At 36.6% G+C, this 243,793-nt stretch overlaps 1 long non-coding RNA gene and 1 pseudogene across 6 annotated transcripts; one reads left to right on the top strand and one right to left on the bottom strand.

Moving 5' to 3' along the window:
- Nucleotides 1–658: 658 nt before the first annotated feature.
- On the top strand, nt 659–187,121 carry LOC143668331 (uncharacterized). 6 transcript variants are annotated; one of them, XR_013168388.1, is made up of 7 exons: nt 659–853; nt 5,787–5,834; nt 43,352–43,429; nt 82,027–82,065; nt 157,432–157,519; nt 179,137–179,167; nt 179,438–179,461. It is a non-coding gene; the product is annotated as an uncharacterized LOC143668331 (long non-coding RNA). The 6 variants fall into 6 exon arrangements; XR_013168389.1 differs by lacking the exons at nt 179,137–179,167; nt 179,438–179,461 and adding an exon at nt 184,607–187,121; XR_013168387.1 differs by lacking the exon at nt 179,438–179,461 and having other exon boundaries at nt 179,137–179,413.
- On the bottom strand, nt 167,807–168,369 carry LOC143668330 (AP-3 complex subunit sigma-2 pseudogene; annotated as a pseudogene).
- Nucleotides 187,122–243,793: the final 56,672 nt, after the last annotated feature.

Genomic DNA, 243,793 nt, shown 5'->3' with positions numbered 1-243,793 from the left:
TTTTCTCTGATTGTTTCCCTTCATTTTAAGAAATTACAGCCAAATATTTACTATTTTCTGTGTACTATGACCTGATGTAAAATCTATGGTGACCCAAGGATTTAATTTCTTAACTATGTATGTTTGATTTTTAATACTCTGTGTAATCAGACATGATTTAGCCTCATTTATAGCTTAAAAATGATTTTCCCATTTGTTTTTTTTTTTTCATTTTGTGAAGGCTTTGTGCTAAATGTAAAAGGTAGCAGAGCCAAAAGTTTATGTCTACTGACAGATGTATATGTGATATTTGTGATTCAGATTTGGTCATTTTGGTATATGGGCCAGTGTTCCAGTTAAAACAGTCCTGTGCTTCTCAGAGTCATTTGAATAAATTAAAACCAAGTGTTAAGTATGCATGCTTGTGTGTGAGTATGTGCAGTACAGGAAGGGAAGACTAATTGGCTCTTCCTTCACACACTGAACTCTTTTTTTTACCAATCTTCCTGATTGCCCCAATTTTCCTCTGCGTACTTTCGCTTGAGAGTGAAAGGTTTGTGGGTGGGTAGTGAAGAACCAGCTAGGGGGAGAAAAAAGAGGAAAAAGCAGAATTAAATGTATAAAAATAATATATATAACTATATTTAATATACATGACATAAACTATAAACGTTAGGTCGGGAGAAAGGGGAAGAGCACTGCAACTGGAGCTGCGGAAGCTGTGTCGCCCCTCCCAGCATGACTTCCGGAACCGCCCGTTCCGGACACCTGACTTCCGGAGAACCGCCCCTTCTGGATGTCACCTGACCCCTTGCTTAAGAACTGCCCACGCCATCACCCAAGCGCTGACTCACCTCTCTCCATCTTGAGTTCGGTGAGCTCTGCACGGGAGTGCAGAAATAAACCCATCCACTTTAAATTTCCCCGTCCACCTTCCTTCCTTCTCACCCTTTAGCCTCCTAAACCTTTCAATAAAGATTATGTAAATAAAGTATATAACAATAATATAATATCATTATATTTTATGTATAACAATGAGAAACGAACAGTGTAAAGACAACTGTAGGTGGTGAGAGTGCTACATTCTAGGGGTCAAAGAGCAAAATTCTATGCACTTTACAGAAATTATTCCATTTGATCTCGTATTTTTCACTCCTATATCATAGGTGAAAAACTGAGGCTCAGTGAAGTTAAGTAAATTGCCTAAGTTCACACAATTAGCAAAAGACTAAGACTCAAAATCCAGGCCTTTTGATATCAAAACCTATGCTTTTAATCACTGCATTTAAAGAATGTTCAGTTGAATCAAATGTACTGTCAAATAAAAACATATTGGGATTTAGCTAAGGAGAAACTTCATTCGAAACAGACTATTGCAATAGGGAGAATATTCTAATCTCAGAAATTTGAAACATCTCAAAATTAAACAGAAAAGTTTTCTTTTTTAGGTGGGGTAAGCCGATTTAGCTGAAGCTTTTAAGGGGAGGTTGGGCAAGAAAGGGACGTGTTAGGAGGAATTTGACAAGAAATGTGCCCCCCTGTGATTTATTCTATTCTTGGGATAAGCTGATAAGGGGCTATGTTCCGCATTTTAGTGCTTGCTCAGGCTTGGGGACAAGCCGTGGCTCAGGTGCCTGCCTGTGGGAGTTGCAAGAAAATTTAGTTCAGCTTTCACAAGAGATGGCTTAGGAAAGGGCTGCAGAACAACTCAAACCATGATAATTTAAACCAGTTTTGCATGCAGGGGAGAAGAGGTCACCTGTGCCGTAAGCCTAGAATTGGCGCCAAAAAGGTAGAAACAAGCTTAAATAAGTAACAGCCAAGGTCATTGAAAAATAAAGCATAATCAAAAGCAGAAACCTTCCACCGGAAATTTGAATTACTTAAACTATCCGATAGGCTGTAACCTCTGGAGTATCCAATCAGCGGAAACGGGAGAGTCTGCGAGCTAGGCACAGGTATAACCGGTTTGGCATTCTATTGTTTAGTGCGCCAGCCGTCATTTTTGGGGTAGGCACTCGTTCCTGCAGATCATGAATAAATTCTTTTCTTCTCCACAATCAGGTGAGCATTTACTCACTTTCAAGCATGGCGTTTTATTTTTTCTCACAGGAGAGAAGCCTTAGTAAAGTTTGGTCATGACAGCACAGAGTCTAAGAAATGGTCAATCGTAAACACTTAGTGAGTACAGAAATGTAGACTTCGCTTTACGTTATTTGGTTCTAGTGGCCACCTTTTAGGGAATACTGGAATTTGTGTGTAAGAATCACTCTAGGAAATACATGTTTTAGTCTTGATCATTGAAAGGAGAAGTTTGTGAAATTTTGCTGAAAGAGTAGAAGGATGTATTATGATTTGAGAATCTTGCAGAGAAACTAGTGTAAACGGTGACTCTCATACTTTCAAACTGTGAAGCTATGCCACTGTGGAAGAGGCAAATAGCACCTTTTTCTTTAGTCTTAGATAATGTGTCTCTGTTGTGTTTTCCTTCTGTTTGAGGAAATGCACCCTGTTGCCAAAGCCTTAGAATAAAGGGTGAGAGAGAAATAGAACTGTTTTGTTAGAGCTTAGTAAGATGTAGCCACCATGATTTTTCAATTATTCATGCTCTATGGACTACTTCTCCGCTTGACTCCTGTTCTGGATTGAGAGATGCCACTTTTACTTTTGATTCATCAGCGCAGAAAGAGGAGTGACATTTCAGCTTTACTAGTTGTTAGCAGGTGTTAGTAGGAGATAAGGGTCACATTCCATGGTCAAAGTGAGATTTAGGAATAACTCATATATTAAAACATTCCATTTTTTAATTTTCCCTCAGCATAAGGAACTATTTATTTCACAAGTTTGAAAATAAGTACTAAATATTTATCAGTCTATTTTTATTAGCACACTCATAAATTCATATACTCAATGACAAAACTCTTTGTCCTTCAGACTTTAGAGAACAAAGCTCATTCAAGTTCCAAGGATAGTATGTTTCTTCCGTAATAAAGTGTACAGTGTTGCTATGATGTGGCAGTGACAGGTTGTAGCTGAGAGCAATGATCCAAACAAACCTGCAGGTGATATGACTTAGTTATGGCTTCTCCTAACATAGGCTTTTGCAGTAAATATGACCTATAAAAAGGGATATTTAAAATGTTGTTTGCATGATAAACCCTATCCCGTGGGCAAACTTTCTATTAAAAGTAACCCCCCAAAGCAATTTACAGTTATATTGTTAAAGGGTATAGTCTCTAAATACATTGGTTTTCTAAACAGCACTTCCATTTTTTTTGGGTTTTCTTTCAGTGGCACATCGTGTAAATATGATAACGATGATGACAATGATATAGATAAAGATTAACAGCATTAATACAAGGTTCATCAGCAGGGTAGTATTACTAATAATTTGTTGTAAGTTTTCAAACGGAGGTTTTGGGAGTTGTAGGATCTAAAAACCCTTATCACAATGAAAAGGTTTAATTTTTAAATTTTTGATATTTTCTACATTCCTCTTTATATTTGGACGTTTTATTTGCATTGTCCCTCCCATTGTGTAATAGCTGTCATTTATTGTGATTTGGTATTTGTCTGCAGTGTTTGTGCGTGAGAATCTAATGAACAAACAGTTGACAAAGTCATCATGATAAAGAGGTTGATAATTAATTGATTGCCCTTATGTAGGTATTGTGTGCATTCTACCAGTTGACATTTTGAACTTCTCCCTTAATGCAGGTTGCCTTCTCCTATCTGGGAAACAGATCAAAGACACACATTCCCAATTAAACCTGGTGAGGTTCCATACCTCCTAATTTTGTAGGAAATTGCTTTCAATACCCAAGTATGCCCAATAAAGCAAATAGGAAAAGATTAGAATCAGTGGCAAAAGTTTTCAGTTTGTTGAATTTTATTTACTACTGATTGATTTATAGTAATATCTTAGAGTCACCTACTTTTTTCCCCCTTTTCCTTTATTAAGAATGTGGTAGTTTTGGCAGTAAATGCAAGACAAGGAATTAAGAGTGATAAGCAAATAAACCAACGACTGCTGTCAATCAAAGGACTCAGAAGAATTTGTAAAAATATTGTAGAAGGGAATTCAAGTTGGTAGTAATTATGCTTTTGTAGGAGGAGGTTGATAACATAAACAAGACACATAAATTTCACCAAATTGTGTAATCAGAGATTGTTGCAAGAAGTGGGTTGGAGACTGAATTTCCATCTACCGCACAATGTGTTTTTTCTCTTACTGTTTTCTATTTTCATCAATATTTTTTCCATGCAGATTTCTTTTTATTATTTATAGTTCTTAATATTAGGACCTGGAATACCAGATTATTATCCACACTGGACATCTTTGGCAAATTAATATTCATTGAATTCTGACTCTAAAGATGGGTTAAATTCTTTCTTTCTTTTGATATGAAATTTGCCCTAGAAACCTCTTTGCAATAAACCTGTGAGAAGGGTCCTTTAGAAGACTCATAGTTATATAGGTAACACCTATATAACTGTTCTGTACAATTTTCTGAATCCAGATCCTTTGGTTCAAATCATTTCCATTCAACCAAGATTAGTTGAGCATCAATTCCTACTCTTTCTGCTCCTTACAGTTAAAAGAAAGTTCATAAAATTCTTTATTGTTTATAAGGAATAAAGTCTATAGAACTCTTTACAGCTTATAAGGAATTTTCAGCCATATTTTCTCACATGATATTGATTGTATGTGTACATAGATGAAGGACACGATTCCTATTCTCAAGATGCTTGCAGTCAACTTGAAAAGGTGAACATAAATGTAAATGACTTCATTATGGAACTTCAAAGTAACCCTCAGTAGAGACTTGAAAAGGATACAATGCAGTATTCTTCAAATTTGATGCTAGCTTAAATAGAAATACGTAGCCTCATTTTTCAACATTGGGAAAATTTTATCTAAAGTGCTTTTCTACTTTAGAATTTCCACATCAGATACCTTGTATTAATAATAGAAATAATAATACCTAACACTTGTAAAACATGTCACACTTTTTAAGGAGTTTTAAATCTTTCATTTCATTCTACTCTCATTAATTTGATAATCTGCTGAAGTTTTTGTCTATCCATGGATTTGATTATAATTACTACACAGCAAAAAGAAAAATGGGATAACACTATATTAGATCTTGAAGGGACTATAAAGATAATCTTATCTAATGCCTTTATTTTAAAAATGAAACTGTGGCCAAGGTTAAATGACTTGTCTTAGGTCCTACTATTACTTAGAGCCAAAGCTGAGACTTTGAACCAAATCTGCTGATGCTGAATCAATCACCATTTTTATTTTTTACTATATCAGACTGCCCGAGTCCAATATAGGCTATTCAATCTTTGTGCTGTGGAAAATCCCATGGGTTTAGGCATGAATTATCCAGCTGACTTACTATACCACCCCAAATGTTCTCCCTCATTCCTCCCTTTCTCTCTTTCTCTCCTTCCTTCCTTCTTTCATTTCTCTTTCTCCCTCCCTCTCTTTCATTCTTTCTCTTGTTTTTCCAGATGTTCTGTAATTCATCTACACTGGAAGACTATTGATGACTACTGAGATTATTTGATCCTGAGACCATAGTGTCAGAATACCTGTCCTGGGCATTTGAATGTTAAAATTAGCCAATTTTAACAGTAGAGAAAATAGATTTAGGAAATAGAGATTGGATTTGTAACTCTTCACTGAGGTCCTCAAGAACTTTTGTTGTTAGAAGGGCTTATTAATTCAGTCCTCAAGGAGCATATGCACTGAATTATTTCTGACTGTGGTTAATCTAATGTGTTTTTCTGTCTGTCAGGGACACCAAAAGAAGTTTCTCATAGAGTCTCATTGTTACCTTCAAAAAGTAAGTGTGGGTTAAGACCTCTAACAGTGGTGGGATGGGGACATTCTGGGCTCAGATCTCACATGCAGGAAAGGTCCCAATTTAGACTTTTCAAGATCAGTTTATATGTAGAGTCACAGAGATATGCCAACAGGATTGAAGTATGTTCCTCATAAAACCTTAACCTTGTGTCTTATTACCAGACCACAACACCTGTACTGTATATATATATTTGAATCCTATAATCATCTCATGATTAACCCACTCATATTATATTACATTGCATGTTTTTGTGCTAAAAGTGTTAATTTGTTCAATTTAAACATTGTATATATATATATATATTTGTGTTTATATACATTACAATTTTTCTCTTAGAAATTTTTTCCTGTTTTTCAAAGTCCTTAGAGCCCCCAAAAGTAGAAGACCTCATTCATTTTGTGTTTAACTCCTCTTATAATCTGTTACTGAGTTATCCATTAATTAATCTGAACTATTTCTTATATTTAGATTCTGAGTTCTCATATTTTCTCCTTAAACAAATGTTCTGTAATACAGGTTATTCTGCTGCTAGTTATATTGTAAAGTATCTTATTGAATTTTAAAAACACCCTCAGTTTGCCTTTGAGATTTGATCCTCAGTCTTCAAAATATGATGACTGAGTCCATGTTCACCTATTTATAATCTTCGAGATTTTATATATTGAGTGGAATGTCCTCTGTGATTCTTAGTTACAGAATGTAGTACATTGATATCCCTGATACTTTGATTGTCCATTCTGAAAATTTTATGATACCATTAGGTTTACTCTGAGTTTTTTACCAACCCAGAACCACAAACACTGTCTCAGAAGCAAATAAACTATGGTTGTGGAGATTATTTTTTTATTAACTGTCCTTTATTATTATGCAAAAGTGAATCAATCTGGTTTTGGAAAGAGCTCTATTCAAAACAATTTCTAGTAGTTTAAATACAACAAAAGTTTTCCCAGCAGCCTAGTGTTTGATTTGGAAGAGTAGCATAATTGCAAAAGTAAGACAAAGATCTTGTAAAAAATAAATAAATAAATAAACTCTGCAGAAATATACAAAGTAAAAAATCAAAGTTTTTCTCCATTCACCAACAACTTGGTACCTTTCAACATTTTTTTTTTCTGTGCCTTTATATAAACAGTTCATGGCAAGTCTTAACATTAAGGTATACTTAACATTTGTTTCCTCAACATGATTTATTTGAAAATGGTCAAATAAATTTTATTTGAGATTATTTATTATCCCTTATTACTCTGATGATTTGTATTCTTCTAAGCATAGAAATGGCCCCAAATTCTGGAACAAAAATCTAGGGTTCGTGGTGCTAACTAGCCTCACTCATGATGTGACTTTGGGTAAATCATTTATTTCCCTTTTGTTCAATTCTGAGATTCCATTCTGTTTTGTAATTGTGTTATACTCTTACCAACAAGGAACATTTCTATGCATTTTTGTCTTTTAGAAATAAAATGCAATACTTTACAAATAACCAATAATTCAGAATTAAGAAAACTTTTACTTAAAGGAATTACATGGCAAAAATTAAATAGTTTCTAATGGGAAGAAGAGTTTAGTTTTGGCTATATTTTGGTCTAAAGTCGATGGCATCATTTTATGATCCAGTGAAGTTACTCTGCAGGTTGGAAGCTATTATGTATACCAGAAAAGCCGTATCCTTTACTCCTCATTCGGTATTGCTGGGTGGGATCTTTTTGATTGCTTCCATGGAGATGTGACCCACCTAACTTTGGGTGGTAACTTTTGATTAGATGGTTTCCATGGAGGTGTGTCTCCACCCATTCAAGATGGGGTTACTTTTGCAGCGAAGAGGGAACCATTTTGGAAAAAGCTCAGAACCAATAGAGCCCACATAGCTAGAAACCTTTGCAGATGAAGGAAAATACCCTGGGGGAAACCTGTTGAAGAAGTTGGGAAGGCTAGCAGACGTGTGCATTCCTAGCTGAGAGAGATTTCCGGAACCCAGAGATCTCAGCAGATGCCAGCTACATGATTTCCCAGCTGACAGAGCTGTTCTGGACAGCATCTGCTTTTCTTGAGTGAAGGAACCTCTTTTTGGTGCCTTAATTTGGACATTTTCATGGCTTTAGAACTGAAAACTTGCAACTTAATTCCTTTTTTAAAAGCCATTCCATTTCTGGTATATTGCATTCCAGCAGCTTTGACAAACAAAACAATTACATACAGTCATCATTTTAAATTTATTATTACTATTATTATTATTATTTGGCATGGGTAGGCACCGGAAATCGAACCAGGGTCTCCGGCAAGGCGAGCGAGAACTCTGCCTGCTGAGCCACCATCACACTGCCCCAGTCGTCACTTTTAATACGCTTTAGATTTCAAGAAGAAAAATAAATAGAAAAATATTGCAAGAGATAAAACATAACCAGAGAAGTTTAATGATGAAAGAATTTGCTTTGCCTCCATTCTTCTTTTCACTGTATCTCTCACTGTAAAGCCATCCCATGAGCTCTGGAGGCCTCCTATAGATTATGAATTCAACTTCTATTTGGATTTCATCTGTATTATGCATATAAAGTATCAGTCTATTTTATATTTCTAGTGCTAGAAAATGAAATAAAGAAGCATGAAATGTCTACACATCTGAGATTGAATGGATGTGTCCAAAGGATTTGGAGTAATGAAAAAGATATTTTAATCTAGCAAGTAGATATCTCTGTATTTATGAAATGTGAAGATGGAAACTATACTGTTTATTCTCAGATTTCTTCAGAGACAGTGTTACAATCTTCTTTAGAGCCAAGTATCAAACTCAATGTCTTGGAAGGTAATAATAGAACATTACCAATGTATCTTGGAGTATATTAAAACTGGGTCTAGCTTTTTTTTTCTTTTTCCTTTTCTTTTTTTTTTTTGCATGGGCAGGCTCACGGGAATTGAACCTGGGTCTCTGGCATGGCAGGTGAGAACTCTGCCACTGAGCCATCGTTGCCTGCCTAACTGGGTCTAGCTTTAATGGAGACAAGAAAGATCTTATGAGACGTCAGAAGGATTCCTTTTTTGGGAGTAGAGAATAGCCTTGGAGAGTCAGGTTTATTCTCCCTTCTAACATGTCCAGTTATATGACTATGATCATCAACACACTGTCATTGGGTTTCCTTAGCTGGGTTAAGGCAATAAATTTAGGTGTTTAGATACTGCTGGAGGCCTTCTCCTTTCCAATGGTGTTCAAAGGTCTCCCTTTAAATCTTAGTAGTTTTTTCAAAACATGTGTGCATCATAAACTAGTCATAAAATAAAAGATATTTTAGTTGTTTTTTTCTCATTCTTTCAAGATATCTAGAAGTACATAATCCCCTCTCTTCCAATCTGCTCTTTTCCTCTTATAACTCTGGTTGGATTATAAAATAAGTTATTCTTCGGATGCTGGTAATTTTCTTTTCTGAAAAAGCTGTGTGAATTATTATGGGTTCTGAAAGGCAAGGTTTAAAAGGATCAAGGCTGAGAACAGCCTCTAATTTTGATAAATATTAAAAATATATCTCCTGTTGCTGGTCCTATGCATCTCTTAATGTTCATGACTTCAAACGCATAACTTTGTGATTGCTGCTGTAATCAGAGCAAATTATCCTTGGTCAGAGCTGATTTGATTTGGCTTTACCTAGTCATGTACTTTCATTTTTTTTAATGAGAGCAGTGTGGACATAATAGATCTGTCATTTTCATCTTAAAGCCCATCAAAGGAACAGACTGATAAAATCAAATGGTTACTGTGGTACAGAGTAAAGTAAAAAAAAAAAAAAAAAAAAAAAAAGAAATTACTGAAATTTGATCTACTGTTGTTTTGATTTCCAAGGCTGCTCCAGCAAATACCATGAAATGGTCCAGCTTAAACAATTGGAATTTATTTTAGTTTTGAGACTGGGAAGATATCTAAATCAAAGCATTATTAAAGCAATGCTTTCTTCCTGAAGACTGGCTGCCAGTAATCCATGGCTCCTCTGCCACATGGCAAGACATATGGCAGCATCTGCTGATTTCTCCCTTCTCTTATGGGTTTCTTTGCTTTCAGCTTCTTGCTCCATGTTGTGCCCAAGTGCAGTCTCTTTTTCTCTCTCTCTTTCTTTTTTGATATTCATTCTTTTTGCAAAGGACTCAAGTAATAGGATTAAGATCCATCCTGAATGAGGTGGGTCATACCTTAATTGAAGTGGCTTCATTGAGAGTCCTACCTACCGTGGGTTCACATGCACAGAAGTAGATAAACTTTACAAACATACTTGTCTGGGGTACATGCAGTTTCAAACCACCACAACTGTTGAGATTAATAAATACTCAAAATTCATTTTTCTATTTTCTAGCTCTCATTATCCATGCTTTCTCTTGGTGGCACTTTCTTTAATAGTTTGTAGAGCTCTTAGATGTCTGAACTATGCTATATGTATAACATGTGTGATAGTAGATGAAAGCATGTCAGCCTTGATGTTACTTACAAGATGTATTAAGTGCACTGGTCTCAAAAAGCCTTTTCAGGTAGAGCACCAAATAGAAGGTACCCATTATCCATGTGAGAGATGATAGTGCTGTATGTTGAAATAATTTATCTGTCATTAATAAGCAGCACCACATCTATTTGTTTAGAGTTATGTTTTACTTTGGGCAAGTAATCCTACTGAATTACAAGGAAAAAATGAGCATAGAGGAAATACATAGTTATCTAAAGATGTGAGAATTGACTGATTCTCAATATTCACTTTCTGCTATGGGTAAAAAATTAATATTTAGGTTGGAAAATGAGCCTAAATATAGCAATTTTGGGGGAAGTACAGAGCTACATTTATTTTGTGCTTGGCGGCTACATTACTCACTGCGGTGAGCATATTTTTTTTGTACGAAAATGAATGTTTCTTTTGTGGGAGGGTGCCATTTTATGTGGTGCAGAAATTACTCCCCTACAAACTGTATTTTATCTCGGGAAGTGATTGGTGTCAAAAGTATTGCCAGTATCAAGATATATGGGCAGAGTGGAGGTTGCTCAGTAATATATAGTGCCCTAATGGTTTATGTTGATGGTGTACTGGCACAATTTACATCAGCCATTCTTTTTTACCTTGAACTGTAAGATGCAATAGCTTCTGGATTTATATTTGCAAGACTTTTAACCATTTAAGGAGTTATTTTTAACAAATGTGCACATATTTATGATACTGCAGTTCTATCTGAATTGAAAATAAGTGTAAACCTCATTGCTCCTGAGAATGTGAACCGATGAGGAGCTCTTCGGCCAGCAGCTCTGTTGATGTAAGTCAGAACAACAAACAACAGCAGCAACAGCAACAACTGTCATTATTTCCCAATTTCCACTTTAAGGGTTGTCCTTTGGTAGATTGGGGTAGTGACTGAGCTCCCAGGCTCTTGAACCAGACCATTTAGGTTTGAATCCCCGATTCCCTACTAAGCATGTGACCTTGGCCAAACTGCTTAACCTCTCTGTGCCTCAGTTTCCTATTTTTAAAATGGGGAATTGAATAGAAGGGTAGTATTGAGGATTAAATGAAACAATATGCAGAAAACACATACAATAGTAAGCTATTATTTTAATGGTGAAGTTTTACAGTATCTCTAGTCCTGATAGCAACCTTTAAAAGTCATTCCTTTCCCCCAAATTATAAACAGAACTGAGTTTCAGAGAAGTTAAATGACTTGCCCATGAGCGCAGATTTGGGACTGAAAGTTAGGCTTATTGGCTCCTATGCTCTAATTAATTTCATTAAGTTTTTATTGCTTCAGGCTTAGAGCTACTGTAATTCTTCCTTTGTTAGAGAAACTTTAAAAAGGGAATATTATAAGAATATCTAAGTCTTAATTCCTCATGGAATATATCTTTGCACCTTAATGGAACCAAGTATCACATACTATACAGAAAGAAACCATTATTTAGCCTACAGATATATTCTTAGGGGAAAGCAGGACTAATATCACTATTGTAAGTATAAAACTTATACAGTATTGCTAAATTGAAGTTTATAATTTAGGGAAATTTGAAGGAATCCTATGACCTTGGATCTTGCATACAAACAATCATACGCTCTCTAGAGTTAGTTTAAGTTATATACACATTGATTTTCCAGCCTGAGTGTTAACCCTGCTATAAATAGCTACTTTGATTAAACAATTTATGGAGAGTATGGAAAAAGTATATCTCAAGCTATTCCTCATACTCTCAAGACCATTAGCAAAAGCCATTGAGGCTGTCCAAAGCAGTCCTTTCATAGTTGTACCCCTCATTGAGTGCCACCTAGTTGAGTGCTTTGTGTGTTGTAGGGGACTAGCAGTCTGCTGAAAGTCTTCGTCAAGATTGTCATTTAAATATTTTTAGAACCACTGCAAATTGAGCTTTCAATGGAACAATAAATTTGGTATCCTCCTACTATCTAGCCTCCATATAGCTGCATTTTGACTGAATGTAATTTCAATGCTAATAGTAGTCTGTTATATCAGAAAGAGGCAAGCCTTAGTAAAAGAGATTTTCCTAATACCTAAAATACCCCTTGTGTGATGGTAGGGGCTAAAATGTGATAGGTGTAAGATAACTCATGATGTTATACTTCGGTACAAAGCAGAATGCTTATGTATATATTTGAGCAAGCCAGGTCAATTTTTTACCTTTTCATGTGTATTACCTATTTTGGCAATGACCTCCACCATTCACCCAAACACCAGAGCCAGCAACCTGAGAATGATCCTTTATGCATACTTCCACACATCCTTTTAGTGGTCGGATTTGATTCTGTCCCTCAAAATCTTAAAATGTTCTCCCATTCATCCCTTTTCCTTCATTCCCATTGCTATTTTGGTTTTTACAAACTTGGAACTACAATGGATTTACATAATATTTCTCCTTTTTTATGAATCAGCATTTCCCCATATTAATAAATTTCCTTCAAAACATGATTTAATCTCTGTATACTACTTTATTATATGGAAATATTTCATTAAAATACACTTATTTATTTTTATTTTAAGATTTTCCTTTTTTTGGCTATTATAAATAATGTTCTATGCAAATTCTTGTTTGGAAACATGTCTGTTCATTTTCTTAGGCTAGATTTCCAGAAATGCAATTTCTGGGCCACAAGATCTCAATATATTTTAAGGGCTCTAGAATCATAATGGTATTTATCTTTTCCAAAAGGTTATTCTTCCATCCACATTATGATTTTATCTGTCTCACTACAGCCTTGATTATCTAAAGCAACTTCATCAGTTCGGTAGATAAGAATGTTATGATGAAATTTTAATCAGTGTTTTTGAATGTTAGGGAGGTTGATTTTTTTTTTCCTGTGTGTGTAAGTGACTTGCATTTCTAATTTTCAATGCTGGTGATATTTTGAGTAACGAGACATTTTACATCTTAATGTACTAAAATCTACTTTCCCATTATGATTTTCTACTGGCTTTCCACTGATGAAATACATTCATTAGTTAAATATTTATCTCTATTTTCTTCTTGTTTATGGCTTTAAAAAATTTTGGCTTTGATTCATCTGAAATTTGGTGTACTTTGCAAAGTTAAGTATCCAATTTTTTTCCAACTTTACAATAATTTCCCCTCTGATTATTTAATATTTTCTGTACTATATATGCTACAAGTCTGTCTCATAACCCTTTGTTCAGTTCCATTGATCTGTGGTTTGTATGTGTGTATTCAGTTTATTTTAAATGCTGCAGTTTTAAATTACATTTCAATATTTGATGGAGCAAGTGCCCCTTCCTTATTTTTATTTTGCAAAACAATGTGTGTGTGTTTATGTTTGTGGTCTATTCATCCAGAGAAATTTTAGAGTAATTTTATCATGTTTCTTCCAAAATATCCCATTGAAAAGCATCAACTCCTTTAAAATATTCTCTGCCTTTTCATTTTGTTGTATTTTTTTTCAATTTTATTAGAGAAGTTTGCATAAATCATGCAATAAATACAGAATTCCCTGAGCTACCATCCCTCCACCAATACCATGCAATGGTATGGAAATGTGTTATGATTGATAATAGCCCTTTTTTTGTAATTACACTAATTTTTTTTTAATCGTAGTTTTACATCTTTCAGTAAAGCCGTCATGTAAGTCTTGTATTTTTTGTCATGGTTGTACTTGGATATTTTATATTTTTGAAGGGGATAATCTAAATGGGATATATTTCCTAGCTAATTATTATTGGAATATATCTTTTAAATAGTTTTTCATTGGTTGTTTTTAATAGTGCCCACTGTTAATTTCAGCACCAGAGGGAGCTGTGGTGCAGTGGAAAGAGCACTAGTGCAGGAGAAGGCCTGTGGGTCTGAGCCCTAGCTCTGTAATTATTCCGTGTAGCCTTGGCCAAATCAGCTATAAAATGGGAGAATTCTACTCACCTCTTACAGGGTGTTGGGAGAATCTAGTCAGAAGAGTTAATGTACGTGAGGGTACCTGGTTGATGTCCTGGATGGATTGAGATTGGGGACTCTCAGTATATTAGCATTGTATAATGTGGGCAGCTGATTGCTTTACCTAGGTGTGAGGCAGATCTTAATGGTAAATATGTCCTTATCTGAAGCTGAAATAAAAAAGGAAAATCGTTAGCACTTTCAGTGTTCAGTGTTAAAGTCAATATCAGCTTCTGATTTTTATGTATTATAAATATCACATGAAATGAGAGGTTAGATTATTAGAATAGCAACATGGCATTATAGAACAAATAGTGATCGGGAAGCCAGGGAATGTGGATTTTAGTCTCCTCTCTGCCACTTTGTTGGGTGACCCTGAGAAATTCAGTTTGCTAGTAGACAAAACAAAGGGTCAAGTGTGAGTTACGACACACAGACTAATTCAAGTTTGTTTCTGCAAACAAAAGTTAGGGACCAAGGAATACCCCATATAGTCTCTATGTGCTTATATATCCAGATATGTGATGCCTGTTTTGGGTGGGTTTCCTGCACTCCCTCAAGTTGCCATTGATAAGTTAAAGACCATGATTGTTCCGGTAAATTTTTTTTTTTTTATTAAATGAAAGCTATTGTGAAAATGCTACAGTTTTTCTTTTTGGTTCAAATATAGCTGAGAATATCCTCAAACTATTCATGATTTTTGGATTATGAAAATGTCGACAGACCCTTAAATAGAACCTTAGGAGGGGCAAAACTATATTTCAATGAATAACATCTATGAATCTAGGATCAGATAAGATATTATCACTCATTACCACTGTGAGAAAAGGATGATTAAACTAATAGTTACTGGGAGACATTTCTGGTGACAGGAGGCAATGATGAAAATAAACTGACTTCAATATACATTTAGAACCAGGGATAATGGGACATGGCAGGAAGCCAATAAATGAACATGGCCCTCCGCTCTGATCAATGAATTACTTTCCTTCTCACTCCCCCTCTGAGAGAAGCACACTAACCTTAATGAAAAATCAATAGCCCTCTGTAATTCAAAACTAGAATCAATCCTTTAACCTGAACTTTTTTTTTCCTTGTCAAGAGAATGTCTTCGCTCAAGACTGAGTTCAGTTGTAAAGTGTAGTTCTTCAAAAAGCCTACAGAAGAAACCTGACATCAGTTCTTAACAATTTATACCTGCTGTGGGCAAGGCTTTTCTTTTTTGGTATCTCAAGGAGTGTTGAGTAGTCTAGGTTTACTTACCTCCATAATTCTTCCCCCTAATACCTGTCCTAAAAATTATATGCAGCTATCATTTCTTTTGTTTTCTTAATGGTTATCATGGACGTTACTGCTATTAGTACTGCAGATACTTTAAAAGACAGATTTATAGCTGAGGATACTATCTTTAGACCCATATGGAATTGAATGGGAACCAGTTTTTCCCATTCAATTGGAGCAGTCCTCTCTGTACACCTCCTTTAGCATCTGTTAACTGTGAAATCTGTGCTCAAAACAAGCCAGAGCCCATGTGCCCTTGACCTAAAAGCAATTAGGGCACGCTGAAAGGAAATTGGGATGTAAGAGTTTAAAAATTGCATTCTCTTCTTTTCATTTAAAATCGATCATTACATAGGACGAAGGTTTTTAGGATCTATACTAGCTCATTTGCAGTGATATGTTGATAAATATTTAACAACTGGCTCTCTGGGTTGGGGAAGTGTCTTTCTTTGCAGGGTTTGCTAATTTCCATGGTGTAAATACTCCTGCCATGGCTGGTTTCAAGCTATGAATGTGATGTCACTGAACACAGGGTTGGGAGGGGATGCACACAGTCAACTCTGCTGGAGAGCGGGTTGCTAGCTGGCCCAGCACAGCACTCTGGCAATATGATACCGTCGTGCAAATTAGAAAATAGCCCCTTCTCTGGGCAGCCACAGAGTGACTCAGTGAGTGATATAATGGCTGGATTTCAGTCCCCCTTGTCAGAGTATGGTAGTGGAGTGCCCCAACCATATGTGAACTCTGGGAGTTCTTTATCTTTGGTCCTACAAGCTCCTAGGCCCCATGGAAGAGCTTCAGAGAATCTGCAACCTCCCATAAAATCAGTTATGTGTTTGTGTTTTGTCTTTTGTCTGGAGGGAGGGTCCATGGCTTATGTTAGCTTTTCAAAAGGGTCCTTGATTCAAATAGGTTAAATCCTTGGAAATTCTAGTTACCTCAATAGTAATCTGGGGACTTTTTATTTTTTTTTCAATTTTAGCTAATTTTATTGACCCCAAGAGAAAGATAACCAATAAACAGACCTTGCTAAATCTCAAATCCAAACCTTCCACTTAACTCTTGTTCCTTTCCCTATTATTTAGCCCTGGTGTTGCTGTGGTACTATTACCGTTTCCCTGTTAAACATAGCCCATAGCATGCAATAGCTAGCCTAGGCCTGTCTGAATATTTAAAAGATGTATACAGTATTTAAATTTTGTGTAATGATACAGTCAGAAGATGACAGAAATTAGTTTACATGCATTCACTACATGCCCATGCCAATGGCTTGCATGAAGAAAATAGGAAAATATTCAACTCTTTTTGTCCCTTTTCACTGACACAGAGCACTTCAAGAATCACCAAGTCCTTTTTGGCTTTTGCCTCAAAACTGGGCTTATACTTACCTTATGGTCATTTTGCTTATGCTCATCCCACACAGTTTCTAGTATTTGCAGAATGTTTCTCATGGCAGCGTCTAATATCTGTTGCTGCCACTTGAGGGTAAAGGGTGATGAGAAGAAGACCCTGACCTCCGTTTTATTGGAGAAGATTGCATGAGCCACAGAGTTACAGTGTAAGAGTTTCACATATAGAGAGATTTTTAAGAAGTGCATTTTCTAGGTGCTTCACATTTTTCATTTCATCTACACAATGGTGAAGTTGATAGGGCTGTGCTCCTTATGGCCATTTCATGGAGAGGCAAGAACTGAAATTCAGAGGGCTCAAGGACATGTCCAAGGACACTGTGAGTTACAGTCTGGCCAAAGAAACCCCCTTGCTTGAATATGGGCTGATTGTCATACTCCTGTCACAGTGTCATCATGCACCTCCTTGTTTTTCACTCAAGACTTGAAGGTTAAATCAGTCCTGTATGTTAGTCTAGTTAAGGGTGTGCCGAGGGAAACCTTCAGCAGGCTGGTGGTTGAAGTGTGGTTGTTTTCATATTCCTGGCTGCATTTCTTAAGAAAACATATTTTACAAGCAAAGGCTTTGGAACCCCTGGAATCTGGGGTGGAATCCTAGCACTGCCTTTTGCTGGTTCTCTAACTTTTCTAAGCCTCAGTTTTCCCTTGGGTAAAATGGGGATAATAGCATTTTCCTCAGAATTCTTGTGAAGATTAGTGTACATAAAACACTCCCACCCCGCACATAGTAAGTGCACCAGTAATTAGTGATTTATTGGTAATGGTAATTAATATTAGTGGTTAATACTACATTCACCATTCTGATCTATTTAACCACAATTTAAAATTTAAAAATAAGCTACCTTATCCAGAAGTCAAGGTCATAATTTATGAGTGTTATTTGACAAGCTTTATTGTCACTGCACAATAAACACCTGCACAAAGATATATATAAAAGTTTCTAAATAGGGCCACATGGCCCCCCAAGGCTTTGTTTCTACTCTCTAAAATAAAAGAACAGACTACCCTAAAAGAGTCTAATGAAAAACTAAAAGAAAGAAAGTTGAATAAACCCTCAGCTCCTTCAAGTCACAAAACTCCCAAGTCATCTGTGCTAAGATTTTTGATGGCCTTGATTTCTAGTCCTGCCTAAGTCCAAAACACAATGACTAGTATTTTTGCTTATTTTTACTTGCTGTCCCTCTTAGATTTCACTGAGTGATGTATCATCACATATTTGTATTCCCCTGGTCTGCATTACCAATGAGACACAAGCATTTTCTCCTATCAAATGTACTCCGTTATTACCTTCAGTGGTAGGTTTTTCTTTTGATTTTCTCATAAATGTGTGCTAGTTTCTCCTCTTGCTGGACAGATCCCTTCTGCTTCTATGCCTGCTGCTTCTGCTGTGTTGTCTGTTTGCTGAATGTCTGGGCTGCTGGCAAGAAGGCAAGCCCCATTCCTTGGCATGAAGCTGAGCACACACACCATTGCCAAGTGACCGTGCATCACCATGCTTGTATTTTAGGTTTCCGAGTGTCTTATCCCTTGACATCTTCTTAAGTCCAAGTGGGGAGGAGCAGTGTTTAAAATGTTCAGGATGCCAGGGCAGATGGATGCATTCCTGGAAGGGAGGCCCTAAGAGCTGGCACAGATGGACTGAATCTGCAGTCATTTCTCCTCCACCAAGGTCATAAGCAGGGTTCAATTTACATCAAATCTCCCTCTATTCTCATCCCTCAAAAAACAAAAAAAAATATGCAAACAAACAAAAAACCTGTTCTGGTTGTGAAAAAGACTTCCTTTTATTCCTCAAGGACATTTTTCAATTTTCTCTTTGCTTTATGGAGTAGAGTCAATACTTATCCCTCTTTTTTTTTTGGTCTCAATGTTTAAACATTTTGTATTCCATCCCATTTTCCTTCTTCCTTTCCTTCCCCCCTCCCTCCCTCCCTTCCTTACTTTCAAGTCATCTTTATTGATAAGATTTTTTTATTGTCTTTTATTCTTTTATTTTTTATTATCTTAAACATCTTTATTGTTTAAGAACATGGATTTTGGAGCCAGACAGCCTCAGTTTGAATCCCACTTCTGCCTTTACCAAAGGTATGCCCTAGGGTAAGTTATTAAATTTCTCTGTGACTCAGTTTACTCACTGTAAAATTTTTATCACAATAGAAGTTAATTTATAAGGCTACTGTGATAGTTAAATGAGTTAATATATGAATGACTATTGCACAGAAAGTGTATTATGTGTTGGCATTTATTTCTTTACTTTTGTGGACCCTTATCACATTGACTAGAGATATTTTAGGAAGCTTTGTGATGGCTTTTAAACAAGAAATATAAATACAATGCAGTTTTTAAAATTTCTGTGCACACTCATCTTCACAAATAGCCATTATTTAGAGAAAAAGTATTTTTCTGAATATGCTTTGGCACTGACATTTTTCGGAACAAGAAAGCACAATTATCCAACTCTGAGTACTAATTTTAGTGGCATGTAGTTTAAAATATTTAGGTAGCTAAATGCAACCGTGGGTTTTCATTTCAATCTACTTGCAGATATGTGTTTTTTATTGGGGGGGGGGGAATTAGTCCCAGCTTTTCCAGGTATATTTTGCTAACTAATATAACTATATAAGAAAAGTGTTTTGCATATTTTAAAAGGCACACTATTTTAATTTTTATATAACAATATAAACATATATATTTTGCTTTTATCCCCCCACTCTGGGTAGAAAGACTCAGTGGTGTTGACCACCACTGGATGGCAGCAAGTGGATTTTCTCTCGAGCTTTCTCAAAAGACAAAGGTCTTGGTGAGTCTTTAGACCGAGTTTTTCAATGAGATTGGTTTTGCATTTTCTTTGCATGTCCCAGCATGTAGATCTTCTTGGAGTTACCACCAAGAGCTCTTTCTGTATTGCAGACACTGGTTCCCTACATATGGGAACTTCATAGCTATTGCTTGATAATATTTTGCAACCATTAACCTTTTTATTCATCTGTGTCTTGTCTGCAAAAATGTGAATAGTATTGTTACACTTCTTGCCTCACCCCAAATTATTAAGGTATAACAAACCATCTCATATATTATTAACAATCTTTAAGGTTTTTTTTTTTTAAGGAAACTTCCAATTGCTCTTTGTTAACATGTGTAGATTTCTAGGTAAAGTCCATCTTTTGTTGACATGCTAAGGAAATGCATATTTAGATTCAAATCAAATTATCAAGTGCAATATAAAGAGCAAAAACCAAAGTGTGCTTTTTATTCTTTGGCATTTTCACGTGAGTTCTTGCCAGTCAGTTTCCTTTTTATGGTTATAAGCTGATTTTCCTCCCCTGTTAAGAACAAATGCCCTTTATTTTAATCAGTTTCCACTTGCTGACAGCTTTCTTTTTATATTAGTTTCAAGGGTGCTATATTGTGTGGAGTTCCTGTTTGGCAAACTGTGCCCACATAATATCATATTGGTCCTGTCAACTGATAGACGTAACTTAGCAAAAAGAAGCTCTGGTTTGGAAAGCTCAAAAGCTGAAAGTTGGCTATCAGTAAGATTTCATTTGCTTCCAAATCTGAATGTTTTTGATTAAAAAATTAAAGATATGATTTCTGTTTAAAAAATTTTTTTTCGTTAGGCACTGAAACACATACTGCTTGTCTCATTAACATTCTACTCTAAAAAGTACATTTTCCAATGTCATTTAGGAAGTGGGGGAGGGGAGAAATCTAGTTGGCTCTGGACATGGATATCGAGTGGAACAATCAAACTACTAGGAGAAGTATAGTCATGGAAATGGGACAGAGGTTCATACTGATTAAAATCTGGGTGAAGTCAGAAGTGATCTCAAACCATTAGCATCCTAACCTTGGACACAACCCTACGGAGAACAAAATAAGTATGAAATGGGCTTGTTCAGCTCCCCAGGGCCATAGTCTTTTCAGATATTTCTCAACACTATACTCTTTAACAATGTCTTTGGAGATAGAAACGTAAGCAAACCAAGTTCCAACCATCCCCTTTAATTCTGAAAGGACTGAGTTGGCAGGGTGGGCCTTGTCTCTTGCTTCTATTGATAGCCACATAAATAGAGGAATCCCAGTGTCTAGGCTTGTCAATCCATCACCTATGTGATAAAACAAGCAGTGATGTACTTAGTAAGGCTGTTGACCTTTTGTGAACTAGAATAACAATGTGCTTACAATTGGAGACTGAGGACTGGGGAAAAGGAGTAATAAAAGTCTCATTAATATACTAGATTTGGGTAACAATTGCAGCTACTGTTATGGAGACAAAGAGAAGGGAACTAGCTTATGTCGGAATCTCAGCAGGCTTGAGCTGTTAAGAGTCTGTGAGATCAAGGCCCATTTTGCATAATGCTAGCATTGGGGATAGTTGTGTATGGTAATCTACACACACACAGCATTCAAGTACTAAATAAAGTAAAATACTGTTCCTGCACAATACGTATATATTTACAAAGGTGTAACTATAACGAGGCTAATTCCACAAGCTGTGAACAAAGGTCTCATCCTTCCACGGTCTTATCTTCTGTTAAGCCTGTGGGAGCTACAATTTAAGTTGAAGCCATCTCTGTCTGAATTGAGCTCTTGGTTTTGCCAGCACTGGTTGGTAGAGTGGGAGATGGTGACAAGTGATTAGTAGAGGTCTTTTCTTTGAGACTCAGCTTCTCCACCCAAAAAGCTGTGTGCATGAGGAAGCTGCTTAACTCCTCTGGGCTTCCCCATGTTTGTAGGCAAATCAGAAGGTTGGATAGATGATCTCTGGTCTTCCTCTTTAAAATCCCGTGCTTCCAGAATAGTAATAGTAACTATGCTGGCGACGTTAGCGGGAATCTCTACCTTTGTTTTTATTGGGTTGGCGAGACTTCAGATAGCCCTTGTCTTCCCCTTCCCAGGAAAACCACTCATATTTTGTTGCTTTGAGGTTTTTGTTGTTGTTGTTGTTTTAAGAGAGAAAGAAGTGAAGAAGTGAATTTAAGAAAACAGCAAGGACCCTGAGAGGGAGAAGCAGAGCGCTGGTGCGTTGCCAGGGTACCAGGCTGGTGCTCTGCTGGCCACCCAGCTGCGCCTCGTGTCACTGCGTGGGAGCACGAGCACCTCCCAAGAACAGCTCAGGGTTATAGCTGCACTTTATTTGTTAAACAAAAGAAGATAATTAAAGGAGCTATAAAAAATCTGCCTCCAGAGCCTACACTTTCTTTGCACACTGGCTTGGTTTATTAATTGATACAAATTTCCGGTTCAGTTCACCCTGCATCGGTGGTTGAACAATGATCTGCGTGGTCAGAGTCTGTGGCTGCGCGGTGTGCGGGGCCCAGGACCGCACCTCGGGTGAGGCACGGCTCCTCCGTCAGAGGCCGAGGACATGGAACCAGACACACAGGGCACGCAAGAGCGGGAGCTGGTACCGTGGATCCTGCCCAGGGCCCTTCCTTCTCTTTCTCTTCTTTTTTTCCTTCTTCTTCATGTCCTGTTTTCCTGCTACATTTTATTCCCCCTTTTTCTTCTCCCCCATTCCCTTAAGTAGAGGTGACACAGATCAATTCCTTTGATGGAAAGTAATAATCAGGCCTATTAAGTGACAAAGGTTTACTCTGTAACAGCTGTGCTGGCGGGAGAGGAGAGCTTGTCTGACTAATGAATCATGAAACAATCAGGCAGTAGCCATTTGTGTTTAGATCTGTAAATATGGTGTGGTTCAAGTGCCAGACCATTGCCGGCGCTCCAGCTGGGGGCACAGATGGTCCACATTCAGAGCAGCACGAGTGTGAAGAAGGTTTTTTTCCCTTTCTCTGTCCCACACTGCACCTCTCCCTGAGCCTCCACTCAGCTATCAGCAAGGGGAACTTCAGAGAAAGAAAGGAGACTCCTGTCAGGGAAGGAAGCACTCCCAATGCAGATTTCAATATAAGTTACCAAATATTCCAGGTCCCTAACTGCTCTACCTGGAAGGAAAAAATGCTAATGGAAAATACCATTGTTTGATATCCTTATTCCCATCAGAAGATTTACATGCATGTGACTCTGAGTGTCTGATTTGGCATTGCCAAATGTATTTCTTTGGACTTGTCTTATATGCTACTATAAAAGGCGCCGTATTGCTTCCTTAGCTATAAATTGAACAAGGTGAAAGAAAAATATATATTCCAAGGTAGAAACTTGCATTTATATATGACACTAAAAATAATTTGTCTAGAAATAGGCCAATAATGTCTATTTGGATTTTATTTTCTTCAGTTCTGGAAGGAAGGATTTGCATCTTCAAGAAACAAGAACATTAAGAGCCAGTCGTCGTGATCTACCATCAAATATGGTTTTGTAGGTTTTCAGTGATGATTGTTCACATTAGCCAAGAAAGTATAATTTGTTAATAGATGGATGCTGAGCTGCCATTTAAAAAACTGACATTTAACGGCATTGTTGGTTGAATCATATATATATTTATCTATTGGTTTGTTTGATGAATCCATTTTAAATTAAATTTATAATTGGTCTACTAAAAGCTTTGTTACATAGCAGGTTCTAGTGAGGTTCTTACAGAATTTGTCTTATGGCACTCTCTCATGCATGGAAAACACATTCTGCTACTTTTTATAAACCTTAGAAGATGCAATTAAAAATGATGAGTGAGGGGAAAAATTATTACAAAGGTTTTAGAATATTTAGGAAGAAAAAGGATTTGAAAATATATTCTGGAATCAACATTTTTCCTTGAACTTGTCCTCTTCTGGGAGGGTCCCATTTTTTCTTGCTTCTCTTTCTTTGGAAAAATTAAAATGCATTAAATTAACAAGAAAGATATTTTTCAGGATGAGCTGCAACCATTGATATAAACCTTATCAGAGTTTGAACTGACTGGCTAAATTGTAAAGTTGCTTTCAAAATTACAGATATTTATGAAATATTTGAGAGCATATTGAGATGTGATAAAATAGGTCCAATGCAGCCTCCGAATAGCAAAGTATAACTGTCTGGGGCTGGCTGACTCTTTGTTTCCAAAGTCTGGTCCAGTGTGAACAGGACTTAGATTTGGGCTAAGATTGCTGGTAATTTCAGCTTCTTATTGTACCTGGGAATTGGCAGTGAAAAGGACACAATGAGATTATGGGTACAAGTGTGTGGAAATGTCTTCCCTATTCCCTCCTGAGGCATGCCCAAGGTTAGTGGTCCAGCCCACCCCAGTGGAGGTAGAAACTAAGAAAGGCACACTTACTGCCATCCGTCAAGGATCAGTTGTCACCTACAGAAAATCTTGCTGTTCCACAGTGACGTGTTCTCATGTTTTAATTGTTCCTTTGTCCATCAGGTCTATAGGAGGTCTGGCCATGGCCTTCCACAAAATAACTGTGGGGAAATGATGGTCACAGGTGTATTCAGCACAACACTTGTCCCCTCCACCCTGGCTGCTTTAAATGCAACATTATTACAGCACTTGGCAAAGTTGGGACATTATATAGACACACAGCTCATTAACCGATCTGGCTCACAGTTAGCAAGTACTTAAAAATTTAAAGTCACATATCTGAAAATCTGATCGGGCACATGGAAATGCCACTCAAAAAAATTCTTGTTTGTGTATTTGCATACATAAACACTTTTAACACACAGATTTAGAGGTTTCAACCCCCCAGGTACCCAGCAACTTGACCAGTCTAGCTCTATCTTGAACTTGGATCCTCAGCTCCATCTTAAAATCCTAAGTTACCATTTTGTCTTCACAAGACCAGATTCCCAATTTCATTCTTATTCCCCATAATTTTCTCTAAGCAACTCTTTGTTTTCCAATTTTAGTTTCTGCTTTTATTCATTATCATCAATGATCATCCCATTCTTTCCTTTCTACTAATCTTGTACTATAATTATTTCTCTGGTTTGTTTTGCCTTTTTTCACCTTTCTATTGTTCTTCTCTGTTTCCATTAATAAAATACTTTTTGTTAAATTTGACATTTGCTAAGGTTTAAAAATAATAATCATAATAATGTTAGTTAATGAGAAACTGCTAGACATCGTAGTAGAAATTTTCCAACCCATATTGCTAAACTCCACAGCAACCCTGCAAAGCATTTTATGCACCATTATATTGAAAAGGGTCCTGAGAATCCTGGAGATTGAGAACATGGTATATTTGATTTTTTTCTTAACCTGATTTTCTACTTTTTTCTTAAATAAATGTTTTTAAATAGGACACTGTATTTCTCCTGGAAACACAAGACAAAAATGACTTGCCAAAAGAAAAAACTGTAAAAAATAAATATGTAAATTTTTTTTAACAGGTGGGCCACCGTGGCTCAGCAGGCAGAGTTCTCACCTGTCACTCTGGAGACCTGGGGTTCCATTCCTGGTCCCTGCCCATGCAAAAATAAAAATAAAAAACAAAAAAATTTGTGTACCACAGAAAGCAACTTCCCATACATGCTGTAATATGTGTCACACTGCTCTTACACCATACCCTTCCCTTAAATTCGTGCTGGTTTGCTTGTCTCTCCTTCCCTTCTATCCTCTCTGCCTTTTCTATTCTCTTTTTTTTTTTTCCTCATGGGCAGGCACTGGGAATCGAACCCGGGTCTCTGGCCGAGCCAACATAGCACCGCCCCTTTTCTATTCCTTTTTAATTATCTTTTTCCCCACTTCTATGTCCCATCAGCTTGTCTCTCTGAGGCCTTTTGAATTTTTCTTCCCCAAATGTAACACCTGATCTAGCCCTTCAACCGGAGACAACAATCTTCTACATGAGATTTGGCTCATTCATTGGCTTGAGAGCCAGAGTATTAAACAAATCCTGTCTCCTTCCCCACATCTTTAAACACTGGCAGGCTGTGTCCTCTTTATTCCTCAATATGCACATTCTCGGTAGGTGATCTCAGGCAGTCTGGGGTCTTTAAATACTTTTTAAAAAGTGCTGCCACTAAAACTCATATTTCTGGCCTCTCCCTCCATCTACTGTTGCATCATTTTTCTCATGCAATGGAATGATTTTTCTAAAGTAGAAATAAGATCACATCATTTGTTGCTTAAAGGCAGCCAGTAATTTCTCTTCTTGCGAGAAGAAATCCTAATTCACTACCATAGTTTACTAGACCCTAAGGATTATTTTGGAGACAGGACTGTTCAGTCCATTTCCATAATATTTTAAAACTGTACTTTGTTTATATATATTAACCTTGACTGCTTAGTTTCAGTGTTTAGTTTGTGTTTAATATGCTCTTTGAATTAGTGATATCCTTCTCTACATTTTTTTCTTCCTCCTCTACTCTATTTCCTAGTAATTGTCAGCCTTCATTAGAAAAAAACACCATTTACCATAGTAAAAAGAACCAGGGTTTAAGTCCAGCCTTGAAGTTTACTAGCCATCTGACCTTAGGTAGAGTTCTTTAACTCGCTTGAGCCTCAATTTCTCATTTGTAGTATATGGGAAGCTTGTGAGATTGTTACTTTCTCTCACGTTGGATGACATTCGAATGTCTATGGATATTTAGGATATGCTAAGGGAAGTTAAGTTGGGCGTACATTTGGCTAAGGGAAGTTAAGTTGGGCGTACCTTGCATAGGTTTAGTATCATTTTGGAGAATTATTGCTGGGTGTCTTGGTATAGAAATGGCTTCTGACGCTGTGCTGATTAAGCCTTCGTTATGACACAAAGGTATGGGAAAGAGACTCAACAAAGATATAAATGTACACTGTGTTGCCCAGCACTAACATATGTGTGTAGAGGAGGAGAAACAGGTTTGAAATGTATGGAGCCAGAAGCTAGCTTGGATTATTCTTCTAGATTCGGTGATGTTTGTGGGTTTGTCAGCTTTCTGAAATTATAATTTGCTCTTATTTATTTTCTGATTCTAAATAAATATTCAGTTTCATGTATTTTATTCATAATTCAGTATTCTTTTTTAAAGAGTGCTCTGCCCAGTTGTATAAACTACGGGCCCAATAATACCTGGCCCCACCTCTGCTTAATGGTAAGAATGCTTAGAGCATTCATAATTTGAGGGGGGGGGGATTAAAACTTGCTAAGTAATAAAACCAGTCCCACATGTAGAAAAAAATAGGGCTATAAGGAATCCCAAGGCGCTAAGATCCATGAATTTGGTTGTCTTGGTAGAAGTGGTTCTCGGGTTTTCTAAGAGTGCTATTATTTTGTAGTTGAAGGGAAAACAAGTGGTGGAGTAGGTTCTTGAAGTGAGGCTTAGAGTAAGAGCAGGAGGATGCAAGGGGTTCCTGCTGTTGATGACAGCTGGGAATCGTGTATGTGTGTTTGACATTTGTTTAATTCTAGTCTCTAGTCTTGATCTCCTTATGGTCCTTCTGGGGTTGAAGTAGGGCTTAAGACAGATTCAGGATAAAGAGATAAGAACTGGAGTTCATAGAGCTATTCATTGCATCCATCCTCACTACCACCTGCAGTCCCAATTTTCCTTCCCTACATTATTTTCCTCTGTAGTACTTAACTCCCATTGGACCTATTAAATGTTTGATTGTTTAGTGTCTGTGTAATTCAGTGATGGCAGGGCTATTTCTCTGTGTTAAACTGCTGTATATCCAGTGCATAGAGCAGTACTGGGCATATAGTAGATGTTCAAAAAAAAACTTAAATAAATGAATGCTAAAATTAGCACATGGGATGGTAAAATGCCATTTCATTTCCCTTTAAGAAAATACCATTTCCTGTCTACACTTGCATAGGTTTAATGAAGTTCTAGATTAAAAGGCATGCATTCCTTATTTCCTGTCTACACTTGCATAGGTTTAATGAAGTTCTAGATTAAAAGGCATGCATTCCTTATTTCCTGTCTACACTTGCATAGGTTTAATGAAGTTCTAGATTAAAAGGCATGCATTCCTTATTTCTCACATTGCAGCATTATCTGTAACTCTTTTCGTATCCCCCTCCCCACCTCACTTCACCACTTCTGCTGTTGATTAATAATGTGAACATATGCTTGGATTGGATCAAAGCGAGCATTAGAGTACCTATCAAGATCTCCCTTCTTCTTTAAAAATTGCTTTCCTTTATTATATTTTTATTATAAAAGCAATATATAATCATAATTGAAAATTAAATATTTAGGATTATGTAACATAGAATGTCGAAGTTTCTACTCTTCCAATCACCCCTCTGTTAAGGTGACCACTATGAGCCCGTTGTCCTATAGTCTTCTTAGACATCATCTCTTTCTCTTTATAAACTGTCCATTAGTTTCCCAAACGTTTACATTGACTGGAGAGAGGCTTGCTTTCGGGGAGTGCAAAAAAGCTTGAGCCTGAGAAATCTAAAATTAAAATATGGAGATAGGGCAAATATATGAAAAAGTCACAATACTTCTGAATAAATATACAGGCAATTACTAATTAATTCATTGATAAAGAGAAACATAAGTACTATAGGACAAAGGGCAATGGAGCAAATGTGACCAAATTTGAAGAATTCCCACTGGTACATGCAATGATAAAATGGAAATAAGTAACTTTTTATCTTTCTATAATGCTTTTGTTCAAAAACAGTTAAGAAACAGTTTACTTAAAGGATACATTTATATTTATATATATACACACACAACATATATATGTTTATAATTAAAAAACATAGATTATCCCTATTCATGTTAAATCCTTGAAGAGGTGGCCACCAGGGCTTTAAGCTGTTAAGTCCCTGGAAAAACTTTGCATTTCTGTGACACTGATGGACACACTGACATGAGCCTGTGCATAAAAGGTAAACACAATTCTGTCCACTCCTAGGTAACCAGGAAAGGAAAAAAGAAATCCCTTTGGGTGGCATGGATAAAGATCTCCTTGCATGTAGGCTATAATTTAGAAATGACTTTTGGATTTGTCAAGCCTTTTGACCTGTATTCAGGAACTCTGAGGGCGCTCATGGCAGCAAGTTACAATACTGTACTTATCTGCAGCCACCTGCAGAGCTTTAGTTTCCAGATGCTAGTTTTTTTTCAATCCATTGGTACTTTTTATCTAAAATCGCTGTAGAACAAATAACATTGACTAAGAAAAGAAAGCAAAAGGGAAGTTTCCCTAAAACCACTATTTTATTGGGACAAAAGAGCCAGATTTTTTTTAATCAATCCGAAGAAGTACAGATATTGAACATGCTAACAATACTAGTGTCTTTCCTAAATAACACATTACACCCCACCTCACTGGGTCTATTGAACAGCAAGTCATGAGAAATGAAAGGAAATAAAGAAGTCCAAACTGCTGCTTCTAACAAGATGCCTTTAATAATGCTCACAAGGCCAGTGTTCTCTGATTTAAGACCTTGTCTCCTTCATGAATCCACTTGAAGCTCTTTGACTGGGGAAGAGACACCCACCCACAAAGAATGTTAGATTCAGAAAGATTTGTTCCCTTTCTGCCTCCCTATTCCTTATCCAGCCCATTTCCTTTGGCTCTTTTTCCTGTAGCATTCTCTTGGTCATTTGCAGTATTGAATTCGTGAAGCACATTTGTACTCCTAAACTTAGACCTTATACATGTGATTTACATATAATAGAAGCTTTGTTCTAAATTTTTGAATAGGAGTTTTTTTTTTTTTTTTTTTTTTTTTTTTGCTTTTTGAAGGCATCTTTTTAGGAAGAGCAATCAGGGGAGAGCACAGCTGGCTTTTGAAAATCAAATTTCTACTGAAAGTTCCCTGCTATTATCTCGACACTCTTATTATTATCAAAGCATTTGAATATTAGGTATGACAATGAACACTCACTGCAGGGAAGAGAGGAGCAAGGCCATAAGTGAGAGGGGGCCAGTAACACTCGTGCCCCCTGTTGCAGCCATAATAATTTAATATTCTCATACTGGGAGGTTCCATTTTGTTGGCCTGTGTTGAGCTACTCCATGTGTTGTTTCCCTTTGGCCAAACCACCAGGGTCGTCCCTTGAACAGCCTGTAAAACTTCAAATAAAGGATCATGCTGATAATGGCCTGAGGGCAGGATTTTTTTTTGTTTTGTTTTGCCTGGGAGTCAGTGATTTAACTATTACACCCAGGGAGGCTTCCAGGTTTTCAACAGAATTTATTTCAAGGTTGTATTAAACTTGTTAGTAGATCAATAGTTTTTCTTCTTATTGACTACATATCTCCTCCCGAAAAATAGGGATGACAAATCCACTAAATGATAAAGACTAGATATATTGGAGTTGCCACATGCTGATACTTCATTCTGTTTGTTTTGTACTTTGTAGCTGGATACATTTCTTTTTGCAGTAGATTTAACTCTTACATCTAAAATTCTGCTCAGTATCAGATAGAATTTAAAGGCATCACGTTAAGCGTGGAGCTGATGAGATAGATTATTCTTTCATATAATATCTACTCTTGGATTTTTCCTGATTTCAATGCAGATGATAACCTCCCTGAAGTCTTTGAAGCATTATCATTTAAAAATAGATTTACAAGCTTGAGTATTTATCTTGGCACAGTATGGTATATAAAATAAGTAGGATCTGTCTTGGTTCTTATCACTGAAATGCATGAGAGAGTTTATATATTTGTGCCCTATAACCCTGTACTATAACAAAAATTTGGAAGATAGTTTCAGTTAGCTCCAGAGTATTTCTGAGGCAGAAAAGGAAAAAAAAAAAGATTAATACATTTTATTCTTTGTAAAACTAATTTAGGCTGGGAAATGGGCACTTATTTCCCAGTCTATGAATATAGCAGAGCAAAGTGTTAAATTAGGGTGACCTGACCACTTTATGGTTTTTGATTATCGTGGTTATCTCCAAGACATACTTTAAAAAAGAACAAGAAATATTCGTAGAATTGTTAAGCATTTGATCCTTTGTTTTTATTCATTTCAATCTAAATAGTGGAAAACGCTCAGGAAATGCCTGGCTTAAAATACCACATCATCATGGGAGGTGGGTATTTCAGTAATGGTAATTTTTTCAACTGCTGAATTTATTTTAGAATTTTGAAGGCTTTACCTGTTGATAAAGAGACACTTTTGACAATCCTTCTGATCAGAGTTTCAACAACATGAGCACATTAAGAAATGCCAGGTTTTTGTGGTTTGAAACCTCCCTTTGACATTCCCATGACCACAGGGGACTTGCCTCTTGTTTTGGAGCCCAGTGACCTCAGTCTTAGATGTCAGAGGTCATCGTGGCTTTTTGTATGCTTCTATTGTCCACATCTGTACTCAGGATGGTGAAAAGAGCTATCATTGCTGGGCCCAACCCTCATCTCCAAGTTGGGCTGATGGAGTATTTGAACATGAGTTATTATTATTGGTATGTTTATGGTGAATCCCCATGGAGAACAAAGGCTCTTTAGGAAATGGATCTTGACCATTATCATGAAAGCAAAGAGAGTGGTTGAGATGAAGGAGCAGACCATCAAGGTTAGCACCCTACTCTTTCTTTGTATGTGTACGTGTGTGTATAAAGTGCTGGACAAGCATAACAGCTGAAGGCAAGCATAAGGGAGATAGATTCTTCCTTTCACTAAGAGACATACATGCTGAGACGAACATGTGTCTAGACGTCTGCATCTTTTTTTGAACACCCCTAAAATCTAATTATCAATTTTTAAAAATGGAATTTGAAATAGATACATAGACTATTCCATGTGGTATTCGCATTTTTAATTTTTGTTTACAACGTTCCAAACATGGATCTAAGGAAAGCAAGAAAGAAGCAAAACAAAACAGATGCAGAAAGACATTAATCACTGAATTAATTCCGGCTCAAGATGATTTAAAAATTCTAACAGAAAATTTTACTGGGGAAAGAAAGTATAAAATAAAATTTCCATAAATTATGTTTGCTAAATCCTTGGTAGTAAGTTTTAAAATTGTAATCTAATGATTGGTGCTGAATAGGTATGGCAGGACCACTGCTCTCCCTTTAAGTATTATTTGGCAAACATCAACTTATTTTACAAGGCAGACCTGGCATAAATATTACAGCTAAAGAAGGCAGAATGGCATAATAGCCAGGAACATGGACTCTGGAGCCTGGTCTCAATCCCAGCTCCAGCACTTGCTATTTGGATGATGACGCAAGTTATACCTCTCTATGCCTCAGTTTCCTTATTTGCAAAGTAAGATTGTTATGAGGATATTAAGTTAATATGCATAGAGTACTGCAGTGCATGGAACGTGGTAATTCTGTTCAAGTCCTAAACCCCAGTCCTGTGGGTGTGAACTCATTTGTAAACATGACCTTCGAAGATCCTTTTTTGGTGAAGCTAAGTTGAATCAGGGTGTTCCTTAATTCAGTATGGCTGTAATCCTCATAAACAAAGGAAAGCGAACACAGAAATAGGAGCCAGGGCAGGAGACAGGAAGAAACAGATCACTGTGTGATGGAGGATTGACACAAAGCCACTACCAGGATGCTACAGACTCCACGAGAAAACGTAGTTGGGCAATACCTTGATTTTGGACTTCTGCTCTGAAAGCTATGAGACAATTAATTCCTGTTGTTTGAGCTAAGCAGTGTATGGTGTTTGTCATAGCAGCCCTGGAAAGCTAAGACAGTTCCCCCAAAAGATATGTTAAATCCCAACACCCTAGTAGTTTAGAACATGATCTTATTTGGAAATAGGGTTGTTACAGATGGAATTAGGCAAGTTAAAGTGAGGTCACACTGCAATAAGGGTGCCCCCTATTTAAATATGTCTGGTGTTCTTATAAGAAGAAGAAATTTGAACACAGATAAACAATGATGTGATGATTGAGATGGAGAGCTCCTTGGATTGCTGGCAAGCCACCATCAGAAACCAGAAGAGATTCTTTCCTACAGACACCAAAGGAGCAAGGCCCTGTGAGCACCGGTGATTTCAGATCACTGATTTCCAGAACTGTGTGACAATACATTTCTGCTATTTCAGACACCCAGTTTATGGTACTTTGTTATGTGGGAAACTAAGATAGTAATAGTTCTCCCCCCATAGAGTTACTGATAGGATTTAATGAATTAATATTGAATATGGAAAGTGCTTAGAACAGCACCTGGCACTGTATAAATGTTAGCAATTATTAATATTCTGTACAATAAAATTGTTTTCAACTCCAATTCAGTTTTCTTTTTTTTAGAAAATATAAACTGCTTACTTTTGAGGGTGATTGTTTCTTCCTTTACATACAATTCTTCAAAAATATCAAATGTGCTAGTTAGAAATTCTGGCACATGATCATACTTATGTCTACAGATTTTATAATCCTATATTGGTAATCACACAAGGATAGACAAAATTAATTTTCACAAAAATAATAATGTCTCTGTAGGGACATTCTTCCAAATTATTTTGTCTAATTACTTTTTTTATTCAGAAAATAATATGTAGATTCACAAAATGCCTATAGTTTTTAAAAGTAAATTTTAAGAGTCTTTCTCCTACTTCCCAGTAAATGGCCTTCTTGAGAAAACTTTGCCCAAACTGAAATACCTAAGTATTAATTTGAGAAGTGGCTGGCACTGATTCCCTTTTAAATTCTGAGTACGTTCTGGTGACACTGGTGACAAACTATGATTTCAAGATTGTGAAGTTGTAGAGTTTTGCTTTTGCATAGAATTGTCCAATTTGAAGTCTTCATTATTTGAGCCTTATAAATAATGTCTAATTATTTTTCTCCATTCATATATCTATCCATTTGTTCATTCAGTCATTCAATACACAATATTTGGAAGTCTCTATGGGGTAGGTGTTGGGTACCTAAGAAAGAACAGGTGTTTTTTTCAGCTGGTCTGCATGGCCCTCCTCAGTATTTTCCATACTGTGGGTTGTGACCCATTAATGGATTGTAAAAGAAATGTAATGGATTGTGGCCAAAATGAGAAGAAATGGAATCGAATTGGAACTAGCATAGTACACTGCATGAAGTAAGTACTGTTTCTTGAAACTTACCTCTTTTTGTATCTGTCTCTAAAATACATATCTATGTCACTATGTATTACACTAGTTGATCTAAAAAGTTTGGCACACCATGCCCTAAGTAAACCCTGCATTTCTCTGCCCTCCACCCTACTTCCCTCGTCTCCCTCTCCCCATATCTGCTCTAAACTGGCTTCCTTGTTTTTCCTTTAACTTTCCAAAGTCCTCTCTCAGATCTTTACATTTGCTCCATTTTGAAAGCAGTTCCTCCAGAGGTCTCTCACCCTCATTTCCTTTAGGCCTCTGCTGAAATGTCGGTTTCTCAGAGATTCCCTGCCCTCCCACTCTATAAAATAACCCACTGTGCTCCTTATCCCCAACCTATTTCCTATACTTACCCTGAATTTATTTCCATAGACTAGAGCTTATCACTGCCTGACATGTGTGGTTACTTGTTTATTTGTCTGCTTGTTTGTTGGTTTCTCCCCATCAGAATGTATGTGCCATGAGTTCGGGGACTTGGTTATGTTCTCCACTCTATCACTGGCACCTAGAACAGTGCCTGCCATGTAGTAGGTACTCAAGAAATATTAGTTGAATGAATAAAAGAAATAATAGATACTGGAATTAAAGTGTCATTGGTTCTTGTGTTATTGTGTATCAATGATGTTGAAAGGACTACTAACTTAAGCTCCTTTTAGAGACACCCAAATTTGGACTCTCTTCAACTTTCCAGTTTCGTCAATTTTCCTTCCCTTTCTTGCTCTCCCTGTTTATTATTGCTACGCAATTTGGCATCCCAATGGCTCTCTAAACTCTCAAAACTCTGTCCATGTTTGTGCCTCTGTTTAAGCTACTCCCTTGTTCAGAATGTCCCCTGCTTCTTGGTCCTTACCCCGCTCATGCCCTGTTTCGTCAACTGGATAACTTGTGCTGGCCCCTGGGGACTCAGTGTGGGCCTCATCGTTCCTTAGATTTCCTCCTGGTCTCCCTGGCTTCAAAGGTGCTTTTCTGTTCTTTATTGTCACTTTGTGGATCTTGAATCTTAATGTCTGTGAATTGTCAATTCTGTGGATTTTAAATATCTGTTTCTTTGGCTCCTTGCTTGTGAGCTACTGGAGATCAGAAATGAGTCATTCGTATCTGTATATTTCTAGACTCCCCATAGTGCTTGGCACTCAATAGGACATCAATAAATATTTGTGGAATTGAAAGGAAACATGTTTGAAATTCCAGACGGTTTATTTCTTAAATTATCCAAATTGTATTTCACTGAAATTGACATGTAACCTTTGTTTGACAAGTTTTATAAGATCTTCAATCAGTTAACAAAGGCAGATAATTTCATGGCTTTTTTGTTGTTTTTCATTTCTCAAAAGCAAATGATTCTCAAAAATAGTTTGGAGCGTGAGGGGAGGGTATGCGGTAGAAAGATGCAAGCTTCCCCCTACCCCATCACATTTTTCTGTTGTACATTATCAGTTTTCTTGGATGTTTATTCAATGTATGGGTTCTTTTTGCTTTTCTTTTTCTTTTGCTATCTACTTCCTGAGAACTGAACCCCGTGGGTAGAAAGGGATTTGAGTAAAATGTGAGGTTTACTTTTTAGATCCTGAGAATACTCTGGTAAAAGATTCAATCAAAATGAGGATTTGGGATTACATGTGGTTTTCATTTAATAGTTAATGGTCTGCATTCTTTTTTTGCTGTGGATAATTGAGAGTTGACTGAACATTTCAACTACGCAACTAAGTACAGCTCCCTGAGGAAAATTTATTCTTTGCACTTCTTTGCCTTTTTATTGTGATGAAAAGGAAAAGAAAAGAAAAAAAAAAAAAAGAGCCAGAGACTCAACGGGCTGTAACTCTAAAAGGTCATTTCAGCCAGTGCTTACCTTCACAAAATCCTCATAATACAGAAAAGACAATACAGTGATCAAAAGCAGTGATGAGATTTTTTAGCAGCATTAACCGTCATGACCTAGCAAAATGAAAGAAAATGGTTTAACAGAACTGTCAGCTTCAATATAGCTAATAAAGGCATGGATAAATGTTTATTACATACCGGAGACAGATCATTTCTGTACAGAAATTGAGGATGACCTTTACTGATAACTCTTATCTGCCTGATATCCTGAGCGAGAAGGAGAGAGAGAGACAGAGAGAAGCATATTTGCTGATATTTATGAAAGGAGAAATTATCATTTGCAAATAAAACTTTTTAGCAATGATTATCTCAAGTCGCCCTCTTGCCCTCACCCCTACTCCCGCAGAGACATATCTAAGGAGGTATAATATAAATCTTCTCCAGGCCAGTGTATCTGACACTGCCTTTGGTAAATCTCAGGGAAATTCCACCTAAACTCACTGTGCCTTAAAAAGCAGAGAATATGAGACGATGAACATGAATAATAATATGAATAATTTGACTCCTAATTTATTCTAAGATACAACAAAGATATTGCAATTATATAACACTTTTAATAAAATGATCTTACCTGTAATTGGAGGTTTTTAGAAAAATTAATAACTGATCCATGCCCATACTGACAGGGTAAATTAACCAATATCTATAACATGTCAAGAATTTTTGAAAAATATTGCTGTTCAAATGCCACTTGTTATTGGTGTTGTTATTTTTGCTCTTACCACAAAACTTTTGGAAGTGTTGATGGTGTATTTATGCCAGAAGTCCTTTTTTCTTTTTTCCTTTTTCATTCCAAGAGATTTCTTGGTATTTTGTCAAGTGACTTATAATTTATTAAGTTGAGTTAACATTAAAACCATAAATACACATTTGATACTATTTAAGGTAATTATTTAGGATAATTCAGGGAAGAAAAGAGCAGATTTACCTGAAATATTTAAATGCTAAGCTTGTTTTTTTGTTCAGAGACACATGCCAATTCTTATTATATTGTTACTGTAATAGTTTTATGTTTCGAATGGCTCTCCAGTACGTTTTAGTTAATGACGATATTTATGACATAAAGGAAATCTTAGACATTGGGTGGTTTTATTACATATTCTTTTTTCTTGAATTTTTTTATTGTATAGAATAAGATATATGCAAAGCAAAGAAATAAAAAAGCAATAGCTTTCAAAGCACTCTTCAACAAGTAGTTATAGGACAGATCTCAGAGTTTGTCATGGGCTACCATAAGTTCCTCTTAGACTTTTTTCCTCCTAGCTGCTCCAGAATGTAGGAGGCTAGAAGGCTTACATATTTTTTATCATCACAATCGACTTTTCTTTCTTCTTTTTTTGTGAAAATTAACATATATACAAAAAAACAATAAATTTGAAAGCACAGCACCACAATTAGTTATGGAACCTATTTCAGAGTTTGACATGGGTTGTAATTCCACAATTTAGGTTTTTACTTCTAGCTGCTCTACAATACTGGAGACTAAAAGAGGTATCAATTTAATGATTCAGCATTCATATTCATTTGTTAAATCTTATTTAACAAATACATATTCTTGTTTTAAGATCTGTTTACATTTAGGGCAAATTTCACCCTAAACTTAAAGTTTTCTCTGGAAGGCATAGCACCAAACACACATAGTAGATTAAAAGTGGAAAGAATAAGGCCATGTAGTGAATGGAACTCACTTGATTTAAAAAAATGATAATTCTTGTTTTTAAGTGAAATTTGTTTTAGTAATAGAGGTGTCACTGGAAACCTCGTATCTTCCCAGTTCTATGGCTTAAAATGGCTTTCCATTTCTTTCTCCCTTCAGTAGCTTGTTTTAAAAATCTATTTATTTCTAAAAAGAAAAGAAAAGAAAATCTATTTATTTCTTTATTAAAACCAGCCCATAGGCAACTGCTTTACACACCTAATATGCAGAAACTCTGACAAAAGCGTTGGTAGTATGTAGGAGCCATCCTTGGCATTTTAGATCTTGGAAAAAAAGAATCTCCTCTCTCTGTCCCTTTTTCTCTCTTTCTCTTTTGCAGCTGCACTGTCATGAGTTCCCTTGGCCCCTTTGAGCTGCTCTGAATCACTGACTCCGCTGCTATTAAGAGAGCATGAGTTTTCCAGAATGTCACTGGGGGCTTGTTTGGCATTTACTATCAAACGTAGACTCCACTGAGGCTGAAAAAGACAAAACAAACAAAATCTTTCAGATGAGATTGAAACAACAGTTTGTGCCTTGTTCATAAACATGTTATCTGTGCCTCTGACCCAGCATTCACGCTAAGTTTTCCTCTAAGCACCATTTTTCTTTACATACAGGAGGTATTTGAGACAGACAGACAGGCACACATGCACACACACAGAGAGAGAGAGAGAGAGAGAAAGGAGAGCAAGTGCACTAGTGACAGAAATCTATAGCCTCTCTTTGATCCAGAAAGCCATGATAATTTAGAAATTATAAATTCACAAATATCAGGATAATTCATAAATACCAGGCAAAATAAAGGAATTAGAAAGAGGTCTAACTACCTTCGTCTAAAATCTTAAACTATCATTGTTGAAACTATAAAGAACAGTAAAGAAGAATTTGTAATTTGATGAAACTGTAATTCAAATAAAGAATAATTATATTTTACTGTAAAAGTTCCTCATGAGAATAATCTTTTCTTTTAGATTCATAGCTTTCTGTACTGTTCAGATTTAGTGTCTAAAGCAAATTTGGTGTTAAGCAAGTTGAAACAAGAGTGAAGTTGACTATTTTAAGTGCTTATGTAAAAACTAAAAGCCTCAAAAATCCACTTGGGGACTGCTTGATCAACATGGTGATGTAAACAGCTACTGAAAACCTCTCCCCAGAGATTCAGCTGAATAAAAGGACTATTCTCATATGTTCAGAACTCTGGAGAAAGGTATAGATTGGAGGAGGACGACTCTACAAATGCTGAATCAAAGAAAGAGAAAAATATCAGATAGGAAACTGCCATCCTGGACTGGACAGGCCTTCCCCCCCTGCCCTTCACTTGGTCCCACACACCTCGGAAAGTGCCCAGAGGCAGCAGCTGGGAACGCTCCCACCTCCCACTGGGGCCACAGACGGTAAAATCTCTCACAGCAGTGAGACAGATCACCCCACCCCACCCCATATCCGCATACAGAAACCAAAGCCCAAAAGGACCCACAGCAGAACTTAAGCCACAGAGGAGGGCAGAATACGAAAGAGTAGGAAGGAGGATCTTTGAAAACTGAGGAATAGGGAGGGTGCGGCAAAATTTTTCTTAAAAACAGCAAGCACCCAGACAGAGGCAATCCAAATCAATTGTTTGGGGGCCCTGGGGACAGGAGAGGACATTTCAAAGCACAGGTCAATGAGCTATGAAGAGTTTGAGAAAACGGAGACAGAGACTGTGTGCCAGCCATGGGTCTTGGTGCCCAACCCCCACTCCTGAAGGAAACAGCAGAGGGAAGTCAGATGCCTGCCTAGGGGATGGCAGCAGTTGGGAGCAGCTAGAGGAATCCTCCACTGCAAGTAAAATAGGAGACATAGCCCCATATTGAGCCAGATTTTGGCTGGCAAAGTAAGTGTACAAGAACCCCGCAGTTTCAGCCCTGCCTGGTCAGAAATTTCCTGGGCTTCAGGAGGTAAGCAGCTTCTGAGGGTGATAAAGTCACCCAACAGCACCTGCTGGGCGGGCTGGAAAGTGCAGGAGAAATTACAGGGCTTTTCAGAGCCTTTCCAGACCTTGCTAGGCCCATTGGAGCTGGTTTACAACACCTGCATAGAAAGCTGGCCCTGTTTTGGCTGAGAAACATGGACAACCCAACTGTCAGAGCAATGCAATAAAACAAACCCAGGTCTTGCAGAAAAGGCATGAGGAAAAATTCAGCATTGCTTCTGATAAAAGCACTCCAAAAGGTGGAAATCAAAGGAAATTTCCTCAATATGATAAAGAGCATATATGAGAAACTCACAGCCAGCATTGTATTCAATGGTGAGAGACTGCAAGCCTTCCTCTAAGATCAGGAATGAGGCAAGGATGCCCATTGTCACTACAGTTTTTCATCATTGTTCTAGAAGTTGTAGCTAAAGCAGGTAGGCAAGAAAAAGAAATAAAAAGCATCCAAATCAGAAAGGAAGAAGTAAAACTCTCATTATTTGTAAATGACATGATCCCAGATTTGGAAAACCCAGGGAAATCTGTGACAGAGCTCCTGGACCTGGAGCTAATAAGTGACTTCAACAAAGTGTTGGAATACAAGATTAACATGCAAAAATCAGTAGTGTTTCTATACACTAGCAATGACCTAAATCAGGAAGCAAGTAAGAAAAAATTCCATTCACAATAGCAACTAAAAGAACCAGGTATCTAGGATTAAACTTAACTTGTACACAGGTCCTTTTATTTCTTTTAAAATAAAAAAAGCTAAATAAGTGGAAAGATATTTTGTATTCATAGATAGGAAGGATAAGTGTCAAGATGTCAATTCTATCCTAATTGACCTACAGATTCAATGCAATACCAATCAAAATTCCAAGAAACTATTTTGTAGACTTGGAAAAGTTAATTATTAAATTTATTTAGAATGTAAAGGGGTCTTGAATAGCCAAAAACTTCCTAAAATATTAGAATGAAGTGGGAGGCCTTATACTTCTTGACTCTAAAGCTTATTATAAAGCCACACTGGTCAATACAGCATGGTATTGACACGAAGATAGACATGTTGACCCATGGAATTGAATTGAGAGTTCAGAAATAATCCTCAGATCTATTGTCAATTGATTTTTGACAAGGCTCCCAAATCCACTGAATTGGGACATAATAGTCTCTTCAATAAGAAGGACTGGAAGAACTGGATAATCTATATCCAAAGGATTAAAAAAGTACCCCTGCCTCACACCCTATACAAAAATTAACTCAAAGTGGATAAATAACCTAAATATAAGAGTGAGTACTATAAAAACTACTAGAAGAAAATGCAGGGAAACATCTTCAAGGTTTAATGATAGCAAGTAGCTTCTTAGACATTAAACTAACAATCTGGCTCCTAACGTTTTGGAATTCTATCCTTCCCAATAATATTGGGGAGCCCACTTCCATTGGAACATGAAACCCAGTCTACAGAGGACAACTACTGCTGAGCTCCTCAAGGGTCAGTGCTCTCCTTCACTAGGATATCCCTGATAGCTTTGGTGAAGAAATCCCCTCCCAGAAAACATTTTACACTGTTAAATTGTCTGAAATGACATGATAAATTCATTCTAACATGTCTACTGTAACCATCAATTACAGTGGTTATACTTGTAAATGTATTTGTTATTTTAGCTCCTTTTCCTTATTATTTTTTGATGTTATCTTATCTTAACTGAGAGATTTAAATATTGCTGTAACCAGATGCTTGTCCCTCTTTTACAACCCATTTGTTTAGTTTATTTCCATTCTTTGTTATTGTAGCTGTCATCTTACATTAACTGAGTGATTTATAACACTGTGTAACCAGATGCTTGCCCCTCATTTAAAGCCTTCATTTACAGCCAGTTTGTGCTTACTCCAGCTAACTTTAATCAGTTTTCATGGGATTCTCATACTCATGTTTGCACAGTCACATTAACTGTAACCAAAACATAACCAATTAATAAATGCCAACTTAATATTATCACTTTCTCCACCTCCCTTTGTTTGAATCTCAAAAAAACCCCTAAGATCTTTCTACCTGGGGAGACAGATTTGAGCTTTTCTCCTGTCTCCTTGCTTGGCTTCCTTGCAATAAAACTCTTTTCTTGAAAAAAAAAAAAAGGTCTATTTAAGATTGATTCATTTAATTTATTTTTTTTATTTATAAAAGCAAATGATACTCTGAGAACCACCAAAAATGGACATTTTAGTTAGCTTAACCACAGCCATGTTTAAATAAAGTATCCATATAATCATTGTAAAGCCTGTGCTTGCACAGTAAGTTTCATAAACTGATTTAAAATTAAGGCAACAAGGAAAAAAATCTACAAATTCAGATAGTAAAGTTCTTAAATTCTAAGTATTAAACACTAACTTAGATACCATTTTATTAGCTGTCAAACTGTGAATGTTCTCAAAATAGCAAGTAGAAAGCTCTTACAAATATCTGCATTAGTCACCTGGTACATACCCTACAAAAGGTGGGGACTGACAGATAAAGATTCTGATCTAATGTTTCCAATAAATAGTAATCAAAAATTGTATCTGTTACATGTCTTGATAAAATAGTCTTCATTTTTAAATTTTGCAGTTGCTCTATGTGGCTTCCAATTATATACCACACACTGTTTTAAGAGCATATTGCTTGTATTAATTTGTTTAATTCTCTTAACACTCCTATTTTGTCTGTGGGAAAACTGAGGCACAGATAACTTACATAACTTATCCTAGGTTATACAGCTAGTAAGTGGTGTAGCTGGGATTTGACCCAGGGAGCTGTCTCAGGAGAGTTTGTTCTTTATCATTGTGCTTGTCAGCTTCTCAAGTATCAAGGGATTGGCATTTGAGGTAATTATAATAGCGAGTCCATGACTTTGAGAAGTGTGGTCTGAGTACAAATTTTGTAAGTAGTAATAAATGATTGGGAGACATTCATTGGCTCATATTTTCATGAACATATGCTGTTCTTCTTTTTAGCTGCATACATTTATATGTGAATATACTATAAACCACTGTAGAATATACAGGTTGTGTCCATTTATTTACTATTATAAATACAATGAATTTCCTTATACAAAAATATTGTGGAAGTCTATAATTAGGTTAGAATTTGAAAGTGTTTGCAGTTTTTAGTTCATATTGCTCATTGCCGTCTTGAAAGAGTAAACCCGTTTATATTCTCACTGGCAGAGTATAAAAATACATTATTTCTGTACACTTTTAGAACCATAGTGTTAGTATTTAAAATTTTTGCCAGTGTAATAGAAGACAAATGTTACCTGATTGAGAAAGACAAATAATATCCATTTGAGGCTTAAATCACCATTTCACTTATTAGTGGTAAGTTTGAACATTTTTCATGTTTTGACTACTTAAATTTCTTTGTTTATGAATGGTACATTCCCCTCTTTCATCCACTCAGTGTGAATGTTTTTATCAATTAATTTTTAAGACCTCTAGTAAGAAGAATATTCACTCTTTGCCTGTAGTGTATGTTGAATTTTTCTGACTGTAATATATTGTTCCTTTATTTGTCATATGTGCTGTAATATTTTTTAAATAACTTGGTATTTTTTTAAATTTTGTTTAGAAGACTTTTGGCTTGCAAAAGTTTTAAATTTTTACTTAGTCAAGGCTATATATTTTCCCAACTAGAGACACATGTCTACCTATTTATTCTTCAAGTTATGTTTACCTTTTTACATTTCTTTCTTAGTGCATCTAAAATTAACTGTTCTAATTTTATTTTATGCAAATAGCAAATAAAACTAAAAATCATTGTTGAATATTTCATCCAGGTGATATCCTACCCTCCTAACAACTTAAAATAACACCTTTTTAATTTATTCAGTGCTTACATATGTTGATCTCTTTCTGGACTTTATTCTCTCCCATTAATTTGTATATTATTACACCAATATCAACTTTAATTATTGTTTCTGCCACTACAAATACTCATTATTATTATCCTTTTTCTAAAGCATTTTGCATCATGTGATCTTCAGAACAAGTTTTTCAAGTTTGGAAAAACAAAGCATATAGAAGAAAATAGAAACAAGGTACCACATGGGGATTTTCTTTAAATTAGATTATATTTACCCCATGGAAAGTTAATATTTTAAAAATCTAGCCTTTCTAGCTATATTATTAATTATTTATGTATTCAGTAAAGTTTTGAATTTTTATGGATTTTATTTAAATAATTTATATATTTCATGAACTTTTATTTACATGTTAGGGCTACCTCTAGGTATTTAATATCTCTAGTAAATATTAGAATCTCTAATATTTTTTATTGTTATTGAAAAATACTGGTATTTTTCAAATGGTATTGTTGGTATGTTAGAAAGCACTTGTAAGTTTACATATGTGTTTTACAAATGGCCAAATTGTTAGTCTTTTATTGCTTTTGTACTTTTTTTCTTTATACTTTCATACTAGGGAATAATGAATCTTTTGGGTTTTTCTTTTTAAAAATTATCCCCCCAAAAAAGATAGTTTTTTTTCTGCTTATTTTTATGATTCCAATGCATTGATTAGAAATTCCATGACAGTGTTCATAACGGATCTGATATCCTCATTTGTTCCTGATTTGAATGAGAATATCTTTACCGTTTTGCCATTATGTGGAATGTCAACTTTAATTTGATATTTACTTCTTCAACATATTAAGAGATAGGACATTTAATCCTTGTTTAACAGCAGCTAATCAGAACTGTATCTCACTATCGAATGCATTTTTGGGCACTGATTAAAAAGAATATTTAGTTTTTCTATTTTTTTGCTTATTTATGTGATGACACAATATTAAGATATTGAAACATCTTTGAATTCATTTCAGATATTTTACCAGGCCAGAGCAGAATTTTATTTTGAAGTTTTAGATGGATTTGATATTGTTCCCAAGTTTTATTCTTATTTTCTCCTAACTTCATCAAATGAATTGTGTTTTTCAAAGCTATATAACAAACATTATCAGGTCCTCAATAGACTGAAAGAATTTGCTCATAAAAGTGTTTGGAATTTAATTCTTTGATAATGTAAAAATGTCATTTTTAACCAATATCTAAAATATTTGGTTCACTATTGTGCTGGTTTGAAGTGATGTAGGTACCCTAGAGAAGCCATGTTTTAATCCTAATCCTGTTTTGTAAAGGCAACTGTTTCTTCTAATCCCTATTCTGTATTGTATGTTTGAAACTGTAATTAGATCATCTCCCTGGAGATGTGATGTGATCAAGAGTGGTTGTTAAACTGGATTAGGTGGAGGCATGTCTCCACTCATTTGAGTAGGTCTTGATTAGTTTCTCGAGTCCTATAAAAGAGGAAACATTTTGGAGAATAAAGGAGATTCAGAGAGAGCAGAGAATGCTGCAGCACCATAAAGCAGAGAGTCCATCAGTCAGTGCTTTGGACATGAAGAAGGAAAATGCTTCCCGGGAAGCTTCATGAAACAGGAAGCCAGGAGAGAAAGCTAGCAGATGACGCTGTGCTCACCATGTGCCCTTCCAGCCAAGGGAGAAACCGTGACTGTTCACCATGTGCCTTCTCACTTGAGAGAGAAACCCTGAACTTCATAAGCCTTCTTGAACCAAGGTATCTTTCTTGTAACTGGGACATTTTCTCAGACTTAGAACTGTACACTAGCAACTTACTAAATTCCCCTTTTTAAAATCCATTCCATTTCTGGTATAATGCATTCCAGTAGCTAGCAAGCTAGAACAGATTTTGGTACCAGGAGTGTTGGGTGCCGCTGTGGTTTGCAAATACCAAACATGTTGAAACCGCTTTTTAAATGGATAAGGGGAAGATTCTGGAAGAGTTGTGAGAAGCCTGGTAGAGAAGGCCTAGAATGCTCTGAAGAGAATGTTGGTAGAAACATGGACTCTAAAGATACCTCTGACCAGGCTCTAGACAGAAATGAGGCATGTACTATTGCAGACTGGGAGGAAGGCGAGACTTGTTTTAAAATGGCAGATAGTCTGGCAAAATTGATGAGTGGCTTTGGCTGGAAGGCTGATTTTAAAAGCCATGAACTTGGATATTTAGCAGAAGAGAACTCCAAATTAAATGTTGAAAGCTCAGCCTGGTTTCTCCTCACAGTTTATAATGAAATATAACAGGAAAGAGATAGGCTGAAAACTGAATTCTTAAGTACAAAGAAACCAGAAATTGATGTCCTGGAAAATTCTGGGCTTCTAGGAAGTGAAACCCCAGAGAATAGTGCTCCATGTAAGGATTTGGCCAGATGTAAAACCAGTCAGCCATATCAGAGAAAGCCAGGACTGGACATGGAGTTATCTAGAAAGGATTTGGGGAAACTCCTTATGTCTGAAGGGCATGATCCAAGGCTACTGCATAAAACCATGCGAAAGTGCTGTGGGACCTGTACAAACAGAGCCGCTGCCAGTCTGGACTGGGGGGTTCAGAGAAGGGACACATTGGAGTCCCTTCAGAGACAAAACCATGGAGGCTGAGGTCTGAAGTCAAGAGGCCAGGAGAGCGGACCCACCCAAGCCCGTGGAGAGGGTGAGTTTGCCGCAAAGGCAGAGGATGGGCCTTCCACCTCATTGCAGTGGAAGAGTCATGCGGCCTCAGGCCTTGGAGAGGGTGAAGCACATTCCTTGGGATTTGGGGACAGCCTGGCTGCCACCACATGGAGGGGTTGAGGTGTGCCCCGGAGATGGCAGAGAGCCTGGGTGCAGCCCCCATCCTTGGAGAGGGTGGAGCCGAGAAAAAGGTGGTCTCCCCAGTGTCCCCAGGGATGCATTTTCCCCTTGGAAAGCAACAGGGGACTGCCGCTGTCAAAAGCCCTGAGGATAAATGACTCTCAGACTTTGAAATCTAATGGACTTTGCCCTGCGGGTTTTCAAAACTGTATGCGTCTGGTGACCCCTGTGTTCCTTCCTCCCTATGGAAATGCTTATATGTATGCTATGGCTGTTCCTCCTTTGTATGTTGGCAGCAAATAACTTGTTAACAAATTTTCAAAGGTCCAGAGACAGAGAAGAATTTGCCTGAGCACAGATCACACTTGTACCTAACTCTGATGAGACTTGCACTGGTTTTAACTTTGTATTGCATTTGATTGTTACTGAAATGCTTCAAAATTTTCTGATATTGTGATGGAATTAATGTATTTTGTATATGTGGAAAACATGTCTTTTTTAAGGTCCAGAGGGTAGAATGTGCTGGTTGGAAATGATGTATGTACTCTAGAAAAGCCATGTTTTAATCCTAATCCCGTTTTGTAAAAGCAACTGTTTCTTCTAATCCCAATTCAGTATTGTATGTTTGAAACTGTAATTTGATCATGTCCCTGAAGATGTGATTTAATCAAAAGTGGTTGTTAAACTGAATTAGGTGGAGGCGTGTCTCCACTCGTTTGAGTGAGTCTTGATTAGATTTTGGAGTCCTATAAAAGAGGAAACATTTTGAAGAATAAAGGAGATTCAGAGAGAGCAGAGAATGCTGCAGCACCATAAAGCAGAGAGTCCATCAGTCAGCACTTTGGACATAAAGAAGGTAAACGCTTCCCGGGGAGCTTCATGAAACAGGAAGCCAGGAGAGAAAGCTAGCAGATGACGCTGTGCTCGCCATGTGCCCTTCTAGCCAAGGGAGAAACCATGACTGTATTCATCATGTGCCTTCTCACTTGAGAGAGAAACCCTGAACTTCATTGGCCCTCTTAAACCAAGATATCTTTCCCTGGATACCTTTGATTGGACATTTCTATAGACCTACTTTAATTGGGACAGTTTCCCAGCCTTAGAACTATAAACTAGCAACTTATTAAATTCCTCTTTTTAAAAGCACTCCATTTCTGGTATATTACATTCCAGCAGCTAGCAAACTAGACCAACTATTTTAGTCATTTATATATTTTCTTGTAAGATATTATATATCTTACCTTTATATATATATATACCTTAAGATATATATATCTTAAGGTATATATATCTATATATATAAGGTATATGTATCTATATATACCTTAAGATATATATATCTTAAAGGTTTTCAAATTAATTTTCTTAAAATTGTTCACATATTCAGTTTCTTCCATAATATTTCATTTTAAGATTTCTATACTGTAAATTAATTTTGATAATGGATATTTTCTTAGAAAATAGTTGATTTGTGAATGTTATTTTGAAATAAGTATTGAGGTATAATTTTGGTATAATAAATGGACCCTTTTCAAGTCTTATAAGTTTAGACAAGCATAAATAACCAGGTCATAGTTAAGATACAGAAAAATTCCATCCCACCAACAGGCTCCCTTTTACCCGTATTTAGTCAGTACCCTCCCCATACTTTTCACCCTAGGCAACCACTTATCTGTTTTCTGTCACTATGAGCTAGGTTGCCTATTCTAGAATTTTATAGGAATGGAATCATGCAGGATATTCTCGTTCTGATTTGGTTTATTTTATGTAGCATAATGTTTTTGACTCTTTCATTAATACCATTTTATTACTGAGTAGCATTACATTGTGTGATATATAGCAATTGGTTTATCCATCTTCCTGTTGAAGAGTATTTGGGATGTTTCCAGTTTTCAGCTATTACAAATAAAGTCACTATGAATATTTGATTTATGTCTTTGTGTAAACATGTTTCTGTTTCTCTTGGGAGAATACATAGGAGTGGGGGTTCTTAGTCATATGGTAAGTGTATACTTTGCCGCTGATAGCTTCAGCTGGGCCGCGCGACCGGTACACTGGGTGGGTTTGGGGCGAGCTCGCAGGGAATTAACCTGGGTAAGCTGGAGCCGGCGCTTTCCCCAGCCGGCGGTCGCGAGAAGTCGTCACTCAGGCCAGATGCGGGTTTTAAGCTTTATTGTTACACTCCGGGATGGGCCACCCGGGAACCCGAGGGGTGAGACGTCTGGGGTCCGAAGACCCCGGGGCTCGGACGACCCAGAGCGGGGTAAGCGTGGGGCTTAAGTACTCTCGGGGAGGGGTGGAGTCTTGGGCGCACACGTCAGGAAGGGACAGCCAATCACACAAGGCAGGAGGCAGTTGCTAGGCTGAGGGCTTAGGTTAGGTATAGAGGAGTGAAGAGAATAACAGGAAGGCTTGCGGTTTAGTGGTGAGTTACGGAAATGTGCGGTCTACAACAAGAGGGGGAAGGGGGGGAACAGAGAGGGGGGGTTACAGGTACGGAGGGCAGAGAGTGAATGTAGAGAGGGAGAGAAGGATTAAAAAATTTTAAGCATGGCTAGGCTCCAGTCCCTGAGAAATATGCCACATACTTACCTTTTAAAGGCACTGCAAGCTGCTTTCTAAAGCCGCTTTCTAAAGTAAAGGCTTCTAGTTGTTACATATCACCATCGACACTTGGTACTGTGATGGTTTATATTTCAGCCTTTCTAATGAGTATGTAGCATCTTATTTGGGGTTAAATTTGTATTTCTCTGATGATTAAAGATGTTGAGCATCTTCTTTTTAATCAGCTTAACTGAAGCATAATTATGTAATTGTACATATTAAAAATGGTAAGTTTTAATGTATGCATGCATTTATGGAACCATCACATAATCAAGATAACGCATCCATAACCCAAAGTTGACTCATGCCTCTTTGAATAAATTAGTATGAATTTCCTAGAATTTTATATAAATAGAATCATAAAAATAAAATTTTCTAGAATTTTATATAAATAGAATCATATTTGCAATTCCTTAATGACTCATGATGTTGACCAACTTTTCATGTGTTTATATGCAATTTATATATATATTTTTTGATGAACTGTCTATTCAAATCTTTTTTACATCTTTATTGGGTTTTGCTTTCTTATTATCAGATTTTTTTGAGTTCTGTACATATTTTGGATATAGTTTCTTTGCCAGAAATTTAATTTGCATATATTTTCTTCTAGTTCATGCTGCAATTTTGTTAAGAAGTTTTGTATCTGTGTTCCTGAGAAATATTGGTCTGTAGTATTCTCTCACTGGAATATATTGTTTTCTGATTCGGGAATCAGAGTGGTGCTGATTTTGTTCCAACAAAGGAATGTCAGTATTGGAGGGTGTTGAAAATAGATGGTCATTCATATTTAAAATTTCAACTTCTGCGTGAGACTAAAGCAAAAATTGTTTATTTGGTACAAAAAAAAGCGCCATTCCATTTCAGGTATATTGTTATACAGCAGCTTGCAAATAGAACAGTCAGTTCTCCCTCTTGTGTAAGGTTTTATTTTGGATTGGCTTTTTATCAGGGCTCTTCTCTGATACTTTATCCAACTTCTCCTGGATGTTTAGAATAATCCAAGTTTAATTGATCATATTTTCTCATCTTTTCATCTGATTCTTTCCCTGGCTATGTGGAACAATTTTTGTGATTGCACTTTTGTAATTATTTGTATATCATCTATGTAGAAATGTCTATTCAAGTCCTTTGCTCATTTTTAATTGGGTTGTTTGTTTTTGTTGTTGAGTTGAAAGACTTCTTCATATGTTCTAGATATTATCAGATTTTTGTTTCTACCATCTCCCATTCTGTAGGTTCTACTTTTACTTTCACAATGAATTCCTTAGATCCTTAAATTTTTATGAAGTCTTATTTATCTATTGTTATTTTTTACTGTTGCTGTGCTTTGGTGTAAAGTGTAAGAAACCATTGCCTAACATAAGGTCCTGAACATGATTTCTTTGCTTTCTTCTAGGAGCTTCACAATTTTGGCCCTTATATTTAGATCTTTGATTGATTTTGAGTTAATTTTTGTATGTAGTATGTGGTTGGGAACCACTTTCATTATTTTGCACATGGATATTCAATTTTCCCAGTACCATTTTTTGAAGAGTATGTTATTTCCCTATTGAGTGGACTTGTCACTCTTGTCAAAAATCAGTTGGTCAGAAATTTTTCCAAAGAGGAAATACAAATAGCTAAGAAGCATGTGAAAAGATGCTGAGCTTCACAAGCTATTAGGGAAATGCAAATCAAAACCCAAATGAGGACCGGCCATAGTGGCTCAGCAGGCAGAGTTCTCGCCTGCTATGCTGGAAACCCACGTTTGATTCCTGGTGCCTACCCATGTAAAAATAAATAAATAAATAAATAAATAAATAAACAAACAAAATGAAATATCATTCCATACCTACTAGAATGAGAATGGCCAGTATTAAACTAACAGGAAACCACAAGTGTTGGAGAGGGCATGGATAGATAGGAACACTTATTCATTACTAGTGGAAATGTAAAATGGTGCAGCCACTGTGAAAGACAGTTTGGTGCTTCCTCAGAAAGTTAAGTATACAGTTGCCTTATGATCTGGCAAGCCTGCCTCTTGGTATTTACCCAGAAAATCTGAAAGCAGGGATGTGAACAGGCAGACACTTACACATCAATGTTCACAGCAGCAAAAGTCACAATTGAATATTGCCAAAAATATGGATGCAGTCCAAGTGTCCATCAGCAGATTAGTGGATAAACAGAATGTGGTATATACATACAAGGGACTATTATTCAGCAGTAAGAAGAAATAAAGTTCTGAAGTATGCGTCAACTTGGATGAACCTTGAGGACATCATGTGAGTGAAATTAGTCAGAAAAAAACAAGACAAATATTGTATGATCTCACTAATATGAAGTAATTATAAGTAAACTCGGAGACATACAAATCTATATTATGGTTGCCAGGAGATAGAATGAGGCTAGAGAAAGGGGAGTAGTTACTTAATATGTGGAGAATGTTTGACTAGGTTGAATTTAAATGTTTGGAAATGGATGAAGGTAACAGTAGCATACTATAAAGAGTATAATTAACAGTGCTGAAGTGTGAGTGAGTGTGGTTGAAGGTGGTTGTTTAGAGTTGTGTATGTCACCCGAAGGAAAGCAAGAGGTGAAAGCATGGGAATGTGTATCAGTGAATCTTCTGGTGGATGCTGACTGTGATTAATAATACAAGTATAAAAATGTTTTCTTATGAACTAGAACAAATATATGACACTATTACAAGGAGTTGATAATAAAGGGGTATTTGGGAGAAAATGTCTTATTGAAAACTGTGGACGATAATTAGCAGTAATATCTTAATGTTCTTTCATCAACAGTAAAAAATTTATCACTCCAATACTAGGGGGCCAATAATGGGGGGATAAGGGATATGAGCTATTTGGGTTTTCCTTTATATTTCTATTTTTAGCTTATTGTTATTATTATAGAGTTATGAAAAGTTCTAAAACTGATTGTGGTGATGTTTGCACAACTATGTTGATGGTACTGGGAGCCATTGATGGTGTACATTGGATAGATTGTGTGGTGTGTGAATTTGTCTCAGTAAAACTGCATTAAAAATAGAAAATGACCCAGATACTCTCTGGGGCTCTGGATTACTTTTATCCAAGAAAGAAATCGTATTCATTTGTTTTTCTCGTATGCTGTATGGCAGGGTCACATTTCATTATTTTTGCATGAGACTATCCCATTATTGCAGTACCATTTATTGAATTTTTGTATGTTTGCTTATTTTTTTTGTTTGTCTTTTGGGAAATTCATGGACTGGAAATTGAACCCAGGTCTCCCACAAGGCAGGCAAGAATTCTACCACTGAACTACCCTTGCAGCCCCCATATTCTTTTTTTATTTTATTTATTTTATTTTTTCATATTCTGTTGATAAATGAAAATTTAGTCTAATGAATTAGAATGTATTCTGATTTTAGATAAATGAAATAGGACATGTCTAAGTAAGTAGCCAGAACATCTAGATTAAATAAAAATCCAAGGGCAAAGCAAAGATAGGAATAGAGAGTTCTAAGAAGACAGCTCTGAACTGTAAGAGACTGATTCCAGGCCTAAGTCTGTGCCCAGGAGACTGGAAGGGCTAAAACAAATTATTTAATCTCTCTGAGAAAAACTCATCTGTAAAGTTTTCTCATGTGTAAAACAAGGAGTCTGGATCATAGATCTTTAAGGCCTCTTTCAGCTCTAAGTGGCATGTTATTGCCGTGATCAGCAAGTAATGGATGTGATGAGTACATGTAAAATTGGTGAACTCTGAACAAGATCAATGGATTTTCCCAATGTCAGTCTCCTGGTTGTGATATTGGACTGTAATTATGTGAGATGTTACCCTTTGCAGAAAGTAGGTTAAAGGTATATGGACTCTGTCTATAATGCTTCTTATAAGTGCATGTGAATCTACAATTTTCTTTAAAAAGAAAAGATATTAATTGGCCATACATGTATGAGTTTATTTCCAAATTCTCAATTCTTTTCCATTGGTCTATCTGAATATTGTGCCAATATCATGTGTTTTTTTTTTTTTTTTTTTTTTTGCTTGTCTGTTTGTTTTGCATGGGCAAGCTCTGGGAATCAAACGCAGGTCTCCAGTATGGCAGGTGAGAACTCTGCCTGCTGAGCCACCGTGGCCCACCCTATCATGTAGTTTTGATTATTGTAGTTTTGCAAGATGTTTTAAGATCAGGAAGCATGAGTCTTCCAACTTGGTTCTTTTTTTTTCAAGATGGCTTTGGCTATTTGAGGCCTTTTACCCCTCCTTTTTGAGGCCCTTTAATCCTAAACTTGATGATTAACTTTTCCTTTTCTGAAAGAAAACTGTTGGAATTTTTATTGTGATTGTGATGAATCTGTAAATTACTTTTGTTAGAATTGGCAATTTAACAATATTTTGGTCTTCCAATCCATGAACATGGAATGTCCCTCCATTGTTTTATTCTTTGATATCCTTCACCAGTATTGTAGGTTTCTGTGTACAAGTTCTTTACATCCTTGGTTACATTTATTCCTAGATATTTTATTCTTTTAGTTGTTCCTGTGAATGGATGTTTTTTTCTTGATTTCTTCTTCTGATTGTTAATTGCTAGTGTATTAAAACACTACTGATTTTTTGTTACTCATCTTGTACTCCAACATCTTGCTAAGTTAATTTATTAGCTCTAGATTTGTTATGGACTTTTTATGGTTTTCAGTTTATAGGACAATGTCATTTGCAAATAGGGAAAGTATTACTTCTTCCTTTCCAATATGGGTGCCTTTTATGTCTTTTTTTTTCTTTTACCTATTTGCTCTGGCTAGAACTTCCAGTACATTAATGAATTAACACTCGTGACAACTGGGCATCTTTTTCTTGTTCCTCATCTTAGAGAGAAAGCTTTCAGTCTTTCTCCACTGTGTATGATGTTAGCTGTGACTTTTAATATATGCTGTGGTAGCTTGTAGCTTTATGTACCCCAGAAGAACATATTTTTAAGTTTAAACATCCCTATGAATGTGAACCCATTGTAAATAGTATCTTATGATGAAGTTACCTCACTTAAGGTGTGTCCCACCTCAATCAGGATGGGTACTTCATCCTATTACTGAAGTCTTTTATAAGAAAATAAAATTCGGAAGAGAAAAAAAAATCCAGAGGAAGCAAGAAGCTGAAATAGGACCTGGAAGAGAAAGAGAAGAACAGGAGGTGCCACCACAAACTTAGCCATGTGACAAGCTAAGGACCAAGGGTTGCCAGCAGCTAGCCCCCCAGCTACAGTTTTGGGAAGAAAGCACCACCTTGATGATACCTTGATTTGGACATTTTCCTGCCTAAAAACTGTAAGCTAATAAATTCCCATTGTTTAAGTCAACCTGTTTCATGGTATATATCTGAGTAGTCTAGGAAATGAAAATATACATACTTTATCACTTTGACTAACTTTCCTTCAATTCCTAGTTTTCTGACTTTTTATTGAGAAGGTTGCTGAATTTTGTCAATTCCTTTTTTTGTATGTCAGCAGGTATTATCATGTGCCTTTGTCCTTTCATTCTATTAATGTGATGTAATACATGAACTGGTTTTATTATATCAAACTACCCTTGCTTACCTGGGATAAATCCCATTTGATCATGGTGCATAATTCTTTTAATGTGTTGGATTTAGTTTGCTAGTATTTTGTTGAGGATTTTTGCATTTATATTCACAAGAGATATTGGTCTATAGTTTTCTTTTCTTGTGGTATCTTTATCTGCCTTTGGTATTAGGATGATGGTGACTCCATGGGATGTATTAGGGAGTGTTCCCTCCTATCTTCCTTTCATTTTTTTTGGCCAAATTTGAGCAAGATTGGTGTTAGGTCCTCTTGGAATGCTGGTAAAATTCCCCTATAAAGCAATCTGGTCCTGTTTTTCATTTGAGGAGTTTTGTGATTCAATTTTTTAATTGGTCTGTTGAGATATTCTATTTCTTCTTGCATGAATGTAAATATGCTGTGTATTTCTAGGAGTTTGTTTCATCTAGGTTATATGTTAGTTGTCATACAGTTGGTTCATAGTAACCTATTACAATCCTATTTCTGTGTGGTCGCTAGTTTGGTAGTAATGTCCCCCCTTTCATTTCTGATTTTAGCTAATTGTGCCCTCTTTGTGTCTTTTTCAGTCTAGTTAAACGTTTGTCAATTTTATTGATCTTTTCAAAGATCCAACTTTTGGTTGAATTGATTCTCTCTGTTATTTTTTCTGTTATTTCATTTATCTTTGTTCTAATATTTGTTCTTTCTTCCTTCTGCCTGGTTTGGTTTTAGTCCTGGTAATTCAGGACCCTCTTATGACATTTTGCTTTTTGATCTTTGTAAGTCCCATTCCTTTTTTGTCCTTCAAATCTTTTAATACCTACTTTTATATTTATTTGACTTCTTAAAATGTACCATTTTCAGTCTCTTCTCATTTCCCTCATAATATGTTTTTCAGTATTTTCCTATAGATACCATAAGGCTTAAATTTTATCTCCTTAAATCTATAACAATCATGTTTGATTTGATACCAACTTAGCTTCAATTGCATACACAAATACTTTCCCTATAACCTTCTGTCCTATCTTTTGTTGTACTTGTTACAAGTTATATCCTTATAAATTGTATGTCCAAAATCATAAATTTATCATTACTTTTTAATGTATTTGCATTTTAGAAACTTAAGAAGAAAAAAGTGGAGTTACATACAAAAAAATACAATAAAATTGTGGTAGTTAGATTCAGTTATTTTTCAGGTGAAGGCATCTAGTTCTGTTGCTGTGGACATGAGCTAATGGTGCGTGAACTTCATCTGTTGCTGATTACATGTGCAGTTGACTAGGAGGCGTGCCTGCTGCAATGAATGATGTTTCACTTCATTGGCTAGTGCTTAAATGAGAGAGCACAATGTAGCACAACCCAAGCAGCTCAGCATACCTCATCTCAGCACTCACCCCTTAGCCAAGGCCTTTGGGGATGCAGAAAGAAATCACCCCGGGGAAAGTTGTTGGAACCAGAGGCCTGGAGAGAAGGCCATCAAAGACCATCTTGTGCCTTCCCACGTAAGAAAGAACCTCGGTTGAAAGTTAGCTGCCTTTCCTGAAGAACTAACGAAATAAATCCCCTTTTATTAAAAGCCAATCTGTCTCTGGTGTGTTGCTCTCTGGTGTGTTGCACTCTGGCAGCTAGCAAACTAGAACAACAGTAATATTAGCATTTATAATTACCCATATGGATATCTTTACTGGAGGTCTTTATTTCTTAGACCACTTAGATCCACAGTCTAGTGTTCTGTTATTTCTTTCTGAAGAGCTCACTTTAGCATTGCTTGTAGAGCCATTCTAATGGTGACAAAGTCCCTCAGCTTTTGTTTACCTGGAAGTGTTTCTCTCTCCCTTACTTTATTTTTATTTTGCATGAGCAGGCACTGGGAAACGAATCTCCCTTATTTTTTAAGGTGTTGATTTTTTTTTTTTTTTTTTTTTTGGCATGGGAAGACTCCAGGAATTGAACCCAGGTCTCCATCATGACAGGTGAATCTCCTTTATTTTTGAAAGACAGTCTCACTGTGTATAAAATTACTGGTTGACAATTATTTTCTTTCAGCACTTTAAATATTTCATCTAATTCCCTTCTTGCCTCCATTTTTTTTAAATGAAAAATTGCCACTTGATTTTATTGGGGATCTCTTGTGCATAACATTTTCCATTTCTTTTGCAGCTTTCACAATCCTCTTCTTGTTTTTGGCATACAACAGTTTAACTACAGGTCTAGGTGTCATTATCTTCATGTTTTTCCTGTTTGATGTCATTGGACGTCTTGATTCATGTCTTTCATTAAATTTGGGAAGTCTTCTGCCATTATTTTCTTGAATATTCTTTCTGGTCCTTTCTCTATTTCTTCTCCTTCTCAGACTCCCATAATGTATATGTTTGATAGTTTCCCCAGCTCACTTAGATTCTGTTTACATTTTGTTATGCTTTTGCTTTCTGCTCTGTAAGTTGAATAAGTTCAATTGTCTTGTCCTTGAGTCATTTTTCTTCCTTCTTCCAGCTCCAATCTGCTGTTGAAACTCTCTAGGGAATTCTTCATTTCAGTTATTGTGGTCTTCAACTCTATTATTTCTGTTTGGTTCCTTTTTAAAATTTCTACCTCCTTATTGAAGTTCTCATATTGTTCATTCATTTCCCTAATTTCTTTTCATTCTTTCCCTTATCTTCTTAAGTATATTTATTTGACAATTTTTTTACAAGTCTTTATCTGGCATATCCAAAGTCCAGTCTTCTTCATTGTTCTTCTGAATTTTTATCTTGTTCCTTTGAATGGGGCCATCATTTCCTTTTCCTTTGTCTCATACTATTTTGTTGAACACTGTACATTTTATATTTTAATGTGTTAACTATGGGATTTAATCTTTAAGCAGTCTGTTCTATAAGTTTGTATCCGGTTAATGATATGATAGAGATTTCCTTGAGTGCCAGTAACTAACAAAGACAAAGAAACCAAAACAGCTCTATATTGGCTAGCATTATCCTTCAGCTCTCCTATGAAGAAGATCCCACCTCAGGCTGATGAAGTATGGGGTCCTCTCTGTCTTTTCTAAGTCTGTGTCTTTCCCTGAGGTTATGCTAATTCTTGACCTTAGTTTATAGGAATCTGAATGTCCCCTCTACTCCTTGTGAAATAGCCATTCCCCTGATCCTGTGTGCTCTATTACAAAACATAAAGCCAGTGATCCTTGTTATCAAGCCAGTTGGCATAATTGTTCCTTACTCTACTTCAATTGTACACAAGCTGCTTCTGTCTGCAGGTCAGGTACTATGAGGGAAAGCCAGAGACGAGTTTCCTAGGTCAGCATTTCAGGCTTCTACTGATTGACTGTCCCTGAAATATAGGTACCTCAGTATGCACCTGGAGTTATTCTGCTCTCTCCAGAACTGGACAAGGGACCCACAAGTGGAGAAGAGCCTGGCTCCATACTGCACCAGGGAGGGGATGAAGAATGGACCAGTACGTATGCTACAAGCATCTCTTACCATTTTTAGAGCTGCATTTTCTTGATTTGGCATTCATCAGTTACTGAAATCCATTACCTATTTTCCAGAGATTTCAGGAAGTTATTTCTGCCAGAGTTTGCTAGTTATTTAAAGGTTCTCTGGGGAAATGGCACTCTGGAATATCTTATGCCACTGTGCTGCTCAATCAGTTATTTATAAAAAGAAAGTTATTCAGTTTTCTTTTTATTAGTGTGTGAGTGGCTTTTGTTTTTTGGTTTTTTACTTTTAACCTCCATCTTTTTTTAAAAGTGTGTTTCTTGTGAATAGAATTTAGTTTAGTCTTACTTTTCTATTCAGTTTGAAAATCTTTGCTTTTAATTGTAAAGTTTAGACTATTTATATTGAATAAAATTATTAATATGATTGACTGCCAGTTAACCATCATCCTCCTTTCTTCTTTTTGTCCTTTATGCTTTCTTTTCCCCTTTTTTCTTTTTATGCTCTGATTTGAATTAGTTGAAGTATTTTTTTAGTGTTTATTTTAGCTATGCTTCTTGGGTTATTAGCTATGTATCTCTTTTATTTTGTTTATTAAAATACTGTTATAGTATACCATCAAATAATATACTTCATGAGTATTTTATAATCTTTGATTAGTGTATTTCCATGTCCTACTTCTCATTCTTTTGCTGTACTGTTGTCATTCATTTTTACCTACATATGTTATAAACCTCAAAATGCCCATAATTTTTCTTTATCCAATTACTTATCTCTTAAGGAAATTTTTTAAGTGACAAAATGTATTTTATATTTAGTTACATACTATTTCAGCACTGTTTGTATACCCAACTTCCCTCTAATTTCCTTTTCTTTCAGTCTGAAGAACTATCTTTAACATTTTTTAGCAGAAGTCTGCTGAAAAAAAAATTCTCTGAGATTTCATTTAGCAGAATACATAGTTATTTTGGCTTCATTTTTGAAAGATTTTTGCTACATTTGGAATTATAGCTTTGGAGTTTTTTTTTCTTCAATAATTTAAAAATATCATTCTATGGTTGTTTATAATATTCATCAAATTTTGTAAAATTTTGACTTATTTCTTTAAATATCATTTTGTTCCCAATATCCTGCTAGTTTCACTCATAATCTACTTGTGGGTAATAGACACGATTGCATATAAATTAAGTATTGTAATATAGTGCTTGCTGTGAGAAGTAATAATAAAAAAGTACTACAATTTTAATATTGCTTTATAATTTTGAAAATTGCTTTTACCTAATGTGCCAGTTTGAATCTGTTGTGCACTCTAGAAAAGCCATTTCCTTTAATCCTCATTCAATATTGCTAGGTGGAATATTTTTAATTGTTTCCAGGGAGAATGTGACCCACCCAATTGTGGGTGGTAACCTTTGATTAGATGGCCTCCATGGAGATGTATCTGTACCCATTTAAGGTGGGGGAGCTTACTGGAACCCCTTAAGAGGGTACCATTTTGGAAAAAGCTTAATAGCTGACAGGGCCACCAGAAGCAACAGAGCCCACACAACCGGAGACCTTTAGAGCAGAAGGAAAATGCCCATGGGGAAGCCTTATGAAATGAGGAAAGAAAACTAGCAGATGTTTCCATGTGCCCTCCCATCTGAAAGAGAAACCCTGAACTTCAAGGGCACTTTATTTGAAGTTAAGTTATTTTTTTCTGGATGCCTTAATTTGGACATTTTAATGGCCTTAGAACATAAACTTGGAACTTAATAAATTCCTTTTTTTTAGGAGCTATTTCAGTTCAGGTATATCACATTCCAGGGCTTTTATAGAGTAAAGCACCTAAAATTCATATATGATCTTTAATAATTATGAAAAAATTCATTTACTCATTAGTTCATAATCTAATTCTGGGTGATAGACAAAGAAAATATCCATATTATGTTGTGATAAATACTACAATGGTGTTGGTGTGTGCATTTTTCACTATAGGAAAGCAAAAGAAGAAAAAAAGGAAGAACGAATTATTTTGTATAAGGGGCTAGTTAGAGAAGGGTTTTGACATTTGAGCTGGGTATTATAGAAGGAATATAAGTGTACTAGATAGAGAATGGGGAAGAAAGACATTTGACATAGTGTTAAAACATTTGAAAAGTCTCAGAGCCTTAAACAAAACTCATTTTGGAAATCATGAATTATTTAATGTGGCAGAATTTGTAATTCAAGGCCTTGTGAGGAAAGTGTGGCTTAAAAAGTAGGTTGGCTTCAGAATGTGATGTTCCTTAAGTGGTACATTAACAAGTTTAAATTTTGAAATAGAGATAGTATACTTTGCTTCCTTTTTGTGGTGATTTATTTGATAAGGAAATCGAGGGAATAATAACTCAATCAAAGCAGTAAATAATAATGGCATTTTTAATAATTTAGATATGGAAGCAGTCATAGGAGTTCTTCCTTGCTCCCAATTTACCAAATCTGTTTCAATTTTATACAAGCAAATAACCATAAAGCTGGCTTTCATTTGTTAATTTGCAGTTTCTAAGTGAGAAAATATAACAGATCTGCTAGAGAACTGTCTTCATCTTACTCCATGTGACAGAACTCTGGCCTAGTCTTTTGAGTTTGGGATGTTTGAGATATGGTAACTCATTGTGGGTCAATGATTTAATTGAGTGAGGTAGGAAGGAACTATCTGAAATTTACATAGATTGTGGCCAAAGGATTAACTAGAAAAATACCAGATTTCTTAAATCCAGTCTCTATCTCTTTAAAACAGATAATTTAGAGGAGTATAAAAAATCTTGAAAAATTAATGGCAATTTTGAAATAGAATATTTTGTCAAAATCAAATTCACTTCATTAAATGCTTGAGAAGAATGCAACGAGTAAATGAGGCATGAATAACTGTAAGATGGAACAATTACCACCTTAGAAACAATATATTTGTAAAGTTAATTCCTCTTGAACATGAACAATCCCCTTACACTTGACCCCTTTCTATTGCCTCTTCCATGCTTGAACTCTCCTTGAACTTTGAAGCTCCATCTTGAGAGTGTGATACGGTCATCTCTTTTGCATCTGGTTATTTTAGCTCCAATTTGCAGCCCTAAAATGGCAATTATGGTGATATATTGCTCAAGTCACCCGACATGGATTAGTATCGGGATCAGCACATTTATGCACAAGAGTAGTGAATGGAGACTGCAGCTATGATTTTAAATGACTTGATTAATTCTGAAACAACATTTCAGCGTCCATTAGGTCCAGCAGGTGTTGGGGTGCAGACTGTGCTTTTGTCCCTAAACAGCATATTCGATTAAAGTGCCAAAGTGTTTTGTATTCATACATTATCTTTCCCAGAATAGTTTCCTTTCGCTCTGTTAAATTCCATTAACGCCCACCACTTGTCCTGAAAGAGATCCTCTCCCTGTCCTGTCTCTACCCAAGTTCCTTTTGTCAGTCACTGACTGCCAGCTCTGTTTGAGCAACTTGAACAATGTGTTCTCCTCTAGTTCAAGAGAGCATTTACATAACAGAACTCTGAGTACTGGCACTACTTAAGACTCCTGCTGACTCAGGTCAAAATAAGGCCAATTATGCTGTTTATCCTAAGGGCCATTTCATCAGCAACTTGTGTCAAGGTTAAAAATATGACTGCTTAATTCCTTGCTTCAATGCTTTATTTTACCACTAAATACACATATACATGACATTATGTGTCTCTCCTCTGCCCTTCACCCCATCTGTTGAATAAAAATATATAGGGCTTGGTTTTTTATTTAAGATCTTGAGGGTTTTAAATTCCTAGATTCCTTGTTGATTTTCATGGATTTTAAAAAAAAATTTGAAGGATTTTTACAATGGGCTGTTTATGCCTCATCAATCTAAAAAGTCTTTTCTTTACCACATGCAGAACATTTCAGTGGGTCTATAGTATATTTGTAGAATAATCTCAAAATGTGGTGCTATAATTCTTCTGTCACTTGTTACCTTAGCACAAGGAACATTTTTCTATTTTAGCACATATCACCATGTATTCTAGCTATTTGTGTTTAAGTACATTTGCCCTCCTTAGGAGCCACTCTTATTCTTCTATTTTCATGCATATCACATATTTTTCTATCCCAATATCCATCCATCTGTCCATCCATCCATCCATCCATCCAACCAACCATCCAGTGCATTTAGAGGCGTCCATTATTATCATTTATTATTTGCCAGACCATATTCTAAAGACTCAAAAATCCTTTTAATCACATTGAATAAATATACTCTTGGAAGCCAAACAAAAATCAGATTATACTGTGTTGTTCATCTTTGATTAGTGCTACTTTTATAAATATGTAACATAATGAAAATATGATAAGAGGATAAAAATTGTATAGAGATAGCATGAATGATTCTTGGGGAATAGTATCAGATATTTTACTACTGGCTGAGTAACTTCAGAAAGTTCTTTAATCTCTCCCAGGCAGTTTTTTCATCTTCCAAGTACATAAAACCTTACACAATGAATGGGATTGTTAAAAGGGTCAAATGAAGGAATATAAAATACTTTGAAGCTATAGAAATAAAAGTATTTGATGTGATGATAAAGATGATAGTTGGAAGTATGTGTTTATTATGTTTCAAGTGCGGCATGCCTGAGAATAATATTTCTGATAACAAGTGAATTAATGTTCATTATCAAGCTGGCATAAATAAATTGGTAACACTATTCTGCTGCCCAAAGCAGCACTTCTGTCACTTGTTACCTTAGCACAAGGAGTATAATACATTTACTGTACTTAGGAATACAGATTTCCTTCATAAACAAAGGATACTAAGTTTAGCAATAACAGTTCAAAATTTTCTATTTTACTATTAAAGAACATTTTGTAAAAATAGAATACAGATTATTTTAATGTTGAAATTCAGGAAGCTGACATTTGGTAATATTCTATATTGGTTTTAAAGTCAACATGATTTCAAATGATAGCTCATGATTATAGCGTCTCAATTCAGGAGCTTAAAACTGGAGATCCTCTCTTCTCTGTAACTCACTCCTTGCAAGTTTGGAAACAATCAAGATATAGTACTTGGGAGTCGGAGAAATAAAAATTCTTATTACTCATAAAAGGGGAATTAGTGAATACTGCTTTAGATTTGTGGGCAGGTAGGACTTGCTATTACATGCCCTCATTTGAACTCATGATTTTTTCCCAGAGCTACAGTCTTCACCTTGCCAGGGAAGGACTTAACCTGCTAAGCTCGTCACTTCAGAGAACAGGGTCAAGTCTTGCACCCTGAAAACAGGCTGGCTCTGAAAGAAGGGGACCTAGATGATGCTGTAAATGGGCACTAATTTACTTCTCCCAAATTCACCAATTAGATCAGTCATTCTTTCCATGAGAGGAGTGAAGTCAGAGAGAGACTGAAGTACCCCTTCCAGGCTACCCTCTGGGAAGTAGGGTAGAAATTACCACCCTTAGATGGAGAACTGAGGAGTGAGAGTAAGTGTCCTCAGTACTTCATCATTGTCATCTGTTACCCATTGAGCAAACTGTGCCATAGCTGAGATTAGGCTGCATCACTGGAGAGAGCCAAATCTCTGAGCAAGAGAGGAAAGGCCTTTTATCCTTCTACCCCAAATCCTCTTCCCCACCTTATAAAATATATAAATACGGCCAAGAGTCTTCTTGTTTAAAAAGAAAAAAAAAGAGTCATTTAGTTACCATAGGATGATCCATCTTTCACTTTAGAAAGTTGGACTTGCTAGTCTTTAAGGCCTTTTTCTACTGAAAAATATTTAGCTATTTATTGACATAGTTTCTATGTAGGGAAACCATGAAGTTGCTCAAAAGTCAATTTCACTCTTTCCTTCAGGGTTTCTTCTTTCATTCCAGAAAACTCCACGTTGTTGTTACATAGTAGATGAAAAGGTGCTTCGCAGCTCTTAATGGATTGCAATAATAAATTGATCAACCACAAGTGAAATGAATGAAAAGTATCAAAAGAGTATTTCTGTACAAGGTTTTGTAAATGTCACTATTTTGGCCTTGTTTGTAGCAACACTGTCTTGGGTAGAAAAAAAAAAACATTGAATTTTTACAAACCCTTGTAGAACATCTACTATGTGTGCAAAGCATTGTGCCAAGTGCTGTGAGAAATACAAGAGAAGACAAGATGTAAATGGTTTCTACCCCTCCATTTATGAACAATTCTCTCCCCAAGCATTTACATCTGAGTAGAAGTATACTAAAATAAATCCCTATACTGGGAGGCCAAGAACATAATTCAGGGTCCAAAACGAAAGAATCCCCAAATTGCCTAAATTCTAAATAATGGAAAAGATACTATAATGAAAAGATGTGCATTACAGCTGGTGGGAAACATATCTGAACAGATTTGAACAACAGAATCCACCAAAGTATTAAAAACTGGACAATAGCACAAAGCGCTAAGTGACAGGGAAGAATCCCCAACTTTGAATAGGTCAGCCAGTTTTTCAGTTTGAACAGAGCATATTGGGCAAGAGCTTCTCAGGCCTTAGTGTGAGAGGGAAGAGAAGGACATATTAAAAATATTTTATCTCTGAGATTTAAAATGGATAAAATGGGCTTCTTTGTCAAACTGAATTGTGGCAACCAACCTGATCCAAGTAGGCAAAAAATTCCATACCTTTAAAGCTGGATTCTTAATACCACAGGAAGTTTACATAAATAGAATCACTTTACAGAACAATGCACTATCACTTCTTGATTTTTTAAAAGTTTCTCTAAACAATTTTTTAAAAAGGTGCATCTATCACCTTCCTGCTTTAAACATAGACATTTACCCTAGTGAAAATGCCAAATGGGACACAATCCTGACTTGAAGATGACATTAGAGGAATAAATAAATGCTAGCTAATAAATTTTTTTGCTCATTTACTTTGGAAACTGTTTTAGCTCCCAACTGTTCATAAAGTTATAGAATTCTTAAAGTTAGGGGTATTTTTAAAAGTCATCTAAGAATAACCTTGTACCCAGTTTTAATACTTTCTCTGAAAGTACCTCTCATAGATGTTTATAGGGAATGCATTACCAACTGAACAAGAATAGTGTGATCATTTTAGTGATTAGAAATTCTTGGGAGGGATGGAGCAAAATCTACTATTTTACAATTTCTACTCATTAATCTTGTTTTGAACTTAGACAAATACAGACCAAATCTGCATTCCTCATTTGTAGACATCCTTCAAACATTGGAATGTAATCCTATCATTTCTTAAGTTTTCCTCTGGGTCGATCATATCCGGGTCCTTCAGTTATTCTTTTCATGGCATCTTTTCCAGGGGTAATATCTTGGGAATGAACTTTTTCTGTATTTTATTTCATTACTACTGCCCACACCCCTACTTTTGGGGGACCTTTCCCACACTTCCCTTCCCATACAAAAGAGTTATAGGGCAACTCATGGCTATAAATGAGTGTTGAGCTTTGTGTGAGCAGGATGGACACATAGACTTAAAAAGACTTGACACGGTTTCAGAAGGGAAAGCAGTGTGTTTGCCAAGAGCAGTGCTCTGAGATGTAATTCTGCATGCAAGTTGCCCACTAATCAGTTTCTGAATGGGCAGGAAAATTTGGTAGTCCATTTACTTAGCATTTACTAGTAAAATAATACAAAAATAACCAATGTATCATGTTTTACATGGTTCTGTGTGTACTTAGGACCTTATGTTTACTCCTTATGGGTCAGGAAAAAACATTTCCAAACATTTCTCTAGAGAATATGTTTTATTTTGGCCCTAATTTATCTGTCTTTTGTCACTGTTTTTATTCACTGCACAGGGTAATTTCTCATTTTCCCATTGTCTTCATTTTTTATGGAATTGGTATTGCCTAAGGATTGAAGTACAAACACGAATTATTAGCCAGAAACAAAAATTTTGTTGATTTTTCAAGGAATCCTAACATTCCTTGAATTGTTTTGACTCTTGTCATTCCAGGCTCCATTTCCCTGTGAGTTTTAAATCACAACAGGATTATTCAGGTAAGAATAGATTTTTAACAAGTCTAGTATTAAGGGAGAGGAAGGGAAAAAGAAAGTGAGTGACATTTCTAACCAGCTAGGAATAGTATTGTATGTACTAGAAGAATGAGGGAGTGGTGCCGAAGAGATAGATGGAGGGTGAGATCACATGAGGCACGAGAAGAAGGAGGTGATGTCAGGGAAACTGTGCCTTCTTAGATGCTTACCCCCTATTAGAGTTTCTGTTTTTGACAGTTCCCCCAACACCAGCTACTTGTTAACATGTTCTGTCTGAGAAACTGGTAACCAAACCTTCCTACCCTTCCACAGACTCGAGAGTGAGCAGACTTCATGCCTTAATGCTCCACAGAGGAACCCTCCTTTCCAATTCACAGTGAAGTCCTCTGGAGTCTCCCCCACCATTCTTCTCCGCTCTCCAACCCTTTGAGACAACCAGCCTGACACTAGTTGGGTCTGTAATGAATGAGGAGGAGTGGCAACACTCCATTCCCTGTCAAAGACCTGAAAAATTCCACTGAAATATTTCCCCTGGAGCAGATTCTGACCTCAGCACACAGCATCCTTTGTTCACATTTTTCTCCACCCGTTCCCCACGGAATTGTTGGATTTTAGTGCTAGGACCTCATGAAAGAGGCACAAAACAGAACACAAGGATGTACAAATCTTTATTTTTATTAACATTGTAAATTCCATTTCTTCAGAATCGCCAGTGTTTCCCGGTCTAGCAGCAAAAAGACAGTTAAAGGGAGTTTTGGTGACATTCCCTTTGTTTAATGAAGCATGGAGTTATGGGCAAGTGCCTTGAACTGCTGTTATTATCTGCATGAGTGAATAAGGGCTGAGGGTCTGGATCTGTGCAAAGAGTTTTATTGCAAATAGGCACATTGATCATTCATAATCAGACCTACCAGGTCAGCACTGCTGTGGAGCCAGCAAGCCCAGAAAAAGCTGACCAAGGGAGCATGGTGTTCATAGGTTAATATAATATTCAAGCAGAATAAGACCTTTTTTCTCTTACAGCTTGTCGCTCTGCCTTCTGACAGAATAGGAGCGAGAACCAAAACCCATTTGAACTATACCTCATATAACCAATCACAGGGCACTCTACTCATTTGAGAGCTTGACATGTTTGTAGAATCTTGCTTCTGTTGCAGGTGTAATCCTTCCAAGTGAAGATTTGTACTGTAGAGCTCTCATTTTCATAATATTTAGTTTATCATGCAACTGCTTCTTCATCAATACCTTGCTTTCTGATTTTTTGCCCCCAGAAAATAGCATTTAAACGAGATCACCATTTAAAGCATCAAAATGAATATCAAATCTTTTTTTTTTCATTATTTGTTTGGCTATTGAAAGTACATTTTTTGATATACCAACATCCCATTTAAAAACATGGCTTTGTCTAAGTTACTGTACCTGTGAAAACATGAAGAAGATATCACTGTCGTGATCGATCAGAGATATTTATTTCACAGCAAGGTCTTTGTGTATTGGACGGTCAGCACAACAGCACAGGGACAACTGAAAGTCGGGAACCTTCTCCTAGGTAACTAATTTGTTAAGAACTGGACATCTATGCATGTTAGGTTTTATGTCTACCATTTATGTTCTAAAGACTTACAGAGCTGAGGAGGTTACTAATCACTGAAGGCCACAATGATAGTGGCAAGGATGTCAAATTTGAGTAGAATCTGAAATCAAAGAGGAGGATTTTGAGATTAATAGCATATGCTGAGAATGCCAGAAACTTAATTTGATGTCCTGTGTTCATACAGAAAAATGATGTTGCTAGCTCATTGTGGATTGAGTGTGCTTTTTGAATTATTCTCTATTGGTGATGAATTTGCAATGATATATCCACAGGCAATCATTCAATTGACCTTGTGACCAATGACAAACATATGGCAGGTGGTTGGTAAATGTGAGAGGTCTACTGAGTCATCTGCTGAGCTTGATGGTGTGATCTAGTCAGCTGTGCTCAGTGAGCAACAGCTGCACTAAAGGGTTAAAGAAAATATGGCCAATTTGATCATCCCTTCTTCAGTGACTTGATTCAGCCAATTACTGGGATCAAGCTCAGGCCAGGATTCTTCCATCAAGTATTGAGAAATGAGGAAGAATGCTTATTATAAAACAGCCAAATAGATATACCTTTGTTGTAGAAGTGTTTTTATATATTTTTCCCCTATATTGTCGATTTATAAACACAAGATTATCCTAAAATAGCCTCACAAGTTTTGATTTGTGTTTAATGAAATGGTATTTAAAACACAAGTCATTGGATTTATACCATTAATTGGAGAAAGTTGAATTATAGAATTTTAGAAATGAAAGGGAATTTATGGATTAACTTATCTCATAACTAACTTACCTTCAGGAAAGTAAAATGTCCTGAGACCACTCAGCTGGAGAGTGTTAGAAACTTAAATTCAGAGCTTCTAATTTCTAAGTCAGTGTTCTTTACCTTGTACTCTGATAATTTGCATTCTTTAGTTTTACACGTGTGAGTATTCATTTTTGGTGCCCCCAATTTTTTTTTTTTTGATGAATGCAACTATTCTGGTGACCAATTTTAATTGATATTCCCATTCTCTTTTATACATCTTTTCATTCTCTGTCCTTGTAAAACATGTTTTATTTAAATATTATTGCATATTTATAGAAAAGTTTCAATTACAGCTCAGAGAATTCCCATACATCCTTTACTCAGCTTTCTCAATTATTAACATTTTACCATATTTGTGTCACTCTCTTCTTCTATTATATATACTTATTACTTTTTTGAACCATTTGAAATTGTTATCAATATTGTCCCTTAATATTTCAGTGTGTATTTCCTAAAAGCAAGACACTCTCTTCCATAACCACAGGGCAACCGTCAAAATGTAGAAGTTATCACTGATACAATTCCGTCACACTTACCATTCAAATTTTGCCTTTTGTTCCAATCATTTGGGGGTCCAGGATCCCACTCAGGATCATGTGTTCATTTCGTTGTCATATCTCTTCAGTCTCCTTCAGTCAAGTTCCTCAGTCTTTCCTTGTCCTTTAAGCCCTTGACATTTTTGAAGAGTACAGGTCAGTTACTTTGTAGAATGTCCCTCAATCTGGGTTTGCCTGTGTTTTCCTTATGATTAGATGTAGGTTGTGCATATTTGGCAGGAATACTACAGAAATGATTCTGTGTTATTTTCAGTGTATAACACTAAGAGGTAGATGATGCCAGATTCTCTGATGACTGGTGATGCACTTCTTAAAATAAAAGGACTTTCTGTTTTGCTTAAATATGCACAGAGCTTGGAAGTCATCATTTTCAACCTACCTATAAGAAAAAACTGAACAAACTGAAAAACAACTCTTCTTAATCCCTGTGAGAATTGAGGTCACAGTACAAACTGCTGCCTGAAAACTGCAGAGAGACAGATAGACATAATTACAGTTTACCTGGAACAGAAGCCCAGGCACAAAAGTTTTCTACTGCAGTCAGTACCTACAAAAATATGTAAAGTGTAATTGAAAATGAATTGTTGGAAGTTCAGTGTGGACTAGCATGAGAGTTAAAACTCTTTGAGATCCAATCGTAAGGGTGCTTTCACACATTCTTGGGTTTTATCTCCAATAAGCCTTCCAGGTTCTCACTGTGAAGACTGGAGAAGACTCCTCTGGAACTTCCAGCAGAGTGAGGGGAAAAGTAACAATTTTGAAACATGCCCAGAACATCGTCTTCCTTAAATACTGTTTTATCAGAACCAAAGAAAGTGGACATAAGGAAATATCCAACTACGGCCCCCTCTCGCCTTCCCCTCTAATAGGAGGTAGAAGCAGAGAAACATCTCTGAAAGTCAAACCCCAGGGGTACAGACTCACTGAAAGACTAAGACCAAATCATAAAATTATAGAATGTTTCCCTACTCTCACACCTTACCACAATCTCAATAGAGTTCCTGTTAATAAGGGATCCCAACAGAAAGAACTGCAAGACTACTACTATATTTAAGGAGTTTCTAAGAAAACCTCAAGGTAACAGCAGGGAAAATTTTAGCCTCTGACACCTATAGCTACAGAAGACAGTAAACACAGCCTCCCTCATAGCCAGATAAATATAAAACCCCATTACTAAAGGCCTATTTGTTGAAAACCCTGTTCTCATTGAATTACCTTAACTTTTGTAAAACATCAATTTATCATAAATGTATAATCTAATTCTGGACTCTCTCTTCTGTCCCATGGATGCATGTGTCGGCCCTTTTGCCACTAGTACAATGTCTGTATGACTACAGTTTTACATGAAGCCTTGATATTAGATAGTGTTGGTCTACCAAATTTGTTCATCTACTCTAAAATTGTTTTACTATACTAAGTCTCTCAGATTTAGGTTGTTAATTTTTGTAAAAGTCTGCTGTGGTTTTGGTTGGGATTGGTTAAATCTATAGATGAACTTGGGAGAATTGAAATCTTCACAATATTGAGTATTCTGATCTATGAAGTTGATATATTTCTTCATTTATTTAGACCTTTAAAAGTTTCTCTCACCAATGTTTCGTAGTTTTCACTGTACAGGTCTTTGACAAATTTTGTTAAGTTTATCCCCAGGTTTCATGTATTTTGATGGGTTTGTTTTTTTCAGTTTTATTTTGCAATAGTTCCTTGTTACTATATGGGAATACAATTGACTTTTATATATTGACCTTGTTCAATCCCCCTGATTAGCTAAACCCACTTAGTAGCTTTGGTAGCTTTTCAAATCTGAAACTAAATCCTAGGAGCCTTTAGGATTTTCTTTATTGATGTTCATGTAGTCGGTGAATAGAAACAATTTTATTTCTTCTTTTGTGACTTAAATGCCTTTTATTTCTTTTTCTTCCCTTATTGTAATATCTAGTACCAGCAATACAGTGTTGACTAGAAGTAGTATGAGCAAACTCCTTGCCTTGTTTTCAGTTTTATAAAGAAGATTTCAGTCTTTCTCCCTTAATTATGATATTGGCTGCAAGACTTTTTTGTTGATGCTCTTTTTCAGGTTAAGGAAGTTATCTTCTTTTCCTACTTTGATGAGAAGTTTTTTTTTTTTTTAATGAATGATGTTCAATTTTATCAAATGCTTTTTTCATCCCTTGAAATAATCAATTGGGTTTTCTTTTTTAAGTCTGTTCTTATAGTAAATTAAATTAATTGATATTTTAATCCTTTCATGGGATAAACTCCATAGTCATGATATATTATCCATTTTATATATTCCTGGATTTGATTTCCCCAAATATTTAAGGATTTTTGTGCCCATGTTCTTAAAGATTATTGATGTGTAATTTTCTTGTAATATCTTTGTATGGTTATCAGAACAACGCTAGTCTTATCAAATTAGTTGGGAAATGTTCCCACCTTTTTTATTTTCTGGATGGGGTTGTGCACGTTTGGTATAATTTTTTTCTTAAGTGTTAGCAAGATCACCTATGAAAGTATATGGGCCTGGTGTTTTCCCTGTGGAAAGGTTTTTAACTGAAATTCATTTTGTTTTCATAGAAACAGAGCTCTCAGATAATCTATATCTTGAATTAACTTTAGTTGTTCTGTCTTTGAAAAATGTGTCCCTTTTATCCAAGTTGAATTTATTGTCATAAAGTTATTCTTCATATTTTCTTATTATCCTTTTACTGCATGGAAGATCTTTAGTGATGACAAGTCTTTCACTTTTTATTTGATAATTTGATCTTCTCTCTTGTTAATAAGTCTAGATAGAATTTTTCAATTTTGCTGTTTTTTTAAAAGATCAGCTTCTGGTTTCATTTGTTTTCTCAATTGTTTTCTGTTTTCTATTCTATCGGTTTCTGCTCTTACTTTATATTATTCCTTTTCTGATTCATTTGAGTTTAATTTGCTCTTCTTTTACTAGTTTCTTAGTGTGGTGGATTAAGTCATTGATTTGAGAATTTATCCCTTCTACTATATAAGCATGTTATACTGTAAATTTTCCTCTAAACATTGATTATGTTGAATCCCTCAAATTTTGATCTGCTGTGAGTTTAATATCACCCATATTTTCCTATGTTCTTTATTTTTACTTGGTTTTTGGGTTGCTTAGAAATAAATTATTTAATCTGAGACTTTTTGATGTTTTTAATTGGTTGATTTCTAATTTAAATTCTGGCCATAAAAAGTACTTTGTTAAGCCATATTTAAAAGATATTTAGATTCATTTTGTGGACTAACATATGAAGCATCTTGGATCATATTCCACATTGACTTGAAAAGAATGTTATATATAGTTGTGGCATTATAGTATTCTTCAAACGTCCACTGGATTAAGGTGGTTGATAGTGTTATTCAGATTTTCTATATTCTTACCAATGTTTTAATTACTGAGAAAGATGTGTTAAAGTCTTCAACTAAAATTGTAGATTTGTCTTTTCCCCCTTTACTTCTATCAGTTTTTGCTTCATATATCTTGAAGCTATTTTATTGGGACAATTATATTTGTGATAGTTTTATCTTCTTGATGCATTGATTTTTATATCCCTCTTTATCTCTAAGCAGACCACTTTTCTTAAAGTTTGTTTTTTATTATATTAATATAATAATTCAACCTTTCTTTGGAAGGTAAATAGTTAAGCAACTTATAATTTTAGTATGTATTTTTTAGTATTTGAATTTTTGTAACTAGAAGGTAGTTATTACCTTTGGTTTTTAATCAAATGTGACCATCTTTTCCCATTGATTAAATTGTTTAGCCCATTTACATTTAATGTAATTATTGATACTATTTCATGTTGGTCTGACTTTTTCTTTCCTTTGTACTCTAACATTTCCCCTTTTCAGTGATAATTGGTTTCAAAATACTGTACTGCCATCGCCACCATCCATGACCAAAACATTTCCATCATTCCGATTAGGAACCTCATGCATTAAAGCCTTGACTTCCCATTCCCTATCCCCATTCTAGCCCCTGGTAACCTATATACTAGATTCTGACTCTATAAATTTGCTTATTGTAACTGTTTTAAATCAGTGAGACCACACAATATTTGCCCTTTTGCTAATTTCATGCAATAAGATGTCCTTCAGGTTCATCCATTTTGGTGCATACATCAGGACTTCATTCGTTTTTATGGTTGAATAGTATCCCATTGTGTGTTTATACCATATTTTGTTTATCTGTTCATCTGTTGATGGACATCTGAGTTGCTTCCATCATTTGGCAATTCTAAATAATACCATTATGAACATCCTGTGTGAAAATATCTATTCAACATCCTTGCTTTCAAGTCTTTCAAGCCTTTTGGTTAGATAAATCATAGTGAGATTGCTGGGTCATATGATAGTTCTATACTTAGCTTTCTGCAGCACCATCTTTCACAGGGACTGCACTATTTTACACCAGCAGTGAGTGTTCCTATTTCTCCTCAAGCTTTCCAACACTAGATATTTTCTTTTTTATTAATAGCAACCATTCTAATGGGTATGAAATAGTATGTTATTGTAGCTTTCATTTGCATTCCCTGATAGCTAATAATCTTGAGCATCATTTTATGTGCTTTCTAGCCATCTATATATCTTCTTTGGGAAGAGGTCTATTCAAGTCTTTTGCTCATTTTTAAATGTTTGACTTTTGGTTCTTAACTTGAAATTTTTTATATATTCTGAATATGTGGTTTCCAAATATGTTCTCCTTTTGGGTGGGTTGTTGTTTTATTTTCATGATAAAGCCCTATCATGAAAGGATAGGACTTTATCATGAATAAAAACAAATTGTTTATTTTTTCTTTTGTTGCTCATGGTATGGGTATAAAGTCTAAGAAACCATTGATTAACACAAAGCCCTGAAGATGTTTTCCTATGTTTTATTCTAGGAGTTTGATAATTCTAGCTCTTATACTAGGTATTTGATTCATTTTTAGTTGATTTTTGTATATGATGCGAGGTAATGGTCTTCCTTTTTTTTTTTTTTTTTACAAACAGATATCCAGTTTTCCTAGCATCATTTGTTGAAGAGACTATTATTCTGCAATTGTGTAGTCATTGCCACCTTGTCAAAATTCAGTTAGCCATGAATTTGAGGGTTGATTTCTGAGCTCTCAATTTGAATCCATTGGTCTAAATGTCTGTCCTTGTGTTCGTACCATGTTGTTTAGATTACTGTGGCTTTGTAATAACTTTTACATTCAGGAAGTTCATTCTTCTATTTTGAGATAGCTGTTCAGAGTCTCCACCCTTTCACATGAATTTAATGAGTGGCTTTTCCTTTTCTGCAAAGAAGATTGTTGAAATATTGATTGGGATTGCATTGAATCTATAGATTGCTTTAGGTGGTATGATTTCATAACAATATTTAGTCTTCCAACCCATGAACATGGAATGTTCTTCCATTTACTTAGGTCTCCTTTGATTTCCTTTAGCACTGTTTTGTAGCATTCTGTGTAAAGTCCCTTACATACTAGGTTATATTTATTCCTAGATAGTTGTTTTTTAGTTGCTATTCTGAATGGATTTTTTTCTTTATTTCTTCTTCTGATTGTTCACAGCCCATGTATAGAAACACTACTGATTTGGGGGTATTATCTTGCACCCCACCATTTGGACGAATTTGTTTGTTAGCACTAGGACCTCTGTGTGGATTTTTCAAGATTTTCTGTATTTAGGATCAGGCCATCTGTAAATAAGGGAAGTTTTGCTTCTTCCTTTCTAGTTTAGATGTCTTTATTATTTTTGTCTTGCCTAATTGCTCTGGATAGAATTTCCAGATAATGTTGAATAACAGTGATGACACTAGACATCCTTGTCTTTTTCCTGATCTTAGAAGGAAGGCTTTTAGTCTTTTACCATTAAAGACTGATGGTAGCTGTGGGCTTTTCATAGTGCCCTTTATCATGTTGAGAAGTTTACTTCTGTGCTTAGTGTTCTAAGTACTTGTATCAAGAAGGGGTGCTACATTTTATCAAATGCTTTTTCTGTATGATTTGAGATGATTATATATTTTTCCTTTGTTCTGTAAATGTGCACATTAATTGATTTTCTTATGTTGAAGCAACCTTGCATACTAGGTATAAATATCACCTGATCAAGGTGTATAATTCTTTCACTATGCTGTTGGATTTGGTACTCAATCTAATTGGACTCCCTTGTACATAACATGTTGGTTTTCTCTAGCAGCTTTCAGAACTCTCTCCTTGATCTTTGCATCTGATTGTGCAATCAAATATATGACAGCATGTAGGTTCTTCATGTTTATCCTGTTTGGTGTTCTCTGAGCTTCTTGGATGTGCATATTCACCTCATTGGCTAAATTTGGGAAGTTTCCTGTAATTATTTCTTTGAATATTCCTTCTGACCCTTCTTTTCTTTCTCCTACTTCCAGGTCTCTCATAATGAGAATATTGGTGCACTTGATGGTGCAACATGGCTGTCAGGCTATTTTCAGTTTTAATATTTCTTTTTTCTTTTGCTCCTTAACTTGACTCAATTCCAGGGTCTTGTCTTCAAGTTCACATTTTCTTTCTTCTGCCAGCTCCTATAATCTCTTGAAACTCTCCTGGGCATTTTTCATTTACGTTATAATGGTCTTCAACTCCAATAGTTCCTTTTGGTTCCTTTCTAAAATCTCTGTCTCTTTACTAAGATTCCAATATTGCTCAGTCATTGTTTTCCTTATATCCTTTATTCTTTCTCTGTGCTTTACTTCATCTCCTTGAACTTTTTTTTTTTCTCTTTTGGGTGCATGCTCAAGCAATTGAACCTGGGTCTCCCACATGAAAGGCAGCCATTCTAACCACTGAACTACCATGTACCCTCTTGAACGTTTTTAAAATCATATTTTTTCAGGCTTTGTTTGGTATATCCACATTCTTATCTTTTTCATTGATGTTTTCTGTATTTTTATCATCTTCCTTTGGATGGGCCACCATTTCCTATTCTTTTGTCATGTATGTTTTTATTGCACATTATGCATTTTATTATTTTAAAATGTTAACTCTGGAATTTACTCCCGAAGATGTCTGTTTCTTATTTATTTTTTTTTTCAACCAGCTTGTGATTAGACAGAGATTTTCTTGAGCTTCAGCCCTCTTATCAGGAAGGTATGCCCAAGTAAATGAGATGTGCAGGGATTTCCCTGTCTGTATGAACCTTTGTCTTTTCTTGGGCTTTTGCTTGTTAGTTGTTTTGGTCTTCCTTTGTTTACCGGAGTTTGGTTGTTCCATCTATTTCCCAGATGTCTGAACAGACATCTCTCTCCCAGGTATTTGAAGCTGACAGGCCTTTGTACCCTTATTGTTTGCCTCAATAGTTTTTCATACTCTTATTGTTGTCTCTAGCTGTATAAGGTAGATTCTGGGACAAGAGTCCCCTAGAGAGGACCTTTCTAAATCAGTCTTTCCACCAAAACAAGGCCATTGTCCTCTAAATGAGGTGCAATTGCCCCTAAAGTGCCTAGAAGAGGATAGGGAAGGGCACCAAAATCTTCCCCCTTGGCTCCCCAAAATTGGGCTTTCTTGGCCTTCCCAGCAAATGCAGCCCTTCAGCTAACTGTCCCCCACAGCCCTGAGGGACACTACATCTTTAAATCTCTACAACCTCCACCTCTGCCTGTAAGAGTTTGAAACAATGGCTGCCTTTAAAGCCTGAAACCAGCAATCCAAATCTGATATTAAAAGCCATGATCAGACTTCTGGAGAAGATGGCGGCTTGGTAAGATGTGCGGGTCTTAGTTCCTCCTCCAGAACAGCTACTAGGGAAGTAGAAATGATACAGAACAGCTCCTGGAGCCACAACAGAGACCAAGAAGACAGCGTACCCCATTCTGGAACGGCTGACTGGCTGGGAGAACCCGCTCCGGTGAGATCGCTGAGGGGCGCGGGCTTCCCCGGGCTGGGGCGGCAGGCGGCCGGAGTCCCTCCCTCCCTCCTTCCCGGGCCAGCTGGGAGAATTGGACAGGCGGTCCCCTCAAGTCGCGTCGGCTGGTGCCCCCCCCCCACACGCGGCCCCCCCGGACCAGCTGGGAGAATTGGATCGGAGATCCCCAAGCCACGGAGAACGGCGACTGGGGTCCCTTCTAAACACGTGGCTTCCTGGTCCAGCTGGGAACGGTGGATAGGCACTCCCCCAAGCCGCGGTGGCTGGTACCCCCACACCACGCTTGGCGCCCCTGGCCGGCTGGGAAATTTGGACAGGCGCTCCCACAAGCTGCGGAGGCTGGCGACCCTCCCCGTGCACAGATACCCGGGCCAGCTGGGAGATTCGGATTGGCACTCCACCAAGCCGCTTCGGCTGGCGATGCCCCCCACAGCGAGAGTTTTCAAAGTTAAAGGTGCCACAGCATCTTTTACTGGTGGGACCCGCAGACAGACGAGCGCCACGAGCACCACCCTCTGGGCAGGATAAGAAAAACAGAGCCAAGAGATTTCACAGAAAAATCATTCAACCTGCTGGGTTTCACACCCAGGGAAATCTGATTAAATGCCCAGACGCCAGCAGAAAATAACGGATCATGCTCAGAAAATTGAAGATATGGACCAATCAAAGGAACAAACCAATAGTTCAAATGAGATACAGGAGCTGAGACAACTAATGCTGAATATACGAACAGAAATGGAAAACCTCTTCAAAAACCAAATCAATAAATTGAGGGGGACATGAAGAAGACACGGGCTGAACAAAAAGAAGAAATAGAAAAACTGAAAAAACAAATCACAGAACTTATGGGAGTGAAGGACAAAGTAGAAAAGCTGGAAAAAACAATGGATAACTACAATGGTAGATTTAAAGAGACAGAAGCTAGAATTAGTGTTGGAGGATGGAACATCTGCTTTCCAAAAAGAAACAGAAACTATAGGGAAAAGAATGGAAAAATTTGAACAGGGATCAGGAAACTGAATGACAATATGAAGCACAAAAATATACGTGTTGTGGGTGTCCCAAAAGGAGAAGAGAAGGGAAAAGGAGGAGAAAAACTAATGGAAGAGATTATCACTGAAAATTTCCCAACTCTTATGAAAGACCTAAAATTACAGATCCAAGAAGTGCAGCGCACCCCAAAGAGAATAGACCCAAATAGGCGTTCTCCAAGACACTTACTAGTTAGAATGTCAGAGGTCAAAGAGAAAGAGAGGATCTTGAAAGCAGTAAGAGAAAAACAATCCATCACATACAAGGGAAACCCAATAAGACTATGTGTAGATTTCTCAGCAGAAACCATGGAAGCTAGAAGACAGTGGGATGATATATTTAAATTACTAAAAGAGAAAAACTGCCAACCAAGACTTCTATATCCAGCAAAATTGTCCTTCAAAAATGAGGGAGAAATTAAAACATTCTCAGACAAAAAGTCAACTGAGAGAATTTGTGACCAAGAGACCAGCTCTGCAAGAAATACTAAAGGGAACACTAGTGTCAGATACGAAAAGACAGAAGAGAGAGGTATGGAGAAGAGTGTAGAAAGAAGGAAAATCAGATATGATATATATAATACAAAAGGCAAAATGGTAGAGGAATATATTATCCAAGCAGTAATAACACTAAATGTCAATGGACTGAATTCCCCAATCAAAAGACATAGACTGGCAGAATGGATTAAAAAACAGGATCCTTCTATATGCTGTCTACAGGAAACACATCTTAGACCCAAAGATAAACATAGGTTGAAAGTGAAAGGTTGGGAAAAGATATTTCCTGCAAATAACAACCAGAAAAGAGCAGGAGTACCTATACTAATATCCAACAAATTACCTCAAATGTAAAACAGTTAAAAGAGACAAAGAAGAACACTATCTACTAATAAAAGGAACAATTAAACAAGAAGACATAACAATCATAAATATTAATGCACCGAACCAGAATGCCCCAAAATACGTGAGGAATACACTGCAATCACTGAAAAGGAAAATAGACACATATACCATAATAGTTGGAGACTTCAATTCACCACTCTCATCAATGGACAGAACATCTACACAGAGGGTCAATAAAGAAATAGAGAATTTGAATATTACAATAAATGAGCTAGATTTAACAGACATTTATAGGACATTACATCCCACAACAGCAGGATACACCTTTTTCTCAAGTGCTGATGGATCATTCTCAAAGATAGACCATATGCTGGGTCACAAAGCAAGTCTTAATAAATTCAAAAAGATTGAAATCATACACAACACTTTCTTGGATCATAAAGGAATGAAGTTGGAAATCAGTAATAGGCGGAGTGCCAGAAATTCACAAATATGTGGAGGCTCAACAACACACTCTTAAACAACGAGTGGGTCAAGGAAGAAATTGCAAGAGAAATTAGTAAATATCTCAAGGCAAATGAAAATGAAAACACAACATATCAAAACCTATGGGACGCAGCAAAGGCAGTGCTAAGAGGGAAATTTATTGCCCTAAATGCCTATATCAGAAAAGAAGAAAAGGCAAAAATTCAGGAATTAACTGTCCACTTGGAAGAACTGGAGAAAGAACAGCAAACTAACCCCAAAGCAAGCAAAAGGAAAGAAATAACAGAGATTAGAGCAGAAATAAATGAAACTGAAAACATGAAAAAAATAGAGAAATTCAATAAGACCAGAAGTTGGTTCTATGAGAAAATCAACAAGATTGATGGGCCCTTAGCAAGATTGACAAAAAGAAGAAGAGAGAGGACGCAAATAAATAAGAACACAAATGGAAGAGGAGACATAACCACTGACCTCACAGAAATAAAGGAGGTAATAACAGGATACTATGAACAACTTTATGCTAATAAATACAACAATTTAGATGAAATGGACGGGTTCCTGGAAAGGCATGAACAACCAACTTTGACTCAAGAAGAAATAGATGACCTCAACAAACCAATCACAAGTAAAAAAATTGAATCAGTCATTCAAAAGCTTCCCAAAAAGAAAAGCCCAGGACCAGATGGCTTCACATGTGAATTCTATCAAACATTCCAGAAAGAATTAGTACCAACTCTCCTCAAACTCTTCAAAAAAATCGAAGAGGAGGGATAGCTACCTAATTCATTCTATGAAGCCAACATCACCCTCATACCCAAAACAGGCAAAGATATTACACAAAAAGAAAACTACAGACCAATCTCTCTAATGAATATAGATGCAAAAATCCTCAATAAAATTCTAGCAAATCGTATCCAACAACACATTAAAAGAATTATACATCATGACCAAGTAGGATTCATCCCAGGTATGCAAGGAGATGGAAACAGCCAAAATGTTCATCAACAGACGAGTGGCTAAACAAACTGTGGCGTATACCTACGATGGAATATTATGCAGCTTTAAGACAAATAAACTTATGAAGCATGTAATAACATGGATGGACCTAGAGAACATTATGCTGAGTGAGTCTAGCCAAAAACTAAAGGACAAATACTGTATGGTCCCACTGATGTGAACGGACATTCGAGAATAAACTTGAAATATATCATTGGTAACAGAGACCAGCAGGAGTTAGAAACAGGGTAAGATAATGGGTAATTGGAGCTGAAGGGATACAGACTGTGCAACAGGACTAGATACAAAAACTCAAAAATGGACAGCACAATAATACCTAATTGTAAAGTAATCATGTTAAAATACTGAATGAAGCTGCATCTGAGCTATAGGTTTTTTTTTTGTTTGTCTGTTTGTTTGTTTGTTTGTCTTTTTTTTTCTTTTTTTTACTATTATTATTATTTTTATTTTTTCTCTATATTAACATTCTATATCTTTTTCTGTTGTTTTGCTAGTTCTTTTCATAAATCGATGCAAATGTACTAAGAAATGATGATCATGCATCTATGTGATGATGTTAAGAATTACTGATTGCATATGTAGAATGGAATGATTTCTAAATGTTGTGTTAATTTCTTTTTTTTCTTTAATTAATAAACACACACACACACACACACACACACAAAAGATAAAATAAAGGAAATGCTTTGCTTGGTAAAAAAAAAAAAAAAAAAAAAAGCCCTGATCAGTTATTGGCATCCCCATAACTATTCTTCGGGAAGAGAATTTTTTTATGTCCCTTTCCGTTACCAGTGAGCTAATCAGGCCTGCTGTGAGGGTGTAGGATGGGTGCCTGTAGCCACTATGCAGACAGTGCAATTTGCTGTTCTATACCATAGTTTATCAGCCTCTTCCTCCAGTTCTTTCATGGATGCTGTACAGTGTCCTTCTGGCCTTTTCTTTAGTGTAATGTTTTCAGTGTTCATTCATTCTGCAGCCTGAATCAGTACTTCATTCTTTTTTATAACTTAATTCTATTTTATTGTATGGACATACCAAATTTTCTTCAACCACTCATCAATTGATGGGCAATTAATGGGTTGTTTCCACTTTGTAACTATTATAAATAATCCCACTCTATTTTTTATAAAGTTACTGGTCAATTTGAACATCCTTTGATAATTTGCCCCTTGTCAGTATCTACTGTTCCTTTAGTTGGCCTCTATTGGTCGCCTCATCTGAGAAGCTTGAACTTGTCTTTCTTTTTCAATTACATAATTTAATTACTGTCATTATTCTATTTGCTTATGCTGTCTGGTTTTACAATGATGAAGGAGAAGAAGGAGGAGGAGGAGGGAGGGAGAAGAGGAGAAGGATGAAGAGGAGATGGAGGTGAGGAAGAAGAGGAAGAGAATGAGAGGAGAGGAAGAGAAGGAAGAAAGGAAGGCATGAAGGATGGAAGAAAGGGAGAGAGGAATGAGAATAAATGCATCTGCTATCTTATTTAGCCTGCTGTGGTTCCTAAAAACTTTCATAATGGAAACTCTCAAAGGGAGACCACATTTATGTTCCTAATAGTATGTTTGTAAAAAGGCTGAGGAAGCACATTTCCATTTGTCAGAGACACCATGGGGCGTAAAACCTTGGTATTTGGTTGCATTAATCTCACTTCAGAAGAATCAAAATGATAGTTTATTTTCACAGAGTACATGATTTCTAGAACTAGATCTGCAAACCAGAGTTTCAAGATACCTTCTTTTAATATTAAACCTCAGTAAGAGAAATGTATGTATATAATACTTACCTAGAAATAAAACTTTCACATTAAATGTAATCTTTATGAATCTTTGAAAATTATACTACTCATTATTGGTAGAGTATATTAATTTGATGTTTTGTAGTGCTGCAGTAATTATTATTAATGTGTATAGACAAAATATCCAATATATATTTTAAAGGTTTTATCTGTTTTTAAAATAAAAAGTGTTTTGTTCCCTTGGTAAATTATATATAATAAAAAACAAATTCATGTCATTATTTCAGTTCTGTTACAACATACCTACAATGCAACAAAACAATATTATCACAAGAAAACCCTTCATAATAAAAGATTTTATCAAGAATTTCTTTGCAAGTTCAAGGTGAATGGTGTTTACTTTTGTGAATTACAAGTAAATCATTTTCCCATTAGATTGTCTGAATCCACAATGCTTTTTTTTGTAGGCAGTAATGATGGAGGTCGCATTTCATTCTTTTTTCCATGTAAGTAACCCTTTATTGAAGCACCATTTGTTGATTTCTTTTGGGGGGTGGGGAAGTACACAGGCCAGGAATCCAACCCAGGTTTCCCGCAGAGCAGGCGAGGATTCTACTGCTGAACTACCCTTGCATCCCCACAATGCTTTTTCGATAGCAGCAAGCATGACTTTTCACTTTTAATAAAATTCATAGAATAAATGAATTTTATTATTATTATTTATTAGTAGTAGTAGGCTTTTTATCTATTGTGTTTCAGTCAGCATGATATGCCAGTAGCCAAACTCACAGTTTTGTTTTTTAGACCTATTTCTTAATATTGCTATGTTCCTTTTCTTCATCAACTTAATTGCTGTGTTGGCACCTATATTCTATAAGGCTTTGCAGGTAAAGCAGCACCTCTGAATCATTTTCATTTGAAATAATTAAAGGATATCACTCCCCTTTTTGGAACTTTATCCTGAGATATTGTCAATCATTCAGAGGTTCTAAATAATTTAAACAACCATTTCTGTATATTTTGTTTTTTACGCAATGCTGAATTTTAATAAGCCTTTGTGACTCAGACTCCTTCTCAACTTTATGTTTTGCCAGTTGGAATTGAGCATCAATTGCCTCAACAATTCTGGAAGAATGTACTTTATTTCCACAAATCCTCAAATCCAAAATTCACAATCCATAAATTCAAAAATTCTGACTTTTAAGTTGATTAATTATTTTCTAATCTTGTCCCTTTCTTATGTCTTTATCAAATGCAGGCTACATTGATTTAGATAGGACTAAAGTAAATCAGAATACTGAGTAAAGGATAACATCGCTCATATTTTCAAACTTCAACCTCTGTGTGAGACCAAAGAGAGAGATGTTTATTTGGTGCAAAATTTATATTTTAGGTATTACATTATCTAACAACTCATATGGTTAGTTTACTTGAACACTATAATTACATGGAATCTTGAATAGGCATGAGATCTTGTTGGTTTGCATAGGTTAGTGTGATGTCCTGATATATCCCAGAGTAATGTGGGCAGAGAATAAAACAGTACTGGCAAAGTCCTCCTGGGGAACTGGGAAGAAAGGAGGAAATATTAAACTTCCTCATATGAGGAATTCCCGATATCCTTGCAAGCAGTGGGGACAACTAATTCAATAGACTGAGCCCTCAGTCTTGGAGTTCTCTCCTATGAAACTTATTCCTGCAAAGGAGAGGCTAAGCCTACTGATAATTATGCCTAAAAGTCATCCCCAGAGAGCCTCTTTTGCTCAGATGCGGCCTCTCTCTCTAAGCCAACTTGGCTGGTGAGCTCACTGCCCTCCCTTCTATGTGGGACATGACTCTCAAGGGTATAAATCTCCCTGGCGATGTGGGACTTGACTCCTGGGTATGAGCTGGGACTCAGCATCATTGGAATGAGAAAACCTTCTTGACCAAAAGGGGGAAGAGAGAAATGAAACAAAATAAAGTCTCAGTGCTGAGAGATTTCAGACAGAGTCTGGAGGTTATTCTGGAGTTTATTCTTATGCATTATATTGATATCCCTTTTTAGTTTACAGTATATTGGAGTGGCTAGAGGGAAGTGCCTGAGACTGTTGAACTGTGTCTTCTTCTTAAAGAAGATTGTATAGCTATATAGCTCTTACAATGTGACTGTGATTGTGAAAACCTTGTGTCTGATGCTCCTTTTATCCAGGATATGGACAGATGAGTAAAAAAACAAATAAATAATAGGGGGAGATAAAGGGTAAAATCGGATAGATTGAAACACTATAGGTCAATGAGATTTAGGGATAAGGGGTATGAGATGTATGAGTTCTTTTTTATTCTTTTTATTTATATTTTCTGGAGTGATGTAAGGGTTCTAAAAATGATCATGGTGAAGAATATACAACTATGTGATAATATCGTGAGCCACTGATTGCATAATATGGTTGAACTGTATGTGTGTGGATATTTCTCAATAAAAATATTTAAAAAAATGAATCCATGAACAAAAAAGCAGGCTACATAACTGACACACAATTAAAGCTTTTTAAAACTTATTTTCCTAGAGCTGCAAGTTCATTAAGTTCATTACCTTATTTCCATGTCTTCATAAGCAGCAATTTTATCAAATGTTTTGCCATTGCATAACATAGATGGATTGTCATCCTTCCAGCATCCAATAATAGTTTTCCAAAACCTGCCAACACAAAGCTAAGAAAATATCTCATATTTTAGACTTTCTTCATGCTAACCTCTCCCTTTGGCTACCAATTTTTTCGTCTGTCAGAATAGGCTGGGGTATACTGTCATAATAAACAATGGCAAAATCTCATGGTTTATCAAATAAAAGTTTAGTTCTTGTTCATGTCACATGTCCAAGATGGGTCAGCAATGTCTATATTCATCATAGTTTTCCTCTAATAGGTGTTACTGGGAATAAATACATACTCCTAAAATCTGTGCAACAGAAGAAGTGAACACAGCACATCATGTACAAGCTCTTAATGTTTTCACAAGGAAGTGTTACAAATCACTTGGCTAGAGCAAGTTATATAGTCATGCCTAATATCAAAAAGAGCAGATAAATGCAATCTATACCCAAAAGGAAGAGAGCTAGAAATATTTGGTGATCAACAATAATGATTACCACAGGTATCTGAATGGAGACAGCAGTAAGTAATTGTTTCCCTTTTTTTAATTATTATTGCAATGTTGCTAATGTAATATTTACAAATGATATAAATATAAAAGAGGTGACACAGAAAAAAGCAACACTGAAATCATGAAAAAAGGCATGCATATACAGTGTCATATGAAATCATATATTCAGAACAATAAACCAAAACCTTAATCTAAATAGATTTTAGATTAAGTAATTTTAATTATTAATATACCTTTATACCCCTGTCTAAAACATGATAGTCAATGAAATAGAAGAATAAAATAAATCAAATTATTTGCTATGCAAAGAAGAGATGGGATGTTTCTATATAATTCTTTCAAATAATTTCCATTTAGAAAACCTTCAAACAATATATTACTATTTGTACAGCATTCAATCAGTAACTTAATTACAAACACATAGGCAAATTCTGTAATGTTTTCATAAATAAAATACTTTACAAGATAGTAATTGCATGTATATATCTTTACGTATTTCTGTGACGATTATAATTCACACACAAAGAAAGATATGCAGCTACTAATCTCAAAATTTTGATGGCTCTTTATTGTGTCATTTTTAATAGGTGTTAGTGGGAATAAATTGTTTACTTATTTGAACTATTAGATTTAAAAGCAATGAGGAACACCATGCAGTGGAAATATGTAAAATTATTTTAAACACTCACGTAAGCATATTTTATAAATGCTATTTGAAAAATACCTGGAATTTACAATATTACAACAAAAAGGCAGAACCAATGTCTCAAATTTTAAAAGTTATATACATTTTTTTTAAAAAAGCTGGGAAAATATTTTAAGGGATAATGCTTAATTTTCAAATAAAGCAAAGGTAAAGTTTGAACATATACATCTAAGCAGCTAATAGAAAACAATCAAACTATATCTTTGAAACAATCCCTTTAGGAAAACTTACATCAAGATGAAGTGCTCAGGTTTAGCAATCCTCAGTGAATTAATTTTTGTTCATCTATTGTAATTAGAGTAAATTTGAAAAAGTTCAAATAATTGCACAATTTTTAGTCACCATGACCCTACACCTTGTTCTCTGGGGATGTAAAGTCTCTTTTCATGAGATGTTTATATGCATTTGATAAATGAGAGCTGGGAATGTAACAAAGAATAAAAATAAGAATAAGAAGCTTCTTGCAATGCATTTGAAATAAAGAATAGAGAAACTAAATATTATAGAAATTTTTTTTATTAATTAAAAAAATTAATAAAACATTTAGAAATCATTCCATTCTACATGTACAATCATTAATTCTTAATATCATCACATAGTTGCATATTCATCATTTCTTAGTACATTTGCATCGATTTAGAAAAAGAAATAAAAAGACAACAGAATAAGAATTAAAACGATAATAGAGAGAAAAAAAAACCTATACCTCACATGCAGCTTCATTCAATGTTTTAACATAATTGCATTACAATTACGTAGTATTGTGCTGTCCATTTCTGAGTTTTTATATCCAGTCCTGTTGCACAGTCTGTATCCCTTCAGCTCCAATTACCCCTTCTCTCTTTTTTTTTTTAATTAACGGAAAAAAGAAATTAACCCGACATTTAGAAATCATACCATTCTACATATGCAATCAGTAATTCTTAACATCATCACAAAGATGCATGATCATCGTTTCTTAATACCTTTGCATCGGTTTAGAAGAACTAGCAACACAACCGAAAAAGATATAGAATGTTAATATAGAGAAAAAAATAAAAGTAATAATAGTAAAAACAAAACAAAACAAAACAAAGCAAAACAAAAACCTATAGCTCAGATGCAACTTCATTCAGTGTTTTAACATGATTACTTTACAATTAGGTATTATTGTGCTGTCCATTTTTGAGTTTTTGTATCTGGTCCTGTTGCACAGTCTGTATCCCTTCAGCTCCAATTGCCCATTATCTTACCCTGTTTCTACCTCCTGCTGGACTCTGTTACCAATGACATATTCCAAATTTATTCTCGAATGTCCGTTCATATCAGTGGGACCATACAGTATTTGTCCTTTAGTTTTTGGCTAGACTCACTCAGCATAATGTTCTCTAGGTCCATCCATGTTATTACATGCTTCATAAGTTTATCCTGTCTTAAAGCTGCATAATATTCCATCGTATGTATATACCACAGTTTGTTTAGCCACTCGTCTGTTGATGGACATTTTGGCTGTTTCCATCTCTTTGCAGTTGTAAATAACGCTGCTATAAACATTGGTGTGCAAATGTCCGTTTGTGTCTTTGCCCTTAAGTCCTTAGAGTAGATTCCCAGCAATGGTATTGCTGGATCGTATGGCAATTCTATATTCAGCTTTTTGAGGAACCACCAAACTGCTTTCCACAGTGGTTGCACCATTTGACATTCCCACCAACAGTGGATAAGTGTACCTCTTTCTCCGCATCCTCTCCAGCACTTGTCATTTTCTGTTTTGTTGATAATGGCCATTCTGGTGGGTGTGAGATGATATCTCATTGTGGTTTTGATTTGCATTTCTCTAATGGCCAGGGACATTGAGCATCTCTTCATGTGCCTTTTGGCCATTTGTATTTCCTCTTCTGAGAGGTGTCTGTTCAAGTCTTTTTCCCATTTTGTAATTGGGTTGGCTGTCTTTTGTTGTTGAGTTGGACAATCTCTTTATAAATTCTGGATACTAGACCTTTATCTGATATGTCATTTCCAAATATTGTCTCCCATTGTGTAGGCTGTCTTTCTACTTTCTTGATGAAGTTCTTTGATGCACAAAAGTGTTTAATTTTGAGGAGCTCCCATTTATTTATTTCTTTCTTCAGTGTTCTTGCTTTAGGTTTAAGGTCCATAAAACCACCTCCAATTGTAAGTTTCATAAGATATCTCCCAACAATTTCCTCTAACTGTTTTATGGTCTTAGACCTAATGTTTAGATCTTTGATCCATTTTGAGTTAACTTTTGTATAGGGTGTGAGACATGGGTCTTCTTTCATTCATTTGCATATGGATATCCAGTTCTCTAGGCACCATTTATTGAAGAGACTGTTCTGTCCCAGGTGAGTTGGCTTGACTGCCTTATCAAAGATCAAATGTCCATAGATGAGAGGGTCTATATCTGAGCACTCTATTCGATTCCATTGGTCGATATATTTATCTTTATGCCAATACCATGCTGTTTTGACCACTGTGACTTCATAATATGCCTTAAAGTCAGGCAGCATGAGACCTCCAGCTTCGTTTTTTTTTCCTCAAGATACTTTTGGCAATTCGGGACACCCTGCCCTTCCAGATAAATTTGCTTATTGGTTTTTCTATTTCTGAAAAATAATTTGTTGGGATTTTGATTGGTATTGCATTGAATCTGTAAATCAATTTAGGTAGGATTGACATCTTAACTATATTTAGTCTTCCAATCCATGAAAACGGTATGCCCTTCCATCTATTTAGGTCTTCTGTGATTTCTTTTAACAGTTTTTTGTAGTTTTCTTTGTATAGGTTTTTTGTCTCTTTAGTTAAATTTATTCCTAGGTATTTTATTCTCTTAGTTGCAATTGTAAATGGGATTCGTTTCTTGATTTCCCCCTCAGCTTGTTCATTGCTAGTGTATAGAAATGCTACAGATTTTTGAATGTTGATCTTGTAACCTGCTACTTTGCTGTACTCATTTATTAGCTCTAGTAGTTTTGTTGTGGATTTTTCTGACGTATAGTATCATATCGTCTGCAAACAGTGATAGTTTTACTTCTTCCTTTCCAATTTTGATGCCTTGTATTTCTTTTTCTTGCCTAATTGCTCTGGCTAGAACCTCCAACACAATGTTGAATAATAGTGGTGATAGTGGACATCCTTGTCTTGTTCCTGATCTTAGGGGGAAAGTTTTCAATTTTTCCCCATTGAGGATGATATTAGCTGTGGGTTTTTCATATATTCCCTCTATCATTTTAAGGAAGTTCCCTTGTATTCCTATCTTTTGAAGTGTTTTCAACAGGAAAGGATGTTGAATCTTGTCAAATGCCTTCTCTGCATCAATTGAGATGATCATGTGATTTTTCTGCTTTAATTTGTTGATGTGGTGTATTACATTAATTGATTTTCTTATGTTGAACCATCCTTGCATACCTGGGATGAATCCTACTTGGTCATGATGTATAATTCTTTGAATGTGTTGTTGGATACGATTTGCTAGAATTTTATTGAGGATTTTTGCATCTATATTCATTAGAGAGATTGGTCTGTAGTTTTCTTTTTTTGTAATATCTTTGCCTGGTTTTGGTATGAGGGTGATGTTGGCTTCATAGAATGAATTAGGTAGTTTTCCCTCCTCTTCGATTTTTTTGAAGAGTTTGAGAAGAGTTGGTTCTAATTCTTTCTGGAATGCTTGGTAGAATTCACATGTGAAGCCATCTGGTTCTGGACTTTTCTTTTTAGGAAGCTTTTGAATGACTGATTCAATTTTTTTACTTGTGATTGGTTTGTTGAGGTCATCTATTTCTTCTTGAGTCAAAGTTGGCTGTTCACGCCTTTCCAGGAACCCATCCATTTCATCTAAATTGTTGTATTTATTAGCATAAAGTTGTTCATAGTATCCTGTTATTACCTCCTTTATTTCTGTGAGGTCAGTAGTTATGTCTCCTCTTCCATTTCTGATCTTATTTATTTGCATCCTCTCTCTTCTTCTTTTTGTCAATCTTGATAAGGGCCCATCAATCTTATTGATTTTCTCATAGAACCAACTTCTGGTCTTATTGATTTTCTCTATTGTTTTCATGTTTTCAATTTCATTTATTTCTGCTCTAATCTTTGTTATTTCTTTCCTTTTGCTTGCTTTGGGATTAGTTTGCTGTTCTTTCTCCAGTTCTTCCAAGTGAACAGTTAATTCCTGCATTTTTACCATTTCTTCTTTTCTGATATAGGCGTTTAGGGCAATAAATTTCCCTCTAAGCACTGCCTTTGCTGCATCCCATAAATTTTGATATGTTGTGTTTTCATTTTCATTCGCCTCAAGGTTTTTACTAATTTCTCTTGCAATTTCTTCTTTGACCCACTCATTGTTTAAGAGTGTGTTGTTGAGCCTCCACGTATTTGTGAATTTTCTGGCACTCCACCTATTGTTGATTTCCAACTTCATTCCTTTATGATCCGAGAAAGTGTTGTGTATGATTTCAATCTTTTTAAATTTGTTAAGACTTGCTTTGTGACCCAGCATATGGTCTATCTTTGAGAATGATCCATGAGCACTTGAGAAAAAGGTGTATCCTGCTGTTGTGGGATGTAATGTCCTATAAATGTCTGTTAAGTCTAGCTCATTTATAGTAATATTCAGATTCTCTATTTCTTTATTGATCCTCTGTCTAGATGTTCTGTCCATTGATGAGAGTGGTGAATTGAAGTCTCCAACTATTATGGTATTTGTGTCTATTTCCCTTTTCAGTGTTTGCAGTGTATTCCTCACATATTTTGTGACATTCTGGTTCGGTGCATAAATATTTATGATTGTTATGTCTTCTTGTTTAATTGTTCCTTTTATTAGTAGATAGTGTCCTTCTTTGTCTCTTTTAACTGTTTTACATTTGAAGTCTAACTTGTTGGATATTAATATAGCCACTCCTGCCATTTTCTGGTTGTTATTTGCATGAAATATCTTTTCCCAACCTTTCACTTTCAACCTATGTTTATCTTTGGGTCTAAGATGTGTTTCCTGTAGACAGCATATAGAAGGATCCTGTTTTTTAATCCATTCTGCCAGTTTATGTCTTTTGATTGGGGAATTCAGTCCATTAAAATTTAGTGTTATTACTGTTTGGATAATATTTTCCTCTACCATTTTGCCTTTTGTATTATATATATCATATCTGACTTTCCTTCTTTCCACACTCTTCTCCATACCTCTCTCTTCTGTCTTTTCCTTTCTGACTCTAGTGCTCCCTTTAGTATTTCTTGCAGAGCTCGTCTCTTGGTCACAAATTCTCTCGGTGACTTTTTGTCTGAGAATGTTTTAATTTCTCCCTCATTTTTGAAGAACAATTTTGCTGGATATAGAAGTCTTGGTTGGCAGTTTTTCTCTTTTAGTAATTTAAATATATCATCCCACTGTCTTCTAGCCTCCATGGTTTCTGCTGAGAAATCTACACATAGTCTTATTGGGTTTCCCTTGTATGTGATGGATTGTTTTTCTCTTGCTGCTTTCAAGATCCTCTCTTTCTCTTTGACCTCTGACATTCTAACTAGTAAGTGTCTTGGAGAATGCCTATTTGGGTCTAATCTCTTTGGGGTGCGCTGTACTTCTTGGATCTGTAACTTTAGGTCTTTCATAAGAGTTGGGAAATTTTCAGTGATAATTTCTTCCATTAGTTTTTCTCCTCCTTTTCCCTTCTCTTCTCCTTCTGGGACACCCACGACACGTATATTTGTGTGCTTCATATTGTCCTTGAGTTCCCTGATACCTTGTTCAAATTTTTCCATTCTTTTCCCGATAGTTTCTGTTTGTTTTTGGAATTCAGATGTTCCATCCTCCAAATCACTAATTCTATCTTCTCTCTCTTTGAATCTATCATTGTAGGTATCCATTGTTTTTTCCATCTTTTCTACTTTGTCCTTCCCTTCCATAAGTTCTGTGATTTGTTTTTGCAGTTTTTCTATTTCTTCTTTATGTTCAGCCCATGTCTTCTTCATGTCCTCCCTCAATTTATCGATTTCGTTTTTGAAGAGGTTTTCCATTTCTGTTCGTATATTCAGCATTAGTTGTCTCAGCTCCTGTATCTCTTTTGAACTATTGGTTCGTTCCTTTGACTGGGCCATATTTTCAATTTTTTGAGCGTGATCCATTATCTTCTGCTGGTGTCTGCGCATTTAGACAGATTTCCCTGGGTGTTGGATCCAAAAGTTTGGAAGATTTTTCTGTGAAATCTCTGAGTTCTGTTTTTCTTATCCTGCCCAGTAGGTGGCGCTCGTGGCACACGTTTGTCTGCGGGTCCCACCAGTAAAAGGTGCTGTGGGTCCTTTAACTTTGGAAAACTCTTGCCATCTGGGAGGTTTGCTAGCCGACGTGGCTTGGAAGAGTGCCAGCCGGCCCGGGGTCCGAACGCGGGGAGGGTCGCTGGCCGCCGCAGCCCGGGAAAGCACCCGTCTGAATTTCCTAGTCGGCCTGGGGCGCCAAGCTTGGTGGGAGGGCGCCAGCCACAGCGGCCTCCCCGGAAGAGTGCACCGTTCCCGGGGAGTCACGGGTTTGGAAGGGGCCCCCCCGTCTCCGTTCTCCGCGGCCTGGGGATTTCTGATCCAATTCTCTCAGTTGGTCCGGGGGCCGCACGTGGTGTGGGCGCCAGCCGCCATGGTTTGAGGGGACCGCCTTTCCAATTCTCCCAGCCGACATGGGAAGGGGGAAGGGAGTGACTCCGGCCGCTTGCCGCCCCGCCTGGTGAAGCCCGTGCCCCTCGGCGATCTCACCAGAGCAGGTTCTCTCAGCCAGCCAGCTGTTCCAGGATGGGGTACACTGTCTTTTTTATCTCTGTTGTGGCTTTGGGAGCTGTTCTGTATCGTTTCTACTCCCCTAGTAGCTGTTCTGGAGGAGAAACTAAAATCCGCGCCTCTTACTAAGCCGCCATCTTCTCCGGAAGTCTAAATATTATAGAAATTTTTTAGAGGAAGAATAAAGATATTAGACTGGACTTCCCTGATAAAGTATCAAATTTGTCAATTAATTTTAACAGTATCCTGAATAACTAGAGCTAAATAGTGTTTTATTTTACATCCATTTCAGATTTTTTTACTCTTTTATTTTTTAACAAAAATTCAAAGTGTTTTGATTGCATAGAACAATCATTCTGTTATGAATATGAAATTTAGAAGAAATACATGTTCAAATAACCAGTTTTGAGAAAAAATATTAGCTCAATATGAGAAACTTGGCATTTGTGTCCATCTCCCCTCACATTACAAATTTCCTGAAGGACAGAGAAAAAAAAAAGAATAAATAATAAACACTTCTGGAAAACAGGGAAAGATGCCATAAAGGGAAAGAAACACTGAATATTCTTGAAGAAGGAAAGCAGACGTCCCTGGATGAATAGAGAAAAGTAGAGCATAGAACATGACTTAAAACACATGCAGAAGTCAATGACTAGGGAGTAATGTGGTCAATTACCCTTTACAGATAATGTTTATAAATACAGAATAAAGTAAAATAAAAACAAGGATTTAAATGTACTATAAAACATTCAAAAATAGACAAAAACATGAAAATTTTTAATCTTTTAGAAAATGCAACTGAAAGGTATTAGAATTGTGATTTTGTGGCTTTCTGGTCCAAGAGCACTGCCATACCCCCAGAGATATAGAAAAAGGCAGGGAAAATTCATATCTATACTGGGTGTAGGTACCAGATACCAGAGTTCTGTGCAAATAAAGTATCAAGAGTTTAAAGAGGAAATGCAGCAAGAGAATCATAGAAAAGTCAGGGAATACATTGTTCAAACACCTGACTGACAGTATGCTGAAAAATAGAAAGCAAAGAAAACCCCCCATGAAAGATTAAACTATATAGAGACAGATCTTAGTCTGAAGCTTTTTAGCTGAGTACATTTCTCAACTGTGCAGAGCTTGACCACAGAAATGTTGATGTATTAGACTGCAGAACTGGAAAATGGCAGAGAAGCTGGAAATTAAGGAGGACTCCATAAGATGAGTAAGATGGGATCAGTAGATTCTGAGCAATATAAATTTTCTAATCCAAAGAACTGATGGAAAAAATACATAGAAACTAAAAAGTAGTGTAACATGTTTAATTTGATTTCCAGATGAAAGAAGAAAGTCAAAAAGCAAAAGAAATAATTGAACAGTATTAACAGGAAACTTTATAACCCAATAGAATACATTAATTTGTAAATGCAGGAAGGTCAACAAATCCCAATCTAAATAAATGAAAAGAAAACTATCCTAAATAAACCAGATGCAAATCTGGTTAATCAAAGCTAACGAGATAATCTTGAAAGTAGTCAGAAAAATACAATGCATATTGTAAGGGTATTGGGGGAATGGAGAGGAGCACAAAATTTGACTGACTTCTCATTTGAAATTATAGTAGCCAGAAGACATTGGAATGACATGGTCAAAGCACAAAAGAATAAAAAAAAAAATGTCCAGGAAAGTGTGTCTTCAAAACTGAAGGAAAAATAAAGACATTTTCAGATAAACAAAAAATGAGAGAAACCTTAAGGAGCAGGTATGCACAAGAAATTATAAAGGAAGTTCTTCAATCTGAAAGTAAATGATACTAGATGGCAACTCAGATCTGATCTGCAGGAAACAATGAAGATCGTCAAAATGGTAAAGCATAAGAAATATGAAATATCGTAAATTATTTCTTTCTGCTCTTGACTTTTAAAAATGTATGAATATGTAAAGAAAAAGTTATAATATGCTATTTATTGCTTTGAACTGTAAATAGATATAAAATATGTAATAATATCTCTACAGGGGAGAAAATAGAAAAATGTATTGTTGCAAGATTCCTATGCTTTATCAAAAGTAATTCACAGCAACTCTAGGTTAATATGTTAAGTACAAGCTGTAACTTTTAGAGTAATCACTTAAAAATGTAAAGAGACATAACTAGAAAGGAAGCAGAGGAATTAAAATAGTATCCTAAAAATTATTTGATTAATATCCTAGAAAGCAAAAATAATGGAACTGAAAAACAAAACTTAATTGAAAAAACAAATAGCAAAAAGCAGACCGGGGATATTTCCAGGGAACTTGGCAAAGTAAGGAGTTCCAGGACTCAGTCATTCCACACAAACAACTAATAAACAGGCAGGAACTGTATAAAACAATCTGTTTTAGTATAGAAATCTTTAATGATAAAGTTGGTGAACTATAAATAAGGATATTTGTTGGCATCATTACCCCCAAGAATTTATATAAGAATAAATTTATTTTGGATCCATCAAAAGTGCAGCTTTACCTAGGAAATGGACTTATGTATTTGGGGGAATTAATAATACCATTAATTCCAATTAAGTGTAAGTATTTTCTTATGGAGTCATAAAAGGGGATCCTATGCATGGCTATTTTCTTCTGTTCTCAAAGTGTTTAATGGGGAGAGTAAGATTAAATAAATCTTGTATTCAAATCTGTAGTGCAAAAACACGTAAGTGCAAAGTTAAGTGCTATTGGAACTTAGATTTACACAAACCAGAGTGTTTCTAAGTATTGGTCAATGTAGCAAATGACCTCTGATTTGAAGGATCTGGGGAGAATAGTACAAAGAAAAGAATCAGGAGAGGATATTACAAACAGCAGAAATTGTTTTCCATTCATCAAGTACTTGTTAAGTACCTACTATGTGCCATGCACTCCTTTAGGCTCTAAAGATACAGTAGTGAATAATCAGAGGATAGTGCTCATGTAAGAAATAATTAGTGAGAAAATTGAAGGATGCTTTTTTGTAAGATTAAGGATGTTGAAAATAAGTTAATATTTACATGGTACTTACTATTTGTCAGGGAATAGTCTAATCACTTTCCACATATCAGCTCATTTAATCCTCATCCAGTGTAAGAAGTAGTCATCTAATTTTCCTTGTTTTGTAGTTGAGAAAGCTGAGACACAGAGACGTATGTGATTTAGCAGGGTCTTACCTCTATATGATAGAGTTGTATTAAAACCATTGATGTTTAATAACATCAAAGAGATAATAGAAAGACTACCATTCCTACAGTCAGATGAAATCATTGTTGGATGGAATAAACGAAGGCAATAGGAAAACTATTCTTTTAATATAATTAAACTTGAATTATAAAAAATAATAACTATTTTTGCTTAAACATCAAAATAAATTAAGTTTGGAAAAAATAACAAAAAGGGGGGACATTCAGAAAATTGTTAAAGCATGTGTGTCAGTTTGAAAGGATTATGTACCCTAGAAAAACCATGTTTAATCCTGATCCATCTTGTGGAGGCAGTGGTTTATTTAATTCCTATTCAGTACTATAGGCTGGAAACTTGATGAGGTTATCTCCACTGTGATGTGACACACCCAATTGTGGGTATTAACCTTGGGTTAGAGGGAGAATGTGACTCCACTCATTCCAGGTGGGTCTTGATTAGTTTACTGGAATCCTTTAAAAGAGGAAACATTTTGGAAAAAGCTGCAGAGCCCTGAGAGCCAAGAGAGCCCAGGCAGCCAGAGAATTTTGGAGATGAAGGAAAATGTCCCCGGGGAAACTTCATGAAACAAGAATCCTAGAGAGAAAGCTAGCAGACATTGCCATGTTCACCACATGCCTTTCCACCCAGAGAGAAACTCTGAACATCATCAGCCTTCTTGAATCAAGGTTGTTTTCCTGGATGCCTTAGCTTGGGCATTTTTATAGCCTTGCTTTAATTTTGACATTTTCACAGCTTTAGAACTGTAAACTTGCAATTTAATAAATTCCCCTTTTTAAAAGCCTTTCTGTTTCTGGTATGTCAATTTCCAGCAGCTAGCAAACTAGAACCCATGCTAATGTTATTATTTTGTTTGGAAAGAGGATGGAGGAAACCAAGTTATTTAACATGTTTTGAAAAATGTGGAGTGAAGTATGTATGGTAAAATTTAAGGTTAACTGCTAATGGAAGAGTAATAGCAGCTAAAATTTCAAAACAGTTTAGAAAAAGGGCAAGTATAAAAAGCAAATACCATCACTCTAACAAAGAGAAAAAAGAAAATAAAAAGTAATGTAAAACCCAGTAAATAGAAAATGCGTAAATGGTAGAAATGAGGTAATATTTACCTTTATTATAACAAGTGTAAATTAACTGAACTTACTTATTAAAAGTAAAACTATAAGATTTATCAAAATAATAAAATTTATCTACTGTGCTGGTTTGCAATGATGTATGTACCCTAGAAAAGCCATGTTTTAATCCTAATCCCATTTTGTAAAGGCGGCCATTTCTCTTACTCCCTATTCAATATTGTATGTCTGAAACTGTAATCAGATCATCTCCCTGGAGATGTGATTTAATCAAGAGTGGTTGTTAAACTGGATTAGCTGGATGCGTGTCTCCATCCATTTGGGTGGGTCTTGATAAGTTTCTGGAGTCCTATAAAAGAGTAAACATTTTGGAGAGCGGAGGAGATTCAGAGAGAACAGAGAATGCTGCAGCACCATGAGGCAGAGAGCCCACGAGCCAGCCTTTGGAGATGAAGAAGGAAAACACCTCTTGGGGAGCTTCATGAAACAGGAAGCCAGGAGAGAAAGCTAGTAGATGATGCTGTGTTTGCCATGTGCCTTTACACTTGAGAGAAAAACCCTGAACTTCATCGGCCTTCTTGAACCAAGGTATCTTTCCCTGGATGCCTTGACTGGACATTTCTATAGACTTGTTTTAATTGGGACATTTTCTGGGCCTTAGAACTGGAAACTAGCAACTTATTAAATTCCCCTTTGTAAAAGCCATTCTGTTTCTGGTATATTGCATTCTGGCAGCTAGCAAACTAGAACATCTACCTAACTAAAAGAAGAAGCATATTTAACAAAACATATGAAAAAGATTACACCAGAAAAAATAAAATTATGCCTATTATATCAATGAAAAGAAAAGCTAATAAGAATTTTTAAAGTGCAATTTAATGATAAAAGAGAAAATGGATCTGTTGTTGGGAATTTGCACATTTTTAGGTGCATAACAGTTAAATTAAAAATGTATAAAACAGCAATGATAGAATTGCAGTTTGAAATGGAAGACTCAGCAATCATAGAGGGAGATTTCAATACATCTATTTCAGAAATTGATAGATTAGAAAGCAAAAAAGTATTAATATTGAAGATTTAAGCAACAACAAAAGCAAGAATGGTGTACCCAACAAATGCAGAACATACATTGGTTTCATGGGGAATGTTTATTAAAGGAAACATGACTACTTAAGAGATTCCAAGTAACCTATAGGTTAATGAAAAATTTCCGGTGTTCAAAAGATAGAAATTAATATTTTTCAGATGTATGCTTTGCACTTAAAGTAGTATTTATAGGTAAATTTATAGCTTTAAATGTATTTATTAAAAATCCAAGAAAGACTGAAATAAATAAGCTGAAGTTTCAAGTCAGGATACAAAGTGAAGGAAAAAATAATTTCAAAGAAAGTTGAAGGAAGAAGTTATAAAGATAATGGTATGAATTAATTAATCAGAAACAGAGTAAATGAACTAGCTCTAAATATCAAGCAGCTCTCACAGAAACCAGGTATTGAATTAAGAAAACTAATTTTATACATATGTCCCATTATTTATGTCCAAATCTATTATAGTACTACATGCTGTTTTGTTACATAAGAAATATAAGTAGAAAAAAGAATGACAGTACAATATGATGGTGGTGGTTGCCTCTGGGGAAAGATAAAAAAGAAATGGGACTTATAACAGAAAATGTCCTAACTTTATCTATATTGTTATATTCCTTGAAGCAAATATGAAAAGATATTAACAATAGGTGAATCCGGGGAGTGGGCTCAGGAGTGTTTGTTGAGTTATTTTCCATAAACTTTTAAACAATTTATTGTAGAAAAATTTATATTTTGAAACATAAAATATTTCACAATAATGAAAGAAAATAAAATTGAAATCATTCCAGAGAAGTTGTAAAAGAAGAATTAAGAGGACTTAACTATCTAAGCAGTATATTATGAAGGGCAGTATTAATGAGATTGGGAGGGAGGAAAAAGATTTAGGATGTCATCATTTGCTCTCCTTTATCTCACATTCCATATCCAACAGCATCTGCAAGTTCTATAGACTCTGCTTTATTCTTTTCTCTAACACTCATTACCGTCCAATGTATTCTTACTTTGATTCTGCTGTGACAAATACATCACAACTGGTTGGCTTAACAATAAGAGTTTATTCACACAATCAAATAAACTTAAATAAACAAACAAATCTTGATTTATTCCAAAATCAAGATGTTGACAAGGAAATGCCTTTTCCCCCAAAGTGTGTGGCATTCTGGTACTGGCGTGCTGTCATCTTCTGGGTTCCTTGGCTTGCTTCTCTGCCCCCTGTCACTTGGTGATCTCTCACTCCTTGTCCTATTCTGGTTTCCACTGACTTTCAGCTTCTGTTTCCTGTGTAGCCTTCTCTGGCTTCTGGCTTCTGTTTTCTTCTCTTTATAAGACCTCCAGGAATGTGGACTGAGATCCATCCTGATTCAGTTGGCTGAACTTTAACTAGTAATAATATTTTCAAGAAGTCCTATTTATAAATAAATCCATACCCACAGGAGTGTGGATTAAGATTAAAAATATGTCTTCCACTGGGGTGCATAATTCAACCTACCACAATACTATCTATTTCACTTATTTTTAAACATGTCCACCTCGTCCCATTGGAAGGTAAGTGCTATGATGGTAGTAAATTTTGTCTGTTTGATACTTGCTTTATCTTTGGACCTAGAAAAGTACAGGAACATGGTAGGTATCAATAAATATTTGAGGAATGAATTTAAAGAATGATATTTTCAATATAGAATTCTGAATCTTGATGACTGGTTAGATTGAGAAGGAAAAAAGGGATAGTGAAGATGCAGAGATAACTTGATATTTCAAGCCTGGGTGACTAGGAAAGTAGTCCTAGTCACTATTTCTATTCTTAGTGGGCTGACTCTTATTTATAATATTTATTTTCTGACAATATAAGTAATATTTTCTGACTATATAAAAATCATAAAGAATGGAGAGTATAAGAAAGGAGAAAAAATAATCACTTGAAGATGTTCATCAATCTTGGACATATGGGAATAGGATTAGATTATAGTGCATATTTATTTTCTATCTTTGGCTTAGCTTTCTATCATAAATACTTTTTAATTTATAATTAGAGATTCCACTTATAATGACAATATTTAGCACTTTATGAAATTGCAATTTATTTATGCATTTCCCTAATAGTCATATAAACTGTCTAATTTTTATCATTACAAATAATGCTACACAGACCATCTATGTATATAAGTATTTGTTCTATATGGTTATTTCCTTATTTCTAGAAATAAAATTAGTAGTGAGATGATAACAGGTGGTTACCCTGTTTCCCAGAAAAAAGTGTACCATTTAACTTGGACCAGAATAACAGTTTCATTTCATATTCACTTATTAACTATTATGCTTTTTAAATATTTGTTAACTTAACAGGTATATGAATTATATCTCAATTGTATTTGCATTTTTGATAACAGTATTAACATTTTCTCCTGATAATTTTCGATAATTTTCTGATCATTGCTCAAGCTACTCATTGCTCATTGACATTCTTTATTTTCTGAATTTGCATGTTCTTGTATTTATATAGGAAGTTTGGACACTTTTTTGTATTCCTAGTTTTATGTGACTCTTGATTTTCTATATGATGGTTTTGAATACAGAAAAAATTAATTTTTATGTAATTAAGCCAAGCAATTACTTCCTTCATGCTTCTTCCACTGCTTTCAGTTTGGATTCTTGCCCATAGAGAGATAAGTATTATTATGTATTTTCTTCTATACTAATTGTATTAGTCAGGAGTCTGCAAGGAAACAGAACCAACAAGAGATATGTGTGTGTGTGCATGTGTGCTGTGTGTGTGTACATATTATGTAAATATTATGAGATTTTTAATAGGAATTGGCTCACATGACTGTGGGAGGGCAAGTCCAAATTCTGTAGAGTAGACTGTCTGTGAATGTGGAACTCAATGAAGGTGCTTGCTGAATTCCCCTGGAGAATCTTGCTAGCCGAAGTAGTGATGAAAATTCTCCCTTCTGGCTGCTGAAATCATCATTTCTACTTTTAAAGCCTTCAACTGATTGGATGAGACTTCTCTCATTATTGAAGGCAATCTCCTCAGTTGATTGTAAATGTGATCAGCCATAGATGCAATCAACTTAGTGATTATTTAAATCCATGACATACCCTCACAATAACAACCAGGCCAGTGTTTGTTTGATCAAACAACCAGACAACATAACCTGGCAAAGTTGACACATGAACTTAACCATCATAGTCTATCACTTACCAACTTGGGAGCCATGCACATCTCCATAAACCATATTTCATCTCTAAATAAAACAACAGCAGTCTATATTATTCATCTAGCAATACTCAACTGTCCTGCATACAACCAGAAACACACGAAGTCTCCCCAGGATAGATACGAGTCCTTGGGTAATAATCATTCTTACACTTGGAATCCTATAACTTAAATACTATGGCGTGAAGCTATTATACCCCATGCAGTAGTAAATAAGGGGATTTATTTAATTTATTTATTTTTCTTTATTAGTGAAGAAAACAAAGATATTTGCTTTATGTATATATGCAAACATAATTCATAGCAAAACAAGGAAGAAATATTCATAACCATTATAGTCTTAATTTCTATAACCAGTCAGATGGTCATAGCTCAAATTCTTCTTCCACTGCCCATTCCATATGCGCTTTACCCTCTGCAAACCTCCACTGGCTGTGGTTTTTATCTGATGGGGTGATCTAAACCTTCTTTCCTGAAGTTTCTGGGTCATTTGGGAGTACTGCCTAGATTGGGTCGTGGCAGTTTTCCATTGACTTTAACCACAGGGCATGGTAATACTAAGAGATGTCCTGGGGCATCTCCTGGATTCCAGGCAACTCTTCATTACCTCCATTGAACATGTTTTCCATTATAGTAGCCACATCACTTTGTCTTGGAGATGAAATGCTGCCACTTGGCTTTTGCCAACCCAGGATCTGATGACCTCCAGTGTGTTTAAGGATCTAAGTTCAGTGACAGCAGTTCTCATAGTAACATCTGACCTACAGAGAAAAGCAACCACAATGCTCTTCAGGGATAGTGGAGTTAGTCTCATAAATTATTCTTCACAGTCCTGGTGAGAGCTATGTTTTCTGGACATTCCAGATGTAGGTGAGCAGGTCTTACATGATAAAACCACTCTAAACCTACTTAACCATCACACTAATATTTTATTTTAAAATTAGCAATTTAGTTAATCTAAAATTGAATTTTGTCTGCTATCTTACATTAGGCTGCAGAAACAATGCTTGGCAATTCCCCATTAGTTTGTGGTGCCCTTGTTTCCCACATCCTAAGGACAAAGGTTTTGCATGACATACTTCCAGGCCATTGTCTTTTTTCAGTTATTTGTCTATTTCTATGTCAGTATCACACTAACTTAATTGTTATTATGACTTTATACTATGTTTTAACACTTGCTGAGTTTATTAATTCTTCATCAGTCTTCCTTTTCAATACTTTTTAATTGGTCTTTAAAATTAGTTTGTCATCAACTTAACAAAATAAATTCAGAAATCCCATTCGCATTTTGACCAACAGCTCATTATTTACATAGATTGCTTTGGGTAGACTTAACAACTTTGTGTTCCTAGTCTTCTCATTTAGGAAAATATTAATTATCTGCATTTTCCCATGTTTTCTTTTATACATCCCTTTCTTCATATATACTTCCAGTTAAAGTTATTTCAATGTGCAATATGAGTTTAGTCTCCACTTTGTGCCACTTTGCATCTTTACTAATGCAAACTCATACTATAATCTCTTCTTTTCAAAATAACTGCTATTTAGAAATGAAAATAGTTTTTACTAACATTGATTTGTATCAATTAGTAATATTAATAAAACTATTTAAAATATTTCTAATTTAAAATATTTGAATAGGATTTTTAGAATAAGATTTTTAACCATTGTCAGTCATTAATTTATATATTATTTAGGGCATCCTACAATTATTTTTAACCCTAACTGTAATTGGCATGTTGTAGATTTAATGCTTCAGATCTTCACAGCTATTTGGTGTCTCTCAAGCTTCTCAGCAGCTTTCCTTTGGTCATTTGTCTTTTTCTACTAGACTAGATTTCTTGATGTTCCTCTTCAGGGAAAAGGCCTCAGAATACCTTTTTCTAAATAGTAAACACTAGACCAAATTACCCTTTATTGTTGCTTGGCTGGAAGACAAGGGATAGGAGGCAGATATAATGAAGACAATCCAATGACTGGTTACCCTTTTTGAGGCATCCAACTAATCCCTCACACAATTGCTATACCATCTCTGGGCATGAAACTCTTTAAATTTGGGACTCACCCTGACCAATAGCTCTGTCCTTAGTGTTATTTGGATACAGATTTTGTTCTTTAACTCAATTCTGTCCACTGTTTTCCTTTCAGGATTCCCTTTTGACCAAGAGCTCTGTATCTTATTTTCTGCTAGATTTATTTATTTATTTTTATTATTAATTAAAGAAAAAAAGAAATTAACACAACATTTAGAAATCATTCCATTCTACATATGCAATCAGTAATTCTTAACATCATCACATAGATGCATGATCATCATTTCTTAGTACATTTGCATCGATTTTGGAAAAAAACTAGCAAAACAACAGAAAAAGATACAGAATGTTAATATAGAGAAAAAAATAAAAAAATAATAATAGTAAAAAAAAAAGAAAAGGAAAAAGAAAAAAAAGACACAAACAAACAAATAAACAGACAAACAACAAAAAAAAACCTATAGCTCAGATGCAGCTTCATTCAGTGTTTTAACATGATTACTTTACAATTAGGTATTATTGTACTGTCCATTTTTGAGTTTTTGTATCTAGTCCTGTTACACAGTCTGTATCCCTTTAGCTCCAATTACCCATTATCTTACCCTGTTTCTAACTCCTGCTGGACTCTTACCAATGACATATTCCAAGTTTATTCTCGAATGTCGGTTAAAATCAGTGGGACCATACAGTATTTGTCCTTTAGTTTTTGGCTAGAATCACTCAGCATAATGTTCTCTAGGTCCATCCATGTTATTACATGCTTCATAAGTTTATTCTGTCTTAAAGCTGCATAATATTCCATTGTATGTATATACCACTGTTTGTTTAGCCACTCTTCTGTTGATGGACATTTTGGCTGTTTCCATCTCTTTCAATTGTAAATAATGCTGCTATAAGCATTGGTGTGCAAATGTCCGTTTGTATCTTTGCCAATAAGTGCTTTGAGTAGATACCTAGCAGTGGTATTGCTGGGTCGTATGGCAATTCTATATTCAGTTTTTTGAGGAACCACCAAACTGCCTTCCACAGTGGTTGCACAATTTGACATTCCCACCAACAGTGGATAAGTGTGCCTCTTTCTCCGCATCCTCTCCAGCACTTGTCATTTTCTGTTTTGTTGATAATGGCCATTCTGGTGGGTGTGAGATGATATCTCATTGTGGTTTTGATTTGTATTTCTCTAATGGCCAGGGACATTGAGCATCTCTTCATGTGCCTTTTGGCCATTTGTATTTCCTCTTCTGAGAGGTGTCTGTTCAAGTCTTTTTCCCATTTTGTAATTGGGTTGGCTGTCTTTTTGTTGTTGAGTTGGACAATCTTTTTCTAAATTCTGGATACTAGACCTTTATCTGATATGTCGTTTCCAAATATTGTCTCCCATTGTGTAGGCTGTCTTTCTACTTTCTTGATGAAGTTCTTTGAGGCAAAAAAGTGTTTAATTTTGAGCAGCTCCCATTTATTCATTTCTTTCTTCAGTGCTCTTGCTTTAGGTTTAAGGTCCATAAAACCGCCTCCAATTGTAAGTTTCATAAGATATCTCCCTACATTTTCCTCTTAACTGTTTTATGGTCTTAGACCTAATGTTTAGATCTTTGATCCATTTTGAGTTAACTTTTGTATAGGGTGTGAGATACGGGTCCTCTTTCATTCTTTTGCATATGGATATCCAGTTCTCTAGGCACCATTTATTGAAGAGACTGTTCTGTCCCAGGTGAGTTGGCTTGACTGCCTTATCAAAGATCAAATGTCCATAGATGAGAGGGTCTATATCTGAGCACTCTATTCGATTCCATTGGTCGATATATCTGTCTTTATGCCAATACCATGCTGTTTTGACCACTGTGGCTTCATAATATGCCTTAAAGTCCGGCAGCGTGAGACCTCCAGCTTCATTTTTTTCCTCAAGATACTTTTAGCAATTCAGGGCACCCTGCCCTTCCAGATAAATTTGCTTATTGGTTTTTCTATTTCTGAAAAATAAGTTGTTGGGATTTTGATTGGTATTGCATTGAATCTGTAAATCAATTTAGGTAGGATTGACATCTTAACTATATTTAGTCTTCCAATCCATGAACACGGTATGCCCTTCCATCTATTTAGGTCTTCTGTGATTTCTTTTAACAGTTTTTTGTAGTTTTCTTTGTATAGTTTTTTGTCTCTTTAGTTAAATTTATTCCTAGGTATTTTATTCTTTTAGTTGCAATTGTAAATGGGATTCGTTTCTTGATTTCCCCCTCAGCTTGTTCATTACTAGTGTATAGAAATGCTACAGATTTTTGAATGTTGATCTTGTAACCTGCTACTTTGCTGTACACATTTATTAGCTCTAGTAGTTTTGTTGTGGATTTTTCCGGGTTTTCTACATATAGTATCATATCATCTGCAAACAGTGATAGTTTTACTTCTTCCTTTCCAATTTTGATGCCTTGTATTTCTTTTTCTTGTCTAATTGCTCTGGCTAGAACCTCCAACACAATGTTGAATAATAGTGGTGATAATGGACATCCTTGTCTTGTTCCTGATCTTAGGGGGAAAGTTTTCAGTTTTTCCCCATTGAGGATGATATTAGCTGTGGGTTTTTCATATATTCCCTCTATCATTTTAAGGAAGTTCCCTTGTATTCCTATCTTTTGAAGTGTTTTCAGCAGGAAAGGATGTTGAATCTTGTCAAATGCCTTTTCTGCATCAATTGGGATGATCATGTGATTTTTCTGCTTTGATTTGTTGATATGGTGTATTACATTAATTGATTTTCTTGTGTTGAACCATCCTTGCATACCTGGGATGAATCCTACTTGGTCATGATGTATAATTCTTTGAATGTATTGTTGGATTCAATTTGCTAGAATTTTGTTGAGGATTTTTGCATCTATATTCATTAGAGAGATTGGTCTGTAGTTTTCTTTTTTTTGTAATATCTTTGCCTGTTTTTGGCATGAGGGTGATGTTGGCTTCATAGAATGAATTAGGTAGCTTTCCCTCCACTTCGATTTTTTTGAAGAGTTTGAGGAGAGTTGGTACTAATTCTTTCTGGAATGTTTGGTAGAATTCACATGTGAAACCGTCTGGTCCTGGACTTTTCTTTTTGGGAAGCTTTTGAATGACTGATTCAATTTCTTTACTTGTGATTGGTTTGTTGAGGTCATCTATTTCTTCTTGAGTCAAAGTTGGTTGTTCATGCCTTTCCAGGAACCCGTCCATTTCATCTAAATTGTTATATTTATTAGCGTAAAGTTGTTCATAGTATCCTGTTATTACCTCCTTTATTTCTTTGAGGTCAGTGGTTATGTCTCCTCTTCCATTTCTGATCTTATTTATTTGCATCCTCTCTCTTCTTGTTTTTGTCAATCTTGATAAGGGCCCATCAATCTTATTGATTTTCTCATAGAACCAACTTCTGGTCTTATTGATTTTCTCTATTATTTTCATATTTTCAATTTCATTTATTTCTGCTCTAATCTTTGTTATTTCTTTCCTTTTGCTTGTTTTGGGGTTAGTTTGCTGTTCTTTCTCCAGTTCTTCCAAGTGGACAGTTAATTCCTGCATTTTTGCCTTTTCTTCTTTTCTGATATACGCATTTAGGGCAATAAATTTCCCTCTTAGCACTGCCTTTGCTGCGTCCCATAGGTTTTGATATGTTGTGTTTTCGTTTTCATTCGCCTTGAGATATTTACTAATTTCTCTTGCAATTTCTTTCTTGACCCACTCGTTGTTTAAGAGTGTGTTGTTGAGCCTCCACATATTTGTGAATTTTCTCGCACTCCGCCTATTATTGATTTCCAACTTCATTCCTTTATGATCTGAGAAAGTGTTGTGTATGATTTCAATCTTTTTAAATTTGTTAAGACTTGTTTGTGACCCAGCATATGGTCTATCTTTGAGAATGATCCATGAGCACTTGAGAAAAAAGTGTATCCTGCTGTTGTGGGATGTAATGTCCTATAAATGTCTGTTAAGTCTAGCTCATTTATAGTAATATTCAGATTCTCTATTTCTTTGTTGATCCTCTGTCTAGATGTTCTGTCCATTGATGAGAGTGGTGAATTGAAGTCTCCAACTATTATGGTATATGTGTCTATTTCCCTTTTCAGTATTTTGCAGTGTATTCCTCATGTATTTTGGGGCATTCTGGTTCGGTGCATAAATATTTATGATTGTTATGTCTTCTTGTTTAATTGTTCCTTTTATTAGTAGATAGTGTCCTTCTTTGCATCTTTTAACTGTTTTACATTTGAAGTCTAGTTTTTTGGATATTATTATAGCTACTCCTGCTCTTTTCTGGTTGTTATTTGCATGAAATATCTTTTCCCAACCTTTCACTTTCAACCTATGTTTATCTTTGGGACTAAGATGTGTTTCCTGTAGACAGCATATAGAAGGATCCTGTTTTTTAATCCATTCTGCCAGTCTATGTCTTTTGATTGGGGAATTCATTCCATTAACATTTAGTGTTATTACTGTTTGGATAATATTTTCCTCTACCATTTTGCCTTTTGTATTATATATATCATATCTGACTTTCCTTCTTTCTACACTCTTCTCCATACCTCTCTCTTCTGTCTTTTCGTATCTGACTCTAGTGCTCCCTTTAGTATTTCTTGCAGAGCTAGTCTCTTGGTCACAAATTCTCTCAGTGACTTTTTGTCTGAGAGTGTTTTAATTTCTCACTCATTTTTGAAGGACAATTTTGCTGGATATAGAAGTCTTGGTTGGCAGTTTTTCTCTTTTAGTAATTTAAATATATCATCCCACTGTCTTCTAGCTTCCGTGGTTTCTGCTGAGAAATCTACACATAGTCTTATTGGGTTTCCCTTGTATGTGATGGATTGTTTTTCTCTTGCTGCTTTCAAGATCCTCTCTTTCTCTTTGACCTCTGACATTCTAACTAGTAAGTGTCTTGGAGAACACTTATTTGGGTCTAATCTCTTTGGGGTGCGCTGCACTTCTTGGATCTGTAATTTTAGGTCTTTCATAAGAGTTGGGAAATATTCAGTGATAATCTCTTCCATTAGTTTTTCTCCTCCTTTTCCCTTCTCTTCTCCTTCTGGGATACCCACAACACATATATTTGTGTGCTTCATATTGTCATTCAGTTCCCTGATCCCCTGTTCAAATTTTTCCATTCTTTTCCCTATAGTTTCTGTTTCTTTTTGGAATTCAGATGTTCCATCCTCCAATTCACTAATTCTAGCTTCTATCTCTTTAAATCTACCATTGTAGGTATCCATTGTTTTTTCCAGCTTTTCTACTTTGTCCTTCACTCCCATAAGTTCTGTGATTTGTTTTTTCAGTTTTTCTATTTCTTATTTTTGTTCAGCCCATGTCTTCTTCATGTCCCCCTCAATTTATCGATTTGGTTTTTGAAGAGGTTTTCCATTTCTGTTCATATATTCAGCATTAGTTGTCTCAGCTCCTGTATCTCATTTGAACTATTGGTTTGTTCCTTTGACTGGTCCATATCTTCAATTTTCTGAGCGTGATCCCTTATCTTCTGCTGGTGTCTGGGCATTTAATCAGATTTCCCTGGGTGTGAGACCCAGGAGGTTGAAAGATTTTTCTGTGGAATCTCTGGGCTCTGTTTTTCTTATCCTGCCCAGTGGGTGGCGCTCGTGGCGCTCATCTTTCTGCGGGTCCCACCAGTAAAAGATGCTTTGTTTCCTTTAACTTTGGAAAACTCTCACTGTGTGTGTGTGGGGGGGTTGCCAGCCGAAGCGGCTTGGGGGAGTGCCAATCTGAATCTCCCAGCTGGCCCAGGGATCTGCACACCGGCAGGGTCACTGGCCTCCGCGGCTTGGGGGAGTGCCTGTCCAATTCTCCCAGCCGGCCCAGGAAGGAGGGAGGGAGGGACTTCGGCCGCCTGCCGCCATGGCCTGGGGAAGCCCGCGCCCCTCGGTGATCTCACCGGAGCGGGTTCTCCCAGTCAGTCAGCCGTTCCAGAATGGGGTATGCTGTCTTCTTGGTCTCTGTCGTGGCTCTGGGAGCTGTTCTGTATCATTTCTACTTCCCTAGTAGCTGTTCTGGAGGAGGAACTAAGACCGGCGCATTTTACTAAGCCGCCATCTTCTCCAGAAGTCTAGATTTATTTTTGTTTATAACTTTTCCATCAATTTTAGGGATTAGAGTAGAAGCCTGAAATTGTTCAATCTTCTGTTTTAATCCAGAATTTTCAAGCAATATTAAAAAAGAAGTTTTACAAAATGTTTTATTGGCAGTTCTCTATTTTTGTCTCTATTTTCTTGTGGGTATGCATCCTTTTTCTCTCTCCAATTGGAAATGATGTTACAGGAGGTATGGAAAAATCCCTTAATAATTGTATTAACACATTTCTTTTTTGTTTAAAGTAGTGAGTATTTTGGATGCATATTTTAAGTAGGTGATGGAAAGTGGCAGTTCATAGACCTTTGGAACAAGTCAAGGAGACATTGTAGAAGTAATGAATTTTTGCTTTGTGTATCACTAATAACACTTGGATAGTCTCACACATCATTAGCATATTCCATTTAACAACAATAATAGTAGTCAACAGTTCTAGGGAAATTGCCATGTACCAGCCCATTATATATGTTATTAATTCTCACAATAAGCCTTATGTGGAAGGTTCTGCTATTATTATCATCCCCACTTTACAGATGAGGGTGCTGTCGCACTGAGCATCAAGTAAGTTGCCCCACAGAGTTAATTACTAACTCACAGTAAGTGGGAGAGTCAGGATTTGAACCTAAGTAGGCTGGCTCTGGAGGCTATATTCCTGAATAGTATGCCATGTTGACTAATTGTGATCCATTCCAGTTAATGCCATCCTCCTGACCAGGAATATAAATGCAATGATCTTCTAGTGTTTAATAACCACAACTCTATAGCACGACCCTACAGTTTACTGATTCCCCTTCACATATTGTTATCTTATTCCATTTCCATTCTTCTTCTAGTCCCTAGAAAGTTGTTTCAATAGGTTCTGCCACTTACTAATATTGTCCAGTTCAGTGACACTTTGGAGAAAAAAGCACCAAAAACAAGTCATGATTTTCTTTTAAGTTAAGAAACTCCCAAAATCAATTGGTACCTGATTTTGACTGAACGTTATCAATGTTATCCAAAAATTCAATTAAAAATCTTTTATAAAATGTTTCCTTTATGTCCTTTTAATCTCAATTCTGAATTTTGGAAAACTTTTTTCTGTTTGCTGGGAATTGAAGAATATATTTTATTGAAACTCATTATTACAGAATTTATAGACTATTGAAACAGTCAAACATACAACTGTTGACAATATAATATGATACAGTTTTGGATGAACTTTGACTTATTTTTGTCTAGTACTTTGGCAGTCATGCATAAACATTAGTGATGACCATTTAAAGCATGCTGTCACAGTTCACAGCTATTTCTCCATTTCTCTCTTTTTATCCCCATTGCTATACTGTTTTCTTCAGCACTATTTCCCAAATGCAAATGGTAAAATAAAACTAGAAACTTTTCAAAGTTTGCTTCATTTCTAATTACAGATATTCACAGCAAATGGATCTCTGTTGACTATTAGTCTGGATTTAAATACTTTTTGGTTGCTTAATTTTAGTGTTATTATCTTTCTCTAGATATTTTAAATTAATGTAGTTTGGAAATTTAATGCAACTATACTAATGGGATTTCAACCTCATGAACTTGAAGTAGAGATAATTAAGAGTAAGTTGTGAAGAACATCGATCAACTGTAGGGCAGATCAGAAGAAAGAGGAATTCAAACAGTGGTACATTATATATCCTTGATAATTACAGGTGTATCTACAATAAATTATATATTATATAATATATGTATATTATATAATATATATTTTAACTATAATAAATTAAACAACAACAAAACTAAGTTGCAAGATAATTTTCAGTGACATTTTATGTTTTCCCCTTTTCCAGTGTTTGGCTAAAATATATTTTGAAACATTAGTCATGTCGATAGACATGTATTAACCTGAAGTAGAGAATTAAAAACTGGTTGAAGAGAAATATTCTGACTGACATGAAGCAATTGGTCATTTTCCTTTTCTGTTCCTTTTCACATCTGTTAACAGACCCCTCCCTGTTCCCTCCCTCTCTTATAACTTCCCATTTTCCATTAATGCTGGAAGGCACTTCTGCCTACCAGGGGCACAAGGCAGCTCTGCAGCCGGTGCCAGAGCGCGCCCTGCTCCTGAGTACCTGGCCAGCTGAGTCATCACTGACCTCTTTTATCTGCTGTTTGGAAATGTTTGCTTCCAGGTGAACTTTGGATAGGAGATTTGCTGCACTGCACTAGGTTCTGTAAGTGTCATTCCTCCCAAATAACATCCACTGAGGGAAGGAAGCTGAGACAGACATTTATTGCATGGCACAAATTAATGTGCCATCTCTTTGCTTTTAGCAATGCACTAAATTGCAGATGCTCTCCACCAAAGTAATATCATCAGACTACTGAGGTCACTATACTACAGAAAGATCTTGTATTAATAGGAAGAAGTCAATTTGTTTAAGATTTAAATATTTTAATCATTTCTCTACCTTGCTAGAGGGAAAAGTCTGGTGCTTAACTCTATGAGAGTTTAATCCTAATCCCGTATATTTGATTAAGGGGAATAAATATAACCATAACTTTATAAAACAGGATTAATTGTGAGTTCTAAAGTATTGGATTAAGTACTATTATGTGCTGTATGTATGTTTAAAATCAGAAGGCATGGTATGAAATTGCAATTTCTCTGCCAGTTTTCTGCTCCTTGTTTCTCTTTGTATCTTAAACTTCCTGAATTATGAGAAAAATCTCTTTCTTCAGGAGTTAAAATTTTGCTCGAAGAGCAAAAGAAAATGTGGACATTGCAGAAACAAAATCGTTAACAACAGGCAAGGAGGGAAAAAAGAATAGAAAATAAATTTATAGTTCAAAATATTTGGGGGCACTGGGACCCATATAACTTGGGCAGGGAGTGTGATTGCATTTTCCATGTTGATGAAGAATTTGTTTTTGTCTAATATTGCAGAAAACCTAGAATGGGGTATATTGATTTCACAGCTTTCCATTGGATTTCAGGTACTATTTAGGGTTACAAGATTTTTTTTTTTTGACACTTATAAGGGTGCACACATCCTGCCCAGCATCCCTTGCCTCAATAGCACAAGGTCAGTGGGTCTAATGAGAGGAATTGCCCCCGGTCCATCACATACCTGGTGCTCCTCAAATATTTATGTCAACATGCAGTAGAATTGGAGAAACTGCTCCATTGGGCAATTAACACCTCAATTCTAGATAATTTGAAACTATAGCTAGGTGTCAAATTCACAGCTTGCCACAAGTGCATAATTTTAAAACATATGGTACTCTTTTATACTTATTCTCAGGAAATAAGAATGATAACCATAAACAATTTAAAATCTTATGATGTTTTAGTGTAGCTAAGTACTCTGATCTAGCGTCTTTTTATGTTAATACTTCTGGAAAAAGCTTTATGGAATAATTTCCAATATTAAATGAATTGTCATAGGGACTTCTATATTTATTAAAGCAATATTATGAAGCACAAGACCTGAGTGCACTGTAGCCTAAGGATGCAATTGTTTTATTTGTTGCTCTGACCTGTTTTTATATATACAGAACTAAACTGAGCTGTACTCTGGCAGGCATTTTGCTCTCCCTAGGGAAGACAACACAAACTGACCTGTTTTGTAGAACAGAGGTGATTTTAGGCAAAGTATTCCACTCCCCAGATATATTTTCTTATCTGTATAATGACATAGCCAGTATAGATAACTTTCAATATCTGCTTCAGCTCTATATTTTGTAATTTTATATAATTGCTGAATGTCAGGGTAGTTACACTCCTGTGGATACTCTTTTTCTACCAAACAGGGAACCATATTTCTTGACAGTTGTGACAGTGTGACTGATCAAATAGCAAATATGCCTTTTCTGCATTTATCCATAGTGTTTAACCATGATTATTCTTAGTTCTAAGTTTGTAAATGGTGAAATTGTCCATTTGAAAATTCATTAACATTATGCAAAGGAAGAGGACAGGTGGAGTTTCTCCAAGATACAGTCTCTTGGACTTGCTATAATTTACTTTTAATGTGCCCTGAGATTCTGGGCAACTTGAAAACCTCTTTAACTTTCTAATCTAAATGATTGGAAACAGAAATACTTTATATAACTAGACCATGTGGTCTTGAGATTTTGTGTATTCAGTGAAAGACGTTTTAGTAAAAATACTAATTCCTTACAAACAATGTGTTTGGAATGAGGAGGAACTTTCTTTTAAAATGTTTACTTTAAATTATGAAATATTTCAAAAGCAAAGTTTCTCAAACAATATAACAGAAATTATCCACCCCAACCTTGGTGAAAAAGTGTGAACATGTTGCTATATGTGCTTCAGAGCTCTATTTTGACAGCCATAAAGCATTACATTTGAAAATTCATTAACATTATGCAACTGTACATTCCTTTCTCCTTCTCTCCTGTCCAGAAGTAATTTCCTAGCATGATGTTGGTGTGAATCTTTGCTATGCAGGTTTTATATTTTTACAAGATATACATGTATTTCAATGAGAATACACTATTTACTTTGGCTATTTTGAAAATTTGCACAAATGATATTCTGCATACATGCTTTTGCAAATTACACTTATAATCTAACAATAAGTTTTTTGAGGTTTATTCATGTTTATAAATATAGCTTTAACATTCATTTGAACTGTTTTGCAATATTACCTTGGGTGACCAAACCATTACCCTACTGGGAGTCAGTTGAATTATTTTCACCTTTTCTTGATTACAAATAGTGCTACATTAAACATTTTAATGCATATCTTCTTACTTACCTACTCCAGGATTTCTCTCAGTTATAAACAAAAGGCTGATTTGCCTTTCCCTGGGTATGTACATCTTCAACTTCAGCACTGATGGGGCAATGTCCAGGAAGCTCCAGCCTACAGATCCAAACATACTCTTCCCTGTCCCATTTTGAAATTACAATTCTATTTCCCTTTTCAACCAGGACCCATCACTATACATCTAGAATGGTATAGATTATTATTTGGACCCAGACCAAATTTGTGCAGAGCCTCAATGAAGGCGAAAGCAGGTTGACTTACTTTATCTAAAGGAATACTGAAGAAAGTGCTAGCTAAATCTAAAACAAAATGATATGGCATACATGAGTGCTAATTGCTTGTAGTAAGGAAGCAATGTTTGGAATCGCTGCATAGAAAGGGGGCTTTACTTTATTTATTTCACGGTATTCACCGTGATGTTCCAGGTTCTGTGGGGTTTCCATACTGGTCACACAGGGCTATTAAAGGGGCTTGGGTTGGTATTAATATTCCTACACATTCTAGTTCCTTAATGGTTGCATAAATCTCTTGATATCCCCCCCAAAGCTGGAATTCAGTGGCTACAATCCTCCAAGGTTGCAGTGGAATTCTCCCATGGTAGTTTGTAATGTGGAATTTAAGAGAAGATCAATTCTAAATATATATTCGGGTATGGGTGAAATATAACAGTATATTCCTGGAGGTGAGTGGGTTAATCTCCCAATTTGTAAAATCAAATTATGTCATTTGGCTCTGATTATGTTTCCATCTATGGCCAGCGCTAGTCCGTTAAATTGGGTTACATTTCCATAACATACTCTTCCTTGCTCCATTTTGTAATTGCAACTTATACATGTATCCCAATGAGAACTGGATTTGGTCCCAGTATCTACGAGGACCCAACACTATCTCTTAGTAGAAAACCAGTAAATAGTTAATTCTACATGTGACCTCTGATCCTGTGTCCCAGTTACTGCTCCTACTGGTCTTTACCCCTCCCCTCAGGGGGTGAAAGAGAGCTTGCCAAGTCTCCTCCAGGGGTGTGGAGGGTTCTCACATTTTGAAAGGGAATTTCTTGATCAGTTTATCTTTCCCCTCAGCTATTCAGGAATTTATTTTAGCAAATCTTTCGTCTTTGGGTAATTTGCACCACAATTTAACTAAAACAGCATTTGGTTGTTTATTTATGGATTCTAGTTCTGTCCCTGTAACAATTAAATCAGCCCACATTTGCTTATGTGAGACCCAAATAGGGCTGTCATGTTTTTGGAGTGTGTTTCCCGCAGCCCTCACGCCTCTTTTCCAGAGCTGCTCTGCTTCCCTAAGATCTTCTATGGCTTGAGCAGCTCTAGAAATGGGGTATTCTGCTAGAGGCCTCAAAATGGACACATGGGGTCTATAAAAATGATAAGGAGTGGTAGGCAAGATAGTGTTTTTCATCCCTGCTGTAAAAGTGTCATAGTCATAACCCAGAAAAATTTACAGAATCTATCTCATATTTTGTCCCAAGACCCCACAAAATGTGTAGTTCTTCCATAGTTTGCCAATGGGGAGTTGCGTGTGCAGTATTTCCCTCATTGGGTCAGGCAGCTTTTGATGCAGCTATTTGCCTTCCATAAGGCAGGCTGCAGGTTGGCAACAATGATGAAGGTATTCAATGAATTCCACAGGAGAGGTTAACTGGCTGCAGTTGAGAAAAAAATTCTCTTCTGACTGCTGAAATTATCACCTTTGCTTTAAAAATCCTCAGCTGATTGGATTCTCTCTGCAGAAGATATTCCCCTTAGTTGATTATAGATATAATCAGCCATAGATGCAATCAACTGGCTAACAAAGATACCATTTCTACATGATTTAGGGTGGCATACAGGTGCTGGCATAGACATGGGTGCATTGTAATGGATGCTAGCTTACTCATTCCCATCCCAGTTAATGTTAACAGCCTTGACTGCTAAGTCCCATAATCGTAAAAGCCTTTCAGGTAATGATTCCCTAGCTTTCTGCCTATACTGCTGCCTGAGGTCACCTAATGAAACAGCACTATAATCTCTCATGGTGATATGGAGTTTCTGCTCAGGAGGCTGTAAATTTTGAGGGTTGACCCTGGCAGGTTTCTCCTGAACTGTTTTATTTTTTGCTGTAGCATTGGGCATACTTGGTGGGGGGGCTTCACTTCCCATACTTCTTTCTTTTCCTCCTCTTCATCATCAGGGAAAGAATCTATGATGTATTAGTCAGGGTTCTCTAGGAAAACAAAACCAACGGGAGATATCTATCTGTAAACATGAGATTTTATAAAAGTGTCTCATGCAACTTTGGGGAAGCAAAAATCCAAATTCCTTAAGCAAACTGCAGGTTGACAACAATGATGAAGGTATTCAATGAATTCCATAGGAGAGGCTAACAGGCTGAAGTCTAGAAAATATTCCCTCTTCTGACTGCTGAAATCATTACCTTTCCCTTAAAACTCCTCAACTGATTGGATTCTCTCTGCAGAAGAATATTCCCCTTAGTTGATGATAGATATAATCAGCCATAGATGCAATCAATTGACTGATGATTTAATAAACCAGCTTTCTGGTTTATTAACCAGCCATGAAATATCTTTGCATTAATGGTTAAGCCAGTGCTTCTTGATCAGGCAACTGGGCACCATTACTTGGCCAAGTTGATAGAGGAACTTAACTATCATAGTCCATCCCTTGTTAACTTGGCAGCTATACACATCAGTTTAAACCATACCTAATCTCTAAACAGAACTAAATAACAGACATATGTTTTGCCTAACAATACTCAACTGTCCTGTGTACCACTGCAAACACAATAAATCTCTCCAGAATAGAGTGCAAGTTTTTGGGTAACATTCACTCTTAAACCTGACAGTCTATGTCCTGGTTTGAAATGATGTATGTACCCTAGAAAAGCCACATTTTTAATCCTAATCCCACTTTGTAAAGGCAGCCATTTCTTCTAATCCCTATTCAGCATTGCGTGCTTGAAGCTGTAATTAAATCATCTCCCTGGATATGTGATTTAATCAAGAGTGGTTGTTAAGATGGCTTAGGTAGAGGTGTGTCTCCACCCATTTGGGTGTGTCTTGGTTAGTTTCTGAAGTCCTATAAAAGAGGAAACATTTTGGAGAATGGGAGATCCAGAGAGAGCAGAGCAGAATGACATAGCCATGAGAAGCAGAGTCCGCCAGCCAGCGACCTTTGGAGATGAAAAAGGAAAATGCCTCCCGGGGAGGTTCATGAAAGGAAGCCAGGAGAAAAAGCTAGCAGATGACACCATGTTCGCCACATGCCTTTCCAGATGAGAGAGAAACTCTGTGTTTGCCATGTGCCTTCTCACTTGAGAGAGAAACCCTGAACTTCATCAGTCTTCTTGAATCAAGGTATCTTTCCCTGGACCCTTAGATTGGACATTTCCTTAGACTTGTTTTAATTGGGACATTTTCTCAGCCTTGGAACTGTAAACTAGCAACTTATTAAATTCCCCCTTTTAAAAGCCATTCTGTTTCTGATATATTGCATTCCAGCAGCCAGCAAACTAGAACAGTCTATGACTTAAAAACTATGACATGAAAGTATAATTTATGTCATATGATAAGGGGAAAAGATAGAGAGGAAAACAAAGATATTCACTTCATGTATAAATGCAAATGAACTTATACCAAGGCAAGGAAGAAATATTCATGCCATCACAGTCCTCGTTTCTGTAACTGGTAATGTGGTCATAATTGATATTTATCACTATCTTCTTCCAATACCCATTCCATGTTCCCTTTACCCTTAGTAAACACCTTCACTGGACATTGTTCTTTGCTGGTTGGGGGGACCCAAACCTTCATTCCTGAACTTTGTGGTTCTTTTGGAAGTCCTGGCTGGATTGGGTTGTTGCAGTTTTCCTTTGACTTAAAACACAGTATTAGGGTATCTCCTGTGTCATGGTCAGGTTCATGTGTCAACTTGGCCAGGTGTTGGTACTTGTTTGTCTGGTTGGGCAAGTGCTGGCCTATCTTTTGCTATGAAGACATTTCATAGAATTAAATCATGATCATGTTGGCTACATCCACAGCTGATTCCATTTGTAATCAGCCAAGAGGAATGTCTTCTTTAATGAGTGAGGTTTAATCTAATCACTAGAAGCCTTTTAAGGAGGATTCAGAAGAGACAAGCTCTCTTCCTGCTTTGGCCAGCAAGCTTCTCATGTGGAGTTTGTCCAGACCCTCCATTGGAATCATCAGCTTCACAGCCTGCCATACAGATTTTGGACTCTGTTCCCACCGTTATGTGAGACACTTTTATAAATTTTATATTTAAGAATATTTCCTGTTAATTCTATTTGTCTAGAGAGCCCTAACTAATGCATCCTGTTTTCCAGGAAAACTCTTCTTTACCTCAATTATGTAATTGTAGTCCTATTTCCACATAATAGTTAAGATCAATCATCCTAACCAGTATAGTAATCCCCTTTCTTGTTTGTTTCAAAGTGCTGAAAGGCCAGGTGGCAGCCTTAATTTCCAGTTCAATGGAATCATTGTTGTATCTCCTGGTGGAAGCATTCCTCCTTTTGGAACTAAGACCTTTAGAACAGCAGAAACTTAAGGTTACAGGGAAAGGAAGCAGAAATGTTTCTAATGGAGCCCTAGGGATGGTAGTGAGTGATACCACTCCCATCTCTACCCCTTTATTCTCAGACATGTGAATCCTGGCCATGAGACAAAGCACCATAGAGTGGATGCTGATTCAAAGCATACACAGCCTCCTGGAGGACATTGCCCCATCCTTATCACCATGACCACTTTGTTCATGAACCCACTGGACAAGAACAGGACTGACTAGGGAAAAAGGCTGTCTGGTATCCACAGAATGGGTCATCTTATCCACCAGATTATTAAAACCTTACTCTGCCAAAGTCACCCTCTGGTGAGCATTCACATGGGATGGAAATATGCTTATGTTTTGTTGGGTTTTTTTTGTCCACACAGAAAGGTCTCTCCACATAACTCTTCTCCAGACCTCTTTGTCTCCAGTCTTCCAATCATGCTCTTTCCAAGCCCTGACCATCCAGCCAAACTATTAGCCACAGACCATGAATTAGTATATAAATGCACCTCTGGCCAGTTCTCCTTCCAAGAAAAATTAACAACCAGATGCACTGCTCCAGGTTCTGCCCACTAGTAGCATTTCCCTTCACCCCTGTCTTTCAGGGACATCCCAAAAAAAGGGCTGCAGTGTGACAGCTATGCACTTTCAGGTGGTACCTGCATATCGGCAGAATCCTCTATAAACAAGGTCCAAGTTTTCTCTTCCTCAGTCAATTGATTATAAAGAACTCCCCAAGAAGACATTTCTCTGGCCAGGAAGAGATGATAATGTGGCAAGAGTAGGGACCATGGGCATTTGGGCCACTTCAATATGTAACTTTCTTGTGCCTTCAGGATCTGCTTGAGCCCCATCTCATATATACAGTTTCCATTTTATGATAGAGTGGTGTTCTGCATACCCAGTTCTATGGTTTGGTAGGCCAGGCAACACTCAGTTCATGATAGGTAACTCAGGTCTTATGGTAACTTGGTGACCCATGGTTAAACGTTCTATCTCTACTAAGACCCAGTAGCAGGCCAAAAGCTATTTCTCAAACGGAGAGTAGTTATCTGCCAAGGATGATAAGGCTTTACTCCAAATCTTAAGGGTCCTTATTATGAGTCTCCTATAGGAGTCTGCCAAAGGCTTCAGATAGCATAAAATCTATTTGTTACTGACACTTCCAGCACCATTGTATCTACTGGATCATATGGCCCAAGTGGTAGATCAGCTTGCATAACAACCTGGATCTGTCACAGAGCCTCCTCTTGTTCCAGTCCACACTCAAAACTAGCAGCTTCTCTAGATATATGGTAAATGGGCTGGAGTAGCACACCCAAATGAGAAATATGTTGTCTCCAAAATCCAAAGAGACCAACTAGGCACTGTGCCTCTTTTTTGGTCATAGCACGGGCCAGTTGCAACAGTTTATACTTCACTTTAGAAGGGATATCTTGACATGACCCACACCACTGAATACCTATAAATTTTACTTAGGTGCAAGCCCCTTGTACTTTTGTTGGATTTATCTCCCACCCTCTGACATGAAATGCCTTGCCAATAAGTCTAGGGTAGTTGCTACTTCTTGCTTTGCTAGGTACAATCAACTTGATATCATCAACATAATGGACCAGTATGATGTCTTGTGGGAGGAAGAGATGATCAAGCTCCCTGAGGATAAGATTATGACATAGGGCTGGAGAGTTGATATACCCCTGAAGAAGATAGTGAAGGTATATTTCTGGCCTTGCCTGCTAAAAGCAAACTATTTCTAGTGGTCATTGCTAATAACTTTTGAGAAATAAGCATTTGCCAGATCAATAGCTACATACCAGGTGCTAGGTATGTTTGCTTGAGCAGAGAAACCACATTTGGAACAGCAGCTGCAGTTGGAGTCAGCACCTGTTTATGTTTACAATAATCCACTGTCATCCTCCAAGATCCATCTGTTTTCTGCACAGGCCAAAAAGCAGTGTTGAATGGGGATGTGGTGGGAATCACCATTACTACATTCTTCAAGTCCTTAAAAGTGGCACTCTGAAATCCTCTGAAAAAGGGATCTCTGAAATCCCTCCAGGAATCTGGAATTGTTTCTGATTTACTATTTTACTAGGTAGGACAGTTCTAATGGCTTCCACTTGGCCTTTCCTACCATAATAGCCCTCAGTGTGTGACATAGGGGACCAATTTGGGGGTTTCTCCAGTTGCTGGGGATTTCTATTCCAATTATGCATTCTGGGACAGAGGAAATAACCAAAGAATGGGCCTGGGAACCCACTGGACTCATTGTGAGACAGACCTGAGCTAAAGCTCTATTGGTGACCTGACCTCCATAAGCCCCTCCTCTTACCAGTGTGTCAGAGTGATATTTTGGATCTCCTAGACTTAATTTCACCTCTGAGTCACTGTCTAGTAATTCCCAAAATAACTGATCATTTTCTTTTCCCCAATGCAGTTATCCTGATAAAAGTCTGTAGGCCTCCTCAGGGAATGCTGGGAGAAAAATCAACAGTATACATTTTTGGCACTGTAACAGAATCCTTCCCCATTGGTACCTGGCATTCCCCTCATTCAAGGGTCTCCAGGTCTGTAAACTGTCTCATGCCTGGGAATTAATTAAGGGTCTGTGACTCTCTACTTTTGTAATTCCAATTAGACTTTTGTTCATTTGACCTAGAACTCTTCTTTTTATAAAGCTTGTGCCAGTTTGAAACATTTTGGATACCAGAAAAGCCATGTTTTAATCCTGATCCAATCTTGTGGGGCCAGACTTATTGTTTAGGGTGGGAACTTTTGATTAGGTTACTTCCATGGAGATGTGATGCAGCTAATTGTGGGCATGACCTTTTGATTAGATGGAATTGTTACTTTGCCCATTTGAAGTGGGTATTGATTTGATTACTGGAGTCCTTTAAAAGGAGAAATGTTTTGGAGGAAGCTTAGATGCACACACTTGGAGAACAGAAGTGACAGAGCCCATATGAAACCCAGATATTTGGAAATGGAGAAAGAACAGGCCCTGGGGGAATGAAACCAGAAGCCAAAGACCCCACCAGATGCCAGCCATATGCCTTTCCAGCTAACAGAGACATTCTGGACCCATAAGCCTTCTTGGCATCAAGGTATCTTTCTTTGGATGCCTTAGTTTGGACACTTTTATGGCCTTAGAACTGTAAACTTGTAACATAATAAATTCCCTTTTCAAAAGCTGTCCCATTTATGCTATTGCATTCTGGCAGCTTTAGCAAACCAAAACAGATTTTGTTACCAGAGAAGTGGAGTCCTGCTGCAATTTTCAAATACTGAACATGTTGGAATAGCTTTTTAAATGGATAAGTGGAATATTCTGATAGAGTTGCAAAGATATTTACTGAGAAGGCCTAGAGTGCTTTGAAGAGATTGTTGGTAGAAATGTGGACTCTAAATGTACCTCTGATGGGGCTTTAGACAGAAATGATGAACATATCATTGCAAACTGGAAGGAAAGCAATCTTTGTGGATGGAAGACAAAATTTGAGTCATGAATTTGAATACTTAGTGAAGATATTTCCAAAATAAATGTGGAAAATACAGTCTGGCTGTTCCTTGCATCTTATAGAAAAATGCAACAGGAAAAATAAATAGAAAACTAAACTCTTAGGTACAAAGAAAACAGAAACTGATGACCTGGAAAATTCTGGACTACCAGAAAGTGAAACCCCAGTGAATAGGGCCCCACATGAGTATTTAACCAAACATGGAAGCATTCAGCCATTACAGGACAAGTGAGGATTGGAAATGGAGTTATCCAGAAAGGATTTGTGGAAATACCTATTGTCTGATGGTTATGATCCCTGTGTACTGCACAGAAAACCAATAAGAGTGTTGCAGGATCTGTATGAATGGCTAATCTGGACTAAAATGGACAGAAGAGGGACAAATTGGAAGAAAAGTTACTTCAGAGGGAGAGCCATGGAATTGAAGGTCTGAAATCTTGGGCCTGGAAAGCAGACCCACCCATACATGTGGAGAGGGTGTGATTGTCCCAGAAGCAGAGGGTGGGCCTTCTGCTTTTTGTTCAGGAAGTTTCAGTGTCCCAGGCTTCAGAGAGAGGATTGGGAAGAGCCTGAAAATTGCCCCATTGTTATGAAGGGGTTGAGCATGTGGCCTGGAGGTGGCAGAGAGCTCAGATGCCACCCCGATGTTTGGAGAGAGTGGAGTCAAGGAAAAGGTGGTTATCCCAACTATCCAAAGTGTTGTAACCCTCACTACAGCTATTGCAGAGAGCAGGGTTTATGTGTAAGCCCTTGGAGAGGATGAGATTACCATTCTCTGAACCAAGGACTAAATGTTATTCTATAAATGACTCTAATACTTTGAAATCCATAGTTTGTCCTGCATGTTTTTGGAATATTTTGGGTCTAGTGACCCCTTTTTACCTTTTGATTTCTCCCTAAGGCAATGGAATCATGTAGCCTGTGACTGTCCCTCCTTTGTATATTGGCAGCAGATCACTTGTTCTGACCTTCACTGGTCCAAAGCCAAGGGGGATTTTTTGCCTTAGAACATATCATGCCTGTAACTGACTTTGATGAGATTTTGCATTGTTCCTAACTTTGTATTTGTATTGTTACTGAAATGCCTTTTAAGATATTGTGATGAAATAAATATATTTTGTGTAGGGAGAGAACATGTCTGTCATTTTTGGGTTACAGAGGGTGGAATGTGCTAGTTTGAAACTGTTGTGTACCCCAGAAAAGCCATATTCTTTGATCTTGATTCAGTATTGTTTAGGGTGGAAAGATTTGATTAGATAGTTTCCATGGAGTTTGAACCACTCAATTTGGGGCATAACTATTTGATTGGATTACTTCCATGGAGATGTGGTAGGCCCTGTTGTGGGTGTGGCACTTTGATTAGATGGAGATATGACTGCCTATTCACGGTGGGCCTTGATTAGTTTGTTGGAGTCCTTTAAAAGGGGAAACATTTTGGAGAAAGCTCAGAACCAATATGAGATCCAGATGTTTGGAGATGCAGAATGTAAATGCCCTTGGGTAAGCTGTTTGAAATGAGAAGACACCCCAGCAGACACCAGCCATATGACTATGCCTTATCAGCTGACAGAGGTATTTGGCCTTTCTTGAGTCAAGGTATCTTTCTTTGGATGCCTTAGTTTGGACATTTTTATGGCCTTAGAACTGTAACCGTGTAGCATAATAAATTCCCTTTTTAAAAAACAGTTCCATTTCTAGAATATACCATTCCAACAGCTTTAGCAAACCAATACACAGCTCAAACAAGAATTTAGTAGACTGCCCATCAACTTTACTTCTTGGTACCCCTGATCTATTAGCCAAAACCATAAATCTTTGCCTGTCAGATTATTTTGGCTGCTGCTTTGAGTCTGTTGTCCATTATGGGGGCCACACCTACCTTATCTTTGGCAAGTAAGTGCTGCCACATGGCTTCTGCCAACTTGAAATCCAATCATCCCTATTGTGTTTAAGGATTCCATTCAGTGATAACAGTTCCCACAGTAATATCTGGCCTACAAAGAATGGCAACTATAGAGCTCTTCAGGGATGATGGAGCTATTTTCACAAGTTTATTCCTCAAAATCCTGGTAAAAGGTATGCCCTCTGAAATTCTAATTCTTGAGGTGTGTGAGCAGGTCTTCCATGATAAATCCACTCTAACATTCCAGTCTCTCTAAGCCTTTGGATACCTTCATCCACATTATACCAGGGCAGCACTAGCATTTTGACTTCAGGTAATGTTGGCCACTTTCTAATCCATGTTTCAGCCAACCACCCAAACATACTGTTAATGCCCTTCCTAACCCCTCCAGCTACATTCAATGCAGAATCTTTGCTTAGTGAGCTCTTTATCAATAAATTCAGCTTGCCACACTCTTAATATCCATTCCCTTACATACTCCCCTAATTTTCATCTCTATAAATTGGAAAACTCCTGCAGTTCTTTTGAGGTATATTGTACATATGTACCTCACCTTTTGAGGCCTGTTGGGACTTTAGTCTATGGATCTTGAAGAAAATAAGGTGGTGGTTGTCATGGTTAGGGACAGGTGTCAACTTGGCCAAGTTGTGGTACCTGTTCATCTGATTGGGCAAGTGCTGGCCTGTCTGTTGCAATGAGGACATTTCATAGGATTAGGTCATGATCACGTCAGCTACATCCACAGCTGATTCCATTTGTAATCAGCCAAAGGGGAGTGTCTTCTGCAATTAGTGATGCTAAATCCAATCATGGGAAGCCTTTTAAGGAGGACTCAGAGGAGACAGGTTGCATTCCTGCTTTGGCTGGTGAGCCTCTCCTGTGGAGTTCATCCAGGCCATCCATTGGAGTCATCGGCTTCGCAGCCTGCCCTGTGGATTTTGGACTCTGCATTCCTACGGTCACGTGAGACACTTTCATAAATTTTATATTTGCAAGTGTTCCCTGTTGATTCTGTTTCTCTAGAGAACCCTAATTAATACATCTTGGTACCAGGAGCGGTTCTTAAGGAACAGAATCTTAAAAATGGGTTTTTATGAATGGTTTTCTACTCTGACTGGGCTCAGAGACACTAAGGACTCTGATTCCCATAATCAGAATGACACTCCCAATCCATGGGCTGAGTTGGCAAAAGAGATAGTCAAAATATCATCATTCGATTCTCCTAATGCTTCGCTTGTACAAAGCCAGACTCTGGGGGATAATGTTTTTGACACCTTTACAGAGTTTTGTAGAAATAAGAGTTATAGAGATGTTGGTTGGTTGTTGTTAGATACACTGTCTACATTAAAGGATGAAAGGAATGGGCTTAAGGCTTCAAACAAGAAGCTTAAGTGCCGTCTGAAAGATGTAGAGGTTTCTATGACTATCCTGAAGGAAAATTTTATTTCCTGTAGCCGTAGACTTGAGATCTCTGAAAATCAGACTCAGAATCTTATTGTTAGAGTAGCAACTTTACAACGTAAACTGAAATCTCAGTCTTGCATGGTGTCTGCCGTTAAAGTGAGGGCATTGATTGGAATGGAGTGGGACCCTGAAAAATGGGATGGTGACATATGGATTGATAATGATGTTGGGGGTGAGGTTGAAACCCTAGACCATGCTGAGCCTTCTTTAGATAACCCTGTAATAGTCTGCCCTGAGGACATAGCCGCCCCACCTCCAGCCTGCCTTGAGGAATTGGCCACCCAACCTCCTCCTGAAGGGATTAGCCCTAGAGTTATTAATCCTGTTTCACCAGATGAAACTGCAAATGAAAGCCCTGAAGCAAATGGCTTGGAAGATATTTCTAATTCTTTTCATGACCCACCCCTACCACCCCTCATTTCTTCTAGACCTATAACTAGACTAAAGTCCCAACAGGCCCCTAAAGGTGAGGTACAAAGTATCACACATGAGGAGGTACATTATACTCCAAAAGAACTGTGTGAGTTTTCCAATTTATATAGACAGAAATCAGGGGAATATGTGTGGCATTGGATTTTAAGAGTGTGGGATAATGGTGGGAGGAATATAAGGCTGGATCAGGCTGAATTTATTGATATGGGCCCACTAAGCAGAGATTCTGCATTCAATGTTATAGCTAGAGCAGTTAGAAAAGGTGTTAACAGCTTGTTTGGGTGGTTGGTTGAAACATGGATCAAAAGGTGGCCAACATTACCTGAGGTTGAAATGCCAGAACTGCCCTGGTATAATGTAGATGAGGGGATCCAGAGGCTTAGAGAGATTGGGATGTTAGAGTGGATTTATCATGCAAAGCCTGCTCTTACACCCCAGGAATGTCCAGAGGATGCACCTTTTACCAGAACAGTGAGAAATAAATTTGTGAGACTAGCACCATCATCCCTCAAGAGCTCTGTGGTTGCACTTCTCTGTAGGTCAGATATTACTGTAGGAACTGCTGTCACTGAGCTGGAATCCTTAAACACAATGGGGATGACAGGATCCCGAGTTGGCAGAAGCCAGGTGGCAGCACTTAATCACCAAAGACAGGGTAGACGTGGGTATTATAATAGACAACAAACTCAAAGGAGGCATCAAAATTATATGACACCCAGAGATTTGTGGCATTGGCTAGTAAATCATGGGGTGCCTAGAAATACAATAGAAGGGCAGTCGACTAAATTCTTGTTGGAGCTGTATAAACAAAAGAGTTCTAGGTCAAGGGAACAGAAGTCTAACCTGAATTACAAAAACACAGAGTCACGGCCCCTTAACCAATTTCCAGACTTGAAACAGTTTACAGACCCTGAGCCCCTTGAATGAAGGGGAGGCCAGGTCCCTATGGAGGAAAACCTGTTACACTGCCACAAATTTATACTGTTAACCTTCCTCTAAGTCTTCCCCAAGGAGACTGACGGCCTTTTACTAGGGTAACTGTGCATTGGGGAAAAGGAAATGATCAGATATTTCGGGGATTATTAGACACTGGTTCAGAAGTGACATTAATTCCAGGGGACCCAAAACGTCACTCTGGACCACCAGTCAGAGTGGGGGCTTATGGAGGCCAGGTGATCAATGGAGTTTTAGCTCAGGTCCGTCTCACAGTGGGTCCAGTGGGCCCCCGCACCCATCCTGTAGTTATTTCCCCAGTTCCGGAATGTATAATTGGCATAGACATACTGAGCAACTGGCAGAATCCCCACGTTGGTTCTCTAACTCGTGCAGTGAGGGCTATTATGGTGGGAAAGGCCAAGTGGAAGCCACTAGAACTGCCCCTACCAAGCAAAATAGTAAATCAAAAGCAATACCGTATTCCTGGAGGGATTGCAGAGATTACTGCCACTCTTAAGGACTTGAAAGATGCAGGGGTGGTGATTCCCACCACATCCCCATTCAACTCTCCTATTTGGCCTGTGCAGAAAACAGATGGGTCTTGGAGAATGACAGTGGATTATCGTAAACTCAACCAGGTGGTAACTCCAATTGCAGCTGCTGTTCCAGATGTAGTATCATTGCTTGAGCAAATCAATACATCCCCTGGTACCTGGTATGCAGCTATTGATCTGGCAAATGCTTTTTTTCTCAATAGCTATTAGTAAGGACCACCAAAAACAGTTTGCTTTCAGCTGGCAAGGTCAGCAATATACTTTCACTGTCCTACCTCAGGGGTATATCAACTCTCCAGCCCTATGTCATAATCTTGTTGGCAGAGACCTTGATCGTTTCTCCCTCCCACAAGACATCACACTGGTCCATTATATTGATGATATCATGTTGATTGGACCTAGTGAGCAAGAAGTAGCAACTACTCTAGATTCACTGGTAAGGCATTTGCGTGTCAGAGGATGGGAGATAAATCCAACAAAAATACAGGGGCCTTCCACCTCAGTAAAATTTTTAGGTGTCCAGTGGTGTGGGGCATGTTGAGATATCCCTTCTAAGGTAAAGGATAAATTGCTGCATCTGGCCCCTCCCACATCCAAAAAAGAGGCACAATGGCTAGTTGGTCTTTTTGGATTTTGGCGACAACACATTCCTCATTTGGGTGTGCTACTCCGGCCCATTTATCGAGTGACCAGAAAAGCTGCTAATTTTGAGTGGGGACCTGAACAAGAGGAGGCTCTGCGACAGGTCCAGGCTGCTGTGCAAGCTGCTCTGCCACTTGGGCCATATGATCCAGCAGATCCAATGGTGCTGGAAGTGTCAGTGGCAAATAGAGATGCTGTCTGGAGCCTTTGGCAGGCCCCTATAGGAGAATCACAACACAGACCCTTAGGATTTTGGAGCAAAGCCTTACCATCTGCTGCAGATAACTACTCTCCTTTTGAGAAACAGCTTTTGGCCTGCTACTGGGCCTTAGTAGAGACTGAACGCTTAACCATGGGCCACCAAGTTACCATGAGACCTGAGTTGCCTATCATGAGTTGGGTGTTGTCTGACCCACCAAGCCATAAAGTTGGGCGTGCACAGCAGCACTCTATTGTAAAGTGGAAATGGTATATACGAGATAGAGCCAGAGCAGGTCCTGAAGGCACAAGTAAGTTACATGAAGAAGTGGCACAAATGCCCATGGTTTCCACTCCTGCTGCCACATTACCTTCTCTTTCCCAGACCAGAGCTATGGCCTCTTGGGGTGTTCCTTACAGTGAATTGACTGAGGAAGAGAAAACTCGGGCCTGGTTTACAGATGGTTCAGCACGATATGCAGGTACCACCCGAAAGTGGACAGCTGCAGCATTACAACCCCTTTCTGGGGTGTCCTTGAAGGACAGTGGTGAGGGGAAATCCTCCCAGTGGGCAGAACTTCGAGCAGTGCACCTGGTTGTTCATTTTGCTTGGAAGAAAAACTGGCCAGAGGTGCATTTGTATACTGACTCATGGGCTGTTGCTAATGGTTTGGTTGGATGGTCAGGGACTTGGAAAGACCATAATTGGAAAATTGGTGACAAAGAGGTCTGGGGAAGAAGTATGTGGATAGACCTTTCTGAGTGGGCTAAAAACATGAAGATATTTGTGTCCCATGTGAATGCACACCAGAGGGTGACTTCAGCAGAGGAAGATTTTAATAATCAAGTGGATAAGATGACCCGTTCTATGGATACCAGTCAGCCTCTTTCCCCAGCAACTCCTGTTATTGCCCAATGGGCTCATGAACAAAGTGGTCATGGTGGTAGGGATGGAGGTTATGCATGGGCTCAGCAACATGGGCTTCCACTCACCAAGGCTGACCTGGCTACAGCCACTGCTGAGTGCCCAATCTGCCAGCAGCAGAACCCACACTCAGCCCCCGATATGGCACCATTCCCAGAGGTGACCAGCCAGCTACATGGTGGCAGGTTGATTACATTGGACCACTCCCTTCATGGAAGGGGCAGCGATTTGTTCTAACTGGAATAGACACATACTCTGGATATGGGTTTGCTTTCCCTGCATGCAATGCTTCTGCCAAAACTACTATCTGTGGGCTTACAGAATGCCTTATCCATCGTCATGGTATTCCACATAGCATTGCTTCGGATCAAGGAACACACTTCACAGCAAATGAAGTGCGAGAATGGGCACATGCTCATGGAATTCTCTGGTCTTACCATGTTCCCCATCATCCAGAAGCTGCTGGATTGATAGAACGGTGGAATGGCCTTTTGAAAACTCAATTACGGTGCCAACTAGGTGGCAAAAACTTGAAAGGCTGGGGTAATGTTCTCCAGGAAGCTGTGTATGCTCTGAATCAGCGTCCACTGTATGGTGCTGTTTCTCCCATAGCCAGGATCCATGGGTCCAGGAACCAAGGGGTGGAAATGGGTGTGGTGCCACTCACTATTACTCCTAGTGATCCACTAGGAAAATTTTTGCTTCCTGTCCCTGCTACCCTGAGTTTTGCTGGTCTACAGGTTTTAGTTCCAAAATGGGGTGTGCTTTCTCCAGGAGAAACAACAGTGATACCACTGAACTGGAAGTTAAGATTGCCACCTGGCCACTTTGGGCTACTTATGCCTCTGGATCAACACACCAAGAAGGGGATTACATTATTGTCTGGGGTAATTGACCCTGACTATCAGAAGGAAGTAGGACTGCAACTACATAATGGAGGTAAAGAAGAGTTTTCTTGGAATATAGGAGATCCCCTGGGGCGTCTATTAGTACTGCCATGCCCTGTGATTAAAATCAATGGAAAACTGCAACAACACAATCCAGGCAGGACCACTAATGGCTCTGAGACTTCAGGAATGAAGGTTTGGGTCACCCCACCAGGCAAAGAACCACGGCCAGCTGAAGTGCTTGCTGAGGGGAAAGGGAACATGGAATGGGTAGTGGAAGAGGGTAGTGATAAATATGAACTTCGACCACGTGATCAGTTACAGAAACGAGGACTGTAATGCTGTTTTGTTTGTGTTATACTATTTAAGTTGTAAGATATCAAGTTTAAGAATGAATGTTGCCCAAGGATTTGCACCCTATTCTGGAGAGATTTAATGTGTTTCCAGTTATATGCTGGACAGTTGAGTATTGTCAGGTAAAAGAAAAAATGTGTGCTTATTTGTTTTCATTTGGAAATTAAGTATGGTCTAAGGTGATATATATATATATATATAGGTGCCAAGTTGACAGGGGGTGGACTGTCATGGTTAGGGACAGGTGTCAACTTGGCCAAGTTGTGGTACCTGTTCATCTGATTGGGCAAGTGCTGGCCTGTCTGTTGCAATGAGGACATTTCATAGGATTAGGTCATGATCACGTCAGCTACATCCACAGCTGATTCCATTTGTAATCAGCCAAAGGGGAGTGTCTTCTGCAATTAGCGATGCTAAATCCAATCATGGGAAGCCTTTTAAGGAGGACTCAGAGGAGACAGGTTGCATTCCTGCTTTGGCTGGTGAGCCTCTCCTGTGGAGTTCATCCAGGCCATCCATTGGAGTCATCAGCTTCGCAGCCTGCCCTGTGGATTTTGGACTCTGCGTTCCTACGGTCACGTGAGACACTTTCATAAATTTTATATTTGCAAGTGTTCCCTGTTGATTCTGTTTCTCTAGAGAACCCTAACTAATACAGTGGTGGAGGGTGGGTCAGGAAAAGAATTAGAAGTGTCTTCCAAGCCAATCACCTCAGGGCATTCTGTTGTGGTTTCATCTGGTGAAACAGAGTTAATCTCTCCAGACATAGAAGTGAGGGCTTTTCCCCCAGGAAAGGTGGTTACAGGTTAATCTGTTTAGGTGAAAGTTGGATGGCAAACTCCTCATGATGAACTGGAGGTTGGGAAGCTATTTTCTCAGGGCAGGCTGGGGGTGGGGTGACTATTTCCTTAGGGCAGATCATTACAGGTTTATCTAGTAAAGGCTTAGCAACAGAATTCAGGGTTCCAATATCCCCATCACCATCATTATCTACCCAAGTTTCAGGATCCCATTCTTTTCTGATCAAAACCCTTACTGTAAGGTGGACTATGGTGGCTCAGCAGGTAAGAGTGCTTGCCTACCATGCCCGAGGACCCAGGTTCGATTCCCAGTGCCTGCCAATGTAAAGAAAAAAAAAAAAAAAACCCTTGCTGTAATAGCAGATACCCTGCAAGTTTGAGAAATTTTTTTTTTTTTTTTTTTTAAATCTGCTAGTCAACCAACAGATTCTGGGTCTGCTTTTGAGATCTCAAGTCTGTGACCACAAGAAATAATATTTTCTTTTAGGGCACACATAGAAATTTTATCTTTCATATGACATTTAAGCTGCAAATATGAAGCCTTCAGCTCATCCCTTTCTTTCATAACTGTATCCAATATATCTAAGAGCAGCCAGCCAACATTCTTACTCTGCTTAATTCCATATAACTATGTTAAGGTGTCAAAAACACTGTCACTCAGAGCCTTGCCTTGTACAAGAGTATGATTGGGAGAATCAAATGGTGATATTTTGTGCATCTGTATTGTTAACTCATGCCATGGATTGTCAGTGCCAACTTGGTTACTGGAAATTGAGTCATTAATGCCTTTGAATCTATTCAGAGTAGAAAACCAATTGCAAAACCTATTTTTAAGATTCCGTTTCTCAAGAATTCCTGGTAATAAGCTGTATTAGTCAGAGCTCTCTAGGGATACAGAACCAATAAGAGATATCTGTAAATATTAGATTTTATAAAAGTGTTTCATAAAACTGTGAGGATGCACAAGTCTATATTACATAGGATAAGCCATGGGCTGGCAACAGTGATGAAGGTGTTCGATGAATTGGTGTAGCAGAGGCTAACTGGCTGAAGTAAAGATGAAAGTTCTCTCTTCTGACTGCTGAAATAATCACCTATCCCTTAAAATTACTCAACTGTTTATATTAAATCCAACTGATTGAATTCTCTTATTGCAGAAGACACCTTAGCTGATATAATCAGTCATAGATGTAATCAGCTGACTAATGATTTAATAAACCAGCATTCTGATTTACTAACCAGCCACAAAATGTCCTTGCAATAACAGTTAGGCCAGTTCTTGCCTGACCAGGTAACTAAGCACCATTACTTGACCATGTTGACACATGAACCTGACCATCACATTTGAGATCCCAAGCTTTTGGGTCCTACTCCAGAAATTAGTTAGTATTCTCTGGACTTGGACTGAGGGTAATTTTCAACTGCAGGCTCAAGAATATTTACATGCTAAAATTTCTAATTTGTTGTGCACAGTTTGCAAGTGCTTGGTTAAGCCATCATTCATGTCTCCTTAAGTGAGCTGTGTATACCTCTCTGATTTAAATTCTTCCTCTAAATAGTGAGCTGTTGTTTTTTTCCATCTGTTCTCCCTCTGTGGTCATACATAAAGCTCCTGAAGGGGCTAGGCTATGGCCACTGCTGCTTGGTGTTCTCCTTTCTTTTTGCTAAGATTTAGTTGCCTTGTTATATTTTGCAAAAGAATTAACAACCTGCTGGAGTTTTCATGGTGTCCTCAAATTCTTGCAGCAGTCCCTATCCACCCAGGAGGGCAGCCACCCTTCCTTTTTTAGTTTTCTAAAGCTACTGGAATGCAATATACAAGAAATGGAATGGCTTTTATAAAGGGGATTTATTATGCTAGAAATTTTCAGTCCTATGGCCATAAAAATGTCCAAACTCAGACATCCTGAGAAAGATACCTTGACTATGCTTAACTATGAAGAATCCTGACATCTGTCACATGGGAAAGCATGTGGCTGGCATCTGCTAGTTCTTATTCATGGTTCCATTGTTTCCAGCTTCTGATTCCAGTGACTTCCTCTCTATGTGTCTGTGGGTCCACACCAAGCTGTTTCAGGGCAAAGTTCTGAGTTCTTGCTTGCTTAGCGTCTCATGGAAAGGTACATGGTGATGTCTGCTGGGTTCCACATCTCCAAATGTCTGTGTCTAAGGTTTCTCCAAAATGGTTCCACTTTTAAAAGAATCCAGTAAACTAATAAAGACCCACATTAAGTAAGTGGGGGTCACATCTCCATCTAATCGAAAGGTTATACCCACAACTAGGTGTGTCACATCTCCATGGAAATAATCTAATCAAAACGTCATTCCCTAAACAATAGATCTGCCCACTACAAGTGTGGATTAGGGTTGAAAGAATTTATTTTTTCTAGGATACTTAGTCATTTCAAACCAGCACACCTCCCTACCTGGATGATGCAAGCCCAACTAGGGATTTCCCTTGGCATGTCTCCCTTCCCCAGACCCATGTCTACTACTATTGGTGGTGTCTCATTCTCCTAGCTGGCTCACCAATTGTTTAGATTCAGACAAAGTTCAGGCAGAGCATGAGAATACATGCAAGGCACAGAAGTAAACATAGATTTTTGGGGACTTAGGAACGAGAGTAATTCTCCAGTAGCAACCAGCCCAGAAGGTTTGCATTCCACAGGGGACAGGAGTGGTGGTACCAGGAGTAATACATGATTTTAGAACAAAGACATTCCATACAGTATGAGGACATCAGGTCTCTGGCATGATCATTAAAAGGTTCTAAAACCTGATCTTTCACTAAGACTAGTGTTTAAGTCTAAGATACAATCAATGTCATTTTTACACCTGTAGTTACGTTCTTCCCTCTCCAGGGAGATTGTTTACTTTCTTGACCTTTGTCCTTGGCTAAAACAGGTTTGTCATTTAGGAGAGGGCCTGGGCCCTGGGCCACCATAATCATGTAGCACTTAGATGGGTAGCCTTTCTATATCAATCCTAGGGAAGCCAAGATCAACTAGTTGCTATGAAAGATTCCTGTGGGTCAAACTGTTCTGTTTACTACTCTGGCCCTGCTTCCTTATGTTCCTAGCTCTAACTGATTTCCGTTGGGTAAGTGATCACATGCAAACTTTATTCCCAGAGGGCAGTAACTATTTTTTCAGGAATGCTGGATCTCTTCTTGCTAATGTAAACCTCAATGTCTTGATCAAGGGAGTGTTCACTGGATACATTCAGGGCACATAATTAAAGAAGGGGATAGAGTGGTGGAGCATGATAAATTCACTCCAACATTCTTATCTTCCTAAAATGTTTGATTCCTTCAACTACATTACTTCTTTCTAGTACTTCAACTTCATTTAGCAAAGGCCATTTTTGAGCCTAGGTGTCAGTTAATCTACTAATGTAGCAACCATGGAGCTGTGTTATTCAGATCTCTCTTCACAAAGAACTTTTTGGAGATTCCACTTTCACATGGTGGCATGATTTGCTCTATGACTGTGCTCCCCAGTGAAACAATGATAACTGAGAAAATTATTTAAAGTCCAACCATATTGATTGGGATTTAGCAAACCATGGCAAATAGCATTATCTAACTAAAGCTGACAATTAGCACTATCTAACTGAACCTTGCATAAGAGCAGCCTCCAGAATAGCCTCTTGACTCTATTTGATCTCTCTTGGACACTGATTCCTTATTTAATTATATTCCCCCCACACACACACACCTTGGCCAGGAAAGCACTGCTGATCCCATGGCATCAGGGCCAGACCCATCCCCAGGAATCATGCTACACATCAGGGAGATTTTCACACACACCCCTCAATGATATGTACCAAGCAGATATATCCTGAAATTCAGAGGAACCAGTCTCTCCAGGATTATCAATTAATTACATCCCCTTATCATTTAATGTGAACACCTCCTCTCAACATGAAAAAGTCAGAACTGGCATTGCCCAAAGATTCCTATAGATTGGGAGAAATATTAAAGGAGAAGGATAAGGTATAACAGAGAAAATGGGGTTTAACAAATGAGTATGGCTGCTGAATCAATATATCAATATTTTTTCTACCCTCTAGTATTTTGAAGCAGCTAGAAAGAAAAATCTGATGTGAGGAATGGTAGCCTATGACAAACTCTGGGATCTGTTCTGTAACTACTTATTGAAGTGTGTCTGAAATTTTTTCTTTTTTTCTTTGCTTTGTATGTATGTTATATTTTACAATTAAAAAATGTTTTTCAAAAAAGCCCAACCATGTAAAAGTTCTGGAAACTGTCCTAAGGGAATACAGTGAATGTGGTAGTTAGATTCAATTGTCAACTTGGCCAGGTGAAGGTGCCTAGTTCTATTGCTGTGGATATGAGGCAATGACATGTGAACCTCATCTATTGTTGATTGCATCTGCAGTCAGCTAGGAGGCGTGCCTGCTGCAATGAATGATGTTTGATGTAATTGGCTGGTGCTTAAATAAGAGAGCTCAATGTAGCACAGCCAAAAGCAGCTCAGCATACCTCATCTCAGCACTCACAGTTCAGCCCAGGCCTTTGGAGATGCAGGAACATTGTTGGAACCCAGAGGCCTAAAAAGAAGGCCAGCAGAGATCACCTTGTGACTTCCTGCATAAGAAAGAACCTCAGTTGAAAGTTAGCTGCCTTTCCTCTGAAGAATGAAATAAAATCCCCTTTTATTAAAAGCCAATCTGTCTCTGGTGTGTTGAATTCCAGCAGCTAGCAAACTGGAACAGATTTTGGTACCAGGAGTGGGGTGCTGCTATAGTTTGCAAATGCCAGATTTGTTGGAATGGTTTTTTGGATGGCTAAGGGGGAGATTTTGGAGGAACTGTGAAGAAAATGATGGAGAAGTCCTGGAGTGCTTGAAGAGACTTTCAGTGTAAATGGAACCACTGCCAATCTGGGCAAAGGGGGACACAAAAGGGACAGATTGGAGTTTACAGAGTGAGAACCATGGCAGCTCAGTTCTGAAGGCAAGAAACCTCGGCCAGGATAGTAGACCCACCCATATACATGGAGAGGGTGAGTTTGCCCTGAGGGCAGAGGATGAGTCCCCCATCTCATTGCAGTGGAAGAGTTGTGCTGTCTCAGGCCTTTGAGAAGGTACAGCATGCTCCTTGGGGACTGGGGAGAGCCTGGATGCCACCAGGGTTGAGTGGTTGCCCCAGAAATGGCAGAGAGCTCGGGTGTGGCCCTGATGCCTGGAGAGAGTGGAGCCGAGAAAAAGGTGGTCTCTTCAGTGTTCCCCGAGGTTGATTTGGAAAGAGGCAGGACACTGCATAGGCCCTTGGAAAGGGTGGGACTGCCACTTTCTAAAGCCAAAGGATGAATGATTTTCAGACTTTGGAATCCAATGGTGTTTGCCCTGCAGGTTTTACATCTGTGTTCCTTCCAGTTTCTCCCTATGGAAATGAAAACCTGTATCCTGTGAATATCCTCCTTTGCATATTGGCACCAGACAACTTGTTTTGAGATTCACAAGTCCACAGCCAGAAGATACTTTTTTGCACCTTAATATTGTTCAAGGTGATGCGTGTAGTTGCCAAGTTGACAAGAGGTGGACATGTGGTAGTTGCCAAGTTGACAAGGGGTGAACATGTGGTAGTTGCCAAGTTGACAAGGGGTGGGCATGTGGCAGTTAGATTTAGTTGTCAGCTTGACCTGGTGAAGGTGCCTAGTTATATTGCTGTGGACATGAGCCACATAACAGTGGTATGTGAACTCATCTGTTGCTCATTACATCTGCAGTCGGCTAGGAGGCATGCCTGCTGCAATGAATGATGCTTGATGTAATTGGCTGGTGCTTATTTAAGAGAGCTCAACATAGCACACATAAAAGCAGCTCAGCATACCTCATCTCAGCACATGCAGCTCAGCCCAGGCCTTTGGAGATGGCAGAAAGAAATCACCCCAGGGAAAGTTGTTGGAACCCAGAGGCCTGGAGAGAAGGCCAGCAGAGATCACCCTGTGCCTTCCCACATAAGAAAGAACCTCACTTGAAAGTTAGCTGCATTTCCTCTGAAGAATGAAATAAAATTCCCTTTTATTAAAAGCCAATCCATCTCTGGTGTGTTGCATTCTGTGAGCTAGCAAACTAGAACAGTGAATAAAGAAACATTTATTCTACTGTATTTCAGCAAGAGCAGTGAGAGTCTTGGACACTTGAACATAACTCCCCTCTCTTCTCACCCAGCTCAGTGTGACAGAACTGCCACTCCCTGCTGATCTAACCAAGAAGTCAGGTCTCCCTTGCTCTGCCCAGCTCATACTTGTAGGCCAGAGGCTCTATACCAGGCATGGCAAACCAAAAATAATGGAGCATCATTTGTTCTTGCCCCAACTCACTTGTACAGTTGAAAAATTCCATACTGGGAGATTCAAGCTGAGAAAAACAGAGGCTTCTGCCACCACCCAAAATCCACTCATAAAATTGGATTATCACTATTTGTAAAGCAGACCACTCTCCCTCCTCCAAGTTCCGGGGCTGTGGTTCATTGATTTTTTCCCCAGGAAGAGAGGCAGGCCATAAGAACAGAGTGGTCTGAAGCCCTTTCCAATGGAATAGACCTTATTTGGAATAAGAGTGGGGAAGTTTAAGCTTGAGGGTCCCCTCAAAGACATTGAAGATTTGGGCTGTAAAAAATTAAGAGAATCGCTGGTAGTTCCATGAAAGGAATAATCTACACCATACCCCAGTGCATGGTTTGGTTTACCTGATGGAACCAGTGCAAACAACAACTAAATATAAAACAGTCTTCAAAACTGGCCTCAATAACTACTCCTGCAAAAGGACTGACATTTAATTGGTCTTTCCAAGCAAATTATGCTGTAGGGCATTGTCAAAAACAGTAGAGCAATCAGCCAGCAATTAAGTGAAGTCTAGCATCTGGGTGTCATAGCAGACAACTTGACAAAGAGATCATGGAAAGAGATGGTAGAAGAGAGCCCTTGTAAAACCACCATCATCAAACAGTGAGTGTGAGCATGTCCAAGTCTGTGCCTTCTGAAGAACATCTGAGGATTCACATTGTAGAGGAAATGCACTTAACAAAAATAATACAGTCAGGTTGTTAAACAAATAACAAGCAAACATCAAGAACAAACCATGGGAAGAGGATGAAATCAGAATACAGAATTTCTAAAATATACTATTTAAAATGTCCACTTTTTAACAAATAATTACAAGATTTTCAAAGAAAAAGGAAAGTCTGACTCACATACAGGGGAAAAAAAAGCAACAAAAAATGTCTGTGAGGGAGTCCAGATGTCAGGCTTAAGAGACAAAGACATCAAAGTAACTATTATAAATATATTCAAAGAACTAAAAGAAAATATATTTAAAGGAACATAGGAAAGTAGGACAAAAATCTTTCATCAAATAGAGGAAATTAATAAAGAGAAATAATATAAAGAACCAAATAGAAATTCCTCAGTTGAAAATAGCAATGAATAAAATGAAATATTCACTAGAGGAACGCAAAAGTCAATTTGAACTGGCAGGAAAAAGAGTTAGCAAATATGAAGATAGATCAAAAGTGATAATGCAATCAAAGGGTGGAAAGAAAAATAGTAGAGAGAACAACATACTTGTAATGGAAGAACCAGAAAGACAAGGGAGAGAGAAAAGAATAGAAAAAAATTAGTCAAAGAAATAATGGCTGAAAAATTCCCATATTTGTTCAAAAAAATAATAATCTATATATCCAAGTAGCTCAATGAACTCCAAGTAGGAAAACACAGAGATCCACACACAGACAAATTATAAACATGATAAAAGCCAAAAAGAGAAGGTTAAATTCTTGAATGCAGCAAGAGAAAACTGACTTGTTACTTAAAAAGGAATACCAATATGTTTAACAGCTTATTTTTCATCAGAAACAATGGAGGACAGAAGGCAGTAAGACAGCATAGCCAAAGTGCTCGAAGAAAAACTGGCTGTATATAAGAATCCAAGAATCTTATATACAGCAAAACTATGTTTGAAAAATGAAGGTTAAATAAAGACATTCCCTGATAAACTAAAGCTTAGAGAATTTGTTGCTAGCAGAACATCTAACAAGAAATACAAAAGAAAGTTTTCCAAGCTGAAAGTAAGTTACTCCAGACAGTAATTCAAATCCAAAAGAAAACCAATGAGTACTGGTAAAGATATTTTGTAATTATAAAACAAAGTATAAATTTATAAATCTTCTCTTTTCTCTTATGCACTTCATTAAAAATCAATTGTATAAAATAATACATATATAATTATATTGGTAGGCTTATAAAATATAGAAATGTAATATATTTGACAATAACAGCATAGAGAAGGCAGGTTGGAGTAAGATATGACACAAGATGGTACAAAAATCTATGGGAACAAATGAAAAGAACCAGAAATGATAAATAATGAGATTAATAATAAAAAGTCTATAAATACATACTTGCCCTTATTTCTTTTCTCAGTTTCTTTAAGTGATATAAAATGCTCCTGCCAATCAACAAAGCAAGAGGACTAGCACTTGGCAATTGTTGCCCTATGTAGGAGTCCTTTGTGGGCAGTGTGTTCTAGAGCTTCTTATTGGATTAGCTGAGAGTTCAGCACATTTGCATTGTGGTATGAAGGATTTTATCGTCCATCTTTTATCTTTTACAGATTACTGTCCTAGGGTTGTCCTCCTAAGTTTATTTTAGCTTCAGTTTTCTAGAGGAGCCAACCTATACAATGAGTAAAAATTTGAAACTTTTTCACCTCCTTGAGCTAGACCATTTACTACAAATTCCCTCGTGGAAACTGAAAACTTCAGTAAAATTATCTTCCTTGTTTCCTCGTCTAGAATGTCAAAATCTATTCTCACATATATTTCCAAGATTTCTTGGAATTCATTTGGTGTATAATTCTGAGGTTTTTCTTTGTTTGTGACCTCCTGTGACATACAATGCTTTGACTCTGTTGCTGTCCCAATTTTCACAATCATTGTCTTTCCCTCTATTTTTCACATAGCAGATCTGGTGAGGCCATGCAGTCAGCTAATTGATTATTATCAATCTGCAGAATTAGATTCTGTTTATTATTTTTTGATTCTAATAGAAAAGAAATTCTGTTTAATAAGAAGCCTGTTAATCAAGGTTTTCCTCAAATAATCACAGCTTAGGCCTATCATCTTGAAATAATCATTAAGAGTTTGATCCATCACCCTCAAAATATTCTGGTGTAAATATTAAGCTTATGGTTACCCACTTTTAGAAAATTCCTGCTCTCTCTGTCAACAGCTAGAGCCAAGAATTTAAAACATTAGGTTCATAATTTTATTTCCTTAAGCTCTCCAGATAACCAACACTCAAGATATTTCTCATCCCTCCATAATGGTCAGTTGAAATAGCCTCTTGGACAGGGAGAACTTGGCCTTCAATACTTAATTATATAGGATGCTGTATGGACAACTAGTATCTCAACCTCACATTTCCTCTCTCCAGATAAACCTTTTCTTTGGAGAGAAGAAATGTGTGGTTCCTATTTTGTTAGTCATTATTTTGGCAGAAGAAGTGTGGTTCTGTTGCTTTCAGCTGGTGACAGCATTCTGGTTGTGGCAGTAATTCCCTTGGTCTACTATGGTCTACTTTTGGTATTGGGAGCTGTCGTACTTCACCAGAGCTGCTATTATAAATTGCACACTTGGGTTGACTTAAGCAACAAGAATTTATTGGGTCACAATTTTAGAGGCCAGTTGTCCCAAACTAGGCAACAGCAAGGCCATACTTTCTCTCAGAGTCTAGTGTTTGGTTGATGGCTTGCTGCTAATCCTTGGGATTCCCTGACTTGCATCTTTGCTTCCATCATACGGTGATGACTTTGGTCTCTTCCTGTGGCTTGTTCTGACTTCTGTCTTCTCTATCTTCTGGGTTCTCTGGCTGTGATGAATTTTCTCTCTTTATAAGGCCTCTTGTAATATGGATTATTAAGGCCCATTCTGATTCAGTGTGGATACACCTACATAGGATTTCAGAAGTTCCTATTTGCAAACAAACATCTTCAAAGGGTCTTATTTACAAATGGGTTTATATCCAGAGGAATGCAGATTAAATTTAAGAGCATGGTTTTTGTTGGTATACATGATTCAATCTACCACAGAAGTATTTCCCAGAAGCTCAGTCTATAATCTGTTTTTGGTATTGATTTTGCTACTCACATGTGGACTAGACTAGAAAGAAATGCATTGCATGTTACTAAGGGTTTGCTGGAACCATATTACTGTTAAACCTGGCCAGCAATTGTTTGTGATGGTTTAGCACTTATGGCAACCCTCAGGCTGAGAACACCCCACAGGAAGTGGGTTTTTCATTCCTAAAACACACCAAGTGTCTTTTTCCTTGGGGCCGTTACACATGCTCCTCCCTCTGCCTGGAGTATCTTACCCTCTCATGGTGTGACAGACTGCTACTCTTTCCACAGTCTTAACTTTTAGGTGTCACCTTTCCATGGAAAGTTTTTATTGTCCTTTTCCTTTATAGTATTTATCACAATTCTAATTAAGTTACACTTTGTACTGTTTATTTAATATATCTGTCCTCCATAACATATTAGCTTCATAAAGATGTCTTCCTCATTGCTTTGTCTCAAGTACCCTACCTAATACCAGGCACATAGTTTCTCAACAAATGTATTTCAAAATAAATGCATGAAAAGTGAAATTCTAGAAACTCTTGGCTCCAATTCTAGGCAAAAAGTTTGTCAGGGAACATGGACACCATTGTCTGAATGTTTGGATATGACTTTAGACCATGACTGCAAAAGTTGGCTGAGGGAACAAGCTTGAATCAAGACCATTATTAAAGAAAAGGAAAGGCCTTGAACTAAAATTAGAGAGCAAGCATCCAAACTGTAAGACAGTCTAGACAAGATACAGCATAGAAAGATGTACATTAAAGAGACAGCCAATATGAAGATTATTCTTTCTCTTTGACTTTATTAACTCCGGAGTTAATAATCATTTAACTCAGCTAACAGGTTTTACTGAGCCCAGGGGTGACAGAAAAAAATACACAGAGATGGGGAAATTCTATCCATGGAGATTCCTGTATGAACCAATAAGGTGTTTAGGAAGACTCAGTTATTTGTTTAATTTTTTTAACTTTTTATTTTGAAATGTGCTCAAATATACAGGAAAGTTGCAAAAGTAATAAACTCCTCATACAGAAAACTCCAACATACCCTTACATTTCCAGATACGTATTGACCAATTTTAACTTTTTGCTACATTTGCCATTTCATTCTATCTAGCCAGCTAGCTAGTTAACTCTCTATTTTCTAAACACTTGAGTGTAAGTTGCATACATCATACTCTTGAAATCTTAATAATACCATGTACATTTCCTAAAAACAATCATATTCACTTATGGTTTATATGTAGCAACCTTAAGTGAAACTATCAAGTTCCAACAATTTAAGGTTGTCATAAAGCTTACAGTCTATATTCCTTCTTTTTTTCATATGTTTCATGGAGCTTTTTCACTTCCCCTGCTAGAGCTAATCCTAGATCATGTATTGCATTTAATTGTCATTTTCTCTTTAGTTGCTCTTTCTTTTTATTAACTGTGGAACATACAGATGGGAACAAACAGACAATATAAACATTCCCATCTCAACCACTTCCAAGCATACCGTTTAATGGGATTAATCACATTCACAATATTGCAATACCCCCATCACCTACCATTACTAAACTTTCCAATCTTTCCCAAATAAAAACCCTACCCCCATTATACATTAATTCCTCAGTCCCTTCCCTCCTGACCTTGGCAACATATACTCTAATTTCTATCTTTATGAGCTTGCATATCCTCTAATATTTTCTTTGTAGTTACCATGGGGCTTAAATCTATAACAATATCATTTTCTTTGATACCAGTTAACTTCAATAGTACACACAAATTATGTTCCTCCATCCCACCAGCTTTTAGGTAGTTCTTGTCACAAATTACATATTCATACATTTTGAGTTCCAAACCACTGATTTTTCCTCATACTTTGTGGATTTGCTTTCTAGATCCTGTAGGAAGCAAAAAGTGGCATTACAAACCAAAACTACAAAGGCACTGGTATTTATGTTTACCCATGTTATTGTGTTCACCATAAATCTTTATTTCATCATGCAGCTTTGATTTATTCTCTATTATCCTTTCCTTTCAACCCAAAACTCTCTTTAACATGCCTTATAGGGCTGGTTTAGTGGTGGTGAACTCCCTCAGCTTTTGTTTATCTGGAAATGTCTTAATCACGCCCTCATTTTTTTTCCTTTTTTTTAATCCTTGTTCTTTTTTATTCCCTCATTTTTTAAAGACAGTTTTGCAGGATATAAGATTCTTGATTGGCAATTTTTTCACCAATTTATTTCAGCACTTTAAATATGTCATCCTACTGCCTTTTTGCTTTCATGGTTTCTGATGAAAAAATCAACACTTAATTGTTATAGGGTTCCTTGTATGTGATACATTGCTTTTCTCAGTTGTGGCTTTTATAACTCTCTCTCTATTTGGCATTCAATTGTATGCTTATAGTAGGCTACAGCATGAGTCTATTTGGTTTATCCTGTTTGAAGTTGATTGAGTGTCTTGGATGTGTATATTTATGTCTTTTGTTAAATTTTGGATGCTTCTAGCTATAATTTGCTTGAATATTCTCTTTGTCCTTTTCTCTCTTCTCCTTCTGGGACTCTCACAATATGCATATTAGCATTCTTGATTGTGTCCCAAAACTCCTTCAGGCTCTGTTCACTTTATATCATTCTTTCTTTTTTCTACCCTTTAGACTGAATGATTTCAATTGTCTTATCATCAAGTTCACAGATTCTTTCTTCTTCCAGGCCCAATCTGTTGTTGAATCCCTCTAAAGAATCTGTAGTTTCTTTTATTCTGGTCTTTAGCTCCGTTTCCTTTTCTTAATTTCCATTTCTCTATTGATATTGTATTTGGGGTCCTTCTCATTTACCTGATTTCCTTTAGCTCTTTGAACATATTTGGGACCATTTCTTAAAAGTGTTTTTCTGGTATGTCCCAGATCTTGTCCTTATTGTTGATGGTTTCTAATTCTTTAATCTTTTCCTTTTCCTGGGCCATCACTTTCTGTATATGTTTTGTAATCTTTTGTTGAATCCTGGACATTTTAATATTTCAGTATGTTATCATGAAATTTAGGCTCTGAGGTATCTGACCCTTAAGCCTACATCCAGCTAGTGTTATGAACAAATTTTCCTTGAATGCTAGGGACTAATGAAAAAAAAAAAGAAGAAGAAGGAAATAAAAGAAAACATCTTTCCCAGTCTTTGCAGATTGACCTTTGCAAGTGGTCTCCTTTAGGGATTATACATACTATGAGAATAGTTCCAGGCAAAAGCATAGGGATCTTTCTGATAATTTCTGCACATGCATCTTGTCTGGGGTGTATGTGTGCAATCCTAGGACTTTCTCCTTTTTCCTTGGAAAGCAATTTCCCTGTGGTCTTGGGAAGAGCACTGTATGTCCTACAGTCAGCATTCCCTTTTCCTGGGCAGCATGAATTGACTGTCTCCCACAGCATTCTGTAGGAGAGCTTTTTGAGATACCCAGAGCAAGTTCTGGGAAGGTGAGGCCCTAAGGACACCAGCAGACAGATTGGACCAGACATATATGCTCCCCAGCATGTTCATGAGGACCACTCTACTCCTTCTGGAACCAGGACCAGGAATCTGCAGTAGGACTGTGGGCTGACTCTGTGCTGAGCTAGCAAGGGGTGGGGCAGGGACCAGCCAAGTCACCATAAGATACTACTACTTTAATGAAGCCTTTTTCCAGATTCACAACTTGCCCTGTTCTGGTAATCCTTTAATGTTTACTGGAGCCCTGAGAAAGATGTTTCTGCTTGTTCTTGCTGGTGGTGCAAAGCTGTTGGGGGATTGAACCCTGAAGTATTTCATTCACCATCTTTATCTAGATGGGACTAATAGTCTGTTTAATTTTAATGAGTGTGATGGGGTTGGATTTAAATATTATTGCTTCTTAGTCTTTAGATAAGTGATACATTCTCATTACTTAAAAATTTAAAAGGTATAGTAGGCTATAGAATAAAATGTCCTTCCTAAACTATTAATTTCTTGCATTTACTTCCTGATATACTTTTTGCTAACTCAAGAAAATACATATATTTTGCACATTTTATTTTAATCATAATTGTAATGAAAGAAAAAAAAAGGCTCTGTAGCAGAGTCAGTATTAAACAGCTGATTATGCACTTAACTTCTAGTCAAAGCAGGGAAAACATGACCCAGCACAGAGTGATTAGGCTCTGTGTAATGGGATCTTTAGATTCAATTTCAAAGAGAAATTTAGCCATGATTAGTTTAAACCATTGGGATTTACAGTGAAGTCAACTGCTGCAGATTGTTCCTATGACAAGTTATAAAGGATGGGGAAGTTTAAAGGCAAAAGCCACAAAATTTCACACAAAAAATGATTGTTCAGTTTAAACATGTTCATGGCCTGTCAATTCATGATTGGTTTATGAATTTGTAAATTAGATATTGCCAAACTGTACTCCATGTATTAAATCTTTAATAGAAGTTATGCATTTACAGAATAATCATGCAGAAAGTATAGGATTCCCATGTACCAATCCGCCACCACCTAGCACTGGTGTGGAATATTTGTTAGAGTTGATGACAGCACTTTTGTGTAATTGCGCTGTTTTTTTTTTTAACAGTATTTACCTTTGTTACACTGATGAAAGATTTTTAAAATAGTATTATGTACTATAGTTCATAGTTTACATTAGGTATATTTCCCCATATACCACCCTATTATTAATACCTTGTATTTGTGTGGAACATTTGTTATAACTCATAAGAGAACATTTTCATAGTTGTGCTATTAACTATAGTCCATCATCTATAATAGAGTTAACTGTATTATATAGTCCTGTCTTTTTATTTTTTAATTTTAATTCCTAAGCTTTTCCCTTTTAACTATTTTCACCTATATAATTCATTGCTGTTAATTACACTCACAACAATGTGCTAGCATCACTACCATCCATTTCTAAACCTTTGCAATCAGCTAAATGGAAGTTCCATACAAAGTAAACATCAACTTACCATTCTTTTACCCCAATCTATACTGCGGTAACCTGTTTTCTAGAGTGCAACTCTAAGAAACTGCTTATTATTTAGTTCAGATAGTGAGATCTACAATATTTTTCTTTTGTGTCCAGTTTATTTCACTCAGCACAATGTCCTAAAGGTTCATACATGTCATACCATGCATCAAGACTTCATTCTTTCTTACAGCTGAATAATATTCTATTGCATGCATATGCCACATTTTCTTTATCCATTCTTCAGCTGATGGGCCCTTGGGTCACATCCATCTTTTAGCAATTGTGAATAGTGCTACCATGAACAAAGGTGCACAAATATCTGTTAGAGTCCCTGCTTTTGATTCTTCTGGATATATACCTAATAACAGGATTTCCAGGACATGAGGTAATTCTGAGGAATTGTCAAAATGGCTTCAACAGTGGCTGCATCATGTTATATACCCACCAGCAATAATGAATGCTCTTATTTCTCCACATCTCAACTCTTGAAGTTTTATGTTTTTTTTAAATAGTATCCATTCTAGTAGGTGTGAAATAAGTCTTTAGTCTTCATTTGCATCTCTTTTAGCTAGTGATGTTGAGCATCTTTTCCTGTGCTTTTTAACCAATTGTATATCTTCTCTGGAAAAATCTCTATTCAAGTTTTGCCTATTTTTAAATTGTGTTTCTTGTTTTTTTATTGTTGGGTTGTAGGAATTCTTTATCCATGCTGGATATTAAACTTAACCTTATTGGATATGTGGATGCCAAATATTGTTTTTGGACAAAATTTGTTTTTTTGGCTGTTTTTTCACCTTCTTAACAACGTCTTTTGATGCCCAAAAGTTTTCTATTTGAGGCGGTACCTTGTATCTTTACGTCTTTTGTTGCCTGTACTTTGGGTTTAAAGTCTAAGAAACATTGCCTGACACAAGATCCTGAAGATGCTACCTTACATTTTCTTCTAGGAGTTTTACATCCTTGGTCCTTATATTTAGGTCTTTAATGTATTTTGAGTTAATTTTTCTATATAGTGTGAGACAGAGGTCTTCTTTCATTGTTTCATCTGTGGGTATCCAATTCTCCCAGCGTCATTTGTTGAAGAGACTATTCTTTCCCAGTTGAGTGGATTTGTGAGTCTTATCAAAAATCAGTTGGCCATAAATGGGTACATTTATATTTACAAATAAATTTGAGAATTGGCTTTTCCATTTCTGGAAAGTAGGCTTTTGGAATTTTGATTGGGATTATGTTGAATCTGTAAATCATTTTGGGTAGAATTGACACCTGAATGATATTTAGCCTTCCAGTTTGTGAATATGGATTGTCTTTCTATTTATTTAGGTCTTCTTTGAGTCCTTTTAGCGGTGTATTTTTAGTTTTCTGTGTGCTAGTCCTTTACATCTTGGTTAAATTTGTTCCTGGATATTTGATTTTTAATTGCCATTATAAATGGATTTTTTTTTCTTGATTTTCTCCTCAGATTGCTCAGTATTAGTGTTTACAAACACTACTGATTTTGGAGTGTTGATCTTGTACCCTTCTATTTGACTGAATTCATTTATTATCTCTAGTAGCTTTCTTGTAGACTTTTTTGGGATTTTCCTCTATATAGGATAATATCCTCTGCAAATAGTGAAAGTTATATGTCTTGCTTTCTGATTTGGAACCCTTTTATTTATTTTTCTTGCCTGACAGTGGACATCCTTGACTTGCTTCAGATCTTAGAGGGAAATCTTTCAGTCTTCCACCATTGTGTATGATGTTAGCGATGAGATTTTCATATCTGCACTTTGTCATGTTGAAGAAGTTTCCTTCTACTCCTATTCTTCTAAGTGTTTTTTTTTAATCAAAGGATGCTGGATTTTCTCAAATGCCTTTTCTGTGTCAATGTAGATGATCATGTGATTTTTGTCCTTTTTTCTGTTAATGTGGTTGTTCTAGTTTGCTAGCTGCTGGAATGCAATATACCAGAAACAGAATGGTTTTTTAAAAGGGGAATTTAATGAGTTGCTAGTTTATAGTTCTAAGGCCAAGAAAATGTCCCAATTAAAACAAGTTTATAGAAATGTCCAATCAAAGGCATCCAGGGAAAGATACCTTGGTTCAAGAAGGCCAATGAAGTTCAGGGTTTCTCTCTCAAGTGAGACGGCACATGGTGGACACAGTCAAGGCTTCTCTCTCCTCTGGAAGGGCACATGGCGAATACGGCATCATCTGCTAGCTTTCTCTGCTGGCTTCCTGTTTCATGAAGCTCCCTGGGAGGCATTTCCCTTCTTCATCTCCAAAGGTTGCTGGCTCAGTGGACTCTCAGCATCTCATGGCTACATCGTTCTGCTATCTCTGAATCTCTTTCTCCAAAATGTTTCCTCTCTTACAGGACTCCAGTAAACCAATCAAGACCCACTCAAATAGGTGGAGACATGTCATCCCCTAATCCAGTTTAACAACCATTCTTGACTAAATCACACCAACCAGGGAGATGACCTTATTACATCATCTCATCATTTGAGTTTCAAATATACAGCATTGAATAAGGATTATCCTACCTTTAAGAAATGGATTTATATCAAAACATGGCTTTTCTTAGGGGGCATACTTCCTTTCAAACCAGCACAGTGGTGTATTGCATTTATTGATTTTCTTATGTTGAACCACCCTTGCATATGTGGGCTGAAACCCACTTAATCATAGTGCATAATCTTTTAATGTGCTGTTGGATTTGATTTGTGTTTTGTTGAGGGTTTTTGCATCTATATTCATAAGAGATATTGTTTTTATTTTACTATCCTTATTTGACTTTGACATTAATGTGATTGTTGGCCTCATAAGATGATTTAGGTTAATTCCCTCCACTTCAATTTTTTGGTACAGTTTGAGCAGAATTGAAGTTAAGTCTTCTTAGATTTTTTGGTGAAATTTTCCTATGAAGCCATCTGGGTTTTCTTTGTTGGGAAGCTTTTTGATTATTTAGTCAATCTCTTTAGGTGTAATTGATCTACTGAGATCTTCTATTTCTTCTTAGTTCAGTGTAAGTTGTTTGTGTGTTTCTAGGAAGTTGTCCATTTCATCTAAGTGGTCTAGTTTGTTGGCATATAGTTGTTCATATAACCTCTTCTGATCTTTTTTATTTATTCAGTGTCTGTGGTAAGCACCCCAATCTAATATCTGATTTTGTTTATTTGTATCTTCTCTATTTTAGTTATTATCAGTCTAGCTGGGGTTTTTCAATTTTATTGATCTTCTCAAAGAACCAGCTTTTGCTTTTATTGATTCTCCTCCTGTATTTTTTTTCTCCATTTCGTTAGCTTTTGCTCTAATCTTTGTTATTTCTTTCCTTCTGCTTGCTTTGGGGTTAGTTTGCTATTCTTTTTCCAGGTATGCAATTTGGTCCTTGATTTTAGATATTTCTTCTTTCTTATTGTAAGCATTTAGGGTTACAGATTTCCCTCTCAGCATTGCCTTCAGTGCATCCCATATATTTTGATATGTTTTGTTCTTGTTTTTATTATCTAAAAATATTTCCTGATTTTTCTTGCTATTTCTTCATTGACTCACTGATTGTTTAAGATTGTGGTGTTTAACCTCCATATATTTGTGAATTTGTAATGTCTGTTACTAATTTCCAGCTTAATTCCAGTACAGTCAGAGAAAATGCATTGCATAATTCCAATCTATTTAAATTTATTAAGATTTGTTCTGTGTCCTAATGTGTTCCCTCCTGGACAATAATCCATATGTATTTAAGATCAATGTATATATCCTGCTCTTTGCAAGTGCAGTGTTCCATATAGCTCTCTTAGGTCTAGCTTACTTATCATATTATTCAAGTTCTCTGTTTCCTTATTGATCATCTGCATAAATGTTCTATTATTGATGAGCGTGGTGTATTCAAGTCTCCAGCTATTATGGTAGAGGTGTCTGTTTCTTCCTTCCATTTTGCCTGTGTTTGTTTCATGTATTTTGGACCACCATGGCTAAGTTCATAAATATTTATGATAATTATTTCTTCTTGGTGGCTTGCCCCTTTTATTTATGTATAATGTCTTTCTTTTCACTTAGAACAGCTTTTGACTTTGTCTACTTTTTTCCCCAATATTAGTATAGCTACACCATCTCTGTTTTGGTTTCTGTTTGCATAGGGTATCTTTTCCCAACCTTTAAGTTTCAACTTATATGTGACTTTGGGTCCAAGATGAGTCTTTTGTAGATACCATATAGTTGGATTATAGTTTCTTATTCATTTTGCTAATCTGTGTCTTTCAATTGGAAATTTAATCTTTCAACATTCAGAGTTATTACTGTAAAGGCAGGACTTCAGCCATTTTGCCCTTTGGTTTTTACATGTCATTTTTGTGCCTTTTCCCTTATTGCAACCTCCATTTTGTTTACTTAGTCTTTTCTGATGTATGGGACTGATTGCTTTCTCATTTCTGTTTCGTATATTTTTAAAACACTACTTTGTGGTTACTATGGGGTTTATATTACACAACTTACATTTATAAAATAACTATTTCGAGTATGTAGCAAGTTAGCTCCAATGACATATACGTTCTTTGATCCTGTATCCCTCTGTTTCCCCTCTTATGTGGGTCTGAAGCTGTTATATGCCCCGAAAATACTATGTTCTTTTAATCCATTCCTGTGGGTGCAGACGTATTGTGGGTGGGATCTTTTGATTAGTTTGTTTCAACTGAGATGTGGCTCATCAAATTCAAGATGGGTCTTAATCCTTTCCTGGAGTCCTTTGTGAGGATAAAAGACAGAAAAAGTCCAAAGAGTTTACAGAAAGAAACACCCAGAGAAAATTGGAGAGAGGTTAGACAAAAAGACGCTGGAGAAAGCTGAAAGAGGAAAGCCCCAGAGATACTATGATAGGATCTATAAAAGCTCAGAGAGGAGGCCCTGGAACCAGGAGCTGAAAGCAATGAAACCTGGGAGTGAAGTATCAGCAGATGCCAGTCATTTGCCTTGTTTATCTGACAGAGGAACCTCGATGCCAGCAAAGTTTCTTCAGAGAAGGTGTCTGCCTCTTGATGCCTTAATTTGTACATTTTTATGGCCTTAGAACTGTACATTTGTAAGCTAATAAACCCCCATGGTTAAAAGCCAGTTCATAATAAAAAAAAAAAACCCAAAACAGCCAGTTCATTTCTTTCATATACTGCATTTCAGCAGCTTTAGCAAGTTGAAATACCTCTTTATGCTGTTTTTGTCCCACTTTATCACTTTGTATTTTGCATGCCCGTTATCAGGATATAGTCAATTGTATTTTGACTCATAGGAATTAAAGAGTAGTGTTGTATTTTGAGGATACAATACTGTTGGGTTTTGCATTTACCCTTTTGGTTGCCCTTACTGATAGTCTTCATTTCTTTACCCTACTCAGAGTCACTTTTTCCTGTCTTTTCCTTTAAAACTGCTGAACTCCCTTTAGTATTTTTTATAGGATGTGCTGGATTGAATCTGTGGTGGACCCCAGAAAAGCCATGTCCTTTAATCCTCATTCAGTATTGCTGGGTGGGAGCATTTTGATTATTCCTGTGGAGATGTGACCCACCCAATTGTGGGTGGTAACTTTTGATTAGATGATTTCCATGGAGGTGTGTCTCAACCCATTGAAGGTGGCGTTGCTTACTGAAATCCTTTAAAAGAGGAAATATTTTGGAGAGAGTTCCCTTTTTTGTAGAGCCACAAGAAAGCCAGCAGATGCCCCATGTTCACCATGTGCCCTTCCAGCTAACAGAGAAGCCTGACTGTGTTCGCCATGTGTCTTCTCACTTGAGAGAGAAACCCTGAACTTCATCGGCCTTCTTGAACCCAGGTATCTTCCTCTGGATGCCTTTGATTGGACATTTCTATAGACTTGTTTTAATTGGGACATTTTCTCAGCCTTAGAACAGTAAACTAGCAACTTATTAACTTCCCCTTTTTAAAAGCGATTCTGTTTCTGGTATACTACATTCCAGCAGCTAGCAAACTAGAATATAAGGCATGTGTTTTGTTTATATAATCTCTCAGTTTCTGTTTATCTGTGACTATTTTAAACTCTCCCTCATTTTTGAAGGACAGTTTTTCAAGATAAAGATTTTTGACTGGGAGTTTTTTGTTTGTTTGTTTGTTTGTTTGTTTACTTTAATTGATTATACCACTACCTCTCACCTCTGTGGTTTTGGTGAGAAATTAGAACTTAGGCTTATCAAGAATCACTTGTATATGACAAATCACTTTTCTCTTGTTGCTTTCAGAATTCCCTTTTTGTCTTTGGCATTTGGCAGTCTGATTAGTATATGTCTTGGAGTGGGTCTGTTCAGATTTATTCTCTTTGGAATATGTGGGGTTTCTTGGATTTGCCTATTTATGTCTTTCAGAAGGGTTGGGAAATTTGGGGCCACTATTTCCTCAAATATTTTTTCTGGCCCTTTTCCTTTCTCTTCTCCATCTGGGACATCCAAATTGCATATGTTTGAATACTTCATGTTGTCAATCATTTCCCTGAGAGCCTACTCAATTTTTTTTATACTTTTCTCTATCTGTCTTCTGACTGTATGATTTTGATTTTCTTGTCTGCTGGCTTGCTCATTCTTTCTTCTGAAGCCTGTTCATATCTGTTGTTGTGTGCCTTTAGTGTATTTTAATCTCCACTATTGTGCTTTTTAATCTCCATAAATTCTTTTCTGTTTTTTTATACTTTCAAATCATTCTTTATGCTCACACCTTCTCTTAATATGCTTTATCTCTTTATGCATGCTTCCTTTCTCTCCTTGAATTAGTTTAGGAGATCTTTTTGAACTTCTTTAATATTTTACTCCAAATTTTGTTTCACCTCTAAAATTTTAATTTGTTCCCTTGATTGGGTCATATTTTCCTGTTTTTTAGTATGACTTATAATTGTTTACTTAAGTCTAGGCATTTTATTAGCTTAATGAATTAATTCTTAAAGTCAATTTCTTCCTCTTGTCTAAGGTTTTATTGTTGATTGAATTTGTGTTAAAGCTCTTTATCGCTTGGATCTAACCTATTCTGGACCTTTAGACTATCCCCAGTTCAACTAATCAGATTTCCTCACCTCTTCTTCATCTGATTCTTGCCCTGGTTATGTGGTACAATTTTCAAGTTGCACATTTTGCATATTTTTCTGAATCTGTTCTGTCAGTTTTTGTGCAGAATTGTGTCTCCAGTTCCTATGATTTTTAAAATTCTCTCCCTGTCTTAATGCTCAATTTTCCTTACACTTTTCAGTCCTAGAACCCTCCTGTCTTACAGCAGTTCAATTTAACACCCTTTTTTCTCTCTCTCTCTCTGTTGCTTTTATCCTTCTAGTTTCTTCCCCAGTTGGGTTTCCTTCCCAGAGGGGTCAGATGGGGGAAAATCCATTTTGCATTTAGGTGGCCCAGCCAGCAGTAACAGGATCAAGTGAGTGCATCACTTGGCAGCTGCTTTTCTACCTTGGCCTCTCTCTATCCCCACCCCAGGACTCTTTTGCACACAGCATTCTTTATCAGGTTGTGGTCTGCCCTGGGTCTCTACGCACTTTGGATATGTGTGGGTTTTTAACTCACTGCTGTCAGTGGCTTTATAGTCTGTGTCCCCAGCGGAAGGTGGGAGGGATCCAAGCTGCTGCCTATGAGCACCTCCCAAGCTGCACAGGACTCAGTGAGAGGGAGGGAAGAGGACTGGCAGGTCCAGGATGGAAGTTTCCTACCTGATATTTTTCTTTTTCTTTGATTCAGCATTTATAGAGTCCTTCTCCAGTCTCTAGCATCCTCCATAGTCCTAAGAAACTGGGATTATCCTTTATTCACTGAATGTCTGGTTGTTGTTCTTTTTCAGGAGATGTCTTAGATAGCCTTTGACGGCATTGCCCTCCCTCTTTTAATTTTTACAAATTTAAATATTGAGATGTGAGAATGTCCAATTTTATTGGACATATTCTATTATGTCCAATAATAGAATAAAATATTCTATTAATCCAATAAAATATTCTATTAATCTTGTATCTTTGCCAATTTGCCAAAATGGTATCTGAGTGCAGCCTTACTTTTATTTCCTTTATCATGCATGAGTGAGTGAGAACATCTCTTTATGTACTTAAGGATCATCTCTATTTTCTGTTCAGTGAATCATTTGTTCATTATTTGGTCCATTTTTCTATTGAGATTTCTGAAATGTTCTTAATCATTAGCAGGACTTCTTTAGATATATGGTTATATGTAATTGATGTGAGCTACAAATGTTCCCCATCTCCTCCAGCCATCATTTGTCAATTTCTTTGATGTTGCTTATTTGGTTCTTTCCATGGACATATTTCCTATATTTATATAGCTGAATACAAAAATTGCATATTTATTGGCCTCTTTTGTTGGATAGTTTAAAAGACCTTCTGCATTTAAGGAGAAGAAATGATTCTCATGTTTGCTCCTGAATTTTTTATGTTTTTATTTTTTATTTTTAAATTTTGATCTGATTGGAACTTATTTTCCTGCAATATGTGAAGAATGGATCCATTTTCCCCCAAATGTTTCTCCCAAACCATTTAATCAACAATCAATCATTTTTTTCTGTACTGAGATGCTATCTTTATCCTATGATAAATTTCTAAATGTAGTTGGATGTATTTTTGGACTTTATATTCTGTTCCAATAATACTGTTTATTCATAAACACTGCTTTATTAACATTCAACAGAGAAGTATTGTTTTAAGGACAGAGGCTTTATAATACAGTAATTCTTGCTTGTCCAGTTTGAAAATAAATTCTGTGAATATTTTAATTCAGATAATGCTAAATTTATAGATTAAATTATGGAGGCCTGACACTTTATGATCCAGTAATGATAACAACAACAGCGGTAATCACAAATCAATACAAATATAGTGTTTGCTACATTTCAGGCAGTGTTCTAAGTGTTTTTCTCCTCATAATAACCCCATTGGTCAGTACTTTTATTATTGCCACAATACTGATAAGGAAAGTAAAAGGCAAAGAGTTTTAATAACTTCCTCAAATTCACATAGAAACTAAGTGATAGAGCCAGGAATTGAAATCAGTAATCCTATCCTTCATTGCCACACCTCTCCTTCTTTCCACTTAAAGTTTCCCTATGTATCTCTAAGCTGGCAGTTTACCCTTTTAACAAATTATTCCAAAATTTAATGACTTAAAATAATTTTTTAAAGTTCATGGAATATACAGGTCAAGAATTCAAGCAGAGCAAACTGGAATTTATCTCTGCTCCACAATGTCTGAGGCTTTAGTTGAGACTCTTGATGGGTGATGGTGACATTATGACTATGAGCTGGAATCATCTGGAGGCATCTTCATTCATATATCTGACAGTTGCTGCTGGCTATTGGCTGGTACTTCAGCAAGGGCTGTTGATCAGATAACCCATGTGTATTAGTCTGTTAAGCTGCTGGAATGCAATGTAGCAGAAATGTGATGGCTTTTAAAAAGGGAATTAATAAGTTGCAAGTTTACAGGTCTAAGCATTTAAAAATGCCTAAACTAAAGCATCCAGGGAAAGATATCTTAATTCAAGGAAGGCTGATGAGTCTGAAACACCTCTGTTAGCTGGAAATCACGTGACTGGCATCTGCTGGTCCCTTGCTTCTGGGCTCTGTGGCTTTCAGCCTCCGTTCTTGTGGGGGTTCCTCACTTTGCTTCTCTGGGGCTGACTTTCATCTTGGTTTCCTTTGACTTTCTCCAAGTTTATTGCAGTATCTGCTGGGCTCCAAGCATCTCCAAACATCTGTATCTCTGTTCTCCAAGTGCTGGCATCCATATCAGCTCTGCTCTGAAGTTTCTGTCAACTCTGAGGCTTCTGTCGTTTCTGTCTCTTTCCAAAGTGTTTCCTCTTTAAAGGAGTCCAGTAAACTAATCCAGATCCACCTAAAATGGGTGGAGTCACATCTCCATCTAATCAAAAGTCACACCCACAATTGGGTGTGTCACATCTCCCTAGAGATAATATAATTATAAGTTTCCCACCTACAATACTGAATCAGGATTAAAAGAAACAGCTGCTCCCACAAGATTGGATCAGGACTAAAACATGGATTTTCTGAGGTACATAATAGATTCAAACTGGCACACCCTGTCTCTCAAGACTCCTGAAAAGTCTCAGCTTATTAGAAGATCAAATTCAGCTTGAAACTCAGATTTATCACCAAAATCAAGTTGATATGTGGATGAGGTTCTTCAAGTGTGGATAACTGGTTACAACTCCTTTACGACAGTTCCTCTTGATCTAAAGTCATGTTAAGTAGACTTTACTGCAGGTTATCTGCCTTCTGCATACCCAACATACAGTGGTGGCATAAATATATTATGGCAAAAGACTCCTATTTAAAAAGTAGGAGTTAATGGGGAGGAGTAGGTAGGGAACCCAATGTATATAATGGTCACTGGTTCACAGCAATTGTAAAACTTGAACACATTACCAATTTCCTGGTTAGGGTTTGGTTTGATATCTTGGATTTTTTTATCTGAGGTTCTTGGCTCCATCCTCTGAGTTATCGGTTTTGTTTTTTTTTTATTTTTTATTTTTATGAAATGGCCTGGGTTTGCAGCATGTATGACTTTCTTAGCCTTCTTTCTACAGAAAAAATGTTTGGCATCTAAAGAAGTATCTGAAGGCTTCTTTGGATATTGCACTGCCTCTGTTGCTTTTCATTCAAACTGTCCCTAATTTCTATAATTTACTATGAAGTCTGGCTATTTTTATGCCTGTATAGGTATTGTGAAGCTTTATGAATTTTATTGTTTCATTTTAATTTTCTTTTCCTAAGAACCAGCTTTTGTATACATTATCAGTTTTTTGTATGTTTAAATGCTTAATATAAGCATTTATCTCCATTAATTCCTTTTGCTTTCTTGAAGTTTATTTTGTTGTTCTCTTTTTAATGTATTTTAGGCCATGCCTTTTCCTAAAATCAATGGTTTAACTGTATTCTGTATGTTGTGTTTTCCTATATATTCTGCAATTCTGGCTTTGTATTCTTCTTTGACCTATGATTTGTATAAATTTATTTTCTTTTTAAAATTTCCAGAGGTAGATTTTTTTTCTTATTTTGTAATTGTCAATTCCCCCAAATTCCACCAGAAAACCTGATGATCAAGCCCAGTTAAGTTTAGATGACCTACTGCAATAAAGGAGAACATCACCTTAACAGAATTTTTATAGTGTCTTAGCAGGGGGAGGTCAGAGGAGGATATGTGTAGGAGTTTAGAGGTTGGGTTCAAGTGGTGTAAGGCAGGTCTTTCAAGGTGTGATAATGATTGGGATTGTGTCAAGTTCATAACGTAATTGTTTAAGACCAGTGAACACAATTAGAAAAGAGTCATGAATAGAGCCTTGATAAGCAAATTACTGTTTCATAGGCAAGCTATTTGCCTACATGAGCATTCTATTGCATTGATACAAAAACCATTTGCCCAGATAAGCTAACTATTTGCCTCAACAAATTGGTTTGTTGGAATTTCCTGGAGTAAATATTGAAGTTATTTTTTAATTTACAGCCTTATCTTCCTCCTCAAGAATTTCCTGTAACAAATAGTAAAGACCTGTGAACCCAAGTGGCCTCCATTCTCATACCTCATAGTTAAGGTATGTGGAAATATGTGGCTTACATTTCATTATTAACATTTAATTTGTATCACATTGTTTTCAGAGGCTATCATCTGCTATTTTGAAATTGTTGACATCTATTCTTTTTACATGACATTCCTTAGTGATGTCATCTATTGTTTGATTTCAATTTTTATTTATGTTTAGATGGCTCTATAATTTCTATCTCCAAAGTTTATCCTTTGATTTCATTTATTTATTCATTCTTTGACAATCATTTATTAAGTACTTACTAGGCTAATTTTATAACCAACTAAACAACATCTTGCATTTCCAGTTGCATATTTCTTTTCTAACTCAATATTTCTAAATGAATTTAGAAATTCTTTATTCTAAATTCTAATTTAATTAGAAATTTAATTAGAAATTCTAAATTCCCTTCCTAAATTAGTTTTTTTAAAACCAATGGCATGACACTCAGATTTAAAATTTAGATTATTTTTATTTGTCTTTATTTCTCTTTTACCATTGAATCTATTAATTATTCTTTCCAAAGTTCTCATGTCATTTTACCCTTACTAATTCTAATGCCACGGTCCTTGATCAGCATTTACTACCTTGTATATGGACTTCAGTAATAGCATTCTAATTGATCTGCTTGACTCTATGGGCTCTTCAGTTTCCCTAATCCCTGAAATCCTTGTTGAATAGTGTTCTCATTACCTATGAGAAAATGGCTCAAGATAGTGTGGATTGGCTTTGTTTCTAATATCAATCTTCTACATAAGTGTATTCACTGACTCCTGAACAAACTTAGGGTTTGCAATCTTCTTTGCCTAGCCTTTAGGTGGATGCAGTAAATGCCTGCTATTAAGGGTTCCTTGAAAACAGTCTTCAATAACACCTTTGAATTATATTTATAATTGATTTCAAGTATACATTAAATGTATTCCTTTGTATGATTTGCTTTCACTAAAGTTCACATTATTTATAGTTATTTTAGTTTTTTGTGTTTGAATTTTAGTTTGTTAGTAGTGCAAATATTTGCTATTTCATTGAATTGTCAGATAAACTAGCATAATATCTTAAACATAGTATTGGCTCTAACAGATATTCATTGATTGAATAGTGTGGGTCTACTGTGGTGAATTAGGATGATGTGTGCATGCATTATGGGTCTGCTTCCGAGGCAATTAAGGGTATTCTGCCAAATACTACTTGTTATTCTTCCATAATGCCTCAAATCTCAGCCAATAGAGTATGTCTTTGGGTTATGGCGCTTGTGTCAGTATATGAATTTGGAAACAGAGTCAGGAAGTGTCTTCCAACCTGAAGCAACACAGATCAGCACATAATAGATGAAAAGTAGACTTCAGAGGGGCTCACCGTAAGAGTTAGTTAATAAATGAGTTGCTGTGATCAGAACATTTCTCTACTACTAGTACAGGGTATGGTGTCAAGAAGACATGACTGAACAGGAATTATGTTAAATTAAAGCTCATACTATTGAACCCAATTCACTGAAGGATGTGTTAACATAAAAGTTGTGTCTATATAGAGAAAAGAACACCAAAAGGCAAATGTTTATTCTTCTACAGGAAAATTTGCTTTGATTTTAAAATGTTTATCTTACTTAGCTGAATAATGTCTCTTGTAAAGAAAGACAAGTATATCCCTATAATAATGTGATAAAAATTCAAGAACCTCCAACTTCCTTTGAATTAGGATTGTACTGTCTAAGCCAGTGCTTCTTAAATTTATGGGCAGCCAAATCGCCTAAGAGAAAATCATCAAGATACAAATTCTAATACAATAGGACTGGGGTGGAGCCGATATTCTGTATTTCTATCAAATTCTCATATGATACCAGATTCTGGGAGTTCCCTGACTGTGCTTTGACAAAGTAGCAAAGATTTAAGAAATGCTTTGATCTATTCAAGAAATGCTTTGATCTATTTCGTTTCTTAAATGGGATTATGCAATAGAGGCATGTGCTCTCAGTAAATAATTGATAGGGTTTCTACAAGCTTTGTATCCCATTCTAAGTTAATAAATTGTCCTTTTGATTTGTAAATAAGCCTCTCATGAAAAATCGCACGAAACACTTTCCTGGCAGCTTAATTGTCTCTGAGTAAATTTGTATTTCTGTCCTTGCAACACAATGTAAAATTGTTTCTGACTGGGCAAAGCTGTGGACCAAATACTGGATGGCATGGACTAAGATATATTTTCTACCTTCCATTTAAGTAAACAGTCTGTCTTCTCATTGATATCTTTTGTAAATGTAGAAATGTTTTTCCTGAAAGTCATGTGTTCAAAATAAAATAAAGAAATATGTTATTTGGGAGGTACAAACATGAAGCTACTCTAAGTAGCACCATTAAATGAATTTTTATTATATTACTAATCAGAGATTAATATCATGAAAGAATGGATTATTTGCAACTAAATTGTGACAGAAAAGTAGTAAAAATCAGTAATAAAAGCCAATACTATCATGAGGTTGCCTGGTTCTAATCCTGGCTTTATTATTTGGGTGACTTTAGGCAAATCACATGACTTCACATGATTTTTCCCATCTGTAAAATGTTATGAGAATTAAATGAGGTAAGTCGTGTAAGGCATTCAGTGTAGTATCTGGCACACTGTAAATCTTCATTCAGATTGAAGTCATTACTGCAGTACCTCAAGAAAAGGGAGACATCCAGAGAGTCCGGAGATGGTGTTCCAGTATTCAGAACCAGCTAGGGGGAGAGCACCTGGGGTGATTCAGGTGTACAAATATGAAGGTTGAAAAAATATTCTGACTCCCTTCCCCTCCCAGCCCCATAATAGGTTATATGTGCCATGATACCTGCCTTTAGCCTCTGTTAATATTCCTCATGTTTTAAATCAATTGACCACCTCTCTTTTTAACTAAATTTTAAATTCTGGAAGGCAGAGATCATGTCTAACATACCGGTGTCTCTATTCCTAGCACCGAGTACTGCTACTCAATAAATATTCATGGAATTGATATGTGTGTGAATGAATGAAATTTTGCACAGATTACCTACTTCGTGTTTGTAATTAAACTTATTTTGAGGTACTTGTAGATTCACACACAGTTGTAAGAAGTAATACATAGATGTCTGTTGTACCTTTTAACCAGTTTCCTCAATGGCAATATTTTGCAAGACTATAGTATAATATCACAAGCAGAATATTGGCATTGCTACATTCAAATACAGAAATGCTTTATCAACATAAAGATCCTCCAGTTGCCATTTTATACCTGTATCTATTGTGCTTTCCTCCCCCACCTTCATCCTTAACCTTTAAGAAATACTAATCTGCTCTCCTTGTCTGTAATGTTGCCATTCTACACATAGAATTATAGAGCATGTAACCTTTTTGGATTTTTTCACTGAGGGTAATTATCTAGAGAGTCAACCAAGCTGTTGTATACATTAGTAACTCATTCCTTTCTATTGCTCAGTAGTATTCCATTATATGGATGCACCTGAGTTTGTTTATCCATTCATCTCTTGAAGGACATATGGGTTGATTTGAGTTCTGGGTTATTACAAATAAAGCTGCTATGGACATACATAGAGATTATTTATATGGACACAAATATACATTTCTCTGAGATAAATGCGTGTGAGTGCATTGCTGATACTTCAAACTGTTTTTCAGAGTGACTGTATCATTTTCTATTCCCATCAGAATGCGTGAGTGATTAAGCATCTCCATATCCATACCAGCATTTGATACTGTCACTAATTTGTTTTAAGATCTTATTTTTTTGAACAGTTTTAGAGTTATAGAAAAATTGAGAAGATAGTTCAGAGTTCCCATATATCCCACTCTCCATTTACTCTGTAATTAACATATTACACCAATATGGTACACTTGTTGCAATTTACAAAGCAATATTGATATATTATTAATCAAGGTCCATTGTTTATTCAGATTTCCCATTTTACCTGTTGTCCTTTTCCTGTTCCAGGATCCCAACCAAGATATCACATTTATTTGTCATGTCTCCTTAGGCCCCTGTTGGTTATAACAATTTCTCAGACTTTCCTTGTTTTTGATGACCTTGACAGTTTTAAGAGTACTGGTCATGCATTTTCTAGAATGTTCCTCTGTTGGGATTTATCTGATGTGTTTTTCATGATTAAACTGGGATTATGGGTTTGGGGAAGGAAAATGACAGAGGTAAAAAGCACCATTTTCTTCATAAATAGCAAGGGTTTAAATTATCAATATGATTTATCACTGTTGATGTTGACCTTGGTCACCAGGCTGAAGTATTGTAGTGTCTGTCAGGTTTCTTCACTGTAAAGTAATTCTTTGTTTCCCCTTTTCATACTGTAGTCTTTAGAAGGAAGTTGCTATGCAAAATCTACGCTTAATGAGTGGAGGGTTCTGCAACCTTCTTTGGGCACAGAATATTGACATAAATTATTTGGAATAATTCCACATGGAAGATTTTTCTCTTCTCTCCCATATATTAATTTAATTTAATTAATCAAATTAATTTAATCCATCATTTATTTTATATTGTTAAGGACTCTGGACATTTATTTAAAATTTTTGGCTATAATCCAAAACTACTTTATTTTGTTGCTCAAATTGTTGTAGCCTTGGTCAGTGGGAGCTCCTTCTGTTGGCTCCTGCCTTCCTTTTGAAATACCCAACTAATGTGGTTTTTCTGTTTTTATTTTTTAGCACTTATTTTTCTGGTGCTACAAGTCCTCCAGATTCATCTTGCATCTTCCCTGCCCCATTCCTAGAATCAGAACAGTCCTGATTCTTCTTACTGATGAATGGTATTTAAAACCAGGATCTGGGCACTAGGTTTACTTATTGCTGAGATGTAGTTTCTATTATGCATTTAAAATTTATCCACATGTTTTTGTGACTTGATATTTCTTTTTTTATATTTCATATTTTACCATTCATTCATTCAACAGTTATTTATTGATATGTACCAGACACTGTTCAGGGAACCTGGCATATAGCACCAAACAAATAAAATTCCCTGACCTCAAGGATTCTACATCCTAATAGGGAGAAGTAATCCTTTAAAATATAGATGCAAAAAAAATAAAAATAGAAACAAAATAAACAAACAGTATGTCAGAGAACCAAGGAAAAAAGCAAGGCAGTGTCAAATGGACAGGTGGGGGCTGCTATTTTACATGGGATGGTCTAGTGACAATAAGGGCCCTCCTTTCTGAAGATCGCATGAGTGCAGTGGGCTGTGAAGCCAGGCACCAAGGTCAAATAGGACACAACTAACACTTTCTGGAAGATATGTCTTCAGTTTTGGTAAAAAAAAAAAAAACAAGGAATTTGTTTCTTAATCCTTTAAATTAGAAACACTGGTTGCTATGAGGAATGAGATCTGAGTGGCTGGGAGGGTTATGCTGAAAAGTCTTTTGTCATCTTGAAGTCTGCACTATGTGACTAAATTTCCTATTTAAAACTTTTATTTAATTCATTGAAATAGAGAAGAATTTAAATAGTCTTTGGTAAAGGATTAATCATTTTCATGCAACTATTTCCCTCAAAGAGGTCTGTTTTCATATCCCACCAGGTTCTGCTCATAACTTGTAGATGTAGAACTTTTCAGTGTTCTGAAGAGGACGAGGTCTTAACCTTGAGGTCAACCATTCGACAACTTTCCCTGAACATCTGCCATGTGCTGGTGAAAGAGTGTGCATGGAGACCAGGCTACCAGCACACAGGGATCTGGGTGCTATGTCTATGGCAGGGTAGAGGACTTGAGATTTGAAAATCAGCATTTTTGCTGGGAATTGACACACCCCTCTGGGTCCATCTCATCCTTAAGTAGATCTCCTCCTTGGTTCCAGCTATTTGGACTTGGACCCTATTCCTGATCTTTATCTCCATGCTGCATCCTATTTGGAAAGCCATGGACAGATGGCCACACTAAGGAAACCTACAGCTAAAGACTGGTCTACAAGTTGAGTTTAGCTGGCAGCCTAGTTTGAGCTGTGCTCCCCTGGTTTTTCTTTCTCGGTGAAACTGAGGCCAGAGGACCCCACTGGCTGGCTCCTGGTGGTAGAAGAGGTGGAGAGGGAGAGCAGGTTCACTGTGTGGCAGAAGTCTGAATAAATAGGTACTTAAGAGAACTTTGGAAGCCAGGGTATCATGAACTAACACTCAATGTGACAAGCATGGGGCCACAGCCAGGCCTAGAGAGGAGGGGGGCTGTTCAGAGATGGGGTCAGGTAGGGTTGGGAAATGAATAGCTGTTGTCCTTTAAATAGTCCATGTATTATGAGGTCACTGACCCCAGTCTCCACAAACTCATTCTTCCAGTCAGACTCCTCTATATCCCAGCAACCTGAGAACTCTGTTAGAGAGCCTCAGCAGATGCAGGCAGCTTCATTTCCCGCTCTCAATCTCCCAGGGTCTAGAACTGAGCTTCCCCTCAACAGGTACTTAGAAATTGCATAATGGATGAATTTTAGAATTTAACCAGTGGCAATGAGGATCAAAAGTAGTACTATCTCAAAGTTGATATTTTGACTAGTGCATTTCCTAATATAACTTATATGGACAGTTTAATTGAACATTAAACTGAATGAACTGAATTGAAATCAGCCTGGGATACTGGCTGATTCTATAGATTTCAACAATGGGCATCCAGACAACACCCCTCACATGCCTCTTAAAATGGTATAAAACTTTAGCCTGTTTTTTTATTTGAACAACCATATCCTTTTAGACAGACCACAGCAGTTGTTCATTAACCACTTTGCACTTTAACTTCTCTCATTTAATGAGCTAAGAAGAAAACCTTGTTGGCTTTTTGGAGAGAAGGGTACAGATTTTGGTGCTGAGAGATATAAGTTATGAAAATAGGGACTGGGCTTGAATTTACTTTGGATGTCCTGGGTCCTGGATGCTTAACACTAAGGATTTTCTAAGGTAGTAGAAAATACTAGTTTTTTTGTTTAATTTTTATTGCTAAAACAAAGCAACATACTAACATGAACATTCCTAACATATGAACATTCCATACTGGGTGTGCAATCAATGGCTCACAATATCATCGCATAGTTGTATATTCATCATCATGATCATTTCTTAGAACATTTACATCACTCCAGAAAAAGAAAGAAAAAGAAAAAAGAAGAAACTCATACATACCATACCCCTTACCCCTCCCTCTCACTGACCATTAGTATTTCCCTCTACCCAATTTACTTTAACATTTGTTTCCCCTATTATTTACTTATTTTTAATCCATAGTTTTTACTCATCTGTCCATACTGTAGAAAAAAGGAGCATCAGACACAAGGTTTTCACAATCACACAGGCACACTGTGAAAGCTACATTATTATACAATCATCTTAAAGAAACATAGCTACTGGAACACAGCTCTACAATTTCAGGCATTTGTCTCTAGCCTCTCTAATACACCTTAAACTAAAAAAGGGGATATCTATATAAAGTGTAAGAATAACATTCAGAATAACCTCTCAACTCTGTTTGGAATCTCTCAGTCACTGACCCTTTATTTTGTCTCATTTCACTCTTCCCCCTTTTGGTCAAGAAGGTTTTCTCAATCCCTTGATGCTGAGTCCCAGCTCATTCTAGAATTTCTGTCCCATGTTTGCAGGAAGGTTTACACCCATGGGAGGCATGTCTCACTTAGAGAGGGGGAGGGTAGTGAGTTTGCTTGTCATGTTGGCTGAGAAAACAAAACAGGTTCTGAACAGCAAAAGAGGTTCTCTGGGGGTAATTCCTAGCCTGATTTTAAGTAGGCTTAGCCTATCCTTTGTGGGGATAAGTTTCATAGAAACAAACACCAAGATTGAGGACTCAGCCTATTGATTTGGTTGTCCTAACTGCTTGCGAGAATATCAGGCATTCTACAAATGGGGAAGTTGAATTTTCCCCTTTTCTCACCATTCTCCCAAGGGGACTTCACAAATACTTTTTTATTCACCATTCAAATCACTTTGGGATTTATCGGGTCATCACACACAAACCTACAAAATCTCATGCCCTATTCAAGGTTCCATGTGTTATGGATTGAACACTTATGATTCAATTCAAACTGAATTGAAATCAAGAGTATCCCAGGAAATCCAGGACACTTGGCAGCCCTGCAGTAATGCATTAAGCCTCAAAACAAACTCAAGAAAAATGATTAGTTCCAGCTTTGTGATTCTGGACACAGCACTTAACATCCTGAGCTTTGGTTACTCATTTCTCTCCAACTCTTACACTGCTCACTGTCACTAGACACTGGCTGCCTTCCAATGCCAAGCTTATTACTGTCACAGTTTGTGAGAAGTTACTTCACCTCTTTGAGACTCAGTTTCCTTACCTTTAAAAAAAGGAGATGATAAAATGGAGGAAACAAAACAGGTAAGTTCTAATGGAGCTTACACAGTCTTGAGCAGTTAAACAAATGGACTTTAGAATCAGGCAGGCAATATCTCAAATCTTAGTCCTGTGTGGCCTAAGGCAGGCTAGTTGATCTCTGATTTCATCTGCAAAATAGGGATAATAATGTTATTTGTATGGATTAAATGAGATAATATATGGAAGGATCTTGCTCATACCTCCTTACAGTAAGTGCAAAATAAACATTGGTTTCCTTCCTTTGTTCCTATTTCATACTCAGCGAATGAGCATAAAATGGAAGCGAAACTTTCGGGACTGTGCTGAAATGTCTGGAGAAAGTTAAACCCTTAAAAGAATGAGATAGGAGTTTTGACATCAGATAGATCCACCTACAGTTCCTCTTCCAAATACAAGGTTGACCTTCTGATCGACACTGCCCCATCTTTAAAGTTGTCAGAAAGGTACTGGAAGTTTGAAGACAAGAGGCTGCAGGGATAAACAAGCAAAACCACAGAAGAATGATTCAAAAATGGGAAAAGATGTGGCCCTAATACATGGTTCTGTGGGGCGCTTTCTCAGACCCTCACTGCACAGCATCCAGAGGCCTGAGGGAGCAGTCTGGGTCCCTGGCCAGCAGGCATGAGAACGCTTCCCTGGACTGAGAAAATTTACTGTGAAGGTGCAGTCAGTTCCCTAATCTCCAGGCCACTCAACGCTGAACATGAGACCTGGCTTAACAGGCAGTCTGGGAGCAAGAAGCCCTACCCTGAGAAGTAGCTCTAAAGTAACCTCAGGAAGAAAGACTGCATCACATGTAAGCATGTGCAGGCTTCCAGAGCTCTGGGAGAATGCCACTTGAGGGGAACAGGGTATGCCCACGTGCAGAGCTCAAGATGCAGTACAGCTAAAGTCTCAACCAGCAAGCCTCCCATATCCCCAACTTTTCCCATGCCAGTCCCAAAACAACTTACTCCAGCTCAGGCTGTCATACTACAGAAGTGAGTACAGGAGTACAGACAGCAGTGAATTTCTTGTATGGAAAATACTCATCATTCATAACACAAGAAAATCTCATATTTTCCATGAGGTGAATGTGTTTCAAACTGGAGGGAGTCATTATTCTGAGATATGTTGTCAACCTACTTCCATAGATATGAGGGAAGAAGCTTTCTGGCTATGCTAGAGAGATGGTTGTGGCGTGTGTGTGTGTGTGTGTGTGTGTGTGTGTGTGTGTGTGTGTGAGCATACACATGCATATGTTCTTCCCTACTAGAAATGGGGTGGGCATGCACCCATGTTTATGAGTTGGGTTATGTCCTGCACTAAACACAGAACTGGCTTTATGCCAGTAGGGGAAGCATATTTTGCAGAAGGTGGTAATCAGAAAACTAGGGTATAACAAATGTAATAAAGCTAAGGTGACTGATTCTCATAAAATCTAGCCCTTGCTTGACACTCACCACTTCCTGAAATCTGAAAGACCATCCCTTTTCTACTTATGGCACCTAGTCTTCAAAAGTAAATGCACCTCAGAAGCATGTAGTGCTAAGGATGAATACTGTAGTCAGAGAATGTGCTCATTCCTAATGGTTGGTCCTTGGGAATAGGGAGGCACTCAAAATAGTCACCAATTCCTGGGAACAACTGCACACAAGAGGGAAAGGGTGCAAGTGTCTTGAGCACTCTAACTTCCCCATGAGGAAGTCAGACTCTCATATCTGCAGTGGACATATGTATCTGAGAATGGCATGGCTGCCCATGTGAGAACTGAGCACATCCTAGCACCGTCAATGAATAATTTCTTCCTTACTCTATGACAAACAGTGTCCCCCAGACAAAAATTCAGGGTCCTGAAACTTGACTCTTCTAATGTTCAAAATGGATTCTGTTTCAGGACTTCCTTGGCTTTGCTTGTTTTAAGGATTCCAGTTCAGCCCCAGCCTCAACCCTCAGACAAACTGGGACAGGTTGAAGACTTTGATGTGGAGATTGCTGATGGTGATGTTCTGAAGAGTCTCAGGCAGCGTGATGTTTTCACAGCAGACACAACCTGGGTAGGAGCTGCTGAGAGTCACCTTTGTATTTCTTCAGCAAGTTTTGAGTTTAAATCTGAGCAAAGATTTCATTCATGTTTCTTTCCAATACCATCCCTTCCATTACCATCTCCTGAAGGGTGTATTTAGCCATATGGAAGATCAAATCCAATACACAAACATTTTTGAAACATTTATCCAAAGTTAAATCTTATCCAGAGATCTAGATAAGGTCTGAGATCTCAAGTTCACTTTCTGAGAAATCCACACAAAATACAAAGTAGAGGGCAGCATAATGTTAGTAAGTTAGTGTGTAGTCAAAGCCACCAATCACCCTCCAAGAACGTGTAGACATTGCCACCCCACTTTAGGACTACATGGAATGTCTCTTGAACAGTCTGCTATTGAATTTCTTCTAGGAAATGCTGGTAGGACCATGAATTCTTGAGATTGTTGAAAACAAAAATTGCCTGAATCATCTTTCCTGGCCATGCTTTTCTCAGCATCCTCATTTGTTTTCATTGCTAAATAATATTCCATTATATGACTGCACCAGTTGTTCATCCATTCACCTATTGAATGCCCTTGTGGATGCTTCCAGTTTTTGGTGATTATACATAAAGCTGCTATGAACATTCACATGCAGGCTTTCATGATAATGTAAGCTTTTTAATCAGTTGGGCAAATATCTAGGAGTGTAATTGCTGGATCATATGATAGGCCTATGTTTAGCTTTTTAAAAAACTGCCAAATTGTCATCCAAAATGTTGTAGCTACTTCATGTTTTTTAAAGGGCAAACCCTCTCTACAATTTCCCCAAATTACCTTTGTGACAGGATAACTCAAGTGTCATTATGGTTGTTGTTAATTGCACAGTCTCTGGTACCTGTGTTCAAGTCTAAAATCTACCACTTACTTAGTGTGCAATTTTAAGAATGTTGGATGATCTTTCTGTACCTCAATTTCTCCTCTGTAAGCTGGAAGTATATTATGAAGATTAAATTAGGTGTTTTGGCATGTAGTAGGAACATAATTGTTGTCTTTTTACTCTTAAAAATCTAGATTTATTTGAAAGAAATTCTCTGCTCTCCCTCACTTCCCTCTTTCCCCAACCACCTAGCGGGGCAATCAGGTCCCTATTCCTAAGTCTAGCTCCTCCTTTTGGTAAAGAGGAAAGGGTGTAGTAGGAAAGGCTTAATAGTTTTATTTATGTTTCAGGGCAATTAAGAGAATTAAAGTGGACTGTCCCAGAGAGGAATCTCCTCAAGAGGAAAATGAGGCGAGAATAGCTTAAATCCAGTAGGGTGTTAGACCCTAAGTAGGCCCACCACAATGTTTCTGTGAAAATTAATGAAAGGTTCATTTCCTTGGCACATTCAGCCTAGGTTCAAGGTACAACCACTTGGCCATGGAGCAGGGCGGGATTTTGGCTCCAAATTCACCCCTTGGGTCAGGTTCTATTGTGCACTGAACAAACCACGCAAGTATACATCATTATTCTACATGAGGAACTGGAGAGAAGACTGGTGGTTCTCTGGAAGGAAGGCATGTGGGCTGAGCTAATTGGAGCACAGCATCTCAGACGTACAACGACATCCATCCCATGTGAATGTTTGTAGGATAATAGGAAAAAATGAATTACCAAGCATTGGGTTTTGGGATGGAATGATGCCACCAGTAAAAGTTATCAATCAGAATAAGGACCATGTTGTCCTAGTCACAAAGCTAAGAAAGTGAGAAACATTGCAAACAGAACCACAAAGGAGACAGACAGTGAACAAGCAGTGTCTGAACAAAGCATTGAATCATCATATGAAGAGAAGATTATAGACTGAGAGACTTCTCTTAGAATAAACCTATGTTTGTGAGACTCGCGTATCTTCCATGAAAGTCAAACGGCACCCTCAAAGAATGACTTTAGAGGATGAAGGTTTATATTTTGTAAGTCAAAGAAATGGGAGTTTCTTTCACTTAAGCATTCTGGAGGAATTTGTGCCCATACATTTTGCTGTAAGTAAAATATGGGCATACATATTTAAGCAGATTATAAGTCTCAAATTGGACAGCAATTGTCTGCACAGACAAGTTGAGTTCTGTTTGAACTGCCTTTTAGCTTTCTCCAAAGTATTGTTATTTCTTAGTTATTGGAATCCTTCCTTAAGCTTCTTGCTCAGTGGGAAGTGTAATGCAAATATTTTCAGATGAGTCACTTCCCTTTATAAATGGTTTCTTAATATTTTGACTTTTTGGTTGGGAGTCTGCCAAACAAGGGGTGTCTCTAAGATTGTTAGGGGATGGAAGGGCTATTACTATAAATTAATCAGACAATCAACTCTAGTGAAAGTGTCAGGAATTCCAGTATTCCCCAAATCTAGTTTTAGTTCTATTGTGCATATCTTTTTTTAGTGGGAGAACTTCTATTTCATTTTAGTCATAGATACTTTATTTTTTATTTTGAGGCATTTGTTCCCCACTGCCCTCTTAGGGACCAACTATCCATTATTAAATTAACAGTTTCTTTCTTTTATTGACATAGGAACTGCAAAATTTTAGCTGGTTATTGGTGCCATATAACTTTTTGCATAAATCTTTAAATATGCTCCTTGCAAAGCATATGGCTCAGCCATCCAGGAGCCTAACATCCCATAGGCCACTTCAGCAGGGGCATACATGCTTGGGAAAGGCTGTGCAATTCTATTTACTGCTTAAATACTATTTAATGAAATATGGGCCAAGTAAATTAATTTTAAAAATCAGTTTGGTTTCTGTGTATTCTCTCATTGCTATGAAATGTCCTCTTACAGGGATGTTTTGACTTCTTGACCAGTAGAGTGAAGAACACACAGATTCTGAATGAAAATGATACTTAAGACAATATACTGTTAATGTTTCTTGTTTTTATATATAAAATATCTAATGTGGAATATGGGATGTGTGGAAATATTCAGATATGCTATAAACTAAATGTAAGGAGGTAATTCATTGAGCAGGGATGGATCCAGGAATAGTACCGTTTTGGGGAAATCACAGAGGAAAACCTTTGCATACAATTTTAAAACTTTATCATACAGCATTAACCAAATTATACTCAAGATTAATTATATTTGTTTGAAAACCCATCTGTTATCACCAGATAACACACCGTATTTTAATGGATAATGGCTTGAAACAGAGACTGAAAAAAAGCTGTTTGAAAATTTCACTTACTATCTTTTATCTGCTCATAATTTGCTTTAATTCACCCACATGAATCAGTTGCCCATATGAAATAGGTCCATTTTCCTCTATAAAAATAATTTATGCAAATAGATAGCTGCAAAACTCCAGAATAAGCAGGAATTAACTAGACTGAGAGGGTAGAAAAGAGTATATATGCAGTTAAAATTCCATTTATGAAAGCCCAGAGGTTAGGAAGGACACATTTATTTAAGAAGAGCAAATTCTATCCTTGTCAAAGACCCAGTCTCAAAACTCTTTTATAAAGGAAATCAGGAGTCAATTTAATGTGATAGTAGAGTCTTAGACTAGAGTAAATAATTTTCAGTTCTAATGCCACCTACAATTCGTTTGGTCAACTTCAGAGAGACTGGGAAGGTGAACCAAGGACCTACAAGTTAGTAGGTTTAAGGCATCAAGCCTCTTGCCAAAATGAGGCATTAAGGTTAATGCAGGTTTGTTTGTATCTTAAGAGTTGTCAAGGCTTGGAGATACTCATAAGATTTTTTCTATGTCTCCCATTAGATTGACTATATTGTGAAGTATTGAGGGTAAGGACTGTGCCCTATTCACTGTGGGGTTCCTAGAATTTGGCATAATGTCTGACACATACTATATATTCATTACAAAATAGCTTCCTACTCATTCTCTATCACATGACTGTATGCTAACTCTTTTTATAGAATCTGTCACTATCATATTTTTCTTTCTTTTATTTATTGTCTCTCTATCTATTTGTCTACCCATTCTTGAATGTAACACAACCTGAGAGCAGGGGTCTCTTTCTACTATTAATCTGCTTATCTCCAGTACTGAGTCAAGAGTCTGACATATATAACATTCATATTCTCAAAACTAATATAGTAAAGGAGTAACGTATTAACTGCAACATCAGAATTTGTAAAGCAAGGAACATAGAGAATAAAGGAAGGAGAAAGAAACAATTTACTTACACATGAGGTAGGCTCAGAGAATCTGTCCATCCAATGTTCTTCTTACTTGTTATGTATGGAATGTTGCCAGAACCAAAATAAAGAGTTTTACTTCAGGAAGTTTGAATTCTGAACTGGTTACAAATGACATAATACTGGAAGAATGAGTCTGGGGAAGGGGTTAAGAAGTGCTGTCTTTGCAGGCCAATCATTCGGTATTTAGTTGTTGACAGCCTTCCCAGCTCACTAATTGGAACTGTAAAATTTCAGGTGAATGACAGTAGCTTAAACACTAATTCTACTTTTTGCAGCTGCAATCATCAGGCGGCTAATGCTATAATTGATGGATGCTGCCAGTCACTGAGATGGATGGAAATTAATACTTAAATTACCATTGTTGGGGGTCATATTCACATTTTCATTTGCATCCAGAAAGCAGTGTACTTACCTTGCCTCTACCAATAAAATGAACATAATTTTTGTGGGGCAAACATGCCATTTATGCCTTGGGTGTTGAATATATAAATATAAACATAATGTGCACATTAACTTTTTAACTTTATTCTGTAATATATTCAAGTTCTATCCCATTCCTAATTAACAATGCTTTAAGAAAAAAAATGCAAACATTGAATCACTAAACAGATAAATCCTCTAAAATAAGATTATTGTTTCACAAAAGACTTTAACTTACCCTTGGACTTTTTAGAACTATTGAACATATTCATTAATAAAATTATTCTAACTTTATGAATTTGCTTATTCTAATTATTTCATATCAGTGAGATCATTTAATATTTGACCTTCTGTGTCTGGCTTATTTCACTGAACATTATGTCTTCAAGGTTCATCTATGTGTTGCCTTTATCATTCATTTTTATGGCTGAATAATATTTCATTGCAGAGAATGTTTCACCTATGGCTTATCTATTCATTGGTTTGGTTGTTTGGTTTGCTTCCATCTTTTGGCAATTGTGAATAATGCTGCTATGACCATCAGTGTGCAAATTTGTTTAAGTCCCTGCTTTCATTTCTTTGGGGTATATTTCTAGTAGTGGGATTGCCAGGTCATATGGTAATTCTATGCTTTGCTTTTGGAGGAGCTGCTAAATTGTCTTCCATCATAGCTGCACCATTTTACATTGCTACCAGCAACAAATAAATGATCCTATTTCTTTGCATCCTCTCAACCTTTTAATGAGGTCCCATTTATCTATTTTTTCTTTTGTTGCTTGTACTTTGGGTGTAATATCTAAAAACCATTATCTAACAAAAGGTCCTGAAGATGCTTGCTTACATTTTCATCTAGGGGTTTTATAGTTCTTGTTCTTTTATTTAGTTTTTTGATCTATTTGAGTTAACTTTTGTATATGCTGTGAAGTACGTGTCTGTCTTCATTATTTTGAAAATGGAAGTCCATTTTTTCCCCAGCATCATTGGTTGAAGAGAGTATTCTTTCCCATTTGGCAGGTGAACTCGCTGCCCTCCCCACTACATGGGACACATACTCCCAGGCGTGTAGATCTCCCTGGCAACTGGGACCAGACTACCAGGGATGAGCTGGGACCTGGCATCATGGGAATGAGAAAGCTTCCTTGACCAAAAGGGAGAAGAGAGAAATGAGACAAAATAAAATTTCAGTGGCTAAGAAATTTCTAATAGAATTGGGAAGTTATCCTGGAGGCTTTTCTTACACATTATATAGATATCCCTTTTTTTTTAATGGTGTGTTGGAGTGGCTAAAGGGAAGTACCTGAAACTGTTGAATTGTGTTCCAGTGGCCTTGATTCTTGATGATGACTTTATAACTATATAGCTTTTAAATTATGACTGTAAAATGTGATTGTGAAAACCTTGTATATGATGCTCCAGGGAATGGACAGATGAATAAGGAAAATAATAACAAAAATAAATAAATAATAGGGAGAGATAATGGATAAAAATTGGGTAGATTGAAATACTGTGGGTCAATGAGAGGGAGGCTAAGGGGTATGGAATATATGAGTTTTATTTTCTTTCTTATTTCTTTTTCTTGGGTAATTCAAATGTTCTAAAAATGATCATGGTAAAGAAGACACAATTATGTAATGATATTGTGAGCCATTGAGTGTATAATATACTATGGTGTTTTTATTGCTGTGTCTTTGCAATAAGTTTTAAGATTTGGAAGTGAGAGATCCCCCACTTCATTTTTCCTTTTCAAGATGGCTTTGTCTATTTGGTGTCCCTTACCCTTCCATAGAAATATGACGAGTAGCTTTTCAATTTCTACAAAGAAGGTTGTTGGAATTTTTATTAGGATTGTACTGAATCTGTAAATTGCTTTGGGTAGAACTGACATCTTAACATTATTTGTTCTTCCAATCCATGAACATGGAATGTGTTTCCATTTATTTAGGTCTTCTTTGACTTCTTTTAGCAATGTTTTCTAGTTTTCTGAGTACAAGTCCTTTACATCCTTGATTAAATTTATTCCTACATATTTGATTATTTTAATTGCTATTGTAAGTGGAATTTTTTTCTGGATTTTCTCCTCACATTACTCCCTATTAGTGTATAGGAACACTACTGATTTTGGGGTGTTGATCTTATATCCTACCACTTTGCTGAACTCATTTGTTAGCTCTAGTGGCTTTGTTGTAGATTTTTCAGGACTTTTCTAAATATAGGACCATGTTCTCTGCAAATAAGGAAAATTTTACTTCTTCTTTTCCACGTTGAATACAGTTTTTATTTCTTTTACTTGCCTAATTGCTCTGGCTAAAAGTTCCACTACAATGTTGAATAACAGTGGTGACAGTGGGCATCCTTGTCTTATTCCTGATCTTAGCGGGAAAGCTTTCAGTTTTCACAATTGAGTAGGATTTTAGCTGTAGGTTTTCCACATAGGCCCTTTATCATGTTGAGAAAGTTTACTTCCATCCCTAGTTCTCTAAGATTTTTTTATCAAGCTGTGGTGCTGGATTTTGTCAAATGCTTTTTTTGCATCGGTTGACATGATCAGTTGCTTTTTCTTTAATCCTTTGTTCTGTTACTGTGCTATGTTACTTTAATTGATTTTCTCATGTTAAACCAACCTTGCTAACCTGGGATAAATACCTCTTGATTATGGTGTATAATTCTTTTAATGTGCTGTTCGATTCAGTTTGCTAGTATTTTTAAAGGATTTTTAAATTTATACTCATAAGAGATATTAGTCTGTAAATTTCTTTTCTGGTGGTATCATTATCTGGCTGTGTATGAGGGTTATGTTGGCCTCATTGAATGAATTAGGGAGTGTTCCCTCCTCTTCAATTTTTTGGAAGAGTTTGAGTAGGATCGGTGCTAATTCTTCTTGGAATATTTTACTGAAATTCACCTGTGATGACATCTGGTCCTGGGCTTTTCTTTTTGGGAAGTTTTTGATTATTGAGTCAATCTGTTTACTAGTTATTAGTTTGTTGAGATCTTTTATATCTTCTTGAGTCAGTGAAGATAGTTTATATATTTCTAGGAATTTGTCCATTTCATATGGGTTTTCTAATTTCTTGGTATACGGGATACTGTTATAGTCCTTTATATTTCAGTGTGATTATTAGTAATGTCCCCTTTTCATTTCTTATTTTCATTATTTGTGTACTCTTTCTTTTTCTTTGTTAGTTTAGCTAAGAGTTTGTCAATTTTATTGATATTTTTAAAGAAATAACTTCTGTATTTTTTGATTCTCTTTATTGTTTTTTTCTCTATTTATCTCTACTCTATTTTTATTTTACTCCTTCTACCTGCATTGGGTTTAGTTTGATCTTCTTTTTCTAGTTCTTCCAGTTTTGAGTTTGGATCTATTTCATTTAAAATCTTTTCTCTTTGTAAAATGTAAATATTTAGAGCTGTAAATTTCACTCTCAGTGCTGCCTTTGCTGTAACTGAAAGTATCAACAGTTTCTTGTGTTGATGTTTGTGACAATTTCTTTTCTGGTGTGTTGTATTGTCATTTGCATTGCCTCAAGATTTTTCCTAATTTCCCTTGTGATTTCCTCTTTAACCATTGGTCATTTAAGAGTATGTTGTCTTATTTCGACATATTTGTGAATATTTCATTTCTCTCTCTGTTATTGATACCTATCTTTCTTCCATTGTGGTCAGAAAAGTTATATTGTATGATTTCAATATTCTTTAATTAGGGGTAACTTGTTTTGCAATCTAAGATGTGTTCTATCCTGGAGAATGATCCATGTTCACGTGTGTATTATGTTGTTGGGTGAAGTGTTCTGTATTTGTCTGTTAGGTCTATTTGGTTTAGAGTATCATTTAAGACTTGTTTTTCCTTATTGATCTTCTGTCTACTTTCTATCCACTATTGAAAATGGGATATTGAAATCTTCTACGAATGTAGAACCATCAATTTCTCCCTTCAGATCTTATGGATTTGCTTAAGATATTTTTGGTCTCTGCTGTAGGTGCATTTATATTTATAATTGCTAAATCTTCTTGCTGAATTGGCCTCTTTGTCAATATATAATGACCATTGTTGTCTCTCACAGCAGTTTTTTACTTAAAGTCTATTTTATATGATATTGATATATCTACCCTAGTTCTCTTCTGGTTCCTACTTGCATGGCATATTTTTTTCCATCCTTTCACTTCCAACCTACTTATGTCTTCAGATTTACAGTGAGTACCTTATAGAAAGCATATAGTTGGGTATTGCTTTTTTTTTTTTACCCATTCACAGTATTTACTTTTATTTTATTTTATTATTTATTTATTTATTTTTCACAGTATTTACTTTTAAAATAATGAATATATCATGTAATCTTGGTCTAGTGAATGTATTTAGGAGTATGAAAGTTTCAACAGTTTCTTGTGGTTTCTCTTCAATGTTTGTGACAATTTCTTTTCTGTTTCCTTCATGGGCTTGTAGTCTTAAGCCCATTTAAATTTTTTAATTTTTACTTTTAGGAAAGGAAGGAGGGAAGAAATAGAGAAAGAAAGGAAAGGAGAAGGGAGAAAGGAGGGAGAGAAAAAGGGGGAAGGAGACAGGAGAGCAGCACACTCCTGATCTGACCCCAGATTCTTCTTCCAGATCATACTAGAGCAAAATGTCAGAGGAAGTTGCATTAACTGTCCTTATCACTTCTTGGCCCATTATTCAGAGCAACTTATTCAGTTCACCTGAGCCTTACCATTGTCATCTTTACCAGAGTCATAATATCGAGATTGTACAGTATCTATTCTTTTGTGTCTGGCTGTTTTCACTAAGTATTATGTCCTCAAAGTTCATCCACATTGTCATATGCTACGGGACCTCATTTTGCCTTACTGCTGCATAATCATCCATTGTATGTATATATCACATTTTCTTTTTCCACTTGTCTGTTGATATACACTTGGAAAGTTTCCATCTTTCAACAATCATGAATAGTGCCACTATAAATAACGATGTACTAAATGTCTGTTCATGTCAATGCTTTCAACTCTTCTGGGTATATACCAAGTACTGGTATTGCTGGGTCATATGGCAACTTTGTGTTTAGTTTTTGAGGAACCAACAAACTGTCTTCCATAGTGGCTGTACCATTATATAGTCCTACCAGCAGTGAATAAGTGTTCAGTTTCTTCACATCCTCTCTAACATTTGTAGTTTTCTGTTTGTTTAATGGCAGCCATTCTTACAGGTGTAAGATTATATGTCATTGTAGTTTTAATTTGCATTTATCCTATAGCTGAGGAAAATTAGCAATTTTTCATGTTTTTTTATAGCCTTTTGTATTTGCTCTTCAGAAAAATATCTACTCACATATTTTGCCCATTTTATAATTGGGTTATTTATTCTTTTGTGGTTGAATTGTATGATAGCTTTATGTACATGGGACATTTAATCTTTATCTGATATATGGTTTCCAAATTTTTTTTTCCCATTGAATGGCTACCTCTTTACATTTTTGACAAAATTATTTGAGGCACAGAGCATTTTGATTTTGAGGAGCTCCTATTTATCTATTTTTTCTTTCATTGCTTGTGTTTTGGGTATTAAGTTCAGGAAACTAGCTCCCATTACTAGGTCTTGAAGATTTTTCCTTTCTTGAAGAAAGAAAGATTTTGCTTTCTTCCAGGAGTACTGGCTCTTATAATTAGGTCTTTAATCCATTATGAACTAATTTTTGTATAAGATGTAAGATATGGGTCCTCTTTCATTCTTTTGACTATGGATATCCAGTTTTCCCAAGTTAATTTATTAAAAAAAAACACTATTCTATTCCAATTCAGTAGATTTGGGAGCCTTGCTGAAGATCAATTGACCATAAATTTGTTGGTCAATCTTCATATGTCTGCCCTGGAACAGCTTTTAAAAGGGGAAATTTATTAAGTTGCAAGTTTACAGTTCTTTAACTGAAATAATTTATTTCCTCATCTGCCTCTCCTCTAGAATGTAAGCAGGAGCTGCGTCTTTCATCTTTGTATCTTGGTGCCTATCTGGGCAATATACCTGGAATTTAGCAGGCTTTTCTTACACACTTACTGAATGGAATAATTCCTAACAACTCTACTAAATCACAATTTATCCATTAGATATTGCAACTCAATGGATTTGTTCCTCCCACTATAAAATGGGTTAATTACTATTATGAATTTGTTTTGATCAATTTTCTTAAGACATTTTAGAAAACATCAGACAATATTAACAAGAAAATACTGTCTTATTTTCCAGTCACTTCTTTCTACTTGATACTCCATTTAAGGTGTTCTTTGTGATTTTATGCATTAAGCTTTCCTCACCTAATGCCTATTTGCTTTCTCTCCTTTTTGCACAGTAAATTCTTGATTATCCATGGTCCTGGTGGGAAGTGAGAGAATGAATAATCTAAAAATCTCATTTACATCAACTGCTTCTCTCACCAAATCTTATGCCAGAGAGAGTAATGAGTGTAACAAAATTGGTGGAGTTGCAAATGAGCTATGAAATGGCAAAAAAATCATGTTGCCAGATAAAGAGAAAATGAAAAGCTACGAATAATGTACGTCTGGATCATCAGTCACAGAAGAACAAAGAAGTGGCTAAAAATGAGAATTTAGTGTTTATTACTAATGATGAAGACCAATCTTTTCTGTTTCTGTTAGGGCATCAAGACATGTTTCACTCATGGACAAGGTAAATGATCGCATGCATACTTTTATATCAGGTATGCTGAGTTGGTTCTGTTTCCCCAAATATCACTTCACTCACTCACCTTAGTGCCTGAATTTCTACCATTAAAACATGCAGAAAAAAACTGAAAATATAGGGCTGAATGTGCCAAATATGGAATGAACACCACCTATATCTCATTTTCTTAGATCTAGCTATCCTTAAACTATATGAACATTTGTTTTTGTATCCTAATTACAGAAATTTTAACAGGCCATCACTTTTCATTCTCAGGTTTAGTGGAGATCTGTAAGACAGGTGAGTCAATGCAAGTATTATTTTGGCAAACACTTACCAAGTGGTTATCTATCTCATTGGAGTTGATAAAGATAATTGGAGTTTTCAAAATGATCTGGAAACAACTGGAACATTCAATACCCATAATGGGTTTGAATGCTGAAATTGATGGAGGTGGAAGAGACCTTAGAACTTTGTAAGACATACCCTTCTTTAGATAATGAAAGGGACCCAGGGAAGTAAAATGACTTGCCTAAGCTTCTGATGAGTTCAGCTGAGAATAGTATCCAGATATTCTTTCTTAATGAAAATTCTTTCTCCCATAGAACATAGATTATTTTTTGCAACTGTCATATGAGAAGAAAATAGAGTGGTATATAGCTCAGAAATAAATGCCAATGGTGTTTCATTAAAAAAAAATAAGTCTAGGGTGGTGTAATGGTGGCTCAGTGGCCATCAGGCCAGGCGATGGTGGCTCAGTGGCAGAATTCTCACCTATCGTACTGGAGACCCAGGTTCGATTCCTGGTGCCTGCCCATGCGAGAAAGAAAAAAAAAAAAGTCTATTGAAAAGAAACCTCATGAGATTTCAGAATGTCTAGCATGCTTCATGCTTTGTTCCTGGTTATATTACTAACAGTAGAATCCTATCATTTTTTAAATAACAGCTTTGTTAAGATATAAGCCATATACTGTATACCTTTAAAGTGTACAGTTCATTGTTTTTTTAGTATAGCCACAAAGATGTGTCAACCATCACTACTATGTACTTCAAAACATTTTCATCATTCCAAAAAGAAACCCATACTCATTAGCAGTCATTCTCCATTCTTGCCTTCCTCCAGTCCCTGAAAACAACCAGTTTGCTTTCTGTCTCTATGGATTTTCCTATTCTTGACATTTCATATAAATGGAATCACATGATAATATGTAATTTGTGTCTGACTCCTTTTACTTAGTGTAATGCTTTCAAAGTTCAGCAATGTTGTAACATGAATCAGTTCTTCATTACATTTTATTGCCAAGTAATATTCCATCATATGGATACACTGTATTTTCTTTATCAGTTCATCAGGTAAATATTTGGTTTGTTTTGATTTCTATTTCTTGGCTATTATGAACAATGCTACTATGAACATTCATGTACAAGTTTTTGTGTGGACATGTTTTCGATTCCCTTGGGTATGTGCCTAGAAATGAAATCGCTGGGTAATATGGTAATTCTACAGTTAACTTTTTGAGGATTTGCCAAATTATTTTCCATATTGAATATAATATTTTATACCATCAACAACATATGGATTCAAATTTCTCCACATCCTTGTCAAGACTTGTTATTGTTTGTCTTTTTGATTATAGCCATCCTAGTGAGTGTATAGCAGTATCTCATGTGGTTTTGATTTGCATTTCCCTAATAGCTAATGATGTCGAGCATCTGTTGGTCATTTGTATATTTCCTTTGGAGAAATGTCTATGTAGAGCCTTTGCCTATTTTTTATTGGGTTATTTGTCTTTTCATAGTTGCTTTCTAAGAGTTCTTTATATATTCTAAATACAAGTCCATTATCATACATATGATTTAAATTTTTTTCTCCCATATTATGGGTTGCCTTTTCATTTTCTTGAAGGTATCTTTTTGAAGTACAAAGTTTTAAATTTTGGTGAAGTTCAGTTACCTATTTTTTTATTGTGCATAAAGGTGTTCTATAAGAGAACAATGTTTACTCCCCAGTCACAAAAATTTACTTTTGTGTTTTCTTATAAAAATTTTAGCTATGTCTCTTCTGAAAATTTTATAGACATTGCCCTTTACATTTAGTTCTATGATACATTTTGAGATATTTACTTGTCTACCTATGTATGTATGTATGTATCTATCTATATGTATGTAGTGGGAGGTAGGGATTCAACTTTATTCTTTTATATATAGACATCCAGCTGTCCCAACACCATTTGTTGAAGAGACTATTCTTTCTCTTATTGAACTGTTCTGGTGCTCTTGTCAAAAATCAATTGGCCATAAACGTAAGGGTTTATTTCTGTACTCTAAGTTCTCTTCCATGGATCTATTTCATCATCCTATGCCACTGCCTCCTTGTGATGGTCTGGTTCAAGTGTCAAGCTGGTCAGGTGATGTGATCAGTTGTTTGGTCTGGCAACACTGACCTGACCATTGTTACAAGGATATTTCATAGCTGGTTGATAAACCAGAAGACTTAAATCATCAGTCAGTGGATTGCAGCTGTGGCTGATTATATCTGCGATCAACTAAGGGCATATTTTCCACAAATGAGATAATCCAATCAGATGAAGACTATTAAGGCAGAAGAGTGACATTTTCTTCAGCCAGTGAGCCTCTCCTGAGACAATTCATCAAAGCTGCCAGTTTCACAGCTTGCCCTATGGTTTTTGGATTCTTCCATTCCCACAGTTGCATGAGATCCTTTTTAAAATCTCATATTTACAGTTATCTCCTGTTGGTCCTGTTTCTCTAAAGAACGCTTACTAATACACTCTATATTTTGATTATGGTAGCTTTGTAGTAAGTTTTGACATTGGAACGTGTGAATCCTCCAACTTTGTTCTTTTGTAAGAATGGTTTGGCTATTCTGGGTTCCTTACATTTTTATATGAATTTTGAATTAACAAATCAATGTCTGCAAACCAGGAAGCTGAGATATTGATAAGGATTGTGTTGTCTTGAGAACAGTTTGGGGGGTATTTTCATCTTAATAATCTTGAGTTTTCCAATCTTAGAACACGTGAGGTTTTTCCATTTATTTAGGTCTTTAATTTCTTTCAACAAACTTTGTAATTTTTAGTATATTTATGTTGCACTTCTTAACTAAATTTATTCCAAAGTATTTTATTATTTTTGATGCTATTGTAAATGGAATTTGTTTTCCTTATCTCCTTTTCAGAATGTTCATTGCTAGTATTTAGAAATACAATTGATTTTTGTAGGTGGGTCTTATATACCTTATATACCTTGCTAATCTCTGTCTCTGTTATTTTGATAGCCAAAAAAAAACAAACAAAAAAAAAACAAAAAACACACTTCAACACAGTTCCAAAAGCTTCCAGGTAGGGGAAGGTGGAATTCTACCCAAATGAGAATCCCAAATGAAGAGAGCCTGTGCATGGTCTGAATGGTGAGGTTTGAGTCCCAGAGAACAAAATTGTTCAGCCTAATAAAAAACTGGAGTTCTTGAAATTATCAATTGCTAATGCTTAAAACTGAGAAACTTCTTGATATGAAAGAGGAAAGATGCATGACAAGGGTACATTTGAGAGAGTGAAACTTTAGCACTCATATTGATAATAAGAACTAAGGAAAAGGAAAGTCAGAGAGAAATTCTTTATGGTGTGGATGGCAAAGAAATTGTAAAACACATTGTCTTTTTCTTTTAAGCTGTGTACAAATATCTCTGGGTTATAACTAATCCCTTAGATAGAGCACATTACACCTTTGTGTATGTTCTACATTGGGCAAGTGAAGAAAAATTGCTCTTCCTTGATTGGAGTAAATTAGTACCCATAAGAATATTAATTTTGCATTACATGGAAATGAAATATTGCAGTTAATCTTATTCTATTTAAAATGGGAGTCACCATTACAGTATATAGGTTCTGATTTTCAAAGAGCTAAACAAGTATAGCATATATTTACATGAAATTTTTCCTGTACTAGAGAGGCAACATCATAAAGTGCCTATAACATAGAAGAGAGGGAGAAAAACAGAGAAACAAAGCTCTAGGAAGTGTTTTTCATAGTTTATTATGTATTAAAATAACATATCTATGAGTTAGGTGATTGTTATTATCATCACCCCATTTCACAGATGAGGAAACTCAACTTCAGGGAAATTTTAAAATTATCTAAGATAATGTAGCTAACAAGTGGTAAAGCTGGATCTCTGATCCCAAGTTCCCTCCTATTTCCATTGTGCTGGGCTGCCTTTCAGGATAGCTGTGCTGATCGACTCCAGGGCACCATTCACATAAGCTACAATATGAGTGCTGCCTGCTAGCGCTGGGCCACACAGTGACCTTGAAAAGGAAAGAGGACTCAGGACTTAGCTGTATGAAAAGGAAAGTCACTTACACTTTCTGAGTCTTAGTTTCCACAGCTGTACAGTAAAGATCCTAACACAGTCTCTTGACTATTGCATAGGACTTTCTTGTGACCCAGAAGAGATAATGTAAAAGGACTTTGTAAAACTATAAAGACTGATAAAGGTAAGGAGCAGCAAAGAAGAGAAAGAATTCCCTTCAGTCTCTCAACCTGTCATCAGGTCATCACTGCAAATACTATTTATCATTATGCTAGAGGGGTGTGCTGCCATTCATACCTGGAGGTCTTTAGTGAATAAAACGCTGCATGACAGAGGATTTACCCCAGGTATTTCTGCAGAATGAAGGCATACATGGGTTCAAAGTTGCCCAGCTATATCCAGACTCTGTATTTAAAGGTGGATGCTTGGAAGACAGCTGGAGAGGCTGTGCTTGACTGAGAGTCTGGCGGGCTGCATAGTGTCCTCCTGAAGAGGAAATGAAAAGATCCTGTAGCATGTTCTGTCAAGGGTCTGCAGGAAATGGGAAAGATTGCCCTATTTGTTATATTTATTGGAGATATTATTATTTGTTTTATGCCGTGTGGAAGGAGGGCCAAAGCTATAATCTATTGATCATTTAGTTTTATGAAGTTCTCAAATGGGTGATCTGGTATTTTCCTGACAGAGAGGCTATGGTTCCTGAACACCAGTAATAAGGTTGTCATGTCATTTTCTTCTCGTTGGTCTTTTTATTGCTTTTTATCTCTTTGCTGATATTATCTCCCTTCAACTTCCCCTCCTCCCTTGCAACTGTCTTTTTTTTGGATGTTTATTTCTTTCTCCGTCGGCCTTGTTTAGGCCCTGCTTACTTCATTTCATAGAATGTGTTCTATGCTTTAAGAGGTTACTCATCTTCACCTGTCATGTGTTATCTGCCCACTGCAGAGGCTATTGTGGAGTTTTCATAGTAAACACTGGAATGTAACTTGGGAAGAAATAGGTCAGAGACGCAGAGACCAAATGTTCGTTTTGCAGCCACAGTGTGAGCAGATGGGTAACACAATGAAGTGGCTCTCTTTGTGGACCTCATTTTTTTTAATAAACTCTTTCAGAATCTGCTAGGATTCATGCGTCATCAAGATCACTAAGTCTGACGAACAGATGAAGTTTGAAGATGAGATGATGATGTCTTCCTAATAAAAACACCCAGGATATCACCCTACTGTCTGCTCTGTTATCTCGCAAAGAGGAAATATGCTGATAAATATCTTCTACCCCATGTCCATCTAGAAATGGACTAAAGGACACAAAATCTCCTTGGGAAATTGTGAAACAGCTTGGCTATCAATGGACGAGAAATAAGGGGAATCGCCCCGGGAGGGTCACCAGTGACTACAGCGTGGATTAGACTGTCTATTCTGTCCCCAGGCTAGGCAGGCTGTCAACCAGGTGAGGCAGGCCCAAATCATTCACAGGCTGACTATGCTTTTGCCATTGAGGGCACAGAATAAACAAAGAGAAGCTGTTAAAAAAAAGAAAAAAGAAAAAAAAGGAGTGAATGTACCTTTAAGGGACAGATTGGCATGTTTACAGAGGGCAGAAAGATTAGCAATGGCAGCCGGTGCCCAGGGAAGCGAAGAGTTAAGCGCTAAGCGACTGTGGGAAGCTGGTGTTATGGCTGGGGAACAACTGCCTAATGTCTTTCAACTGGACTGTTTAGCAAAGCTTCATTATGAACGTAATTGTGGGCTTGCAGAGGCACATCACACGGAGGGAATGCTCCCAGTAAAGGTATGATTGTCTTGCCCGCTGCCATGCCAATTACTGGATATTAATGGCAGGATGGAATGCATATGCCGGAGCTGGGAAGCAGAAGGTTAATAGACGAACAGCACCAGAAGAGCCCATTTATCAGTTTCTATTTATCTCTCCTTGGGAGGTGGCAGGTTTACAGTAAATACCTTCTGTCCTCCTAATTTCCTAATGATGGGGATAATGATGGAGAATGGTGAAGTCATTAACTGGGACAGGCTCTGCACATCACTCTGTCAACCACATCTCCCCAAGACCTGCAATGAGAAGTGATGGGCCCCAGCTGTTCACCAGATTCTGAGCCCCTCCTTCCATCCTTTCCACCCCAAACTGCAGGCTTGGGAGACAGTTCCCCAAATGAAGAAGATTAGAGAGAGAGAATGAGAGCAAGATTCTTCATGCAAGAATACAGCTTTTACCTATTACTCTCCCTTTGCACAAAAACTGGGGAAAGCAAACCCAAAATCACCATGAAATGTATGTAGAACTGGATAATGAATCAGTAATTGAAGTGAGGGTGCTAAGGGAGGGCAGAGGAGCAGATTTCACCAAATGTCCTTTTTCAAAAAGCGGGAGAAGTTTAAAATTATCTCATTTCCTCACCTCTAAGTAGATGGAGTTACTGAAGAAAAATCCCTATTGCAGGAGTAAAAGCTTTTGCTTTAAAATCCTGAAGACACACTAAAACGAATTAGATTGGATTGAATAAGCTTCCCCCGCCCCCCAATATCGATCATGGTGTATCTATCCTAATTATTGTGTCTAAATCTTTCATCTATTAATTATTATCTAAAATTAACTTCTGTTATTTGTCTCCATAGTTGCCAAATTTCTTGAAAAAAATATGAACTTGCATGTTTTAAAAATTTGGGAGACCCATTGGCTATTTCCAGAATTTGTTTCTATTAGTAGTGGCAAACTTTTATACTACCTGTGTGTTAGGATTATTTTGCTAGCAAATAATGGCGAATCATGAAAGCAAGTGATAGCAAATATGAAAGTACATCCTAATGACATGTGGGTGCTTGATTAGGGACATAGTTAGCCATAGGAGCAGACTTAGACAAACGATATGCATGTTGTCAGCACTTACTCTCTTGCATGTCTTGCTGTTCTCTGTTCATTTCATCTTTCTTTCCTTCTATAAACCCACTTTCTCTACTCCCAGAACACAGGGTAGAAAATAGGTTTAATGACAGGGCCTATATTTGTACATTTCAAGTCCAGATCCTGTAGAGAATGCAAATCAACCAGTCTCAGACTATCTCTGTCTGATCTCCTACCTCATCTCATTCCAGGGGTGAAACTCTGAAACAGTTTGTTTTTTGACTTTCACCTCTTTTGTCCAGAGCAGTGGAATCAGTCATATGAAAGCACGCCCAAGAAACACACACTGTGAGGATGCGAAGTTACCAGAGAAAGAAAATCGTGAGCTATGAAGTCAAACCTCTAGGTGACCACTATATCTAACCCTAATAGAATTGCCTGCTTGTGGAAATGGGAACAGCACAGCCAGCCCCAACAGGATCTACCTCTTGGGAAATTCATTTCAACAACATTTAGTGATAAAAGACCTTAGAATAAGATCTGTATTATATTAGTTACTAGCTCTCATATAATTCCCCATCTCTCTGTGACATCAGCTCTATAACAAGGATCATAGTATTGCACCTATTTTAAACTAGGGAGTCACAGGGATTAAAAGAGGTGATGTGCTTGAAATCTTCACTCAGCACCCCTGACATGAAAAGCTCCCCATTTATGTTAGTAGCTTTATAATTGTCAGTAGGACTTTTTCCAAGTTTGATATGTTTCTCTCTCCAAAGATAAACCAGTCATTTCTAGCAAGTCCATGGTAGACTATTTTCTAGAAATGGACATAGCACTATTTCCAACCCCAAACACTGTTCCAGATCCTGATTACTCCCAAAGAGATAAGGAGATGTTTCTCCACCTCTTGAAATTGAGTGGGCCTTTGTGACTACCTGAATGACTAGATGTGGAAGAAATGATGTGAAGTGGCTTCTAAGGCTAAATAATCAATGTCAATATGGCTTCTATGCAGTGTCAGCTTCACAGATGTATGGCCTGTGAAGTCACACAGGACTCTATACTCAAAGGATCCCGTACTTGGATTAATGCTCTGCTATTGTCTTGAAATTCTTAATAACTTTGAACAAGGAATCCTGTATTTTCACTTTACACTGGACCTCACAAATTAGGTAGCTGGTCCTGTTTTACACCAGTCTCTCTCTCCAGGACGCGGATCTTGGTGTATACTAGCTACTGTGAAGACATCATGCTGGAGAGACCATGGAGATAGAGACACCTGAAAAGCCCCAGCTTCTCCAGCTCCAAGCTGCTTGGGTCTTCCCAGCCCAGGTGGCAAATTAGTTAATGAGCAAGTCTTCAGATGATTCCAGACCCCAGCCTTTAAGTTATCTATTTGACACTGAGTGGAACAGAGACAAGCAGTGCCAGCCCAACCCTGCTCAGATTGCAGATTTGTGAGCAAAATGTAATCTTTGTCTTTAGTCTTTCTGTCTTCTTTCATTCTTTAAACATATCTGTTACATTCTTATTATGTGGTTGGCCCACTGTTTGGTGCTGGAAAATCTTTCTTCTTTCTTGAGGCATCTAAGTCCAGAATCTAGACTGTATATGAAATATGAGCAAGTAAACAAGGATAATAATATTGTCATAATACAGTAAATTCTATAAAGGGAAGGTATGGGTGCTGAAGCATCTAGTAGGGACTTGGAATGAAATCAGGGGTTATTTTCATGTGAACAGAGCACCATTATTGGATAAGCTAACAGATTTTATAATTTCAGTGAAAATGTTACTGCCTAGTCTTGGACTATTTGTAGATTATCCATGATCTATGTTTAATCTTATATTGCCTCTCTCCTGTTTCTGAGTTGTGTATTAAGGGACACTTAGCAAATGATGACTAAAAGGACAAATCTATATACAATACTATTAGCTGAAATGATTACAAAAAACAATTGAAATGACATTTACTTGGTAACGCTATCTGGAGACTCTGTTTGGGAAAATGCCTAGCACAAAGCCTAGCACTGATTAATTGATTGCTAATTTCCTCATTTATTTCTATTTTTTTCTTTTTCAGGGGTAGAGAGGTGATCAAGTTCAGAAACTTAGGGCATTCAGAGAAATAAGAGCACTAAGAAAGGTAGAAAGTAATAGTATTGGCAGAAAAGGCATAAAATCAGGAACATTCTGTTTGCCTTGACTTTAAATTCCTTCATTCTAAATTGTAATCCATGATTTTATCATCTAAACATTGAAAAAGCAGCATTCTCAATGATCTCGCTAGTGCTCTATAGAATCTAAACTGAAAGAAATTATGGGTAAATGCTATCTCTTAACAATAAAAATGTCCCCTCTCAAGATCTATTTCCCAACATTGGAATACTTTTCTTGAGCCAGTCATTTTTAGTAAGCAGGCAGGGCAGTGCGACGGTGGCTCAGTGGCAGAATTCTCACCTGCCATGCTTGAGACCTGGCTTCGTTGCCGGTGCCTGCCCATGCCAAAACAAACAAACAAGCAAACAAACAAAAAGCTATAGGATGATAGACTAGTAGCCCAGGGCTGGAAGTACAAGGTACCAGTATGAACCGGGTTCACTGATAGTAATGGGGATAATAGGATTTCAAAACAATAGAAGCTACAAAGTGGCACATAACCATCAAAAGACAAACGGAAACAATTGTTGCAATGAATGGCAAGGACAGAAGGACACCTAAAAGCTACACATTGACATTACCCAACAGCTGGGACATTAAGTTCTCCTTCGAAGGAGGTTGTAAGAGAGGTTTCCATGTGTGCCATCGTGTCCCCAAACACAGAATAAATGGGCAGTTAACAAGGCTACCAGTAAATCTATACAACTAAAAGAAATGAAAGATGTATGACAAGAAGGCTGAGGAAGTCACTCAAATAAAAAAGAGGCCATCCGTTGCCCAGTTTCTAGATCTGAGTCAGATTATGAACCCAGAATTCATTGACAGAGGAGAAGCTGTATCCCCAAGAGGAAGCACAGTAATGATTCCCCAGTCCTTCCCCAAAGAGATTTATGGCAATTTACTCAAGTAACCATATACTGGGGAAACAGAAATGTGCAGATATCAACACAAGGTCTGAGCTGCCATTGATTCTTAAAACCTGAAGCATCTCATAAGCCAACTATTAGAATGGGGCTTTTAGGGGCCAGGTAATAAATGAGCAGAGGAGTGACATGATATGTTTTATATTTTTAAAAGCTAACTCTGGCTATGGTGTTGAAAACAGATCTTAGGGGGCAGGAGTGGAAGTAAAGGAAGAAGGGAATTGCAATAATCCAGGTGAGAAATTACTATGGTTTGGAACATGTTGACAGCTGCGAAAGTGGTAAGTGGTTAGATTCTAGAGTTCATCTAGAATTAGGTATTGCTAAGAGAGAAAGAGGAGTTAAATATGACTTTAAAGTTTTCCATATTTGAGCTTCATGCATAAGTTTTCTCTATACTGATTTAAAAGGCTCATGTCATTTGGGAAAATTGTTTAGAAAATGAGAGCTTGTGGTGGTCAGTAAGAATAGGAGTGCTTAAGCAAAGACTTGTTTAAGTCACACTCTAATATGTTCAAAACATTAAATCTGATATTGGGTAGAAAATTAAAAATTGGTTATCTGGAGTTTTCTGAAAAGAACTTAAAGGAATGATTTTCTTTCCCAGGGGATAGAGAAGAGTATTTGAAATATTTGTAAATTAACATTCCTTGCTTTTAACTTAGAGTTCCTAGTGTATGTTAGCCAAGTAGATATTCAAAATACATTTGTTCACTTGTTTCAATTTTATCTGAACATATAAAGCTGTATCCAAATCCACTGAGTCTGTTATAAATTAGTAAAAACCAAATGAAAAGACTTCAATACACCACTTTAAAAAATACATAGACATGTAGGCAGACAATCAGTAAGGAAATAGAAGACTTGAATGATACCATAAACTAAGTATACCTAACATATATTCAGGACACTTCATCAAACAACAGTAGAATACACATACTTTTCAAGTACACAAAGATCATTCTCTAGCATAGCATATATGTGAGGTCACAAAGCAAGTCTCAATAAATTTCAAAATATTAAAAATCATGCAATGTCTCTTTCCTGACAACAATGGAATTAACTAGAAATCAATAACAGAGAGAGAACTGGAAAACTCACACACACAAAAAGAATAGGAGTGCTGAAAATAACAGAAGGAGAAGGAATTCAATGGAACTTCGAGGGGGAGAGCGTAGAGCAAGGGAAGGAATAAGGCATGATCTAGGAACAGTGAGAAAATAGCTTAGCTTTATTTCTTTTTACTTGGAATAAAATGAGATATGGTTATTTACAAAAAGTCAAATAAGATTTTTCAAAGCCTTGAAGCCTAAGCTGGCCATGGTATTAGAAAGAGCCATTGGAAGGTTAGGGACTTGGTAATGACAGTGATACCCTTGAGCTACACTGGAACTGGTCTCCTAAGGGCCACAGCACTTGGAAAAGATAGTGTTCTAGTCTATAAAACTTTCCAGAATGCAATATACCAGAAACAGAATGGCTTTTAAAAAGGAGAATTTATTAAATTGCAAGTTTACTGTTTTAAGGTTATAAAAATGTCCAAATTAAGGCATCCAGGGAAAGACACCTTGGTTCAAGGAGGCCAATAATGTTCAGGGCTTTTCTCTTAGCTGGAAAGGCACATGGCAACATCTGCTAGCTTTCTCTCCAGGAACCTTCAACCACTTCCCAGGTGCTCTGTCCATTCTGTTGACTCTGTCAGTTCTGGTGGCTCTAAAGCTTTTTCCAAAATGGTTCCCTTTTAAAGGGTTCCAGTAAGCAACCCCACCTTGAGTGGGTGGAGACACGTCTCCATGGAATCCATCTAATCAAAAGTTACCACTCTTGACTGGGTGGGTCACATATTCATAAGAAGGATAAGAAAACAGCTTCTTAATACTATTCATATTCATCTCATTAAAAACCCATGTAAGGACCCTATGTTGAAGATCTCTGGGAACAGTATGACTTAATGTGTCTGGTAGAGATTATGAAGCTCACTCCCTCCTATGGTTCTTCCTCCTTACAATTTACTGGCCATTGCTACATAGAGACCCAAGTAGGAAGCAGTGGAAATGTTTGTATTTTAAAACTCCTGTTTGCTGTAGGGTCAAAATTATCAAGGCTGAGTTACTCAGCTCACGCAGCAGCTGCCTTCTTAGCTTTGAAAGTTCAAATATGACACAAATCAAGCTGTACATTAACAAAGATGCTATAAAACATCTGTGGATTCTAATTATAGGAAAAATCACTTTAGTCACCATGCAAACAATGTATATGATAATTTCCAGAAAATCAGGAGGCATCCAGAAATTCAAACAGACAGAAGTGCTGAAATAAACCTTTAATCCTAATGCAAATAATGCACAAAAAAGAACTATCTATTGTCTCCTCTCTCTCTTTTGAACAGTCAAGGAGTATTTAACCAATGAAATGAGTCCATTTCTATTGAATTAAATAGATACTTCTTGGAAGAAAGAACAAATAATTTCTTATTGAAGCACATTATTGCTAGCAAATAATCCTCTGGTTATCTAAGAAGTGATAGGCGGCCCTGTTAGGATTTGTTGGAGCAATTTGCTGGTTACTTCTTGATACAAACTCTGCCTCTAGGATTCTTGACTATTGTCAGTTTTGAAGAAAATTTAGTCCTGAACACCTCCACTGTGCTCATTCGAAGCTGATATGTACCCCAGAAAAGACCATGTTCTTTAAATCCATTCCTGTGGGTGCAGACCTGTTGTGGGTGGGACTTTTCAATTAGGCTATTTCAATTTGAGATGTGACCAACCCCATTCAAGGTGGGCCTTAATCCTTTTACTGGAATCCTTTATGAGAGGATAAAGGTTGGAAAAAAACAAGAGAGCTTAGAGAGAGAAAAGCCCTGGGAGCTGCTAAGAGAAGACACAGAAGCTCAGAGAGGAGGCCACTGGAACAAGGAGCTGGAAGCAATGGAACCAAGGAGCGAAAGGTCATAGAAACCAGCCAGGTGCCTTGCTATCTGACAGAGGAACTCTAGATGCCAGCAGCCTTTCTCCAGAGAAGTCATCTTTCTTTTGATGCCTTAATTTGGAATTTTCACAGTCTTAGAACTGTAAATTTGTAAAAGCCAACCCATTTCTGGTATAGCACACTCTGGCATCTTTAGCAAGCCAAAACACCCATAAAAAAGAAATGTGTGTGTGTTTAATCTCTGGCATGGCCATTTTAAGTACCTTTTGGCATCAAATAGTTCATGTGTTCAGTTATATAGCATTCTGAGCTGATACATTTCTACTAAAAGTAAATAAGAACCAAAGGTGGCTAAGTGTGTGTCACAGGCATTAAAGGAAATTCCCAAGTTATGCCCTTTCTTTTTTTCTGGATAATGCCACCTGAAATTAATCAAGTCATCTTAGAAATCAGATGTGGACAGATTTAGAAATAAGAGGCAGGTCTCTTTCCTTTCTCATTAAATTATGAAACTTCTCATTTCCACAACTATTGTACCTCAAATTAGCAGTTTTTTTCATCTGTAATGTGTGCTGTACAACAATGAGAATGGTGTTTTCATTATTCTTGGTATATCAGTCTGTTCCTTTCCTTGCCTCCATTAACAATAAAAACCCATGCAGTTTTCAGCCATTATAATTTTTCTCCTGATAAACCATCTGTGACATAGAGACCTTGAAACTGGGAGTTCTGGCCACAATGCTCAATAGACTGTGCACACAGCTTTTTCAGAGGTAACTGCTGTAAAAAAAAAAAATCAGCTGTACTGTAATTTCTCTCTGTTATGATTCCCCTCTTGCTCCTTTTTATACATCTAACATAATATATGCTCACATGAATTCAGCCAAAGGCATTTTGCCTGATGATAGAAACTCTGTCTAAGTCACTTACTGGATACTAGAACTGTCTTTTCCCCTAATTCCAGCTGCTCCTGCTGCTATATTTAATAAAGGAGCTGGAAGGAAAATGTTCTCTCTATAGAGCCATGTTTTCTCTCTTTCATAGAGCTTTCCCTTAACAAATAGGAGTAAGCACCCATCTTTCTTTTGGATAAACTAGATCCACATGAACTGATCTTGCCACAGGTAAACTGAAAAGGAATCGGATGAGAAATATATTCTTGTTCCTACAAACTGATTTTATAAATAAATAACAATATGTAGCTCTCTAGAGCTGATTGATTTTGACCTGCAGTCTTTGTGAAGCCGAAGTGAGATTACATGGTAAATAGTATGGAGATAACATCTAAAAATCAGTTATAGAAGTAGATGTTAACATCTAAAATATCTGTTAGTTGATTTTTTTTGCACAATATACATTTTAATGTTATATAAGTAACACCCTTAATTAAATATCACTTGGGAAATACAAAAAAGTTTGAAAAGTTGTGTAGGCAGAAAAATGCTTCTACTTTCCATATATATCCCAAGGACAGGAGATCATATTTTCTATTTCAGTTATAGAATTTTACTGCATTTACAATCAGGAAGCCTCTGCTGCATCTAACATGGGTCCTGCTACTTGGCATTCTGTTGTTCTTTGCTATTTTTTGAGGGTGCAGGGGTTTTCCTCTGTTAATAGATGTCTGTAAGGCCCAAGAAACAAAGTCATTTAAATAGGACTTTTAACTCCAAATTCAATAGGAAATCAAGTTGTTGCCTCAAATTCTTATTTATTAAATAGAACTTATTTTAATTTTTTTGGAATTATGAACATTATTTATATATATGTATGTTTATGTGACTTTTTATTGTTTACCAAGACATTGTGTTTCTGTAATTGGAAGAAACTTTCTTTTTAGCTCATAATGCTTTGAGGGCAAACCACATTTTTTCATTCAAGTTGAATTTTATCTTTCCTTTGGGAAAGACCCTCTCCTTTTTCTACTCTACCCCAAAAGATGAATGACATAAACATAGAAATATCAAGCTGGAGAAGGAAACATTCAGTTTGGAGGAAGAAAATGTCCTTTTGTGTATAAATGGAAAATGGAAGCAGTGCTCTGCTATTCCTAGTGTGGGCAGTTACCAGCTCATCTGAGGAGTACAATTAATATTAATGGTATGAAAATGAATTTAGCATAGTGGTTTTTCTTCATTTGACTTATACCAAACATAAATTCTGTTTTGTACCCCATGAGATTTTTATAATTTTTATTAATAAAAAGAGGTCACTTTATACTGTAGAAAGCTGAGAGTTTGTGTTTCTGTAATTGGAAGAAACTTTCTTTTTAGCTCATAATGCTTTGAGGGCAAACCACATTTTTTCATTCAAGTTGAATTTTATCTTTCCTTTGGGAAAGACCCTCTCCTTTTTCTACTCTACCCCAGTATCTTCTTGGCAATAAAAATTGTTCCTTTGAAGTAAATCATCTCTTATAAGCAGTTTGGTTTCCTGGGAAAAATAATTTCCCTTGAATAAGATAAAAGGAAGTTTATCACTTGCCTTATTCTACTTGGGGTCAGGCTCAATAATATTTGTGCTCATAATCATAGAAAACGTTTCAAAGGCAGAGGTTTTTAATATTATGTGGGTGAATTAATCCCTTTTGGAGACATTCCTCATTGGGTCTAATCTGATTTTTCCTATAGGTGGGAGATATTACGTATCAGCACCTAAGTCGAACATGAACAAGTAAAAAAGCAAAATTAAAGACAAATAAATCAATACTGATTTTGAACAATGGCATTCAAATATAGTTCCTCTTAAAGTTTACAATGACTTTTTTTTTTATATTTTATTAATTATACAATGACTTTTAAACCTATTTTGCTGACTGCCATGGCCCAGATATTTGATCACAGTCAAAGCCTGTTGTATTCTTAGTTTTGTCCCTATTTAATGGGAAGGCATGCCTTTGAATCATTAACATTTTTCACTTATAAAATGAGTAAGATGAATATAACAGTATGTATATCTATATCTATATCTATATATATATGAAGATGTCATAATCAAATAATGCTTCTTAAGAAAAGATTTCTTTGTTTCCAAGCAGAAACCCAAGACAAATGTGGTGAGTATGCTATTTCCCATTAAAAGGTGATGAGGGGATTTCATGGTGATTTGAGGTGTGTATGTGTTCTTTAAATTAATTTGTTGGAAATGAAAGAAAAGATTTATTGTTTCAGTTGAAATAGTAAAAATACAGAACTCTACCTATCAAAAAGTGCAGATTTATTTTATTAATAAAGAGTTATGAACTATGGCAAGAAAACGTAGATGGTTTAGAGGAACGTATGGTTTCTTTAAAAGTGCAAAATATTTGAGTTCACAAACTTAGAGTTCATACACCTTGCTTTCCCCCACGTTGTAGGTGAATTAAATCAGAATTCTTTCCTGGTTGCCTGGAGTGTATTTCTACTTGCTACAGAGGCCTGTGGATTCTGATTCTGACTGTACCCTTGCATGAACTCCACAGTCCATACCTGTTTCTCTGAATCTCCGTCTCCTATTGTGTAAAAGCAAAGAGGAGGTGGTGAGCGAGGTTCCTCGTATGGCAAACATCCTGTGACTTTCCTGCTGTCTGTGCATTTGCCTGACTCTGTTAAGGAAGGAGGCTAGAGTGTCTTGGAGTTTATGTACCCCAGAAAACATGTTCGTAATCTTCATCCACTTCTGTGGTTGAGAACCCATTGTAAATAGGACTTTTGGTGAGATGACTTCAGTTAAGGTGGCCCAACTGAACCAGAATGTATTTTAATCCTGTTCCTATCTTATAGGGAAGACCACAGAGAGAGAAGCCAGAAGGAGCAGCAAGAAACTGGAAGTGAAGGGGAAAAATTACACACACTGTGGTCATGATTGACTACAGTGAACAGCAAGGAAACTAGAGACCATAAGGTGGTTCCCATTAAGAGGGAATTTTGCTCTAGGGGCACATTATATTTAAGTTTCCTGGTTAACAGGCTCACAGTTTATTAGTCTCTGGCCTTGTGCTGCTGATTTGAAGCTATGTAACCTGCTCCCACTTCTGTGTCCTCCTGTTTTGCTGAGTTTGAAAGAAGAAAAAGGATGACACACTGAATAGTTATGAAGATATTAATCTTACACTAAAATCTAGGTTGAAGTTGGGGTGTGAGTGGTGACTATTTCAATCTGTGGCTAGTAAAGGATTCATTTTTTTAAATGTGTTTTTTTTCTGGTAAGGCTCTTCTATCTTCTGATTGTTTTCCAGGAGACCACAAACTCCAGATAAAGCATCTGAATGTATATATTTAAAAATAGCTTCAGTGAAGTCATTTCATATGTTTTCTGAATGAATCCGTAAAGAAATTTCATGAGCTAGATTATATCCCAATTGTATAGAGAAAACCAGAGATCAGAAAAATTAAATGACTGATCAAGAGTCACAAGTAAGAACTGCTGGGAGTAAGGTTGTCCTGTGGCTGGATGAAATTAGCAATCACAGACCTATTGGTTTTTCCCTTGCTTTACCAGTGTGCTAAACTCATCATTTCTGCAATATTAAATATAAGGATAATGAGGGTGCAATCAGAATAATAGCATAAATGTATGTTTTTAAGGTTAGAAAAAAATCTCCATTGTTTATTCATGGCAACAATTAAATTCCTGGTAAGGCCAGAGGGTGGAGAATGTTTAAATGAGTCACTTTCTGCCATCCATTATCAACTTGGAAAATCAGTACTAATAGGGGAAGCACACTAGCAGTGACAAAGTTCATTACATGCTAACAGAAAATGAAACACATCTACCATGTTAATGTAGCTTTCAACTTAGAGTGACATTTGCTGAAAATGCTCTGCAATATTTGGCAAAGTTAAAAAAAAGGGATTGTTTCCCAATTAACCAGAAGATCAAACAGTGGAGATTAGGGAGGGAAGTGTTGTCTTTTTTTTTTTTTTTTTTAAAGAAGCAAAATGTTTGGAAAGGTCAGGCTTTTAGTGAGCTAACCTCCATCACTTACAATGTTCAGGTTGACTAATGAGCACTTCACTCAATATTCCAATGGATGTATTCATGCAGAGAAAGAATAATAAAATGGTTCTCTATAACTGGGCCAATAGCAATTCTATAGAGAACGAAGCTAAATAATTTTTCTATTTTCTACTTAACTGCTTAAAAAATCTTAGAATCAGATATAAATGAGGTTTCTATACTGTAATATTTTTTTAGTAAATACTTTAGATTCATCCATTCGACCAATCATTCAATAAGTATTTATGGAGTTTCTACGGCGTGCCAAGCTCTGTTTTAGACTCTGAGGAAACAGTGACAAATTCCCTGACTTCATGGAGTTTTTGTTCTAGGATGTTGTCAAATGAAACTGAATCACCGGTAATAATCAATATAATGAGTCTTTTGAAAGAGAAACTGCGGGACATCTCAGATCTCACACTGAAGTAAGAGTCTCAAAACAGCAATTTATATTGACTTATAAAGGCAATAAGGGGGTTTTCAAAAAGGAAGTTAGAATAATTGGTTGACCTTTAGGCTCCTTATTACAAAGGACAGCCTTACAAAGCAGGGGATGATCACAGATTGATTATTATATTTTATATTATATTGGTTATTATATTAGCAATTTCTGGTAGGTTATCTCTACTCGACTGAAATCAGCTTATTTCCAATTGTTGCTTTAAATTGCAACTTTCATAGGTTACATCATGTTTTTTTTGGAAAGCCTTACTTTTATTTTTAACTCTTTAGAAAGTCCCTGCTACATCTCAGAAAAGGGTCGCTCCCTGCAGTGCCAATATTGGTTGCCAATTTACCTTATTCAACAATGTCTTTATAGGAATTTAGAATTAGTTGAGAAAAGTATTTTTCTGGCATCTGATTCTTGCTATTGTGGCTATAACATTTTCCACCTCTGAATCTAGAATTTGGAGTATATTAAAGTAACTGCATAGACCCTAGCAACATCTCAAGCAAAGGAGAACCTTCTATGTAGCCATTAAGTTTCACATTGTAAGGCGGTTTGCTAGAATGTATAATGTAACTTCTATTCTCTACTCTACTTGCTCCTTATACATTATAGCACATTGGGGAAAAAGTTCCTGTTTTGGCATTGCATATAGTTACAAGGATCTAAAATGGAAGGAACAACTCATATTCTGAAGGAAACTGTAGCATTAATGTTTTTAAGTGCTTACTATTAAAGTTTTATTTTAAAAGGTTTAGTTAGATATAATGTGGCCTTTTTTAAAAAAGCAGAGTAGTAATGAATGGAAATTTTCAGTGATTTCTGTGGAATACTAATGACTCACACTAGGATAAAAAAGGGTTTCACGGTCAAGTAATTCAGGAAACTCAAAATATAAGCCTCCTGCTGGGAGATTAATTTTGCACATCAATGTATTAACACATTGAGAAGTGCAAAAACTGAAAACCCTCTGTAACTGAGGTTTCCTAAATATATTTGACTAGGGAAAAATTTTTATCCCCCATGTATTTATAATGAATATTTTGAGAAAAACTTTTCTCTAATAAAAGATAAACTTTTGATGATTGCAGAACAAGGGTGACCTCAAGATTTTGCTAGAGTACTGTCCTGTTATATATTCTGGTATCCCGAGGAAGTGCATAGCTATAACATTGCCTGCCTCCATTCTTTACAGCGGGCTTTTAGTCGACTATGACGTTTTCTGCCCTCATAAATATAAATCTGGTCAGCCTTCCCTTGTTACTGAGCAGTTTGTTTTCTTTTCCCTAAGTGTAATGCAATCCCATTGTGTGCTATTGAGTTCTATTTTGTTTGTGGTAGATCTGTTCCTCAAGCATATAAAGGTTGTTTCACATTTCTCATCATAGTAATGGAATATTTATGGTTTCTAGTTTTCATTAAAATTTTAAATATGAGGATTGAAGTGTGATGTATGCAAATTTTGTCCTATCATTTAAAAATCTGCCCAACCTTGCGCATCACCATTTACTTGTAAACATCCAAAATACAGGCTTTCGCATTCAGTGTCATCTACATTTCTGTTAAGAGCCACACAAGAGAAGAATGGCTTCTGCCTTTTATTTAAAACATGATGCTTCTCTAACAATCAAAATATATTCAAAGTCTGCCTCTCCTGGCACACTAAGATGTGCAGAACACTTCTCAAATGAAAGTGAAATATTGCAATTTGTTTTGATAAAGTCCATATTGTATTAAAATAAATCCTTATTTTAATTTAGCTCTGCCATGATTTTCTCAAATAGCAGGTAAAGATAAAAGAAACAGCCCTTTTCTTATGGCAAGGATACTCTAAAAATATGCTGAGCAGCCACAGTGATGCTACCTGGGAACCTTAAGGAAAGTAGCCCAGAGGAAGCAAATGAAGTCACTAAAAGGAATTCATGAAATAAAATATAATCAGATGTAAAATAGGAGAGATTAGATAATAGGGCCAGTTTTCTCTTCAGAGAAATTAAGATCACAGGTAAACCATTCAGCGAGTCATATGGAGCTCCTGATTGGATTTGTTTCACTTACTCCCATCTCTGGGGGTATGGCACGTTAGAATGCCTGGCTTAGATTGCTGAATGCCTAGAAGATGAGAAAAGAAATCCGCTGTTTTCTCCTGGGCCTTGATGCCTTGGGTAAGGTTTACTCTGGCTCGGTAAGTCTAGGGGAGTGATGCAATATTCTAGAAAAGAACCAGCTGTTTCCTAGCAAATGGTGTATACTGGTTTATGCTAAGAACTCTCCTCCTTATATCTTTGGCAGTGAAAAAGTCTGTTGTGGAGATAAGTATGTATATTTCTAGAAGATAAATAGAGGTTAGTGTATAAGTTTGAGTCCTCTATAATATTGAGATTTATCTGAACCCAACAGGCTAATTATGTCAAGTCAAATCATTTAATTGGTAAACAATGGAAACAAATTCTTTTATGTTTTATAAACCAGAGGAACTTTTTTATTGGATACATTTTATTTCCTTTTTTATCTTTAAGCTTCTGAGAAGGTGTTTACTACCTTGAAAAAGCTGCAGATAAGATTTCCTTGCAGAACTCAGTTTTTGTTATTGGATTTTACATGCCCAGGTTTGTTTTTTTTTGGTTAGATGGTGGATAAGATTCTCCAGCTGATATGGTTGATATAACAGATGTTCTCGTCATTCTGAGTTTTCTGTTTCTATTTTTTCCCTCTTCTCCATTAGGTACAATTTTATATTAACTGCTTTAGCTTAGGCAACCTTGCTTGGCACAACATTGGTTCCTCACTAAAGAAATCAGCTAAATGTTCTAAAGAAGTTACCAAAGTTTCAGAGAACGCACGATGCCAAGAGAGCTGGTCTCCTCTATGTTTCTCCTCAGAGAACAACTTTCTTCTCATAATACACGTGCAGAAGTTCTGCTTTTGGCTTTTGCAACTTGCTGGCCAGTCAGGACATACTAGGAAGGCAGTATATATTTAGAAGGCAGCGGGAACTGCAAATTGATGCTTTTCGAAGCACTGATTGAACCCATGCCGAGATGTTTGAGAGGTGAGTTTAGAATCAGAAATTCCCTAGATGATCCTCAAACTCACTGGGAGTGGGCGTGGGAAATTTGCTACTCTAATGGATGAATAGTTCCACTCGCTTAAAAAATAAAAAGATATGTTATTTCTTTTAAAAGCTGTTTCTACATCTTTTCCTAATTCAGAGTCTCTCTTTTTGTAGATGTGGCTTTAATTTGAAGCAATATGGTATTCTTTTTTCTTCCCCTTCTAACTAAACAAACTCTGTAAGAATTAGCTTTGAGTTATTCCATCTGTGGACTTTTAATTTTGTCATAAAAACACAGAAGCCTGGCAGGGGACTCTTTCCAACTGGCTACATGTATCATCTTGTCTGAAAGCTGGTTGAGTAAGTATGGCATTTAGAATGAAATGAAAAAAACTTCATTTATGGAACTAGTTCACACGAAGTGTTTGCCCACTTCTTTGACCATCTGTTTATGTTGACAACCACCGCCCCACATTGTGCCAAAGTGCCCTTGGCTATTAAAAACAGTGTTTTGTGTGTGAGTGGTGTGTGTGTCCTCACACATGTATGTGTTTCTGGGGTGCCATTTTCTTGAGAAATGTCTTGTTAAAGGTTTCATATGATCCATGTGGAGATATTTCAGGTCAGTCGTTATGCAGGAAACACTGCGCTGAAAACATTAACAGCCCACTACATTTTTATTTTTTAATTTTTTCTTCCCCAGACATATGGAAATTTTCCTTTAAAAAATTCTGAATATATTATCAAAATAGCTGTTGAATTTGGCTACAATGGTAATGATATTATGTGTTGAAGGTGAATCAAAATATGAATCTAAGTATCTCTAAGTACAGAGATGCTTTGAACAGAGTTGGGAATTCTAAGCTGTTGGCAAGATTCTGCCAAAAGGAATATCTTAGTTGATATTTAATTCACCAGATGATAGGATAACTTTCTTTTATATTTAACAGCATAAATAAAGTCTTTGGGGATAAACTAGCCTCCTTATAGATAGAGATCTGTGGATAGAGGGCTCGCCAATCTAGGAATTGTCATTGTTTTTAATGCTCAAAACAACTGCTTATCAGGGCTTAAAATAATTACTTATTAAAGACCAGTTGAACACACCACACTGTTCCTAGTGCCAATCCTAGGAGATAAAGAAGTATGTCCTCAGCTGTACCAAAATATAATGTTGGTTGGGAGGAGGAGACATACCCGATATCCATGATCAAACAGCTAGAAGATTGAATTTCTAGCAAATGGAGATAAACATTTTATAGAAGTTTTAAGGATAGAGAGTTCTTTGTGGGATGTTGAGTGCCAGTGATGTCTGCTTCTATTCTGTAAAAGCTTCACCTCTTCTTTGTTCAAAACCCTCTAAATTGCCTGAAATGTTTATGATAGCACCTGCAAGACTTCTAACATCCCTTGAACATTGAAATACATATAATGAGGTCTGAGGAGCATAATGAAGAGATGAGATTTATATATTTGAGTAACTCACGGTGATATGGTGCAGGCTCAGGAACAAATTAAATGAATGATTTGGGGATTGGTATAACAAACTGTCAGAGAACTCTTGAAGGTAAGACTGAGTCTGTCTTGCTCTAATCTGTAATTATTATTTTTATTATTACATTTTAATCCCCGAAGATTAAGTGATGATTATTTCCTTCCCTTTTGGTTTATCAGCTTTTTAAATAGGTTTGCTTTTTTTCTCAAATAATTTTCCATGTTTTGTTATCAGTTGCCTTAGAATTCTTTCTCAGAGCCTGGATTGTACTGAATAACATATCATTTCTGACAGCTCTAAAGTGAGGCTAACGAATGTCCCAGTGAGGATGTGCTGTGCCAGGCTCATCCATCCAGCTGAATTTGCATTGTGAGTGCAAATAGCTGCGTGTCATGGCCCACTGCTGCCCAGGACTGGAGTCATTTATTTAATAACTCAGTTTGCAGGCATTACAAAGTAACTGCAGCGTTTCATTTTATTCAAGACAAACAAGATTCTTTTTTTAAAATGCTGCATGAAGAAAAGTAACATTTTAGTTCTTCTCATTGGCTAAGGGCTAAGCATGACAGTTACTCCTGAAGTGTAAAATGGTAACAATTTCTATTACGTAGGGAAACTATGTATCTCTAGCTGTGTCAGCTCACATTTAACAGCATGTGAAATTTTCTTTGTGTTTATTGAGAACGATTTTTAAGATGTGTTTATTTTTCAAACTGCTGGTATTTGAAGTCCAAACCATCCAGTATTTTAGCAAATTGAGCTTACCTTTAATAGTTGAATATTAATTAAAAAAAAAAGAACAGCGTCAAATGTGGATTATTTATGCGTTCACTTAAAATGAAATTTTATCCTTTCTTTGGATCTGTTTTTTTCTCTTTTTCTTCATCTAAAATGAGACAAGCTATTCAGCCTTATTTTGAATACTACAAAGTTGTCATCAAAATATCAGGCTACACATAAAACAAAATGAATTATTTTGAAGGTGAGGTAGAAAGAGGATCATTAAAAGAGCGATATAGGGCAGGCCAAGGTGACTCAGCAGGCAGAGTTCTCGCCTGCCATTCTGGAGACCTGGGTTTGACTCCCAGTGCCTGCCCATGCAAAAAAAAAGAATAATAATAAAAAAAGCATTATAAAGACATGAGCTTCTGTTTATAATATACAGTCATAATTGTTAGTAGTGGGAAAACATTACCTTTTGGAGATATAATTGTGGTGAAAACTTAATCGACTACTGTTCCTATGATTTTCTTGGCAAATTTTATTTTGTATAGTAGATTTTCAAGAAATATTTCATGATTTGTTCTAGTGGAGCAACCACACCGGTAGAAATAAACCAAAGAAAAATCTGGATTTGTAGAGCAGACTCTACAAGTTACTCAGAGAGTACTATAAACATCACAGTCAAACCAATCAAGTGATTTGTTTGTTTGTCCTAAATAAAGACATTTTCTTCTGAAGAGGGAATTTACTGATTATTTGAGAGTAAATCAATATTGGAATCATATGTAAAGTAGAATTTGTTGAATAAAAATCTCTGGCTGGAAGTTTTCGCTCCCTACCATGAACTCCTACAGTAGTTTACATGTCTTCTGTCAAATGTGCAGCACTATACCTGACTTTAAGGTTGTTTTAATGCGTTCTTATTTTTCCCCTAAAGTAAAAGCTTCCTGAGGCAGATCTTCATCTTATTCTTCCCTGTAATTTTGTAGCTGGTGGTAACTCCATAATGATTAAATAAATAAAAGCAAGCTTGTTTTCACACAACATCGAGATCGGGAACTGCAGACTGGCATTGTGGGCATTCCTTGATCTGTCAGGTTACACAGGGGAGATGGATCTGCTCATAAGCAATGACAGGGCAGTGGATTTGGACTTGGATGCAAGAGCATAGTGGGAGGGGGTCATAACTCTGCTGGAAGAAGTTGAAGAGTCTTCATCAGAGGAAAAAAAGACCTCTGTGAAATTTGAAAATGTTATGCAGTGGAATCCAGTCATAGAGAAAGGAAGGAAATAAAAGCAGTTTCAAACAAATGGATTTAGGAGCAGGCATGACATTCTGCTACTGAGGAAGCAGCCAGAAATGCACCTGGAAAGAAGGCAAGGACAGGTTGGGGAAAGTCTTTCATATTAACTTGAATTATACCTAGTAGGTTGTGTAAGTTTGCAAGCTGCTGGAATATGCCAGAACTGGAATGGCTTTAAAAAGGGGAATTTAATAAATTATAAGTTTATAGTTCTAAGCCTATGAAAATGTCCAAAATAAGATATCCAAGGAAAGATGCCTTAATGCAAGGAAAGCTGATGGGTCAAGAGCACCTGCCAGCTGGGTAGTCACGTGGCTGGCATCTGCTGGTACCTTACTCCTGGGATCCATTGCTTTCAGCTCCTGTTCCTGTGGAGGTTCCTCACTTTGCTTCTCCAGGGATGGCTTTCATCTCTTGGCTTCACTTGTCTCTCTCCAGGTTCTGGCTTTCTTAGCATCTCATGGCTATGACTGCTGGGCTCCAAGCATCTCCAAACACCCATTTCTGTTCTCCACATTTTGGCATCTATGTCAACTCTGTTCTGAAGTTTCTGTCAGTTCTGAGGCTTCTGTCATTTGTCTCTCCTCTTTAAAGGATTCCAGTAAACTTATCAAGACTCATCTTGAATGGTGACGTCGCATCTCCATCTAATCAAAGGTCATACCCACAAATAGGTGTGTCACATCTCCATGGAGAGAATATAATCAAAAGTTTCTGCCTACACCATTGAATTAGGATTAAAAGAAACAGCTGCTCCCACAAGAGTGCATCAGGATTAAAACATGGCTTTTCTGAGGGACATAATATTTTCAAACCAGCACATAGGTGATAGGAATTGTGGAGGATTTTAAGCAAGAGATGATTAAATATTTTAGACAAATTGTGCTGGCTATAGTGAGAACAGTGGATGAAAGTCGGGGTGGGGGGGGGAGGTCAAGACCAGAAGCAGAAAAGTTGCTGTCTGAACCATAAAAGGGTCAAGAGGAGGAGGATGGGGTAAAGTTTGGGACAGGCTGTACTTCAGGTGCTTGGGATGTTAAAGTGAAAATTTTTTAGAGTTAAGTTGGATTTGTGGGACTGAATTTCAGAAGAGAATCCATAGCGGTAAGAGTAGAAGCTAAAACTTGGTATAGGGATGAGCTCACCCAAGAAGTGAGTGAAGTACTAAGAGGAAAATATCAAGTCTAATTTGTCCTGGGGAACACCAGCAAGAAGAAAAATACAAGAAACCTGTAATTAAGGCAGAGTCATTCCAGAAATGCAGGAGGGGAACTAAGATAGGAGACTTGAAAACCAGTGAACTAAGGAGTTTTAAGAGGAAAGAATGCTAAATATAACAGAAATTATATAAGGTAAGGAGTCAAAAGGGTCTAGTGGATTCATTTTGTGGGAGGTCTTAGAAAGAACATTCCTGCCATGTTCATAAATGAGATAGCCAGATGGTAACATTTTGAGGAATCAACAGGAAATGAGGAAGATAGACAATAAACAAAAACTATTCTTTCTAAAAGATTGGCTAGAATGGGAGGGAGAAAAGATGACCCCTAATTGTAGGTGAAAGTATGATTGTGAGATGGCATAGCAGAGGTAACTGGTGCCCCTTTCATGTCCCTCAGCCCTCATCATGCCACTGCAGAACTGCTCGGCTTTCAAGAACCAGCCCCTCTGTCTCTCTGCCTGAGGCATTTCTCTGCTACCAGAGTTTATTTGACATGAACACCCCAGCTCCCTTTTCCCTCACGTGGGGCAGCTGACTCTGAGATAAGTTCTGCCCTGTCTCCCAGAGCTCCCAGGGGAATAGCATTTCAGATGCATCCTGTGGAAACATACTTGCTGTTCTAGTTTGCTAACTGCCAGAATGCAATATAGCAGAAACAGAATGGCTTTTAAAAGGGGGGATTTAATAAGTTGCTAGGTTACAGTTCTAAGGCCAAGAAAATGTCCCAATTAAAGCAAGTCTATAGAAATGTCCAACTTAAGGCATCCAGGGAAAGATACCTTGGTTCAAGAAGACCTGCAATGTTCAACGTTTCTCTCTCAGCTGGAAGGGCACATGGCAAACATGGTGACCTCTGCTGGTTTTCTCGTGGCTCTACCTAAAAGGGGCTCTCTCCAAAATGTTTTCTGTTTTAAAGGATTCCAGCAAGCAACTCCACCTTCAGTGGGTGGAGACACACCTCCATAGAAATTGTCAAATCAAAAGTTACCACCCACAATTGGGTGGGTCACATCTTCATGGAAACAATCAAAATACTCCCACCCAGCAATATTGAATTGGGACTAAACGGAATGGCTTTTCTGGGGTCCACCACAGATTCAAACCAGCACACTTGCTAATATCCTCTTTATTATGTCCCCACTTTCCTAAATCTCCGATCCCTTGTCAGTTTTTGGGATTACCTCTCAATTTAAATACTTGCACTCAAAGTTTTATCTAAGAGTCTTCTTTGGAGGATCCCAAACTAAGGCATAAGGTATTATTTGTAGATAGGCAGGAGTTAATAGCAAAGGGAAAGTTTAAAGATATGGAAAAGAGATGGGATAATTGAAGAAGCAAGGATTTTATGAGTTGAGAGAAGGGTGGTCTTGATGAGTCTTGGTGAGAATGGTGAAAGCTATAATTGGGAGCAGAAACTTGTGAAAGACTTTCAGAGAAATATAAAAAGTCACAGATGAGCTGGATGCTGTAAATTCAGATTGGGTAGAGAAAAAAATTCATTTAATCATTATGCATCAAACACATTCACATACATTGAATTATATAATGTATTTATCATCCTGTCCTTTTGAGATTGATGCTTCATAATTTTGGAAGAAACCCAGTTCCAAACATAATAGAAAGTTGAGAGTTATTACTTTGTGAGCTGCAGAAGTAAAGAACAAAATGGAATGTGCTTATAAGGAAAACCTTGTTCATCTTGGATTGTTTTTACAAAGAGGAGGTTTTGCAATAGTATTTAAAAATAAACTTATTTCTATATGGCATAATCTGTAAATTTGTTTCTTAAAAAAACAGTATTTGAAGAGACTTTCAAATGCCACAAGTATAAAAAAATCAGATAACACATGTAGTATGGCAATTTAAAACATCTGTCACATTCTAATTTCTTCCCATTTTGTTTCTTTAAAAACATAGATTAAACTGTTACTCACTTAACTTTAATGGTCCAATGACAAGAATGAGTATAAAGTGATCTCTTTATACATTCAGTATTTACTGATAGCTTGCTCACACTACTCTCTGCCAGTTGCTATGCCAAAAGCTGAAGATAAAAGAAAAAAGATGAAATTCTTTCCCTGGAGGAGCTGGCACTTTAATAAGAAAAACACACTTATAAAGCCATAATTACAACATGGTGTGTTGAATGAGAGTTAGGAAAGGGCTTTATGAATGATGTGAGTGAAGAGAAGATCCTTAAGGGTGAGTAGACACTTTAACAGTGTGACTATGGATGTTTTGGGCACATGTATGGCAGGTGGAAAGATTGGCAGAGGGAGTGGAGAGAGGAATAAGGAATGAGGCTGGAAAGTAAGTGATGGGTCAGATTTGAAAGGCTTTATGTGGCTTACGTATCATTAGAAGCATGTTCTGCTGTAAGAAACAGAAAATAGTGTAGAGTCTGAAGCAAGTAAGTGGTTCATCTTTCTCACATACCTGGCAGTCTGGGATGTTTATTTGATAAACACATCTATGCTGCCTGTGTTCTAAGTGCTTTACAGACATGAAATCATCTGACGCTTACAATATGCCTTTGAAATATGTGTTATCCGTACCTCTGTTTTACTGATGAGAAGACTAAGGAGCAGTTAAGTAACTTGCTCAATAATGTTACACAAGTGAGTGTAAAGTTTGAGTTCAGATGGTTTGGCTCAAGGGTGCACTGAACAAACTATACTAGGGACTCCATTCTGCTCTCAGGTGGGCGGGCTGACCAGGAGACAGCAGGGCAAACAGCCCTATGTCAGAGGACAGCTTTGCACATTCACAAAGTGCAAGGAAGCAGGGACTATGGGGATGGAAATGAGGGAAAAGAGTCCTATCTTACCGAATTCTACATTGGTAGATAAAAAGGGAAAAGTAAATTATCAGAGTACATTTCCATCATTCAATGTATCCGTTCTTCTGGTAAGAGATGAAATAGTGTTACTTGGCAATTAGACACCCATCAGATTTGAACATTACTAAATAGTAGAGAATAAATGAGAACCTGTAAGATTGAAATCTTAGGAAGGACTTGTCGATAAGTGTGGATAAATACAGCAAGTGGAGCTCAATATAATTTTGGGTTGAGTATAGTTATAATTTTCTAAAATCCATTTGTGTGGGTAGGCTTGCTCAGGTTTTATAATTCTGTTTGTAAAAGGTAAGTTCAAAATATGTTTTGGTACCTAATAAATGGCTATTTTATGTATGAAAAACACTAGTGAGCCTAGAGGCAAAAAAAATGCTTTATTCTTTGTATTTGTTTAGTTGGCTCTTTACGTCTGTAAGAAAATTTTATCTGTGGTATCTGTTAAGCTATTTTAATGAAATGCTACTAATTAGAAATGTTAAAGTAACTAAAAAGAATCTCTTTTATTTTTCCTAGATTATGTTTAGGAAACACAATAGTTATGTCATTCCCTTCCTTAAAACTCACTGGTCACTCTCTGCCTACAGAATGGAATTTACATTTTGTAATTTGGCCTCACTCTCTACTTTCACCTAATCTCTTGCATCTTTATAGTCTATACCTAAGAGATTTCTCCCCCTTCTCTACACAGCCTATGCCCATTTAACCCCCATGCTCTGAACACGTGGTCCCTACACCCAGATGCTTCTGTCCTCCCTTGGGCTCTTGGAGCTCAAATCTCACCTCTTCAGTGAAGCCCCCATAACCATCCAGAGAGAATAAATAACAACCTTCCCTCATGATTCCATGACACTGATAGACTTTCACATCATTTTGTATAATGATGAATTAAACTTCAATTTCTTCTCTGTTTAACTAGATGTACTATTTCCATAGAATTGAAGGGGTTTGAATTGGAAGGGACCTTAGAGATCAGCTAGGACAACCTTTTCATTTTACCAGTGACAACTACAATTTTAAGAGACTTGTCTAATTTATGATTTCTAATTAGGACTCAAACTAGAACCTCTTCTGTTTTCTGGGTCTGTGCTTTCTCTACTGTAATATGAAATTGCCCTTAAGTCCAAATAAAGTTACATGGATAACTCAAAGCTTAGTAAAAGAGGAATTTGAACACTGGGGATAGTTAAATAAAGGTACATTTTCGCTTTTAATACTTATGATTTATTCTGAATATTTTAGATTTTATTCATTTATTCATTTCACAAGTCTCCATTAAATATGTGATTTGCTGTGCAAGATATTGTAAGATAGGTCGAATTATTGGCCTGAATTTTTCACCACTGCCTGCACCCATATCCTCCCCAGAGCCTCAGTACAGGGTTGCACTTTCCTATACTTTGCCTTTGGACTTGGCCATGACATATGGACGGAAATAACAGCATGCTAGTTTTGAGCCACGGCTTCAGAGTCCTCACCTCATTCTCCTTGCTCTCTTAGGGCTTTGTCCTTTCTTTGCTTTAAGAAGAGTTTACCCTGGTCATCAGCTGGTCATCAGCTGCTCAGCCTGGGAAACACATTGAGCACTTGGAACAGAGTTCCTCAGCTGATACCCAGACCACGGGGTAAAGTAAATGCTTATTGTTGTCAGTGCTTATTATTGTATGTTACTGATTTTTAAAAATTTGTTATACAGCATTATTATAGCATTAATACTGGCATGTAAGCAAATGATCTAAACACAGCTATATTAGAGGGCTACGTTAGAAACTTATACAGGAAATAGAGGTATTTCAAAGTATGAAGGAAAGCTATATCAAAGCACCTAACTTTTTCTAGAAGAGTAAGGAAAGCTTCACAAATGAGGTGGCATTTAATCTGAGTCATAAAGGATAAAAATCATTTCTCTGGCCCAATAAAGGTGTATGGGTGGATAGATGGGAAGGAATATGCAGGCTGAGTATAATACCTTTAAGCAAACTGAAGGAGCTGGTAAATACGACCCAGATTTACTTTGGTTTCCCTTTTTTGGGGATAATTTTTCCATAAAACTTGTGAAGCAATATTTCTCAAGAGAGTTTGAATAGATATGTCTATTTTCTGTGATGATAATCACATGATTCTGGAAAGAGACTAAAGAGCGCAGGAGGAGCGAGAAGTGAAGATGGATTAGTTTTAAGAGGCTCCATATGGTCCAGGTAGATTCAATGGCTCCTTCATAGTGTAGGATCAATTCCCCACCTCTCCTTCTATATCTCAGTAGACATCACCAATGTCTGCATCGCCAGTGTCTGCTGACATTGAGATGCATGCTAATGCAGGATAGTTGTCTCCAGCTGAACTGCTCTTGGATCATTTACAGTCAAGTGATTTTACTCAAGCACGTGAGTCAGTAACTAGTAAGAAGAATTAATGGATTCTTAGATTATGACTATTATTTGTAAACTATGTCATGGATGGTATTAATGACATAAAAGCCACCACTGTTCGGTTTCCTCTGTGTTCTGTTCTCTACTAAGCTCTGGGGCATCCTTCTATACCAATAGCTGTTTCAAAAATGCACATTTTTAACCACAAGGGGAAGAGGAGAAAATGCAGAGTCCTCTTCTTTTATGGAGGACAGCAAAATTTACCAAGTGACCATGGGCTAGTAGTGTCTTTGTCCAACAAGATGCATGTGTATTGTTATGAGCATTTCAAGAACGTTTTTGAATGTGTTCAACACGAGCCTTCTTGGGTATATTTAACTGCATGTGCACATTCTGATGTCAATTGAACCTCCCTCTCATCTGAAATTTCCAATTTGTGATGGCTAATTTTATGTCAACTTGGATAAGTTAAGGTGTCCAGTTGTTTGGTTAAGCACTGTCCTAGATGCTGTTGATGTGGTATTTTCTAGATGGGATTAGTGTCTACAATTAGTTGACTAGGTAAAGGACATTATCCTCAATAATGTGGGTGGGCCTCATCCAATTAGCTAGAGACCTTTAGCACAAAAACCATCACTGATGGTTCCAGAGAAAAGAAAAAATTCTGCTTCAAGACTAAAACATCAACTCCCCTCAAAATTTCCAGCTGTAAGGGATTATAGATTTTGGACTCAAGACTTTAACATCACCCTTACCTGAATTTCCAGCATTCTGAATCACCCTACAGACCTTTGACTGGCCAGCCCCCACAATTTTGTGAGACATTTTCTTAAAATAAATTTCTTTCTATCTATCTATCATCTATCTATCTATCTATCTATCTATCTATCTATCTATCTATCTATCTATCTATCTATCTATCTATCTATCTATCTTTCTTTCTTTCTTTCTTTCTTTCTATCTATCTATCTATCTATCTATCTATCTATCTATCTATCTATCTATCTATCTATCTATCTATCTATCTATCTATCTATCTATCTATCTATCTATCTATCTATCCATCCATCCATCCATCCATCCATCCATCCATCCATCCATCCATCCATCCATCCATCCATCCATCCATCCATCCATCCATCCATCCATCTCACTGCTATCCTGTTAATTCTGGAGAAGCCTGACTGACATGCAATTTTAATTCATATGAAATATATTCTGGATACTTAATTTTTTTTCAGATTCACATATCCAAATGCTCTGTAACCTTCAGGAAAACATGCATATTCTCTCTCTATGGGAAATAACATGAAATTCTAGTGTAAGCAGGGTTGAAGATGTTAATGAAGAGGATCTGCAAGTGTAACTAATATGATCTCATATTTAAACAATGCACAAATAAATACCATGGTTGGATTTAGATACCAGATGTCAAACCACATAGTAGTGTAGATACAGTTGCTTGCCTCCCTGTCACTGGTCGCCAGAAAGAGCCAGATGGTTAAAAAGATATGTAGCTGAGGCAAGGCTTTGAAATAGGAAACCACAGAGCAGAAATTCTGCCATTTAAGCAACAGTAATTTTCTAGTCTGGAAAACCTGGCTGTTTTATACCTCCACTTATGCACTTAAGCAGTCTAAATGTGAAACATAGCAAAAATAGTCCAAGCAAGGCTGGCAACTTGCAAATTCTGCAATGCATAATTACATCTCAAAAATCTCAGAGGCAGACACACAGCAGTAAAATGTAAACACTTGTATGCGGTTGAACACAATTATTACCTAAGCTCATTATAGCTTCAGAAGGAGTTCTATGAACTTGTGCTCTAACTAGCAGGTCAGGCAAAATTCAAATAAGTATCGAATTTGAAAGCAAGTGACAAAAAAAAAAAGACACAATTTAGACTGGGAGTCTATAATTTGACTTTTAAAAATAATCCTCACCAAGAATCATCCTCATTACAATAATGGCTTGTTTATTCTGCGCAACTTGTTTGCAATTATAGACCCTCTTTCAAAGCTGATTTCAACAGGAAATAAGAGCATGCAAAAGAAGGAGATCTTTGTGGCTGGTCAGTTGTTATAATTAGAATGGATGCATACATATATTGCAAAGCCACTTATGCCTTTCTCCAAATAATTTAATTTCAGATTTCTGTCATTGAAATAAAAAACCTCAAATAGTCTATTATTCTAAAAGAAATCATTGTAATTGAATATCTAATAAGCATGTCTATGGAGCTCTGTTCATCGTATTTCCATTATAGAGCTGGAATCCTATATATCCATTATGAGCAGGTGACCATGAAATGATGAGCTACAGCTGTTAACGGGATGTGTCTCTGCTGGTGCTTAACTCATAGCAAATACAAATTTTATTGCTAATGTATTTTCTCACTCCTTCCTTCAAATACTCACAGAGTACCTACAACAAGGTAGTACTCTGTTAAAGGGTAAGCATGCAGACTATGGAGTCGGAATGCCTGGGTTTGAATCCTGACTCTGTCACTCACTAGTTGTATGACCTTGAGGCTCTATGTCTCAGTTTCCTCCTTTCTAAAATGAAGATTAATTACAGATCCTACTTGTAGAATTGTTGAGGATTACATGAGTTTGTTAACTTAACGAGTTTTAAAGAGTAGGTGGCGCATAGTAATATGCTGCTTCCATTTCTTCTACCTCCTTCTCTCTTCACCACCTCCTTCTCTTTATTTGCTGGACCTTGGAGATAGAGTGGTAAACAAGCTGGAGATGGTCCCTACCCACCACGGAGCTTTTATTCTGGAGGGAAAAGCCATGAAGCAACTACTCCTCTACTTAATTACTTAATTATGCTTGTGATAATGGCAATAAGGAAGTTCAGGGTATGAAGATCATAAGTAAACTGGGGGTTTGACTTGTTCTAGGTAAATTTCTGGCTTCCAGAAGGAAGTGGTGTTTAAGTTGAGACTGAAGTTTGGAATTATTTCCATATAGGAAGTAGAGGTGGAATGAAGGCTTTAATATGTGGAAGTGCATGGAACTAAAAATTACAGGCCATAAAGAACTGGAAAGAACTCATTCAAAGAATTGCAAAAAATGGCTTGACCATAAATTGGGTTTCTTATCTTTAATTCTTCTTGTTTTCCTAATTAAACAGTTCATTTTTTTTCAAAGCTTTCCTCCATGCAACTCACTGTGAAATCTGGTTTTTCATTGATGTGCCCCTTTTCTTACTAACTAATGATGAAGTTGTTCTGTATTGTATTTTGTGTCTTCAAGAAGTCACATAGAAGTCCCAGTTCAAAAACTGATAAAAACAGATGTGTAATGTGGTGTATATACTACATGATTATTTATGTTTATATAATTTTATATTAAATTTATGACACTTTTTTACAAGTTGATTTCATACCTGTTGGGTTGGACTCATTAAGGAATCTGCACAAGACAGTGAATTAAAGCATAACAGATTTAATGAAGGGAGAAAGCAGGGAGAAAGCAGGTGGGAACCACCAAAAGGAAAGAAACTGGTTCCTGCTCTTTGTTCTGGGAGCTGCATTAAAAAGGAAAACTGCACTGAGAGGGGAGGGTGCCCACTAGGTGGTGTGTCATCCCTTGATTGGATGGGGGCTTGTTAGCTTATAATCTGATTGGTTGCTGGGGTTCTGATGCCCTGTTCTCTTTTTATGTGCAGCTGCATGTACCAACAAGGGTTAGGAAGCAGGCCTTCTGGTGGGTGTGGCATGGGCATGTCTGGGGCTCTCAAACAGCTGTCAACCAAAACCCTTGTGATCGTTTATCTTGCTGCCACATCTGGTTCTGCAAAAGAAGCTGAGGGGGCCCCCTAGCTAAAAAGTTCCTTTTATAAGTGAAGTTCTTTTTCTGAGACCTGACAATACTGTATGTAGAATTCCAATTCTGCTTTTCTTACTTAACATTTTTCATGAGCTTTTTCTCAAGATTCATGGTATTCTTTGAAAATAAAGTTTTGACAGTTTTAAAATATAATGCATGGCTCTACCGGAGTTCATTTATTCACTGGACATTTACATTGTTCCCAAATTATAATTAATGCTGCAAAAACATTTTTCTACAGCTCTCTGGGAAAATTACCTTAGAGTAGATTCTTAGAAATAATGTTACTGTTTCAAGGGCCATGGACTTTTTTTTAAGGTTCTTTGTATATGTAGTCAGATTTTTTGACAGAAATATGACATCAATTCATCAACTTAGCAGCAGTGGATGAAGTAGCTGATTTCAATACTTTTTCAACAGCAATGAGTATTGATAACTAAAATATGGGATCTTGTTTTAATTTACATTTCTTTACTAATATTTGATCTGTTCATTTATTTTCTACTTTTTCCATGAATTTTATGGGATTGTCTTTTGCCATTTTTTCTTTACTGGCCTATTAAGCTAATACTGACTGGTTAGATATCTTTTATACTAAAGTAACAACCATTTTTCTAACATATTTGTGCGAGATATTTTCCCAGTTTGTTATTTGCTTTTGATTTTGTTTACATTTCTGATGTTTAGGAGTTTATAATTTTTATATGGTTAAATGTACAGATGATTTTCTTTAGTTTTCCTTTTATTTCATTAAAAGTACTCACTTGCCCTCTTCAAATATTTCATGTAAACATTCTAGGTGAGCATTTCAGTTTTCTGAAATATTATTCCTAAATTCAGATCAGACCTAAATGACTGGAAGAATTCTCTTTTCCCTTTCCCCCACCCCCCACAAGCTGGAAGGCAGAAGGTGGGACGGTACCTCAGGATAATGGCAGCAGAAGGCAAAGGGAGAGTACATGAAGACTATCAAACCATCTTTAAGTTATTCTGTTATTCAGAGATGTTTCCCAATGAGCAATATTTTAAGGCTATCAAAATACTAACTTCAACCTGTGATGCTGTTTCTACCACCGTTGTTCTCATTACATTTCCAAACAGAGGTACTCTGAGATATGTATTCAGTGTTTACCCTTCCCTGAGTTTTATAGTGTTTTCTTCAGCTGAACTTGAGGTCTCTGGTTTTATGTGCACATAAAATGTAATTCATCTTCTGATAGTCTTTTCATTGGCCATTATGTTAATACACATAGAATAAAAATTATTCAGGATTAACATTTGAACCAGTAAATAATTTGACCTGTTTATTAATATGTAGGAATATTTATAATAGATTTAGAACTGTAGTAGTTTATATATGTAGTAGCTGTCATATATTTAAACTCTTAAAATAGTTTAAAGCTAAAGTTCATTTCTCTGGTCCTTTAAGTGTTTATTAGAACTATGTAATCATCCGTGAGTATTCTTTAACGTAACCTTCCTATTAGTTAAATCAACTACCAAACAATCTTTCTATTAAATTTCAGTGGATTTTTTATGCATATAGAATGTAAATATGTTAAAAACATTACATATATATATATATATATATATATATCACAAAGCAAATTTGGTGCTACAAATTGACCTATAATGTATAATACTGATTTTAAACAAATATTAAAAAGCTATACCTAAAATTTTTGTGCTTTTTAAAAACTTTTCTGGAGACTCTATTTATTCTAATGTTGCTAGCATCATCCCTTTTACAGCTTTGATTCAGAATTATTTTCAAGACAAATTATACTGTGGAAAAATATCCAGGTCTTTAAAAAAAAAGGGTTCACAGCTAAAGTTGATTTCCTTTCTTATTTATTAAATTTGATCAAATGATGAAAATATGAACCCATTAATGGTAGTCAAATGAATGTATTCTAAACTGGAGACAATGGAAGCAGCTTGTAGCACACACACGCATGTGCATACACACTATAAACGAATCATAAATAGTTGAGGGATCTTTTATGAATGTAGATAAATATAAGAAAATAGTAAAGAAGTGTATCATTCTACAGAAATATACAAAGCACATGTCTTTTAAAGTTGTTAGAAGTGGGTCATAAATATGTGTCTAAGCTTACTTATAGTCAGAGGACAGAGACAAATCAGTTACGTGATTATAGTATCCATAAGACAAAACAACCGTTGCTCCAGAGGTGCACACTTTTTCACATACCGAGAACTAAGTAAAATTTTCCCTGACATTTTTATCTTTTAAAAAGAGAACGGTGTGACTATGCCTACTTATCTTTCTACACGATTCCAGAAGCTGTCATTATAGAGGGAAATCTTGTGGGTTGAGAACAGAAATATTTGAAGTATCAGAAAACACTATACATAAAGTAAAAAGTAAATAACCTGGGAAGAACATCTGGCATAGATGTGACACTCAAAGTGTTGCTTATATATTTCAGTAACAAAAAAGATAAACCCTCTGACAGAAAAAGGTAAGGTTGTGAACAGACAATCCTCAAAAGAAGCAGAAATGTCTAAGAAACATATTGAAAAATACTATTCTCATTAGAAATAGTAGAATGCAAACCAAACATCAAATAAAAGGTATTTCTTACATCTCAAATTGGCATAAACTAAACTAATATTCGTTTCTCTGAGGATTCAGGAAACTGGCAGTCTTAAGCACTGCTGTTGAGTATGTAAATTGACATAAGTTTTCTAGAAGGCATTTGTTCATACATATAATAAAGTCTTAATAGTCCAGCTGCCATTTGAGTCAACAATTCTACAAGAAATATATCGGGAAATAATCTAAGATATAAGCTAAGATATGGAAGCTGCAAAGAAGCCATAGCAATGTTGTTTACAATAAGAAAAATTTAAACATTCTCAGTACACAATAAAGTATTTGAATAAATTATGGTACATCTTCTACATTAGAATAAAAGTGGTAATGAAAGATCCCCTGCAACCAGGTCTCTCAGTTCCCAGCTTTGATGGAACACTGTGTTAATCTTTGTAACAGCCCCCTTTTCTTCAGGTCTCTTAATTCCCAGCAGACAGAATAACACAGCACTGTTATCTCTGACCTCTCCCAGCTTCACTGACCTTTCTGACAAAGGGAGGATTGGTCAACTTGAACAGTAAACAGACTTCCAGGCCTCGGTCAACAGTTCCCTGACCATAGTTTACCCATAGGCACTTTAGTTACATTTTCACAAACCGAAATAGGAAACTAGATTGCACCCCTTAAACTTTTGATTATACTCCCTAACTTTTTCATTTCCTGAAGAACCCATAAATGTCATCTCCTTGTTAATTCCTCCTCAATTCTCTTGCATCCAAACAATGCATATAAACCTGGTTCTTGCAGCCCTTCAGGGAGGCAGTGATGTCCTTACCTCCGCTGGCTATTAAATCATTTTCCTTTGCAACAATCTGTGTGATGAGTCATTTTTACCACACTGGGCACCTGCAGGGTCTCCTTTAAAAGTATAGATTAATGTTTCTCATCATGGCAACATGCTCATAATATACTGGTTAGAGAAAAAGCAGGTTGCCAAGCCATATATAAAGTTTATACTATACCCAACATGCTCTTTAGTATGCATAGAAAATTGATTAAGTCACACTCCAAAGGGTTATCAATGGTGATGGTTGGGTGGTGGTGAGTATCAGTTCTTTAATAGTTTTCTTCACTTTTTTATACTATCGTTTAATTTTTCTGCAATGGACTTATATTGCTTTTTGAAGAAAAACAATTCGTTTCCATTTAAAAAACAAGAGCAAAAAAAGAGGATTCTCTCTTGGTGAGGGTGATGATGTCTTCAACAACTTCTGTATAATACAGAAGTTTGAATTTTACATGCCTATTTCTAATAATCATCCTCAAAATAGGTTGGTGTCAAACTTCGAAGGGTAATTAATTTTAAAGCAATCTTGCAGAAGAAAAATTGTGGCTTTCAACCATGAGATATTGATCAAGTTTGAACTTAAGATATTTAAAGAAATATAAGAAACGTGTGTCCTTTGAGGAATCTTCAACAAATAATTTCACAAAACTTGTCCCTCAATAAGAATTGGACATGAGTGGCAAAAAATCAAGGTGAACAAGGACTCTGGCTTTGGTTTTGGAGTCAGACACCTTATTTTCTATTTCAACTTGGCCTCTAGCTGAATCATTTCCAGAAAGGCATTTAAACTCTCAGTGTTTTTTTTTTTTTTGTTGTTGTTGTTGTTTTTTGCCTGAAGAGCAGGAGAATAATATTAGCTATTTTGGAAGGTTGTTACAAGAATTAAATGTGATAATACTTAAAGAGGACCTACCATTGGACTTAACTGCTAGAATATAACTCACTAAATGTTAGCTATAAAATTGTATGATTAATTGTGAGTTCAAGGAAATATTTTCTGTGAAGTCTTGAAGTACAAATACTGTGTTTGATTGAAGCAGATCTGTATGTTTTGAATGTCTAATGGACTAAAACTGGTTTTCAATTCAGATTTAAATGAAGGCCCCTAACCCAAACTTGATTTTATTTTTTTCCAAACTTGATTTTGAATAGATGGCTACCCTGCCTCCATAAGAGAAGCAATAAAAGTTAGGCAGTGATAAAGAATTTCTTCTGGAGAAGATGGCGGCTTAGTAAGACACGCGGGTCTTAGTTCCTCCTCCAGAACAGCTACTAAAGAAATAGAAATGGTACAGAACAGCCCCCGGAGCCACGACAGAGACCAAAAAGACAGCATACCCCATTCTGGAACAGCTGACCAGCTGGGAGAATCCGCTGCGGTGAGATCACCGAGGGGCGTGCGCTTCCCCGGGCCGGGGCGGCTGGCAGCCGGAGTCCCTCCCTCCCTCCTTCCCGGGCCGGCTGGGAGAATTTGACAGGGGGTCCCCTCAAGCCGCGGTGGCCGGCGCCCCCCCCACACACAGCCCCCCGGACTGGCTGGGAGAATTGGATCGGAGGTCCCCCACGCCGCGGAGACTGGTGACCGGGGTCCCTTCCACACACGTGGCTTCCCGGTCCGGCTGGGAACGTTGGATAGGCACTCCCACAAGCCACGGCAGATGACGACCTCCGCCACACGCGTGGCGTCCCGGGCCGGCTTGGAGATTTGGACCGGCACTCCCCCAAGCTGCAGAGGCCGGCGACCCTCCCCATGCGCGGATTCCCGGGCTGGCTGGGAGATTTGAAATGGAACTCCTCCAAGCCACTTCGGCTGGCGACCCTCCCCCACAGCGAGAGTTTTCCAAAGTTAAAGGAGCCACAGCATCTTTTACTGGTGGGACCCGCAGACAGACGAGCGCCACGAGTGCCACCTACTGGGCAGGATAAGAAAAATAGAACCCAGAGATTTCACAGAAAAATCTTTCAACCTGCTGGGTCCCACACCCAGGGAAATCTGATTAAATGCCCACATGCCAGCAGAAAATAACGGATGACGCTCGGAAAATTGAAGATATGGCCCAGTCAAAGGAACAAACCAATAGTTCAAATGAGATACAGGAGCTGAGACAACTAATTCTGAATATATGAACAGAAATGGAAAACTTCTTCACAAATGAAATCAATAAATTGAGGGAGGACATGAAGAAGACATGCGCTGAAAAAAGATGAAATAGAAAGTCTGAAAAAACCAATCACAGAACTTATGGGAGTGAAGGACAAAGAAGAAAAAATGGAAAAAACAATGGATACCTACAATGGTAGATTTAAAGAGACAGAAGCTAGAATTAGTGAACTGGAGGATGGAACATCTGAATTCCAAAAAGAAACAGAAACTATAGGGAAAAGAATGGAAAAATTTGAGCAGGGGATCAGGGAACTGAATGATAATATGAAGCACACAAATATGCGTGTTGTGGGTGTCCCAGAAGGAGAAGAGAAGGGAAAAGGAGGAGAAAAACTAATGGAAGAAATTATCACTGAAAATTTCTCAACTCTTATGAAAGACCTAAAATTACAGATCCAAGAAGTGCAGCGCACCCCAAAGAGAATAGACCCAAATAGGCATTCTCCAAGACACTTACTAGTTAGAATGTCAGACGTCAAAGAGAAAGAGAGGATCTTGAAAGCAGCAAGAGAAAAACAATCCATCACATACAAGGGAAACCCAATAAGACTATGTGTAGATTTCTCAGCAGAAACCATGGAAGCTAGAAGACAGTGGGATGATATATTTAAATTACTAAAAGAGAAAAACTGACAACCAAGACTTCTATATTCAGCAAAATTGTCCTTCAAAAATGAGGGAGAAATTAAAACATTCTCAGACAAAAAGTCACTGAGAGAATTTGTGACCAAGAGACCAGCTCTGCAAGTAATACTAAAGGGAGCACTAGAGTCAGATACGAAAAGACAGAAGAGAGAGGTATGGAGAATAGTGTAGAAAGAAGGAAAATCAGATATGATATATATAATATAAAAGGCAAAATGGTAGAGGAAAATATTATCCAAACAGTAATAACACTAAATGTTAATGGACTGAATTCCCCAGTCAAAAGACATAGACTGGCAGAATGGATTAAAAAACAGGATCCTTCTATATGCTGTCTACAGGAAACACATCTTAGACCCAAAGATAAACAGGTTGGAAATGAAAGGTTGGGAAAAGATATTTCATGCAAATAACAACGAGAAAAGAGCAGGAGTAGCTATAATAATATCCAACATATTAGACTTCAAATGTAAAACAGTTAAAAGAGACAAAGAAGGACACTATATACTAATAAAAGGAACAATTAAACAAGAAGACATAACAATCATAAATATTTATGCACCAAACCAGAATGCCCCAAAATACGTGAGGAATACACTGCAATCACTGAAAAGGGAAATAGACACATATACCATAATAGTTGGAGATTTTAATTCACCACTCTCATCAATGGACAGAACATCTAGACAGAGGATCAATAAAGAAATAAGGAATTTGAATATTACAATAAATGAGCTAGACTTAACAGACATTTATAGGACATTACATCCCACAACAGCAGGATACACCTTTTTCTCAAGTGCTCATGGATCATTCTCAAAGATAGACCATATGCTTGGTCACAAAGCAAGTCTTAACAAATTTAAAAAGATTGAAATCATACACAACACTTTCTCGGATCATAAAGGAATGAAGTTGGAAATCAATAATAGGTAGAGTGCCAGAAAATTCATAAATATGTGGAGGCTCAACAACACACTCTTAAACAACGAGTGGGTCAAGGAAGAAATTGCAAGAGAAATTAGTAATTATCTCGAGGCGAAAGAAATGAAAACACAACATATCAAAACCTATGGGACGCAGCAAAGGCAGTGCTAAGAGAGAAATTTATTGCCCTAAATGCCTATATCAGAAAAGAAGAAAAGGCAAAAATTCAGGAATTAACTGTCCACTTGGAAGAACTGGAGAAAGAACAACAAACTAACTCCAAAGCAAGCAAAAGGAAAGAAATAACAAAGATTAGAGCAGAAATAAATTAAATTGAAAACATGAAAACAATAGAGAAAATCAATAACACCAGAAGTTGGTGCTATGAGAAAATCAATAAGATTTATGGGCCCTTAGCAAGATTGACAAAAAGAAGAAGAGAGAGGATGCAAATAAATAAGATCAGAAATGGAAGAGGAGACATAACCACTGACTTCACAGAAATAAAGGCGGTAATAACAGGATAATATGAACAACTTCACGCTAATAAATATAACAATTTAGATGCAATGGACGGGTTCCTGGAAAGGCATGAACAACCAACTTTGACTCAAGAAGAAATAGATGACCTCAACAAACCAATAACAAGTAAAGAAATTGAATCAGTCATTCAAAAGCTTCCCAAAAAGAAAAGTCCAGGACCAGACGGCTTCACATGTGAATTCTACCAAACATTCCAGAAAGAATTAGTACCAACTCTCCTCAAACTCTTCAAAAAAATCGAAGTGGAGGGAAAGCTACCTAATTCATTCTATGAGGCCAACATCACCCTCATACCAAAACCAGGCAAAGATATTACAAAAAAAGAAAACTACAGATCAATCTCTCTAATGAATATAGATGCAAAAATCCTCAATAAAATTCTAGCAAATCGTATCCAACAACACATTCAAAGAATTATACATCATGACCAAGTAGGATTCATCCCAGGTATGCAAGGATGGTTCAACATAAGAAAATCAATTAATGTAATACACCATATCAACAAATCAAAGCAGAAAAATCACATGATCATCTAATTGATGCAGAGAAGGCATTTGACAAGATTCAACATCCTTTCCTGTTGAAAACACTTCAAAAGATAGGAATACAAGGGAACTTCCTTAAAATGATAGAGGGAATATATGAAAAACCCACAGCTAATATCATCCTCAATGGGGAAAAATTGAAAACTTTCCCCCTAAGATCAGGAACAAGACAAGGATGTCCATTATCACCACTATTATTCAACATCGTGTTGGAGGTTCTAGCCAGAGCAATTAGACAAGAGAAAGAAATACAAGGCATCAAAATTGGAAAGGAAGAAGTAAAACTATCACTGTTTGCAGATGATATGATACTATACATCGAAAACCCAGAAAAATCCACAACAAAACTACTAGAGCTAATAAATGAGTACAGCAAAGTAGCAGGTTATAAGATTCACATTCAAAAATCTGTAGTGTTTCTATACACTAGCAATGAACAAGCTGAGGGGGAAATCAAGAAACGAATTCCATTTACAATTGCAACTAAAAGAATAAAGTACCTAGGAATAAATTTAATTAAAGAGACAAAAAACCTATACAAAGAAAACTACAAAAAACTGTTAAAAGAAATCACGGAAGACCTAAATAGATGGAAGGGGATACCGTGTTCATGGATTGGAAGACTAAATATAGTTCAGATGTCAATCCTACCTAAATTGATTTACAGATTCAATGCAATACCAATCAAAATCCCAACAACTTATTTTTCAGAAATAGAAAAACCAATAAGCAAATTTATCTGGAAGGGCAGGGTGCCCCGAATTGCTAAAAGTATCTTGAGGAAGAAAAACGAAGCTGGAGGTCTCACGCTGCTGGACTTTAAGGCATATTATGAAGCCACAGTGGTCAAAACAGCATGGTATTGGCATAAAGATAGATATATCGACCAATGGAATTGAATAGAGTGCTCAGATATAGACCCTCTCATCTATGGACATTTGATCTTTGATAAGGCAGTCAAGCCAACTCACCTGGGACAGAACAGTCTCTTCAATAAATGGTGCCTAGAGAACTGGATATCCATATGCAAAAGAAAGAAAGAGGACCCGTATCTCACACCCTATACAAAAGTCAACTCAAAATGGATCAAAGATCTAAACATTAGGTCTAAGTCCATGAAACAGTTAGAGGAAAATGTAGGGAGATATCTTATGAAACGTACAATTGAAGGCGGTTTTATGGACCTTAAACCTAAAGCAAGAGCACTGAAGAAAGAAAGAAAGAAATGGGAGCTCCTCAAAATTAAACACTTTTGTGCCTCAAAGAACTTCATTAAGAAAGTAGAAAGACAGCCTACACAATGGGAATCAATATTTGGAAACGACATATCAGATAAAGGTCTAGTATCCAGAATTTATAATGAGATTGTTCAACTCAACAACAAAAAGACAGCCAACCCAATTACAAAATGGGAAAAAGACTTGAATAGACACCTCTCAGGAGAGGAAATACAAATGGCCAAAAGGCACATGAAGAGATGCTCAATGTCCCTGGCCATTAGAGAAATGCAAATCAAAACCACAATGAGATATCATCTCACACCCACCAGAATGGCCATTATCAACAAAACAAAAAATGACAAGTGCTGGAGAGGATGCGGAGAAAGAGGCACACTTATCCACTGTTGGTGGGAATGTCAAATGGTGCAACCACTGTGGAAGGCAGTTTGGTGGTTCCTCAAAAAACTGAATATAGAATTGCCATACGACCCAGCAATACCATTTCTAGGTATCTACTCAAAGGACTTAAGGGCAAAGACACAAATGGACATTAGCACACCAATGTTTATAGCAGCCTTATTTACAATTGCAAAGAGATGGAAACAGCCAAAATGTCCATCAACAGACGAGTGGCTAAACAAACTGTGGTATATACATACGATGGAATATTATGCAGCTTTAAGACAGAATAAACTTCGGAAGCATGTAATAACATGGATGGACCTAGAGAACATTATGCTGAGTGAGTCTAGTAAAAAACTAAAGGATAAATACTGTATGGTCCCACTGATGTGAACCGACATTCAAGAATAAACTTGGAATATGTCATTGGTAACAGAGACCAGCAGGAGTTAGAAACAGGGTAAGATAATGGGTAATTGGAGCTGAAGGGATACAGACTGTGCAACAGGACTAGATACAAAAACTCAAAAATGGACAGCACAATACTACCTAATTGTAATGTAATTATGTTAAAACACTGAATGAAGCTGCATCTGAACTATAGTTTTTTTGTTTGTTTGTTTGTTTGTGTCTTTTGTTTTTTTTTCTTTTTCCTTTTTTATATATATATTTTTATTTTTTATTATTATTATTATTTTTATTTTTTTCTCTATATTATCATTCTATATCTTTTTCTGTTGTTTTGCTAGTTCTTTTCCTAAATCGATGCAAATGTAGTAAGGAATGATGATCATACATCTATGTGATGATATTAAGAATTACTGTTTGCATATGTAGAATGGAATGATTTCTAAATGTTGTGTTAATTTCTTTTTTTTTAATTAATAAAAAAAAAGTCAGGCAGTAATTCTAGACTATTCCTTAAATACTCTTAAATTAATATCCATAGTTTGATAGCAATATTTTATAATAAAGTACTAGTCACATCTGAGTAGGCTTATATATATTCCATACACAAGAGTATTTTGGTTATATATTTGCATGCCTTTTTGTAGAAAATGCACCATTCTTTCCAGATTGTAGGCTTTAAAAATGAAGGATTGTACCTACAACTAATACTTTAAATATTATTTTAAGCAACAATAAAAGCCCTCTAAACTAGAGGTCAGTAAATTTTGGGTGGCACTAATCAATTATCTATACAACCACTGCAGAACTATTTTTTATTTCTGGAACATAATTTTCAATCCTGTATATATTTTTTCCTGATAATTTTGAACTTGATTTGATTGTAGGGATTATGTACTGAATGACTATATGCCTTACTGCCTGATACTTGTAAATGGGCATACTGATGAGAAGGCTTTGGGCTGAACAATTTTTTGAAAATACTGGGTAAATAGTATCTCTTCTTGAAATATATTTTAAAAGCATTAATAGTACCAAAGTGGCCTAAATGAGCTCGGATCCCTCCCTCAAACTCTTAAATTAATATCAGGAAGCAATTTAGCCACTAGGAGAATTGAACTCGATGTGTTAGTTAGATGAATAATTAAAGCACTTTGAAGTGGGTTATAGATCTTACTCAGTGATTACTCCCTTATAAATTCTTAAACAAAAAGTCTTCATTGAGAAATGGTTGGGGTTGCTTGCCATTTGTCACTTGGCCTGTGCGTGCTTAATCACCTGCATTTTCAGGCCACTGAAGGTGAAGTCCTCGTATTGTTGGTAGTCTGAAATAGTGAATACATCCATTCAATATCCACCCAACTCTACAGAGGGAGTGTCAAGATGAAGAATTTGGTTATTGTTATCTCTCTGAATCAATAAGCCATTATTGTCCTGATAAATTTCAATAAAAGTTAATATGCACTAGGGTGAAAAACAGGAATTTTCATTTTTTAATGTTCATTTAAGTTTACAAACTTGGAGTTATTTTTTCAATTAAGTTAAAATTTTGCATTAGACTCAAAATGAACCCAATTTAGATTATATTGATTGGTGAAATTGTGCATCATGAAATATATCAATCACTTACAGTGTAGAAATGATATAGAAGAATCTAAAAGGAGGATTTAACCTCTATGACCCAGACTAGAATCACATACTCCTATATCCCTTTATGACCATGTATGCTTCTCTGTATGCTAGATGGCTTAATATACATGGGTGACAGTTAGCCTAAGGTGATGCTTCAGAAGACAAACCATGGAGGCAAAGACACTGTGGGCATATCCTGGTCTCTCGGGTCAGTTATTTAACTTTCCTAAGCCCTACTTTCCTTATCTATAAAATGGGAGTAGCAAGGGAACCAATCCACCAGGGCATATGAGGATTAAATAACACGATAGATGCCAGGGACATTCATGCAATGTCTTGCACATAGTAGTATTTCATGCATTTGTCTACTATCAAAACCTCACATTCATTTACCTGCTCATGCTATACTGTGCTTTTGCTCATTTCTACATTCATACAACCATCACCTAAAGCATTATATATTTATTATACTTCTTTAAACCTTTTCACTGCATTAGTTGTCAGTCCAGAACCAGCTCAGTGACTTTAGCTGGGCAGTGTCTAACATGAGATTTAGAGAAAGCAGGTTTTGTATGCAAGATATATGAAATGCTAGCTATTTTCCTAAGGTGAATGAGCATGTCCTAAAAAAGGAAGGTAAACAGAAGAGAAGAATAATAGCTAAATTCCATACATTCTCCTTCTGTTTAATAATCTGCCTTTACTGAGTACGTAATTGTTTCACAGTAGTTATTCCCAGCTACATATGTGTGCTAGGAAAAGAAAGAGCATATGGAATATATAACATGTATATATACATATAGAGATATTCTGGCATCAGGCATGTGGATTCACATGCATATACATGCACACACTCACACTATCACTCTGTGCATGTCTTTATGTCGACAGAGACAAATATATGGATAGATATATACTCCTTCTGCTCTTTTCATTGTGTTATGCATGTCAGAGGCTGGAAGAGTTCTCTTTTCCCTTTCCCCACCCCCCACAAGCTGGAGGGCCAGAAGGTGGGGCGGTACCTCAGGATAATGGCAGCAGAAGGCAAAGGGAGCAGACAGCTGGCAAGCTCTGTCCCAATATGCTTCCCTGAAAGAGGCGAGGAAGTTTCAGAAGATGCGATGCCTGAATGGCTCACTTTGCAGAAAAACAGAACCAAGGCAAAATTCCTTAGAATGCTGTCCATTTGTCCACTTTAATGAATCTAGAATTGACCATATTCTTATCACCACTTGGTAAACTTCCCTAAAGGTGTCTGTTTATAAACACTTGATCTTGGAAGATCTAAAAAGAAATGCCAACTTTTCTAACTTAGAGGAGATGTTCTCATAAGCTTATCAAGATTATGCTGATGCTCGGTATCTCCTTGGAATTTACTACAACAAAAATCTATACTGAAGCTTCTGCTATCTGAAACAGTGGGAGTGTGAGAAATTCTGCCTAGCAGATCCCCTGCCAAAAGTAAAACATAGTGCTCTTAGGGGCCATTGAAATATGTAGGAAGGACTGCTTCCTCTTTATTAAAGTTTCCTTTTTTTCTTTTTGCTCTGGGCTATTACTTCTCTCAAGGTCTACTTTGTTTCTTTAAATCAATTGTCAGCTTGAATTATGTAATTTAGTTTGTTAGGATGTTATAAAAATAGGAAATAATCTCCAAGAGAGGGCCCAAGGCTTCTTTTCATGTCTTGAAATGTACAATGTGAGAGAAACATTTTTGCTTGCTTCTTGGTTATAAGCTGAGTAGTAAGGAGTGAGGTTGCTGAGAGGCTGAATTCTGGGGTAAATGAGAAATTTCTGTCTTTATTGGAGATTATAATTGTATGGTGTCTTGAAATGTTGGATTTTGTCCACAATTCTTAATCTCATCTCCACAAGTAGATTGAAAACTCCTTGGGACAGTGACAGTATCATATGCCATAGTCTATGTTCTTTATAACACCAAATATACCACTCTGAACATTAACTAGACAATTACACATTGACTGATTCTAAGGTATTACAAAAGAACACTTTATTTATTATAATTACAGGAGTGTTAGATGAAGATCCCAAGCTAACCAATTAACTTCAGCAACTGCCAAAAGCACAGGAAGATAACTGCATTAGTGGGGCAGATACCCATGTAAATGAACAAAGATTTGGGGAATTAAATTTATTCAGGTACATGCTGAAAATATTCACAGGCAAACAAGTATATATGGGCCAAAAATGTAGATTGTGAAAGTGATCTGTAGATGTGATCTCTGGCAGATTTGGCCTTTCTAGAACACTGTTGATCAGTGCCATGGTTTAGGGATACAGTATTCTACCTGTCACTTTGATAGATTCTGCAAATTCAGATTTGCAAAAGCTATTTTTCCAAAAATTAATATTTGGATAGTTTCCATCATAAATCTTATGGTAAGGAACCATAACTGCACAAGATTCAAAAATAGTTAAATTTGATATATTTGTATGTTTTCAATACAATTAAATATTTTATCGCTTATATGCCAAGGTGCCCCATGAGGAGGTCATTTGTTTGTTGGTATTTCTTAAGCCAGAGCCATTTATTTATTTTCTGCCTCATTTTGGTTTTAAATCAGGTAAGGGTCAATAGTGGAATGTCTTAATCCTTCATTTCTCCTCTCGTTGCTTTTGGTATGCTTGCAACAACTAACTGAACCACCTTTACAGGCAGCACTCCTTATGCAAGAATGAATTTCTGACCATCCCTTACAATGTTGATACTTTTCCTCCTTTAAAGGTATGCACACATTCATATACCTCTAGATGCAATGGTAGTTTTTTTTTTTTTCATGTACCTCTACCTCACTTCATGTTCTCACAATACTATTTTGTGTCAGAGCCACAAAATATAAAATTGTGGTGAGCTTTCAGGATCTATATAGAGCTAGGTAAGCCTGGCTTGAGCTCATGGGCTAAGTGAGTCTTATAATTTACTGTACATATCTCTAAGTGTAAACCTGTATTAGTTTAGATTCTTCAGGCGCCAAATAAAAGAAAACTCTAACTCAAACTCTTACATAATAAAGAAATTGATCATCTCACGTGGAATCTAGTATTGATAAGTGACTCAAAGATGTTTTCAAGGATTCATGCTGTTTTGTTTCTCCTTGCCTCCCTCAGCCTCAGCAGCATCCTAAATCTGTTCCGCTCCTCGTTTCAAGGTGACTTGCCTTTACATGCTTCTCTGTTCATAAATAAGAGAGCAATAGAAATATGCCTCTCCTCCAAGTTTAGGTTAGATATTGCTCTTAGTTTAGACAGCTTAAGTCCTATGCTCATTCTTTGAAGAATAAGAGCCACCAGGTAAGTCATGCCCTGACTTAGATGCAGCAGAATCTCCACTTTGCAGTGGGAGGGGGAATGGACAAAGTACAAAATCAAGTATTTTTAGGAAGAAGAAGTGAGAGGAGATAGAGGGTGGATACTGAGGGACAATCAACATCGTCCCCTACAGTATAGATATTGATGAGATCACTTGAGAAACAGAAGCTGTTGATGTTTCCATTTATTTATTGAGTGCCTGGCTCTTCAGCATAAATAGATATGTTCTTAAAAAGTGGTGATGCACTATAGCTGGTTTGTACTGGTTTGAGTGAGCTAATCACTAAATTTTCAGGAATTTTGCCATCTGGTTGGTAAACCATTGGTAGTTTTAAATTAATCATGGAATATTTACACCATGACAGCACAGCAATTGGCAACTGTTAGAAATATCCCACTGTGTCTCAAGTTGGTTGTTCATTACCAGCATACCACCATAAGTATTTTCTTATGGTGATAAATTTGCAAATAATTATTTGAATTTTAATAAACTTTGTGGCACAGGACATATACACTAGAAACATTTCCTTACTGCTGGATGAAAGTAGTAAGAGTGATTGATTTTGATAACAGAGATTTTAATGTACTAGAAAATAACCTGGCAGTATCTAGTTGGATCTTTCACAAGTATCTGATACATGTGCCTTTATTTTCCCTTAACAATTATTATTTGAGAATATATACTGTTCATCAAAGCCAGTGATAATATTTTTTTCAGCTAACCTGTACATAGCATACTCTTTGCCATAGATTGTCTTATGATGAAATACTATTATTATCCTCATTTTATAGAGGGATAAAGTCTCTGAGTGACATATTCATGCTTCATAGCTGGTTGGTAGCAGAGTTGAGATTCGAACTCAGGTAGTCTTGACTTAATTTACTGAGCTCTTAATTACTCTGCTATACATTACCTCTTCATATTCATTTATACACACAAAATAAAACACCCCATTAATTCAATTATTTTAGTTTCTAAGTTATTTCCAATCCTTTCAGGAGCAAGGGAAGAGAGAAATTAACAAATAATTATAAATTACAGAAAAGTTGAAAAATATGAGCAAGAGTAATGAAGGAAAAAAAACCATCTCAAATTCTATTATCCAAGGCATCCATTAATACTATTTTGGTTTATTTATTGCCAACTTTCTCCCCTGATTTTATTTGTTTTTTTTTTAATACATTGAGATCACAGTGTATCTTCTTTATTCATCTAATATTGCATTATTGCCTGTAACTTGGAATATTTCCTATATTATTTTTAGAAGTCAGTGAATGTTGAAACATTTTGGGTGGGTATAGTGTGTTTTGTAAAAAATAATGCTATAAATTAGCAAAATTCTTCTACTTAATAAATTTATCAGGTGACTGAAATCCCATCTTGAATACTTGATGTCTGTAGAGAGGGACTCAGTGAGCTTTTTGGTGCCTGAGGATGTAACTCTTCAAATATATCTTAGATAATTCATATAATACTTAATATTTTATCAATTTATTATTTTCAATGATGTTTCCAATCATTAAAATCATACTATTATTGTATTGGCAGTAAAAAAAATGAAAACTTGTTTATTGATAACTTCTTGTTTTTCTTATTAGAATTTGACTTAATAAGTTTGCTTATTCACATAAGGGGTTGTGGGTGGCTGATGAAAGGGAGTATATGCTCACGCCAGCATTGATGGAACAAAAATGGCTTCAAAACAAAAGGCTTCTAATAACATGTATTGTTTCCCTTGCAAATTTGTTTTTTCCTCCAAACATATGCATATCTGAAATTCAAATTGAGTGCTCCTTACCTCATGCGCTTCTCTGTACCTCTAATGAGGTGGAAAAATGTACATTAATGATGGAAAGTTATTTAGTGCTGAACAGAGTTAATTGCTTCTAATCACTGCTTACATCCATCTGGTTTTATGGTAGACAACAAACCTCTTCATTGGGCTTGCTCATTAGACATATTGTAAATCACGGAGATGCACTGGCATCTTGCATATTGTGCCTCTATTAGTGAGGCTGAATTTTCATGTAGCCCCAATGGCAGGCATTGGGATGCAGATCAACTTGTCCATGTTCTGTTAGAACTGCAGGGAGCCCTGGTGAACTGGCCTCCCCAGGCTCACTTGGAAGGCAATGGAAGCCTACTGCCTATCAAACTCTGGATGAAAGCTAGGGGAAAGCTGCCAAGAATTAGGATAGCCTGGTGCCTTTGCCATAAAATGAAGTTGAGTTTTTCTCCCAAAAGCTTGGGTTTAAAGCTTTCGTCCCAGTGCTATCATTTGGGAGAATAAATAGAGAAAAGACTGTATACACAAAGATTCAAAGGTTAAAACTGACCTAGATGGGATTTTCAATCTTGTATTTAACATTAATAGCTTAAGTTTCAAAGAATTTAATGATATTTTATCAGATCTTTAAAAAAAATCAAAGAAAGCCCATAAGCACATGAGTTGTGGCAATGAATTGCTGAATGATAGCATAGTTAACGCTTGGGCTAGCACTAATAGGGATGCTTTGGTGGGATCAGGCCACTGATTCATATCTATTACCAATAAGAGATTTAGGAAATTAATTCGGGGAATATGACCTAAAAATTCTGTGTCAATCTAGAAAATTTGATAGCATATTATAATCACCAAAGTATCCTATATTGTAGGTTATTTTTCAGAAATAATAGTACCTAACTCTTCAAGAAGAGAAAGAAGAAAGGAAGGAAAGAGGGAAGGGAGAGAGGAAGGGAAGGACACACGGAAGGTCTTAGGGATATGGGTACATTTCTGATTTCACTTTCACTTTCTCTGGTGCTTGGTATGCAGTTCTTTCCTGTTCAGGGTGAATGACTTTAGAGGGAAATTACTAGGTCATGGAAGGTACAAAATTTAAAGTTGAGTAGTAACTTGGATATCATCTGGTAATATATACTCTCTGCATTTCATAAATGACAAAACTAAATACTTTGAAAGAGCAAGTGACTAAGGCAAGTAAAATAGTTACATTCATGGCAGAGCCACGGGTACAGCACGGATCAAACCGTGCAACTTCACCAGCTATACATCCAGTAATTTGTACTCCAGAATACCAATCAAACTCAAATATACAGGATATGCTCCCCACTTTTACATTCTCCATTTTTGTACTCTATTTTTATGAAAGAAAGGAGTAATAAACTTTTATCAGTCTTTTAAATCTGAAAAAAGAAACATAGACAGTAAAGTGTATTGTGATTATTTATTTAGCTCAGTCTCTATATGTAATACTCTGTAAAATCCCCAAAAGTTTTCTGAATCGTCAAAGTTGTGGCTTTGGGAGTATATTTATGTCTAATTTAAAAATGCATAAAGCTAAGATTTATCAAAGATGGGTAATCCATGTGTGTCATACATGATAATTATTACTCCAAACACTTCATTACCTATCAGAGGTATATCAATGGGATTTTACTGTAATTCAGCTTTTTGGAGAAATTATCCGTAACCTCAGTCCTGCTATTTTCTAATATTATAATGCCTAGACTAAACCGCACCTCTGTGGCTTCCTTGCTTCCTCTGTTAATTTTACAACTGAGCTGAAATAAAATGAAATCAATCTAACTTAAAATTACTTCAGAAAGACTTTCAACATGGTCACAATTTTGGTCTGAACTTGAACCGTTCTTCTTTCAGTTCTAGACTACATATAAACTCTAGTAAAATATTTGCAGACTCTTTCATTCCCATTGTTATCCCCTCTTTTTAGTTGACAATTACTCACAGTATACATATAATGTTATATATAAAATATACAATATATATGAATATTTAAATTATTAAAGAACACATTTATAAGTGAATTTTGATCTTAGATTTTTATTTTTTAGTCTCCACAATAATAGTTCAATCTCATCACCACACCCATCATATTATTTGTTTTATGACTGAAACAAGATTTTTAAAAATCTGTTTTGGCAGAATCTTTTTTTTTCTTCCACATCTTTAGCATTCAATGTGAGTAAAGGCCAGTATCAGCTTGGTTGATTGGATGAGAGTTAAATGAAGAGTAGCCATTATTTCCATTGCTTTAATTATGCCATCCTCATGCCACGATGGACCTTGCTCCATTTCCCTCTGGTAGACCTGACAAACTATAACTGACCTAATTGATACCAGATGACAGCTCAAATAAGACCTAATAAAGAAGTAATCACACTAATCTAATGAGCAAGCTGTTATGATATTGGCTTATAGGAAGCTGTTTTTTAACCCTTCTATTTTTCTTTTATTCTCTATAACCAACTACTTCCAATCTCCTTTTCTGTTAATCTGAATTCAGAGGGCTAAAGTGGACCTTAGGGGGAATGTCAGCTCCAATTCCTGTTTTTTACTCTATTAGATTTGTTTTGACATAATTTTTCCCAACTTTTACATAAAGTAGTGTCAAACATACTGAAAAGTTGAAGGCTAGTATAATGAGTAGCTATATATCTACCATTCACGTTGTATAACTGTAAACATTCTGTTATACTTATATTCATATATGCATATTTCCTGTATCACATGAATCATAATACTCCCAACCCTGAATAGTACAATGTATATCTCCTATAAATAAGGCATTCTTCTACAGCAGTGTCAAAAGCAAATTAATAATATCCAGTCCATATTCAAATTTGTCCATTTGTCCCAAAATATATATATTTTAATTATTTTTTTCCAGGCCAAATCCAATTAAACCCCACTAGATTTTGAACATTCCCTTGTTTTCTGGTACAATAAAATGTCTCAGGACGACCTGGTTTTCCTCTTGTCTCAGTTCTGAAATTAGCCATTTTTCCAAGGAGCCCAAGAGAGCTTTATTAAGGAATGGTATTTAACAGTCAAGATTTTCCCTAGACTAATCAGTGGTCCAGAAATATCATCACTGTTAGGTTCAGTGGAACAGCTAAGAAGTCTGCATGTATGCATTTTGAACTCATTAATATTTCTATTTCAAATTTAGTATTAAAGGTTTTGATTTTTTGGATTTCACATATTTCTCTTTTATGTTGAAAATTGTGGTACCTAATATTTATTTAGTTGTTTGCCTTGTATTACACATAAAATTATTTCTAAATTATACTATCAATATTGCTTTTAAATCAGTTTAACATTTTTCTGCAAGTTTTTTTTTTAGATTGCCTCACACTCTGGATATAGCCAGAGTATTATGCTCAAAAATTACTTGGAATAATTTTTCTGCATGATTAGATTATTCATATGAGCACATGAACAGTTAGATTCATTTGCTTCTAATTCTGGGATTTACTTTTTAACGTAAATTTCTTTTGATAGTGTAAAAGACTTACATGGCTCAAATATCTATATAAAAAATAGTATACACAGAATTCTGACTGCTATCCTCTCACATCCCATTATGTCCCTTCTAGCTCCACCCCCTATAGAAACAATTTTAGTCAGTGTCTTTTTTATCCTTCCAGTGTTCCCTTCTACAAAAAATAAGCAAACAACCAATCAAGGAGTGTCAATTCTTTTGCACTTTAAGGTTGCACATGCATGTATGCGAAGCATGGTTCTCTACCTGAAAGACTGGAGGTCCATAGTAGGTATTAGGGATTAAATCATTTCCCCCCAAAATGTATGTTTAAGTTCATACCCCTGGTCCTGTAGTTGTGAACCTTTTGGTAAATAAAACCTTTGAAGATGCTATTGATTAAGATATATGCAAACTGAGTGAGGGTGGGCCTTAATCAATATGGCAAAATCTTTTTTTTTTTTTTTGCATGGGCAGGCACTGGGAATTGAACCTGGGTCTCCAGCATGGCAGGTGAGAACTCTGCCTGCTGAGCCACTGTGGCCTGCCTTTTATTTTTTTATTTTTTTTTGCTGAAGTCTTTTTAAGCAAAGAAAATTAAACATGGAAGAGAAGGCCACAGGGGGAAGCCTGAAATCAATGGGAACCTGGAAGAGAAAGAAGAGAACATCACCATGTGATGGGAAAACACTACCAACAGTGGAAGGGCACAAACCTTCCAGGCCTTGCAATGTTGAAGCAATACATTTCCATTGTTTAAGCCAATCCAGTATGTGGTATTTTTCATAGCAGCTTGGAAAACTAAGACAATAAGGCAGTTGGCAAGAGGCACCAGGTACTGGCATGAAATGAGAGGCAAGATGTGGCCAGCAGGCAAGACTATGAAAAGGCATGACCCTAGATATTAAAAGGCCTAGGGTCAGCTATGGCTGCAGACATCCCATCTGAAATGGAGACCCGGCTTTGTGACTGTTGGAACAGTATCAGGTATGGCTAATGTTGTTTGAGTTAAAGGGCCCCGTAAAATCTAATCCAATACCAACCTCAAAAATCTTCAGTATAGACAACACAAGCTCTTATTCTGCTCATTTGTTTGCTTCTTCAATCAGACCCTTTTATTTTTATTCATATCATGGATATGCTGGATATTTGAAATTCAACATTCTCATTTTAGTCTTCCTAGTTTTGAAGTTCTTCCACATTTCCTAATAAGTGCAATTTTTCAAATTTAATTATTATCACAATCTTTTGAATCTTTTTCCTGTATCTCTTCACCTGAGAAACTAAATTGATATACCTTTAATAAGTACCTAATTCAGTACCCATTTTTGGCATTTCTTTATTATTCTAACAGTTGAAGAAGGAATACTTCTTTCTTATTCATGTTCAACTCATGTTGAATGTCTGTTCAATCTTTCTTGTATTCTATTCTTACAAATTGGATATTTGTACAATTTCTATTTGTTCTGTAAATTTTTATCTATATGTTTCTTAATATTATTTTCCTTAATTTCATCATTTTTTAAGAAATCATTTTTCATTTTTATTATAAAAATATTACATGTTTCTTGTATAAATTAAAAAAAGAACAGAGACATAAGGAAAGGAAAAATCTTTTCCCCTTCTAATCCTATCCTTTTGTGCTATGTGATATAAACTGTTTTATATTTATAATCCCATGTTTTTATTTGCTTATGAAACATATATACAGACTAAGTTTACCTTCCCTTTAAAAATATATAAGATCGTGTTTTACATATCACTTGGTAACCTTTTTTTTTCACTTGATAATAACATCTTTCCAGGTCAATAAATTTAGTTCTAATTTATTGTTTTTAATACTTGCATGACATTCAATATTATGGATACATAATTTTCATAACCATTCTCTTTGTTTTGGATGTCCAGGTTGTTTATAGGTCTTGTGATTTTAAATAATTTTACAAGCACTCTTATATACATATGAATTGCTAAGATTGAGATGGCAGGGTCCAAGAATATGCAGATTTAATATTAAAATAGATACTCTCAGATTACTTTCTGTTTAATTTCTAAAACATCTCAGTCATGTGGCTGTTACCTTAATTCCCCTAAAAGAAAACCTGATACTAGAGATTTGGGTACAAGTAGTTTAGTTGGGCTGTTATCCCAAGAAACAGAAGTGAAGGAGACATTAACTTGATATATTCCAAATTCAATATTTCTGGGTTATATGCTGTCTTCTCCATTAGCCCCTGACATGACTCCTCTCAGTTCACCAGTGGTGCGTGGAACTTTCTCCAGAACTCACCACAATCAGTTGGGCTAAAAAACTATGACATGTAGACTATGCTACAAGGTGCTGACTGAGAATTATTGAATATTTGTCTATTATTAGTTCAATACAAATATTTAAAAAACTTTTGTCACCTATATTTATCAACAACTGTTTCTTGAGCATTCATCCTGTGCCAGGCAATGCATTAAGTGCCGGAGATATTTAACTGGGTAGGAAAAAGTGGCAAATACATGTTAAAATTAAATAATCTCTCAATGATCATACCAGGACAACAAACAAGTGCACTAAAGGAAAGAAACACTATTCTACGAAAATGTAAGACAAAAAAACTGACTTGGATTGGGGATCTCTAAGAAGTATTAGCTGAGGAAGTGACATGAACAGAGATATGACGGATTAGCAGGTATAAACCAGGTAAAAGTGAGAACTGAGGGAAGAAGTGAGAGCTCCAGATAGGGTGAGTAATATTCCATGAAAGGACAATGGTGAGTTTGAGGAACTTCCTATAAACTGAGGCCAGTGTGGCTAGAACTTTGAGAGCAAGAAGAGTGGAACAAAATAATGCTGGGATCAGATGGTCAAAAACAACAGTGAGAAGTCATGGTGATGATATGCACTCTTGAATGATGTGTGAGAATGGCACTTTGCCTCTCTGGTCTTTCCTCCCAAAATCCACAACCCCATTCTAATGGGTCAGACTAAGGCCAACAGAAGGACATCCTACAAAATATCTGGCCAGTACTTTTCAAAACTGTCATAAAACACAAGGAAAGTCTGAGAAACTGTCATAGCCAAGAGGAGCTTAAGAAGACATGACAACTATTTGCAATTTGGTATCCTGAATGAGACCCTGGAACAGAAAAAGGGAATTAGGTGAAAACTAAGGAAGTCTGAATTAAGTTTGAACTTCAGCTATATAAATATTGATTCATTAATAATAACAAACACCACATTAATGTGAAATGTTGCTAATAGGGGAAACCAGGGTGGGGTATAAGGAAACTCTGAATTTGCAATTTTTCTATAAATGTAAAGCTATCCCCCAAAAAAGCTTATTTTAAAAATCAGTGCTGGATGGTGGTTCAGTGATAGAATGCTCACCTTCCATGTGGGAGACCCTGGTTTGATTCCAGGACCATGCATTGCCCCCCAAAACAATTAATTCTGGAGAGGTGTCGGTTAGGGGTTACTCCTTGCAGTGACTCATTGGCCCTAGTTAAGGTTTTTGGTCTTTTTCCTAACAGACTTGAAGAGTGTTTTAAGGGCATGCACCATGATTAAATGTACTTTATTTAAAATATTGCTGTGGCTGAGGTGCAAAGAACTGATTGGCAAGTGTGGGTGCAGTAAACCCAGTTTTAAGTCTTAATATTCTTGTTAAGAGATGATAACAGCTTGGGCCAGGGTGGGGATAGTGGAAAGAGCATGAAGTGAAATGATTTGGTATTTATTTTAGGGATAAAATCTACAGTATTAAGGGACTACCTTGACACCATCAGAAATAATAGACCTATGAGAGGAAAGGCAACTCTGTTAATCTCATCTTTGTCTCTGGGATGCTCTGGTTTTCTGGCCTAGAGGACATAATGGACTTAATGGAAGAACCTTGGAAAAGGCCAGCAGCATCATTTCTTGCTCTTTGGTGAAAAGTAGTTGGCTTTTCCATCTCTGCAAAACTTCAAGTTAGTGACTTCTATTTCATATAATTTACAGACTACAGGCAAAGAAGGTCTCCTTTAAAAGAGTTGCCTAAAAACTGGTTAATATCAATCCCTCTTTCTCTTTTATAGTGTCTTATTAAAAATAGCAAAAAATAGTCAACACATGCTTACGTTCCCGTTGCTTACCTTATGGGAAAGTGTCCCTATGGGAAAGTGTCCCTTCCAAGTTAGTTCAGGTGACAGTTTTACCAAAAATTTTACCAGGGTATAACAAGATTTACTGGCTTCCAAGTCTGCAAAATCTGTTTTATTTGTGTGTTATTTCCCCACAACAGCTTGACCACCCAGAGAATGCCACATATTTCAGTTTTGTTCTGTAATGTCCTACATTTAAATATCAAATTAAAATTTGATGGGATAAATTGACTTTAACAAAAAGACCAAAAAACAAGATACAGTAGCTCAAGCAAGATAGAGGCATATTTCTTCCTAAAAAACAATCTAGGGAGAGGTAGACGGTCAAGCTGGGTCAGCAGCTCTACCCCATGACGTCATTCATAGATCCAGGCTCTTCGTCTGTTGTTCCATCATCATCAAGGTGATGTCTCAACGTGCCTTCAGCTGTCCATCCATGAGAGGGAAAAGACAGTGAGTAGACATCAAGAATTTCCTTTCAAGAAGGGGATGCGGAAGGTGCCCACATCTTTTCTGCTCAAGAACTTAGTCACATGGTCAGACCTAGCTGCCAGGGAGGTTTTAGTGTCGAGCACCCAGCTAAAACTTGATTTCTGTTGAAGAAGTGGAGAACAGATTTGGGCAGCCAGTTAGCAGTCTGCCGCATTATGAATGAAATGGAGACTGGGAGGAGTCACCAGGGGATATGATGTTATGAAGACACTGGGTGTCATACAAGCCACAGGAAGGGAATGTTGCTTGAAGAAGGAAATGTTGAGTGCTACTTAGAGCTCAATAAAGAAAAGAGCTATGGCAACATGCAAGTACCTGAAGCAGCCTATTTCTGGACTTTAAAAACATTAAATTGTGGAATACGTCAATCATATAAACTTGTGTGTATAAAACACACAAGTACAAATTAAAAAAGAAAACAATTATAAAGTGAACACTTATGAAGCCTCCACTCAGGTTAAGTAAGAGAACATTGCCTGTATCTATGAAGTTACCATCTTCTCCTTCCCAATAGCTCCCTAGTTTTCACCCCCTGGAGGTAATCACTCTCTTGACTTTGATGATAATCGTTCCTTTGATTCTCTTCATAGTTCTGCCATTTCTGTATATATTCCTAATAATATACTGTTTCCATTTTCCTTTTTAAAATTATGACCATATTATTTGTATTATTCTGTGATCTCTTCTTTTGTAAAATATTGTCTTTGTAAGATTTATCTATATAGATATGCACAGCTGTAATTTGTTTATTTTCCACGTTGATTTATATTTAATTGGATGAATATGTTATAATTCATGCATTCAGTGTATTGTTGGCGGGTATTTGAGTTATTTCCACTTTTGTGCAATTATTACACATTTTATACTTATCCCCTGGTGCACCTGTGCTCGGGTTTTTCTAGGGTATATTCCTTGGCATGAATTGCAGGGTCATAAGGTATGCGAATTTCAAATTTACTAGCTTCCTAATGCCAATTTATCTGAAAAAAATAACTGTCTGTTCCTCTGGGCAAAGTTCTTGTTATTAAACAATAGTTTGCTATCAAGACTTGTTTCAAAGTGGTTGTGTCAATTTACCCTCTTATTGTACTAAATGAGTTTCTATTGCTCTGTATTCTTGCCACACTTGGTAATAACGAATTTTTCCATTTTTTCCAATCTGGTGGGTGTGGAATAAATTGTATGCCATTATAATTTTAACTGCATTCCTCTAATTTCTAATAAGGTCAAACAATTTTTCATATGTTTATTTGCCACAATTCCAGGATTTTCCAATGTAAATCAACACATTAGATTTTTTTGTCTCAGCCTCTTGATTTATATTTCTGTGACTTGTAACCAAAAACATCTTTTTTTGATTTATACAGAGGATTTACAAATAAATATATCAAAAAACTTAGTCTATGGATATCTAATGAAATTGTTTTAAGGCTGATGAGGATGTTTTGTGATGTTTGCTTTAAAAAATTTCCAGACTAAAATGATATCAGGCTTATCTTTTGCTGTAGAAAATTGGGGCGTTAATTACAAATATACTTATATATCAATGTCCATAGATATATTACATCCACATCCCTGTATCTATTTCTTTATCTTTATGTATATATCTGTATAATCTGCATCTCTATCTATCTATATATCTATTTGTATTAGACTCAGAATCATTGTTTTATAAAACTTTAGCCCATTTCTAAGGTTATTCCCTTACTCTTTGGCCCATGCCTAAGAAGTTTAGTAGCTTTCTATTTCAGCACATGCCCTGGTTCATCTTCTCATATTTCCTAAGATAATGTCAACCCTAATTACCCCCAGCTTGGAAGTCTATCAAGGCATATGGGTCTATGCTTAATTGGCCAAGAAAAATAGCTACAGTCCAGATATTTTACAGACAGTACAAATTCAAACTCACTGGTGCTTTTACTTTTGGATTAATGCAGACATTAGAAAGCTGTGAGTTTAGATCACATTGTTTTCCTTTTGTTGAACTATGTTTAAATACTTTGCCGTTAGTCTACTGAAGGTCATTATTAAAAATAGCTCCATGGAACTTGTTGCAGTTACTGGATGGATATCACTAAGGGTGTGTTCTCTATATCATGTGGTGTCCTTTTAAGTAGAATCCATGAGGGAAATTACCTTCAGATCTCAGTGCTAGAAATAAGTTTGGCTTTTTTCAAATCAATTGAGAAGCTTTTTAATCTTATGAACGCCACCAGTAATGTACTTTTTCTCTTTGAGCCTCTGCTGAGATTTTCGGTTTTGAGTTTATGACTTGCCATCAGTTTTGAGTTTATTATCCACTTCTTATGGCATATATATATTTTTTTATTAATTAACGGAAAAAAAAGAAATTAACCCAACATTTAGAAATCATACCATTCTACATATGCAATCAGTAATTCTTAACATCATCACATAGATGCATTATCATCGTTTCTTAGTACATTTGCATCGGTTTAGAGGAACTAGCAACACAGCAGAAAAAGATATAGAATGTTAATATAGAGAAAAGAAATAAAAGTAATAATAATAGTAAAAAAAACAAAACAAAACAAAACAAAAAAACCTATAGCTCAGATGCAGACTAGATACAAAAACTTAAAAATGGACAGCACAATAATACCTAAGTGTAAAGTAATCATGTTAAAACACTTATGGCATATATTTTGGAACCACCCTTCATTCGCCATTTTCCCCAAACATTTTATTTTTCTTTCATTCTAGTTTTAATTGATCACATAGTACTGTGAGATAGTATGTAAATATCTACGTTAAGCTTCACTGTCGATTACTTAACAGTGAAATGTAAGCCAAGAAAGGAGAAAGGGACAATGAAAAGGAAGTAGGAGGGCACTGGAGGTCAACATTTTCTCTTTTTTTTTTCAATGTTTTTTAAATTGAGATATTATCATCTAATGTGTACAGTGGTTTACAGTATCATCACAAAGCTGTGCATTCATCATTACAATAAATATTTGAAGATTTTTATTACTCCAAAAGCAATAAAAATAAAAACGAAAGTAAAAAAGAACACCCAAAACATCCCATAACCCCTATACCCCCTATTGTTTATTTATTCTTTTTTCTTTTTTTCCCTTACTCATCTTTCCATAAACTGGATAAAGGGAGTATCAGTCACAACAGGAGTATCAAATGCTCACACTTTAAAAGCTCCACAGTTATTCAATCATCTTCAAGAACCAAGTTTAACAGCTTAAGATATTGCCTTAACCGAACTAAGTGCTTTTCTGGTATAGGAGAAGTCACGCACATGCTGGAATTGCATTGATGTTGGAATTGTATTGATTTTAAACATTTGCTGACTCTACTCTTGACAAGACTCCATCCCTTTGGGGACATAAGCCCTACAGTTGAGAGCACCCACAGGATTTATGCTCCTCGACTCTGGGGTTCTCTTTAGGGCTTTACCAGATGGAAAACTAGCACCTCAGAGCCACTGAGGTGGTGAGCTAACAGGCTTTATCGACAGATGGAGGACCCCAAGTGTGAATGAAAACAGCTTCAGCTTGGAAAGAAAAAAAATTCTGAATCCAATCTATGTACACAAATACCCATATTAAATCAATTATCCAAAGGAACTGATACAATGGGTACCTTGGCGACTTCAAGTAAGAGACTTTTACCTAGACAATATATTTTTAACTCTTTTGAATAGATTAACCTAGGTTGAGAAAGAAAGATGTTTTTCTCTTTTAAATGTAAACCTAATGTAGTGTGAAGAGTTCCCTTTGCTGTTGTTGTTTATGGGACAGTTATTGACAATTTGGGAAAAATAGAACCCTAGGCTAAAAATTTCACCACACATTGTTAGGAAAACATTAGGTATACCTTAACACTCATGTTTTATCTGAACATAAAGAAATAAACATGTGGAAATTGGAGCAGATAGATAGATGATCATTCCATTATACAGGAATAGAACTGAAGCTACAAAATGCTTATTTCAGGTAAGAATAAGCTCCAGATTCACTACTATGCAACACTTTA

This window comes from Tamandua tetradactyla, chromosome 24 (genome assembly GCF_023851605.1).
Source record: "Tamandua tetradactyla isolate mTamTet1 chromosome 24, mTamTet1.pri, whole genome shotgun sequence".
Taxonomy (NCBI): Eukaryota; Metazoa; Chordata; class Mammalia; order Pilosa; family Myrmecophagidae; genus Tamandua; species Tamandua tetradactyla.
This window is presented reverse-complemented; position numbering and strand designations above follow the sequence as displayed.